The 285,862-nt window shown below is 39.7% G+C and overlaps 3 protein-coding genes across 10 annotated transcripts; 2 read left to right on the top strand and 1 right to left on the bottom strand.

Moving 5' to 3' along the window:
* Positions 1–112,685: 112,685 nt before the first annotated feature.
* Positions 112,686–241,489, top strand: ppp2r3a.L (protein phosphatase 2 regulatory subunit B, alpha L homeolog). Of its 7 annotated transcripts, none has more exons than XM_018261745.2 (15): positions 112,686–112,858; positions 190,757–190,833; positions 196,687–199,367; positions 227,455–227,718; positions 230,175–230,278; positions 230,780–230,882; positions 231,720–231,794; positions 233,236–233,322; positions 234,863–235,019; positions 236,643–236,691; positions 237,230–237,319; positions 237,592–237,767; positions 239,100–239,218; positions 239,977–240,083; positions 241,277–241,489. In XM_018261745.2, exons 3-15 carry the CDS (start codon positions 197,418–197,420, stop codon positions 241,371–241,373), a joined length of 3,378 nt encoding a protein of 1,125 aa, XP_018117234.1. In that variant the 5' UTR covers positions 112,686–112,858; positions 190,757–190,833; positions 196,687–197,417; the 3' UTR covers positions 241,374–241,489.
* A 13,168-nt stretch (positions 241,490–254,657) lies between these two features.
* msl2.L (MSL complex subunit 2 L homeolog) lies at positions 254,658–271,725 on the bottom strand. Of its 2 annotated transcripts, none has more exons than XM_018263980.2 (2): positions 271,704–271,725; positions 254,658–256,960 (listed from the first exon to the last, which is right to left on the bottom strand). In XM_018263980.2, exon 2 carries the CDS (start codon positions 256,878–256,880, stop codon positions 255,354–255,356), a length of 1,527 nt encoding a protein of 508 aa, XP_018119469.1. In that variant the 5' UTR covers positions 256,881–256,960; positions 271,704–271,725; the 3' UTR covers positions 254,658–255,353. The 2 variants fall into 2 exon arrangements, with proteins under 2 accessions (XP_018119469.1, XP_018119468.1); XM_018263979.2 differs by lacking the exon at positions 271,704–271,725 and adding an exon at positions 259,781–261,210.
* Positions 271,726–271,887: 162 nt separating this feature from the next.
* pccb.L (propionyl-CoA carboxylase subunit beta L homeolog) lies at positions 271,888–285,425 on the top strand. Its single transcript, NM_001090187.2, is given in 15 exon segments — positions 271,888–272,085; positions 273,358–273,477; positions 274,708–274,776; positions 275,718–275,774; positions 277,553–277,666; positions 278,260–278,370; positions 278,628–278,736; positions 279,782–279,902; positions 280,386–280,467; positions 280,740–280,863; positions 281,330–281,437; positions 281,566–281,666; positions 282,570–282,668; positions 283,150–283,249; positions 284,920–285,425. Coding segments are annotated over 15 exon segments (1,626 nt in total). The 5' UTR covers positions 271,888–271,896; the 3' UTR covers positions 285,042–285,425.
* The last annotated feature ends 437 nt before the right edge of the window (positions 285,426–285,862 follow it).

Raw genomic sequence — 285,862 nt, 5'->3', positions numbered from 1 at the left:
GGCTTCGGGAGGAGCCCTCGGTGTACTCAGATGCCACCTGGACTTTACGAGAGGAGCAAGGCGAGGAGTTCTGGCAGGCAAAGGGGCACGACAGTTAAAGTCAGTTAGGCCGAAGGTCACGGTACAACAGCATAAGGCAGAATTGTAGTCAGACAGGCTGGTAGGCAGATAACAAGGATCGTCAAACAGGCAAAGGGTCAAAACCAGGTGATCAATCAAAGGGTTAAGCAGAAGAGTTGTCGTAGGCAAGCAAAGGTCAGGATACAGATTGTCCGATTGTCAGGAAGCAGGCTGGGTCAAACACGGATAAACAGATCAGAATACAAGCAGACGCACAAGGATCAGAAAACCACAAGAACTAAGTTCTATCACGGGCAATGTCTGGAAGCCCTTACAGGCTATTTATACATTTAAATTTGGCGCCATTGTGCGCTGGCGTCATCACGCCAGCGCACCTGCGCCTTTAAGAAACATGGAGATGCGCGCAATTAGGGAGACAAGATGGCGCCAGATACGGAGCGGCCAACCCTCGACATGCATAAACATACATGTGCGAGTACTGGTTTGGAGCTGTGCTCACTCCCTTCTCCCTTCATCGCATCACTCTATAGGAGAAACGGGTCACACCAGGGACAGGAGTTTTGAAAGCAGGAGTGGTAACTGGTAGAGCACCCTATCAATGTGGCAAGCTGGGGGCAGGCAACCTCTAAAATGTTGTTGCCCTAGACCTGGGCCTTTGTGGCCTTCCCAAAAATCCAGGCCTGCAAATAGGCAATCACAGCCTTTACATGGCACCCCAAGGAACTTTTTTCATGCTTGTGTTGTTCTCCAACTTTTTTTTACATTTGAATGTGGCTTATGGGTAAAAAAAGGTTGGGGAACCCTGCCTTAGAGAGGGTGTGGGAATAAGGGGGGAACCAGCCCTAATAGAGATGTACTGTGTGAGCTACATTATTACAAATATGTATTTACAATGCAAAAGTCCAATAATCCATCTAAATGAATACTTAGTATCTGAATAGATAGAGGGCCCCCGTATAAGCATTTCAATGGCTAGCTCTATTATCATTGGCTGTAGCCGTTGGTTAGACACCAGTAAGACATAGGCAGCCCAGGTACCCCCTTTTCCCTCCAACGCTATTTAACTGGATTCCCACTTAGTACAATGTAGCACCAAATATTTGGTTTTCCTAAATTGCTGACCTCAGTAAGAAGCCATGAAAGTTTTCGCTTTGCTCTGGAACAGCATGTGATTTTGCCTCTAACCTGAAAGAGAAAGGAGTAGATTATAATTTACTGTCACTGAGATTGGGTTACTTGGCATTACTATGGTGTTCAAGGAACAAAAACATTCAGGATATTGTATTATGGGTCTGTAAACATAACCCTAACAATTGAAGAGCTGTGACAGTACTAGCACTGCAGCCATAGAAATATATAACATTGTATATAACATTGCTATAGCTACAGTAATCATAAGGTCATAGAGTCATTCCAGACTAAGTGTTTACAGTCTTCGTTTTTTTGTCGCAGGTTTGAGATACACAGAGAGAGCAGCAGCACTAACAATGAGCTCCTGAAATTTCATCAGTTTATACTTTGTAAAGAGATAATTGATAAACGTAACCTGGAAAACTACAAAGCATAAGGGACATAGCACAAAATAAAATTTAAAAAAAGAAGACATTTAAGGTTAAAGAAATGGCTACATGCACAGCCCATTAAAGGACCAGTAACAGAAAAAGTAAATGTATAAAAAAAAATTCTCCTCTTCAGAAAAGGCGACAGGGCAACAATCCATCGTGCAGCACTCGATTTCTCCTCCCTGCCTTCTATAGGAGAAATCAAGCGCTGCAAAATGGATCGTTGCCCTGTTGCCTTTTCTGAAGAGAAGTGCAAGCAGAGTATCGGTAATATTCTTAATAAAGACTTTGCGAATTTAAAGTAAAATGTGTCTTAGTGGTGTTTTTTTCGTTATGTACAAACTAATTTTTTTTTAAAAAAAATTTATGTTACTGGTCCTTTAAGCAAAAAGCCAGATTAACGCACAATTGGGCTGGTGCTCTGACTATTATTAATGTAAGATACTTTATTTTTATTTTTGGTCACAGATGACTAGTGATGGGTGAATCTGACCCATTTCTCTTCGCCAAAAACTAGCGAAACTCCAAAAAAATTATTTGGATGTGCATCAATTCTGACACGAGCGACAATTTTGATGCTGCAATTTTTTTTGTCACATTGAATTTTCCATGGTGAATTTTAGCCACCGTTTAGCGAAAACATTCAAAGGCTGCAAAATGCAGAAATTCCCTGCAAATCCATGCCTGGTGAATAAATTCGCCCATCACTACAGATGACCAGAAAAAAGAGCCATATATACAGTACTCATCAGGATATCATAAAAAAAAATTCACACATGAACTTTAAAACACATAAAATTCTCAAGCGTACCACATGTAGCTTGAAATCTCTGCAAAAAAAACACAATACAAATTGTTTGAAATTCTATTGAACTTGACTTTTCCGCCTGTTGAATTGTTATAAAAGCCCAATGCCACTGCTAATGACTGAACCCAGCACTTGCAAGCTAATAAGGTCCAACAGTCAATAGGTATTCATTTTAGCAATTAAACCTCTATTGGTCCCGCAGACAATTGCATAATATATTGGTCACAAAGTGATTATATATAGACCTTCAGGGAAAAATTAAAAAAAGGTGTTGAGAACAATGTGAGTTCAAGTTCAACACCAACCGACTGCATTTAGCGATGATATATAGATGATATATAGATAGATAGATAGATATTGTAGATAGATGATAGATAGATGATAGATAGAGAGAGAGAGAGAGAGAGAGAGAGAGAGAGAGAGAGAGAGACAGACAGACAGACAGACAGACAGACAGATAGATAGATAGATAGATACTGTAGCTAGATAGATAGGTAGATAGATAGATAGATAGATAGATAGATAGATAGATAGATAGATAGATAGATAGATAGATAGATAGATAGATAGATAGATAGATAGATAGATGATAGATAGATAGATAGATAGATGATAGATAGATAGATAGATAGATAGATAGATAGATAGATAGATAGATAGATAGATAGATAGATAGATAGATAGATAGACCATCTACGTCACAGATGCTTATGCACATGTGCATTATGCACTTCTATTTCGATAGATAGATAGATAGATAGATAGATAGATAGATAGATAGATAGATAGATAGATAGATAGATAGATAGATAGATAGATAGATACTGTAGCTAGATAGATAGATAGATGATAGATAGACAGACAGACAGACAGACAGACAGATAGATAGATAGATAGATAGATAGATAGATAGATAGATAGATAGATAGATAGATAGATAGATAGATAGAGCATCTACGTCACAGATGCTTATGCACATGTGCATTATGCACTTCTATTTAGATAAATGACCAAGACGTATCTGACCAAATGTAGCAAAGCCTTTAGCCAAGCCATCAGAAAATCTCTGCTCTACAGTAGTTAGTTAGCTACAAATCCCCCCCCTAATATCTGCAATGTGCAGTTTTAATTTAGCTGATCTGTGGTAGATAAAATAATCCCGTGCTGCGTGGTATTTCTGAGGATTTGACAGTGTTATCGCTCTTTGTGGTTCTTAGTATGTTTTTGAAAACTTCACTATTAAAATGTTACTGCGTTTGTGATTTTCCGCTGGGTTTGTGAAATATGCTTTGTGGCTAGTAACTGGTGCAGAGCTGTCGGCAGCCTCGTGCTTTGCAGAATATTATGGGGCGGGCTGGGGGTTAAATATTATTGAACCTCAGATTGTAAGTAGGTTCCCCAGAATACTGTTTACAATGTCTGTTAGATATTTTCAGTACAGGCAGTGGAGTAACTAAATGTAATATCGCAGACTAATGTTAGGGCCCCAATACACCCAGAGGTTGGCTTTTTTTACCAATATATGTTGAAATTGCTCATTAATGAGGGCCTCTTGGGGCCCTATACCTTCTGGGTCCCCCTACAGCCACATAGTCTGCTCCTCTGTACAGGTATGGGATCTGTTATCCGGAAAACCGTTATTCAGAAACCTCCGAATTACGGAATGGCTATCTCCCATAGACTCCATTTTATCCAATTAATACAAATTTTAATAAATGATTTCCTCTTTCTCTGTAATAATAAAAACAGAACCTTGTACTTGATCCAAACTAAGACTGGAAGCAAAACCAGCCTATTGGGTTTATTTACTCTTTATATGATTTTCTAGTAGACTAAATGTATGAAGATACAAATCATGGAAAGATCTATTATCTGGAAATCCCCAGGTCCCGAGCATTCTGGATAACAGGTCCTATACCTGTATACCCAGTAGGGATATCCAACCTTTGGAGGTCCCAGGTTTCCAGCATTGCTGTATTGCCTCTAATGAGGAAGGAAAAGGTTACCCAAGTCCCTGAAACATTGTGTAGGTGTGATTTGGTGCCATGCTATGTATTATGCTCTCATATTTTACTCTCAGTAACATAGTAACATAGTAAGTAAGGTTGAAAAAGGACACACGTCCATCAATTTAACCTTTTAGGCACAAAAAAAAACCCATCTGAAGCCTCTCCAATTTGCCTCAGAGGGGAATAAAATTCCTTCCTCAAAATGGCAATCGGACTTGTCCCTGGATCAACTTGTACTATGAGCTATCTTTCATAACCCTCTATTCCTTCACTTGCTAAACACCATCCAACCCCTTCTTAAAGCTATCTAATGTATCAGCCTGTACCAATAATTCAGGGAGAGAATTCCACATCTTCACAGGCCTCACTGTAAAAAACCCCTTCCAAATATTTAGGCGGAACCTTTATTCTTCTTCTTCATCGGAATGGGTGACCTTGTGTCAGCTGGAAGGACCTACTGGTAAATAAAGCATTCGAGCGATTATTATATGATCCCCTTAAATATTTATACATAGTTATCATATCACCCCTTAAGCGCCTCTTCTCCACCGTGAACAACCCCAATTTGGCCAGTCTTTCCTCATAGCTAAGATTTTCCATACCTTTTACCAGCTTAGTTGCACTTCTCTGTACCCTCTCTAATACAATAATGTCCTGTTTGAGTGATGAAGACCAAACTGTATGGCATATTCTAGATCGGGCCTTACCAGTGCTCTATAAAGTCAAAGAATGATCCCCTCCTCCCGTGACTCTATGCCCCTTTTAATAAAGCTCAAGACCTTATTTGCCCTTGATGCTGCCGACTGGGATTGTTGCTACAGCCAAGTTTATCATCTACAAGGACTCCAAGGTCCTTTTCCATAATGGATTTGCCTAGTGCAGTCCCATTAAGGGTATAAGTGGCTTGGATATTCTTACATCCCAGGTGCATGACTTTACATTTATCAACATTGAATCTCATTTGCCACTTAGCTGCCCAGATTGCCAGTTTGTCAAGATCCTGTTGCAAGGATGCCACATCCTGGATGGAATTAATTGGGCTGGATAGTTTTGTGTCATCTGCAAACACTGATACATTACTTACAACACCCTCCCCTAAGTCATTAATGAACAAGTTAAATAAAAGTGGACCCAATACCAAGCCCTGAGGGACCCCACTAAGAACCTTACTCCAAGTAGAGAATGTCCCATTAACAACCACCCTCTGTACCCGATCCTGTAGCCAGTTTCCTATCCATGTGCAAACGACTTCATTAAGCCCAACAGACCTTATTTAAAAAGCAGTCGTTTGTGGGGCACAGTATCAAACGCTTTGGCAAAATCCAAATAGATCACATTTACTACCCCCCCATTGTCCAGCATCTTACTTACCTCATCATTAAAAACAATCAAATTTGTCTTCTCTAGTAGTAAGAGTTCAGAATGCAGCAATGTTCCTTCAGTAGTAGGTTTCTACAGCAAGAAAGGTAGAAAGACTACCTTATATGTATTCTTGTAGTATCCTTAGGGCAGAGAGTTGCCTTAAGGCAGAAGGGAATGATATACTTTGTGCCCGGTAGAGATAATTTTGTCTCTATTTGTAATAGTTTCCTGCAGTTATACTACTTATTAGCACTGGAGAACTCAATTGGCCTTTGGCTAGGAGGTCCTAGTTACACTGGTAAATACATTGTTCTGGGTACAGGGTTGAACTTGACCTGAGAGAGCACCAGAGAATGTCTTGAAAAAAAATCCACTGATTATTTAACATTATCGATTTATACTGTATAAGGACTTTACATCCATAATGTAATTTTTGTATTCTGGAAACTAACACTAGATTTAGAAAACAGAGAGAAAAATGTTGTGCAGAAAGCATCAATGACCAATGATAAGTATGTAGATTCTGGGGGGAAAACAGTACAGGTATGGGATCACTTATCGGGAAACCCATTATTCAGAAAGCTCTGAATTACATAAAGGCCATTTCCCATAGACTCCATTTCATCCATTTTTTAATATGATTTCCTTTTTCTCTGTAATAATAAAACAGTACATGGAGAGATCCACCTTGAGGTGGGCAATATCGGGCTGATCCGATCGTGGGCCCTAGGGTCCTAAATATGCCTAACGGGCGGTCGAATCGCGGGACCGCATCAACGAATAGATGCGGCCGTGATCCGACGGGATTTTTTGTCCCATCCGATGGAGATCTGGCCGACTTTCGGCCAGATCTCGATCGGTGAAGCCCGTCGGGGGGCCCCATACACGGTCTGTCGGCAGCTTTTATCGGCCCGTGTATGGCCACCTTTAGATATAATTAATCCTTATTGGAGGCAAGATCGGCCTATTTGGTTTATTTAATGTTTACATGATTTTCTACATGAAGATCCATTATCAAACCTCAGGTCCCAAGCATTCTGGATAACAGGTCCCATACCTGTGCTATAAAGTTTCCTGGCACCCTGTCCTTAGTTGATTCTTTGCTGAAAGGCTATTTCTCAATGATCTTCCTATTGAGTTTTCGATGAGAAAAAAGGAACATTTCTGGTTTGGATTTGAACATTAGGTAAAGAGTAAGAGTTTTTTTCCCCACTGTAGACATGTCTGGAGTCATCAAGAGAACTGACATGGCCACTTGGGCTGTGCTTGCCAGTTACATCTTTTGTGTATACATCATTAGCATTCTACTAGATAAAGAAATAACGACCTTCATTAAAATGAGGATATATGTATAACACCTTTTTGAGAAATGGCCTTGTTACTGGTACATTGTATCTGTATTGGTCTTACCCCAGGTTGCTTTGGGCAATAGCAAATCCTGATAGAACACAGGTTGCATGGACTCAGATGGGTCCTTGCTGTGATGTTGGAGGAAAGGATAACCACACTAGATTCACACACAGAATTTGATTTAACAAAATTTGATTTTAATCAAAAGGAATGGAAACAGATGCTGTACAATCTCTTGATGGTGCCTGTTCAACTTGTACAGTCAGTAAATGCTTCAGATATTTTTTCACAATTGTTGGTATTCACTCACAATAGTGTTCACAATACCCCAGGGGTAATACTCATTGCTTAGGGAAACAATCCACAACCTTGTGCAAAGCTCACAGAGGTGTATAACTCCATAGATCTCTCTATTCCTGAACTTGGCCGCTTCAGTCCCTATACTGGTGGCATTTACACTGCAGGGTACTAACCCAACTGGCCTCCATGTTGAAGCCTCTGGCTGCTCTATTAACTATCCTGATCTTGCCTCTCATGCCTAGAGCGAGCTAATAAAAAACTTTCCTGGAACTCACTTCACTAACTTTAATCCACCACTGTCCCAGGTCCTTCAGAACAATACCTCCTCCAGTAAGTGGGGAATAAAAGATGCTGAACATGTGGTGGCTTCCCCTATTATAAACTAGGAAATCCCAACTCCCCATGGCCGTATACTGAATAATCAGGGGACTTTCTCCCCTCCCAACTGTAATACAGGCCCAAACCATAGCTGATCAAAAGCCTCATGGATAATTACTAAAGTTTGGCAAAGCCTTTACCAACCACATATGATGAAGCATATTGCTGGAGACCTTTAACATTATGTAATGTAGCTCTGAGTGTAAATTACCCAGCTTTTGATAGAAGGATGCAAAGGTCACATTAATTCCCACTTACTCAATGAGTAAAGTTGTCATTCATGAATTTTACTTACAGTATCACATATACACCATTCGTTTGTTGTTTTCTTGGGTCTTGGTTGGACAAAACTGCCACCCAACAAGATGTGAGTGTAAAAGGCAGATTCTCTGACCTTAGCAATATTTTGACCTTAGCAATAATGTTGTGGTCATTACAAATCATCATCTACAGACATGTCCTTTAGCTTCATGCACAATGCACCAATAACAGAATAGGTGTCCTATTCTCTTGATGCTAAGGAGACCCAAGGATTACCCCCCAGGTACAGGCTAAACTGGTGCTTGACAGGGATTCCTAGGAACATATATGGGCACAAGTCAGTAGCATCAGTTCAAGAGCACTTTTGCTTTCATTCTATGCTTCCTTTATACAGCAGTAAATGAGCCTAGATATTGTGCTGTGCTCTTATGCATACTTCTGTCTATTGGGTCCTAGAAATCTCCACCTCAGATATGGCTAATGCTCATGTCTTCAATAAGTAATGTAGAAAAAAAATCACATTTTCATGGTTATTATGTGCATATCTCCATTCTTGCCAGGAAGTGAAGAGGTGAAAGGGGAAATAAATGACTATATTAACTTTTGATGTCTTAATGAAATTACTACTAATGTCATGTACACTGAGACAAAATACCACAAAACAGGGGGAACTTGCTTGCCAGAAACTCATTGCAAATTATACCTCTTTACAGAAAGTAACTTCCCCATTAGCATTTAGATTTGGGGTTTTCTTCTAATAAAGTGTCTGTATATAGCAAATATGTTCAGTTTCTATTAGAAGGCAGGGGATAAAAATGTTGGTTTCACCCAAAAGAACTAATAAGTGATAAATAAAGATTCTGTTTAGCTGCTGCATACAGTTTGGTTAGGCTTTGACATTATATTTTGGTGGTTGGCTTCCTTGGATTACAAACACTGGTGCAAAATTTGTGACTTTTATTACTATAGATTGGCCCATATGTTATTCTCAAGTCTTGTGTTTAGTATCAATGAACCCCTAGGTGCAAGGGAAAAAGGGAGTAACTGGGTTGAGGGAAGGGGTGGCATGCAGACAGGACATATACTGTATTTACATGCCCTTCTGAGTCCCATTTGTAATGGCCACAAAACCTTTGGAAGTGGAGACTTAGGAGCAAGCCTTGAAGCAATGTTCTGGATAGGCAGTAATCTGGATGGCCAGGAACCAATAAGGAGAAGCACATCCAGGAACTTGACTTGAGGAGATTGAAGGAGATGAGTGAAAACATAACAAATCAGGTAATATGTCCTAAAATCCTCCTTTTCCCAACCAAACTGCAATAGTTTGCCCCCCACCACCAATATGGCATCTCCCACTGAATCTTCTCTTGCAAGTGATCATTGTCCCCAAGATTAAGCATGTGCTGAAACCAATCCAGACTTGGCTTCAACTGAACATGCTATATCTCTGCAATCACTTTAAAAAAAAGATTCAGTATTGCAAGATGGAGCGCTTCAACTTGTTGGACACTTTTTTTTTACTCAAAATGTCAGGAAAATGATGCAGACTTGGGGGGAAATTGCTGCCTTATAGGTATGGGGTTCTCAGGAAATACTAACTGGCTTTTGTTCTTCTTTAAGACCTACAATAGAATAATTGAACTTGGGTCTCTAGTGTCTTTTTATTTTAAATTAGTCGCCAAGAGGAAGGGCAATGATTTTATCTTGGACAATCTACCCACGGAGCACTAAAACATGCAGCACTCTCTAACAAAAGTTTTATTTTGTACTGGGACTAAAAAGACACAAAACTAGGGCGAGTAAGGGGAAATCCCATTACTGATATCTTGTCTGTTTCTTTCTTAGGCCTGTAAACAGATCTGTATCACATTTATTCATTCATATCCATTTACTTACATTATTGTACTCTCTTGTACTGCACTTAAAAGATAAGATGATATACTGGTCTTGGCCATGAAAATAAAAAGGTTTTATTGTATTAGATACGTAAAGTAATGAGTAATGAATATATCGCATTGTGGTTCTGGGGGGAAAACATTGCTTTCATTTTGGAATATATTACTCTGTTTTCTATTATGTAGGTGTCTGTCTTTTCTATTGTCAGTATTTTCCGTCAAAAAGTGCTTCCATGTGTTATGGTGGGGATCTCATTTGCACGATCAGATCAAAGGTTTGGTTTTAGCAATCCAACTCGGTGCAGGGTTCCCATTCCAGCTTTTGTTAATAAATACATAGCAAGATATTTCTAAATTTAGTATAGAGCAGGAGGGACAGTAAATGCACTGATGCAGGAGGGATCTCTTAAAAACATAAATAACAGCCATCATGTAGTACATCGTATCAGTTGGGACTTTTTCAAATGGTAAATACATATTTATATACAAATTTGTAAAAAAAAAAAAAAAGTTGTGATCGAAGGTATTCCAAAAGCTCTCCTCCTTTGATCTCAGCTGGACTGATGTACAATGAGATTGCTAAATCCCCAATGGGATAACTTAAGGTCCATATATAATGGGTTTATCAGGGCTGGAAGTGGAATAAATTGGTTGGCTTAAAGGAGAAGGAGTTGAAATTATTATGCTGCCTGTGGAGTAAAACTGGCGAATGAGAACATCCTCATAAGACCGAGATATGTGATCATAAAATTCCAATCCTGTAAGTACACATTCAGACTAAACTGGGCATGCTCACCAAATGGCACCCCATTGGCCAAACAGTATTAGCTGTGATTGGCACCATTATAATTCATGGTTGGATTGGTCCTCATAATGGCACGCCTGGCCTATCATGTGATTGGCCTTGTGGAAGCTGCCTTTGTGGTTGAATTTTATATGCGGGCCATATGAAGGGTATCTACGGTATTTAACCATAGTAGTTTCCGTTGGCAGGTGTAATCATGAGTAAGATCCTGAACAAGCACTGATACTTATGCTGTAACTACCTTAACTGAATGTACGTAGATCCAATTTGACACACGGCTCGTTCATTAAAAAGTTAATACACTATTGGCACACTCATTTCTTCATAGGCATGAACAATGTCTTAGAAGCGCACCGCTACTTTTTTGTTGTTGTTAATATACTGTATATAAAGGCATGTAAACCGTGCAAGGGAAGTGTCGGAACAGAAATTATGAAGGTTTTAACTGTGAATTAAGCTACAATCACCATAGTTTTTTGCCTTAGAAACTGCATTACATGTAATGTGCAGAGCCAAATGTGATGAATGGTATCAAGTACAATGCAGGTATCAGCTACTGAACCAGTGCCCACATATTTGTCTTTATATTCTGTGAACTGAAAACAGAGGACGATTGCTTTCTCCAAAAACACAATAAACTAGTCATAGAAACCTTTTCCTTCTGTGAATGGTCATATTGTGCTTCTGTTATGTTTGGGTTGGCTTTAATATTAATTACAGTGGTAGCATTTTAGAAAACCTTGGTATGGGTGCGGTGATATTCAGAAACAAGGAAATAGATGCTAATTTCTACTTAAAACCAACATTAGCAGAACACAGCAGCGAAGTGCAACTGGTCTATAAACCCACTGGGGCATGGCTGCTTCTGTTGATATAGATAAGGACTCTGATTACTGAGACTCTAGTTACTCCACAATAAAAACAAAGCATGTTATGTTCTTGATTTACTAAGCCTCATTTACACCATGTGTATAATATGAAAGTACCAGCTGTTCCTGTACTACAGTGAGTACAACATTGGTACAAGGTTAATGTATGACTATATAGGGACCTAAAAGTATTCTCTTTAGCATTCCTCTTGTAATAATGAGATGTGTATTTATGAACTCTGGGCAGATTTGTAGCAGTCTAATGTAATGCCTGGACAGTTACTGACTGGGCAGCTCCATCCATGTTATATGTATGTAATTCATGTGATTGCTTTGTATAAACAAATTTATTCTACAGCGATGCGCAATATGTTGGCGCTCTAAAAATACATGTTAATAATAATAATAATAATAATAATAATAATAATCTGTGTCAGTTTTCTGGGGATTAGTTAGAAAGTGATTAGTTATCAGCCTAAAAACTGTGATTTATAATAGATACATGTATGGGATCTGTTATTAGGAAACCCATTATCCAGAGAGCTCTGAACTATGGAAGGGCACCTCCCACGTTAGAGGGAAATTGTGGAAGCACTCAAGGCTAAATCAAAATATATTTAAATATAATGGAAGTGCTACTTACAATGCACTTCCCTGGGCCCCTGTCTCATAAATAATTCAGTATAAATGCAAGTGCATGTTTACAAAACAGGGGTTTTTAGTTACCAAAGTTATGATCATAAAATTGAAAAGCCACCATACCACGTCAAGGTAAACCCCATATGGCGGTCCCTAACTTACTTATTAAAAAGAAATGTTTCTCTGCATAATAGCATTACCTGTGTTCAGTGTATGTTGAGCACCTCCCACGCACTTCATTTTATCCAAATAATCCAAATGTATAAAATGATTTCCTTTTTCTCTGTAATAATAAAACAGTAGCTTGTACTTGAGCCAAACTAAGATATAATTAATCCTTATTGGAAGCAAAACCAGCCTATTGGGTTTATTTAATGTTTACAAGATTTTCTAGTAGACTTAAGGTATGAAGATCCAAATTACAGAAAGATCTGTTATCTGCAAAACCCCAGGTCCCGAGCATCCTGGATAACAGGTCCCATAATCATATCTATTAATGTACTAAGAAATTATTCTGGTATAACCTTGATGGTTAAGGTTCTATGTCATTAGTTGGTCACTTTTAAATCCACATATCTTTCTTTTTTTGTTCTGTTTTGCTTCTGTTCTTGTACTTTGAGGAGGTTCCTATGCAGGTCCATATCTTTGATAAGGCCTAATTAGCTCAGAAAAGCCTTCCCTTGACAAGGAACCTATATTATTTAACAAAATGCTGGAATAATGGAACTCTGACCTAGTGACTGTCATGTTTATAGATAGGCACCATGGACTTTTAAGTGTTTTTTTTAAATTGGGTCCCATGAATTTAGAAATGCAAGGTGCTTGCAACGTAAGTAAAGGAGATTAACATCGCCCCCTACAGAGAATTATAGATATTGTTCATCATCAGTTCCTGCCCCAGTGGAGCTTACAATCCGTAGCACACAAACACAAGTGTCAATGTTATCAGGAACCAATCAATCTGTCTATAGGTGTCATTTACAGCCATATTCACTCACACAAGTTTCCGTGCAGTCAGTTGCACGGTATGGGTACCTTGTTGTTCAGCCCCTGATATTGCCCAGTGCCTGCTCATTCTTACATTTTTCCTGCTGATCTACATGAATCCGCCTATGGTCTGTCTGTCAACGTCATTGCTCCACCTGTCTGCATCAATCACATTACTCATTAAGCCATGGCCCCCCATCTGCATCATTTCCCGCCCCCCCTGCCCAGTATACCCAGCTAGTATTCTTCTACATTAAGATGGTAACCCTTTAGTGGGTGATAGGGGGCAGTGGACTGGAGTTAAGTGGGCAGAGCAGAAGCATTCAGGCTCCATTTGGAGTGGCCTGTCAATCCTCACAACCCCTACCTTTAGCCCACTCCCTCTCCCCCACCCACACCCCACCCACTCCCTCTCCCCACCCGCTCCCACACCCCCGTCCACTCCCTCTGCAATTATAAATATTTGTATGTGCAGAGCCCACAGTGTGGGATAGCAACTGATCACTCACAAATTCTATTTTTGTTTCCTAAAACTTAAGGTTATAAAGCGAAGTAGGTAAGTGCCCTCTGTAGGCCTAGAGCAGGAACATGAAATGTTGCCGACCACTACACCTTTTTTAAAATGTAAATCGAGGGTGCCCTAAAATTAGTTGGTCAGCTTAAAAATAAAGCAATATTTGGATTTATATATATATATATTTATATATATATATTGATAACCACACACACATGTATCTCTGTCTCTCTCACTCTACATATATATATATATATATATATATATCAATACAGTATATTGATATGGGAGAGTGCAGAGGATTACCTTTTCTGTGTATACAGCACTAACCTACATCATAACTCCCAACATTTTGGAAGTAAAAAGAGGGCCAAAATTTTTTTGACCACACCCCTTTCTGTGGCCACACACCCTAATTACCATGTTTGTTTTACAAAATTTGGCAGGTTATGAAAGTTTGAAAATATTTCTCCTTATCTAAACTGTGTTTTTGCGTCTCAAAATTGTTACAAAGTATCTTATTTGCACCTTTGTTTCTTTTTCTGGCTGTTCAGTGCAGAGAAAAGAGGGACTTTCCAGTGCAAATGAGGGACTGCGGGTTGAGCTGTCAAAAGAGGGACTGTCCCTCCGAAAAAGGGACAGTTGGGAGGTATGCTACATTAGAAGTTTAACTGCTCCCCAGCAAGCATGTAAATAAGCGTAGCATATTCCTCTGATGATACAAATAATAGAGGAAATAGATATTTCGCACTCATGTGTTGTGTACAAGGAAAAACCTGCCCATGGAATTGGATTAATAAACTGGATAAACCTGTAGCACAGGGTTGTCTGTGTATTCTGGATGGTGTATAAGGAAGCAGTGAATTAACCCCTGAACTAGGAGACCGGACGTGACAGCTCCACTGCATATGTAACCCAACATGTGCCATTTGAACAGCTCTGGGACTGGGGTTTTCCAGATAATAGATCTTTCAATAATTGGGATATTTATAGCTTGAGTCTACTAAAAAATGATGTAAACCTTAAACTGGTTTTATTGTTTTTTTTAGACTGGTTTTACGTCCAATAAATTAATTATATCTTAGTTGGGATCATGGGTCTATGGGAGACGGCCTTTCTGAAATTCGGAGCTTTCTGAATAACGGGTTTCCGGATAATGAATCCCATACCTGTACTGTACTTCTCTGGGCCAAATTATCCTAGAACTAAATAAAAGGTTCTGGTAGACCATCACTAGAAAGTAAGTGTAGGGGTCCTAAAGAATAACATTTCCATATGGTTCAGGAAGTCCCCAGTTTGCACTGATTGGAGGAAGGCTTCTCCAGGACTTTTGTGAGCCAAGTTTATAAAGGAGAACACATAGCTTGGCCTTTTAGTTCCCTACCTAGTATCAAGGTGAAAGTGCTGGGAACCCTCAGATAACCAACAACGTTAGTGAAGCCTCAGGGAGCAGGACTTCAAAGCTCTATAATATCATACTCCTAGGAAATTATGATATACAGTAGACAAGCCTGCATGGAAAGAGCAAGACTTAACTCCAGTGAGGAGATCTGAATTTATATCATATTTTTTTTTTTTTTAAAAACACGGCCAAACTCCCATGCTTGATTTGAACTTATTTATTAATGAAATAACCTGAATTAATCTGATCTCAAAACAAATTTGATAAAATCGAGAGAAAACCCAAATTGCTTAAATTTTTGGGGCTTTTTCTCCGAGTCGCTCGATTTTTTGGAGTTTTTGTCCGAAAACCCATTATCTATCTTGTACACCTGGAGCAACCAGAAAAAGTCTAAACTCAGAGCAGACCATGAAAGCTTCAAATTGTGATAGGTGATAGGTTTCTTTGAACATAAGCATATACTGCATGTTGAAAGTCCCACGTTTTCCCTCAACGACTTCTAAGGGCCAAAATTAGAGAGGGAGTCACAACCCTATGTTCTACTGGGCAGTGTTAATGAAGGCAAATCATTTGACCACCCTCCCATCTATATATTACATATGGAAATGGCTGAACATGTCGGATTTACCGGGAAAAGCAGATGCAAGAGAATCACGTTATAAGGGGTCTGTCTATAAAGTTCTAAAACTGAAAAGAATGACCGGGAAATGTAACTGCACAGATTAAGTTCACAGTAAAATAAAAAAGTTTTGAAGAAAGAATTGATTGTAATCGGTAACTGCACTGGGGTAGTTAGAGTATTAGAATCAGTCTCGGGTCAGTCTGCTGAGCTTTCACGTCATTCTTTACTCACTTGGCAATTCCAGAGAGAAGGAGACTATAAAAGATTCTTTCCTTGTTGGTACAGTTGTTGGTACAGTGAATATTTCCCTATGGACGAAGCTTCTTCCAATAACGAACAATGAATTTTTTACATCTTTTTTACATCTATCATAATATTGCCTTTGAAAGTTACTTCTAATTTTGCCATAAAGTATTTGAATGATGCTTTTACATTACCTGTCTGATGCCCCATGTTCCTGTATGAGGGGGCTGCCATATTTGTGCAGCAGGAGTCCGTTAGCATTAGAAACTGTAACTGACAGTCAGATTGGCAAAACAGTCAGGTTTAGAAACCCCAACTTACAATTACTTACAAAAACAAACCTCTCAGCAAAAAACAATCAACATGACCTATAGGTAACTTTTAATATACCTTCATGTTTTAAAAAGTATTTTTTTAGTGTCAGTTTCACTTTAAATCATAAGTATGCTTATTTTATACAGGCAGTATGAGACATGATTTGGGGCCAGGAGATGAGGACATGTGATAAAGTCTGGTGCAATGCAATTCTGGTTTTATGCCCTTATGTTTGCACTCCCTAATGGTTATTCCCTGACTCAATCATTCACAAAGTTCCTGTTCATAAACAAACACCAGGACCCCAACTATGCCTTCAGCACCCCAACAATGCCTTCAGTACACCAACTATGCCTTCAACAACCCAACTATGCCTTCAACAACCCAACTATGCCTTCAACACACCAACAATGCCTTCAGCACCCCAACAATGCCTTCAGCACCCCAACAATGCCTTCAGCACCCCAACAATGCCTTCAGCACCCCAACTATGCCTTCAGCACCCCAACTATGCCTTCAGCACCCCAACTATGCCTTCAGCACCCCAACTATGCCTTCAGCACCCCAACTATGCCTTCAGCACCCCAACTATGCCCTCAGCACCCCAACTATGCCTTCAGCACCCATCATCATATCCATGCCTCTAAAAGTATTAAATCAGAACTAATACAATTGAAAGGAGTGGTTCACCATTAACTTAACTTTTAGTATGTTTCAGAATGGCCAGTTTTCAACTGGTCTTCATTCTTTTTAAATAGTTTTTTAATTATTTGCCTTCTTCTGACTCTTTTTAACTTTCAAATAGGGGTCACTGACCCCATCTAAAATTGAATGCTCTGTAAAGCGACAAATACATTGTTACTGCTGCTTTTGATTGCTTATCATTCTTTTTAGGTCCTCTCCTATCTATATTCCAGTCTCTTGTTCAAATGCATGGTTGCTGGGGTAATTTTGACCATAGCAACCAGATTCACAATAAAGCAGCACGCACTCCTGCGACCATAGCCATGAGGATAAAATTGTAACTTTATTCCATGTAGTTAAAAAGTAAGCGTCCTAACGCGTTTCGTATCAACAGATACGTAATCATAGGCACATGTGCCTATGATTACGTATCTGTTGATACGAAACGCGTTAGGACGCTTACTTTTTAACTACATGGAATAAAGTTACAATTTTATCCTCATGGCTATGGTCGCAGGAGTGCGTGCTGCTTTATTGTGAAGATAGAATTTGCCTAAGCTACGGGTTCGGGGCACGGCACCCGGACCATTCGGCTAATTCGGTGAGTTAAAGCCCTTCGGCTGTTTTCCGTTCATTGACTAATTTAAGTGAAGGGCCTGGGGTCTGGACACCCAGGTCAAACCTTTCTGCTTGGTAAGAATTGCCAAGCGTTTCATTTAATAATATACTATTTTCAACTACAAGGGACCTAACCCGTGAAATTTAAAAGTAATCTAAAATTAATATAGCTTTAATGTATGTGTCTATAATTGTCCTGAGAAGATTAGAGCCGGTTTTTCTCCTTTTTCATAGCAACCAGATTGCTGAAATTACAGTCTGAAGAGCAGCTGAATAAAAAGCTAAATACCTCCAAAACCATAAATAATAGAAAATGAAAACCAATTGCAAAATGTCTCAGAATATCACTCTCTGCATCATACTTAAAGTTAACTCAAAGGTGAACAACCGCTTTAACAAATGCCTATAACCTGTTTCTATTATTATTCTTAATTTCTTATTACATTATTGACATATTAGAGGCATCCTGAAATTATCAATCCAGATTTCATTTATTCATTCACCCCCCATTCATGTCCGTGTGTATAATAGATATTGGGGCTCCAAACATAACACAGCCAATCAGAGGGCAGGGGCACAATGATGACTTGCAGCTACTGAAGCTGCTTGCTAGATTTTTAGCTGGGGATGGTATGACTGTGCCCATTTGTAAGACAGATGATCTTACACGCTGTTAGGGCCACTTTCAGAAACTTTGGGGCCTCATGCAATTTAATGATCAGCCTCCAGCCTATCACCAGCACAGCAGGTGTATAAATACCATTACAACTGTCCATTAAGGCAGGAGACCCTGAGATTGCTGTTACAGTCCCCACATGATGGCAGCCTTGTGCAGACTAACTGCAGCTTTATTACACATATGATATATGAAGCCATCAAAATAAAGTATGAATTTAAAAAATGAGGGCTGCAATAATATGAAGAAATATGTTATTAATGCTTGTTTTCATTGCACGTTAAAGCAAGAAGCAGTAGAGGGATTTTTTTTATTGATAAGAAAATGTAAATAGTTCAGACTTCATACAGTACAAATGTCACAAGAATATTGCCTTCATTACAGTGATAAACACACTTTAAGAAACATCAGAAGAAAAATCAAAATTAACCCAGAGCTTCACATTCTCTTTCTTGCAGTTCAACTCATTCAGTTTAATAAACAAAATTTCACTGAGAATTTTCCTGACAGTATTATCTATGGTGTCACTCTCATTCCCCAGCAATAGGGATGGGTGAATTCGACCCGTTTAGTTTTGCCAAAAATTCACCGCCAGCAAAATGTCGCTGATGCCCATTAAAGTCTATGGGCGTCGAACATTTTTTGTTGCGCAGCAAAATATTTTTGACGCGCGTTTTTTTGACGCACAACAACATAAAAGTCTATGGGGATCATTTCTGCGGTGAAAGAAGGCAAAAAATTTGCCCATCCCTACCCAGCAGCCATAAATAATATCGCACAGCAGAAAACACAATAAATAGGATCTCTGTGCGATATTTTATAGTGGACAATCCTTAAAGGAGTTGTTCATCTTCAAACACCTAGCTGTTTTCAGATACTTCACCCGAAATAATGACTTTTTCCAATTACTTTCTATTTTCTAGTGACCGTTTCTCTAATATTGAAGTGTAAAGTGTCATGTTTTACCTTCTAAAGTAGCTCAGGGAGGGTGGGGTCGCTGACCCTTTAAACCGTTTTAAATTGATACGTTTAGTTGATACATTTCTTATCTTTGTCCCTGCTGAGCGGAAACTCTGGGTTTCATTACAGGCAGCTGTTAGAATTGATACAATAGCTGCTAATACTCCAGAGATGCTGCTGAGAAATGGATCAACTAAATGTTGCAAAATTGTAACAGTTCAGAGTCTGAACCTGAATTACTGAGCTGCCAGACTCAAACAACAGAGAAAAGAACATTATACTTTAAATTTAGATTTTGAAAAAAAAACAGTAATGGAAAGTATTTGAAAAAAGTGTTTGGAAGGTGAACAACCCCTTTAACAATTGGAAATCATGCAGCATTTCTAATATATATATATATATATATATATATATATATATATATTATATTATATATATATTATATAGTTACTGGTAAAGTGAGTAGTGTAGGGTGCCAGGTATTCATCATAGGCTTGGGTGCAAAAACCTTATTTCTTATTAATTTGCTACATTTTACTTTTTACTTTATCCCCTAATGTATTACATAGCTCTGTTGGCCTAGACAAAGTAAAAAAAAAAAACACTGTACGTCTTAGTAGTTGCTGAAGAAAGAATCCTTGGCAGTCATTAAACTTTCTCCCTAGATCATATTATAACACAACAGGAGGCAAATGAGTTGCGAAGGAAGTTTCTGTCAATTGAGGCAGAGAGAGACAATGGAAGATTAGGCAAGGGTAAAAGCTGTTGTACCTTCACTCAAGCAAAGCAAAAGGAATTACACACTCAGCTCTCTCGCTCCGCTAAACAAATCTATTGGTGTATAAACCAGAGGGAACCCCCCAACCTGCAGACCCCCAGATGTTGTAGAACTACAGTTTCCAGCACCCAGCCAAAGGTCCATTATTAACCCTTTACCCACCCTGCCCTAAAGTGGCACTTTGTTAGTCCTTGGGGTTGAGGGGCTACAGTGCTGTTTCCAGTCTGCCCAACGTCCTGTATCTGTACCTGTGCCATCATGTTAAGCATTTGCTTTGCTTTCATTCAAGTTTATTTAAGCTGCTTTCTGCCTTGTGGGTATTTTCCAGGGGAATCCGATGAGTTTTGCAAATGTCAGAGGCCCGAGCTTTCAAGCCTGCTGGAAAAATAATGTTGTTGTTGAGCTCACAGCCTGGAAATGGGCCGTGTGCTTAAAATGTCAAAGGCATTTTTTAAGTCTGAGTCCGTAACTGATTATAGCTGTCATGTGCGGTTGGATTTATGCATTTCATATTGTAGAAATTGCTCTCCACAGAAAGGAGGGGTGTCCCACCTCTGGGGCCCACACAGTGCTGTATCTTGCTGTTTTTATCCTCATAACCCGCAATTCTATTGCTTGGAATGCAGGCAAACTACAGAGAGCACCAAAGAGCTCTAATTGTGAGGCCTAAGCTGCTGACATATTTAAGAGCCTGCATCTGTCTAGAAAGGGGGTCCCCAACCTTTTTTACCCATGAACCACATGGCAAAACAATACATAAGCAACATATGTATGCAAAAAGCTCATGGGGTGCCAAATAAGTGCTGTGATTGGCTATCTGGTAGCCTCTATGTGGACTGGCAGCCTACAGCCTACAGTAGGCAGTACATCTGTTATTTATGCACCAAAACGTGTCTCCAAACCAGGAATTCAAATATAAGCACCTGCTTTGAGACCACTGGGAGCAACATGGTTGAAGGTAAGCAGTCGAGAATATTAAAAAGTTAAAATGAAATTAAAAGAGGAAAAAGGAAATTAAAAAAGGAATTAACCCATATAATATTTCTTTATTTGAGCTCTGCACTGCAGTGTGGCTCCAGTTGTTGAACATTTACACAAATCAAAAGGAGACTTTACAAAATAACAAAGCAACTAGGGATGCACCGAATCCAATTTCGGTTCGGGATTCGGCCAGGATTCGGCCTTTTTCAGCAGGATTCTGATTCGGCCGAATCCTTCTGCCCGGCCGAACTGAATACAAATCCTAATTTGCATCGTGTGACTTTTTGTCACAAAACAAGGAAGTAAAAAAATTTTTCCCTTCTAATCCCTAATTTGCATATGCAAATTAGGATTCGGTTCGGTATTCGGACAAATCTTTCATGAAGGATTCGGGGGTTTGCAGAATTCAAAATAGTGGATTCGGTGCATCCCTAAAAGCAACCACTAAGTTTCCTCACCATGTACATTGTTATATTTTTGCTTTATTTAGTATGAATAATAAAGTGTGATGGTTCACTGACATTGGATTGTGGGTCCTTTTGAACTATACATAATATGATTTGGCCCAGCACCCACTACAATTGATGACTGGCTTGTATAAATATATATTTAAACCTGAATGCAGCACTGATTAGCAGCAGAAATGTCAACTAATCCCATGTCATTAGGTTGATAACAGTCCTAGATTTTTTTGATTAAGTACGTGGGGTTGAAATATCAGCACCATTGAATATCGTATCTCATTAATGACCGTCAGAGCTGGCACATATGACAGCCCAACTAATTATCAGTTTAATTGGGGAGAAATACAGGTGAATGGAATAACTACTGGGCCAGAAATTGTTCATGGTGAGCATTTAGAACAGCAACAGAGCTGTAATGCCTCTAATCACCAGCAGATGGTGCTGCATAGATGTCTCATTTTGCTCCGCACCCAAGGCTAAAAATCTCTGGCAAGTAATCAATGGGTTGCCCCAGAGCAATATAATGAAAATGTTGTAATATTATAAAGTGAAATATAGTTAAACAATATATTCCTAGAATGATCACTTACAATAAACAATAACATATAATTTTACTAAATAAATAGGGTAAACAGCCTTATATTGACTAGCAATGCTGAATATGCCCGGCTTGGCAATAATCATAATAATGATAGTATGCTTGTGGGTTTAAAAGGAAGGGGGGAGAGAAACTGCTATGGAGGCAAGGAAAGTGACCAGAACACCAGTGTGTAAGTGCCCTAAATGCAGGCAGAAACTACAGCTGTGACGGCTGCATCTTGCCGGCAATTTAGCCGATTGTACCTGTATTTATAAACTTACCTGCCAAACCGGCAAGAGAAGTGCCTACAGGGCCCCCTAGGATTAGGGGTACCCTTGCTTTATTCACCCACATTCTTAATACAGTGCTACGCAATATGTTGGCGCTATATAAATACATGTTAATAATAATAATAATAATAAGACTAATTACCCATTTACTCCCTGTCCTTTGATGCCAGGGTCACTGGCTATAGCACTGAGGACGGGGATTGTATATACAGTAGGATCAAGGCAGTGACAATAAGGAACAGTGGTGTTTTACTTTACAGAAGGGGTACCCTGATTACCAAGAATTTGATGTGCCAATGAATCCTGTTTACTGTTTTCTTGTAGTTCAGAACCTTTCTCTGCCAGGTTGTGACTTGGTTTATGTGAAGGGTTACAGGTTCCTCATTTAAATTATTGGTGAAATTATAAATGTCAGATGTCCTATAAGGCTTATAAAAGCCCCCGCAGAGATTAGAGTGGAAATTATGGGACTTTGGAATAGTGCTGCAACTTCTGGCGATTTCGGAAAATGAATCACCTCGCGTGCTTTAGTGTAGGCATTTTTTCATTTTAGCCAGCGCAAGAGAGAGGGAAGGCGTTTGGGGAGATTCAGGAAGATTCAGGCAACTAAATCTCCCCGAATCGCTCAGTGTGCCCCTACCCTTAGCCTGGAGGTAGGAGAGCCCCATAACAGTGATGTTGCAATGCTTGTTAGGGTTCATTAGCAGCATTATCTAAGAGAGCAGATAAGCATTTATCCTATATCTCACCATAACCATTGTGCTGGGTTCACTAGGGGGCACCCACACCTATCTACAACCTATCTAATCAAATATGTGCCAGATAGTATGGCCCAGTCAATATTACCTACAGCATGAGTTTGCTGGGAACTCACAAGGGGGCGCCACAGTACATTAAGCCGAATATTAGGGCTACAGAAGGAGTTGTGTGCATTTTTTGTTATTGTAAACATCTGATTTTTCGTTCAGTGAGTGGATGTGATTTGTTATTAATAGCCGTGCTTGGATGAGAAAATTCCCACCAGGGGAAAGGTTGACAACCCCTCGTCTTTCTCTCCCCGCAGAGCCACAAGTTGTACTTTCAGAGAGATCCTATCAGTAGATCAGCGAGGCTTAGTGAGACCGACAGGAACTTGGCCTCATTTCATTGTTATGTATACACACCAATAAGTAGGCAAGCTCTGCACAGAAAGGAAGAGAACTTTTTCATTATATAAAAAGCTGGAGCGGAACTGCATTACATGTTTTAGCTGGCTGGATCCCCAAAAATCCTAGCTGCTTTATTACATGTATATAAGATAAGTATTTTTATACATTATGGGCCAAACCTTACCCCTCCCACCTCTGGGAATACCTTGCTCACTATACAAAGACATACGATTTAACTGGTTCCCCGTGAGGCACAGTACTAAGTATAAACTAGGACTGTATTTGTGCTGGTTGGGAAGCTCTTAAAGGGGTTGTCCACCTTTAAATTAGCTTTTAGTATGATGTAGAGAGTCATATTCTGAGATAATTTGCAATTGGTTTTCATTTTTTATTATTTGTTGTTTTTCAGTTAAATAGCTTTTTAAGCAGCAGTTTGCAATTGTAGCAGTCTGGTCGCTAGGGTTTAAACCCTAGCAACCATGCATTGATTTGAATAAGAGACTGGGATATAAATAGGAGAGGGCCTGAATAGAAGGATCAGTAATAAAAAGTAGCAATGACAATACATTTTTATCCTTACAGATCATTTGTTTTATAGATGGGGTCAGTGACCCCCCATTTGGAAGCTGGAAAGAGTCAAGAAGAAGGCAAATAATTATAAAACTATAAAAAAAAGAAAGAATGAACCACCCATTTAATCTCCTGTTTTCACAAAAGGATTAATTAAAATTAGAACCACAAAACACAAATAGAATTTGAGTGCAAAATACACACATAATATTTTATATACTGTACAGGGACTTTAAACAAAGTTCAGAAGAGTAACGCCACTCAGTGGGGCACCAGTTAGAGCGCAGGGGAATCCTACATGCAGCCACCTGTCCCTCATGAATACAGTGCTGCCAAATGCAGGTACTGATGTATTTATGGGGGAAATACAGGTCATCTCTAAGGACAGCTGCCTGTCTAAAATCTCTCTCCAAAAATCAGCTAAAATCCCTTTTCTGAGACAAATGATAACATAATTGGCTTTATCTTTTCAGATAATATTCTTGAACTCTATGGGCTGGGGCAGATTCGAGAAGATTTAGTCGCCTGGCGACTAATTGCCTCTTCTTTGGTGCGACAATCTCCCCGATCTGCCTTCCCCCCTGTGTTCTGCCTGCTATAATAAGATTACTTCGGAAATCGAATCGCCGCAAGTGCATTGCCGCAGGTGATTTTTAATTTTAGCAGGCGGAAGGCAGGGGAAAGGCAGTTTGGGGAGATTGTCACCCTGAAGAAGAGGCGATTAGTCGCCAGGCAGGCCCGGACTGGCAATCTGTGGGTTCTGGCAAATGCCAGAGGGGCTGCTATACGGCTCCATAGAAAGTTACCATATAGTGGGCTGGTAGGGGGATGTTTGGGCCTTTGTGTAGTTGGAATGACAGGACCTATTTTAACTCCAAGTCCAGCCCTGTCGCCAGGCGACTAAATCTCCCCGAATTTGCCCGTGTGCCCCTGCCCTATTGCATCTTCCCCAACTATCACTCTTCCTTTTTCAGAAAAAAACAAAGGTTTCTGTACTGGAGCAGTGCTAACCCCACATTTGGCACAGTTCTATGTGGAAGTATAAATAAAGTCACAGCATATGCAGAGTTCCTTATATTCACCGCATATGTTTGTTCTCTGTAGGCCCCAGGGCACAGGTGTTGACTGCTCATATACTGCTACACAGTGACATACTACAGCTCTATAGTTGTTAGAGGTTGAGCACTGATGCTGAGGATCAAGCTTGGCCCATAGTGGGTGTTCCAGTTCATTCCATGGGTTGAGGTCAGAGCTCTGTGCAGGCCAGTCAAGTTCTTTCTCTCCTCTCTCTGCAAACCCATTCTATAAGGACCTTGCTTTGTTCATAGGGACCTTTTGGTGCTTAAACAGTTTCTCACGTCTCTTATCACCTGTCTAAACTATGTAAGCCCCAGGGCACAGGTGTTTCTTTGCTTATACTGCCAAGCAGAGACACCAAGCTTCTTAGCTGTATTACATGAAAAACACAATGAATGATATGCAATCGATAAACAATTGACAAGCGCAGTAGAATCTATTAAAGGAACAGTTCAGGGTAAAAATAAAAACTGGGTAAATAGATAGGCTGTGCAAATTTTTTTAAAAAAATCTAATATAGTTAGTTAGCCAAAAATGTCATGTATAAACAGGGTCGGACTGGACATGGGGAAGCCCACCGCATGTGCCGACGCGTGAACAGCGCCTCAATTACTTTTATTCGGGGGTCCGGAGATCAGGGGAGGAGGGCTGGCCCGAGGCCCACCGGGTTTTTTTCCCGGGGTCTTGCTGGCCCAGTCCGAAGCTGTGTATAAAGGCTGGAGTGACTGAATGTCTAATATAATAGCCAGAACACTACTTCCTGCTTTGCTGCTCTCATTGGTTACCAGGCAGAAACCAATCAGTGACCTGAGGGGGGGGCATATGAAGCATAACTGTTGCTTTTGAATCTGAGCTGAATGCTATGGATCTGTTGCAAACTCACTGAACAGTTATGTCCCATGTGGTCCCCCTACAAGTCGCTGACTAACTCAGAGTTAGAGAGCTGAAAAGCAGGAAGTAGTGTTCTGTTCTGTTCTATGTTAGACATCCAATCACTCCAGCCTTTATGCATTTAATTTTTGGCTAACTAACTATATTAGAAATGTATTTTATTTTGCCCAGCCTATCTATTTTCTCAGTTTTTATTTTTGTACTGAACTGTTCCTTTAAAGGAGATAAGGAGATCTGACATGGGGGCTAGATTCATGTTTGCCTGCACTTAGATTGATGACCTGGGTGAGATAATACATCTAACTGTTCTACTGCTATAGTTGCTCTGACTCTATGGAGAAAGCCTTGATTGCTGGAGACTGTGGTTATGTACAAATCACAGGCAGAAAGGGTCAGAGTTGATGGGTACTTCTGAAGTGCTAGCATAGCAACGTTCCTTGCCAGTTAAACCCGCCTGCTGGGTCCAATTGCAAAACTCTTGGAGCCGATCAGTTATTCAGTATTGGAACATTCCATAACAGGCTTGTACTCTTTCCCAGCATTCTGTTTACTGTTTATGTATTTCATGCCCTAGCAATAAAGGAGATCTGAAGTCAGAAAATGCATTTACACTACTTGCCTACTTTTGAGCAAAATTATCCATTCTGTCATTATTATTTTTTTCCTGCAGTGATTTTAAAATACAAGGGCTCATTCTCTGGCGCTGAGATAAAACAAGGGAGCCATTCCGACCCACTTGCTGGAGGGCTGGTGTCAGTGGAAAGAGCATCTATTCATGTGTGATTGGCTGCTGCTGTGTTCAGAAGACAAGAGCGACGCCAGCCCCCCTAGAAAGAGGATCAGAATGGCCCCCTTGTGTTAACCCAGAGACAGAGAACAAGTCATTGTATTTTTAAAATCCTTGCAAATAGCAGAATGGAAGATTTTCAAAGTGGTTTGTTTTGATCTGTAGTAGCCAAATAAGGGCCCTTTGTTTATATCTCTTTATATGAGTATGTATAAGGGTTCCAAAGCTCAACCTTATCTAAACTACAAGCCTACTACACTATAGGGGTCATCTACTTTGATCCTGGACAGAAGTGCTACATCATCAAGGGGATCACATCCCGGATTTCAGCCCTGGCCTGTGCCAGCTGCTCCCCAATTTGTTCATCTGAATTACACACAAGTTACAGGACAGGTAGGGGTGAGAGAGGGTCCCTCCCATGTGCCTCCCAACACAGAAACCTGTATGTGCCCCATGAAAACTGGGGTGCCTATGTTAAACAGCTCCATATTCACGGGGGACATACAGACTTATGCGACCACCTGCTTGTCCAACATCTTATTCGAAAACCTAGAGCATTAAAGCGATTTTCATGGTGTCGTTGTTATGCCTAAATTACACTGTTTACACTGTAAGTAATTTATTCTACCATACAAAATTTCCTAACCCAACAAATAGTTGTAGTTGTAATATTGGTATGTAGATGCCATCTCAGGTCATTTTGCCTGGTCATGTGCTTTCAGAAAGAGACAGTGCTGCACTATGAAACTGCGTGGCAGACTCATTGTAACTGAATGGAGTCACAACAGGACATGGGTTTTTACAATTGAGTGCTGTTCCTATCCAGGGAGTTGTTATCTAGTTACCTTCCCATTGTTCTGCTGATGGGCTACTGGGGGGAAAAGGGAGTGGGTGATATCATTCCAACAAGCAGTACAGCAGTAAAGAGCGACTGGAGTTTATCAGAGCACAAGTCACATGACTGGGGCCACCTGGGAAACTGACAATATGTCTAGCCCCATGTCAGAGTTCAAAATTAAATATAAAAAAAATCCGTTTGCTCTTTTGGAAAACAGATTCAGTGCAAAAGTCTGCTGGAGCAGCACTATTAACTGATGCATTTTGAAAAAAAAACATGTCTCTCTCCATGACAGTATCCCTTTAATTTGGTTGGTTCTCTCTTTGCTAAAATATAGAGTGCAGACCTGCAGAAAACCAGAAAAGTGCAGGGCAGGGTACAATAAACATTGCTCCCTGTCCTTCACTTTATAAATGAGCCCTCATAGCTCTACAGAGCAAAGCAGGTGCTGATTATGCTTAAATATGTCCTCTAAGATAAGATATAAGAGTCTGTATAAAGAAAAAATTTACTCCAAACCTGTGAATTTTACTTGAAAGCCCTGAGGATAATACACAGTATAAATATGCATGGTTTGCTATAACATATGTCTGAGTAATATGTACTTTGCATGACATCTACCTAACCCTGACCTGAAATATCAATGCATTTTACAACAGAGACTACATTTCCCAGAGAGTCGGGAAAACAACTTTTCTCTCTGCACTGTGTGCAAACATCCACTTGGCCCAAGGCTCTCCCAGGGGGTTAAAGTCAGATATAAAGTATATGACAGCAGGGAGCAGAGACTAAAGCAGTTGGAATAGTGGACACATAGCTTGATTTTCTTGTTCCTGGTGCAAAATGTAAAGTTAATTAGTAAATGACTATTACACTGAACTGGGGAACAGTGAGTTGTGTCTAAATTATATTATGGCTAAGCAGGAGGTGGAACAGACCGGGGCTGCAGTGTATTAGAGCGAGGCACAGTGGTCTGTGGGTGGGTTGTATTGGATGGGTGGGGGTAATAGTTTTATAAAATTTGCACCTTTTCTACTCATGAGCCATATTGAGATATAAAAAAATTTGAGGAGCATGAGAAATATATAATAAGGGCTGTGATTGGCAATTTGGTAGCCCCTACGTGGATTGGCAGCCTACAGGATACTTCTGGTTTTTATGCCTCCAAACCAGGAATTCAAAAATAATGTGCTTTGAGGCCACTGGGAACATGTTGCTCATGATCCACTGGTTGGGGATCAGAGCACTAGACCAACTAGTTTCAGTGGCATTCTTTACCGTGGATGCAATAATGGTTGACAATGGGTTTGCACACATAGGGGCCGATTCACTAACTTCGAGTGCAGGATTTGAAGTAAAAAAACTTAAAATTTCGAAGTGTTTTTTGGGCAACTTCAACCATCGAATGGGCTACTTCGATCTTCGACTTCGACTACGACTTCGAATCGAAGGATTCAAACTAAAAACCGTTCGACTATTCGACTATTCGATAGTCAAAGTACTGTCTCTTTAAGAAAAAACTTCGACCCCCTAGTTCGTCATCTAAAACCTACCGAACTCAATGTTAGCCTATGGGGAAGGTCCCCAAAGGCTTGCCTAAATTTTTTTGGTCGAAGGATAATCCTTCGATCGTTGGATTAAAATCCTTCGAATCGTTCGATTCGAAGAATTTAATCGTTCGATCGAACGATTTTTCCTTCGATCGAACAATCAAACTATTTGTGCTAAAATCCTTCGAAGTCGAAGGATTTTAATTCCCAGTCGAATATCGAGGGTTAATTAACCCTCGATATTCAACCCTTGGTGAATCGGCCCCATAATATTTGCAAATAGTGAAGTGGTCAGAGCTTAGTTTAAACCACCCGTAATCTGATGAGGTTTTGCCAAACATTTTAGTGCAAACTTTTTAGTTCTTGGCCCCGTACCTCTACTTCTAATATCCCATATACCATATGTTCCTTTATACAGCCATGGCACCCCTTGCTGATTTCCAATTATGATTTGATTACACTTTAAGAAAACATGCATTGTATTGTACTGGATATACAAAAATCAGTTATACAGGTATGAAAACATTTGCGTGAATCTGATTTGAGTCAATGGCTTGGCAGTTAAAATTAACAACTGCTTATCATGTGTTCATGTCAATAGAAACAGGGAGTGCTAAGCCTTATCATCCCTTGATAAACATGGACCTTTGTTATATATATGTGTTTATAGGTCCTGATTGTGCATTACATGAAACTTCTGTTTAGGCATTTGCACCCAGTTTATCAGTGCAGATGCTAATGTGTGCCTGCATTGATAAACTGCCTGCATGTTGCAGCACATGCATTTTTGTGGGGCACCTGCTTTGATATCTAGGAAAAATCTTTTTGGGTAAAAAAAAAATGGCAATTTGTGCCACGTTTTGTGCTTTACACATAAGCAGCTTTAGTGTCAGACTGATGGGCCCCTCCAACCCTTACCTGATCCCCTCTGATGTCCCTCCCCACCAGGAGTAAGTATAAGGTGCATGTGGGGGGAGGGGCTGGCACTTGGTGAGCGGGAGGGCGGCGGGGCCCCATAGGGGGCCCATTGGGGTAGCAGCTCCGGTGGGCCCCGCACATCCCAGTCCAACCCTGGACAGATTTAGTACATGATCCTTATAATCATCTTATTGTTGGGGCACATAATATCTCCAGCCATAGTAACATAGTAAATGAGATGAAAAAGACTCACATGCAGTGTCGTACTGGGATGCCAAGGGCCCACCTTAGACCATGGGACCACTTTCCAAATATTATTTCTCCCCACTTCACTTAACCTCTTTATTCTCCTAGTCTTTTATATCTACTTACTATACTCTATTCTTCCATTATTAAGCCTATGAAATAGGGAATGATCATGAAATGGGCCAAATGGTTAGAAGCAAGAGGCCCACTGACCCCTGGGCCCACCGGGAGTTTTCCTGGTATCCCGGTGGGCCAGTCCGACACTGCTCACATGCATCAATTTCAACCTTTCAGAAACCTGATTCAAGATCCAAAGTTCATATTATTTAGCCTGAGCACTAGTCCTTTAGCATCACCTTTATTCCAGAAAGTATTTGCTGTTTCCTTTCTCCCTGTAAATGTGCCAACAAAAGTTGAAGACTACAGAACACACTTATCTGATCCTCAAAGTCTTATTGGAGCAAATTCTATGGGTCCCACACTTTCTGGGGGTCCACACAGCAGCTCTTATGCTGCAGGAAAAGTGGCTTCCCAAACTGCCGCATGTAGCTGTTTTTGAACTTCAACTCTAAGCATTCACTGACAGCTAAATGCTTTTTTTCCCTTCAATTTTTTAAAAATGAAAACAGCTGCTGTGCTTTTGATTGAATTGATTCCATTCTTGTTCTGCTTGGTTGTTGCAGTTTATTGCTTTATTTTCTCATGCATTTATCTGGTTAGTGTTCAGAATAGAAAAATGCATGTTTAACTCACATACACACACTTGCTATTAAAACATATACATGCAATCTCAATTTGATACCTTCAGCACGCATTTCAGTAGATGCACGTTTAATAAACACCCAAGTACACGCAATGTGCAGCCTCTAATTTATATCTCTGGAGACGTTTCAAACACACCACATTCTAAATAAAGGGGCTCATGGGAGCAATATTTCCTCATAGGCAGTTGCCGTCTCCTTTCATTTAGCAGACATTATCAGGCAGTGCTCTGCTGAGACAGGTTAGCATTCACCCTAGGGCTTTGGTAATGGACTTATAGATAGAACTGCAATATATTTTTCAGTACATGCATATGTAAATATATGAGAGCAGCAAGGATGAAAACAATGTCTTCGTTTTCTCATGCCTTGCACTGGAAAAAAACTCTGCTGGCTGGGAATGTTGTCAAAATGAATCTGCTTCCCAAGTGATGAATGCTGACAGATATTTCATGTTGCACATTAGAATCAACCTCAGTTATATATATATTATATATATATATATATATATATATATATATATATATATATATATATATATATATATATATATATATATATACTTACATATAGTATATTTAGATCTGTCAATGCTATACATTGTCCCACAGATGACCCAGCAAATATTTCCATGGATCTATGAGCAGGGCTATATTTATTAGAGTTGTGCCCCTAGGCTTAATCCTGTTCCTAACAGTAAGTGACATCTCAGAGCTAGATAAGGCTCTAATACATTCATCGGTTCTAGCATTTAGTTTAGTTTTGCCTCTGTACATGCTGCGTTTCAATCCACCTAACTCTGTGCTATATATATATATATATATATATATATATATATATATATATATATATATATATATATATATATATATAGATATATATATATATATATATATATATCATAATATCATAGCGCCTATATCTTAATGGACAAGTTGGAAAGTGACATGCCTATACTGGAGATTGGAGATCTCTAAACTGTAAGGTTGGCCTCAATAGAGGGCTCAAATGGTAGTTTGGGGGAGCAGCCTGACTGGTTAAAAGAATAGTCAGATTGAGCAAACCATGGAGTTTTCCCTTTGATTAAATTCCCATTGCCTAACGTCTATTTCTATTTAATAATTCCGTATTTCTTTTATGACTGATCTGCACTTTGTGGCTCCGCTCTCACTCATCTATTTATCTGAAAATCATTTCTGGCTCGAGTTCTAAAGTAAATACAGTAAAACTGGAATAAAGTGCATAAGATAGGGAGTTATACTTTTGCTGCTTAATCATGTATAAGAGTAAACAGTACTAATGTCATAGTGCTCATACTGTATCCCATGCAGAAGGCAGCTGCAGGCACAATGATAATCATTATAAATAAAGGTGACACGATATCCAGGGCTTCTGAGCACACTCATATAGTATAAATACAGCAATGTCCACTAACCCCATGCAATTATTGTGATTATTATCCAGTCCTGGGTTTTTAACCTCCACTCTAAATGGTAACATGAAAAAAGGTCTTAAAAAAGTACAGGTATGGGACCTGTTCTCCAGAATACTCAGGACCTGGGGTTTTCCAGATAACAGATCTTTCTGTAATATGGATCTTCATACATTAAGTCTACTAAAAAAATCATGTAAACATTCAATAAATCAAATAGGATGGTCTTGTTCCAATAATGATTACAGTAATTCATACATTGTACTGTTTATTATTACAGAGAAAAAATAAATAATTTCTAAACATTTGGATTATTTGGATAAAATGGAGTCTATGGGAGAAGACCTTTCCATGATGCGAAGCTTTCTGGATAACCGTTTCTGGATATAAATCCGATACCTGTACTGTACTTCTCTGGGCCAAGTTGTAGATCACCCCTGGAAAGTAAGTGTAGGGACCTGAAGAGTTACATTTCCATTTGATTCAGGAAGTCCCCAGTTTGCACTGATGGGAGGAAGGCTTCTCAGTTAGCCCAGGACTTGTGTGACCCAGGTTTATAGAGGAGAGCACATACTGTAGCTTGGCCTCTTTGGTCCCCACCAGGATAATGGGTTTCCAGATTCGTATCACCTTAATAACAAGAGGTTAATTCAGATATTTCTAAATCTGTGTGTGCTGCTGCCTGTCAGGATTGTTCTGCTACAGAAATCTACATGCTGTGTCAATCTCACTCATGTCTAGATATGCTCGTATTTGGGTCAAAATAGAGCAAAGGAGGAGTGAGACATCAGGATTCAGCATCAGAGAACTGTAAAAAGAGAAAGATAGGGGGCAGGAGCTGAATAGAATTTATATTTAGATAGAGGAGGGGACTTCAATCAGACTTAAATATACAGCTTCACTACTTTGTACCAGTTGGAGCTGTATTTATGAATTTATTTTTTAGAGAGGGACAGATCTTTTGTTATTTACTTTGTCACACCAAATGTTGGCCACATCATCACAGGCTGAGATCCACCTTGTTTGGTCCTAGCCTAAGGCTTAGGGCACTTATAAAATGTCGATTGGTCTGTCACTCGGACCCCTTAGCACCCTGAAAGCATTTCTCATGTGATAACAGTGGGGTATCCATGTTGCATTAGTTTTAACAGGTTTCAATAACATTGAGGGTTCACAAACACAGTAGTGTGCTACAAGTCAGCCCATTAATGAACATGTGGCCAGTTTCAGAGATGTTCCATGTTATCCTTATTCTGCAGAGAGCCACGAACATTATTCTTTAAATGTCCAATTTAAAGTCTCTGGTAGTTATGCAATACCTAGGGGAACCCATAATTGTGAAAAACAGTATTTATATGCATTTCTTCTAATTAGAAAAAAACAATGACATATCCGGTATGAGGCCCGTACAATACCACAAATATACAATATTTAAAGTGGAGAGTGGTGCAGGCCAGTTACATTTCTTGGACTTTTCTATATTTACCCAACTTTACTACACGGTATTAGAGTAATAACTGATGTAGAATATCAATAGATATACAGCGTCAGCGTGAGTTCCTTCCTGCATCCCTTTGATGGAATGTTGGAGGGATTCTTGGAGTTGCAGTTCAAACAACACCTGGAAGGTCACAGGCTGGACATCCCTGATTTACAATAATTTGTTTCCCTTCAAAACTGGGTCCTCTGGGGCACAATCTGCTCCAGCCCTGGATAAGTAATGCTACAAACCAAAGCAGCTGCTTTGAATATCTAAGTTTTACAAATATTTTTTAAAAGATCTCATTAGTGCTACAGCACATTAGCTGATGTACTTCTATAGACCTCAGCCTCATACACCCCAAAGAGCTCTCATATAGACTGGAGTGGAGGATGATGCATTAGACTATGTAGTGCTGTAATTAGTTATTAGCAATGAATGAATGAATGAATCCAGGTGAAAGTGAGCAGGAGCTTTTGGCTTTATTCATTTCAGCATTGACAATTGGCCCATCTATCCACTGAGATGAGGCATTGGCAGATAAGGTATTCAGTTTTGACAGACCAATCACAATCTGATAGGGTAAATTAAAGAAACCACCAAGATGCCCAGATATTCCAACATTGATATTGGTTGAGCTGAATATAGTCATGTATGGCCAGTGTCGGACTGGCCCACCGGGATACCAGGAAAACTCCCGGTGGGCCCAGGTGTCAGTGGACCCTCCTGCTTCTAAACATTTTGCCTATTTCATGTTTATTGCCTATTTCTATGAGAATAAATAGATGGAATAATAGGTTATAGTGTGTAAAGAAAAGAGAATAGGAGAATAGAGGTTGAGTGAGGAGAGGAAGAAAATAATACTTAGAGTGGGCCCGGGGTCTAAAGGTTTTTGGGTGGGTCCCTGGTCTAAGGGTTTTTGGTGGGCCCCTGGTGCCCCAGTCCGACACTGTGTATGGCCTTTACTCTTTAGCTCACTTCATGGAGAATCGCATGCACCCCTATCAGCTCTGGCCCCTATACTTGTAATTTTGCCACCAGTGTACCAGTCCTACAGTAAATCCATGTCATGGTTTAAGGTTGCTCTGCTGCTTAGTCCTAAGTTCCTATTACTCCTAGGGTAACTCTACATTGGATTTAGCCCTGCTCTATATCTAATACTCATGCACATGTTCCAACCTTGACTTTGGTGGACCCAACTTGCCCACTGCTTTTTAACACATATTCAAACTCATTTTTCAGTGAATCCATCTTCCTTACATACTCTCTAGGGGCTTCACATATTTTTATCTGTCACATGATACACTAAGGGGCAGATTTATTAAGAATTGAGTTGTGTTTCCCATGAAAATTCTAGTTTTAAAGATTTAATTATACTCTGACCCTGGAAATAGCTTTAATCCAAAATACACCATAAAAAACCTGTCAAGGTCTTGTAGGAGTCAGTGGTAGAGGTCCCTTGAACCATTTGAAGATGTTCATAGCCTTCATGATGTTCAAGGTTTTTTTGGAGGGTTTTGCCCGGAAACACAATCAATTCAAGCAATTCGAGGTCTTTATCCCAAAACTCGATTAATTCAAGTTTTCAGGGTATTGCAACTCAAACTCACTGAATCAAGTTTTTTCCATTGGAATTTTTTCTTAAATAAGAAACCATTCGAGTTGTGAGTTCATTCGAGGTATAAAAAAACTTGACCTTTGATAAATAACAACCCAGACAGGATATACATCAATAATAGGGATTACACTAAGATCTCCCATATTTTCTACTTCTACACCATTTTGTAGTTAGAAAAAGCCTGTATTAGCATTAAAAATGTATGAACCAGAACCCTGCCCTCACCATGCATGGGCAAGCAAATTCTGTGTAATATGCCTTCCCATTCAAAATCGTTTTAAGACTGAAAAATAGTTATTTTAAATCAACATGCTGTTCCTTCTTTGTTTACTTAGCCCTCTGGGGCGAATGGGAAATGGATAATTTGCAACAGAGAGCAAGAATCTAATTACTTATGAAAAAGAATGATGTTGAAACATCTAAACAGTTATAATAAAAACATATTAAAACACTTAAAAACATGTAAGCCATAATTGAATTTCATAGCCATGACCTTTTGTGCACTTTTAGTGCAATATAAATGCACACAGATATTTTAACAAGGAGAAAATTATGTTTTTTTACACAAAATATGAAACTCGGAAATAAATTGCAGAGCTTAGAGTGTGAGGTAGTGGTGCTTGAGGACATTTTCAGGATTATATTCATAATACTGTCCCTTTCCCCCCGGTGTATATGGACGAGCAGAGAATGGCAACCAAGCATGGTGGTGGAGTCAGCATGTTTACAGCTTGGAGCATGAGGCCTGTCACTAGAGTAAGGTGCTACAACGAATAAGGATATAACCAGCTGGAATCATTGGCTATATCATTAATTCATTCATTTATTTAAATATCCTGAAATCCCTTGCTGGCTGCAGTGATCATTACTGTTTTTTTCTGCATTTTAAATGTGACCATCTCCATGTTTGTTAAGGAAAGAGTTTCCACAGCTGACAAATCTAATCTGACCATTGCCCTTAGGGGAATAACAGACAGTACATTTTGTAGCCTCAAACGCAACAAACCTTCCAAAGTTACATTCCTACTGAGATTAATGTAAATCACCAGTGGTAAAACATATGAATCCTATAGTAACCAGAAATTGCTGTTCAAACTTTGACATCAATGGAATGGACTCAGGAACAATACAATAATTAGACTAGTATTAATTAAATACATCCCGTTACATTCACAATACAGTGGAAGCTGTTAAAAGACCCAAAGGGAAGGTGATCCCTGTCCCATAATTTGCAACCTACATAGGTCGGTAGTTTATATACACAAACAGACAGTTTATAAGAACTGACATTCACTAAGTAGGGGGTAGGGTCAGGTATAAGTGGAAACATGATCAATTACATTTCTGTTAGGTATCATTTGAGATGGTGTTGAAGCATGCAGGAGGAGAGATCTAGCAGACAGAGATCTTGGTCTACGTTCAGGCCCGGATTTGTGGAAAGGCCACCTAGGCCCAGGCCAAGGGCGGCAGGATTTTAGGGAGGCGGCATGCTGCCCAACCACACTGGGGATGCGTAGGAGATACAATCTCCATGAAAATTTGCACAAATAAAGGGGAGGGGACAGGGGCAATGAACGGCAGTGGGCCTAGGAGCGCCTGCTATGTAAATCTGGCCCTGTCTGTGTTTCAGAAGTTAGTGAAGGGGGAGGATAATTATAAGTGCATATCGCCTGCATTCAAATAATATTTTAAACCAAAAATATGGTTGAGGTCTTCTAAAAGGAGATCAGTAGTAGGAGACCATCTTAGATTCCTCTTCTGGATTTCTCTGATCCCCCCCTTCTGTCCTGAAAATGTGTTGGTTTTCACCAGTCTCCTGAAATAATTGATGATGCCTCTCATTATTGTCTGCCGGTCCGGTGACATAAAGCCCCATGCACGTCCAGAATGGAGAAGTTGGGGGGCTGATTCAGCTGGACTGTGAGTTTAGCTCATGTGTGAGACAAGACTGGGCTTTACCAGAGTTATAAGAATGACGTAGCAAAGAGCAGCAAAAGAAATTCAAAGAGCACAAGTTAGGGATAGCCTTTCAAACTGAAAATATAATTATTTGGGGGTGCCTTGTCCTTTCATGCGTTTGTCATATATTTTAAACTTCGATACAATGTTCTAATTAGTATTAGTACTAATAGTTCAATCAAAATTGCACAAAAATAAGTTAGACATATCTGGTTCTGAAAAGAGTAAAAAATGGTTCCGGCTAGACGCAACTCAGGAGACAGCTGTAGAGAATCCGCAGCTAATTTCTTTTGTTTACAGGAAATTACCAATGTCTGTTGAATGTGCACAGAACTATCTCTCCTAAATGGTACTGGTACAATAGGAGATTTGGTTGGATGGTCCTCAAAGTGAATCATATGGTACTAATGTAAACCATATTTCAATATCACCCTACCCCTTCCATTAAGTTCCTGTGTATGAGTTGCCTCTGCCTCCCAATAGGTTTACTTTATCCCATCTGCTGCTTTTCTTTTGCCTATTTTTGGGCTCCCATCTGTCTTTCATCCAAGTTCAAGAATGTCTCATAGCACTGAACTAAGAATCACAAAGGCAGCGAAAGAAAAGAATGGAGTGTGTACAGGGGCAAACCAGCCTCCCCTACTATGTTACGGTACCATATTTATAGTGCAAATTGAGTAGAAACAAGCTAAAACCTGTCCAATATATACAATATATCCAAAATGTTTGCCTCTGCTGAACCTCAAGAAACCTCCCATATTTGTATAAGGTATTTCTTGCATTACTGTATCAGATTCTTGAAAATTCCTAGGGATGCCATGAGTTTGCATATAACATGTTCCATAGCCCTTGCTCCCATTCTTATTTTTGTTGTACCAATGTATAATTGACACAAGGGCACATAAGGGCATACATGGTATCAGTGGTATTACAATTTACAAGCATTATTGGGCATGAAATAACTTATGTAATATAATAATCTTATTCCCCACTAACTGGCTTTATCTAATTCTTGAAACATAGCATTCATGATGGCCAACAATACTGATGCCACCTTCATTTTTGTCTCTCTTAATTCCAAAAATATTTATAATTTCCAAGCATATACAATTACCATATGTCTAGGATTGACACGCACCACTGGTACATGTGCTTCAAACACTTCCCCTGTTTTTGTTAGATGTCTGTAGAAATGTATTTACTGAGCATGATAAATGATGGCATAACTAGATGCTACTAGGCACCACAGAAAATCCAATTTAGGACCCCAAAATATTGGTAAATTGACCTATTTTACCAATATCTATTGAATCTTTAATTATGGCCTCACTGGGACCCTACACTCTTTTCGCCAGCGTTACCACCCGCAGGGACATCGACAATTTACTAACAGGTGCAGGCGCCAATTCACTAGCAAAAAAGACCGTTGCTAGCGGTCATTCGCACTCTATTGCCAGGCGAGTATTCAATTTGGCGAACGGATGTTACTCCGCAAATTCACTAAAATGCAGATTTTACCGAACCAGCTCAGACCAGGTGAAGTGCTATAAAGCAGCTAGATCTTCCTCAATCTTCTGTCACTTACATCATATCCTGTGAGCCAAAATGCATCAAAGTTCAAAAAACAATGGTGACTTTTCCTTTTTTCAGCGGAATTGCCTAAAAAAGTCCTAACAAACTTTTTTTGAAGGGACTGGTTTTTCCCAGACATTTCCTAACATATGGAACATTCATTGTACAGTGGGCTCATGTGTAGGGCATTATATTAACTCTATTGTCTTTATTAAGGTTCCCTAATCTTGGGTTTAAAAAGTGGAATTTGTAAATATTTGTTCCAACATTTAACATGGTCCATACAACTTTAAATTGCCCACCCTATGCAAATTTACCTGAGCACAAGATCACTAGCGAATTTTCGGTAGGCAGAAATGAATGGTAGCACATCCTCGTTTTCAAATGCTCGCGCTGCAGAAGTAACGCTAGCAAAAAGTCGCCAGCGTTCGGCGCCCAGGACGAAACTCTGCATATTAGTGTATTGCCGTAGCCTAAACGCATTTGCGCCTGGTGAAGTGTTTTGCGATGGGTGCGAAACGGACACTGCCAAAAATGCACCGGTTAGTAAATCTGCCCCTAGATCTCTTGAGAAAAGGAGCACCCAATGCTCCTTTTTGCATTATTTTGCCTGGTTGAGTGGGATAGCTTTATGGTATCTCTCTTTACGAAAAGAGTTGTTTATCCTGTCCCTGGTAGATAACCAGACCCCCCAATAACATCTCCATGACTTCCTGACCATGACCAAAGTGCCTCTTTGTAACGGAGTTCTAACACAGTATGATAGCTGACACATCAGCCTTGTTGATGCAAGACATAATGTACAGTTCTCTACTATGGAATCCATAACAAGGCAATTTAAGGAACCAGTCATTAGCATGGCTGCTTATAGAAACATTCCTATTTGGGGTTTTATCTCCCTTAGTCTGCCCATCAGCTGTATTGCTCCACATGAATCCTATGAAAGTATGAGCATTTCTAAAAAGAGTGTTCCATGCACTTAACTAGCATCTCCAGCCTCAGAGCTCACATAGTGGCTACTAAATCATGATATTCTATTCCTTCTACAAAAAAAAGTAATTGCTAATAAAAAAATATGTGTAGGTTTCCACTATAAGAAAGAGGAGATGTCTGTCTCCAAACTGATGGTAACACTTTGTCACTCAGTAAATCAGGCCATGACTGCATGTCTAGTCTAACCCAGAACATCTGCATTTTTTCCCCTTCAAATAATGGAAACTGTCCAAATTCTTACATCTTTGCAGCATCCACTCTCTTTAAACCATTGAAAAATAAATTCTGTTTATAATTTATAAGGGTTAATATTCTTCAGTAAATGACAATAAGAAAGGAAAGTTCAGTTTTTGTTGTTGTTGCAGAAGTTTAGTCTCAGACACGCGCCAGGATATTTGTATAACACCCTTTTTCCTCTATTTCAGCAGCATCATAAACCTCAGAGTCAGACTTTCCAATTATAAAAGGCAAATTAACTTGGATGACAAATTAGGTCCATTGCAGTGAGGCAGAGATCTGGCATTTATTCTTGTGGCAAAATGGGCAAGATTTTCCCATGGGCAGAGCAGACTCATGGTAGTGATTAAAGAATTTAATGGTAAGAAAAGGCTTTAGAACAAGCTGCTTTACACATAACAACACATTTTACAAGTCATATGTGGCAAACGTGCTTCACACATGTTTTGAATCTGCCTTTCTCATACAGCAGGACTTTTAAGGTTACAGAAACATCACTTTTCCCTGTGAGCTGTACAATATGTTTTTTTGTAGGGCTGTCTGCATGTTGTCCACGTGTTCATAAATGTAACTCAGAAGTTGTCTTACAGCATCGGACTGGGGGTTCTGGGGCCCACTGGGGCTGCCACATCAGGGGCCCCAGTACCCCACCGGGCCCAAACTGACACCACAACACCCCCTCCTACCTGTGTACCTATTTTTAAATGCAGCCATGATTGAGAAGGGAGGTCAGGGGGAGAGGGCTCAAGGTTTCAGGAGGGTCTGGGTCGGCAGAGCCCACTGGGTTTTTTCCCAGTGTCCCTCAAGTCTGACCCTGGTGGTGCACACAACATGACACAAAGGGCCAGATTTATCAGATTTCAAGACTGATGTTTTTTTACTCAATAAAATAATGCAAAGAAAAAAACCCAAATAATATCATGAAAATTATTTAAAAGATCAAATAGTCCCGATTTATTCAACAAAAAAACACCAAAAGTTTGCATGAAAAAACTCAGCAAGGAAAAGCTTTCTATAGAAGTCAATGGGTATTGTTCCTGAAGATTTCGAGAAACTATATTTTAATTATATTTTCCCAGTTTAAAGAGTGGAACAATGTGATTTCTTTTTCATTTGTGTTTGACTTTTTTCTGCAACAAAACGTGACGGAATCTCCACCAAAATCTAACAATCTTCCAAAATTGGATATTGGTGGCTCCTCTACATCAGGACCTACTTGCTTCTTCTCCCTGTATCAGTCCCAGTATCTCAAATGTCACAATAGTTCCAGGCTCCCCCTGTGGCAATATGTGAACTGCGTGAGGCCATTTACTTTTCGACTGACTTGTTTGACTACCCATCTGCCCTAATTCTCTTCACAAGCATTCACCGTTGGTACTAAGTGGCTAAGGAATGACTTTATTTGAATAAGGTCACCTAGTCCCCTGTAACAAAGCCCTTGGACATGCCATCAGCAAAAATCCTGATACTCATAAAGGAGCTGAAGGTTTACATCCGTATTTTATTTTTAAGCTGTTATAAATATATTGGCGTTCATTTTTTTATTTTAATCATCACAATTCTAATCTTGGACTTTCCCAAATCCTTAGTTTGCCTATATTGTCTAGGAAGATCCAAATTAAAGGTAACTATTAGTCCATACATTTTATATTAAGGTTTTATTTCCCTGTGAAATAATCAAAGCTTGAGATAATCAAAGGTTGAAATCAGTAACAGCAGATGGAGTCAGTCTGGGAAGTCTATAAGCGACTGACCATGAACTGCTTAACAGGATCTTCTCTCCTAGTGCCAGAGTGTAATAAATTCTGCGACACTGTTAGATTATGAATACTTTTTACTTGGAACACTCTCCAATGCTTAAAAGCATCTCATATTTCCCAAAATGTTTATTTTTCCAAAAGTTTTTTTCTCTTGTGCTTGCTACACAGTTCACTAATCATTATAAAATGCTTACTGAATAACTTCACTTGGTTCTGGTCAGTCATGAATCAGGTGGGTTTTACACCGTGCCGAGTATAATCAAGTATTTCTCCCAGTATGCACTTGTTATGATCTTTTATCAGTGTGTATCAAAGGCACCATACCTCGGGCCCCAGCACCCTTGTTTTAGGGGTACATTTATATAGAAGTGCAATCACACATATTTTGTACCAATGTTTTTGCACTACAGCTCCCAGTATCCAGCATTCACATGCACAAGGGAACAAGGGACATGCCAGCAATATTTTGTAGCTGGTGCATTAATTCTGCAATTCTACAAGCACTCTGAAAAAACATGAAGACGTGCCAATATTGCACTTAAGGGCTCACTTAAGCACAAGTACATGGGGTTGGTAACTCACAATGCACATGTTGACCCCAGTAATATATAAAGTCTCTGGACACGAGATGAGGTGGTGATGAAAGGCCACAGCTTATTTTATTCCAACACATATTATAACACTTCCACTTGCTATATACATAAGCATTATAAATGATAGCTTTGAATTATTTCAATCAGACTGGCCAGCCTCTGCTTGCCTCAGCAGACGTATTAACATAAGAACTGCCATCACCAGGCCAGAAGTTAAATTGTAACTTGTAAATATAATTTCTCCTCCATGCAAGCTGCGACAACCACAGGTTTTTGTTTTTTGTTTTTTTTTAAAAAATTTTTTTTTTTAATGTAAATATTAAATTACTGGTGGGTGGGACAAGCACAGCCTGCCCTGCCTGCTTTGCTCGTTGCTGGAAAAGGAAGGGGGGTAAGCCTGCTCCTGCTTTTAACCCCTCGGCTGCTGCGCCGCCACTGAACCACCAATGATAATCTTCCTTAATTGGCGACGCAGGCAGCCAGCCCATTGGAGGGAGGGGGTTGCACCGGACCCGACCAGCTCACAACAACCCCATGGGATCACAGGGGGTATTAACTCCCTGCTCCCTACTGAGCTCTAGCTTGGATGCAAAACTGAGTGTGCATTGATGCTATTCACAAAAGTTACTTGCGTCCATACATGGTCCAGGCAACTTGTGGGAGCGCATATGAAGCTGTATAGCCAGCTCTGAAGCATAGGGTTCAAGTGCACCCATGTACAATAGGCAACTACCTCCAGTCTGGTGGTAATTATAGGTTAATGTGTTTTTTTGTTTTTTAGAAAGTTTTCTATAAAAAAAAAGTTTTATGACAAAATATAAATATAGAAAGGGCCCTGGAGTCTAATTTTTTTATGTACAGATTTAGGAAAGAATAATAAAATCTTGGAGTAAGGAACTACTGTGCCTTTAACACTTTTCCTGCTGGCTGCGGGAAGAATGGGCAGCACTATGTGTTCTTCCCATAGGATTCAATAGTACCCCATGTACAAAATATACAGTAAATCCATGTCAATGCCACAGTTTCCATGACGAAATGTTAGTACAATTGAATTACATTATACATTCTTTGTACTTCTCATATAATTGTCTTTCAACATGCCGGTGAGAATATATTTAAATCTATTTAACTCTTTAGTAAATCAAGAAAGAAGGAGAAAAATGATGTTTAGATCTACCTGCAGCTCATAGGAAGCATTTGTAAGTCCTACTGAAGTTCAAGGGCTTCCTTCGAAATGCTTCTTATGAGTCGCAGGTAGAGCTAAACATCTTTATTCCGTATCCTTCTTGATCCTTACAAATACTTCCTATGAAAGGCATTTGAGCATTATACAGCTCAATACTTTTACAACCGCCTGTTATTATATCTAAAGGCAAGATATCTGGGTAAATATCAGATGTATTTCACTGTGTGTCTAAATCAGTTGGACAAATTTATGAAAACCATACAGGTCATTGGAGCACAGGAGCATTGTTTTGTTTGAAATCTCTTGTGTCAAAACTCCATACATAAAACACTTCCCATTGGCCTGGCTAATGCATTCACACGTAAAACATACAGTATCCTAATGGTCTTTATACCTTCGTCCTCAAGTAAAGTTGTTATGGCTTCTATCTTTGTTTTTAGATTCATGAAAAATACCTAACATAGGATTGTGATGAATTGGTTTCTCTTTGTGAGAGCTCAGCCTGTTGGTCTAGCTGGGGAGGAGCCTATGAAAGAATAGCCGCGTCCCTCGCGTCTGGGTTTGAAGCATCAATGCACAGTTGTGCGGAATTCAAATATTTAAAGGGCTCTCTGTCAATTTTCAAATGCCCAATGTAAAGGTTCCTTCCAAGTTCCTGGGTGCTTTCCAGTCTGTGTTCTGAGTGTGTTTCCTTTGTATTGATCCTTGCTTGTCCCTGACATTGCTTCTTGCTGCCTGAACTGACCCCTGCCTGGCTGATGACTCTCTTGTGTTCCGAATTGGTACTGTTGAATTCTCTCTGTGTATGACGTAGCCTGTGACCTCGACCTTGCTTCAGTTTCTCCCATCTGTTACTGCATTGTGTGTGTTTGATCTGGCCTGTTCCTTGACTCCATATCTTCTCCGCTGTCCTATCCTGTCCCGTGCTTGCCCAGAACTCTCTCCCTGGTTCTCCCGCAATAAGACCTGGTGGCACCTGAGTAGCGGAGGGCTCCTCCCGAAGCCAAAGGCGTCTGCTAAAGACAGAAGAGCAGGTCCAGACCGGAACATCAGCGTTAGTTCTAGGTTTTGGGAAACCATACGTTACACTCTTTACTGAATATTCTGTCAAGCATAAATCACATAAAGAGTTAATAATAAATATTGTAGCTGCAGTCACAGCATATCATGCTGTGACTTTTTGTCATCTCACTAGAATTCCGAATGATATACTAGACTATGTGACTACAAAGTAGAGCTAGAGGCCAGAACACTTATTGGACATGTAGGTAAAACTATCATCTACATTGTAGAAGTTCTCTGTTCCCCTGAAAGCAGAAGAAGAAGATAAAGTACATGCCTGACACTTCTAGGTTATATTTTGAAGTGAAAGTGTTCTTGCTGAAAAATTGTATTCCTAGAGGGTGATGCATTACATGAAACCAATGAGAGGTTCTGAGCACTTTACCAGCATGAGACCTGGTTCTTAAACACCCGCATGCCTTTTCTATTCACTGACTTTGTATTCTGGAGTTGGAAAGTAAAGATGAAGAGCAACAGACAAAAAGCTACTAAGGTCACATGTTGAGTATTCTGTACATAAACAGGAAACCTACCTATAATCTGTTTTTAAAGTGTGTGTTTTAATGATTAACCTTACTATTCTGCTATTCTCCAACCTGTAGCCAGGGTCACTAACCCCACAAAGTGGTTTGATTGGCAGCTTACTTTTTTCCGCTTGCGGTATTTTGACCACAATCTGTTTGCAATAAATTTCAGTTTCAAAAAAAAAATATATCAGCGGATTAAAAAAAACAGTAAAATCAAGACCAATATAATTTATATGACTTCAGTTTCTAGCATGACTTATACTTTTCGACAGGAATAACACCATTAAATATGTTACACTGTCATTTTTCATCACGTTCTTTAAACTCGTTCTTTGTTTACATAAATGAATCTTCCTTTCTAAAGTCAGCAGGTTTTTTGGCTTCCTTGGGTATTTTTCTTCGTTTGTTTCTTTGATGTTTTTTCCTCAGGGATTTTGCCAAGTTTCTTGCAGACATTAGTTTCCTGAAACTTTCAATTCTAATGAATCAATTAAATAACTGTAAACTCATGAGGTGAATGTTCACTTCAGCGCCAAACCAAAAACTCAAGACATTTTTATTTTAAGGAAACCTGCTTGTTAACTATAAGGTAGACTGGAATAATATGCAAGGGCACATAGAAAGATGTAGTAGTACGAAGGTTTTGATAGACCTCTAGGAGAGATTGACCGAAGACCAAATCGAGCTCTGTAATAAACCAGCTGAAAATGTATCTTACAACTGGATGGTTTGATACATGTCAATTTGAATAGGGCGGGTACATTAAAGTCGTATGGACGTCTGTATTAGAGATGTTGGTGCAAAAGTGACCACTTTTTATCCAAAAAATGTCCAAGGAACCTGAATAAAGACAAAAGAGAACCTATAATGCCCTACACATGAGCCCACCCTAAAATGAATGTTCCGTGCCCCTCAAATGTTAACCCAGAAAAGTTTAAAAGTTAGGAATTTTGCAGGCAATCCCGCTTAAAAAAAGGAAATGTTTCCAGCGTTTTTACAACTTTAATGCATTTCCGACAGACAGGATATGATGTAAGTGACATAAGATTGAGGAAGATCTACTTCATTCTAGCAGTTTGCTTGGTCTGAGGTGGCGAAGTCAACTTTGGCGAAATAGTCAACGTTCAGTAAAATTTGTACTTTACTGAATTTGCGTAGAGTAACGACCATTCGAAAAAGCGAAAAGTCACCTGGAAATAGAGTCCGAATGAATGCTAGCGATGGTCCAGTTTGCTAGAGAATTGTTGCCTACACCTGTTAGTGAATTGGCGATGTCCTTGTGGATTTGATTTCTGGTAAAATGTCGCTGGCGTTAGCCACTTCGCCCATTAGTAAATCTGCTCCAAAGTATCCAGCATATTCATTTCTGACATCCTCACAAGGCTACTTCTCCTCTTTTAGACATACCTTCATTGGATTGATAGAGACTCCTGCGTCAATGGAATGTAGTCGCATTAAGCTGCTATCAAACTATGAAAAAGTGCATGTTAACTAGGCAAGAGGGGGTAATAACAGAGCCAAAGCATCAGAGCCTGGTTGTAACCACCAGTTCCTAGAAAGCTTCTTTTTATACTTTAATGGCTTATTGAATACTCTTGGACACCCTCCAAGTCTGTTAACTGATGACATCACTATTTATACAGATGTTGGATCGGTTATCAGGAAACATGTTATCCAGAAAGCAGAAAGGTCATCTTCCATAGATTCCATTTTATCCAAATAATCCAATTTTTTTTAAATTATTTCCTTTTTCTCTGTAATAATAAAACAGTGCCTTGTACTTGATCCCAAGTAAGACATAATTAATCATTATTGGAAGCAAAACTAGCATATTTGGTTTATTTAGGGTCAGATTTATTAAGATTCAAGTTTCCACAAAACTTTTGAGTATTCGAGTTGTATTTTTTTGGTCAAAACTCACATTTTCTGGTTAAAAAAAAACTCCAATATTCGAGATTTATTATACCTTGACCCTTGAAATAGCTTGAATCCAAAAATACACCACCTAAAACCTGTTGATGTTGTGTAGAAGTCAATGGCAGAGGTCCCTAGAACTACATATTTGAAGAGGTTAACAGCCTGATTGATGTTTGAGTTTTTTTTGGAGGGTTTTGGCTGAAAACTCAAATCAAGAACTCGATTCGATGGATTCAAAATTGTTCCGCCGAAAACTCAATAATTTCGGGTTTCAGGACTCGAACTTGCAGAATCGGGTTTTTGCTATTCAAGTTTTTTCTTAAATAAGATATCATTCGAGTTTCGAGGTCATTGGAGGTAAAAAAAAATCTTTAATATTTAACCTTTGATCAATCAGCCCCTTAATGTTTACAGGATTTTCTAGTAGACTTAAGATATGAAGATCCAAATTATGAAAAGACCTGTTATCTGGAAAACCCCAGGTCCCGAGTATTCTGGATAACAGGTCCCATACCTGTAACTATAACTAAAGATCCATAAAGTGTAGGACTTAAGAACTAGCTTAAAAATCAGTATGACTTGTATGAGTTGGGCTAAAAGGTAGCCAAAAAGTTGACCCTTGGAAATCTTAATACAATATAAACTTTTTTAAAGAAATCCTGATATAATAAACTGATCACATTTTTCCTCTTGAAATAAAATTCACCTATTTTGTGGGCCTACATCTTGTTGGTTCCAGAACATTGAGACCAGGCAGTATTATTGCAACATTTTATCAAGTACTGCCAGTACAGAGGCACATACCTGATTAAGCATGTTTCTTTGCATAATGTGGATGGTTCCTAACTTATCTATTTGTGAGTTCAGCAGCTGCGATACGACTCTAGAGGTTTTCTGCTCTGTCAATAAATCAAACATGTTTTTATTAAAAAGACATTTATGCACAGTACATTGCCCTAAGCAAAGCTCTAATTATAGCTATACCTTCCATTTATCACAGCCCTTAGAGAGCAATAAGGACCATGATAAGACTTGCTTAACCCTTTGCCATGAAACACAGCAATGCAAGTTCTTGAGACAAGTTCTTCTGCAGGTTTTTGAAACAAAAATGTAGATGTTTCATTTTGGAAATGTTATAGGAAAATGTGTACTTTCAGTTCTAGACAAGGATATCTAGCATAGGGATTTTATACCTGATTATATCAATTTATAACGTCTATTATAGTATATTTACTGATTCCAAACCTTAAATAATTTTCTAAATATATAAATTGTACAAAAATGAACATGGAAAGGAAGGACACTTGGCAACAGGTATAGGACCTGTTATCCAGGATAATTGGTTGATAATTGGTTGATGAGAACAGTGAAAAAGCAGTGATTTTGAACTCTTATTTTTCTTATGTCTGCACAGCTAAGAAATTGTTTAATTAAGGTTTCCTTTTAAAGGAAAACTATACCCCAAAAATGAATACTTAAGCAACAGATAGTTTAGATCAAATTGAATGACATATTAAAGAATCTTACCAAACTGGAATATATATTTACATAAATATTGCCCTTTTACATCTCTTGCCTTGAACCACCATTTCGCGACTCTATCTGTGCTGCCTCAGAGATGACCTGACCAGAAATACTACAACACTAACTGTAACAGGAAGAAGTGAGGAAGCAAAAGACACAACTCTGTCTGTTAATTGGCTCATGTGACCTTACATGTGGTTTGTATGTGTGCACAGTGAATCTTACGATCTCAGGGGGCGGCCCTTATTTTTTAAAATGGCAATTTTCTATTTATGATTACCCAATGGCACATACTACTAAAAAAGTATATTATTATGAAAATGGTTCATTTACATGAAGCAGGGTTTTACACATGAGCTGTTTTACTCAGTATCTTTTAATAGAGACCTACATTGTTTGGGGGGTATAGTTTTCCTTTAATAGACCCAGTTCTGATAATATAAGTTAAAAAGTGACTAACAAGTTAAAGAAACAAAGGTTGAGAATCTGAAAGTATTCACCCCAGGGTACTAAGAGTTCAGGTCTGTGATTGCCATACCACTTCATTTAATTTTCCAGGATTTTTGGATGTCTGGCATGATTCCAAGATATTGGAGAATTGCCAGTGTGAAAAAAATGGATCCTGTTCTCAACCTAAAAACTATATGCCTATTAGCTTGATATCTGTGGTAGAAAAACTTTTGAAGGGTTAATAAGGGACAAGATACAGAAATACATTTCAAATTCCCAATACATTAAATTTGTGCCAGCATGGTTTTAAATGGACTAGATCTTGCCAGACAAGTGTAATTGCCTTCTTTGTGGAGGTGAGCAGAAAGATTGATATTTGGGGTGGTAGTGGATATGAATGCTAAATGCTAAAGCATTTGATACAGTACCACAAGTTGCTAAAACTTAGTCTGGAACATACTATTTGTACTTGGATAGAGAAGTGTCTGAAAGATACTATAGATTGTATATAGAGAGAGAGAGAGTAGTGATGAGCGAATCTGTCCCGTTTTGCTTCTCTGAAAAATTCACTAAATAATTTTGACATGCAAAAATGTTTATGTGCGCAACAATTTTTACATACGCAACTTTTTTGTCCAAATGCATTAAAGTCAATGGACATCAAAGAGAAAATTTTGCCCACAACCTTTTTTGTCGCAGCAAATTTTTTCAGCAGAATCCATCTAGGAATCCATGCCTGGCGAATAAATTCACCCATCACTAATATATAGAAGTGCACATATATTTCCACAAGTGCATTGAGCAAAGTTCAACTTTTAGCACAATTGCTATGTTTTTTTTTCTCCAGAATGCAGCATTTTTCCAAGAATTCCAACATCATTGCTGTATTATGGGGGCAGTGTGCTTGGCACAATAGTGCTGCACTTACCACAATTGTTTGCGATTCACCAAAATGATCACAACTGCACACACATTTTTCACGAAACTGACACCATTTTTGAGAAAGTCTGGCTGCCATAATTTCTGGTGTTCGGTGTGAGTGACTTCTTTAGGCACAAGTGTGCTGAGCCGATTGACGCTGGACACAATGGGAACCCTGGAACTAATGCCTTGTCAGGAGGTGGAGTTAGCTCCAGGGTTCCACTGCATAAATAGGACTTGATTTGGAATGCAAGGCAGGAAGGATTGAGATGTGCCAAATGCAACTATACAGAATTGCAGGGCTAGCGTTTTGACACAAGTATCTTTAACAAAAGTGGTTTTATGCACAATAGACTGCGGGGAAAGTACATGTGCATTCTGGGCACTGACTTGAAAACAAAATGTTATCCCTTTAAGGTGTGTAGTTTTGGGCCCCAGACATTAAAGGAAAACTATAACCATTAACTTTGCAGGCGTCTATTAAAATACAGTGTATAAAACTGCCTGTATGTGAAAAACTTTTCATCTAAATAAATCATTGTCATTAAACTTTACTAATTTAAATAGAAAATTGCTATTTTAAGTATTAAGGGCCATCCTGACTCATACTATTTACTGGGCTCACCCAAACCAAGGGCAACATACATTCTAGGTTACATCAACCAATTGTAACGCCAATCTGGGCTATCCACACCACAGTCACTTTCCAGCTAGTGAGCAGAGCATGGTTACATTTGGACTCACACTTCAGGATCAGGGCCTTCGCTAAGTGGAAGCATTCCCTCTAAGGTGTAGTGCAAATACAACACTCAGGCTACTGTGCGTACAAAACATACAAATGATTGGGCGCCAGGAGGTTCTTATGATGCAAACAAAGAACTGTTTATTAGTCCGAAGACAATATCCCCAGGTTTACTCACGTACACAGATGAGGTGTTAGCACATGACACACTGTCACATCAGGTAATAGGCAATTGCAGTATTCAGTACCCCATTCCCATCCAGTGCACTATTCAGGAAGCTGACAGCTAACCTAACACTCTCTTCACTGAGGTCCCTGCACTGGAGGCATTTACACAGAGCCTCTGGGAAGCTACTCCCTGCTGCAAATCCTTGTTGGAGCTTCAACTGCTCTTTACTCTATCTACCTTTCTCTCCTAGAGAGACCATTACAAGTCTGCCCTACTATAGCTAAACCTTATTCACGGGGTTTCCTGTTCCCCGACTTCTCTCTAGAACACTTGCTTATCTGGGCCTTGCTGCACCCAGGCTCCCCTGGGCACACCCAGCTGGATCAGCATCCAGCAGCCAAAGAGGAAGAGGCCACTCCTCACACACACTATAGTGCACTGTGGCTGGAAGTTGTCATTACACCTCTTGGCCAATAACACTGAGCCACACAGGATTTTGCCTGGTAACTGAGAAAAGGGTAGGGCCTTAAAGGAACAGTTTAGTGTGAAAATAAAAACTGGGTAAATAGATAGGCTGTACAAAATAAAAAATGTTTCTAATATAGTTAGTTAGTCAGAAATGTAATGTACAAAGGCTGGAGTGACTGGATGTGTAACATAATAGCCAGAACACTACTTCCTGCTTTTCAGCTCTATAACTCTGAGCTTGTCAGTGACTTGAAGGGTGGCCACATGGTACATAACTGTTCAGTGAGTTCGCAATTGAACCTCAGCATTCAGCTCAGATGCAAAAGCAACAGATATGCCCCCCCCCTCAAGTCTCTGATTGGTTACTGCCTGGTAACCAGGGTAACCAGTCAGTGTAAACCAAGAAAGCTGAAAAGCAGGAAGTAGTGTTCTGGCTATTGTGTTAGACATCCAGTCACTCCAGCCTTTATACATTACATTTTACTAACTATATTAGAAACATTTTTTTATTTTGCACAGCCTATCTATTTACACAGATTTTATTTTTACACTGAACAATTCCTTTTAAGCCATAGGGGTAGATAAACCCCTACGGGCCCCTACACGAATGAACAGAGCTCTGTATTTTTCTCCCCCGCTGCTTCCTGTTACAGTTAGAGCTGTACTATTTCCTGTCAGGTGATCAGTGAGGGAGCACTCGGACCCATGATTTTAGGGTTTAGTTCCTTTTTAACAAAAAGGGGCATCATATAGCACCATCCTAAACCAATTATAACACTAAAGTCACTCTACACAAAACAAAAAGAGATCATGAAGAATGTAAAATTGGGTTATTTTATCTATAGGACTCAAATCATCATATCTTGATCCTTAATCTTAAGGACATTTTCAGAGATAGGATAGTTAATCACAATTCTGCACCTAGGCAGTAACCCATAGCAACCAACCAGTGATTAGTTTTTTTTTAGCAAGCTGCAAGTTGAAAACTCAAAGCAAGCATCTGTTTGATTGCCATGAGTAACTGCCCAAGTGCAAATTTTTCCAGTGTTTATAAATGACCCCCAGTTGTGTAAGATTAGTTCTATAAGAAGGCATATTTAACCAGCTTTAAATGTAAATAATAATCTGGGGCCAGAATATTATATTTACTAAATCCGTAGGGGAAGTGAGAGATATAGAATATAGAATAGAATATAGAATGGAGTGAAAGGTTCCAATTTATGGGGGGTACGTGGCCCCCTTGGCTCCCCTAGTTCCGACAGCTATGAATTTATAAATGAGGCCCAAAAAGTCATTAGAAAAGAAGTTCTAAGTGAGAAAAGATAAGTAAGTGAAGTGAATCCGATACTGGAGAATAATTACAGAAGATGACAGATCATATTGGTGCTAAACTTCTGTAAATACACTTTGTTTTAGATGTTACCATGCATCAATGCTTAACTGCTATCATGGCTGCAGACTTTGGATATCAAACCAAAATAATTATGATCTGATATCCCTAAGCAATGTATCCATCCTCCAGGCACGCTAAATTTTATGAATGTGAACAAGCAATACAGAAGCACGTTGTAATTCTTAACTATGAAACTGACTGTAACAGTAACACATCTGGGACTCAGTGACTTTATGCATCCAACCTGCTCCAACATGTTTAGTGCTTGCGTGTATGGAAAGATACATAGAATGTTACAGTGGCAGCATTTGCCCTGCAGCCATAATATTGCTGTGTGTGTAACATTGAGATGTTCTTGCTTTCTTAGAAAAATGACACCTTCCCTTTGAATTGTATTTGCAATATTATACACATTCATTTACACACAATATTATTGATAACAATAGATAGAGTTGCCTTATGTATATACAATGTGTCTATCTGTGTCTGTCTATCATCTATCTTCCTGTCTGTCTATCTATCATCTATCTATATATCTATCATCTATCTATCCGTCCTCTATGTATCTATCTATCTATCTATCTATCTATCTATCTGTCTGTCTGTCTGTCTGTCTGTCTGTCTGTCTGTCTATCATGTATCTATCATCTATCTATCTATCTATCATATTCTATCTATCTATCTATCTATCATCTATCTATCTATCTATCTATCTATCTATCTATCTTCAAAATTTAGCCAACAGCTTTATCCTATCTATGATATAAATACCTGTATGAGATTGTGCAGATGTAAATGTTCAGACTAATTAGCAAATATTGAGTATCTATAGTGGGGAAATTATTTAAAACATTTGGGAAAACTCTTTAATAGAGCAGTTGTTTATTCTAAGGGAAGCAATCAGTGGATCATGCACAATTAGCAGAGTGCCCTGTCAGCCATTTCTGAATGAGCTATCATTCTGCTTATTCTTAAAGCCCTGACTTACATGCCTGGGGGAAAAGAGAATCTTGGGGCTCGGGCATAATAGAGGGTACAGGTAAAGTTATTTCTATTGCATGAATGGCAAAATCCAATTTCACATAACTTTAATGGTCCACTAGACGCAAACTAAAATATTTAGCATTGCTGCCTGTTAAGCAAAGGATAGCATATAAAATCCTTCTTTTAACATTCAAAGACCTTCACTCCTCTGCTCCTCACTACATTTCTTCTCTTGTCTCACTGTACATTCCTGGACGTCTCCTCCGCTCCTCTCAGAGGCACTTTCTCTTCACACCATCCACTGCCAACTCTCGTCTCAAACCTTTCTATCTTGCTGCTCTTTAACATCCCTGAATTCCTCTGTAAGGAGTGCTCTCTCCAAGAAAAAAGTAAGAGTCCACCTTATGGAGCATTAGAGCATTAGTCTAATCCTGGTACCTATTGGACAATGCCTTTAGCTTGTGCACTTTGTCCTCTCCTACCTGTACCTGTATGTTAGCCACCTGTATGTAAGCTCTACAGAGCTCGACAGCTCAGATATTTAAACACCTTTATAACAGGCATGGATGCTTTAATGGAAAAATCAATATGGGTTCCATGTTTAATTTGCAAATGACTTTTGTTATACAGCATTTTAAGGACAGATTTATCAAGGGTCAAATTGAATTCGAAATTCGAAGTAATTTTTTGGATACTTCGACCATCGAATAGGATACTACGACTTCAAATTTACTTCGAATTCGAATAAATAGTTCCAATATTCGAATATTCTATAATCAAAGTACTGTCTCCAGGGCCGGACTGGGGGTTAAAAGCATCCCAGGCAAAAAAAATCAAAGCAGCCCACATGTAAACCCCTCAGTGACTTCTAATATCCTTATCATTTACAGTAGGAGGTACATTATCCCTTATAATACATGAGTGATACTCAGAGTTCCCTGTATAACTCAGCTTGCAGCCTTGTGCCTTTATATGGTCACAGAACAACCCCTCAGTGACTTCTAATATCCTTATCATTTACAGTAGGGGGTACATTATCCCTTATAATACATGAGTGATACTCAGAGTTCCCTGTATAACTCAGCCTGCAGCCTTGTGCCTTTATATGGTCACAGAACAACCCCTCAGTGACTTCTAATATCCTTATCATTTACAGTAGGGGGTACATTATCCCTTATAATACATGAGTGATACTCAGAGTTCCCTGTATAACTCAGCCTGCAGCCTTGTGCCTTTATATGGTCACAGAACAACTCCTCAGTGACTTCTAATATCCTTATCATTTACAGTAGGTGGTACATTATCCCTTATAATACATGAGTGATACTCAGAGTTCCCTGTATAACTCAGCCTGCAGCCTTGTGCCTTTATATGGTCACAGAACAACCCCTCAGTGACTTCTAATATCCTTATCATTTACAGTAGGGGGTACCCTAAATCATTATGGTTAATATGGAAAAGGCCCACATTATTGGATTCTTTCTGAAATAAAGATCAAGGAATTAAATCTTGTGTTTTTACACTGGTTCCAGTGGTTCTTGCCTGATTGCACTGATCGCTGACCTGTATATGAAACTTGGCATTTACCCCCCCCACACACACACACCTGACCCCTGACCTTTATATTGGACTATGGCTTCTGTCTGGCACCCTGACCTCTGATTTGTGCTCTGGACTCATTTAATCTACTCACCATAAGCAGGTTCTACTCTCTATAGACTGCAGACTGTTCCATTACCCGCCTTACCCAGTCTGTGGGCTCTGTGCCAGCTATACCCAACCACTTCATTGTCAGGGCCGGTCTTACCAACTGCGGGGCCCAATTAGGGCAACTTTGGCAGGGCCCCCAGATTTAAAGTTGACAGAATATTTCTTAACGATTTTTATAGAATGTTTATTCTGTAGAAGAAAATAATGGGGCTTTGCCTCAGGCAATCACCAATGTTTGGGGACCTCTGTTATTTTCTCAAGTCATATTTAGTTTGCAAATAAGAAGTTACACTACTGGGATAAAAAGATGGATCTACAATGAGCACTGAGAAAAGCGATTACACAACTTCATCTTGCAAACCACTGTAAAACTAAACAGAGAATAAAACATACCTTCTTAACAAGATGAATTTAAAAATAAAATATTTTATGCCAAATTATCTAGAATAAAGGTCACAGTGCAGTTGCAGAGTTTCTTTTTGTTTTACATTTGCAGATATAACAATATGCTTCTGCTGCTCGCTTTGAACTAATAAAAGATGATGCAAGTACATATTATATGCAGCCTGACTTACTTTCTCAGTCATGTCAGGACTGTGTGGCGCATGGCAGGAAGGATAGTTCAGCAGGTAACGGGCGCGGGACCCAATTGCACCCAATCGGCCTAAGGCCGGCCCTGGACGTCACATGGGCATGTCCATCTCCTGGATTTTGTTGAATATGAGTGATTATCTATCAACATTCTTGTGCCAGCAGGATTAGTGGCGAAATGTACCAGTGTAGAGCTACAACAGGTAGTGTAATGCTGAACATTAAATGTTCCACCAGGAACACTGTATAGCTATGGAGTTGAGGCAGTGGACAGTCACAATGCTCTCAGCCCTTAAACACAGTACAAAAACACAAGGTACTGAACTATTAGCACTAGTTAAGTAATTTATTAGCTGCTTGCTTTAGCTTGAGAGGGGACTGAGACCATTTAAGCAGCTGCAGTATCTGCTGGAGGCCCTGCTCATCCGACTTCCACACACACAGCACGGCAGCAGCAGCAGCTTGAGAACAGCGACGAGTGGGAGGGGCGGAGCTACAGTGTGAGTTGAAGGAGCGGTCCTAGAGACTGCCAGATGCATTAAAAGGCAGTTTCTTATTAGGAGTAAAGATAGATCACGAGCGGCCCACTTAAAGGAAAAATAGAGCGCCCTTTTGGGCAATTGCCCGAAGAAACAGATTACCAGTCCGGGCCTGACTGTCTCTTTAAAAAAACTTCGACTTCAATAGTTCACCAAATTAAACCTGCCAAAGTGCTATGTTAACCTATGGGGATCTTCTAATGCATTTTTCTACATTTTTTGTAGTTGAAGCAAAATCGTTCGAACGACCGCTGAAATCGTTCGGGCAGATTAAGTTAAAATGATAATGTCATACAGTTAAGTCTGAGGGTATCAAAAATCCTTTGGGTTGCCACATCTGGCCCCAGGCTTGAAGTTGGACAGTTCTGGTCTAGGAGATCCTATAAAAATATCCAGCGAAGTGGACCGGTCTATGAATCCAGTCCTTCTGGAGACACCTTTGCCAACATAATTCAGCTGCCTGGAAAGTGCCAGAGGTAAGTACTGTAGGCAGGATGACCATATGGAGTTTAGTTTGAAGTGGTATGGTGACTTCTTCACCATATGTGTAACTTGCAAATAAAAGGAAACACACTAATAAAAGGTGACAGAATATAAGTAAAAGAGGGAAATGTTTCAATATAAAGCTACATAGAGACTCAATTAAAACAAACTGTTCCTTGTTAGAGCAGGAGGGATCCAGCGACATTTAGGGGCACATTTATTTAGCTCGAGTGAATGAATAGAATAAAAAATACTTCGAATTTCAAATATTTCTTTTGGCTACTTCGACCATTGAATTGGCTATTTTGACCTTCGACTACAACTTTGACTTCGGATCGAATGATTCGAACTAAAAATCGTTCCACTATTCGACCATTCGATAGTCGAAGTACTGTCTCTTTAAAAAAAACTTCGACCCCCTACTTCTCCAACTAAAACCTACCGAACATCAATGTTAGCCTATGGGGAAGGTCCCCATAGGCTTTCCTAGCTTTTTTTGATCAAAGGAAAATCGTTTGATTGATGAATTAAAATCCTTCGAATCGTTTGTTAATTTTTCCTACGATCGTTCGAACGAACGAATAGCGGTAAATCAATATTCGAAGGATTTTACTTTGATGGTCAAATATCAAGGGTTAATTAACCCTCGATATTCGACCCTAAGTAAATGTGCCCCATAAAGTCACAGTACTTCCCTGGGACTCCTTAAATGACAGGCACAGGTTTTGGCTAAAAAATAGCTATTGTTTTAGACATTTTCGACACTAGTCGTCCCACAAGTTCATTTCTTTTAATAATTATTATTATTAAAGCACAAATACCTCTCCAATCCTCCATATATAGCAGCGTATGTTCCGACTGTGAACTGACCACAGGGACATAATGTTATTAGGTTGAAACTTAAGATTTTGCAGACATTATGGAAACCTCATAACCTTTTGAGATGAGACCAATGATCAGATGGGATATGTGATGGCAGGGCAAATGGATCAGAGTTTATAGTATAGGCGCGTGTAGGCGACGAACGCAGGAAAAATGCAGCATGTTGCGTCTCAACCTGCGTTCGGCGCCTACATGCACCTGTGTGAGTACAGCCCCATTTGAAATAATTAAATGCGTCTATTCCTGCGCTCCCCTGCGGCTGAACGCCGAAAAACGGAACGCAGGGGAGCGCAGGTAAAAACTCTCATGTGTAAGAGCCCTTAAAGTTAAGAAGCTTTGGAAAGTCTGGTTTTGTAATGTGCTGCAAGCCAAGGGACACCCAGAAGTTAATTGGGTTAATTTATTGAGTACTAGTAAAGTGCAAAATCATCTGCCTGGTGCATAAACTAAAAATCACCCTTCCACTCCTGCTTCAGAACATAAGCACCACTCATTTTTCTCCACTTTATACTTATCATTTATCACTTTTGTTTTCTCAAGCTTGAAAATGCTAGAGATTTTTTTGTTTTTAAATTACATATGGTTCCCAAAGACTTCAAAATATAGAAACCTGAGAATTCTCTACCAATCTTGAGCATTTAAAAGGGTTGTTTACCTTCTAGTTAACTTTTAGTATGTCCTGTATGCAGAGAGTGATATTCTGAGACAATTTGCAATTGATTATAATTTTTTATTATTTGTGGTTTTTCTTTAGTTACCGTATTTAGCTTTATATTCAGCAGCTCTCCAGTTTACAGTTTCAGCAATCTGGTTGCTAGGGTCCAAATTACACTAGCAACCATGCACTGATTTGAATAAGAGACTTGGATATGAACAGGAGAGGCCTGAATAGAAAGATGAGTAATAAAAAGTAGCAATAACAATACATTTGTAGCCTGACAGAGCATTTGCTTTTGAGATGGGGTCAGTGACTAGGGATGTCGCGGACTGTTCGCCCGCGAACTAATTCGCGCGAACATCGACCGTTCGCGTCCGCCGAATGTTCGCGAACGTTGCGCAACGTTCGCCAATTTGGGTTCGCCTTAGCTGGCGCTTTTTTTTGCCATTTCTCCCCCAGACCAGCAGATACATGGCAGCCAATCAGGAAGCTCTCCCTCCTGGACCACCCCCACACCCCCTGGACCACTCCCCTTCCATATATAAACTGAAGCCCTGCAGCGTTTTTTCATTCTGCCTGTGTGTGCTTGGAAGAGCTAGTGTAGGGAGAGAGCTGTTAGTGATTTGAGGGACAGTTGATAGTAACTTTGCTGGCTAGTAATCTACTTGATACTGCTCTGTATTGTAGGGACAGAAGTCTGCAGGGATTTGAGGGACATTTTAGGTTAGGTACCTTTGCTGGCTAGTAATGCCACCTAGCTGTGTGAGCTTGTTCACATTCTGTCTAAATAATAACAATAATAATTCCGTGTCCGTAAACACCACCTGAGTGACGTTTTTCAAGCAGCAATAATATATTCCGTATCCACTACTGTATACGTTGACCTTGCAGGCATTGTTTGCCCAGTCTTTAACCAAGTGCCACCTAGCTGTGTGAGCTTTTTCACATTCCGTGTCCAGAAACACCACCTGAGTGACGTAGTGTGATTTCTGCCCTTTACAGCACAAAACGCAGCGCTGTGTCAACAATGTATTTTTCAGAAACATTTTTGCCCTTGATCCCCCTCTGGCATGCCACTGTCCAGGTCGTTGCACCCTTTAAACAACTTTAAAATCATTTTTCTGGCCAGAAATGTCTTTTCTAGCTTTTAAAATTCGCCTTCCCATTGAAGTCTATGGGGTTCGCAACGTTCGCGAACCGTTCGTATTTTTGTCCGGACGTTCGCGAACATGTTCGCGAACATTTTTTCCGACGTTCGCTACATCCCTATCAGTGACCCCCATTTGAAAACTGATAAAAGTAAGAAGAAGAAGGCAAATTATTCAAAAACTAAAAAAAAGAAAAAATTAAGGCCAATGAAAACTTGCTTAGAATTGTCCATTCTATAACATACTAAAAGTATATATATCTATAAGAAGATAACAGCTACACTTAGATAAGATATGGGACAGAGAAGGTTCATTGACTTCAAAAAGATGATCGTTTCTAGGCCCAGTATAAACTGTAATATTTTAAGGCAACATTTCCTTATCTTAAAGTGATAATTTTTACATTTTTGAAATATTTGAGTTATGGTTTATGCTGTTTCGAAGGCATTCCAGTTTCATGAACTATAGAAAACACTATACTTTATTATATCCTACAACAGCATTGCCTTGTGAGATGGTTTATTTTGTGCCATAGTACTATTACATATAATGATAATCAATAATTAAACAAATTATTTATAATAATAATAATTATTGAACAATGAATTATATGTAACATTGTATTTAAAATGAGCCTCTCTGTATTGAAGGCAATATATGGACCAGTACTTTTTCTGAAGAGAAGCTGTTTTTGAAGTTATTTGTAAATATAATTGCAGTAAAAGGCAGTGTTTGTTTATCCATTTCTCTTCTCTGGGTCTAAATCTTGTAACAATGTAACAAGAGTCAGGTTTCCCCCAGGTCTTTAAATGAGCTTTAATCAGCTGGCTTGCAATATTTTTTAGATGTCAGAGCCAGGAGTGCAGAGAATCTAAACAATCAGACCCATGCTGCTTTGACAGGTATCCGGAAACCGGTTATCGAGAAAGCTCCCAATTACAGAAAGGCCATTTCCCATAGACTTCATATTATCCAAATAATCCAAATCTAAGTTGAATGTTCCCGTCTCTGGAGTTTCAGTCTGGCAATTTAGTTTTTTAGTTCGGGTGCAGAATTTTTCAACATTTAGTTGATACATTTCTCAGCAGTAGGGATGGGCGAATTTGTCCTGTTTTGCTTTGCCACGAAAAGTTTAAGCCGGCGCCCATAAAAGTCAATGGGTGTCCGTTAATCGTCGCCGGCGTCTAAATTGTCACCTGCATTGATTCGGTCGCTGGCGTCCAAAAACTTTTTTTTTTTTCATGGCACATTCGCAAAATTTATTCGGCGTGAATTTGCGACTGGCGAATAAATTCGCCCAACACTACTCAGCAGCATCTCTGGAGTATTAGCAACTATTGCAGCAATTCCAACAGCTGCCTTTAAAGGGCACCTTTTAGAAGGAAATATTTTCCCCAACCAAACGTGAGGGCTAATAGAGCCCGCACTTCAGTTGGGGGTAACAGTAGTTTTATTTTTTAAAAATCCCCCCCCCGCCAGCGATAGGACACCTATCAACTAGTTTACCAATTTAGAATAGTTTATAGAGTTGACGACCCCCCCTTCCAAAGCTGCTCTAGAAAGACAAAAGAAGGTGAAAAATTAAACTTTACACTTAAATATTTGATAAAAAGACATAGAAAAAATAAAGTGAATGGAAAGGGTCTTTATTTCTTTATTATCTGGGTTTTCCAGATAATGGGTCTTTCCGTAATTTGGATCTTCATACCTTAAGTCTACTAGAAAATCATTTAAACATTAAATAAACTGCAACAAAATCGTCTCTCGCGCACCCTAAGTTAAATAATGGTAAAGATGCTTGATAAAGGTGCGTGACCCCGTAATGTTGCCGTAATGTTGCACTCCGCATTAAACACGCAATTAGTCCTGTGTCCATTTGGATTTCTTTTTTGGACCTTTTAATAAACCCAATAGGCTGGTTTTGCCTCCAATAAGGAATAATTACTGTATATCTTAGTTTGGATCAAGTACAAGCTACTGTTTTATTATTACAGAGAAAAGGGAAATCATTTTTAAAAAATTTGGATTATTTCGATAAGATGGAGTCTATAGGAGCAAGCCTTTCCGTAATTCAGAGCTTTCTGATAACGGACTTTCAGACAACGGATCCCATACTTGTATTTATGGGTCCTGAGTGCTGCACTAAATCCTTTGAGCGGCCTGATTTACAGCCAGATGATTTCCCTGGGGCTAATTCTTCTTCCAACTAGATTCCATCCTGATGTTCATATAAGACGACTGAGTGTTTTTAAATAGACTCGTGGGTTTAAAAATACCTGAAGACTCAGTGTTCAATAATGGTTATTATAATCTAATTCTCTTTCCCTACATATAAAATTTCCTCCGTTGTGAAAAATAATTCTGTCTCATTTTCCATCTCTGGGAGACTTTACCTACAGACACAAGTCCTCTGCACTCCATGAATCGTGAGCTACGGATATGATTTAACACTGGGAACTTTTCTGTTAATCGTTTCTTACTCTTTTTGATGGGGCTTACCAAAATAAAAATTAAAAAAAATTGCACACAGATAATATCTTGATTGCTGCACAGATAAATTAAAGTGATATTTTCACCGTCTCGCACAGCTGTATATGATCACTCAGACATTATACCCAATATCAATAGAAAGCTGATTGGCACATTCCCAGAATAAGCATCCTGGAAAATATATAATTTCCTTCCAACAAGACCTCCTTAAGTTTACCATAAAAAACAGGAATATATAGCTCTATAAATAGAAAATCATTATTTTACAGGACAGTGCCAGGAACTTTCCCATGTATTGGGGAAGCTATCAGATATACAACATGCTTGTGGTTAATGTTGTAATAAAATGATGATATTATACAGAGATTTTTGATAAGGACAAGGACTATATAAATCTCGAGGACAGCAAAAACGGAACATTCTTCAACTGGTGTATTTAAAGCATTAACCAAAAAGTAAAATACAAAAAAGCAAACTACACTTATAAGAAGGATTTATCATTTAGTTCCATAATATATTCCATTAAAGGGACAGGACCCCTTCTTTTACTCTGCATTTCTACTGAATATACCTTTTTAATAATAATTAGACGTCATGAAAATGATATTGATGTTGCTTGCCTAAATGTTTTTGATTAGTCATGAATTTCCTGACTAATCATGTCAGGGAGAATGTAACCCTACAAACTAATATGGCTAGAAATGCTTTATTTAAAGGGGAAGTAAAGTCTAAAATAGAATAAGGATATAAATGCTGTATTTTGTGTACTAAACATAAACATGAACTTACTGCACCACAAACCTAATCAAACAAATGATTTATGCTTTCAAAGATGTCCACATGGTGGTCACCATCTTGTAAATTTGTTAAACATCTCTGCAAGACCAAGACTGTGTACACATGCTCAGAGTTGTCTGGGCTGCTAAGGGATCACCATAAATTATCAAAATAGCACAAGTCAAATAACTGCAAGACTGATTAATAATCAGAATATACAGACTGCACTGGGTCCTGTGTTGTCATGTAATCTAATGTGGAGTTTATAGTTTTTGTATTGTTTAATACAAACTTTCTCCAACTCTGCAGAACCAGTGGCTGCAGCAAAATAATCCACCAAATAGAATCCCAGTTTATCTGTTTAAATCTGGCTCTATGATCTTTGTCCCTGCAGCTGGAGTTGGAAACAGTAATGGGGATGTAAAGGCTAAAATAAAATCCAATACAAATCTCTACACAGTCGCCGACTGCTCTACAGGGAAACAAACAAAGCTGCTTGAGTTCTGCATGGCTGGGAAGTAAGGAGGGGGTTCCCCCTGTTGTTCATAAGTATGATTGTTTCCCTGCAGAGCAGTTAGGGACCCTCTGACAATTCCTATCCATAGCAGCAGGCCCGGGCCAAGCCAGCCGGGCGCCCAAGGCAACCCGCCTGGCTGCTTCGCCCCCTTGCTGGCATGGCCTCGACTGCGCATGCACACGCATCCGGAACTGCGCATGCGCACGCATCCGGAATTGCGCATGCGCAGTATATTAAGAGCCAGGCCACTGCGCATGCGCAGACTCGCCAATTGGCATGCGCGAAGAAGCGCAAAAGTCGGGTAGTGAGGGGACCGGACTTGGGGTAGGCTACAGAGCAGGTACGTGCCTGGCGCCCTCCCAGCTTTGCGCCCTAGGCACGTGCCTACTCTGCCTACCCCTAGTTCCGGCCCTGCATAGCAGTATATAAAGGGAGAATTTCACTGCATACAGTCAGGTTTCTTATAAAAATGGTACACATTTTTAATTAAAGTATATTGGAGATAGGTTTCTCTTACATTAAAGAAAATAAAAATAGGATTTTATTTTTTTGCCTTTACATGCCTATTGCACCAACCTAAAAAAAAGTTTTGCACAGGAACTCTTGGATTTTGTTAGGAGTGTCAGTGTCAGTGGCACTGCACATGCTCAGTGTGCTCTGGACAGCATTATGATTCAATAATAACCCCTGTAGCATCAGCTTATACATAGTAACATAGTAACATAGTAAGTAAGGTTGAAAAAAGACACATGTCCATCGAGTTCAACCTTTTTTTTTTTTTTTATTAACTACCTATCTGCCAGTTGATAATGTGACAATGACAAAGGCAACCCTTTTTGTTGGCCTGATAATTTGCAATAACAGCTAAACTTAGCTTCTCAACAGTCGCTCAAAGAACGCTGAGCATGTGCAGGTCGCAGACATTCCTAACAAAATCTAAGATAGCAAACTACTGTGACAACTTTGAAGGCCTGGATCATTACTGCTATAGAGATGGTGAACGTTTCGGCTGGTTCAATACGTTCAATATATATATATATATATATATATAAAATATGGCATTTCTAGCCAAATGGATTTTTAGGGTTTAGTTCTCCTTTAACACATAGGGGTTATTGGATGAGGCGAATCTAGTGCTGTCATTACTATTCTAAAGTATCTATCAATAAGGATTGCTCGACCTCAATTTTCTCTAAAACCACATTAAAAATGAAAAGACTCTATAAGTCATACAGATTTTCTGCTATCTGTTTATGATCTGGTTAGAATCCCTTCACAATGGGATACCTTTCACCAAGTAAGTAAAACGTAACTTATGTTCTTCCCACATGTTTGGCAATGGTTGAAATTCTTTGTATGAATGCTGGAGGTTACATTTTACATCTCCCTTATCATTGGTGCTGGAAGGGATTGTAACGATCAGTAGAGATCTATGGTGTGCCTATTTATCCCATTCATGAAGGTACCATTGTGTGTGTTTAACATTGTATAATGCTGTTCTTCTGATTATATTGCTTGTGATCCAACATTTGAAACAACATTTTATTATATACAAACTAGCAACTGATACATTGATTAGCCAATACATTGCAGAAAATTGCTTATTAGGGACAAACAAACTTTAGTATTCAGCCAAATGCCAAAAGATTTGGCTAAATACAGTACTGAATCTGAACCTCAATTTGCAAGTGCATAATAATCCATAATAATGCACACAGATCTGCAGTTAGGTTTCAACAGACAATTGTAGCATTGACAGGAGCAAGTTCTGTTTGCATTTTGTGACTGTCAGTGTGGGTGCAAATTGCATTATTTCTGGGGTGATGTGAGTCCTGGAAGTTAAAGGGATCCTGTCATCGGAAAACATGGTTTTTTCAAAACGCATCAGTTAATAGTGCTACTCCAGCAGAATTCTGAAATCCATTTCTCAAAAGAGCAAACAGATTTTTTTATATTCAATTTTGAAATCTGACATGGGGCTAGACATTTTGTCAATTTCCCAGCTGCCCCAAGTCATGTGACTTGTGCCTGCACTTTAGGAGAGAAATGCTTTCTGGCAGGCTGCTGTTTTTCCTTCTCAATGTAACTGAATGTGTCTGAGTGAGACATGGGTTTTTACTATTGAGTGTTGTTCTTAGATCTACCAGGCAGCTGTTATCTTGTGTTAGGGAGCTGTTGTCTGGTTACCTTCCCATTGTTCTTTTGTTCGGCTGCTGGGGGGAAAAGGGAGGGGGTGATATCACTCCAACTTGCAGTACAGCAGTAAAGAGTGATTGAAGTTTATCAGTGCACAAGTCACATGACTGGGGCAGCTGGGAAACTGACAATATGTCTAGCCCCATGTCAGATTTCAAAATTGAATATTAAAAAATCTGTTTGTTCTTTTGAGAAATGTATTTCAGTGCAGAATTCTGCTGGAGCAGCACTATTAACTGATGTGTTTTGAAAAAAGTTTTTTTCCCATGACAGTATCCCTTTAAGGTTAATTCCAAGGTTCACTTGCATTCATGCGCCCTTTACTTTCTAAATTGCACCTTACGAAAAAAGCACAATTACCTGACTTTTCTTACAATTATAAAGGAGCATGTATTGATGTAAGAAGCTTTGTGAATAATGTACACATTTGTGCATACGCTTTGCATTTGTGCTTGTGTTCCTCAATAAGCCCTTACTGTTCAGCTGAACACTCCAGATTAGTCTGAATCTGAAACCTGAAAGCAATGTTGGATTTAGTGCATTCCTATTGCTTATACAGTCATTAGAAAAAGCATCCTGCACGTAGAAGAAAACATATGGTGGATTACATGTTGTACATTCCTGTTCCACAATTCATTGTTTAACTAAGACTGAAGTCATTTGGTATTTGGTTTTTATGGAATTTTTCTTGTTTTCCGAGTGTTTATTTAAACCAAAATGTAAGGTCTCTTTCTTTCCTTTTTTTTTTGCAATTAGTCTCTTTTATGGGCCGAAAACTGATTATTTTGTTTTCAGACAGTCTGTGATACATGGGGCCATGTAAAGATTTCTATTGCTGATGTGTAGGGAGTGTTTTACTGGTAAGAATATTCTTTTGCAAATATGATGTTGTTGCTACTAAAACACCCTAGCTAGAAACCCACCAACATAGATGGGAGATAAACATGTTAAATATATGTTATCTTGTTGCTGCTCACTTCCGTCAACTTCATAGTTCCATTTCTCCTTGAAGGGCTCCGTAGTGGCTCTCCTTGCATGTTGTGTGAGCAATAAAGCACTGACAGATTGACCCCCCCTAATGGTTTGGCTAATTTTTTGCTGTCAGGAAAGAAATTATTGGAGAACCCCCTAAATCAGGGATCCCAACCTTTTGAACCCATGAGCAACATTCAGAAGAAAGGGAGTTGGGGAGCAACACAAGCTTAAAAAATGTTTTTGGGGTGCCAAATAAGTGCTGTGATTGGCCATTTGGTAGCCCCTATATGGATTGTCAATCTACATTGAGGCTCTGTTTGGCAGTGCATCTGGTTTTTATACAACCAAGACTTGCCTTCAAGCCTGGAATTCAAAAATAATCACTGCTTCACAGGCCACTGGGAGCAACATCCAAGGCGTTGGAGAGCAACGTGTTGTCGCTCACAAGCTACTGGTTGGGGATTACTGCCCTAAATTATATCTATAAAACAAAAAAAACTTCCGCACACATAGGTCTTGATAAGTGAAAAAAAGCTGGTAGATTTATTTCAACGTTTCGGCTTACAAACTCATGCCGTCTTCAGGAAGGCTTGAGTTTGTAAGCCGAAACGTTGAAATAAATCTACCAGCTTTTTTTCACTTATCAAGACCTATGTGTGCGGAAGTTTTTTTTGTTTTATAGATATGAATTTTTGTCCAGCACCTAGGCATTAACATGGCTATCTGAGTGCACCTTTCTAGTTATATGTATATATATATATATATATATATATATATATATATATATATATATATATATATATATATATATATATATATATATATAAAAGCCGTGGGGTCGGTGCACACAGAGCACAAAATGGATGCCTAGGTGCTGGAACTGTTGAAAATAGTATGGAAGTAGCAAAAAGAGTCCGCACACACAGGACTTGAGTGAGAAAATAAATTTGTCGTTTATTCAACGTTTCGGCCCAGTCACATGAGCCGTCTTCAGGAAGTCCTGAAGACGCTCATGTGACTGGGCCGAAACGTTGAATAAACGACAAATTTATTTTCTCACTCAAGTCCTGTGTGTGCGGACTCTTTTTGCTACTTCCTAAATATATATATATATATATACGAGCAAATGTAACATTATTTACCATCTTCTTGCCATGACAGGGGAGCAGTCTGTGCAGTTATATAACGGAGGGCATACACCTAAACTCTATAATTGTGCTTTAAACAGGAAGCCACAAACTCTGACCAATACAAAAAACACAGAAAGGCAGGCTAGGAATTATTTTTATATGGATTGCTGGAGACTGAAGTAAACTCCAATTACAGAGCATTACAAGAGTATAATCTGTGCATAGCAGCGAAATTACAGACAATTTAAAATACAAGTACCGAGCTTCAGGCTGCAATCCTTCAAAATACTGCATTAAGCTCTATCTGAAATACCCTTTTTTTTGTTATTCTTTACTGAACCATCATCATCATTATTATTATTATTATAGCATTACTGAACCATACTTAGGTAAGCAATCATCAGAATGGCTTCGTATTTCTGTGCAAAAGGCTGATTTAAAGGTAGAGTACTATCAAATCAATTGCCATAGGATAGCAGTGCTGAAACCACTTAGCTCTTACAGAACATACTTACACAATAATAGATATGTTTACATACGTTAAAGCTGAATGATGGCACCATTACACTTTGCAACACGGTTTGCTATTATGCTTATGAAGTATATTTTGGCAACATACAGGAAAGCATTGGTTGAAAGCGGCAGACACTGTATAACAAGGATATACAGCACTGAAATACATTTATTATAATTCCATATTTTAATGTACAATAAGAAATTGTAACAAATGCCTCATTTAAGTTGTATTTTGAGTCAAGTCTTAATTAGGCATTAACAGCAGTAGGTGTAGAATAATTTATTGCATGCCTCCCTCTTGTTTGCATAAAAAAAAAATAAACATTTTATCCAAGCCTCCACCCAGACCAATTTTAATCACAGCATCAAAATCAACACCAATTTCAGCCCCTTTTAAATAATTTCAAGAGGGGGTTCACCTTTAGTGTGTTAAAGAATGGCTGATTCTAAGCAACTTTTCAGTTGGATTTAATTTTTTCTTTTTTATAGTTTTTTTCTTTCCAGCTTGGGGGTCACTGACCCCATCTAAAAAACAAATGATCTGTACAGCTAGAAATGTATTGTTATTTCTCCTTTTCATAACTCATCTTTCAATTGGGACTTTCTTATTCATATTCCAGTTTCTTATTCAAATCATTGGATGGTTGCTAGGGTAATTTGGACCCTAGCAACCAGATTGCTGAATTGTAAACTAGAGAGTGGCTTAATAAAAATCTAAATAACTCAAAAGCAATGAAAAATTAAAACCAATTGCAAATTGTCTCAGAATATACCTCTCAACATCATACTAAGAGTTAATTTAAGGGTGAACAACCCCTTTAAAGGGCATCTGTTAGGCGAAAATATTTTCCTCAACCAAAGGTGCTGGCTAATAGAGCCCACACTCCGGTTGGGGGTAACAGTATTTTTATTTTTTCAAAAATTCTCTGCCGCCAACAGTACTTTTTTTAAAAATTATCTCCCACCAGCGATCGGAAGGGAGTAACCATGTTGGGGCACTAATGAGCAAATGCTGCAACTTGCATATTATGCGTATGTGAGGCTCATTATGAGCATGCACTCTGCACAATATGGCCACTTGCTCCAGGAGCTCTCTCTCCCGGTGCAGGTGTCGTATTGCTGGTGGGGGACAATTTTTTAAAAAAAATAATTACAGTTACCCCTAACCAGAGTGTGAGCTCAATTAGTCCGCATATTTGCTTGGGAAAAATATTTTCACCCAACAGGTGCCTTTTAAGAGCCACTTTAACATAGGACATTTCTGTGCACGTCTACAGCCCCCCTGCAGCCACAAGGTCCCCTTCCTCTATAATAGTGCCCTAGTGGTAAATTAAATGTGCCAAAAGTTCAAGTATATTGTATATACATGCCAGTTACTGCCTTACCCCACGGAAGAGGAAGAAATATAGAAATAGTCATTTTACAGAATTTCTGCAAATTGCAAAAATCTGATTCTGGATGTAATGGGTTAAAGCATAGCGCATGCCTGCCACTGATGAGCCAGATCATGAGTGGGTTAATGGATGTCCCTGGGAGCATGGAAATAATATTCATCACAACTTTTATTTAAAGGCTAACTGTCCAATTACAGGACTCCTGGGCCTTACAAATACATTACTAATGAGTTCAGCAGTAGTAGGATATCCTTAAACCTGTGCCTTTAAGGGGCCTTGGGGACCTTGAATTAGACACATTGTTACTGTGTGATCCAGGCTAAGTCTTTCTAGCAATCTTCTGCACTCCGTAGCGACACTGAGATGCATGTGCTTTATTAAGCCCAATTCTAGAAGTTCTGTACTCAATCGTAATACTTCAGCTGCACCACTTATCCCTCTCTTGGTGCAAATCATGCAGAAGGCCCAAAAGTGCATTGTCCATTTCAGGAAAGTAATATGTAGCCTGTTTAAAGTTGAACATGCCCTTCTGTTTTAATCAGTACCCACCATATACAAAGAACCCTTTGGGCCCACCATCATTCATTGGTGCCCCAGTATCTGCTATTTTCCACATCTGTCTGCCAATATTGCCTGCTTGCTAGAGATCAGCAAATCTGTCCCGTTTCGCTTCCCTGAAAAATTCACGAAACTGCAAAAAAATTTGTGAAACGGTGAAATTTTGCAAAACGCATTAAAGTCAATGGGCGTTTTTTCATATGGCGACTTTTTTTGTTGTTATGCATTAAATTTAATGGGTCGTTTTTTTTCTTATGCTGACTTTTTTGTCCTAATGCATTAGAGCAGCAATTCGATTTCCGAAGTCGCCCGAAGTTTACTCGTGAGGCAACTTCAGGCGACTTAGGAAATCGAAACGCCACAAGTTCCATTGCGCTGACGTTTAAAGATAAGTTGAGTTTATTTGTTTGAGTATATGGTATAAGAAATGGTATATATATTAGTGCCCTGTAAAGATGATATACCTAAAAGATATAAGGAAGTGGGGTTACCCCATTGATTGGTTAAGGTGATATAGGGTGGGACTACCCTGGTTTTAAATTCTGAGATTTTTGTGATAATGCCTAAGACACATATGACTAAGTACGGGAGGGGTTTTTTTTCAACCCCCATTTGAAAGCTGGAAAGTGTCAGAAGAAGAAGGCAAATAATAATTCAAAAACTTTAAAAAATATATAATCAAGACCAATTGAAAAGTTACGTACATTAAGTCATTATGTAACGTACTAAAAGTTAACTGTGAGGTGAACCAACCCTTTAAAACGAAGATCAAAGAATGCATTAGGACAGGGGTACACAGAGCGGACTGTCTGCTTTCCACCGTCTTAGTATTGAGGTGGAGGGAAACGTATCCGCTGTCATCCACTCCTTCATGTAGTCACATTGATTATCTCCCTAGTGACATGGAGTTAGCTGGGATCTCTCTAGGTACCTGTGCAATCTTAGGTTAATGTCAAATTGGAAATTTATTTAGTAGGAGGTAAAGCCTGCCATACCTTTGAAGGTCCCCTAATTCTGCAGCTTCTGCACCAGTGAGATAAACAAAAACCAGCCTACGAGCCTCCTTAATATGTGCTTAGTGGCAGTGATGGACAACAATCAAGTGGGAGCTCACAACTCATGTCTGAATGGGACACCACAAGAAAAATGTCTCCTTGTCACGAACGGCACCCTAAATCCAGAACCCAAGCTAAGTTCCCTGGTCTCGGCTCTCACTTCTGCCTATAACCGCCGCCTTTCACCTCGGGAGGAGCCCTACGCTAATTGAATAGCGCCAGGTCTTATTTGAGAGAGGAGCAAAGCTAACGGTTCTGGACGAGCAAAGGGACATAATCGTCTCACCAGGATGGAGGAACGCCACTTGGAACAGGCAGGCCGGGCCAGCACAAGCAGAGATTAGTCAGACAGGCCGAAATCAAGGTTGGAGAGCGTAGAATAGTCAGTGGACAGGTAGGGTTGCCACCCGGCCGGTATTTTACCTGCCTAGCCAGTAAAACACCTGCCAGGGCCGGTATTACAAATTTACCGGCAATGTAGCTGCCGGTAATTTGTAATACCTTTAAGAAAAAGCCTTGCCCTCGGGTGGAAACTTACCTTTTTTTCCTCATCTTGTCCTCCCCGTGTAGCTCCGCCCCTTTGATATCACGGCTCCGCCCCTTTAGTTCCTGCCCCGCTGCTGGCTGGTAAAGTTTTTTTTACAAAGTTGGCAACCCTATGGATAGGCAAAGGTCGGATTGGAGAGGTCAGAGTAGACACAGGCAGGCATGGGTCAAAACCAGAAATAACAGGCAGGATACACAGGACATGGCAACTTATCATGCCGGCGCATAAACCCAGAAGCGCGCGGCCGCACACACCATAAGGAAACTGGCGCTGGAAGGGAAAGAAAGCATGCGGCGTGCATCCCTGTCGGAGACATGGTGGGGGACCCTGCGGCCCACTAGACCACCGGGGTAACGTTTATTACTTACACTCCTCTAGAGACATGGCAAACAAGGGAAAGTTGTGCTCACCACTAATTTTTAAAACCATGAGGCCGGGGTGCAATGAGGCTGTGACCACAAAATACATATAGACAAATACAAGAGTCCCCTGCACTTAACCCATTATAAATATATTTAAGACATTTAAGACATTTTGTGCATACTGCTACTAAAAAATGCCTTACCCTTTAAACAAAACAGGGATTGTTTGTCCATATATTGCAATATATTTAAGATGACCAACTACGTCAAACTCATCCCATATCTGGCCAGTCCTATGCTCAATTTTCATCTGATTCATTAAGAATTCTATTGCTTCATTATTGCTTCAAGTAAATCTGTCTCCTCTAGAGACAGATATACTTGAACTAAAAATGTGTAGTACCTGGCTGCCTAGATGATCCCAACCAATATATTTGTGAATATAATGAATTAACGGTCACTAGGTTGATTGGGAAGGTTTGAAGAAGCAGAAAGGAGTCATAGCTGTTGGCCTGAACATACAGAATAATGGGTACATGTCGTGTGTAGTGTCTCATGGAGTATCCAGGACAGCATCAGGCAGTGTAAGGCTGCTTTTAGCCTCCCCAAAAAGAAACCAATTACTCTATATATATTCATATATAATTGTACTAGATTTCTCAAATAAAAAGCCTTTTATTGGCAGACTGACCAAACACATATTTCACCCTCCTCCCTGCAGAGAATTAAAGTTAATAAAACAGAGAACAATCCTAAAAAGTGATGTAAAAACGCTATGTTTTATATCTCTTCCAGCTTCTAAGAATGATGAGTCTACTTGTAAAAGCATATAAACGACTGAGTATGGATGGTTTGGCAAGGGGAGGTGGGATAGCTGCCAGGGGGCATGCCTTGGGCATTGTCCAGGTAGTTGTGGAGTCTTAATTTGCTATTGGCATTGATGTTAAGTATTAGTCTATAATGGGGCAATTAAGGGGGTTATGAAGCAATGTCCCAGAGAAACAGCTGTTGTGGGGATGATTTCCCACTGTTACTGCTACTAAGCACAATGTGCTGAATTCTGCACACCCTGCTTCTATCCCTTGGCACAGTCTCCTGAGATTGGTCTGTAGTCCAAATAGACTCAAATCAGAACTTTATGAATCACTAACATCTTTTTCATGACTGTAATAAAGCGCAAGCAGTAAGTGGTACTGAGTCGGGCTGCATCCAATCTATAATTACTGTCCGTTTAAGAAACTATATTGTATTTAGCGTCTGTGATGGCTTCATTTTAAAGTCAGAATACCTTCCATGAGAATAGATTTGGACTGAATGGCTGATTTACAATGTGGAGAAAGGGGGAAAGGCCAGGGAATTTAAACCTTGTACTATTACTTCACCGCAGATATTATTAAGTTCTACGACTCCACTGGAACAAGCCCAACATATACATTGCTCTGAACACTCTAATACCTTTCTGTCTGTTTTCAATAAGTGATAATTCAATTTAGAATCAGGTTATTGCTGCATTAGATCATTACACTGAGCATAATGAATTAACTTTTACAAGGTTATATTTCAACAATGGAGAGTCCCCCCTTTAGGGGTTCAACTACATACATTTTCCAGCATTACAGATGGAGGTGATGCTAGGAGATGTAGTTTCAGAGAGAAAGGCTATCATCTTTAAAAAATGATTTTTTATCTAATAATAATTAATTGTAATAAAACAATACCTGGTATTTAATCCCTACTAAAATATAATTAATCCGTATGGGTTAATTAATGTTTAAATGATTTTTTAGTAGACAAGATATGGAGTTCCAAATTATGGAAAGACCCCTTATCTGGAAAACTCTAGGTCCTGGGCATTCTGGATACCTGTACCTCCTATTCCATGCTTGCATTGTGGATCCGGCTATGTTTAGGGCCATGGTTGAGGTATTCTGTTAGTGTACTGTGTGTTGGATATACTGATAGTTTTAGCTCACTGCTGTGGCTATAATATCTTATAAATACACAGCTGCCTTATTGGAGGCAAATTAACAGCAAGTAATGGAGCCCCACTCATGTCATCAAACTGCCTGTTGTGCTTGTGACTTTCTTCCAGGACTTTCTGTTACTTTCTTCCAGGAGTCTCTGTTAGGGGGTTCAGTAATGAATCCAAAGCCACAGGGGACATTTGGTAAATGATGTAATAGACCCTTGTGCTTTTCCTTTATAAGCTGTTTATATTCTTCTGGGTTCACCAGAAGTCCCCAGCTGTTTTTAAGGCCTCTGCTGGGGTTACGTAAGGCTTCTCCTCCAGGGCTGCTGAAGGAATTGTTTTTTTAAATGAAATGGTATGAAAATGCAAAGTTCTTTATCCATCTATGCATGTCTGTGGAATATGGATCTGGATATTGTCAGCCTTGTGCTCAGCAGTTACCTCTAGCATCTGGAGAGAGAGAGGGGATCTACCTCCTCCCTGTCTTCATGGACTGCAAGAACTGATATGGAATAAAGCCAAGGCCCCATATTTTATATTTAAAGAGGCTGCGGGGAATCTCTGTAAATCGCCTCAAAGTGTAAATCGACCGTGACCATGGAAAATTTCAAACAGCCAGAGGTCAAATAAAACGTCATGGCATTGTATAGAGTACAGATTTGGTACAATCCCTTCTGTGCTGTATAAAGTAAATGGTCCTGGTTCATAAACCAGTAAGTTAATTGGATTTACACATATTTTGCTAATTGATAATGGTTTCTTATGCAAGGTCAGACTGGGCCAGCCGGATTCCAGGAAAAAAGCCCAGTGGGCCTCAGTATTCATGGGCCCCCACTAACCCAGATCCACTCCCTGTGGATGCTGCAAATGCTCGGCATGCTGCCGCACCCACCAACAGTCACAAGTTAAGCAATCCGAAAGATGTAAATGGCATGCGGCCCCTGTGAGCACGCACCTAATTCAAAGAACTGGGGATTAGGTGCGCAGGAGATTTAAAGAGCTGCATGACCCCATTGATTCTGGAAAAATTAGAATGTGGCTGGGCAGGGTGTCCCCCTTTAAAAACTTCCCAGGCTTATGTGGCCTTCCTACAAATCTGGACCTGAATGCTGAGTGGGGTTGATTCAGGTGTAAAATACACCTTTTGTAGAAAAGAAGGCTTTCCAATTCATTTTATTGAAATTTGGCCATGGAATTTAGTGTCCCCAGTTACTGGCCATGCCATGTTCCTACTCACAAGAGCATCAAATAACCTCCACTTTACCTGTTTTTATGCAGAGCGCCCCTATGGAAGAAGTTTGTCAAGTGCAGCTTCAGAGCATTTTGTTACAGCCACAGGGAGTCTGAAAAACGTACAGCTACCAATACTTTACAATGTGACCACAGCACAAATAGCTGGTTATCATATTACTGTTTTCTGTGGTCTAGATGGAGTTCATACAATATGAAACATGTTATAGTACCAATATAACAACAAGATGACTTTTAACTGATTTACATTTTTTTCACTAGTCTTCACACTCATCACACAGTTGATAGTGCCCAGTCTCACCAAAATTTGCCATACAATCACCAGAGCTTGGAAGGACTGTATAAGTGGCTCCATAAAAACCTGACCTGGGAACCGATGCCAAGACTGCTCCTGTAGGCAGTTGTATTACACTCGCTTTGCCTGAGACTTCATTAATAATGGAGGAAGAGAAGAATAACAAGGATGATGCTTCATATGGATACCATAAAAGTTGTGCACAGGATGACCACCTCTGAGAAGCTGTGGCTTCTCCTCTTCACATCTTAATCCACTGATCAGCCACACATTGGCCAACATGGTGGGGCCCATTTACTTAGCTTGAGTGAAGGAATAGAGGAAAAAAAACATTGAATTTCGAATGTTTTTTTTTGGCTACTTCGACCATCAAATGGGCTACTTCGACCTTCGACTACGACTTCGACTTCGAATCGAACTAAAAATCGTTCGACTATTCGACCATTCAACAGTCAAAGTACTGTCTCTTTAAAAAAAAAACTTCGACCCCCTAGTTCGCCACCTAAAAGCTACTGAAGTCAATGTTAGCCTACGAGGAAGGTCCCCATAGGCTTAGCTATCTTTTTTTGGTCGAACAAAAATCGTTCGATCGATGGATTAAAATCCTTCGAATCGAACGATTCGAAGGATTTAATTGTTCAATTGAACGAATAGCGCTAAATCCTTCACCTTCGATATTCAAAGTCGAAGGATTTAACTTTGACAGTCGAATATCGAGGGTTAAGTAACCCTCGATATTCGACCTTAAGTAAATTTGCCCAGGTGTATTGGCAGATTGGATTTTCAAACCAACCAGGGTGCCTAAATTTCACCTGGGATCATATAGCCAAGAAACACATACAGAAAAAGATAATATTTTATGCACTGCTTGCATGCTGTAGTGTAGAGTCTCTAAGTCAAAATAAAATGACATCTCACCGAGGCCATGCCTCAATTTTCTGACAGCATAGCATCTGCATCAGAGATGATTCCTATATCCAAATTATTGAGTATTTAAACTTTATTAAGGATTAAGGATTAACATACAGTACACTGTAATTATTTCTCACAAAGGGATTTTGTAGAAGGATCTTTTCTAAGAAAACAATGCTGACTTGGGGGTTGTTACTAAAAAACATGCACAATATACAGTGGATTTTGTTTTCACTTAAACCCAAGTGTTCTTGTTTAGAATTACCTTTTTCTGAGAAAATCTCGCTGCTTTTACGTAAGAGGATGATTAAATTCTAAGCAATTCAGACAATCTACTGACTGCAGTAACTATATTTTCAGCTTGTATGTATTTTATGTATAAATAAGGCATCGACTTCAGGAAAGGGGATGTAATGTGGAACAGCATAGCATCTGCATCGGAGTATCTCTTTCTATATCCAAATTATTGAGTTTTTTCCCATTTCTAGACCATAACGTTGGTAGTGCCGGCAGCCAACAACCTCAACCCGCAGGTGTATTTATGCATATACAGGTATGGGATCTGTTATTCAGAAAGCTCCAAATTACGGGAAAAGTCATCTCCCATATGACTCCCCTTTATCCAAATAATCTAAATGATTTATGTTTTCTCTTTAATAATAAAATAACACCTTGTACTTGATCCAAACTACTATATATAATTAATTCTTACTGAAAGCAAAATCAGCCTACTGTTGTTATTTTATATTTACATAATTTTCTAGTAGACGTAAGGTATGAAGATCCAAATTATGGAAATATCTATTGGGCAGAAATCACCAGGTCCCAAACATTCTGAATTACAGGTCCTGTACCTGTACTCACCATGTATTCTTCTGCATGTATATGTTAGATACATTTTTCTCTTGTATGCCAGCAAACTCTTCTCAGAGTACCATCCTTTGGTTTCTTTCAATAAGCAATTTTCCTGTAGCACCACACAATTATACTCTACCCTGTGCATTAGAAAATGTTCATTGCGTTTCAGCTAAAGTATCACAAGCTTGTGGCAGGCCTATTGTAGGGCTTAGAACAGGCAACACTACAAAAGTGTCAATAATTAGCCGCTAGAAGTTTGTGAAAAAGAGTGAACTATGAATTGAGTAGTGACTAAAAGATACCAAGGGCTCAACATCATCTTGGTATACTTATTGCTTAAGACAACTCATGACATCCTACAAGGCTACAGATCTCCCAGATATCCTGCAAGGCATATGGTCATGAACCATAAGGATATTGCTCTAAAAAGTTGCAAGATCCAAGGTTGCTATACTGTTAGATAACACCAGAATGTCTCTATTGTTTGATTACTCCCTAGCTGTTATGGGGAAGGAACAAGATAGCCTACCTGCAATTCTAGTCCCAGCAAGGCACCGAAAACTGTTCTTGTGCAAAGTAAGCACTGTGGTTGGCTATTTGGTAGTCCCTAAGTGGACTGGCAGCCTGGGCTCTGTTTGGCACTACACCTAGTTTTTATGCAACCAAAACCTGCCTCCAAGCCAGAAATTCAGAAACAACATGTTGCTGACAGTCCATTGGTTGGGGCTCACTGCCCTAAGCCTTTACTCTCACAGTACAAAAATATAAATTTGAGTGCATGTAAGTTTCAGAAAAAGTCAAATGAAGCCTTCTACATACATTGGACTGTTCAACTAGCCCATTTGCCTTACAACATATCTTTCCCAAGATTTTATTTTCCAAACATCCACCATACCTTGTGAATCCTTTGCTGTACCTAGTGAGTTAAAGGGCACCTGCTGGGTAAAAATATTATCCCCAACCAAAGGTGCGGGCTAATAGAAATAGAAAAAAAAATGCCCCCTGTCAGCAGTACTCTACCCACGCCGGGAGGGAACTCGAATGCGCATAATGAAAATGTGCCACAAATTTCTTGTTATGCACATGCGCGTGACATTATGCGCATGCGAGTGACACAACATGGCTGCTCGCATCGGGAGCTCCCCCCGGTGCAGATAGCGTAGCACTGCTGGGGGGGGCATTTTTTTTTAAAAAAAACTACTGTTATCCCCAGCCGGAAAGCGGGCTCGATTAGTCCGCACCTTTGGTTGGGGATAACATTTTTTTTGGTGGGCATATTGAGGAAAGATACACCGTTTTGGCGACCTTGCCAAATGAGTGGCCACCTTTAGTGTTTGTGTTTGCTGAGATGCAATAGTGTTTCAAAAGCACATGTGCTGGGTAAAACATTCAGGGAACACAACACAAGCAGGGCGGCTGGTTTGAGGGGCAGCAAGATACAGAAGGCATGTTCCAGGGCCATAACTTGGCTGCTGTAGTTGTGGGCTGGTATGGAAGCCCAATGATTATGCAACTACATATTTAATAGTGATATAAACATCTTTTAAACTGCTGTTTGTTGCAAACAAGGACATAATACGGGTAATTTTGGGTTCCTTTCCTGCAACTTGATGCAGGTTCTTCAGATGGGCTATCTACAACCAGAGAATCTTCAACATAATTGCTTGTTAGCAAAATATAAATGCAGACACGGGTACATAGACCAGAAATCATAGGTTTCACTTAACTAAAATCAATGTTATCATGGTTAATAACAATAAATACAGTAAACTCACTGAATCTATATTGTCATTCTTGTCACGCAAGTCCATTTTTTGCCTTGTTGATTGATCAAAGTGTAATCTCTGTGACATTGTGTACTGAATCTGTACCGTTTACTGATAAAGTGGCTCAAACCTTGACACATATACTGCTTAAAATAGCTTACCTGAAGCACAATAGCTCAACAGCAAACTGCCTCCTTTTCTTATACGTTACATAACTCTAACATAGCTCTAATGCGAACTGTTCACAGCTTTTACATTTATCTACTTGGACAGTTTTAAACCAGACAGTATTTTGAATGCTAGTGATAATTAAATAGGATTTTATCTGTTTCCATAATAAAGAAGTCACTCCTGGATCTGAACAGTATCTGAACAGTAGTTGTGCAAGCTGAAACAAATGCAAATCTGTTTTGGCTGCAGCAATGAAGGTGATAGATAATACAGTGAATGTCATCTGAGAGCAGGCCTGCGTTTGGCATATTGGAGAATGATGTTACCTCCATTCAAAAAGCCTAAATAGGACAGTGTTCTGAATGTGGGAGAGCAGTTTAAAACATGTTATATACCTGAATGTCTGAAAACATATATACAAGATTTGGCAGCTGCCATATGAGGCCAAACAGCACAGGTGACAATGCTCCTTCCCAAGAGGCCCAGCCGCTCCACTTCTTTTCATTCTCAAGTTCCCAAGTTTATTCATTTTTACGATATAACCTGGATGCATGTGTACTCTGTTTTCAAAGGCTGATTGTGTTTCTTCTTATTGTACTGGCAGATATCCAGAATTAAAACAATAAAATTAAAAACATACTTGCCCATCAAAGGCCACGTTTCCTGCATTTTTAACTCTTCGTAGATAAGTGTTACAATGGCTGCACAGGTAAAGCCTTTCTCATTGGTATAGTTTGATTTCTATGAGCCAATAACCTTATTGGACAAGGCAATAAAATAATACTTGGTGCTTGGCTTTTAACGCAACCATCAAATATTTCCTAAAACATGTACAAATACATGACAGTGAAAAAAATTTAGAAATGTACAAATACATGACAGTGAAGCCCTAAAATGTAAATAAATGGCAGTGAAGCTCTGAAATATAGTGATTACTGCGTTACACCAAGAAGATTTCGTCTTTCCATATATTACAACTCATGAATCTAGATCTGTTTGTAATCACATGTCATGTACTGTATACTGCGAAACTACAAATCTTTTATCTCAGTTGGAATTTCACATGCAGAATGAATAAAATGGACTGGCAGATTCTGTAGATTCTGGTAAATGTTGAGGGGCTGCTGTAAGATGCCATGGGCAGCCTTTATTAATTGGGCTTGTAGCAGGCTGTTTAGGCCTGTGTGTACTTGAAAGGCCATGGCCGATATTGAATCTCAGCCTGGATCTGCTCTGACATTTGCTAGAATATTCAGATTACCAGTCTGGACGTTGACACACCCATATTTGGGTGTTTGCTACCAGGCATACTGGACATCAGAGGAGACAAAACTCAGACAAAACTCATACTCAACATCCTACCAACTGAACTGACTATAAATTAAGCAGGCTTCAATAAGTTTTATATCTGGCTTTACTCACAGAAGATTGCATCAACAAGCCTAAGAGAAGTAGCACTATGGATTTGCAAAATATTAAAGGGGTGATTCACCTTCAAGTTAACATTATTAGTATCTTATATAATGTCCTATTTCTAGCAACTTTGCAATTATTTATTTTTATAGTTTTTTTAATTATTTGCCTTGCTATTCTAAATCTTTCCAGCTTTCAAAAGGGAGTCACTGACCGTGGCAGCCAAAAACTATTGCTCTGTAAAGCTATATTTTATTGTTATTGTTACTTTGTATTTCTTATATTTCTGTTCAGTCCCTCTCCTATTCATATTCCAATCTCTCATTCAAACCCCTGCCTGGTTGCTAAGGTAAACAAGACACTAGCAACCAGATAGTTGCTGAAATACCAAATTGGAGAGCTGCTAAACAAAAAGCTACATTTCTGAAAAACCACCAAAAATAAAAAAATTAAAGCAGTTGCAAATTGTCTCAGAATATCAATGTCTATGTTATATTTAAAGTTAATTTAAAGGTGAACATCCCCTTTAAACCTTCCCTTTTGAATATACAGCACCTTTTGTCAGGGAAATATTTTGCTAGTACAGGAATGGGCTCTGTTTTCTTAAATGATTGGGACCTAATATTTTATGCATAAGGGGCTTTGTCATAATGTGGAGCATCATGCCTTAGAGTTATGGCACGCTAAGCAATTTCTAGCAATATGTTGCCTGAATATATTTATGTTTCTTGAGGGGGTGTCAGAATTCTAGAAATTGCCCCCATTTGGATAGAACATGAATAACTGCTATGTGCTGGGTCCTGTAGATTAAGAGGACCCAGAAAACAGCAGCAACGTGATTACACACTCTACCATGACCTGAAGGCTACAAAAAAATAACTTTAGACAGTGATGGGCAAATTTCTCCCGTTTCGCCGAAAAATTCACAAATTTCTTGCAAAATTTCGCGAAACGGCGAAAAATTAGTGAAATAATCGTGGAAACCGAAATTGACGGGCCGAGTCCAATTTTGGACACGCATCTGAAAAGTCGCTTGCATCAATTTTGCCTGTTGCATTAAAGTCAATAGTGTTGACATGCTGCGATTTTGACGCAAACAACTTTTCGGACCCGCGTCCAAAATTTTCTGACGCAGGCGAAATTTTCGCGGGAGATTCGCCAATGTATTCGCCGGCGGCGAAATGCGGAAATTCACCACTAATTCGTGACAGACGAATTTATTCACCCATCACTAATTTTAAACAAAAATACAGTCTATTTTGCCCTTAGCATTTATTATTTGAGTTTACTTACCATAAAGTTTAAGATACTTATGATTACAGAGTAAAAACAAAACAGTGACAAAATTAGGTTTCTTTTAGAGAGAACAGTAAGAGAAATAAAATAGTAAAACAGTTAATGGGATAGAAAAGACTTTATTATTATTTCCTACCAATCATACTCAACTCAGTTGCCTTTAGACTCGTTTTTTTTTATCCACTGCAATGGACCAATCTAGGGAGAAATCAGTAGCAAAAGAGGAAAATTAAAGTGCACAAATAACTTCTGTCTTCATCTTCGTGCACTAAAATATTGGCGGCTACATTACAAATTCCGTTATCCAGAAAGCTATAAATTACGGACAGGCCGTCTCCCAGAGTTCCTATTTTATCCAAATAATTAAAAAAAAATTAAATAATTTCCTTTTTCTTTGTAAAACTAAAACAGTACCATGTGCTTGATCCAAACTAAGATATAATTAATCCTTATTGGAAGCAAAACCAACCTATTGGGTTTATTTAATGTTTAAATGGTTTTCTAATAGACTTAAGGTATGAAGATCCAAATTACAGAAAGATCTGTTATCCGGAGAACCCCAGGTCCCAAGCATTCCGGATAAGAGGTCCCATACCTGTACATGTGTGAAATATCCAGTATATATAATCAATATGAAATAGTATACATAATATTTCATACATTTATAAATAACATTTAATAAATATTTATAGCAAATCATGGAACTCTTTTTTACAAAGAATTAAACAAAAAAAAAAAACAGGAGTCTGCTGGTCTAGTTAAAATAGCACATGGATCCTCAACCACAGCAAATGGTTTCTTATTCAGGCCCTTCGTTCTAGTTATGTCTTTATCTGGCCTTGTAGAAAGCAGTGTGAGCACAGTGTTGATTTAAAATATTGACCAGATGGCCCTAACAGTAGCATCGATTTATGGATAGGACAGTTTTATGCTCATACATTCAGATGACAGTTAACTAGACCAGCTCTGATTATAGTTGTCCCATGTGGCTCTGTGTTATTCATAGCTATGGATTCAGAGATCATACAGACAGGACATCCATAGTGCAACATTATCCCTGCAGGAATAACACTCTCTCATAGTTATCAAAGAACCTGGACACAGTAATATAGGTTTGTGGAATGTGTTGACTTAAGGTGTTGACCACATAGGCTTGACATTCGCTACGGTGCCATTCACTAATGGATAGGGTGCATGTGAATAGCTGTTGCTAGCCTACATATTGACCTGAAACATAAAAAATAAAATAATAAAGTTGCAAGTGCCTCTGTTGTATAAATAGGTATGGATTTATTATACCATATTGGTCCTCCATAGAACACCATCCTTCCAGGAACAGTTCCAAAGAATACATTCATATAAAACAATAAAATACAGTAATTTATGTTTATATGAGTGGAAAGTAAATTCTAAAAATTACACCTTCTTATGTCTTTAGGAGGCCTTGGAGGTTACAAAACATTTTTTTAACCTAGAGTGATATCACATGTCAAGAGAAATATACCCAATATGAAAACAGTGGTATCAACTAATGAAACATTGGTTTTTAACACCACAAAGTTAAATCCACCAGCATCGACTTGGACCCTAATGCTTGTAACGTCTTATCCCTCTTGCATTCCCTGGCTAATCGCATCCAACAAAACCCTCCAACATAAAATGGACACAAATTAGTAAAATTTGTACAAAATTAGTTACAAAATTTGTTTTTTTTCTATAGGAGCAGCCTATACTATCATTTTATTATACAGGCATGTAATAGTTTGTTATCCCAAAAAATTAGTCAGTGACCACTATGTTATTTCACCAGAGTGGACCATACACCAATTTTTACAAAATATAAATGGGCAACTCACCACCAGACCTAAGGATTCCCAAGCATCTCTATACCATCTAAACAAAGGTGGTCTCTCCTACTTCAATAGTTCAGAAAGGTCAGGGGGAAAATAAAGAAGGATATAGAAAATAAGCTAAATTTACATATTACAGCAGTAAAGTGCCCAGCACCACTACCAGATGGGGTTATTATTCAGAACCTGATGTAATAGTCTGTGGGCACTGGTTCCCTATAGCAACAGGATACTTTTCTGCATTTTCTGGAGCTTTGACCCCATGTCAGTAAGGTAGTATACAAAACAGAAAGCTTATTTGTAAATGTTTAAGATACATACAATTGAAGAAGCAAAACTATGGTCCTTTTAGTTAGTGTAAGGGTAACATCGCACTGTAATTACAGTTGTGCCATAGGATCCTATAGTGCAGTTACTAAGTCACTTTCCTGCTGAAAGGCTTGAAGAGTCTCAGGCTTCTCCTAGACCTGGATTTGACCCATTCCTCTTAACTCCAGTGAAGAAGCTGTATTGATTCAGAAGGTATATAAAATATTTGGATACAGTCAATTTGAACCTCCGTGGTATTTCATAAGTTCCAATGTTTGGGCCTCCAACAGGGCTACATGTTTGTCTCTGTAGTGCAGCAATCTTATAAGAAATGGGTTGTCTGAGGCGACCTTGGACTCAATGGGTTCTCTCTAAGGATAAGTGTATGTGTAGGCTGTTTTTAGCATATATCGTATGAGCCATCTTACTGCAAAATCTGTTACTTCCTCCACTCCCTTGAACAGCCCCATTGTCTGTTTTATAGCAAAACCACACGCAGGCAGAGTAGGGTACACACAGGCAGAGTATGGCACACAGGCAGAGCAGGGCACACACAGGCAGAGTAGGGCACACACAGGCAGAGTAGAGTACACGCAGGCAGGGTATGGCACACAGGCAGAGCAGGGCACACACAGGCAGAGTAGGGCACACACAGGCAGAGTAGAGTACACGCAGGCAGGGTATGGCACACAGGCAGAGCAGGGCACATGCAGGCAGAGCAGGGCACACACAGGCAGAGCAAGTGTGAACAATGCAGGGGGATCACAGGTGTGAACAATACAGGAGATTAGTCTGAATTAATTTGAGGTTTAAACAATGCAGGGGCCAGTTAATCTGTAGTGATACTATTTAAATCTTACACATGGTAAGCAAACACAGCAGGTAGGTGGGGGGCCACACAAGGGGGGGCGCCAGTTGGACAGCCCTGCGCTAGTGTAAAAAACCTGTGCAAAGATGCTTGCGAACTTAAGCAACTTTGTTTCCTTTTTGACTGATTACAGACCTCAACGACTTCATCTCAAAGCTTGTGGTCAAATGACTTTTGCAGTTGGTTCCTTAGACTTGGCACAGATATATAATAGAATGCTAGTGCAGTCTTTGTGCCAGCTAAGATGATCTCTTGGGCCCATGGTTAATTAAGATGACTTGTCGTATTGATATTGTTGATAGTTTAGATTATTAGGGGGATAGAAGTTTCAGAATGTAAAGTGCCGCAGATCTCAGTTTGATTGAGCGTTATCCATCACTTCCTCGATATTCCAGTGGTTTTAACCTTTCAGTTTTGCTTGCCACTAATATATTTGTTATAGAATAATGGTCTGGGGATCTGGTTTGAACGACTTTTCTAATTCAAACTGTGACTTTTTCAGGTCGGGCTTTTTGAAGCCAAAAATCAGAAAAAGTAGCGGGAAAAAAAGTACTCCAGCTGAAACCTATCAATGTCATGTAGAATTCAATGGCAGATGTCCCATTTACAGCTTGAAGATATTTCTTCCCATTTTGATCTGTGCTGGTTTGCGTTCGTCAATCCGTCGTATGACGCGCATATGATTCGAGAGTTGCATGATTTGAATTGTCGCTCCATTTTTTTGATACATTAAGGCAATTTGCAGATGGTAGTTAAGTTGATTTTGATTCTATGAAAAATTTTTAAAAATCTGAGTTTTAATAAACACTCATAGTGTAGAGTGTCTCTGGTATCAAGGGAACAATAGCGAAGGGTAAAAAATAAATCATTTGGGGAGGAAAGCCACAGATATCTGAACTTCCTAATGTTAAAATGGGCTGTAATTGAATTATTTGTTGCCAAAACTCTAAAGTGTTTTTGTATCACTGCATGTCAATAAGCATCTGGATTGTAGCTTGTACTGGAAATTTTCTGGAGTTGCCAGTCTCTCTGGGCCCAGGTTATCTCAGCCTATGAATAAATTCTGTGTTCCAACCATCTCACAATGACCTCATGGATGCAAGGGAATGTGTGAGTGATACCACCCACATACTGCACAGGAAATAGATCTCCTCCCTCGGTCCTTTCTCCTTGGAACGCTGACTTCAAACATGCATGACAATAAACATATTCTTGTTTTTAATCTATGAGCTAATTGTATCCCCTTCCTACTCCAGCACTTGCCAGTTCATGACATGGGCATGGCTATATTTTGGATAACTGCCCGGTCAACACTACTGTGGAGAATTTACACAAAGATATAGAACTACTTACTCTGTCAGTTATAGTATTCTGTAAATGATACAGATATGGGATACTATATCCGGAAACCTGTCATGCCATCTCCCATAGGGGGAGATTTACTAACGGTAGCTGGCGTGATTTCGCAAGGAGATAGACTCTGGCGCCCACTATGTAAATCCAGCCCTGAAAACCCCAGGTCACAAACATTCTAGATAACAGGTCTAGATAACCGGTCCCCTGTAGACTGCTTAAAGCAGTCTACAGGGGTCATTGACTATGGCTCTTAACAAAAGTGCAAAAGCTGTAAGGCTAGGGCCAGATGGGTCAAAAATTTCAGGCCCCGACCACCAGTCAAATCTGCTTGTCAGCTTCGGTGCAAACAGACTCAGCGGAATCTGGCTCAAAATGCAAGTCTCTTAGTCAAAATTCACGACATAAGGCTTCCGGAGAAATTCAGCTAGAGGTCCAGAGCTGAAATCAACCTGCGGATTTCGGTAGGCTGATTTCTTCCCCATCTGGCCCTAGCCTTGGGGTCAAAGAACACTTCTGCTGTGGGTCTACTGTTAGGGGAAGGGAAGGGTGCAGGGAGCAAAGTGAAAAAACATGGCAGCTTGCACCCCTTTTTGAACTTTGCACCCTGCCCTGCATGTAGTAAAATAAGCCCTCAGTCAGAGCTATTTGGTTGCTTTAATTTAATGCACTGGTGCAATTTAACATTTATATGAGTAATTATTTCCTCTGTGTATAGTTAAAACAATGCCCATTTATCATACAGATACAAATCAATAGCCACCAAATAATGAACATGCAGTATGAGGCACCTTAGAGAATAGAAAATGTATTTTCCAGACTTTTAGGAAAATGTACACATGGGAAAAATAAAAACAAGCCATTCTGCAGCTGCACTTGAAGCCTTTTTTCTTACCATTTAACACTTGCACAACATTGTTAACCAATTAAATTGTATATTAAAATATAGACATTCAATTTGTTCATGGACTAGAAGGGGTCCACATAAGAGTAAACATGGGGCTTTCCAACTTTACCCATGTACTGGTGGTCAAATAACAGTTAAAGATACATATTTAGTTCATTTTGTATTTTGTTTTGAATTCATTTCAGAAAACATTTCATGATTTCTGAGAAATGAGAGTTTATTTATCACATTACGTTTGTGTAAATATTTTCTACACTGTACATTAAACATAGGAAGAGAACTGGGACCAAAACTCCACCCCATTTTTATATGCAAAACAGAATTCTTGATAGGAAATAATAATAATTTTAGTTCTACTTTACAATACTGCATTCCTATAGAAACTTATGATTTAATGGCTGACAATCATATGTCTTTAGGGAGCAATGGATCTTTACTGTCACTGGGCTGCGGTTCATCTGAGCTGGTACAATAAGCCAAGGTATCAGGCTCCGTAATGGGTCCGACGAAATAATAGCCTCCCCTATGCCTCTCACTGGAACTTAGAGCCTGGGTGGAGACAGGAATAAGCCCAGATGGAGAGTAACAGAGGTGCCGGTAATAGATGTTGGGTAGGCACTTGTAAAAAGTCTAGTCGAGGTAGCCAAACAGGGATAAGCGGAAACGTAGTCAAAGCCAGGCGTAGGTCAGGAACGGAATCAGCGGTACCAGGGGAAATCCAAGAGAAGAGTCAAAAACAGGCCAATAATCAGGAAACCAGTGGATCAGCAATGTGGAATTCAAAACGCTTAGTGTCAGAGGCAAGATCACTTCGCAGTGACTTGCAGGCCTCGGCGTCCTTTTACGCACCGTGCGCATGCGTCAAAAACGTGCGCGCGCGTCAAAAACGTGCGCGCGCGTCAAAACGTGCGCGTCAAAGACGTGCGCGCGCCCGCGAACCTCCGTCCACGCACGCGCGCACAACTCGACGCAACCGCGCCGGTGCGCACACACGCCGCGATCTCTTGCCGGGGCGCAAGCCAGTACCAAGGGACTGACATTGCCCCCCCCCGAGGCGCGGCCTCTGGACGGGCCCAGGCTTAGCAGGATAGCGTTTGTGAAACATTTTAATAAACCGAGGAGAATGAACATTGTTTGCTGGTTCCCAAGACCTCTCTTCAGGAGAATAACCCTTCCAATGTATTAGATATTGTAACTGACCTCTGTGATACCTGGAATCCAAGATTGCACCTACTTCGAATTCTTCAACTCCTTGAATGGTTACTGGTATTGGAGGAGAAGAAGAACGTCCAGGAAACGTGTTCTTGACAACCGGTTTGAGAAGAGATATATGAAATACTGGGTGGATCTTGAAAGATGCAGGTAACTTCAGCTTAAAAGCCACATTATTGATTTGTTGCATGATGGGGAACGGACCAAGAAATTTTTGCCCCAACTTCTTGGAAGGACAGTCTAATTTAATATGTTGGGTGGATAACCACACTTGTTCCCCCACTTTAAAACCCGGACTCCCTCTTCTCTTCTTGTCGGCAAAAAATTTATAATTTCTTTGTGACACAGTCATAGCTTGTCGGATCTTTTGAAGGTTACTGGACAAAAATGTAAGTCGGTCTTGAAGTACGGGCAATGTCACCTCTCTAGGAAGGTTAGGTAAAACTTGAGGATGAAAACCATAATTGGCGAAAAAAGGCGTCTCCTTAGTTGATGAGTGCACGGAGTTATTGTAAGAGAATTCGGCAAATGGGAGAAGTTGATACCAATCATCTTGTAGGAAGGAAGTGAAACAACGAAGATATTGTTCAAGGGTTTGATTCGTTCTTTCTGTTTGTCCGTTAGTTTCAGGGTGAAAGGCTGTGGAAAAAAGAAGTTTAATCTTCAGAGACTGGCAGAGTGCTTTCCAGAACTTGGACGTAAATTGTACCCCTCTGTCGGAAACAATCTCATCCGGAACCCCATGTAGTCTGATAACCTCTTTAATAAAGACCTCAGCAGTAGAAGCAGCCGAAGGAGTACCAATCATGGGAATGAAGTGTGCCATCTTGGATAGACGATCGACCACAACAAAGATTGTATTAAAGCCTTGAGAAGGAGGTAATTCCACAATAAAATCCACTGAAAGTGAACCCCAAAACCTGTCAGGGACTGGTAACGGATGAAGAAGCCCCATGGGTCGACAATGAGAAGATTTAAAACGAGCACACGTCTCACAAGAACTGACAAACAGCCTACAGTCCTTACTCATCCTGGGCCAGAAAAAAAGTCTTTTGGCTAAATTAATAGTCTTTTTTGTACCTAAATGTCCAGACAGAGGATGACTATGAACAAACTGAAGAACATCCACACGAAGTGTCTCAGGGACAAAAATTTTATTCTTGAAAAAAAGAAAACCATCCTTTGGTTCCAGATCTGGGGAGATATTAGTGGAAAAAGAAGCTTCTTTAACTCTGGACATAAGTTCAGACTGTAATAAAAGGAAGTTCTGAGGTTGGAGAATGGTATGGATCTGTTCAGGAATTTTATCATCTTCAGAAAATATACGGGAAAGAGCATCGGCTTTACCATTCTTTGCTCCTGGTCTATAGGTAATATGGAAGTTAAAACGGGAGAAGAATAAAGCCCACCTAGCCTGTCGAGGCTTGAGACGTTTAGCTGTACGTAGGTATTCTAAATTCTTATGATCAGAAAAAATTAAAATAGGATGTAAAGCCCCCTCCAACAAATGTCTCCATTCTTCAAATGCAGCTTTAATTGCAAGGAGTTCCCTGTCGGAAACGTCATAGTTCTTTTCTGAATATGAGAGCTTTTTAGAAAAAAAAGCTACAGGAAAAAGAGAACCTTGGGCTCCAAACCTTTGTGAAAGAATGGCGCCGACTGCAACCTCAGAGGCATCAACTTCAAGGACAAACGGCAAAGTTGGATTTGGGTGTTTAAGAATCTGTGCAGAGACGAATAACTCTTTAAGTTTCTGAAATGCAGATTGAGCCTGAGGAGTCCAGACAAAGGGTTTAGAAGAACTGGTCAAATCTGTGATGGGGGCGATGATCTTGGAAAAGTCTTTAATAAACTTCCTGTAGAAATTGGCGAAACCAACAAATCTCTGAACAGCTTTACGATTATCAGGAACTGGCCATTCAAGAATTGTAGAAACCTTCTTCTTATCCATGCATATCCCTTGATCGGAAATGATGAAACCCAAAAATTCGATGGAAGATTTATTAAACTCGCATTTCTCTAGCTTAGCAAAGAGACCATGAGTACGGAGCCTATTGAAAACTCTCTTCATGTGTGTAACATGTTCTTCATAGGATGTGGAGAAGATAAGTATGTCATCCAAATAAACGATAACGAATTGATCGAGGATGTCTCTAAAAATATCATTGACGAAATGCTGAAAAGTTGCGGGGGCGTTGCATAGGCCAAACGGCATGACTAAATATTCAAAATGTCCATAGCGGGATCTGAAAGCTGTCTTCCATTCATCGCCCTCTCGGATCCTCACCAAATTATAAGCACCTCGTAGGTCAAGTTTTGAAAATATTTTTGCCCCTCGAAGACTCTGGAAAAGTTCATGAATAAGAGGAAGAGGGTAACGATTCTTGACAGTTATATGATTCAATTGCCTATAATCAATACATGGTCGTAAAGAGTGGTCCTTCTTTTCGACAAAGAATATGCCTGCCCCAGCCGGTGAAGTAGAAGGACGAATAAAACCCTTCTTTAAATTATCGTCGATATAGTTCTTTAATACAGACAGTTCAGGTTCCGAAAGAGGGTAAATTCGCCCAAAAGGAATGGCTGCTCCAGGTAAAAGGTCGACAGGACAATCGTAAACACGGTGAGGGGGAAGTTTGTCAGCTCCCTTCTCATCAAAGACATCCAAAAATTCGTGTAAAAAGTATGGTATTTTTGTTAAACGATCGTCAGAGGAGGAACACAGAGCCATGGAAACCTCTTTATTTTCTGTAACTGAATGAGAAATACTGACTTCGGAGTCGAATTGCAGGGTACCAGTGCACCAATTTATTGAAGGATTGTGACGTTTTAACCAAGGTAAGCCAAAAATAACAGGGAAAAGGGGAGAAAAAATCACATTGAAAACAATAGACTCTGAATGGCAGGAGTTTATCATAACCTTCAAAGGGATCGTCTCATGCGTCACAGGCCCGGAAGAGAGCGATGAACCATCGGCTGTCCTTACAGAGAAGGGCTCTTGTTTGAGACGAATAGGGATAACGTAAGTCTTAACAAACTCAGAATCAATGAAGCAGTCACACGCCCCAGAGTCAACGATGGCCGATGCTTTAACTCTTCTTTCGAGCCACTGTAGAGAAATGGAAAGAGTTAAGGGTGAGAATCCTCTGGGCGAAGTACTAACAGATAAAAAAGACAGTCCAGCTTTACCAGAAGGGCGAGTGGGACAGTCCTTCAGAAAATGACCAGACAACCCGCAATACAGGCAGAGGTTCAGTTGGCGTCTGCGAAGTCTTTCTTCAGGAGAGATAGCAGACCTTAGAAGACCGATTTGCATAGGTTCACCCGACTCCACAAGATGAGAGGAGGCAGAAAGGCGAGGGAGCAGAGGAGCCTTGGGAAGAAGCCAGGAAGAAGACCTTTCAGCACGTCTTTCTCTCAGGCGTTGATCCATTTGGATTACTAGATCAATAAGGCCTTCCAAATCGGTGGGCATTGCAACACGAGACAGTTCATCTCTTAAGGCATCAGAGAGTCCAAGACGAAATTGATGTCTCAAAGCCTTGTCATTCCACTCTGTGTCTGCTGCATATCTGCGAAAATCAGAAATATAGTCCTCTACCGGCCGTCTTTCTTGGCGTAACACACGAATGGCGGCCTCAGCAGAAACGTCGCGTCTGGGGTCATCATAAATTTGACCTAAGGCCTGGAAGAAAGTATCAGAGTCATTCAGGAGTGGACTTTGGCTCTCCATCAGACGGTGTGCCCAAGCTTGTGGTTCCCCAGACAGTAAGGAAATAATTACTCCAACCTTGACTTGTTCGGAGGCATAGGTCTGTGGTTTCAGGGAGAATACTAATCGACAACCATGGAAGAATGCACGAAAAAGTTGTCTATCTCTGGAAAACTTTTCTGGTAGCGCCACCTTGGGTTCGGAATACACAGGAGCGGAAGCGGTAGGTTGGGTTGGAGCTTGGGACACCGGAGGTGGAGGAGGATTAACAGGAGGGGTAAGATCATGAAGTTGAATCTGGATCTGTTGATAACCTCCTTGCAGGTCCCGTACTGCTTTAGTAAGAGATGTGATTTGCTGAACGAGGGCATCAAAAGGCTGAGAGGCTTGATCACCGACAGACTCCATATTGGCGAAGTGATACTATCAGGCTCCGTAATGGGTCCGACGAAATAATAGCCTCCCCTATGCCTCTCACTGGAACTTAGAGCCTGGGTGGAGACAGGAATAAGCCCAGATGGAGAGTAACAGAGGTGCCGGTAATAGATGTTGGGTAGGCACTTGTAAAAAGTCTAGTCGAGGTAGCCAAACAGGGATAAGCGGAAACGTAGTCAAAGCCAGGCGTAGGTCAGGAACGGAATCAGCGGTACCAGGGGAAATCCAAGAGAAGAGTCAAAAACAGGCCAATAATCAGGAAACCAGTGGATCAGCAATGTGGAATTCAAAACGCTTAGTGTCAGAGGCAAGATCACTTCGCAGTGACTTGCAGGCCTCGGCGTCCTTTTACGCACCGTGCGCATGCGTCAAAAACGTGCGCGCGCGTCAAAAACGTGCGCGCGCGTCAAAGACGTGCGCGCGCCCGCGAACCTCCGTCCACGCACGCGCGCACAACTCGACGCAACCGCGCCGGTGCGCACACACGCCGCGATCTCTTGCCGGGGCGCAAGCCAGTACCAAGGGACTGACACAAGGGTACATTGTTTATATCCCGATTCTATGTCATGTTAAAGGCCTGCAGTTCTAAACACCTAAGACTATTGCTCCAAAATGGAATCAAATCTTACCAGCAGTTTATAGACTGTTTGAACAGCTAAAAACTGATAAAAGCCCAAGGGAAGCCATGCCATGCTTAAGGTGGCCATACACAGGCAGATTTAAGCTGGCAATTCGAGCCCTTTGGACCGTGTTGCCAGCTTATCTGCCCATGCATGGGACCGTCCAACAGGGCTACCCTTGCCAAAATCAGGGGAAAGATCCACTTGTTTGGTGACCTTGCAAAACTAGTGCATCTTAAGATGTATGGCCATCTTTATATGGGCTCTCTAAGATATATAAGAAAGGAGCCCTGCCCAACTTGCTTACATATAACATTGCTAAATATTTGAATAAGATCTAAATCCCCTAAGTTGGAAACACAATGCACCACATTCAGAACTCCATGAACAGAATGTGAGATAAAACTGAACAATAATATTGTGATGATGAAGTTCCAACACTGTTCACATACAGTACCTACTAGATCAACAATTGAGACAGTGAGAAAATAGACGAAATGAGATAGAACTAAATAGAATGGATAGAATGAAGAAGAATGGATCTCAGCCCAGGCCAAGTTTTTTTTTTTACTGGACTTACGTCTGAACAACACCTGTTTTGAACACAAGAAAATCTTTTATAGGCAAAAAAATAGCTGTTCAATACAAAATCCCTCCATACAACACTTTCTTGATTTTCAAGGGTGCATACACTTCCTGGCTGCTTCCAGGCCAATGAGTATCCAGTACCTTTGTATGGAAGGACCTGCTGGCCAATGCCTTTCAATCCATTTATTACAGCAGAAAAAACAGCACAAGCTTTCGGGGGATACCCCCTTTCTAAGGTGCAAAGAGGATGGGAGTATCCCCCAAAAGCACATATACATCTTCTAGGCAAAAAGACCCCCCCATAAGATATATTGGATCTAACTGTTAATGATTGTCTGACACCCAACTGCTGCATGAAGAGAAAATGAAGAGAAACATGCTGAGAGTGGAATAGTGAAGATAAACTTTATTATTTCAGAAACTGTACAGAATTTTTAATTGATTATATTTAGAAACCTTTTGACATGGAGGAAGTGGAAAAGACAGCATTAAACAATTCAAAGGAAATAACTCGAAATCATTGGTTCAGGCATGGGTAAGGCACCTTGGTTAATATGTGAAGAGTATGTGAAGCTGTGACAAGTGGGTTTTTTTTGGATTTTTACCTACTATTTTTTGTTATTTGATTTTGCTTCATTTGCACCCAGGCAAGTTGCTATAGATGGTTTTGAGGGCCTCTTCTTGATGGTATATCATAGAATTTGTTTTCACAAATCATGTGTGTGCTATGCTCATTCTTGATGGTTGTGTTGAACTACAAAAGTTCAAATTAGCTGTACTCTCATAGAAATGTCAATGCCTGATGCACATGTTTTAAGCCATCGATATATATAGATAGATATATATATATATATATATATATATATATATATATATATATATATATATATATATATATATATATATGTTATATTTCAATAGGGGCACATGTGTTCCACATCTTACAATTCTTTAATCATTATTATGTCTTCTATATGGCATCATTAATAAAACTTAAAATGTGTTTGAAATGTTTGTCTACATTTTTTTTCCATTCAACAGTTACTTTGGTAATATAATAAAAGCAAGTAATGGATTTTCCAAACATTGCCTTCAGCCTCACTATCATACATATAATTAATTACAGTAATGAACCAATGCAAATAAGCAAACCATATTGATGGCAGATACTCTGCTGACAGCTAGAATAGGGTCACTGACCTTAGCAATAATAATATTAATATTAATCAGTGCATTTAGGTGTGGGTGTGATCATTCCACAGCTCTGGGACTGTCGACAGGATATATAACTGACGTTTGTTCCCAAGGCATGAATGCTATTCTCATAGACTACTACATTACTATTATATTCATCAGCAATATATACATTATCTCATATAACTGTAAACACACTGAGAAGTGTCCTGCTCTGCATACATTAAACTATTCCCTTCCGCCGCTTGAAAAAAATCAAAATAAACACAAGACATGTCGTACTTGATGATATTTTCCCTCTGCGTGATGCACCAAAAGTCGGGACAAGTGTAGTTTCACATTGATTCATTACTTATCAATTTGTTATTTTTAATGATGACTATGTTTATTTTTAGCTGAGATTTAAATGGCAAAAAAAGTGAGATGGTAAATAAATATATTCATTCATGTCATCTAAATTCGCACAAAGTATTTATGTTAGAAAAACAGCCTCCAGAAAAATACTAAGAAATGCAGAAAGAATGGTTAAGTCCAGAAGAATGTATTTGTAATTTTACAATGCTATGAAAAGAGCAATCATTTGGGAGTGTTAACCTTGGAAAGCTTAATGTAAATAATGTCTTGGTCTCCTTAATATAGTGATAATTGGTAAGTGCAGAGGATGTTTGTCTTTATGTATTTTGTGGTCAAACCCTCATTGCACCCCTGTCCAATGATTTAGTGAGCACAACTTTCCTTTTTCTGCTACAAAAAGAGTCATACATAGATTAAACAGGAATTATTTTAATACAATTACACATTACTTTTTGTAACTTCATTTGGGTATTGCCTCCATCTGACACCTCCATAATTCATCTGCTTCTGTTGCGCCGAAAGTATTCCGAATATGTTACTCAGAAAGAAGGCTGAAGTGCTGGGGTGGGACTTTATATAGATGATTGATCTAGGGAGTGCATTAGGGACTTTGTACACTGCATTTCAAATTGTTGTGCATTTTTCACATGATGATGTTTACCTTAAAGGAACAGTAACACCAAAAAATTAAAGTGTTTTAATGTAATGAAAATATCATGTACTGTTGCCCTGCACTGGTAAAACGGATCTGTTTGCTTCAGAAACACTACTATAGTTCATATAAACAGGCTGCTGTGTAGCAATAGCAGAAATTGAAAAATGGCTACATGGCACAGTTTAACTAATGGATAACCGATAACACCATTAGACAGACAGAGCTTATTTGCTATCTGCTGTGTAACCTGAGCCTTTTCTCCTTTGAATGGCTGCCCCCATTGCTACACAGCAGTTTATTTATATAAACAATAGTAGTGTTTCTGAAGCAAACACAGCAGTTTTACCATTGCAGGGCAACACTGCATTATATTTTCATTACTTTAAAACACTTTTATTTTTTGACGTTACTGTTCCTTTAATTCCAACCCTGATCATCAATAGAACAAAAACAAATCTTTGCATAGAAATCAAGAAAGTAGCAAGAATTGATTGAGGACAGAATGCAAATTCAGCCAGTTCAGTCAGTTCTCCAAGTGTCTACATATCCAAAAGGATAATAGGACCCTGCACACTGATTATAATGATCACCAAGGCACTGTGCAATAGATACGATTGCCCTTTCTAACATTGTAAACATTCCCCATTATAAATTGTTACCTATACTCAAGAACTAAGAGAGATACAGTGACCCCAATAATGAAGCAGAGATGCAAATACACAATGACACCTAGAAGGGTTTTATATGTGTGTATTTGGGTGTCAGTCTGGTTATACTAAAGGTCATTCTTTATTAGGGTTAAGGTGGCCATACACAGGCAGAGAAAGTTGGAAGCTTATTGCCCAGTGTTTGGGGCTCTCCGACTGGCTTCCTTGATCTTGCCATATGAGCGGATCTTTTCATGTATGGGCCCCTATAGGGTTTGCCATACTTTGCAGAACTCATGCAGGGAGGCAGTATCCAGGTTTCACTTCTTCCTATTTATCTGAATTCTGGAACAAGTAAGGTGAGCTTCTTACTAGCTGTAAAGATAAGCAATAGGCAGCATACAGACATATTATGGTGCAGTGTATTTATTTACTCGGACCATAAGTCACAGAGAATGTAAAAGTGTTTACTTAATAGTTTATTAAGCATTTAAATTAGAGTTTAAAGGAATACTGTCATGGGAAAAAAAATAATTTCAAAATGAATCAGTTAATAGTGCTGCTCCAGCAGAATTCTGCACTGAAATCCATTTCTCAAAAGAGCAAACAGATTTTTTTATATTCAGTTTTGAAATATGACATGGGGCTAGACATTTTGTGAATTTCCCAGCTGCCCCATGTCATGTGACTTGTGCTCTGATAAACTTCAATCACTCTTTACTGCTGTACTGCAAGTTGGAGTGATATCACCCCCTCCCTTTTTTCCCCCCCCAGCAGCCTAACAACAGAACAATGGGAAGTAACCAGATAGCAGCTCCCCAACACAAGATAACAGCTGCCTGGTAGATCTAAGAACAACACTCAATAGTAAAAACCCATGTCCCACTGGGACACATTCAGTTACATTGAGAAGGAAAAACAGTAGCCTGCCAGAAAGCATTTCTCTCCTGAAGTGCAGGCACAAGTCACATGACATGGGGCAGCTGGGAAATGGACAAAATGTCTAGCACCATGTCAGATTTCAAAATTGAATATAAAAAAATCTGTTTGCTCTTTTGAGAAATGGATTTCAGTGCAGAATTCTGCTGGAGCGGCACTATTAACTGATTCATTTTGAAAAATGTTTTTTTCCCCATGACAGTATCCCTTTAAGTATTCAATTAGTATTAGGGGTAGCACATTGGTAGTGCTGCTGCTTTTCAGAGGGTTTGATTTCAGCCAGGGCACTATCTGCAAGGAATTTCTCTCTGTGTTTGTATGGGTTTCCTCTGGGTATTCTGATATCCACCCACACTCCTAAAACATACTGGCAGGCTAAATGGCTACAGATAAGATTAGCCCTACGGTGTTAATGTGAGAGGGATCCTAGATTGTAAGCTCCACTGGGGTAGGATGTGATGTGCATGATATATAATCTCTGTAAACTGCTGTGGTCTCGCCAACTCAAACTGACCACCATAATTTTAGGCGTCACAAAACAAATTATAGCCAAAGCCTGGCGTACATCAACGTTAGATTTTAATATGGTGAAAACAAGGATAGACAAAATAATGGTGATGGATAAATTGATTTCAATACTAACAGACAGGCAAAAACTATTTAATACAATTTGGTCTCCAAGGCTAACCTACGAGTAAAGGGGTATTTCAGACTCCCTGGTTGGTGGTCACTCACATTAGTTGCCCTCTCAGCTAGACCAACCCATGGATTACCTATAACTTCTTTTGTAAACTGTTAATGAAGAAGGTGTGAAGTAAGAAGTTACAAACTGATTTTATTTGATTTTGTTCTGTACTGTAATTTCTTTTACTTACATATGTTACAAATCTTTTATCAAACTTTACAATTTAATATCCCGATATCATATTCAATTGTACAATCAAACTCTCCGAAACACTTGTAACTGATAAAATTAGCCAAAAAAATTATTGGAAAATAAGTGCCGTGGAATATGTTTGCACTATATAAATAAAGGATAATATTGAATTATTATCATCCCTCTTAATGAAAAGGAGTAATAATATAGTGGAGAGGGGTTTAAATATGCAAGATCCAACTTTAAAATACCAATTGACAAGGTTTGGCAGTAATCCCAAGTACAAGTTTAAGGCCTGTAAGAGTGTCGACAGATTGTATACAGATCTGTTCTTTATGAGCTACTGATTAGATGTGTGACTCAATCATGGCTGCAGATAGTAGAAATATAGCAGTAAATAAATCAAGTGGCAATGTGTTCACACACAACAGATAAATGACAGAACTTTCTGAAGATGGGCAACTGCACTTCTACAACATTATCATTATGTTATGACAACTACGTCAAAGTCATCCCATATCTGGCCAGTACTACACTCAAATTGCATCTGATTCATTAAGAATTCTTTTGCTTCATTGTACATTTTACAAAGGGACTAAGTTTTACCTGCAACTTACTTGCTGCTTTCAAGGTTAAAACTCCCAAACTTGGCTGCCCTTTTATTAGACACCAGTGGGATCACCTGACTATAGCTGGGAAGGGTGGGAGCTACAACATGGAGCTGGTCACTGCTCCTGTATAAACTATAACAAACAAGGGAAAGCTGTGCTCACCACTAATTTTTTGGGGTGCAATGAGGCTGTGATCACAAAATACATATAGACAAATACAAGAGTCCTCTGCACTCAACCCATTATCAGTATATTTAAGACATTGAGACATTTTGTGCATACAGCTACTGAAAAATGCCTTACCCTTTAAACAAAACAGGGATTGTTTGTCCATGTCTTGCAATATATTTAAGCTGTCCAACTACGTCAAAGTCATCCCATATCCCATCACTTGTTTAAAGGGTTGTTAAAGGTTATTAAAAATGCTTTGGCCCTGGGATTTTCCATAATTTGGATCTTCATACCTTAAGTCTACTAGAAAATCATGTTTTGTTTCCAATAAGGATTCATTATATCTTCGTTTGGATCAAGTACAAGGTACTGTTTTATTATTACAAAGAAAAAGGAAATCATTTTAAAAAACGGTGGAGTCTATGGGAGATGGACAGTCCGTAATTTAGAGCTTCTCCGACCACCTATCATTTACATACACAACCCACCTTTGTCATACAGTCAGCAAATATATGGTGCAAGTTTCTGGTGTTTCTGGTTTTTTATAAACTTACTTGGAAAAACTGTTCTATGGCTCAATGAGCCTAAATAATATACAGAGAAACCTCAATTTTATATCCCCTGATTTTAAGTTTTCCCTTAGTTTACTATATATAATGCACAATACATTTCCCTGATTTTACATTTTCCCAGATTTTTAACCATTTTTTTCTGGTCCCCTGAAAAACGTAACTTGGGGGTTCTAATGTACACTTATGGACACTGTTATGCTTTAACTAAATCCCAAATACGCACACATTGGATACTCATAAATGAGTAACAGTGAGGCTGATTTGCATTTCTTCTTACTGTATATTATGGATGGAATTATACATGCCCAGCATGTATAATTCCATCCATAATATACAGTAAGAAGAAATGCAAATCAGCCTCACTGTTACTCATTTATGAGTATCCAATGTGTGCGTATTTGGGATTTAGTTAAAGCATAACAGTGTCCATAAGTGTTGGATCAGCAACCAGAGAAAATCTAGCAGAATAGCAACCCAAATCTAGATCATAATTAACAAATTAATTTTTCATCACAGTCATCTGTGGTCATCAAAACTGTAGTTTAGCAATAACAAAAATTGAGATTCAAATTGTCCAAGTTGACTGACTATTATTTCAATAAAATTTTCTTTCTGATTATTACTCTCCTTCTTTTTTTTTAACAAAGGTTCCTTGTTATGGGTAAAACCACACATATACAGTTTGCGACCCTCCAGCTGTTGAGAATTACAGAACCAATTCTCCTCAGCAAGATGATAAGGGGTGGTATTTCCTAACAGCTGTTTTAAATAATGAAAATGACACTGGACTGGAGTAATGTCCCAATCAAACATAGGGCATGGCCAGTGCTGGGGTTTCAAGCAGTTTCTCTCTGCACTGACTCTGTTGTGATTCCTTGCAGTGATCATCTTACATAAATAATGCTGCTTCCTCTCCAAAGCGTGGGAAAATGTGCAGGAAAGAGGGGGAAGCATTGAGTTTCTACTTTTCTAATGATATCTATCTCCTTTGGGAGTAGCGAAATTCTAGGGCCACATTGGAGGAGGAATAAAAATAAATTGTAAAATGATTCACTTCTCTCATTATTTCCCCGAATCATGGAACATTTATTCTATTTGTATGGTATCTGATCATATTTGCTTTATGCTTCTTTATATGCTCCGTATGATGATATGATGTGGTCCCTGGAAACCTTAATAGCTGTACTCAAACAGCATAATTAAAATGTCTGCAGAGATAAAAATCAGCTTCAGAAAAAATGGTATTGATTGACAAGTACGGCGTTGTTTAGGTCTGAAATCAAACTGAAGAACAAGCTCTGTTCAAATCAAACGGAACCTCTGCACAATTGCTACAAACTTGAGTACCATGTGGACGGTGGAGAGTGTAGCTCCCACTTGCTCCCCATGTAAATAGGCAGGTTAGGGAATGTGGGAACATTGGAAAGGAGTGATTGGGTAATGGGTACTGTTCGTTACTGTATGGAGCAATTGAATATAGTTAATTCATTAAGTAGAAAATATATCATGTTTTAGTTTTTATGGTTTTTCAGTTATTTAGCTTTTTGTTCAGCAGCTCTCCAGTTTGAAATTTTCTCAGCTATCTGGTTGCTAGGGTCTTGTTTACCTTAGCAACCAGGCAGTTGTTTAAAGGAAATTTTTTTAAAAAAACCTACCACCCTACCCTACATAGATCCCCCTCCCTTCTCCCCCCAGCCTTAGGGGGTTTATCAAGGTCCAAATTTATCTCAATATTGGCTGCTACAAACTCCGATCTAACCCGCTTGGGTTTTTAACGCTTATTTATCATTACATTTTCCTGAAAATTTGCTCTGCGGGAAAAGCTCAGATTTTCAAGACTTTTTCATGAATTTCACCCGACAGCTCCAAAAACATTGTGAAATTGCCCGAAAACCCCGACACAACCAAAAATCAATGGGACTGTTCCCTTTGACTTGTATGCAACCTCGATAGGTTTGAGATGCCGTGGTTTTATATTCTGGCTTTTTAGCCCTAGGGGTTTAATAAATTCATGATTTTTTTTAAAAGTCTGATTCTATTTAAAAAAAATCACGAATTTTTCGGATTTCGGGGAATTTCGGGTATTCGGAGGTTAGAAAATAACCCCCTAAGTTTTACCCCAGGAAAATGCCTCTAACGTTTCACTTACCGGCATCAGAGTTCACTTGCGCCATCTTCCGAGTTTGCGTCGCATGCGCAGTTGGAGCAATTTTCAGATTTGCGACAAAAGCACATGCGCCGAAACTCACAAAAACTCACAAAAATTGCTGAAGCACCGGTCTCATTACAAAGATAACAGAAGCGACTGAAGATGGCGCCTGTGAACTCTGATGCCTGAATATGCACCGTGGGGTAAGTAAAACGTTAGGGGCATTTGCCCTGGGTAACACTTAAGCTGGGGAGGAGGAGGGAGCGGGGTCTATGTAGGGTAGGGGGGTAGGGTTTTTTAACTTTAGGGTTGAATTCTCCTTTAAAAGAGAGACTGGATAAAAAGGAGATTGACTGAATAAAAGATAAATAAAAAGTAGCAATAATAAAAATAAAATTGCAAGCTAACAAAGCTATATTTTTTGTAGGGGTCAGTGACTCCCAACTGAATTCTTGGAAGATGTTGAAATGGAAGGCAAATCATTTGAAAATTATAAAAAATAAGTAATGAAGACCAATTCCAAAGTTGCTAGGAAAAGGACATTTATAACATACTAAAAGTTAACTCACAGGTGAACCACCCCTTTAATACCGTAATATTGGCCATTTGTGCATTGCTCAATGATTTGCTCAAACAATTAAGCAGGATTCAACATTTTTGTCAATTTGACTTAAACAAAAAATATCTTATGTCATATGTTTAGAACAATAGTTACAAAGGATGATGTTCCTGAAACTGTTTTTTTACATGTATGGTCTTTCCTATGGACGATACATTTCATCAACTTAACCTAAGATAGTGATGGAATGTAGGCAGTTCAAACTCTCCACTATAAAATAGGGAGGTTGAGGTATATGAGTGAATAATTCCACAGGACTAGCAAGCCTCAAACATAAAGATATGTCACCAAAACTGGTGAACAGATGAATATCTGTGGAATGATGGAGGTGGCAGATCAACAACATCATCTTGGGTCCACCATGTTCAAAAGGAAAGCTTTTTTTAGAACAAGAAGAGAACATTACAGTTGGATTGCTATGTTTGTAAACAACACTTTAGGAAGACATGCAGGGAGGGAGTTGCGGCAACGATTCTCCTTTAGAGAATCAGTCCAGTAACGTAATTTATCACATAAGCTAATATCTATTGGAGATAAATGCTAAAATTTAACAAACTCCACGTTTAAATTCAAGTTCATTTTAAAAAAAAATTAATGTTAACTAATGAATGTACAGGATCCAGATACGCATTATCCAGAAAGATCCTAATTACTGAAAGGCTACATTTTAATAAAATTAACATTTTTAAAAATGATTTCCTTTTCTCTGTAATAATAAAACAGTACCTTGTACTTGATTCCAACTAAGATATACTGTAATTAATCCTTATTAGAGGCAAAACAATCCTATCGGGTTTCATTTATTTTTCAATTTATTTTTATTTTTAGTAGACATAAGGTACGGAGATAAAAATTACTAAAAGATCCCTTATCCAGAAAACCCCAGGTCCATAGCATTCTGGATAACAGGTATCAAAACTTTTTTACCAAACCTTGATGGAAATTATCCAAATGTAAGTTAATTCTTTTTTTTTTTGTAACCTTACCTACTTTATTGTAAGTCGCAATGTTTTTGTATACGTTTTAGGGAGCAGAGAGCCTTGATGCATTGTTCTTCAGTAGGCAAGACGTCTGGTTGGTGTAGGAAAAATTACTTAACTGTCACTTTTCCTACACCAGCTTAGCTCTGATATTTTTTTGAAGGTTGTCTCTTTTGTGAAAAATTATTTATTTTATTCCTTTAAGGTATTTCACTTTGTATGCAATCCTGAGAGACTTCTAAATGGTTGACGTTGAACAGGTTTAGGAGTAATTGTATATTTCCAATGCACCATGTGCTTATATAATATTATCGTGGCACAGGTTCAGAAAACTCACTTGCATGTTAACATTAGTAAGAGAATTGCAGTTAACACCTAATGCACCTGCGACCCATTCAGATGATGGCAGATCTCCCATTCGTAATACGTCAAAGCCTTATTTGCACTGCAGCAGCCGAGAGCAGGAAAAGTTCTCCAGCCAGAACCATGAATCCAACACACCTTGTAGTATCTCTTTCACAGTGCAGGTCCTCAGTTGCCCCTAAACATTGCAAGGCTCTCGTATATATGTTTATCTGACCTTTCCAAGTGTCATAGCCAATATTTTATATTAGTAGGTTATAATGTTGTGATGAAAACACATGCACCCCATATGGCTCCTGGGCCCACATCCCAGATCATGCTACATTTTCTCCGGACACGTTATATAAATTCTAGATTTTTCTGGCAGAAAGCCACTGAAATCTAATCGAATGCTGCAAAAGGAAACAATTTGTAGGAGGGTCCATCTGTCTGTGACCTTCATGCCTTAAGCACTTCATTGCTGTTCTGTTATCAACATAACAAATGTAGGATTGGAAGATGATATGAAGTAAGTCATGCTTCTCTGTTTCCCTGGGGTTCTCTGTGTACTCCACCCTACACACAATGCGATCCACCAAAATGAGAATTTTAAGGAGTATTTTACTTTTTATAACAGCATTCTCACTAGCCAGCCAAATGATTGGATCCACATGGTGGGAGTGCCTTCCATCCATGCTTAGGTAAAACCTAAACTTTGTTGTATAACTGGTGTTTAGTAGATGTCTGTGTCTGAAATACATATTTTCTAGAATTATATTTTTGCCTTCAAGTCTTTTCCTGCCAAACATGTTTGCACTGCCTAAATGGGATCTCCACCCAAGAATTTTCTGTTTGTATAATGAAAAAAAAATGCTATCCTAAGTAACTCTCCAAAATACATTAATTCATTAAATAAAATAAATAATAAAGAAAAGTTAACCATATATTAGTTGTGCCTCCCTAATGCTCAGTAGAACCAAATGACTCATTTATGTCCAAAAGTGGTCCTTGCCAAGTGAGCTGCATGTAAACCACTTTAGTTGTATCAAAATGAGCTCCTACCATTTCCCTGTAGTCCTTCCTGCCTTCCGGTCCAAACAAGGGAAATGACAGTGGATGAACTTCTGCACAATTGCATCCGCTTTGTGATGAAATGCAAGCACATGCATTCATTTTGGTGAATTGGATGCAATTGCATAGCGCAATTGTGTCATGCGCATCACCTCCTTCGCAATAATGCTGGAATTCAGGGGAAACGCTGCAGTGTGGGGGGAAACATGGTGATTGTGCTCACAGCATTTGCAGATCTAAATGAGCTAATGTGTTTCCTGACAAACATAGCATATAGCTCCACAAACCCCCCCCCCACATGTTTGCCCTGGCATGAGTGCAAAAATTTAAAGAAGAAGAGCAATGGGGAGGGATGGATATTAATGCTATAGAGGAAATTGACCCCTTAGTCTCCCCTGTTCCCTAGGCCCCCTGCAACTCTAGGGTCTGCTTCCTTTTTCGTAACAACACCAGGTAGAGATACAGCATGAATGGCAAAAAACATGCTGAATTTCCACCCTGCCTTGTGCATTGTAAATTAATCCTCTTGTAGTAACTAACAATGAAAATTGTCTTTCACACATTATTAAATTATTAATTTGATTTTAATGATTCCTATGCTGGCAGGCATTCATACACACATTAAAGGAGAACTGGTATTAAGAAAAACGTAGGCTAGAAAGGCGGCACATAATGTTTTCAGATTCTGTACCAGCTTAAGGCAACCACAGTTGTTTAGCAGTGACGATCTATGAATCTGATTGTGTCCCCAGTAGTCAGGCACAGGCCAAGTCGGCTGAATGCCCTAGGCAACCTGGCCGGCCACTTCACCCCCTCCCTGGCACTTGCACAAAATTGCAGGCATGCCCGAGGGGACGATGTGTGCGGGTGGAGGAGCATGCACAGAGGTGCGATGGAGACAAGCAGTGTCGGACTGGCCCACCAGGATACCAGGAAAACTCCCGGTGGGCCCAGGTGTTAGTGGGGTCCTCTTGTTTCAAAACATTTTGCCTATTTCATGGTCATTCTCTATTTCTTTATGGGGAAAAATGCTTAATAATTGGAGAATATTGTAAGTATATATAAAAGACTAGGCGAATAAAGAGGTTGAGTAGAGGAGGAATAATAGTTTGGAAAGGTTTTCTGGTGAGCTCACAGTCTTAGGTTTTCTGGTGGGCTCACAGTTTTAGGTTTTCTGGTGGGCTCAAGGTCTAAGGCTTTCTGGTGGGCCCCTGGCATCCCAGTCCGACACTGGAGACAAGAGTCAGTGCCCCCACATCCTTGCACCCGAGGCACATGCAGGGTTGGACTGGGGGGCCTGGGTCTTTCTCAAGCACGCATGCTTGTATCTTCTTTTGCTGTGACCGCGGCCAGAGAGGGAGGTTGGTGGCAGCAAGGGCAGGGAGCAGGTGTTGACCAGCAGGGCCCGCATGAGCTGGGGCCCACCCAGTGGCGGAACTACCGGGGGAGCAGGGGGTGCGAGCGAGCCAGGGCCCGCACCCCCTCAGGGCCCCCCGGCAGTCCGTTCGCCATTGAAAACTCTGCCAAATGCGGCCGTACGGAGGGGGGCGGGGCCCGGCTGCGCGTCACGCACCAGGGCCCGCCCCCCTCAACGAACGCTACTGGGCCCACCAGTTTTTTTCCCAGTGTCCCGGCCCAGTCCAACCCTGGGAACGTGCCTCTTCTGCCTACCCCTAGTTCCAGCCCTGCCATTAGTTCCCCATCTTCTTTTCTGCTGATTTACATCATCTGTGCTGCTATCACTTTTCTGAGCTTAGGGACTGACTATATACTGTATATACAGAATATAAACACCACAGTTTAAGGCTGATTACTAATCAATTCTAGCTCTCATTACATGGCAGCTCAGATATCAGTGCATTTTGCAATAATATTCAGCCTTGCAGCATCAGCTGCTATGCCATCTGAACCTCATTTTCTGTTTGATGTTTTGTGACGACCCCTGGGCACTGCATCTAAGAAAGTGCACAACTTTGAATGTCTGAATCATTAATGTTATATAGATTCTAAAACTTTAGGCTTGCATAGTAAGCTCAGTATATAATGTATGGCATTTCTACCTATATTTATATTTAGGCTTTGGTTTTTCTTTAAAACCCATCTATTCCACCATGAGTGGTTTTCAGCATCTGTATGTTGGGTGGACTAACCCTGACTGATATAACTGTGCCATGGTTACTGATAGGGAAGGTAAGAAAATGTCATCTGTTGATGCACCTTACCTGTGAGGGCCTCAGTTCACCTTCAATTCTGCATTCATAATCTATGACTTTAGGAAAAAGCCTAGAGACCAGATCAATTTAATAAAGTATTTTATGATGCCAGGCATTCTAATATTACACATCTCTTTCCTTTCTCATCTTTCTCTTTCTTTTAAAGTCTCTGGCATGTCTCGAAAACCCACAAAACACATCCTTCAAATGTAATTTCTACATAGATTATATTTCTATACATTGTGTCTCCATTCTGTTACAATGTTGTGGGTGCTGAAGGATACAATTGCTTCAGAGATACTGAAGCTTGAACACACCATAATTAATTGTTTTGGAGTTACCGTATTATAGCAATGTCAGCAAGATATGAATTTCATTTGTTAATCGCTATGCACATTTTATCCATAAACACCAAAGCTCTGGCAAGATGTGGGTCAGAACAGAAATAATATAAAACGTCTCCATTCCTATTTTTCATCCTAGGCTTCACACAGTAACTGTAACTAATATTCGATATGGCATGTGAATCCTGGAAATACTTTGATCAGGATTTAAGACTTCAAAGAAACACGAATGGGCATGTTTCTATAGGCCTACACTGCATATGTATTTTTTAAAGACTGAAACTAAATTGGGAAATCTCGCTCAATTTAATCTGTTATTTCAACAGGTTACATGACTGTGATGAATACAAACATGACAGATATTGAAGATCAAACACTAATGAGTTGTTTAGTTTCAAAATGATATGCTGGAAAGACCCTTGCAATATGTCACCTCCTTCCCCAAATCTTTATACCCACCTCAAATTTCTTTAGTAGAGGTATAGGACTTGTTATCCAGAATGCTCGGGACCTGGGGTTTTCCAGATAAAGGATCTGTCTGTAAATTGGATTTATATTGGATCTGATACGATTTGCAGTTGGTTTTCATTTTTTACTATTTGTGGTTTTTGAGTTATTTAGCTTTTTATTCAGCAGCTCTCCAGATTGAACTTTCTGCAGTCTGTTTTCATAGCAACCATGCATTGATTTGAATAAGAGACTGGAATATGAATAGGAGTGGACAGAATAGAAATATGAATAATAAAAGGTACAATACTTTTGTAAGAAGAATTTCACCGGCACACAGGAGTTGCAGTAGCAGGGCAAGCCCTTGCAATTTTATTATGCAGTAGTGCAACGTTTCGGGGTCACGCCCCTTTGTCAAGCATGCTTGACAAAGGGGCGTGACCCCGAAACGTTGCACTACTGCATAATAAAATTGCAAGGGCTTGCCCTGCTACTGCAACTCCTGTGTGCCGGTGAAATTCTTCTTACCCTTGTTGTGAGGCGGCCGATTCCTCTATCACTGGGCACCAGGATAAGAACCTTTGGGTGTGTGTGGTGTGCGGCTTCTCCAAAGTTTACTTGGACAATACTTTTGTAGCCTTACAGAGCATTTTTTTAGAAGGGGTCAGTGACCCCCCATTTGAAAGCTGAAAAGAGTGCAAAGAGGAAGGCAAACAATTAAAATAAACTATTTAAAAAAAATGAAGGCCAATTGAAATGATGCTTAGAATGAGCCATTCTATAACATACTAAAAGTTAACTTAAAGGTAAACCACCTGTTTAAGGATTGTCAAACAACTGTTGTATCAGAGCTTTCTAAAGTAGCAATGTTGTAGTTAGGGAGTAAAAAAATATATATATCTCCCCATATAGAATGTTTCTTAATTATTTTCTTAATAGTTTAGTCACCGGGTCCACAACTTCATTTGATTCTGTTAAATTGACTAAGGAACCAGTATGCCAATTCCCACTTACATTAATACAAATAATATATTTAGTGATAATGGATTCTGTCCATATCGGCTGTCTACTGTCATCAGTAATGTCCATATCCCAGGGTTCCAGAGTACAACCAGGTCCCGATGATCATGTTCTCTATCAATAATCAAATTATATTATAATTGTATTATTATAAATAAAGTACCCCTTGTTGAAAAATATAAGGATATTAGAAGTAACCTAGGAGTACCTGTACTTGGCCTCGTACTTTTTATACTCTGTGACTTCGGAAAGTTACTTAGAATTATAGTTACTGCCAAAAAGTAAAACTGAACTTATGGACTGCAGTAATAATACAGGGTACTCTAGTTGGGCAGTGGGGATGCCCACATCCTTTGGTTTCTTAGTGGTGTGCATTCTTTTCTTTTAGCATGCCTCATCCGAAGTCATCGCACTTTGTGCTAAATTCAAATATTTAAAGGTGCCTCAACCATTTTCCTATTGCCCAACATAGGTCTATTCTAGATAGTTCCTGGGTGTGAATTCTTGTCTGATTTACTGTTCCTATACTAGGGTTTAGGCAATAACTTAAGGTGGCCATACACAGAGAGATCCGCTTCTTTGGCATGTCGCCAAATAAGTGGATCTCTACCCGATATGCACACCTTGAGATGGGCAATATCGGGCTGATCCAATCATTGGGCCCGTGCCCGTATTCCTTTAATCATAATTAAAGTAACATGTGCACGGGCAGTCGAATCACAGCACTGCATCAATAAACAGATCCGTGATCTGATGGGAGCCTGATAGAGGGCCCCATACACGGGCCAGTAAGCCGACTCGGTTTGTTGGTTGCTTTTATCGGCCCATGTGTGGCCACCTTTACACATGGGCACACACAGGTCCTTCATCCCTTTTAAAGTGGTTGTTCACCCTCCAACACTTTCTTTAATTCAGTTGTTTTCCGATAGTTCACCAGATATAAAGTCTTTTTTCAATTACTTTTCATTTACTTTTTGTGATAATTTTTTAATATTGAAGCTCAAAGTTTAATTTTTTCTCCTTCCTATGCCTTTCTGAAGCAGCTGTGGAAGTGGGGATACTGGTTCCTTAGTCAATATGCGGGTCAGATTTTTCCAAACTCACACCCGCCCTCCCTCCACCCGCGCCCGCCCGAGCCTGGCAGTTGAAGGTGGCGGTCGGGGAGAGCAGGAGGAAGAGCTCGACTCATACCCGCCCGCCACCAGCAAAGGCGGGTGCAGGGTCGAACCCGCCCGACCCGCAGGTATCGGTAGGGTTGCCACTGGCCTGGCCGGTAAAAACGATGGATGATCCCAATGCTATTAATAGGGAAAAAAGATAAATATATAGGAAGGCTGGTATTTTTTTCCAGAAAAGGTGGCAACCCAAGGTATCGGGCCGGCCCGCACATCACTAGTAGCCGACTCTGTAAACTGTTCTAAATTGATACATTTAGTTGATACATTTCTTATCTTTGTCCCTGCTGATCAGAATCCCTGAGTTTCATTAAAGGCAGCTGTTAGAATTGAAACACTAGTTGCTAATATGCCAGAGACGCTGCTGAGAAACTAATGGAGCATTTGTAAATGTTACAGTTCAGAATCTGCACCTGGATTCCTGAGCTGGGGGGACAGGAGGGAGAGTTGTAGGGGGCCCCGAGGGTAAGGGGGGCTCTGCCACGCCACACTTACTTGATTAGACAGTCCCCCCATCTTTCTGAGAGCTTCTGACTTCGGGAAGGCATGGACGTTTAAGGGGCCCTGGCCACCAATTTTCTTATAATGTGGGGTGGGGCCCCTGGCCACCAATTTTGGCTATCAATTTTTTTTTCTCAGGGGGGGCCCTGGCCACAAATGTTTTTTTATGGGGGGCCCTGACCACCAATATCTTATTATTTTTTATTAACATGTGGGAACCCTAGCCACCAAATTTTTTTTTTTTGTTTTTTTACTATATGGTGGGGGGCGGACCTGTGGGATGGGGAGGGTGGACCTGTAGGTGGGGCTTGCAGTGGGTGCAGCCCAGGGGGCCCAGGAAATTTTGTCGTATGGGGCCCTGTGATTTCTGATGGTGGTCCTGCCAGGCTAAGGTCGGACTGGGGGGCCCGGGGCCCACCGGGACTGCTGGTCCAGAGCCCCCCTTCGGCCCCCTACTGCGACGTGCCGAGATCGGCGCGACTGTGTGAATGCGCCGCCCGGTGTGCATGCATGAATGCCGCCATGCGTATGTGCGAGCGGTGATGCACATCGCCGAAAACTTTTTTCCCCCCAAAATTTTAATATTGGTAGAGGGGGGGCCCACCAGCCAGGCCAGTCAGACACTGTGCCAGGCTCAAACACCAGAGACAGGAACATTCAAAATTCAACTTAAATTATGGAAAACAGTAAAAAATTAAATATGGAAAACAATTCAGAAAAAGTCTTTATTTTAATTAGTTGCTCGATTTGAAAAGAACTGAACTGAAAAAAAGTGTTTTGAAGGTGAACAACCCCTTTAACTAGGAACAGGGATGGGAAGATCAGCCTATAACTTGGTGTGAGGTGGAGAGGTAAATGGAAATCTGCCTGTTAGTACATACAATGGTTGGTGTGTATGTAATACCTGCCCCAGCCTTGGGAGGTACTATAACAATACAGGTGCTAGTGTGGTTACCTATAGCAACACTATAAGCAACCAATCAGACCTCTCCTTTCACTTTCTATTAGCAGACTAAACTAAATGCTGTCTGTGACTCAGCCACGCTGTTCACTGGCCCTGCTTCCAGTCATGGGTTAATTTGGCGGACAAGGAAAGGCCAGAACGCGCTTCACGCCTTCAGCAATTCATCCTTCTACAGTGAACGCGCGGCACCTACACAAACCCCTCCCTCCTCTATAACATGCACTAACACAAACGCGCACTCCCGCCTTCTCATACCATTGGCTCGACGCCTGAATCCGCCCCTCCCCTCCGGGATCTTATCAGCCAAGGGCCCAGAGGCGTGATCCCACCCTTCTCCACAGAACGTACACACCCCGCACATGGGGAGGGGGCGTGGCGGCAAACTTCGCACCACGTGACGGCAGCTGGCTGCAGAGAAGAGAGTAGCAGTAGAGTGGAGATCCTAAGGAGTCTGGACGGGCTGGGAGAGAGAGAGACCGGCTGTACGTAAAAAGGTACTGCGCGCATTATTGCCCTGACTCTTACAGGGTCGTGTATAACGTTATAACTACGTACTGGCGCCGCGCTAACCTTCACTGCTGCATAGTAACGTCTTGTATGTGCCCATTGACAATACACATGGATTGCTGTGCTTCTTTGGAGAATGCTATGACCATAAAGGCTTTATGCGATAAAAGCTGCAAAGTTTACTACAGGTCTAGTAACCCATAGCAACCAATCAGCAGGCTGTGTTTACTAGTCTCCTGTTTAGACACAAGCATCCTGCTGGTTGCTATGACTGGAATCAGGCAATTCTTGCACCTTTTATTGTGTCACCTGCAAGTACTTTGTAGGGCAGTAATTTAACTTCCTTCTTCTTGGCCTGGGGTTTCCCCCCCTTCCAGACGCGCGGCTTCCTTACCGCGTTTGCACCCGGGTAGAAGTTTCGGATGCGGGTATAGACTCCATAGCGAGTTTTACTCCTTTTTTCTGACCGCGCCTACTTCTGATGATGTCACTCCCGGTTTACAATGACAGCACTTGAATCTTGATGGTCAGCGGGTCGCGTTGCGCATAAGGCAGTGTCGGACTGGCCCGGTGGGTGACTGGGAAAAAACCTAGTGGGCCCTAACCCTTAATGTGCCCCTGCTTGGCCAGTCCCAGGGCCCCCCAGTCTGACCCTGGTAGCGGGTCCAAGCAGGTAAGAATGCTGGTCTGGGTTGCGGGTCCTGGGTCCAGTTCGGGTTTAAAAATTGGTTCCGCACAGGACTCTACCCCTGCTCCCCTGGTAGTTACGCCACTGGTGTAGGGTCACCAGCACAGATGCTACAGACATGGTGGGACTTATTTGTTAATTTAAGTGCTCCAGTGCCGTAACCTTTAGCCATTTCATTGTCTAACCCAAGTTAGGCAACTAAAAGCAAGTGTCTATGGGTTACTACACTTGCAATACATATAGCTGCAACTTTATCCCTGGGTCTATAATGTGCGTAAATGTTCTAGACATCTGCTGGCAGTGTGTGTGTGTGTATTTGCTCTGGCACTTCATGTTATTTACATGTACTGACATCTGTTATAAACACTTATTAGATTTATAACCATAACATACTATTGCTGACAGTATCTGGTGCTGGGCACTTCCAGTTGTTGAACTGCAACCTGAATGGGTTCTGTGGTTGCTGTGATTTATAGTTTAGCGGAGGGACTTCATTTGAATACCTCTGCTTTATAATCTGTGACTTGATAATTGCCTTGATACAACCTGATCAGTCCCATATAAAGGCAGAATATACTCTTCCTATTATCATACTTTACTGCCCCGATGAATGACATTGAATCAGTGGCACAATGATCTATTTGTGGTATGACCAATGTGCTGCTATACCTATATGTCACATAGCAGGCTTGTATGATCACTCGCATTTATGGTACATAATTATTTTTATTATAGTGGGCTTGTATGATCACTCACATCTGTGGTACATAATTATTTTTATTATAGCGGGCTCGTATGATCACATCTATGGTACATAATGTCATTTATGTTCGTTAAGATGGAACAGCACCAGTGCAATCACTTAGAGTTAAATTTCATATACATCTACTGATAGTGACGTAACATCATGTCCCGCTGCTGACCCTTTCATATATTACATTCATGCTTTGACAGCTGCCTAATATTTTCCATATGCACAAATACATGCTTAGAACTGCTTGCCTGCCTAGCATTTTATACTTTGTCCTGTTGATTGCCGTGCATTGTAGTCAGCATGACGGTACTTTGACATGCCTAGCATATTCTTCCATTTCCATGCACTCATACCATATATCAACTCATGCCTAATTTTAGGTACATTATTGCTTGCCTTGCATGTTCACGTAGGACACCTTTTCCAGGTTGTATAGCATCTACATCATTGTATATTTATATAGCGATACCAGCCAAACACCCAAACAAACACACTCTAGCGTGCACATTAAAAAAATTGTTTGTGTACGTAGATAGGATTGTACAGGAGCACTGACAGTTACATAATAAGTAACACATTGTGTGACTAAGGGCAAAACCACATGTGCTACTTGCCATTGACCTCGCTGTAACTGACTCAAAACAGGGTTTGACATGTTGACTTTTATCCTATGATGTGTATGTATCTATAAATATATAGATGGTAATTCTAAGCAACTTTTCAATAACCAATAAATGGCTTTATAGTTATTTGTAAATGTAAACCCTATTGAAATAAGTTTCTGTCTGTCCCTTGCCATTCTTCACACTTTGTTCTAGTTCTGACTATTGAAACCATGAAGCAGAAGCCTGTTCTCCTCCTGCAAAGACTTCTGTTCACACATTGCCTTGCATGTTTCTTCACAGGTCAGTTTAGCTGCATTCTGGTACAGGTATGGGATCCATTATCTGGAAACCCCTTATCCAGAAAGTTCCAAATTATGACAAGGCCATCTCTCATAGACTCCGATTTATTAACATAATCCAGATTTTTATAAACGATTTCCTTTTTCTCTGTAGTAATAACACAGAACAGTGTACTTGATCCAAGCTACGATAAAATTAATCCTTATCGGAGGCAAGACCAGCCTATTGGTTTTATTTAATGTTTAAATGATTTTCTAGTAGATTTAAGGTATGAAGCTCCAAATTACAGAAAGATCCATTATCTCGAAAACCCCAAGTTCTAAGCATTCTTGATAACAGATCCCTTAGCTGTAAATTGTTTCAGTACTCGCATCAATAGACAATAGCACGGGGCAGAGAGATACAACTTTCAATAGCAATTACTTGTGCAGATAGCTTTAAATCCATAAATGTATATTGGAATGTTCCTTAGGATTATAGTTTTGATTTTACAGTCCCTTTACAGTCAAATACAATTGTGTGTGTATATGTATGTATGTATATATGTGTGTGTATATATATATATATATATATATATATATATATATATATATATATATATATATATATATATATATATATATATATATATATATATATATATATATATATATATATATTGAATAAAGTACCCCCCTCTTGTAAAATATAAGGATATTATAAGTTACCGACATACCTCCCAACATTTTGGAAGTAAAAAGAGGGACAAAAAAAAATTTTTTCCCGCACGTAGCGCAGCAATTTTTGACCACACCCCTTTCTGTGGCCACACCCCCTAATTACCGTGTTTGTTTTACAAAATTTGGCAGGGTATGAAAGTGAAAATATTTCTCCTTATCTAAACTGTGTTTTTGTGTCTCAAAATTGTTACAAAGTATCTTATTTGCACCTGTTAGCTGTTCTGGGCTCTCTGCTAAAAGCCAATTAAGTGAGAAACTTTTCTTTTTCTGGCTGTTCAGTGCAGAGAAAAGAGGGACTTTCCAGTACAAATGAGGGACTGCAGGTTGAGCTGTCAAAAGAGGGACTGTTCCTCCGAAAAAAGGGACAGTTGGGAGGTATGTTTACCGAGGAGTTTCATGACCATATTAAAAAACACGAGGCCGAAGGTCTCATGGAACGCTGAGGTAACTTCTAATATCCTCATATTTTGCAACTGGGGGTACTTTATTTATTATAATACACACGTTTCAGTGAGTCATGTGACAGAAATGACATCAGAACTCACCGTTTATAACTGATGACATCAGAACTCACCGTTCATAAGGATATAATTTACAAGATATTCATGGCTTTTGTGTATTATATATATATATATATATATATATATATATATATATATATATATATATATATATATATATATATATATATATATATATATATATAATGTATGTTTGTATGTCAATATTTTGTAAAAGAGCATGCTTAAAGGTGTATGGGTTTGTATTAGGGCATAGAGGCTATTTCACCCTTCTCATGACTAGCAGCCCTACTGTGCCCATTAAATGACAGGCCTCACTGATTGAAACTGGCATTGCCTACCTTGCATGAGGCCTGCTGTAGGCAGCATGTCAAGGAGGCATATTGCAAATGGAAACATTTACCCCTGGAAACAGAGAACTGTGCTGTGATGGTTGAATGAAATGTGTAAGTCCAGCTAGTACTGGGGCTGTAACATAATTATAGGTCTTTTGGCCTTTGGAAGCTGTGAGTTTGGCATGGAATAAGGGTAGGGACACACTGGACGATTTGTCGCCAACGTTTTAAAAAAGTAAATCGCGGCGACAAGACGATCGTCTTTTTTGAAGAGACGATTCACAGCGACTATTGGCACAGAGCGATTTGTATCCCATTACTCTGTGCGGTACGTGCTCCACCCAAACCGGAAACAGTTTGTGCTTCCCGCTGTAACCTGGCGTCTTTACGTGCTTGCGTTCTTGCGTCATTGCGATCGCATTGTAATTTGAATACAATTGCTGCTACTTATCTGTATGTGTGTGCGTCTAGGAGATCTCAGTGCTTTTCTAAGTACATGCTATTTCTGATAAATCGCTCGGAAAAGGGTCTCGGTGCGTTTTGGAGCTACAGGCGATTCACAAACGCGCTGTGGGCACAGAAGCTGGCATCTTTCATTTGGTTTTGTTCAGAGACAAAACGAGCGATATGTCGCCGCGATTTGCTTTTTAAAAACGTTGGTGACAAATCGTCCAGTGTGTCCTTACCCTAAAGGTTACTTATCACTCTCCTCAATATAAGACACTTACTTTATTTTGTCAGGAGTTATTAGACTGTGTGAAGCACCTCACAGATTCTGGATTCGTCATTTGTATCCAGTTAAGGGTTACAATTAAAGCTGGCCATAGACGCAAAAATAAAGTCGGACGAATCTTCATTTCATACGGTTTTCGAACCCTGTGTTGATTCTCCCCACTTTTTTCGTGCCATGGTGATCGGTCATTTAGTTGATCAGACAGGTTAGAAGATTTCTGCCGGCTATCAATAATATCTCTGCATGTTTTGCCTATATCTGACGATATCAATGGGTGAATGTTGCTAGTATTTGTCAGACATAACTTTCATACAATTGTTGTCAGTGAATTAATGGCCAGTACATTGTATGATTTGTTCTTTTTATTAATTTATTTAATCTGAATGGTTAGTGGTAGGTCGGAAGATTGCACAGCACGATCTATAGTCAGTAAAGTACCCCCTATTGTAAAATATAAGGATATTTATATTAGGAGTTCGGCCGAGTGCTTTTATACAGGTCATAGAACTCAGAGGTTACTTCTAATATCCTCATATTTTCCAACAAGGGGTACTTTATTTAGTATAATAAATAAAACGCACGTTTTAGTGAGTCATGTGACAAAATGACATCACTACTCACCGTTTATAACTGATGACATCACTATTCACCGTTTATAAGGATAAGATATTCATGGCTTTTGTGTATTATAAATCTATATCTGCACGTCTATGGCCAGCTTTAGCGTGGAGAATGGGCCCGGTAGAGGTAGATCAATTCCCTGCCCTAAACTGGTCATTGCATACAAAGGAAATAAATGAGAGCTAAATGGCACTTGTGAAACATTCCCCTTTGACCTGGAAAGCTTATTAGAAATGCATGTTTCAGTGTTTCTAGTATTTCTGTAAAACCCTGCGCTCTGCAGCTCCCATGTAAAGGCAAGGTCTGATTACCCTGTTTGTCTATACTTACACTGGCTGGGAATTCCAGACTCACCCTTAATAGCAGGGATTTTAATGTCAGTTTTTTTTTTAACATGACACAAAGGATGAAACTCCTTCCCCCCCAGGCCTTTCATTGAATGGGTGGGGAATGAGAGCTAACGTTCCACACCTCCATATAATGAAGTGTTTTGTGCGGCACGTGGTCATGATTGCTCTACCTCTATTTTTTTTTATTTTATAGAGGATGTAAAGCAGGGATCCCCAACCTTTTGAACCCGTGAGCAACATTCAGAAGTAAAAGGAGTTGGGGAGCAACACTAGCATGAAAAATATTCCCAGGGTGCCAAATAAGGGCTGTGATTGGCCATTTAGTAGCCCCATGTGGATTGTCAACCTACATTGAGGCTCTGTATGGCAGTGCACCTGGTTTTTATACAACCAAAACTTGCCTCCAAGCCTGGAATTCAAAAATAAGAACCTGCTTTGAGGCCACTGGGAGCAACATCCAAGGGGTTGGAGAGCAACATGTTGCTCACGAGCTACTGGTTGGGGATCACTGATGTAAAGAATGTCAGTGAGGAGCCGAGAGGGACATAAATATATGTATTTACTCTGCAAGAATTCAAGAGCCTGTCTAGATTTTACAAGTTACTCTTATATCACAGAGAATGACCTCATCTGCATGAATACAGCATCACAAACCTCCTATAAATGTGAGAACGTGGGTTTGTGTTTCAGTGTTTTAACAGTGGAAAAGGACAGCAGGGGGTTTGGAGGATGAATTTTCTTTAATGTTCACTTTGAAAACATATTTAGTTTTATGTGAAGGGTGTGTTACCCCTGGAACATTTTATTTTTATCTATATGTGAAAATTAGACTCTGCCTTGTCCCCTGCTCCTACGAGCATGGATTTGGCTGAAGGGAGAGCATTTAGGGGTGACGGGGCAGGCATTGATTTCTTCCATTCTCAAAAACCTTCCAGATATCTATCTGGCAGGTTATATGATCCCATTGGATGAGATCTGCATTGGCCAATTGATGTGGTCTTTTACCTATGGACCTCCCCTTCCAGTATGATCGCTTCCAGTATGATCGCTTCCAGTATGATCCAATTGTTGGCTCCAGGGAACTGCTAAGCATGTCCTCTTAATTTGGCCCAGTGCATTAGTAGCCAGATTGGCTAAAAATTTACTTATTTGGTGACCTTGCAACACACACAGGTGTAACATTGTATGTTGTAAATATCAAACTAATGAAATCCTGTCCCAGCTTGCCACCAACTAGCTAGCCTGTTTTCTTTTTGTGTGCAGAATTCAGTCCAAAAGCAGAATAAAGAAAACGTTCTGAAGCCCTCCTACTTTTATTAAAAGGGACAATTAATTTTTTTTTTGTATGATGTACAGTAGAGCAGTGATCCTCAAACAGTGGTTTGTAAACATGTTGCTCCCAGTGGCCACAAAGCCACAAAGCAGGTGCTTATTTTTGAATTCCAGGCTTGGAGGCAAGTTTTGGTTGTATAAAAACCAGGTGTACTGCCAAACAGAGTCTTCTATAGGACCCCCCTGGACCCTCTCTGCCAGCATATGGCGGCAGCAGCAAACCGCCTCAGTAAAGGGACCAGGGAAATAGGAAGAATGGGAAAAAAGTTGTTGCAAGTCAAGCATTACATTTCAGGTGGACTACCTTTTTCACTGCTGTGGCTTCTGTTGGCACTTAGACAAAGTCATATTCGCTGTAGTGTTCACTTAACATTTAAGTAAGCATTGTTAAGTTAGGAATTCCTCCTCCCAAACCAGGCAGGATTCGGAATGTATTTTTTTCATGTCGATCTGTCCTCAGTACTCAAACACTCGCTGATCTTCTATACACTTGTATAATTATTAAGCATATGCTAATGTGCTCAGGCAAGTACATATCCCATTCAGTAACATATGTTATTGCATTGGCTTATGTGAAATGCTCACTTTTCATAACCATGTGCTAATTATGAATTCTTTTTTTTATGGCCCGACTTTTTCGACATAATTTATTGATATAAAATAGTGGATTGGAATTTGGCTGAGCTCGGTTTAATAAAAATATGAGATACATTTGAGTTTAAGTAAATAACCCCTGTTTTCAAAACTATACCAGTGAATCCATAATGCATGAACAATTGTTCAAATATCATATAAATGAAAGCAAGCATAACTGTGTCAGGGGGAGAAATAATTAAAAAATTGGCCGGTTGATTGTCAGTCTGTCCAATCCTGTGCAGTTGGACTAACCCATTCATGGCCAGCTAGAGAAAATCTTTTCATCCAGGGCAATGTTGCAGTGATAAGGCCCAGGAATTGTCACAGATGGCTTCCCTGCTATAATACAGGGGGTATAGAATTTTTGTGTTTTTCGTGGCATTAACGATTCCTTACTGGGTGTTATGTGATCCTTGACAATGCCATGCTTTTTGATTCAGAATTCTTTTTATTGTTATTATTTAGTGCCATCTAGTTGGTTTAAACTTCTGGTGATCATAAGGATATTGTTTCTCTAGATTGTCCTGTTTTAGGTCTTTAGGCCTCTCCGTGGCCTACTCTGTGTTCTGAATCTACACCCTTTTGTAAATACCACAAATGTACTTAAAAATGCAAAGTTTTCTGAAGACCTAATCACCTGTATCAACCGATTGCATTTACTGGCTACCCGTCTTATTGGTTGCTATGGGTTTTTAAACCTGGGCAAATGCAATGCCTTTTGTAACATTTGGGGGTTAACACTGTAATCATTTATCTAAACACAATGCATGGTGTTTATCCACAACAATGACAAGAATTACGTTTATTAAACATTTTATATCTATTCACTTTTTTTTTTACTCGTTCTTTCGTGATGTAATATATATCTTACCCACCTTTTAAATTGTTACTCTCAGTGTTACCATAAGGACCGTACAACTCAAGGATTACCACACTCTCTCCTAACAATACAGTCCCCTTTTAAATTAAATATCATTGTTCACAAACCGCACTCAAAGGACTTCATATGCAAAAAAAGGAAAATATTTATTTCATATAATATATATATATAAAGAATACAAGGCGATAGCACTCACAGGATTTGTAGAAAAAACAACTGTAATTTTAAAAAAAGAGAAGTTTATTAATCCAATGTTTGGCCCCACACAAGGACCTTTCTCAGTTTCCTGCGGCCCATACATGCTGCTTCATATATATATATATATATATATATATCTATATCTATATCTATATCTATATCTGTGTGTGTGTGTGTAAAACCTTAGGGTGTTTGGGGGGGGGGGGTAAGAATATTTGAGGAAGAAAATGTTATTTCACGTGTGAGTGAATATTGTGTTAAAGTGATGCTGATCGCAGCATGAAACAGCACAATTAATTGGCTTCTTATATAACCCAGAGTTAGGAAGACTAGCCACCACTGTGTCCGTTTAATATATTTTCATTTCAAGCATGTTTTTAACTTCCAGAGCAATACAATATAATACATTTGACTGTGTGTTGACTACATACCGAATTTCTCTAACCGATGAAGGACCTCTGCTCAAAACTGGTTGTTACTCAATACATTTTTCCATATATTGTACTTTTTATATAACTCCACTTTGCTTCACCTATGGCAGTCAGATTGAACCATTCAGTTGTTTCCACAGAAGTGTTGTAAGGTAGGGTCCTTTTGTATACTCTCTTTAGCTTTTTTGCTTTTGTTAGGCTCCAACTACAGTTCTATACATCACACAAGGTTCTCCATGAACTGCATTTTGTGTTCATGGTTTCATGTATATATGAGCACATTGCAGCATCAACAGACATGTGGTTGGCAGTGTCTAGCAAATTCTAATTTATTAAGAGGAAAGTTGTCTAAATTGTTGGGTTGGCCAAAGAGAAGCTTCATCACAAAATTGAAGATGTCTTTGCCGATGCTTCATTTCCTATCTTTTATTTAATTTACTGTTTGTCTTGACCAGACCTGACTTTTCTGATCTTAGTTTGCTGTCTTCCCTAATACTTTCTCTGTGTGTTGAGATAATTCATACTCCAGCAGTCATGAACCTCAACCTCTTTCAAACACTCCTTAAAACTTGATTTCTGGTTAATTCAAGAACTTTTAGAACCCCCTAAAGGCTATTGGAAAGTTCCAGTCTTGGCACTGTTTCTTGGCTTTCTCAAGGAACTTAGTAGGTATTACATATAACTCAGATCAGTGGGTCTATATTACTTTTCAGTTTCTCCTGATTGTGTCCAAATTTAACTTTTGTGCTTATAAATGAGCCCCATATATTTAGTCACTGGCTACTTGGTCTCCAAAGGATGTTATTGCACTGAAGCTGTCTTCCTTAAGCAATCTGGCAATAAATAAGGTTGTCAAATAATAGTTATGTGTTTAGTTTAGATTAGATTTATTTCTAATATACATTTCTAGATTTTGTATTGTACAAACGACGATCAATCCTTGTCTTTGGGGAAAAAAACAAATATAGTGTATATAATATGTATTCAATCCCTTTGCCTGTAGGGCATAGTTCTGTGTATACACTGAGTAGCGTATATAAGAATAATTTATATTATTAATATAAAGATTTATGCATTGGAGAAGACTAGAAAAAAGTTTTCCTCTCCGTGTCTGAAGAGAAAACCTAATATGTTACATTAGAAAAGGTCCTAACATGAACTCACACTGTTACACTGTCAAAATATTTTATTATTGTATGATATGTAAAACCTGGACCAAAACCTACTTTTTTTTCCACAAATGTGTAGTGAAGCTTCATCAGAAGTATGCAAAACTCAACATGCTGTAACAATTTTCCCATTAAAATGCTTTATGTCAAAGACTTAATTTACTTAGCAACCTAATTTGCTTTCAATATAATTTCTTAGGTTTTCCTATTTTTTGGCAGTTACCTATAACTCCCTAGGCTATCCTCTATTACGAATCCATTAAAAACATATATTTGAAACTCCACAATACTATGATGTTTATGGTCACTGAAAACACCATGTTTTGACTGGCAAGAAAGTGATGGTCTTAAGCATACCTGCTGAGAAGCAACCTGTACGTAAAAATGATTTTCAAATGTTGCCAGCTATGCAATTACCATGGAAAGCACTCCCTCTTCTAGGCAAGGATTATTTTGAAGCTTAAATCACTGGACTGTAAGTAAAAATACTTGTGCCAGCATAGGGCATATAAACATCTGATTTAACAAAAAAGAAAAATGCCTGCATGATCTTATTAGCAGCATGTGTGTATGAAATAAATTGTTAGCTCCCCACTTACATAGTTACATAGCTGATTGATTGATATTAGACATCATGTTCAACCTTTCAAATAACCACATATATTTTATACAGAAACAGGTGAAAAAAACCATCTGAAGCTGTCCCCAAGTTACTGCAGAAGGGCTGGCTGGTGATGGGGACTGGTCTCTAGATTGGTCTTGCTCTATAAATATTGGGGTATAGGAAGAGGAGATTGACTACTCGTAAAGGAGAACTAACCCTCCCCCAAGTAACTGCATGCCATCGCCCCCCTCTCCCTCCTCGCACTGTACATTAGTCAAAAAGGTGCCCTTTAAAAAAAATCTGCACCTAAAATGCAGAGCATGCACAAAGGAGTTCCTGGGCACCATCTTTTGCCCATTGATAGAAAGAATGCGAATAGGCAGAAGATTGTGCCGGGGAACTCTGATGTGCTTGCTCTGCATTTTAGGGTCAGGTTTTTTTCAGAGGCACCTTTTTGACTAATGCACAGTGCGGCGAGGGGAGGGGGAGCGATGGCAGGCAGTTATGGGGATTTTTTGTTACTAGGGGGGTTTAGTTCTTCTTTAAGCTGAAAGAGAGCAATAGTCTGCTAGAGTCATGAAGTCACCAAAATCCAATATAAAGAATAGAGATTGATGGAATTTTACTGTGGCGGACTATTGCAAGCACTAACTGTATTCTTCGATAAATATGCCCCAGAATTAATAGAAGCAGTTTCTGCAGTATGCAAGGAGCAAGGAGTGGCAGTAAACCTCACCATATTTGCAAAAATGGCCTCAAACTTTGCATCTCAACCTCCAAAAATACACAGCTAGTAGATAGTTATTATGCAGCTATTGTTCCTGAGAGCAGAACAGTGTATCCAATAAAACTAGAAGAAATAATATCCCTGAAGCAGCACAGTTGCACTTATCAACAGGACCCACTAGCTACACGCCCATATAGAACACTGGAGTTGGTATTCGGCAATGTCATAACGGTTCACCCAGATTTTGGATACTCTGTCACTTCCACGCGCAGATTATTCTAAAAAAATGTGACCTACTGCACCAATGGTCAAATCCCCAGAATGCATGGACACCTCTGTGTAAAGCCACATGAGTGGGTTTGGGTTCTTTTCTTAACATTACTTATGCCAACATAGTCTTTGCAGGATAATACAACAGAAGGATCTTAAGTACAATGTAATATATGTGATTCAGTATAGAGATAAAGCTCAACAGCAAAAGAATCAAGAGAAGCAATTTGTCATTATGGGCACCAAAATAAAAGTAATGTGGCAGATTTGGGCTAAAACAAAAACAAGAACCATATGAGAACATAAAACATGTGTTTTGTATCTCTATAGGAAAGTCACATTCCTGCCACTACACTAAGTTTCCAAGCAATTATAATCACAAAACATTTAATCAGCTATCAGCAAGTCTCCTGACCTCTGTGTTTCCTCTAAAACCCCATAATTGTAGGAGAAACATTTATTTAATCAGCATGCCAAACAATAGGTTTTCCTCTGGAATTCGCAGAATAATAATTTAGCATGCAAATGTGTACATGATTAGCAAGTACAATTGTATAATACCTATCTTTGGGGACGGATGTCCTATTTCAATACACAGAAAGCAACATTTGACTTAGTATATTTAAAACATATTTAAAGTAACTGTGTCGCATCTGACTACTGATAACCAGGAATGGGGAAATGTGTTTTGAAAAGCTGTAAAGTCGGAATCGGAAGCAATTTTGGGTATCCAGAGTCGGAGTTGCCAAAAATGTACCGACTCCAACTCCTCCAAATCAGATTTAAGAGATCTATTAAGGAGGTAGTGATGTGCGGGCAAGCCCGATACCCGTGGGACCTGCAGGTTTAGGCCAACCTCGCACTGTTCTTTGCAGGAGAAGTGCTCAAATGGCGGCTGCCGACTTCCGTGTTCATCTTGATAGACGCTGCACCTGCTTGCCCTGCCCCTTTTGTGATCTCATCGGCGGGGCGGCGGGGGTCTATAAAAGCAACCCGGAAGTCGGATGCGGGTGGGCTCAAGTAAGGCGGGTTAGGGTTGGGTGCGGGTCGGGGAAATCACTAGAAGGAGGATATGGCAGAAGCAATTCTGTTTCTAACAATACTTTAGTTAATTTTGGATTGTATTTAACAGCTATTCTACAGCTATATGCCAGATTAAATTAATATACAAGTTGTTTTCCAATTGTTTTTGATTTATGTAGTTTTATCTTTGATTTTGGTTTAGAATTACCAAAGGATGTGGTTTATATTTTTGAGCTTCAGCAGTGATAAAATGCCTTTTATGCCGTGTACTTGATTTCTTTCATCAACATGGAAAATACTTTAGTATATTACATTTTTTTTGTTTAAATTAAAGTGTTTTAAAGTAATTAACATATAGGAGGTTACTTATCAAAGGTCAATTTTTTTTTTTCCATGAAAAACTTTTCAAGGGTATTTTTCAGTCAAAACTTTTTTAATCCCAGAAGCTAAAAATCTTTAGAATCTGAAAATACACCATCTAAAATCTGTCGAGGTCATGTAAAAGTCAATGGGAGGGGTCCCTTGAACCATTTGAAGATGTTAATAGCCATCGTGATGTTCTTATTTTTTTTATTGGGTTTTGCTTGAAAACAGTTAGAGCAATTCAAGTTTTTTTTTTAGCCGAAAACTTCATCAATTTGAGTATTAGGGGCCGATTCACTAAGGGTCGAATTTCGAAGTTAAAAATACTTCGAAATTCGACCCTCGGATTGAAATCCTTCGACTTCGAATATCGAAGTCGAAGGATTTAGCGCTAATCCTGCGAATCGAACGATTCGAAGGATTTTAATCCAACGATCGAAGGAAAATCCTTCGATCAAAAAATCACAGGCAAGCCTATGGGGACCTTCCCCATAGGCTAACATTGACTTCGGTAGCTTTTAGCTGCCGAAGTAGGGGGTCGAAGTTTTTTTTAAAGGGGAAGTACTTCGACTATCGAATGGTCGAATAGTCGAACGATTTTTCGTTCGATTCGTTCGATTTCGTTCGAATTCGAACGAATTTAACCAATTCGATGGTCGAAGTACCCAAAAAATACTTCGAAATTCGAAGTATTTTTCATTCGAATCCTTCACTCGAGCTTAGTGAATCAGCCCCTTAGAGTTTTTCACCTTGACTACACTGATTCAAGTTTTTTATATACTCGATTTTTCTTAAATTAGAAACCATTCAAAGTGTGAGTTCATTAGAGGTCTAAAAAAGCTTACAAAGTAGAGTCCTGCTGCGGGTCGGGTACCAGCGGGTTACCCGTAAAATCCTGCGGGTTGTGGGTAGAAGTTCCGGGTGCGGGTATAGACGTTGGTCAGCTGTTTTGCGGGTCGGGCCACAGGTCTTCTCAATAGCGATTTTTTTTTTTAAACTCCTTTTTTTCTGATCACGCCTACTTCCGATGATGTCACTTCCAGTTTATAATGACAGCACTTCCTGATTCTTGATGGTCAGCGGGTCAGGGTTGCGGATAAGGTACTTGTGGGTCCAGGTTGCGGGTACGGGTCGTGTATGGGTTCCAAAAAATGGACCTGCGCAGGACTCTATCACAAAACTCTAAAATTTGACTTTTGGAACTTTTTAAATACCCCCCATAATATAATGCTTGTATGCACTGGTAAAAGCTTTGTGTTTGCTTCCCAAACACTACTATAGTTTATATAAATAAGCTGCTGTACATAATACATAATATTTTAATTACTTTGATACACTTTCAGTTTTTGGTGTTACTGTTCCTTTAAAAACAGAGTAACAGAATCGTAGTTGGAGTCTGAGTTGGTGGTACCATAAAACTGAGGAGTCCGAGTCGAAGGATTTATGTACCAGTTTCACTGGTATTTTGGAGTTGTGTGTTTGGTTTATTTTTGTACTGTGTGACAATGTGGTGCTCTATCGGATGTCTCAGGGTTGATGATAAATGTATTTATTTTATCTTGCCAATATCCCTAGCTGTATCTGTAGATTCAGAACTATGCAAATAGTACTGGCATTATTAACATGTAAGGTCTTGATGAAATGAGCTTGAGAACTATAGATACTTGGTTTGACCAGTAGACCGAGACATGTTATTATTAACATGTATTTACTATATTCTGCAGCACAGTGCAATACATGGGTTTAAATGCTGAACATGCAGAATTGCATACACAGCAACCAATAACTGATTCAAGAGATGGGGTTGCATCTTTTAAAACCTTTATCAACAATGGGAAAATGTATTTGCCCTTCCGTTAGTTCCCTTCCTGGCTCTTCACTGAAGCTGTGACTGTAGGTGACAGGCCTCTTAGGTGACTCAATCACTCGCCGTAAATGATCCAAGGCTTAAATAAACCTCAGACTGGTGCGTATCTTATTGCATCTCTATAAAACAAAAATCGTTGCTCTTCCTGAAGTAATTAGCTGAACAGTTACAGAGCTAAGCATAACCTGATAGGGGAACTGCCAGGTGATAACACTATTTTAAGGATCTCAAAGTAGAAGAAGAATAGGATGAACACAAATGGCGTGTCGATATGTAAGCACTGTGCTGAAAACATCCTTATGTATTTATTACATTCGCCATCTAAAACTTGCCGAATTGCTGTTTTAGCCTATGGGGGACCTCCTAGAACCCATTTGCAGTCAATTGGTGGACTTTGAAAAAATCTAAGGTTTTTTTTGGGAAAAACTTAGATTCGAATTTGATTGAATGCCCTATTACTTCAATTCGTACGATTCGAATTCAGCCGAATACGGACCTATTAGATCGAGAACTCACCTATTCGGCCAAAAAAACCCTTCGACTTAATTTCGGCTGGTCTGTTTGAATTTGAATTTCAAAGTTTTTCAAATTCGACCCTTGATAAATATGCCCCTTGTAATGGAAAAGGAAAAAAAACATTTACCTATGTGACATTATACTGGAAAGGCAAGTGCAGTCCTAAAGGGGTTGTTCACCTTCCAAACACTTTTTCCAGTTGAGTTGTTTTCAGATTGTTTGTTTGCCATAAACAAAGACTTTTTCAATTGCTTTCCATCTTTTATCCTTTACTGTTTTCCCAAAATCTAAGTTTAAGTTGAATGTTCTTGTCAATTCAGAGCAGGAGGAAGTGCAAGGAGCACATGTTTAGAGGAGAACTACACTTTTCAAATTAATATGTTTAAAAAATAAAAAAAAGACATATTTTCCATACTGAACTTATTGCACCAGCCTAAAGTTTCAGCTTGTCAATAGCAGCAATGATCCAGGACTTCAAACTTGTCACAGGGGGTCACCATCTTGGAAAGTGTCTGTGACACTCACATGCTCAGTGGGCTCTGAGCAGCTGTTGAGAAGCTAAGCTTAAGGCTCGTCACTACTTATCAAGCAGAAAATAAGGTTGGTCTGTAATATAAGATGATGCTACAGGGCAGATTATTAAATACTGATGCTAATTGCACTGGTTTCTGTGCTGCCATGTAGTAATTATCTGTATTAATTACTAATCAGCCTTATAGTGTGACATTTCTATTCTATGTGTACTGTATATTGTGATTGGGTCCCTAAGCTCAGTAAGTGACAGCAGCACAGAGCATGTGCAGTGAATCAGCAGAAAAGAAGATGGGGAGCTACTGGGGCATCTTTGGAGACACAGATCTTTACTGCTAAAGGGTTGTGGTTGCCTTGGGCTGGTACAGAAATCCAAAACATAATGTACAACATTTCTAGCCTACTTTTTTAGTTAAGCTTTAGTTCCCTTTTAATGAATGGAATTTTCTGAGCAACTGTGCTCATGGTCATATTTTATCCCTGTTATTTTTTGTTTGAGCCAAACTGACCAAGATGTTCAAACTTGGATGCCCATATTCTGGAATCAGCCATTGCATTGGCTCGGGTGCAGACAAAAACGTATGCATTTTGATGCTGAAATCCACTCTGCACTCACAGAAGAGCGCAGATCCAAGTGTAGGGGCTGATTCTTGGACTGCATTTAGCTCATGCTAGGAATCAGCCCTTGGCCTAATGGAAACTCTGTTTTTTTTTGTATTGAAGAACTCCTGAAGTAACAGCCCCAAGGCAAAATTAGCCTTATTAGTCACTTGCTAATATGGCGAGGTCCTGTTACTCATAAAAGGTATTCGTTTTCTACTTTCTAGTGGTATACAAATCAGTTTAGGAGTTTTGTAGATTGCACCCTCCCCCTTTTAAAAGGAATGGGAATCACTTCCACGTGCTGAGTGCTGTCAGTTTACAGGCACATATTGCTTATAAAATGCATTTTACTTGAAAATATTGTGAAATACACTAAGCTCCCATTGGTTCTCATCTGTAGCCAGATATTGCGAGATGGTTTAGTATGGTAAAATAGATTTCTGAATAAAAAATAAAGTGCCTGGCAGATTTGTCTTTGAGGGGGTGGGGTCTGATTAGAACAGATTTAAGGGCAGGTCAACCAAAAAATAAAAATTTGCCTAATAAATGAATACATATTTCCAATCAACTTTCCGATATACATTTATTAAAACATTTCAGTGCTTTAAAGTTATTTGTAACTATTGAAAGCAGTATTTGTATAACTCTTGGTTGTTAATTTTTAAAAATTTTGCAAAAGTGTGAATTCCTCAACAAAGACAGGTCTGTTAATCAGCTGCCTTGTCTCGAGTTAATTGAGTTTGCGGCAAAAAAAAACTTGAATTGATCCGAAAAAACTCTAACATCATGAAGCCTATTAACATTTTCAAATGGTTCAAGGGATCTCTGCCATTGATAGCTGGTGTATTTTCGGATTCGAGCTATTTCCTGGGTTGGGGTATAATATTTCTCGAAAAGTTCGAGTTTTTTTTTTTTTTAACCCGAAAATGTGATATTTGGCCAAAAAAAACCAAACCTTAAATTCTTATTTTTGTGGAAAACACAGCTCAATCCTTTATAAATCGGCCCCTTACTGTCAATAGTAGATAGGAGCTGCCATACCATTTGCCTCAACCATCATTCTTTAAGAAGAATAGCATAATATATGCACAACACATGTATAATATATGTCTGAACCAATAGGGATGCTATTTTACTGTATTTTGAAAGATCATTTACATTTTTATGTCAAATGCGTCAAAGCCATTGCTTATATCTCTCCAATAAGCGAAACATTAAGGGGCAGATTTATCAAAATGTGAGATTAGTGCTTGCCACAGAAAAACTCTACTTTATTCATGGGATTTTTAGAATAATATTTATTAAATGGGGAACTCTAACTTTCACCCATTGGTTAATGCACTTAGGAATAAATAGAGAGTGGGTGAGTTTTTCTGTGACGAACTCTAATCTCACATTTTAATAAATCTGCCGCTAAGAGTAGACCCATCCCACTAAAAGGTTTGCATCCCCATCCATTTCCCTTTAGTTTTAGATAATCAGTGCATGCAGATTTACAGGTTAATAAAGCTTTGAGTTATTCCCAACTGTATGGCAAATTTGTTCAAAACATATGAGTATTTATGGAGCAGGGAAAAAACCTCAATTAGAATGCAAATTTACACTGAAACCCATTGAAGCATAAACTGATTTTAGGAGTAAAATAAGCATACAAACCATAAAAACAAGATCCGCATGACATGAAAAGCAGGTTTCTTTAATAAGACAGAACAGATACAAAGGCTTCTTGTAACAGAAGGGGCCATTGCAGGTGCTTTAATCATTGGGTTTTAGAGTATCCCAAAAACACAGCCCCCCAAAGACTTACATTGAAATTGCACGACAAGGCCATATGCCAGTGTTTGTCAGGCTTGAAAAAAGCCTCCATGCACAAATTTTTATAATGTTTAAATATTTTTTAAGCATCACATAATTAAGATTTTAAACAATCCAATAAAAATAAAAGGTTCTGCCTACCAAGATTCTTGTGCTGAATGGGAAATAGTGTGGAGTTCAGTCTAAACACAAATTTTTTCCCACTGACCTACAGACTGTCGGGGAATGTAATAAAAGTCGGTAACGGAAAAACTATTCGCAATGCGAAAGTTATGCCGTTGCGCAAAAATTTTTGCTTTGCGCGAATTTAATACAGCTTTTTGCGAGCCCAGAAACTATTTAGCGACCACTTCCGACAGTGGAAGACCGTTTGCGAATTTTATAGTTTGTAATAAAACTTCTTAATGAAAAAGTCGTTATGTTTATTCCAAAAGATTACGACACCTTCAAGCACTTCTTAAGAGTGCGCAAGTAAAATTCGCAATGCGCAATTAAAATTCGCAATGCATTAACAGTTTAAGGAACAATTAGCATTGTGAGATGTGGATTTTTAGTCTTATTGGTGCAAATTGTTTTTCTGTGTGCGACTTTAATTACATTCCCCTGTATTTGTTTTAAAGGATAATCCAAAAACAATTCATTGCAAAGTTTGTGACCAAATGACTTTTTTTCGCAGAGTATGTAATAAAATTTCTCAATCACAAAGGGAATTTAGCGAAACTCCAGAGTGGGTGTTATACGTATAATGTAATAGCGTATTACGTATAATGTAATACGCTAAACATTCGCAACAGAACACATTTTTAATTAAAGCCCCCCTATAATTCAAAGCAATTTTGCAATATACATTGATTACCATTTTTCTATGGTTTTGAAATTATTTGTATATATTATTGTGTTAAAAGCAGTGTTTGTCCCTGTCTATTCTCTCCCCTGGTGACTGTTGATACAATGGAATTCGAGTTTTCAGGTTTCGCAATTCGAACTCGCTGATTCAAATTTTCCATTCGAGTTTTTTTCTTAAATAAGAAACCATTTGAGTTGTGAGTTAATTTGAGGTATAAAAAACTGTTAACCTTAGGGGGTTCTTTATCAAAGGTCGAATGTTAAGGGCACACCTGGTGATTCAGGGAGATTTAGTCGCCTGGTGGAATTCCCCAAACATATTATATGAGGTTATATAGAAACAAACAGGTTCACTAGATCCTAGATATAAACACCTACAGGTAATTCTATAAATTTTAAACTATGAATAAGATAAGAATAAGGAGTCACTGAGGGTAAGGGCACACCTGGCGATTCGGGGAGATTTAGTCGCCTGGCGACTAATCGCCTTGTCTTTGTGGCAATTATCTCCCCGAATGCCTTCCCTCTGTCTTGCTACGGCTCTAATGAAAAGTCACCTGCCGCATGGCACACGTGGTGCTTCTTATTTTGAAGTTGACCGAGGTTGCCTCATGAAGAAACTTCGGCCGACTTCGGAATACGAAGCGTCGCGCGTGCCATGCCGTAGGCGACTTTTTGTTATAGCCGGTGCAAGACAGAGGGAAGGCGTTCGGGGAGATTAGTCGCCGCAAAGACGAACCGATTAGTCGCCAGGCGACTAAATCTCCCCGAATCGCCAGTTGTGCCCTTACCCTCAGTGTCTCCTTATTCTTATCTCATACATAGTTTATAATTTACAGAATTACCTGTAGGTGTTTATATCTAGGATCTAGTGAACCTGTTTCTATATAACCTCATATAATATGTTTGGGGAATTCCACCTATAATCATCAGTCTCCGGCAGCTGACAGCCCATATATCCTCTACTAAAGCCGACCAGACTATTTTATAATCATGTATTTAATCTTTATTGTCATGTTGTCAGTTTATATATATTCTGAGGAATGATCTTGCATGGCAACCTTTTGTATACGAAGTATGCATGTGTAAATGTCTGTGTATTACACAAAGCTGCATGGAAGGAAACACAGGAAAGTTGCCATAGGAACACACAGTTAAAGAGGAAGGATATATTTGGTAGAAAACCCTATTAGCCTTTTCTGTCTATTGTGTGAACAATGCAGTGTTTTGCTATTGCTTATATTTGCATTGCATTTCCACATACTCGTGCAAATCTCATTTTTAATGACCTCATCTATCTGTCATCCTCTTTGTTCACACTCGGGTGTGAGACATCTTCCTGAGCCTCCAGGGGGGAAAAAGGACCAATGTTCTTTGTGATTTGTACATTTTAAAAAAAGCACTAAATGCCAATAGGCTTTTTAAACGTTTATTAAAATGTCTGATGCCTTTGTTGATCTTCCAATATAACTTTTTAAATGAGTGTTTTGACAGTGTAACTGCATTATATGAGTTGGACTATGTGGGCGGCCTCGGGATACAAACTTTCAGAGTAGGGCAAGCTGCCAAGTTCAGAGGCGGCTTTGTAAAGAGGAATCCTCAAACACCCTATGTCTGCAGTTGAATTCTCATGCACCCCTGGTGGTCTCTGAATCTCAGCAACAAGAAAAGCGAAGCACCGGGAGAATTCAGTAAAATGTAAAAAAATTAAATTTTATTCAATAGACATGTAAAAACCAGTTACAGCAGCAACCCGTGGCTGCCCGCTTAACGCGTTTCGTGGCGTCCTGCCACTTCATCAGAAGCTGTCGGCAGCCAACCACCAACTCCTTAAAAACCCCCTGTAGACACACCCACCAAAATGTCATTAACCCCATGTAAACCAAAAGTGCACAGAAAATCTAAAGCAACAAACCATATAAGCAATGAATAACAAAACCAAATTAGTTACATAAATTGCAACAATAAGGTTAAACAAACTTAATATTGATACAGAATATAACCCTGTGCTTGATAAATCCATACATAATCCAAAAAACATTACAGGCAGAAAAAGTATAAATGATCGTAAATTAACAAAAAAATAAAACTAAAATTAAATGTACATATATATAAATATGAACCCCAAAACAACAAAAATTACTAATATAACGACATAAAGTGAAGGAGTCTAAAAGGACATTAGTTAGACCCAGTATTAGTAAAAACATGATAATTCCCATTCCCTATTCATCCCACAATTTACTTCGATGGTTCTCAACTGATGAATCCAGAACGCCTCCCTAACTAGCAGCCTCCTATCAAGATCCCCACCCCTCACATCAGGAAGGGGCTCATCTATAATTTGAAAATGAATATCCATAAGTCCCCCATGTTTCTCTATAATGTGCTTAGCTACGGCAGATTTATTATCTTTTCTTCCCACCGCAGAAACATGTTCCAAAATACGTGTTCCTACCTTTCTCAATGTTTTACCCACATACTGGGACCCACATACACATGTAACCAGATATACGACTCCCTTCGATGTACAGTTGAAATATTTATTAATCTTAAAGACTTTCCCAGTATTTGTGGCCAAGAATTCTTTTGAAACCTGAAGAAGTCTACAGGATTTGCACCTGGTTCTACCACACCTGTAATTCCCTTTGTACTTTAGCCAATTGTGAGAATTACCACGATCTTTAGAACTGTAAATACTACGTGAAATCCACGACGCCACATTCCTATTCTTCCTAAATACAAAGGACGGTTGTGTATCTAACACCTTTACAAGTGTCGAGTCCTGGAGTAGCACCCCCCAATACTTTATGCTGCGTTGTAATGACCATGTTTCTTTGCTAAATGTAGTACAAAATCTAATCCCTGTTCCCTTGCGTCCCTGAGTATTCAACTGTTTATTCCGTTTAGAACCACCGTCAGAAAGCAAACTCTCTCTGTCCAATGCCACGGCCCTCTCATAGGCTGACCTTACCACCTCCATCTCATACCCCCTTTCAATGAAACGATCCCACAGTGCCATAGCCTGGGTATGAAAATCGTCCCAAGTAGAACAAATCCTTCTTAATCGTGTAAACTGTCCTATGGGAATCCCACGTACACACGCGGCCGGATGTGCACTCTCTGCATGTAGCAGAGTATTACGGGTGATAGGTTTTCTGTATAAATCCGTACAAATCTTCCCCTCCCTAACCATTAGCAGTACATCCAAAAAAGGAATACATGTATCATGTGTTTCCATAGTAAATGCCAACCCCATCACCTTGTTGTTACAATATTGAACAAATGCTTGCAACGAAGCTTCATCCCCATCCCAAACCCCAATACAGTCATCGATATAGCGGTAAAAGCGAACTATATTAGCTCTAAATGGATTTGTATGGTCGAAAATGTGGAGCCGCTCGAACCATCCCATATAGAGATTGGCATACGTGGGGGCGAAGGAAGCACCCATGGCGGCTCCACATTTCTGAACATAATACTGGCCATCAAACATGAAGAAGTTGGATCCAAGCAAAAACTCTATCGATTGCAGTATAAAAACCGACTGTTCCCCATTAAATCTATGTTCCAAATTCAGCCAAAACCTAACAGCCTCAATGCCATTGGCATGGTTAATCGAAGAATATAGGGCCACCACATCCATTGAGAACCATCTATATGTGGGCTTCCATTCTAGGTCCTGGAGTTTGTTAATGCACATTGTGGTGTCTCTCAAATATGTCGGGAGTAGTTCAACTAAAGGTCTCAGTAATTTATCCACATAGGAGGACAACCCCTCCCCCAGTGACCCTATTCCTGCCACAATCGGGCGACCCTTAACCTCACTCAAAGATTTATGCACTTTAGGAAGTACATGAAAAATAGGCATTACTGGAAACTCACATTTCAATCCTTCCCATTCACTTTGAGACAGGATACCTTGGGCGAGGCCATCACGTAAAAGAGCTTCTAATTTCCCTTTAAAAAAACAATGTGGGATCTTTATCTAGGGGGGCATAGGTATTCACATCGCCCAATTGGCGCATAACTTCTGTTACATAGCTTGTCGCATCCATAACTACCACTGATCCCCCTTTATCAGCCTGCTTCACTACTACATTCTGATCTTGACTCAAATTCTTTAAGGCTTCCTGTTCACCCCTTGTCATATTGCTCCACCTATTTCGATTCTTTATATCTAAGCCCTCAATATCGGCTTGCACCAATTTATGAAACATGTTTATTTGTGGGCTTTTAGCTGCAATCGGATAAAAATCAGACTTTTTCTTTATATCCGTACGTATAACACACAATTCCGAATCATCAAGATTCTCCCTTTGTAAATCACGCAAATCATTGATTACACATAAATCTCTGAAATCATTTAGTTGAACTATATTAGTATCAATACCAGTGGAATCTACCAGTTGTAGGTCAACAGCATCACTTTTATCAATCGATTGTACCTCCAATAGATCAGGATTATCTCCCACCAGCACACCCATGTCCATATTTGCAAAATGTCTCTTAAGAGTTAGAGTCCTGATAAATTTATTCAAATCACGGATAAGGGAGAAAGTATCCACACTCCTGTTGGGAATAAAGTTCAGGCCCTTGGACAGTACCGAAAGTTCGTTATCTGAAAGACACTTAGACGATAAATTAATAACATTATCCATGTTAGGGTCAAATCCCCTATGGGGAACAACATCGTGTATAGTCACCTGGCCAGGGCCCGAATAATCACGGGCTAGATCAGCATCTACCACCGTAGGGATCTCTTGCTCTTCCCTCCGCGCCAGGGTTGGTATCCTGGATTTAAACCCAGGATACCAACCCTGGCGCGGAGGGAAGAGCAAGAGATCCCTACGGTGGTAGATGCTGATCTAGCCCGTGATTATTCGGGCCCTGGCCAGGTGACTATACACGATGTTGTTCCCCATAGGGGATTTGACCCTAACATGGATAATGTTATTAATTTATCGTCTAAGTGTCTTTCAGATAACGAACTTTCGGTACTGTCCAAGGGCCTGAACTTTATTCCCAACAGGAGTGTGGATACTTTCTCCCTTATCCGTGATTTGAATAAATTTATCAGGACTCTAACTCTTATGAGACATTTTGCAAATATGGACATGGGTGTGCTGGTGGGAGATAATCCTGATCTATTGGAGGTACAATCGATTGATAAAAGTGATGCTGTTGACCTACAACTGTTAGATTCCACTGGTATTGATACTAATATAGTTCAACTAAATGATTTCAGAGATTTATGTGTAATCAATGATTTGCGTGATTTACAAAGGGAGAATCTTGATGATTCGGAATTGTGTGTTATACGTACGGATATAAAGAAAAAGTCTGATTTTTATCCGATTGCAGCTAAAAGCCCACAAATAAACATGTTTCATAAATTGGTGCAAGCCGATATTGAGGGCTTAGATATAAAGAATCGAAATAGGTGGAGCAATATGACAAGGGGTGAACAGGAAGCCTTAATGAATTTGAGTCAAGATCAGAATGTAGTAGTGAAGCAGGCTGATAAAGGGGGATCAGTGGTAGTTATGGATGCGACAAGCTATGTAACAGAAGTTATGCGCCAATTGGGCGATGTGAATACCTATGCCCCCCTAGATAAAGATCCCACATTGTTTTTTTAAAGGGAAATTAGAAGCTCTTTTACGTGATGGCCTCGCCCAAGGTATCCTGTCTCAAAGTGAATGGGAAGGATTGAAATGTGAGTTTCCAGTAATGCCTATTTTTCATGTACTTCCTAAAGTGCATAAATCTTTGAGTGAGGTTAAGGGTCGCCCGATTGTGGCAGGAATAGGGTCACTGGGGGAGGGGTTGTCCTCCTATGTGGATAAATTACTGAGACCTTTAGTTGAACTACTCCCGACATATTTGAGAGACACCACAATGTGCATTAACAAACTCCAGGACCTAGAATGGAAGCCCACATATAGATGGTTCTCAATGGATGTGGTGGCCCTATATTCTTCGATTAACCATGCCAATGGCATTGAGGCTGTTAGGTTTTGGCTGAATTTGGAACATAGATTTAATGGGGAACAGTCGGTTTTTATACTGCAATCGATAGAGTTTTTGCTTGGATCCAACTTCTTCATGTTTGATGGCCAGTATTATGTTCAGAAATGTGGAGCCGCCATGGGTGCTTCCTTCGCCCCCACGTATGCCAATTTCTATATGGGATGGTTCGAGCGGCTCCACATTTTCGACCATACAAATCCATTTAGAGCTAATATAGTTCGCTTTTACCGCTATATCGATGACTGTATTGGGGTTTGGGATGGGGATGAAGCTTCGTTGCAAGCATTTGTTCAATATTGTAACAACAAGGTGATGGGGTTGGCATTTACTATGGAAACACATGATACATGTATTCCTTTTTTGGATGTACTGCTAATGGTTAGGGAGGGGAAGATTTGTACGGATTTATACAGAAAACCTATCACCCGTAATACTCTGCTACATGCAGAGAGTGCACATCCGGCCGCGTGTGTACGTGGGATTCCCATAGGACAGTTTACACGATTAAGAAGGATTTGTTCTACTTGGGACGATTTTCATACCCAGGCTATGGCACTGTGGGATCGTTTCATTGAAAGGGGGTATGAGATGGAGGTGGTAAGGTCAGCCTATGAGAGGGCCGTGGCATTGGACAGAGAGAGTTTGCTTTCTGACGGTGGTTCTAAACGGAATAAACAGTTGAATACTCAGGGACGCAAGGGAACAGGGATTAGATTTTGTACTACATTTAGCAAAGAAACATGGTCATTACAACGCAGCATAAGAAAGTATTGGGGGGTGCTACTCCAGGACTCGACACTTGTAAAGGTGTTAGATACACAACCGTCCTTTGTATTTAGGAAGAATAGGAATGTGGCGTCGTGGATTTCACGTAGTATTTACAGTTCTAAAGATCGTGGTAATTCTCACAATTGGCTAAAGTACAAAGGGAATTACAGGTGTGGTAGAACCAGGTGCAAATCCTGTAGACTTCTTCAGGTTTCAAAAGAATTCTTGGCCACAAATACTGGGAAAGTCTTTAAGATTAATAAATATTTCAACTGTACATCGAAGGGAGTCGTATATCTGGTTACATGTGTATGTGGGTCCCAGTATGTGGGTAAAACATTGAGAAAGGTAGGAACACGTATTTTGGAACATGTTTCTGCGGTGGGAAGAAAAGATAATAAATCTGCCGTAGCTAAGCACATTATAGAGAAACATGGGGGACTTATGGATATTCATTTTCAAATTATAGATGAGCCCCTTCCTGATGTGAGGGGTGGGGATCTTGATAGGAGGCTGCTAGTTAGGGAGGCGTTCTGGATTCATCAGTTGAGAACCATCGAAGTAAATGGTGGGATGAATAGGGAATGGGAATTATCATGTTTTTACTAATACTGGGTCTAACTAATGTCCTTTTAGACTCCTTCACTTTGTCGTTATATTAGTAATTTTTGTTGTTTTGGGGTTCATATTTATATATATGTACATTTAATTTTAGTTTTATTTTTTTGTTAATTTACGATCATTTATACTTTTTCTGCCTGTAATGTTTTTTGGATTATGTATGGATTTATCAAGCACAGGGTTATATTCTGTATCAATATTAAGTTTGTTTAACCTTATTGTTGCAATTTATGTAACTAATTTGGTTTTGTTATTCATTGCTTATATGGTTTGTTGCTTTAGATTTTCTGTGCACTTTTGGTTTACATGGGGTTAATGACATTTTGGTGGGTGTGTCTACAGGGGTTTTTTAAGGAGTTGGTGGTTGGCTGCCGACAGCTTCTGATGAAGTGGCAGGACGCCACGAAACGCGTTAAGCGGGCAGCCACGGGTTGCTGCTGTAACTGGTTTTTACATGTCTATTGAATAAAATTTAATTTTTTTACATTTTACTGAATTCTCCCGGTGCTTCGCTTTTCTTGTTGCTGGAATTCTTGTGACCGTGTGGGATGGCGGCTAGCTGTACAGCACGTCTGAATTCAGTGTCCGGTAAGTGCTCCCACTAAAACATACTTTTTCTGGTCTCTGAATCTCAGCAACAGACCCTGAACCCCAGAACCACCTGTATTTAATCTCAATAATTACAAATTCTAGCAGCACCTGTTGTTTAAAAATGGTTGTTAAATTGCGTGTAGCATGATGTACTCAGCAGGACAAAGCAGTGGAAATATCGGGAAGGCGGAGACGCAACACTTGCAATTGATAGAAGGAAGGTGACTTCAAATTGACTGCATACAAAACCTGCATTCTGAATGTAGGATCCCTGCTTAAATAATTGCATTCAACGCTGATTGTCCAAAATGGGGAACCAGTTGCAAAACAGTTTGCACAAAATTTAAAATACAGTTGACCAATGAACCCCAAAACACAGCACGCAGAATAGCACGATGTGAAATGATAAATTGCCCACCTGTTTGGGGCTAAATCAGTGGGCTATTCCTAGTTATGTAATTTACAAGCAGCAAGCTAAAAGCACAGCCTCTTGTGTCAGAGTGCATATCTGAATACAAAATCTGCCATGTTTTGCCAAGAGATTAATGGATTAACATAAAAAGATAACACTTTGCCGTGAGTTTTTAGCATTCCAGGAGGTGCACAAGATTAGGAGGTGAGTGTGAAGATTTAAAGGTGAAGATGTCACTGTTGCATTCGGTTTCAAATTTTGCCAGGCAGATAAAAGCCTGTTTATCTACATTACTACACTGATTTAAAGAGGAGACAAATGCCTTACATCGGGGGTCCTCCACCTTTTTTATTTGTGAGCAACATTGAGATGTAAAAATAGTTGATGAGCAACATAAGCATGAAAAACATTTGTGGGTGTTGCAAAATAAGGGCTGTGATTGGCCATTTTGTATCCCCATGTGGACTTGTCCAAATAGTGTAGTCCCAAGGTCCAATTGTGTTCACAATGCTTAGCCGGCTCCTACTTGTAGCCCTTCAAGCCCGAACCACAATATCTAAAACAAAAGCCAGCGCCAAAGGCACGGGAACAGACAAACATATATATAGGGTAATATTGTTTTAAATATGTCACTACTTTTTGTGTACAAAAGATTTGGTTAGCTCTGCCTTGTAAGTGTCAAACCATTTCAACTTTACCACCACCAGAGGCAAAACAGAGGCAAAGTTTCTTAACTTTCCTTTTATAAACTCTTTTAGATGGGTACTCACAAACAGAACATGAAGCATGCCTCCTGATATAATCAGAGTTTTCCCAAATTGTTTAGTTTGCTCAGGGATCCCCATGTGGACTGTCAGCCTATAGGAGGCTCTGTTGGGCAGTACACTTGGTTTTATATATTCCTGCCTCTAAACTAGGAAGTCAAAAATAATCACCTGATTTGAGGCCACTCCAAGGGTTGGTGAGCCACATGCTGCTCACAAGCCACTGGTTGGGGATCACTGCCTTACACGATTGGACTTTAATAAGTGCAGTGCAATTATATCCTGTCCTAAGAATTGATTGGTGTGAAATTGTTCCAAAAAATCATAGGATTTCTTTTTAACTTGTGGAGGCCAAATACATATGGATGCCAGTAAGCAGAGCACGCTGGGGTACAGAGTAAAACAATGTTGGATTGTGCCACATTTGCTTCCTCCTCTTGCAGCATAACATTAATTTATAAGCAAGTTTTCACTTGCATGATTCAGTTTAACATTTCTTGGCAGGAGGGACTGAAGCAGAGCATGTGCCAGATTAAATAAAATTCCCTCCCTAGAGCGTCTAGAGGCTTGCAGGCTGTGTGACTCTCCCTGCTGACTGACTTGAAATGCATCCCCCTCCAGTATGTTGATGTGGCTGTTATTAAACTTATATAACATTAATGATTGAACGCGGCTGCTTCTAATGCAAGCTGGGCCCAGATGGAGCACCGAGGGTACAAGCCATAAGGTGAGCTTATACAAGCTGAATGTGAATGCAAGCGGACATTCTTAGTCATAATCAGCTTAAAGAACATTAATGGTCAAGAAACAACAGCTCAAAAACGAATATGTAGGTATTTTTAGCTAAATATTTGGAGCAGTCAAATTCCTCCAAACAGTCCTATTCTAGAGCCAAATGTTTGATCTTTACAGATTTAAGAGAATGCTCTAAAGAAGAACATTTTGAATGTTTTGTTTACTCTTAAAATGTAAAGTTACTCCTTCTTTCAGGTACAAGAAGAGGGTTGTGGGTGCACGACCCTCCTCTTGTACTCCTTCTTTCAGTACTCTTATTAGTATGCATTCTCTTAAATTTAGCGAATTACATTCGCTACAATGCTCTCAGAGGAAGATGGCCTGGCAGTCTTCATAAAATCTGGACTAAAAACATTTTAAGCATAAGACAACATCAATCTTTTAGAATCACTCATCAAAGTAGAAATGTGGCCCAGGTGCTCCAGCCCCAGGCCCTCAGCTCAGGGGAGCGGACAATCCGTTTGTAGATAAAAAATGGATACTTTATTTATACAATCATCTCTTGCCTGACGCGTTTCGTGACACTAGGACACTTAATCATAGGCTAGTCTTCATAAAATATCATACTTTCCTTCTGTCTAATAGGGAATCCACTGTACTGGCCTAGTCCTGTATGCATGCCTTACAGTGGCCTGGGCAGTGTACATGTATAGTAAGACAGGTTTATGATAAGTAACTGAACATGTAGTAGGGCTTTAAGTAAGCCTTCATTTGAAGTATTATAATGGGATACAGTTTTTTAAAGGGGTGGTTCACATTAAGTTAACTTTTAATATGTTATAGAATGGCCAGTTCTAAGCAACTTTTCACTTGGTCTTCATTATTTATTTTCTATAGTTTTTCAATTATTTGCCTTCTTCTGACTTTTTTCCAGCTTTCATATGGGGGTCACTGGCCCCATCTAAAACTAAATATATACAGAGGTGCTTTCCCTCGACCCAATAGGGCAAACTGCTTGGGTGCAAATGAAGGAAATTAGATATAAAAAAATAGCATTGCACAGGTCAAAAACAATAAAATGCATTAGTGAAAAATGTGTGGTAAAAAGTTTAGTTTTCTATGACCTTCGTTAGTGAAAAAATGAGAGGTCCGACGTTCGGTCCCTAATTTATTGTTTGTCATTTGTAGATTGCAGTGATACCTTTTATTGCCTGATTTAGTAGATGATGAAATGCAAGCTTTTGGGACCACTTAGGTCCCTGCATCAGGCATGGTATAATCATTAGCTTGCTTTTTATAATTTAGTAATCAGGTATCACTGCACAGTTTCCAAAATGTGCCCATATTAGGACAGCTTTAGCCAATGTTAGTGACAGCTATAGACCAGCAGTTTAGATTGGCAGTTTAGCATACAGTAAATGTAGTCTGGCTACAGGCAGCAGGAGCATTTAACTTCTTGAGACTTTACAGCTTCTCCACCCCAGCCAAACCGTTCCATATGGACAATACGTCTGTGATGATTTTTTTGATGGATGCTTTGTGGAGTTGTTACGTGTTAAAACTCATTGTCTTCCACCTACATATTCTTTCCATTAATATGCTGAACAAGAAACGTTTATACACAGTGGAGTTAATTAAGCTTTCTTCAGCATAATTAAAAAGCCTGTATTGGGATTTTCTGTGCGTATAGGCTAAATATTTAGTTCAAAAGCACTTCCGAGTCCTGTTCTTCAATAGCAGGAGAATCACTTTCATGTGTGCAAAACTAGTTTGACCCTAGGGCTGACGCTCTGGTCCAGGGCAAGAACATGAGTTGATTTCAGGACAACTGCTTTGTTATTCTGTGCAGAAGTGTGTTTTGGGGAAGTCTTCTGCTCCCCGAAATTGTTGATATATCTAAAAGTGGCCATACATGGGCTGATAAAAGAAGGTGACAGACCAAGTTGACAGCTTAGTGTCCAGTTTATGGGATCCAGTGATAACCGATATCTGACCAAAAATTGGCCCGATGCCGATCAGGTGGGCTTAAAAATCATGTTGGATTGAGGACTGCATTTGGTTTATTAATGCGGTCCTCAATCCCGCCACCTGCATTCCTGACCTTGTGATCTGATTGTTGGGACCTAGGGACTTGCCCACTCAAGGGGGCATATCGGTGCAAGATCTGCTTCTGTGGCAACCTCTCCAAACAAGCAGTATGGCCACCTTAAGTTAGAATACTGTTAGAAAAGAATCGCCATGCTTTTCCCAATAATTTTAGTAGTGACCCTGAATGCTTACTTCTGTCAGATGGTACAGCACAAGAAATATTTCTTTCCTGTTTTAAATGTGGAAATGCAATATCTCGCAAAAATATAACATGCCCTTGGAGACCAACGCATGTGTTCATTCTCTGCAGGGTTAATTCTATTGCAGCATGTTTGTGTGTATATTTAGTGACTGTTCAAATGTGCTGTTTGTTAGCAAAGGCCAAGATGAAAGACACGCAGGCCATAAAAGGGGAGCGCTGGCTTCTGATATCAGTTTGAACTTCAGGGCATTTTACCAGCTTGAGCACAGCGGGCACCTTTTCTCCTCTGGTTTATTGTCCTCTCCTGCTGCCCTTATGAGGTGAGTTAGCTATACATAACAAGCATGTGTACACATGCAATGGAGACCCTTTCACTGTATCCTACATTAATATTTCCTACATCATTGTACAGGTAAGGGATCTGTTATAACGGAAATCTGTTATTCAGAAAGCCCTGAATTACAGGAAGGCCATCTTCTATGGACTCCATTTTAATCAAATAATTCAACATTTTAAAATTGATTTCCTTTTTCTCTATAGTAATAAAACTATATTTTACTTGATCCCGGCTAAGATATAATTAATCCTTATTGGAGGCAAACCAATCATATTGGATTTATTTAATGTATACATGATTTTCTAGTAGACTTAAGGTATGGAGATCCAAATAACTGAAAGACCCCTTATCCGGATCACCCCAGGGCCCCAGCATTCTGGATAACAGATCCTAATAATTTCACATGGGCAACTTTTTGTGGTCAGACAACACCCCTGCCTGTAGAGGACTGCCATTCTCTGGGGGCTGGGGGGACTTCTAAGGTATTTATTCTTTTTGTGCACTGAACACATTATAAAAGGTGAACAGTATAACTAGGGATGCACCAAATCCAGGATTCTGCCTTTTTCAGCAGGATTCGGATCCGGCCAAATCCTTCTGCCCAGCTGAACTGAATCCAAATCCTAATTTGCATATGCAAATTAGGGGGGAGGGAAATCGAGTGACATTTTATCACAAAACAAGGAAGTAAAAAAAATTTCCCCCTCCCACCCCTAATTTGCATATGCAAAGTCGGATTCGGTTCAGTATTCGGCCGATTCAGGGATTGGGCCGAATCCAAAATAGTGCATTCGTTGCATCCATAAGTATAACTTTCCTCTTTCTTCTAGTAATCAATTTTCCTATGCTCCTTTGTATTTAATTTGCTTAGTCCACTACTTTGCTACATCACATGCATACTTTGAAGTCATCTGGAATTATAATTCTTTATGCCTTCTTGTATTATCACTGACGGTAAATCCCTATTCAGTCTGTGCTCAGCATTTCTATGCCCTAAATCAAAGTTCCTGTACTTTGGTCTTGTCCACATTCACAGAATTGTTGTTTGTGCCTAGAGAGGTGTTTGGGTCCAAATAAGTACTGAAATGTGTGTTTGCTTGTAAAATTCTCTGGTTTCATAATATATTCATTTGTTTGTGTGCTTTAAAACACCCATAGACTGTCGATCCAATTTAACCACCAATGCACAGGGTCAGAATGATCCAGTCATTTCACCCAGACCAAGGGCCAGATCATAATGGAGGGGCCTAGGGAGACCCATTGTGAAAGGACCACATCATCCTGTCATTGTGGTCCTCGCCCTACAGAATTTTGTAACCTGCCCAAAATATATTTGATCATTTTTTTTCCTTAGATGTTAGTGTTGCAAACCACCAGAAGGCATCAATAAGCCAATAAAATCTTATCAACCCATGTATGGCCATTTTTAGATTCCATATATCTTTTGGTTTAGTTTGTTTTGTTTAAGCCTCCCTTTGTTCTAACATTTAGCCTTAAAGCAGATATCAAGGTTACGGGTATATGAAAAATATTGCTGTTATCAGCCATAGTTCCAGATATATCTATCAGCGCAAATAAGTGATCAACTGACCTCCTCACTTGGCTTCCAGGAGCATCTAGAAGAGCAAATGTACATTCTTCCCAAATCTCTTCCTTTCAGGCCTTTAGGCTTGGTAACCTATCCAATGCTCTGTGTCCTGTAGTTTTGGAAGCACTACCCTATATATTCTTCATATCGTCTTGTCAAATGTAAGATTCAAAACCTTAGTTAGACCCTTTCCATAAATAAATCTGCATATGTCTATAGGCATTTTATAAACCCTCGCCCATTTATCCCCATTTATTCTAAATAATATGTATTTGTTACATCTCTCTCTTCTGGATAGTTATGCAGAATATTTTAGCAAGATCTAAAATCAACATTTATAATTATAATTTAAATTCTATCATGACTTTCACTGGTGCTTAAATGGGTGTGTGTCAGAAATGGTAAACCATTAATCACTTCATCCAGAGAATGTAGGAAGGAAACACAAAAGTATTATTTTTTTGTTAATATATGACTATTAATTATAGGCAGTGCTAAGTTTCAGACTTGGGAAGTCCGTATCCCATAGAGCTTACAATCGGTGCATGAAATTCATTTACATGTTTACTTCAGCATAAATACTGGCAATTATGGTGACCAGTTTCTTAAAGCCAGATCTGTTGCTTAATCTGTTATATGTTCTAAATGTAGCATAATCAGCGAGGCTGAAGGGACATAAGAACTTCAAGGGGTATAATTATCAAAAAGTCGAGTTAGAGATCTCCACGATCCACTAGAGTGAATTCTGCCACCCTCCTTTAAGTTCTATGGGATTTTTTAAAGAGGATTCATCAATGAGTAAAAGTGAAATTTCACCCTTTGATAAAAACACCTTCAAAATTTCACTCTAGTGGATTGTGGAAATCTCTAACTTCACTCTTTGATAAATATACCCCCAAGCCTTTTGCTAAACTCACCTGTAGATCCAGAGGAAGGAAATCCCTCAACAGGCTAATCTGGCCCCATGAGAAGGGGAAAGCCTTCTGAGCTTGTGGTCTAAAATCTCATAAAAAATACAAATTACTTTTCCTGTTATATGTATTAAGTATGTGTGTATATGTATTAAGTGTGTGTGTGTGTATTTTTATATATATATATATATATATATATATATATATATATATATATATATATATATATATATATATATACTTTTTTTCTTATATTTTGTTTGTAACAGCAGTAATGTGTTAGATGGTAAAATTCCTTGTAGATAAAGTTAATTCCTCTCGGTTCTGCTTTGGCATAAGCTTTAAGTCATGATTTGTGTATTCTGTGGTTACCAGAGACACACATAACTATGAATCATGTTTTAGAGAGTGGTACATTTGTGGTCATTTATTTTCTAGTGTGCTTTAAGGAGTGTCCGTGACTCATTATCTGTAGTATAGATTAAATACATTGCAAATCGCTGTCAGCCTCTTTAACCTCTCCATATTGAGAATGCACAGACTTTCCAAGCAAATTGCTTCCAGAGTCTGGTTTTAAGATCACATAGTTGTAAAGCCACAACTGGAAAATTCCCAGTAATTTGCGAACATTAGCATGAGCAGTAAAGACATCTTTGCTGTGTGTCTCGTTTAATGCAACTCTCCATTTTAATTACAAGCAACTTTCCTAAATTATGTGTCTCCCAGCAGCTCCAGATTGTTTTTTTTTAACTTATTTAAATTTTTCCAATAGTGCAGTATATAAATAGAACACAAAAATGCTATTGACACGTGCTATCATTGAAAAACAACGTGATTTTTGTTTTCTTGTACCTTAAAAATATTGTTACATTGGCCTTCAAACCAACAAAAGACAGACACTATATTAATTTCTGTGGATTTTGCCAAACTTTGCTTGTGTTATGATTATTATATGTTCATGCATGTACAGTATCCGACACCGTTTTGCCTTCCTTGTTGTGAAAATGAGAATGTGGCCTGGCTAATTGAGCTCTCCAAATATACATGGGTGTAGTCCATCAGACCCAGGGAAATTGTTGACATTAACTTTTCCTAAACTTTTAAGTATCCTAGCTTGCGTCAGTCACAACTTGTATTTTGTACCAGCCCAAGGCAAGCAAAACCATTTTAGCAGTAAAGATCTGTGTCTCCAAAGATGCCCCAGTGGCTCCCCATCTTCTTTTCTGCTGATTCACTGCACATGCTCTGTGCTGCTGTCACTTACTGAGCTTAGGGACCCACTCACAATATACAGTACACATAGAATAGAAATGTCACAATATAAGGCTGATTAGTAATTAATACACATAATTACTAAATGTTAGCACAGAAATCAGTCTAACTAGCATCAGAATTTAATAATCAGCTCTGTAACATCAGCTTATATAACAGACAAACCTCATTTTCTGCTTGATAATTCGTGACGACCCCTAAGCTTAGCTTCTCAACAGCTGTTCAGAGCCCACTGAGCATGTGAGTGTCACAGACACTTTCCAAGATGGTGACCCCCTGTGATAAGTGGATCATTGCTGCTATTGACAAGCTGAAACTTTAGGCTGGTGCAATAAGTTCAGTATGTAAAATATGGCATTTTCCGTCTGTAGTACTGCAGAGTGTGTCCTGGAACACTGCCTCTTAGGAAAATAAATAACAAATTTGCTTTTCCGAGTCCCTTTAAACCAAATTATAATATAGGTAAATAAAATATCTCACAAGTCATTTTAACCCTTGTTTTGTAGCCAGGGGTGCAATGATGAAATATATAAGGTATCCGTGAAACACAAAACCCTGCCCATTACTGTACTGACTCTTCCCCTAGACTCCCCTGTCCAAGTTGTACTAAGTTTAGCACCTTCCTTTTCACTCTGACCCATAAATTCTGTATTTTGTGAGTAACACATGACTATGTCATGTTGACTGAACAACATGAAATTCAGGCCTTTTGGTCAGAAAATATGCCTCTCTGCTTTTAAGGCACCACAAGGACATCACAAGGCATCACAAGTCATTATTCCTGTAAGAACATATAGGGGATGACTAACTTGGGCAGTGGAACCCTGATTCAGATTCAGCTTACAATGTTGAGGAGCAAGCAACATCATTTCAATGCTTTGCAGTGTTTGGATGGCTGGTTTGGGAAAGAAGTGCTGTGGGAAAGGACATTGCCTCTAACTTCCTAGCTAGGCTTTATTATAGAGGCTGTACTTTGAGCTATCTGGTTGCATTCTATGACTGTAGTAGCGCATACTAATGCTCAGGCATTTAGTGCTTTCCCATTTACAAGCCATGTTAAATCTGTCATTTTCAAATTGAATCAAAATTCAACCGGAGCTTAGAAATCAAACATCACATCATTGACTTGAAGAGTTTGTGTGCAGTATGGACTGCCAGCTTTAAATGGAGTCACCATCCAGTAGCTCTCCTGATTTGACTTACACCAACCATAAATTTAATGTACTGACACAATACCCTTTAAAGTTGTCATGTTGTTGGAGGTCCCGAGGAAACTCATTGTAATATACTGCCTTGGAATGACATTTCTTTACTGTGTAGCCATGTGATCTGTCATGAATTTAAAAGGCTTTTCCTCTACCCCGAATAAAAGGTTATAGGGCAATGACTACTCTGTACAAGAGGCACACACACACTCAAACACAGCCAGCGAAGGAGGACATTCTGAAGGAAACATCACTGTACAACACAAGTTCCCCTTTGTTCTCTGTCTGACTGAGGGTGGAGGGGGCCAGCTACTTACACATTACTATATTGTGGCTCCAGATGCCATGCCAGGGCGAGGATGGTGATTAAGAAGGAGGAGGAGGAGTAAATGCAAAGGGTCCGTCAATTCAAAAGGATCCTGCAGCTGCTTTCCAGGAAATCAACGTGTTCATTCCTTATCTCAACACTGTTTTGCAGGATGCAGCCATTGTTAGTTTTGGATGCTTTCTGCACAAGGAAACCATGAGCAAATCCAGTGTTTGGAATACATATTTCTTCATAACGGTCAAGTGCTAGCATAATATTTAAATGCTTTTTCTTTAAAAACTTTACAGTCTATATATTGTATAAAGGTATTGAAAAGCATATGAGCATAGGTTATTCTATACAAAGAGCCTTGTTTACCTGTGCATTTATAATAGAAGGGGTCATAGAAAATTTTAATTATATTGAAATCAAAATCTCCTATTCAAATACACCACTTAGGTAAATGCCTTGCAGGCAGCAGTAACCTTTGAGCTAAGCATCTTTAAGACATGTGGTGCCATATATTATTTGCATAACACAGGTATAGGATCCGTTATCTGGAAACCCGTTATCCAGAAAGTTCAGAATTACAGAAAGACCATCTCCCATATACTCCATTTTATCCAAATAATTTCTTTTTTTCTCTGTAATAATAAAACAGTATTTTGTACTTGATCCAAACTAAGATATAACAAATCCTTATTGGAAACAGAAACCGCCTATTTGGAATGATCCATTATCCGGAAAGCCCCAGGTCCCGAGCATTCTGGATAACAGGTCTCACACCTGTACATAATTGGTCAGTAGCATCCATCTAAATACTGTAATTTCTGTTGAATATACTCTTCTGTGGCTGTTACCCGCTCATGTTTATGGTCTTAAATGGCCAGTTTTGTAGCAATGACTGGATTCTAGAATATATCTATGGTATCATAGTTGTTTGGCAGGTAAAAGTGAGACATTTCTCCATAAAGTTCTTAAAAATATCCATCCTGAAGGCAAGTTAGAGTGAACTTTTAAAGACTATTGCTTCAACAATATCCACCTGGAAAGCTTGAAGATCCATAAGGGTGACGTTTGAGATTAACAATTGTTAACTTTCCTTGATATTATTGGCGTTCTGGCTGAATGGTTCTGTTCAAATGTTCAAAGGGGAGCTTGAACCAAAATTCTCTATAAAGTGGCAACGACATCTAGGAATAGATACTGTAAATGCATTTGGGCTCTGGAGCTACTTAAAAACATACATGGAGATTATATGAACAGCGTCTGTACTCATTAATTATCTTGGAGGCTTTGATTTTGCTGACATCTAAGAACAGCTGAAAGTTAAGAATTTGGAAATGTATTTTACCCTAAAAAAACACTTGACATCATCAAAGAGTCGAGGTACAAACTTTCTTTATGTATATATATTTGATTGTTTCTTACTCCAGTTTTCGCAATCAGTTAACAACAGTATTTCTGTCAAACAAGAATCTGCAATCACTAAAGTGCGTGATGGAACGAGAAGATATTTTCTGTCTTTCTGCCGTTCAATGTGTTCTCATTAAAGGATTATTTACTAAATACAGAAAGTGTCAGGGTTATTCATTATCTGTCAAATATGATCAAGTACCAGTGATCAAATAGGTATTATGCTCTGAAATTTTTGCTTGTGCTACAGATTTTCTAAATAAGAGGGCCCACTCCAGCTGATTGCAGGAAAGATTTTAGGAAAGAGTAGAGAGGGCTTTTTCCATGCAACCAGGTCTGGACTGAGAATCAAAATAGGCCCTGGCATTTCATGTACCCAGAGACCCCAACAGGCCACACAGAGGCCCAAGCAGTCCCCCACCAGCCCATTAAATAGTGAGTGGCTATGGCATCTTACAGCAGCCCCTCTGGTATTTGCCAGAACCCACAGATTACCAGTCCGGGCCTGAATGCAACCCAAATATAACAGGAGTTCTCCGAGTTTAAAAAACAGATAAAGCATTAAGAACATATGAGTAACATTTTTAGATAGGCTTGAAACTAAGGATGCACCGAATCCACTATTTGGAATCTGGCAGAATACCTGAATTCTTTGTGAAAGATTAGGCTGAATATTGAACTGAATCCTAATTTGCATGTGCAAATTAGGGGCGGGAAAGGAAAAAGTCAAAATTTTTGTTTTTTTTACTTTGTTGTATTGTGATGAAAAGTCATGTGATTTCCCTCCCCGCCCCTAATTTGATTATTCAAATTTGGATTTGGTTAGGCCAGGCACAAGGATTCACCCGAATCCAATCATGCTGAAAAAGGCTGAATTCCGAACTGAATCCTGGATTTGGTGCATCCCTAACTGAAACAAATCTAGCAATCTTTTTTTCCCCTCTGTGATCACATTTTTTCTTTTTTGTATTTGCCTGAATCTGAAAAAAGGAGATTTAGTGCATCCCTTCTACAGGCTGAAACCTAACCTGCATTGTGGGCATTCTCTGAGTAAGTCCTGCAGGATAATGGTCTAAGGCAGCTATAGGCATGTCTCTATAAAAATACACAATAACTTATTTATTTACTCACTTTACCTTTATGGCTTATTTTATACAGGTATGGGATCCATTATCCGAAACCCATTATCCAGAAAGCTTTGAATTACAGGAAATTTTGATAAAATAATTCTAAATTATTTCCTTTTTCTCTGTAATAATAAAACAGTACCTTGTACTTCAAGCATGGAGATCCAAATTTCTTATCTGGAGAACCCCAGGTCCAGAGCATTCTGGATAATATTTCCCATACCTGTATTGTAATTCTGCTTAGTACATTTGATTCATGTTGAGAAGGCTGTTCTTAATACACAATTTAAATGTTTAAAGCAAGTCCTGTGAGTGCCGAGTCATTTTTGTGGAAGTGCTTGCTGAGCTACCACTTGGCACCCAGGCAAATGGTGGATTATTTGTGTCTGCCCTTAATTACTATGGTATATATAGTCATATGAAAAAGTTTGGGAACCCCTCTCAGTCTGCATAATAATTTATTCCACTTCAACAAAAAAGATAACCGTGGTATGTCTTTCATTTCACAGGAACATCTGCGTACTGGGGTGTTTTCTGAACAAAGATTTTTAGTGAAGCAGTATTCAGTTGTATGAAATTAAATTAAATGTGAAAAACTGGCTGTGTAAAAATTTGGGTACCCTTGTAATTTTGCTAATTTGCATGTAACTGCTGACGGGCAACACCAAATTGGTTGGATTAGCTCGTTAAGCCTTGAACTTCATAAGCAGGTGTGTCCAATCATGAGAAAAGGTATTTAAGGTGGCCAGTTGAAAGTTGTGCTTCTGTTTGACTCTCCTCTGAAGAGTGACAGCATGGGATCCTCAAAGCAACTCTCAAAAGATCTGAAAACAAAGATTGTTCAGTATCATGGTTTAGGGGTAGGCTACAAAAAGCTATCTAACATACATAGTAACATAGTAAGTAAGGTTGAAAAAAGACACACGTCCATCAAGTTCAACCTTTTAGTTTTTTTTTAATCTGCCTAACTGCTAGTTGATCCAGAGAAAGGCAAAAAACCCATCTGAAGCCTCTCCAATTTGCCTCGGATGGGGAAAAAATTCCTTCCTGACTCCAAAATGGCAATCGGACTAGTCCCTGGATCAACTTGTACTATGAGCTATTTCCCATATACCCTGTATTCCCTCACTTGCTAAAAAGCAATCCAACCTCTTTTAATGTATCAGCCTGTACAACTGATTCAGGGAGAGAATTTCACATCTTCACAGCTCTCACTGTAAAAAACCCCTTCTGAATATTTAGGCGGAACCTCTTTTCTTCTAATCGGAATGGATGACCTCCTGTCAACTGGAAAGACCTACTGGTAAATAAAGCATTAGAGAGATTATTATACGATCCCTTTATATATTTATACAGTTATCATATCACCCCTTAAGCGTCTCTTCTCCAGCCTGAACATCCACAATTTGGCCAGTCTTCCTCATAGCTAAGATTTTTCATACCTTTTACCAGCTTAGTTGCCTTTTTAATACAGCTCAAGACCTTATTTGCCCTTGATGCTGCTGACTGGCATTGCTTGCTACAGCCAAGTTTATCATCTACAAGGACTCAAAGGTCCTTTTCCATAATGGATTTGCCTAGTGCAGTCCCATTAAGGGTATAAGTTGCTTGGATATTCTTACATCCCAGGTGCATGACTTTACATTTATCAACATTGAATCTCATTTGCCACTTAGCTGCCCAGATTGCCAGTTTGTCAAGATTGTGTTGCAAGGATGCCACATCCTGGATGGAATTAATTGGGCTGGATAGTTTTGTGTCATCTGCAAACACTGATACATTACTTACAATACACTCCCCTAAGTCATTAATGAATAAGTTAAATAAAAGTGGACCCAATACCAAGCCCTGAGGGACCCCACTAAGAACCTTACTCCAAGTAGAGAATGTACCATTAACAACCACCCTCTGTACCCGATCCTGTAGCCAGTTTACTATCCATGTGCAAACGACTTCATTAAGCCCAACAGACCTTAGTTTAGAAATCAGTCGTTCTTGGGGCACAGTATCAAACGCTTTGGCAAAATCCAAATAGATCACATCTACTGCCCCCCCCCCACTGTCCAGCATCTTACTTACCTCATCATAAAAAGCAATCAAATTTGTCTGACATGACCTATCCTTCATAAAACCATGCTGATTGCTGCTCATAATGCCATTGACTGGGACAAAATTTTGAAACAAAAAAAAAAACAAGCCTTAAAATAATTTGCCCACTACAGATGTCAAACTTACTGGCCTATAATTGCCAGGCTGAGATCGTAATCCCTTTTTTAAATATTGGAATAACATCATCTTTTCTCTAATCCATAGGCACCATACCAGATGAAAGTGAATCTGAGAAAATCAGAAATTGGGGCTGGTCTAAAACTGAACTAAGCTCTCTTAGAACCCGGGGGTGTATGCCATCAGGACCTGGAACCTTGTTTACATTAGTTTTTATTAAAGCTTTATGAATCATATCCTGAGTCAGCCACTGACTAGATTGAGCTGAGCCAGTAGTGCAGCTATAAAGTGAGCCTGGGAACTCCTCTATTTTATACACTGAAAAAAAGAACTGATTTAGCACATTTGCCTTTTCTGTATCTGTTACAACCATGCTGGTACCATTATTTAATGGAGCAACACTCTCAACCTGCATCTTTTTACTATTAATATATTTAAAAAACTTTTTAGGGTTAGTTTTCACCTCCACCGCAATTAACTCTTCATTTCCTTTCTTTGCCTTCCGGATTGCTGATTTACAATATTTATTACAGTGTTTATATTCATTAAATGCAGCTTCTGTCGCAACAGATTTGTAGTTTTTAAATGCCATTCTCTTCTTTCCTATTAACTTCTTTACTTCTGTATTAAGTCTCATAGGATGATTCTTAGAGCTTCTACGTTTACTCCTTAAGGGAATAAATTGAGAACAGTAATGATTTAATATCATTTTAAATGACAACCATTTCTGTTCTGTGTTTTTAACTGAAAACTTATTGCCCCAATCAATGCTCTCAAGGCACTAAAATTAGCTTTTCCAAAATTCATGGTTTTTGTTGCCCCAGTATTTATTTGTTTTTTGCATCAGACATTAATTATATAACATTATGGTCACTATTACCCAGGGGTTCAATGACTTGCTATAAGTTCTGGGTCATTTGAGATCACTAGATCCAGAATAGCATTTTTTCTGGTAGGCTCCTCAACAACCTGTGCCTTAAAATTGTCATGCAACAAGTTTATAAACTTGTTCCCATTAACTTATCTGGCAGTACTGTTGCTCCAGTCAATATCTGGATAATTAAAATCCCCCATTATCATTACTTTACCCAAACTAGCAGCCTTTTCTATTTGCATCAGGAGCTTAGCCTCCTCCTCGTCACTTACATTAGGGGTGTATAGGATACGCCTACAATTAATTTGCTGGACTCTTTACAATTGGTGAAAAACTCCACCCATAAGAGTTCTGCCCCCTCATTTTCTTACATAACCTCCTCCTTTATATGAGCTTTTAAATCCTGCCTAACAAACCGACATACCCCTCCTCCTTTTCTATTGCCTCTGTCCCTCCGAAACAAAGTATAGCCACTGATATTTACTGCCCAGTCATGTGACTAATTCTGCCATGTTTCGGCCACACCAAACACATTTTCCCTCCAGCACCAGGTTTAAAATGTCAGTTTCAACTGTAAGGAATGTAATCAGGAATAGGAAGGCCACAGGCACAGTTGCTGTAAAACCCAGGTCTGGCAGGCCAAGAAAAATACAGGAGCGGCGTATTCGGAGGATTGTGAGAATAGTTACAGACAACCCAAAGATCACCTCCAAAGACCTGCAAGATCATCTTGCTGTACATCATTCTACAATTCAGCGCAATTTGCACAAAGAACATCTGTATGACAGGGTGATGAGAAAGAAGCCCTTTCTGCACTCACGCAAACGCTTGTACGCAAAAGCTCATTTAGACAAGCTACCGTCATTTTGGAACAAAGTACTTTGGACTGATGAGACAAAAAATTAGTTATTTAGTCATAACAAAAATTGCCTTGCATGGAGGAAGAAGAACAACGCGTTCCAAGAAAAACACCTGCTACCTATTGTCAAATTTGGTGGAGGTCCATCATCCTGTGGGGCTGTGTGGCTAGTTCAGGGACTGGGGCCCTTGTAAGAGTCAAAGGTCGGATTAATCAACATTCTTCAGGATAATGTTCAAGCATCAGTCACAAAGTTGAAGTTACGCAGGGGTTAGATATTCCAACAAGACAATGAAATGAAATCCAGTAGCACACTGTGCTATGTAACTATGTAACTATGTAACTGTGATTGATGCAAAATTTGTGGTAAATCTATTTAGCCCATATATGAACAGACAAGGGCAACGTTTCGGGGACCCTTTATCAAGGCCTGATAAAGGGTCCAGTGAGACCCAAAACATTGCCCTTGTCTGTTCGTATATGGGCTAAATAAATTCACCACGGATTTTGCATCAATCCCTGTGCTACTGGATTTCTTTCCTTGGATATCGCAGCTGACCCAAAAAACAGGCGAGGGTCTCCCAGTTTAGCACCTGGAACCGACATCGGTTTTAATGAAGGAAGAGCACTCCTAATTACTACTTCGAGAGGAGAAGTGCAATATTCTGGAATGGCTGTAACAGTCCCCCGACTTGAATATCATCGAAAATCTATGGGATAATGTATATATGATGTATATACTATAAAAGCTGTGTAAAATTAATGGCGAATATATCTAGGTGTGTGTAATTTCACACCATGCGGACGCCAGATTTTATATTGCTTCTGGTGTTGATATAGATGACCTACATTGTCTAGCCTGTTATATTTTTTATCAAGTGTAACAAACATAGGGAATGCAGAACCAGTGATCCAGTAGAGTAGCGTTTCTCAAAGTCATTGTGAGAGTTTCAAGGTGCCATTTGTATGGAACGATGCTCCCCTCAAGTAGCAGCACTAACAACAGCCCTTTGGATGAGTGATTGGGAAACCCTGCACTACAGTACATTCCCTAGCAGATAAATACTCTGTGCTGGTTTATAAATGGATGTCTGGAAATAACCTCTAGGTCTGGTAAACAAATATGTATTTTTAAAATGCTATTTGCCCGCTCATAGCTCTTCACCTCTGTATCTCTTATAATCTTGCAGTTGTTTACAAGGATCTTCTCCATATTTTAGTAGCCCTTAATAATTTTGCTATAGGCAAGCAAGAAGATGTAGCATTGTTTGTAGAAACATACTGTACATCTGAAAGTAAGCCGGAATAGTGATCAGCTTAAGGGTGGGTGACACAAGGAAATGAAATTTTAAATGAAATTTGGGTGGTAGAGGATAACTCCTACTGTGTCATTCTGACAATACCTTGGATTGGTTGCTAGCTCTTATTTCCCCCCTTCTAGGAAATAGTCTGGAAGTCAGAGAAAGGCAGAATACAAACTAGTCATTTTTGGATAATTTACTTGATTACTTCCTCTTCATCACTCTTAAGTTCAAGAAAAATGTCCCCTTATTCTGCAATGAAATATATGGCCTTCTTAATATGTGAAGACTGATAAAGTAAATAGGCAGACTTAGGACTTGCTTCCTAATGCCTAGTCACCCTCTCACCAATTCTCCTCTATAAGAATTAAAGATGATGAGCTCCAAGTTCTTTTATAGTAAAATAATCAATATAATGTTTAATCAATAAAATAAGTCGGAGAAGCAAAGTATAAAAGGGTATGCGTATAATCCCACTTAATGACTCTGTAGAGCTATAGTTTTGCAACATGGCATGTCAGCTGTACAGATATATGATCCGTTATCTGGAATCTCTTATCCAGAAAGCTCCGAATTAGGTGAAGACCATCTACCATAGAATACATTATGAACAAATAATTACATTCTTTTTTACTTTTTCAGTATTAAAACAGTACCTTATACTTGATCCCAATTAAGATATAATTAATTCTTATTGGAGGCAAAACAATCCATTTAGGCTTGGTTCGTGTTTAAATGATGTTTTAATAGACTTAAGATATTGGTGATCCAAATTACGGAATTATCCAGAAAACCACAGGTCCTGAGCATTCTGGATAACCGGTCCCATACCTGTAATAGAAAAATTGGAATAATTGCTAGGACATTCCAAAGTGTTTCTGTCTTGTTAACCCAGGGTCCCTACATCTCGTTTTACTTGGAATATCACAGAACACCAGATCTCTTGAGTATTTAGTTTATTTCACCCATTAGATAAAGGGTCCAACTTATGATCATAAAGTATTGGATTCAGATTTCTCTCATAAAAATAAATGTGTATTACCCATCATATAAGCCATAAAAAACACAGTTTCTATCTCTAAAACAACTTTTTTTTTTAGGTGTCTTTGGAACCACTTTATTCTCTTTATTTGCTCTCAGGGTTTTCCTTAGCCTTGGATATTTATAACTTTCAATAATTTATGCTTATTATTGCAATAAGCAGTCATTGAGCGGGAAAAGGGATGATGAGCTCCGAGTGATATAGACTAAGGTGCTGGCTAAGTGTTATGCTGAACCTTTTTCAAGATCAAAGCCATACTAAAAACAATAAAATGTGGGCTTCAATAGGATTTGTGTTTGGCTAGTGTCTTTGGCATCTGCATTGGGAGAAATTTGAACACAACTCCAAGAAAAGGTTCAAAGGCACACACCGGCTCTTGTCAAACTATATAACTTGGCATGTGTCTCCATAGATCCAAGTCCAAATCTACTTGTCAGGTGCACAAAATAAACTAAAATAGCAAGAAAAGATGATTCATGTAACTACAGTACTAATGTGTCTTAGCCCATGTTATTATTTAAAAAAACAAAAACGTTTTTGGTGGTGATCCTCTTCAGGGTTCAGATTCAGTTCAGCTAAAAGTCAATATTAAACCTACATTTTGCAGAATGTGCACATATTTGGCTGAATCCTGGATTCATTGCATACCTAGTCTCAAGTTGCAATGTAATTGTTCTGAGGTTTTTTTTCCATTGGAAAGAATATATATTTATGAATTTGGATTTTGTTACCGATATTCAGGAGCAGTTCATTTACACCATGCATATGCTGGGCATGTTTGATGCGTGCCAAATAAGATCTTAAGCTGGCCATAAACTTGTAAGGTCATCAACATATAGGATCTTTGCTTGAACTGACCACCCATGTGTTGTGTCAAATTGGACAGATCCCCTCGGCAAAAGATCAATCCTAATATTGTCCTATGCAGACCCTACAGACAAAGACTGCATCACCATGCAGTGCAGTCCTTTGTCCGATGGGATGTTTTGACCCATTTTGCTTTTGGTTGATTTGACAACTCGTGTTGAGCTAGATTTGAGCTGATCTGTTTGTTAGTTGAGAATCCTCAGCCAAGGGTTGCATCGACTCGCAATGTGGTCCTCTTTTGATGGGATTTTAAAACCTGAGCACTGATATTTGGCCAGATCAGACAGACTTTCAGTAGGTCCCCCTAATAGAGCATAATATGCTGCCAACTCTAATGTTGATATGTGTATGGCCAGCTTAAAAACATCTGTCTTGTTCCACCAATACATCCCATCTTGTTTATCAAGGCTACCAGAAAGTTAACCGACTGGTAGTTTGATTTGATCAGATAAATTCTGACTTGTACCTGACTTTTGAAATAGAAGCTCAACTCTCAGCTCTTATGGAGTTTATGGAATGTAAAGCCCTCTATTAAGGATTTCTTTTTGCATTATACATGTTGCTGATAGATGAGGGTTAAATCTTGTAGACACATGTCAAGTGTCGCTCATTAATACATTTCCTGGTAATTTACCAAAGGACTTGATAAAAACTCTGTTTTCTGTCAGACTCTAATGTACTTTTTAGTCACCGCCGGCTCAGTTTGTGAATTTTACACTTATCTTCCTCTTCTTTCATCCTGTGCCAACCATCACTAAAAGTCATTCCGCTGGTCTGAGGCAGGAATTTGGAGCTGATAAAAGTACGATGTTTGGCCATATTTTCTTGGACTGTGGGAGCCCCCGACAGTGGGAAAGAAATCCAGATGTGTGCGTTAAGAGAAGGGATGGGGAACAGGAACACATTGCTTGTAATTGTCTCTGTATGGTATCAGATATTGCAGCTTCTGAACACATGAATCTATATGGTGACACACATAGCCAATCAGATCACTTAAAAGGCATCTAAATCCACAGAAAATACATCTTCCACTATATGTTCATTAAACGTTTTTAATGACTTTAAAGTTATTGGTACAAACACAATGGTGTTCACTATGGATGGTCTCCAATCACACTTGAGAAGAAACTCACAGCTTTATACATATGACAATTATTTTACATCACTATTGGCAGCAGTGATTGCAATGGATGGTGTCCAATCACACTTGAGAAGAAACTCACAGCTTTATACATATGACAATTATTTTACATCACTATTGGCACCATTTACCCAATGTAGATCCATTTGCACAGCTTGATAAACAGGATCCTGTCATATTTAAATTTTTCCCACAAAAGATCTCTTGCTGCATCTCAAATATTTAAGCATCACTATGTGTTAAGGACCTGTACTTTCACAGGTTGTAATTCTATCAAGAGTAAGGCTAAGAGTCTGTAGCCTTCTTGTGTGTATAGTGCTTGCAGGAAAATTACATTTTGCAGCACATATCGTATCAGACACTTATGTGCCTTGTTCCTTAACTGGCTATCTTAACTCCCAGCACTCACAATGGGAAAATTGAGGTGTTGTAGGCCATGATCCTGCTCCACTGATCTCAAATGCCAGATTTGCTTCTACCTATTGTCAGGAAAGCATTTTCCATTATGGTGCCTGCAAATTTGGACTTTCTTGTCCAACTAGGGATACATGTTTGTGACATGCCCATATAACCTTAACTTTATCTCACTCTCTCCAGTATAAACTATGGAGTTGTAGCTCATGATTAGAAGGACTTCATGTCTTCTATTGCTATATGGGACACTTTATAGACATTGTGAACATAGGACATAAAGATTACAGATGATAAAATATTGTATTGTAACTGTATTAAATGTCAAAGTTGGAAAAACCTAGACACAAAGTTTGTCTTCAGCCTTAATGACCTTGAAACCACATTTGAGGAGAACTGTAGGTATTTTTAGTACTAATTAACACTCCTTGCGCAACAAACCTAAGCTCCATTGGATGCATTGTAGTTAATGTGCTGGTACCATTTCACATAGAAAACATCCAGTGCTGTTCCCTGGCAGGAGAACTTGTTTGTGTGCATGACTTTCAGGTATTTTCTTTTTCACAGTCCATTGATCTAGGGAAACAAATTGGCCCCTTTCCTGGGAAGGTAGCCATGCGCCTTCTGGATTTATAATTGTTCAGTATTCTTTTTTTCAATATTACAAATATCCTAAATATTTTAAGAATTGAAACTTATACCTAAAAAGCATTTTGTATACTTTATATTAGTTATATGTTAGAAATGATGGAGATATATATACAGCTATTTGTGTGTTTTATTAATAAACACATTTATAGTATCAAGACATTGTGATTTATTGCGTTGAGGCAATGTGTTAATATACCTACTCTACATATCAAAACTGCCTGGTAAACGCAGTCCACACAGTAATGTTCAAGCAAAATTACATGGTTTATGGCAGTTTCCCATCTTAGACTAAATATTATGAAGTCATACAATGTCTGTTGAAGTTTGTGTGCCTTTATGCATAAAGTGCACATACTGGTAACACTACAAGGTTCCAGGATGCAAGTGCCGCTCCGTGCTGCCAACATTTGTTCCTGTTTCCAATGACTGAATGCTTGTCATTAAAGCCTTCAGAGCGCATGCTGAAGATAGGTGTTTTGTGTGAAGTATGAACTTTAAAAATGTTGAAACATTGATGGATGACCCAGAGAACACGGAACTCTGAAAACTCTTTTCAATTGTTCGGCTGAACTTTAGAACACACTAGAGAATGGAGTAAGTCACCACTTTTCACAGTATGCCAGCTATGCTCACATGACTGTAGTTACATTTTAAATATAGAACACAACAGCACTAGTGAAGTGGCAGTGGAGAAGATACCACTTGACCTTAGCTTGATACAATATGGCTGATTAGCAATCTCACTTCAGCTGGCAGAGAAAAAAAATTATTGTTCTGGGTGTCAAATGCTTGCAGATTGAACCACTGACTTAAAGGAGAAGGAAAGCTATTCGAAGCATTTTATTGCCACAGTAACATACTAAGTAAGGTTGAAAAAAGACACCAGTTGATCCAGAGGAAGGCAAAAAAACCCATCTGGAGCCTCTCCAATTTGCCTCAGAGAGGGAAAAAATTCCTTCCTGACTCCAAGATGGCAATCGGACTAGTCCCTGGATCAACTTGTACTATGAGCTATCTCCCATAACCCTGTATTCCCTCACTTGCTTAAAAGCTATCCAACCCATTCTTAAAGCTATCTAATGTATCAGCCTGTACCACTGATTCAGGGAGAGAATTCTACATCTTCACAGCTCTCAATGTAAAAAACCCCTTCAGAATATTTAGGGGTAACCCTTTCTTCTAATTGGAATGGGTGACCTTGTGTCAGCTGAAAAGACCTACTGGTAAATAAAGCATTAGAGAGATTATAATATGATCCCCTTATATATTTATACATCCCCAATTTGGCCAGTCTTTCCTCATAGCTAAGATTTTCCATACCTTTTTACCAGCTTAGTTGCCCTTCTCTGTACCCTCTCTAATACAATAATGTCCTGTTTGAGAGATGAAGACCAAAACTGTATGGCATATTCTAGATGGGGCCTTACAAGTGCTCTATACAGTGGAAGAATGACCCCCAACTCGCGTGACTCTATGCCCCTTTTAATACAACTGAAGACCTTATTTGCCCTTATGCTGCTGACTGGCATTGCTTGCTACAGCCAAGTTTATCATCTACAAGGACTCCAAAGTCCTTTTCCATAATGGATTTGCCTAGTGCAGTCCCATTAAGGGTATAAGTAGTGCAAGCTTTAACAGTATATTTATTGTGCGGAATGCTTTACCATACCAGAGTAAACAGCTCTAGACACTGTCTCTGTTTGTTTAGGATAGCAGCTGCCATAATAACTTGCTGTGATATCACTTCCTGCGTCTCTTCGCTGCTCACTCATAGCTCTGGGCTCAGATTACAGCAGGGAGGGGGAGAAGAGCAAACTGAGCATGGTCAAGCCCGGGGCCTGCTTAAAACAAAGTCTGATACAGAAGCCCACGTATACACAATAGATGTGTTTCTTTTGACAGAGGACTCAGAGCAGCAGTACTTTGAGAGTTTACTGGTCTATTTATATAGACCTTTCTGCTAAAGCTTACTTAATTATGACCTCTCCTTCTCCTTTAAACCCCAAAGACCTTTAATAGATCACCCTAAAAGCCTCATAAATGGTTGCTTTTGTTGTACATGTGAATGCTTATGTTAGCTATTGGCTTCTGATGTGTTGCTCTACAGTAGCAGTTCCCAAACTGTTGGATAGGGGGTCCTAGAGCAATGCCAATTTTCGCTCCACCTGAAAGCTCAGCATAATTGTCATATAGGGTGAGATTTGAGGTGGCCATTTATTAGATGTTTAAACTGTGGCTTTAAGGCTAATACAGCACTTTTCATATATCTGTAACCATATTTTACTTGTTCTTGGATCTCTAAAGGTACTTGAACTGGAAAAGTCTGACAACCACTGATCCACGGGCTATTGGCAAGCTTCCTGAGATGTCTGTTTTTCCTATGTCCGCTGTCCGCCATTACTTGTTATTTTGGTTTAGTCATCTCCCCCTGTGAACTTATTTTACACCTCTTGTTACAAATTGTCAAATGCTTATCATACATGACTGGAAGCTTTTGTGGGTCAATAAGGTGGATCATGGTAGAAAGACTGACTTGTCACCATATAGTCACAAGGGGAGATTGGCCAGTAGAGTTATTAGCAGTAGTACACTAGTAAGTTAAAACTATGCAATTGAAAAATATTTTTAAATACATTCATATTTATGTCCAAATATGGTTATTTTTCTTATAAATTTAAGCCATCTAACAAACTCAATTTTTTTTGTGGATTCCTCAAACTAACACTGGCTAATTCCAGCATGAGTCAGCTTTTTTCAATGCACTACTACTGTAACTGATATAAACAAGCAAACCAATTTTAACAATAGTTTTTTGTTTTTTTTCTTCTAGTTTTTGAGATATAAATGGTTTATTATTCTGTGTTTTTCCTGAGCATGCCATGGGAGTTGTCAGGATAGGTTGAAGTAAAACACATAATAATAAACCATTTATATCTCAAAAACTAGAAGAAAAAACATAAAAACGAATGGTCGTTAAGCATCTACCCTAGTTAGGGTGCATGTTTATACCAGTTACAGTTCTCATTAAACTCCACACTTATGAAGACCGCTTACAATTACCATATCTCTTTTCTTAAAGGATCTCTGACATTTCATTTTTTTTTATTTTTTTGGGGAGTCACTGTACAGTGCAGCAGCTGAAGCATTATACAATTGGGTTGGAGCAAAGCAATACAGGTGTAGGATCCATTACCAAGAAACCAGTTATCCAGAACGATCTGAATAATTATGGAATGGCCTTCTCTTATAGACTCCATTTTGATCCAAATTACGGATGCACCGAATCCAGGATTCAGTTCGGGATTCGGACAGGATTCGGCCTTTCAGCAGGATTTGGATTTGGCCGAATCCTTCTGCCCGGCCGAACCAAATCGGAATCCTAATTTGCATGTGCAAATTAAGGGCTGGGAGGGAAATTGCGTGACTTTTTGTCACAAAACAAGGAAGTAAAGTTTTCCCCCTTCCCACCCCTAATTTGCATATGCAAATCAGGATTCGGTTCGATTCCGTTTTTCTCTGTAATAATAAAACGGTACCTTGTACTTGATCCCAGCTAAGATATAATTAATCCTTTTTTGAGACAAAACCAGCTTATTGGCTTTATTTGGTGTTTACATGGTTTCTAGTAGACTTAAGGTATGCAGATCCAAATTATGGAAAGATTAGTTATCCGGAAAGCCCCAGGTCCCAAGCATTCTGGATAACCAGTCCCAAACCTGTATTCGGGGTACACAGAGGTTGTGTGCTTCTGTTAATTGTGGCCATTATTTTCTATTATTTTATTTGTAAGGCGAACGTCCTCTTGGATAGCTCATAAAACAGCGCACACATAAAGAAATGAAAAAAAAATAACACTCTATGCTGTTCACTATAATTTAAATCTTTTATATGAATTGATTGTTAATGGTGAATGTGGCTGAAAATGAGAAACTTGTTGCAAATGGCATATATTACTGTCTGTCTCGACATCATAAATTCATAGTCGTGACCTCTGGCATGTTCACCCTGGCCTGCACATTACACACTTGCATCATCGCCATGGAGACAGGCAAAATGTTGTCACGCTGATGTTTTTTCCCACAGAGAGACGGATTGTGTGTATTTGGGGGAAATGTTTATGGGCTGAGATTCAAGCTTATAATTGTAGCAGGGAGAAGGAGAGGGGGTAAAGCCAATATAGAGAATATCGGCATTGGCAAGACATCAGTTTGCTGTGACCTCTTATCTCCTGGGAAAACTCCATGGAACTCATCTTCATGCTCCCAAGATCTGAGCGAATAACTGAAGCGCTTGAAGCCGAGCAATCAGCACTCCAGTTAATGTGTTGGCACATAGCACTTGGCAAAAAGTAATCCCAAAACGAATAAACATGTTAGAATCTCAAGGTCAATGTTGCCTTTGATGCATTAAATATGAGTGCATCACTAATTCCTCTGTAGTTATGAATTCTGGGTAGTCTTCCAGAAAAATCATTTAAAAGGTATTTAACGTGACTCAGATTCTCCTCCGTGTGTACTTCCCCTCTAAGCAGGCTTGTTTATCTATTCTGGCCCTTTTGAATTAGGCTAAAGGTAACAATAAGGTGCGAATTGATCATAGGCTTGTGTCAGATTTGGGGAAAGATTAGGGGGGAAATCAAGATTAAAATATGATATGAGTACATGAAATTGCATAGGATCATTCATAAAAATTCAGCATGGACACTTCTTCTCATTCCATGAGAGACTGTTTTATTATACTTGTCAATATATAAGGGCTGCAAACTTTTAAGGACCAACCTCCTGTTTTGGGCAACACACATTACTCCCATCTGCCATTAGAGAGAAGCAAACCGTGGTGATCAGTTGTAATTCTGCCTGGTGATTTTCTGTAGCTCTAAAGTACCACTAACCTTGTAGATTCCCTCTGTCGGCTGCTGCCTTTTGCATGTTACCGTAATGGTTATCTCTTCCCAAACCTTTTTTTTTACTTGGATTCTTTTTTACAGTCCAAAAACATTTATATTGGTTATATACCTTCAGTTGGTGACTTGGAGCAACTACATTATTCTTCTCTTCCTAAAGAAGCTTTAGAATTAAAGGAGAACTATATGTTCTGAAGGAAAATTAACCATACGTCGTCTTCTGTAGCAACATTGTTATAAACTGATAAATTTGTGACTTTTTGTAAATATTTTTATAAAGTTTTATTTTGATGCATGTGCAAGACATTAGTCTTTGGAATAGTTTACCAGATGCCCCTTTAGCTTTTCTCTGTCCTCTTCCCCAGCTGGTTTGTTTCCATCTCCTTTTAGTTATCTTGTATGGGTCCCTCGGTATTAGGCTCGGGAAAGTGTCCTTGTAATCATTCAGCCACCTGCTTGTGTAGGGTCTACAGTTTTGGCCGGCCTCCAGCAAATCCAAATAAAGACTTTTTTGGGATGGAAAATACTTTTTATAATCTGAAAATCTAAACTGAATAAGCTATTAAAGTCACTGAATGAGAATTTCTTCCTATTCTATTTGAACATGTTCTTAATGTATAATGGCTTCTGTATCTGTAAATCTTGCCTTTTCCTAGCTGTAATATGATTTTAGGAAATCTACCTGGCTTTGTCCGTGGTATACAGAGGTGTAGGTCCGAAGGTCATTGCATTGCCCTGCAGCCTGTAAACTGTCATAGTTGGGGGGGGGGGAGGCATATTCACATATACCCTAGACAGATTTTCTAAGCACTTTTTGCAATTAATATAATTTTTTAATTTTCATGATAATAGCAGTTGTTTTACATTGCTTATAACATGACTGTGTAAACAGAGTGTTCCCTGTTATCCTGCCTGGTGAGGCTTGGGCAAAATAATAAAAGGTTATGCTATTGATGCAGGAAGTGCCTCTGGTTGCTTTTCTGCTCAGTTCTACCATTCAGTGTGGACATGAACTATAAAAACTTCAGGAGACTCTGCCAGTGTCGGTAGTGCTCAAAAGACCACTATGAGCAATTTTGCTTTGTTATTTGGGTATATGATCTATCCTCTTTCAGTGTTTTAAATGTGTAGGGCTGCTGTACATTTTTAAGCAACTTCTGTGTCTAGCTTTCTCAGTCACCCCTACACCGACTGCTATGGAAGAAACATTGGTGGTTGCAAAGCATAAACCAAGAAAACACTCTCTGCTCTTTCTCAGAACTGGTTGATCATTAGAGATTAATTAGACTATACAAAAGATATTTTACAAATGGAGCCAACATCAAATTACACCATAGGTTCTGTGTTATCTGGGCTGCCTTGTGATCTGTGCCACATTGCACCTTTACTAACAACACGCAGCATGATGACGTCATGGCTTGCAAGAAATTAGCTAATAATTTTAGCTGAACGTTCTGTAGAAAAATCAAGTGAGACTAATACTTTTTAAAAGATGGTGTTCTTTTTAACAATCTGGAGCTTAGGTCATAGTGACACTATAATGATATCTCCAGAAATCCCCAGCCCAGTCCCATCACTTTACTATTCTCAGCCTCACACAAGTGAGATCATACTCTTAACCTACATCGAGGACCAGCCAGATGACCGTGTTCAGGAAAAATCACTAGTAAAATATGTGCGTGGCTCATTTACTGTTAACAGTAACCATAACACCCATGATGCATATGGCAGGATTTTCCATAACTGAGCTCATAGCACCCACCTGGTGATAACTGATCTTACATTGCTGAGCTGTTGCCCCTGACCTAATGCTCTAACTCTTCTGCTTCCTGCAGGACCTTCAAAAAAGCTAAAACACAACAGAATTTTACAGTCTATATGGAGGACATACAGTTTGATGGCATGATGCCATAATCCCATCTGTTCCGTAGGTGTAAGTTTACTGACTACAGCGATTTGCACTGCTGCTGAGTTACTGACCCAAAGCACCAAAATACATACAGTAGCTATGGGAGTTACAGGGCAATAGTGACAAATATGATCCGAGTAAACTTAGCCAAAAGTTGGCCATACACATCGAGTTCCGTTCGTTTAGCGATTGCGCCAAACGAGTGGATCTCTCCCCAATATGCCCAAGGAATATGGGCAGTTGGATTGTGGAATCAACAAACAGATGCGGTCCACTATCCGATGAGATTTCTACCCTTGCCTGATCAACATCTGGCCAACTCTTGCCAGATATCGATCAGAGAAGCCCGTCGGAGAGCCCCACACACGGACCAATAAGCTGCTGACTTGGTCTGGCCACCTTTAGGGGCATGTTTACTAACTTTGGAGATAAATATCTGGAGATCTCCGGAGATCCAACCAAACCGCAATTAGATTTAAACAGTCATTTACAAGTTAGAAAACAAAAGGAAATATCTGATTGGTAGCCTGGGGAAATATCTCCAGAGATATTTATCGCCAATGTTTGTAAACATGCCACAGGTATTCACCAATTTGCTCATAGGCCAAACGGATGGATACCAGGTTTCCTTTGTTTCATTTATGTGGCCCCACCACTTTGCCAGGAAGGTGACTGCACCTACACATAGGGGCACTGGGTAGCAGACTTGGCCAGTGATACTGACTGTGGCTGAGGTTCCCATTGCCCTGGTACCCCTGATTTCTAGCCTCAATTTCTTTTAAAGTGACATCATCACAAGTCATTTGGAATTTTGGAATCCTTTGATCAGAGGAAAATGTAATTAAAGGGAGTTTTTTAATTAAACACAGAAGTCTGAGGTTAAATCGCATGCAATCCTCTCTATAGGCAGAGTGCTGGTGAATGTGCACTAGCACACGCAACAATTTTTTTCCCTTTATGTAATACTTACTCGAACCCACCCAGGTCTCTTCACACAACAGGAGTTTTAAAGGAAAGGGAAAGAAATTAATTTTATAGGGCTCCACATTTCCCCAACTCATCCCCTCAGTGGTGCAAGATTTATAAACGTAACTTTTAAATTATTATGCAAAAAAATCACTAGTAATATATAGTGAATAAAGTACTCCCTCTTGTAAAATATAATGATATTATAAGTTACCGGGGAGTTCCATGAACATATAAAAACACGAGGCCAAAGGCCAAGTGTTTTTATGCAGGCTATGGAACTCAGAGGTGACTTCTAATATCCTCATATTTTGCAACAGGTACTTTATTTATTACAATACTGTCATGTGACAGAATTGACATCACTAAACACCGATTATAACCGATGACATCACTAAGCATTTTTTTAAGCCTATAATTTACAGGATATTTGTGGCTCTTGTGTATTATAAGCATACAGTTGGGTCCATAAATATTTGGACAGACAACTTTTTTTTCTAATTTTGGTTCTGTACATTACCACAATGAATTTTAAATGAAACAACTCAGATGCAGTTGAACTGCAGACTTTCCGCTTTAATTCAGTGGGTTGAACAAAAAGATTGCATAAAAATTCGAGGAACTATAGCCTTTTTTTAAAGCAATCACTTAATTTCAGGGACTCAAAAGTAATTGGACAAATTAAAAAATTACAAATATGATTAGGCCCTCATTCTCCGAGTTATATTACAATGTTGCTTAGCATTATTTTTTTTTTCGTTTTGCAAAAAAAAAAGTGTGGAGGATCCCTGCAAGAGAATCAGATATGTACATTTCTACTCTAATGGAAGCCACCTAATTAAAATACAGTTTCATTCAACTGTATGTACAACTAGCTCTTGTGAGAGTGGTCCATGGTTGTCCGGTTTTTTGATGGGTTTTAGGAAGTTCAGCTCAGTTATTATTTTAGTTTCAGTGAACTTACTGTGATGGTTCATCACCAAATCTTTGCTATATCTGTAGCGAATACATGAAAAAATGTCTGTCCTTGCATTTCTTTGAGTTAATATGAAAAGCATTGAACCTGGTCTGGGAATCCATGGAATGTGCGTCTTTCCAATAAATACAGGGGGGAATCAAATACCTTTTGCCTAAAGCAAGGAATCTTAAGCTGAACATCTGATGATGTTTCTCTTGGTATCTGGGAATTCATTTTTCTAAAAAGCCAATAGCAAACTCTTTATTATTTGCCAGCAGCATTGCGCTTGTGTTGAGTGAGGCTGAGCATTAGTTTGCAAATACACAGGGTTCATTACGTGAAATCTTGCTTTGGGCTGAAACATCTGGCAGGTAGAATGCACAGGCAATGCTATGCTCCAAAATCAGGCCAGTGTTTTAATCAGTATAAAATAAGGGATAATACTGAAACTTCCCTTGCTTTTATCAGCCCACTCACTGTGTTCATTTAACTTAGTGATTGTTTCAAACCCATTAAATTCTTGCATTGTAAGAGAATTATACCCAGATGGCCTATGACTAAGAACATGGCAGCCACACCTTCTAGGGACTCCTGCACCAAATTAACATATGTTAACTGCATCTAGCGATTCCTGGAGATTTAAACTCATTTTCCGCACCCCACAGCTGACACAAAACACATTTTTTTAAAATTTGGGCTGAAATACGAGCTCTGCTGCTTCACTGTATAATGCAGGGTATTCCTATTGTGCACTTTATTTACACTTTAATTTACAAAAAATAATTCTGCCACTGCGGAGAACCCTCATTTTACTGAATAACATGTCCTACCCCTAAAATTTGGTTCTTGGTTCAATTTTTATTTCAAAGCATAGTACTCAGACCGTTTCATTTATAATTAGTTCAAAACTAAATTTTAACATAGATGTATATGTTACCTGATATGCATTTTAAAATGGTTGTTTCCGTATATATGATCTTCTCTAATCCTTATAAGACATGTCACTGAACAAAGTTTGCTTTTACTGCAATAAAGCTTTTGAGGGAAAAAAAATTCTCTTCCCTGAAAAAACACACTGGCCGAGATGCCATTGGTCACTTACTAATGACCCATTCAGATTTTTTGGACAATATGTTTGCACAGAATAGTAAAATCTCTGATTATTTCTATATTCCTCATGTAAGTGGCCCTGGGCAGCTGAAAGGGCCATTGTAAAACAGACAAATATGGTCACCCAGCACTGTTTTGAGTGTACCCGGGACTGGTGAATTCTACAGCAAAGAGGAGCAGTGGCATGGGGATCAAAATCAACAATTGTAATATCTGGGTGCTGCCTGACTAATAGGCATCCCCTAGTTCTTTTTACTTTTTCTTGTCCTTTATGTCCTCTCTGGTAAGTATGCAGTACCACATTTACACAGTGACTCCAGGGTATTCAGGTTAAAGGAGAACTAAAGCTTAACTAAAGAAGTAAATATAAATGTTATACATTATGTTTTGGGCTTCTGTACCAGCCCAAGGCAACCACAGCCCTTTAGCAGTGAAGATCTGTGTCTCCAAAGATGCCCCAGTAGCTCCCCATCTTCTTTTCTGCTGATTCACTGCACATGCTCTGTGCTGCTGTCACTTACTGAGCATAGGGACCCACTCACAATATACAGTACACATAGAATAGAAATGTCACAATATAAGGCTGAGTAATTAATATAGATAATTACTACATGACAGCACAGAAACCAGTGCAATTAGCATGAGAATTGAATAATCCACATCATTTTATATTATAGGCCAACCTCATTTTCTGCTTGATAATTTGTGACGACCCCTAAGCTTAGCTTCTCAACAGTTGCTCAGAGCCCACGGAGCATTTGAGTGTCACAGACACTTTCCAAGATGGTGACCCCCCCTGTGATAAGTTTGAAGTTCTGGATCATTGCTGCTATTGACGAGCTGAAACTTGAGGCTGGTACAATTAATTCAGCATATAAAATATGGCATTTTTAGCCATATTCATATTTAGAGTTTAGTTCTCCTTTAAGAGGATAGATAACACTTGTGCACCTCAAGGGTTTCTACTATACAATGCATTACCAGAAAGTCATGCTTATTCCTTCCCAAAGCACCAGCTATTGGGTAGATTATTATGATTTATCCTTCAGTACCAAGACTCTTCATCATTCTCATCATTGTTTTACATTATTTACAGTGTAAGGTTGCCTCCATGCATGCACACTAGGATCCTCTAGTACAGGGATCCCCAACCTTTAGGACTTGTGAGCAACATTCAGAAGTAAAAGGAGTTGGGAGCAACACAAGCATGAAAAATGTTCCTGGGGTGCCAAATAAGGGCTGTGATTGGCCATTTAGTAGGCCCTATGTGGATTGTCAACCTATATTGAGGCTCTGTTTGGCAGTACAAATGGTTTTATACAACTAAAACTTGCCTCCAAGCCTGGAATTCAAAGATAAGCTCCTGCTTTGAGGCCACTGGGAGCAACATCCAAGGGGTTGGAGAGCAACATGTTACTCACGAGCTACTGGTTGGGGATCACTGCTCTAGTAGAAGTAAATCTACAGCCACTGGACTTGCTGAGTAATTATTGAAAAATGATTACTCAGCAAGTCCAGTTGATCTAGATTTATTTCTACTAGATAAACCATGACCTGGATGAATGAAAACCTTCATAGACACAGTAGGCTCAGCTTCATCAAAGATCAGCTGACCTGCCTGAAGGTTTTTGAAGCAGTAGAAGGAAACACGCAGGTATGGGAGAACATACAAACTCAAGGATGCTAGCACACTGGTGGCTCTCTCTAATGCTTACTAATAAGTTGCTCCATCACATCCACTGAAACAGAAATTCTAATGAAACATTATTAAAAATTGCATTTTAGTCCAAAATCTTGCTATGGTAAAAAAGAGGAGCCTCCAAACATGGTCCTTTTGTAGTGAAACTGCTTAGTACATTCCTATACACCTCCTGCTATGAGACAATCTTGGTCAGGGATCTATCAGACTAAACACAAACAGAGGAAAGTAATCACTTCATTAGTTCACTGTATATACAGGACAAATGACTGGGAAATAACTGACAGATGAGCCTTCAAGGAATCCAACATATGGGTTTGTGCGTCCAAGTAACCCATATACATTGTTTTGGTTGGTAATATATATGGTTTAGCCTGTGTGAATACCAGCATTTAGGCACTGAACGGACATCATGAGTTCCTTGCTTTTATTCATCTCTAGCAATAAACATAAGTATGTTAATAGAAATCACAGAGCACATATATTATCGGGTAGCTTTGAAGTAACAGTTGGACTGCAACTCCGCATTCCATAGCTTATTGATATATAATTAATCCTCTCTAACTCACACTTGTACATTGTTTCTAAAGGCTGTGTTTTATTTTGTGGTGAGAAAAGGCACAGACAGTGGTTACTTTTATGACTGACATCTTTACAGTTATTTCAGTGCACTGGAGGGGGAAAAAAGCCAATTTTAAAGACTCAAAGACATCCATGTATGTGCAGCCCATATGCTATTTAAGTATGGTTATGGTTTAATTTCAGTGACTGTGCACAGCTAACCAATTTACATTAAGGGTACATTAAAACAAATTAATACAATAGGTAAAGAAGGTTCTGCCCTGAAGGGCTTATACCCTTATAGGATGAGGATAGTTATATACAAGGTATAAAGTTGGTTAATGGTCCTCAACCAGTAGCTCATGAGCAACATGTTACTCACCAACCCCTTGGATGTTGCTCCCAGTGGCCTCAAAGCAGATTTTTTTTGTATTCCTGGTTTGGAAGCCTGTTTTGGATGCAAAAAAAGGTGTACTGCCAAAAAGAGCTGCCAGTCCACATAGGGGCTACTAAATATCAAATCACAGTCCTTATTTGGAATCCCCAGGAATGTTTTCATGCTTGTGTTGCTCCCCAAATCGTTTTACATTTCAGTGTATCTGAAGTATTGGAGGCGTGCATGTGTGGAGGTTTCTAGAGCAGAATAAAGTTTAAGATCATATTAGAGGAGAGAAGTGGTCAATTTGGAGTGAGGCTTGAAATGCAAGGTGGAGTTATGGAGAGCTTTGCAGGTGTAGTGTGAGGAGTTTGATGGGAGAATGTATAGGTGACCAGAGCAGGGATTTGAAGAGGCTGCACAGAGGTGGTATTGCAGGTTAGATGGTTGTCTTGCAGCTGTATTTTGGATGGATTGTACAGAGGATACAAGAGTGAGTGGTAGGCCGGTGAGTAGAAGACAGCAATAATCTTAAGCGGGAGATGATTGAGTCATTATTTGTGTTTTTTCCTGACTGAAAAAGGGGTCTATTCTTGCAATATTTTTAAGATGTAATCAGCAAGATTTTGCATGGGATTGGATATGAGGCGTGAAATGGAGTGCAGAATAAAGCATGAATAGTGGACAGCGAACCTGTGTACTGGAATGAATAATAGTGTTGTTTACAGTAACAAACCATGTTGGGGGTAGAACGTGTGTGTGTGTCAATACATTTAGTTCTGTTTTCTTCAAGTTGAGTTTGAGAAAAAGAGAAGACATACAAGAGGCTGTTAAACACTGGAGATAAGCTACAGGAGAAAGGATCATGAAAAAAGGGAATTTGGGTATCACAGACATCACCATATAGATGTCATTGAAAGCCAAAGGAGCTGATGAGTTGACCCAGAGATGCCGTATATAGTAAGAAGTGTAGTAGTGCAAGGATAGCAATTTTTCCCTTTAAAACGGGATGGAATAAATTGGCTTAATCCTTGTGAATAAGTGCCTTTAAACCAAACGTGTCAAGCAATGTTTTTTTAATTATGCTGCTATAAAAGTCTGAATTATTAACTAAAACTTGGAGCGGTGGTCTGGTGAGCGCATGACTTTCTTGGTTTAGATATTCATTCCAAGGAGAGAGCCTTACCCTCAGACAGTATGCCCTTAAAGGGGTAGTTCACCTTTTACGTTAATTTTTAGTATGTTATAGAAAGTCTAATTCTAAGCAACTTTTCAGTTGGTCTTAATTTTTTGTTTTTTGTAATTTTTTCTTCTGACTCTTTCCAGCTTTCAAATGAGGGTCAATATCTCCATCTAAGAAACAATTGCTCTGTAAGTTTGCAAATGTATTGTTATTGCTACTTCTTATTCTTCTTCTTTCTATTCAGGCCTTTCTTAGTCATATTCCAGTCTATAATTCAAAGCAAAAGCATGTTTGCTAGGATAATTGGACCCTAGCAACCAGATTGTTGAAACCACAAACCATAGAGCTCCTGGATAAAAAGCGAAATAACAACAAATAATAAAAAACGTAAAGAAATTGCATATTGTATGGGAATAGCACTCTCTACATCATACTAAGTTAATTTAAAGGTGAACAACCCCTTTAAAGGTACTTTCTACCTCATCTCTTGGTATGTCTATATGCCACATTGCATTCACTGTATTTATAAACAGGTCTGCAGGATAGAGAAACAATGAAGAATTTTCTCTAAAATATATCCTTATAAATGGTGCTTAGTGATGTCAGTGCTCATTGGTTCTCTTAAAGGGTTTTTACCTTATTTAAAGTAAAACTATACCCTCTGAACAATGTAGGTCTCTATAAAAATATATTGCATAAAACGTGTAAAACCCTGCTTCATGTAAATAAACCATTTTCATAACCATATACTTATTTAGTAGTATGTGCCATTGGGCAATCCTAAATAGAAAATTGGCATTTTAAAAAAATAAGGTCTATCCCTGGGATCATAGGCTTCATGGTGCACCCAAAAAAGCCATATGTGTTAGGTCACATCAGCCAATTAAAAAACAGAGTTCTGTCTTTTGCTTCCACACTTCTTCCTGTTACAGTTAGAGCTGCAGTATTTCTGATCAGGTGATCTCTGAGGCAGCACACAGACCATTAGTTAATGTTGGCTTAAGGTAAGAGATGTAAAAGGGCAATATTTACTTAAATATATAGACCAGTTTGGTGAAATTCTTTAATATGCCACTTACTATGATATAAACTATCTGTTGCTTAAGTATTCATTTTGGGGGTAACGTTTTCCTTTAATAAGACCTGGATTAGTTATCTGTCCTGTGATTTGTCATTTGTCCAGATCATTATAAAAGATCAGTGGTCTTTTGTATTCTTTGTGGTTTTGGGATGGGATGAGTATATAAAACCACTTTAGACAGTAAAGAAAAATAATTTGAGCAAGATGTCATAACTGACTTTGGCAATTATAATAATGATAATTGTGTGTTTATGGTGGGTGGATCTAAGCTGTGCTTCTGCATGGCAATGTATGGTATAAATCAGAGAGCCAACTGCCTGCACTGCAAGAGTTAAAGTAGTGGACATGGCAAAATGTGTATAAATGTCCCTTCCGACAAACCAGAGAGCAGCCGGGAAGTAGTCTGTGTGACACATCCATCTTGTGTATCCAAAGGATATTTGTTTTCTCCCCAGGGCATGATGTGTGTCACTCAGGAATTTTAGTGGACTGGCCTTGTTAATGAGTGTATCAGTTGTCACTTGTGTCACTTACTGCTCAGAAAGCAACTGCTCAGATTTGGAGTCAGTCTGTGGAAGTCACACAATGTAACCTTATACTTATTGCTGGAGAAAAACTACGAATGCATTCCGACTAATGTATCACTTTCAACGTCTTTTCCCCCTCGACAATATATGAAGAAGTATGTTGTGCTGGTTTCCCATCATTTTAAAGGAAAGGCATATGTAGCCGATGTTTGTTTTTCCAACCCACCTCCACTGACACACACACACACTTTTAACCCTAGGGGAGGCCCATTGATCAATGTCTGAATTTATCTCATTATTTTCTGAAAAATACTCTGACCAGATTAGTACGGGTTGTTTCCCCTTATTTATCAATACATTTTCCCGAAAATTTTATGTTATGGAAAAAAAACGTAAAAATTGTGAAAACAACTAATCGGATTTTCCAAAAATCACGAAATCGTCGGATTATTGCATGAAACCCAGCGCAGATCAAGAAATCTTCAGGACTTCTTCCATTGACTTATATGCAACCTCGACCGTTCTGAGATGCTGGATTTTTGGATTTAGACTTTTTTCATCCTTCAGGGTATATAATCACGAAAAAAATGAGGTTTTTCCCACTAACTAGATTTTATAGTAAAAAAAAACCCACAAATTTTTCAGGTTTCTGGCATTCAGGGTTTAATAAATAAACCCCTTAATGTCACAGATGTCAGATTTGATGGTGTTGCATAAATGTGCAATAGTACCGACACTGTAGATTCTTCGTTTTTGGCTTTCATATGAACTAGGAAGGTCAGAGTTGCGGCACTGAAAATGTTAAGGGCTAGTCTACATCTGTGTTCATCATGAGTTGAAAATGCTTTATTTTAATAAAAAAGAATCTATTTTTGTTGGTATGAAACATATAAGGGGTTATTTATCGATAGCGATGCACCAAATCCACTATTTTGGATTCGACCGAACCCCTGAATCCTTTGCAAAAGATTTGGCCGAATAACGAACCAAATCATAATTTGCATATGCAAATAAGCGGTGGGAAGGGGAAAAGATTTTTTACTTCCTTCTTTTGTGACAAAAAGTCATGCGATTTCCCTCCCTGCCCCTAATTTGCATATGCAAATTAGGATTCCGATTCTGTTCTGCCGAATCAGAATCCTGCTGAAAAAGGCAGAATCTTGGCCGAATCCCGAACCGAATCCTGGAATCGGTGCATCCCTTGAAGGTCAAATGTTAAGAATTTTTCTTTACTTGGAATGAACTTGCAACTCGCATGGTTTCTTATTTAGGAAAAACTCAAATGGATTGAACTCGATTCAGCAAGTTAGAGTTGCGAAACCCGAAAACTCGAATTGGTCTAGTTCTCTGTGAAAAAAACTCGAATTGCTTGAATTGATCTAGTTTTTATGCGAAAAAACTTGCTCAAATTGATGAAAACCCTCCAAAAAAAACTCAAATATCATGAAGGCTATAATTAACATCTTAAAATGGTTCAAGGGACCTCTGCCATTGACTCCTACATGACCTCGACAGGTTTTAGATGGTGTATTTTCAGATTCAAGCTATTTCTAGGGTTGGGGTATAATACATCTTGAAAAATGTTAGTTATTTTTTTAACCTGAAAATGTTTTGACCAAAAAAAAAAACACCTTAAAGACAATCAGATTGCAATAACAACAGGACTAGCCAACAGGACTAAATTTCCCGTTATGCTTTAGGACTTAACTCGACTAAGGAGCCTCCTTTCCTAACCATGCCATGGCCCTGTCTCAGCACCTGTCCTGTTTGGTTCCTGGGGCCACTTAATATGGAAGGCAGCAGTGTTTCTGATTAGTGGATACTGCATTGCCTTGTGTATTTTTTGCCTAGATGTTTTGAGGCTCATACAGAAATAGGCAACGGCTAATAACCACCAAATATATTCAGTTTTCCCTTAGGATATGCAATTGTGTGAATCATTGTGAGGATGCACATGGTTTAGGGACCAGTTCTGGGAGTCACAGCAGTGCACACACAGAATGTCTCTACATCAGATAACATCTCAAAATGACATTTCCAGACCGGAAACCTCAACTATGTGCAGTGGAAAAGAGAGCGTGATCCTGTTTCTTATTAAATGAATAGAAAGTGGTGAGAGTGCGTATTCAGCGTTTCTTTGCAGAGCTTTGGAATCAACTATTTATACAAAGCGTGATTTTTTTTTTTGGTTTTGTGTCTCCCTTCACATTTGAGGAGCGCATATCTGACAAATATTGTGAGTTTAAAGATTTATACTGTTTAAATATTTTAAGACTCCCCCCAGGCCACTGGCAACAATGCCGTTCTACTGTGAAGGGAAAAATAATAGTGGTGCCCTCAATCCCCCTCAAAGAAAAAGCGAGGCAAGCTTATAAATAGTATGCTAAGGGCAGACAAGGAATAGGCAGTCTGAAATCCTTCAGCTGTCTGTGGGATGCTGGCAGTTACAGCTCAACATCATTTTGTATTAACAGTCTGCTAATTACCTCTCTCCTATTTTTGGCCTCTCCCCGCCTACATTTATTGTGGTTCACCTTTAATTTCACTTTTTAGTATGTTATAGAATGGCTAATTCTAACCAGCTTTTCAATTGGCCTTAATTTTTTCCCTTTTAGACTTTTTGAATTATTTGCCTTTTTTTCTGACTGTTTCCAACTTTCAAATGGGGGTCACTGACCCGATATAAAAACAAATGCTATAAATGTATCGTTGGTAATTTGGACCCTGGCAACTGAAATTGCAAACTGGATAGCTGCTGAATAAAAAAAAAAAATAATTCAAAAACCACAAATGTTAAAAAAAAAAAATATTCCAGCTGCAGAATATCACTCTCTACGTCATAATAAAGTTAATTTAAAGGTGAACAACCCCTTAAATGAATAAATGTTGTACCATGTAGCAGGCTATTATGTAGCCGATTTAGAGAGAATGGAAAGGACAAGGATTTTACATGGAATGGTTCTTTCTGAGAGCTCTAGGATATAGGACACTTTTACCTTTACCCTAAATATCTATCAATTATCCATTTAAATCAAAAGACAGCCGAGATATAGAGGAGAGCAGTTTGGAATCTGTTGTTGCATTTAAACAGAGCACATGTGTCGATTTTTGGCAGCAGCGGATACAGTAAAGAATGTCCAGCACAGTCGGTCCTATAATTCCATGTCTCTCCGGAGCTACACATTGTGCACTTCCGTAGTATGACACACAATGATTTATGTAGACAGCCATAAAATTGTCTCAGAAGAATGAATGGGATGCTATTAATCATGTATCAGTCCCAATATCTCTCTCTCTTTCTCTCATCCTCTTCCCCATTTTGCATCCCTGAGTTTTAAATTTCAAATTCCATTCTACTTATTCTTTTTGACATTCTCTACTGTATATTCTTCTAAAGCTTTCCCCTGTGCTGTATGTATTCCTTGTCTTCCTCTGCCCTGTAATTTCTTGTCTTCTCTCCTAATTGGTTTTTCTTTTGTGTTCATGACTTCGGCAGACTTACACTCATTTCTCCCTAATAATACTCATCTTGTAAGGCAGACAAGGCATAGCTGGAATCGCTGCCCATTGCCCACCTACAGTGCTCAAGTATGTATCACACACAGCAGGGTGTGCCGCCCATGTGAAATGCATTTCTGTATATAAGACATGAGCTCACGTCTCTATAAAGAACTATTTTGGGTCACGGGCACATATTGTTTTACAGACGCTGGCATATCCCATCATATAACCATGGAAAACAGTCCAGGACTGTGCATAAAACAATATTAGAGCAATTCTTAGCCCACTTTTCTGCAATGGGGAAATTTTATTTAAAATACGTTTAAGTTGAGTGAAGAAGTGGTGGGGATGCAGCGTTCTATACCCTTAATCACAGCTACTCTGGAGCTTGTCTTCATATAAGAAGTTGTTTCATGTGAGGTTTTTTTTTTTTTTAAATTAGAATGCAAAGGGGCTCAACCCACCTGGTTTGTCTTTGTATGGGGAGAGCAAACATGTCAGCAAATAAAGCCTGGTGCCTTTGTAATATTCCCTGCTAAAGACAGAAGTCCCACTGCTCTAACATGGTCAGATATTTTTGGTCAGAGCGGTTGTTAATTCTACCCTCAAATTGTAGTTTATCCTTGGACCCAAAGTCATTTGTGCATAGGCTGCAGATAAATTGGAATTTGAAACCAAAGGAAAACCTCCACCTCTGCCTGTGTTACTTTCCAAAAATCCTTAAAGTTCCAACCACAGTGGCATTTTCTAGTGAACCAGCAGGCCACCACATTATCTGGCCACTCTGTGCAGCTGGAAAAGCCTGTATGCAATAACTGGGCTACACTATCAGAGACCTGTCCTTGTCTATTTGCTGCAGGCTTCCTGTTTGTTCTGCTCCAGAACTAGGTCCATAATTAATTAGTACCCAAACTCTGAGCCGACAAACAACATGTTGGTGCTGGTTCATCATAAACTATTTGTACAGATGAACTTTAGTTGCACTAATGTGTGCACTCATCAAGTAACTGATTCACATGTTAAGGTGCTATCTAGTCCCAATTTCCAGAGTTCAGCGTCAGCAGAGGAGGGCATGTGTGAACTACCATCTCAAATGGTATTTGTTTCTGTGGTTGCTGCTATAATGATATCTGGTTAATATTGTACAAACTTTATTGGAGCAAATAACATTGCAAAAAACTCCACCCTATGACACCAGGTTTAAAGGAGAAGGAAAGCTACTGAAGCCGGTTATTGCCAATAGATTAGCCACAATAGTGCAATCTATAACACTATACTTATTCTGCAGAATGCTTTTCCGTACCTGAGTAAACAGCTCTAGACTCTCTCTCTGTTTGCTTAGGATAGCAGCTGCCATATTAGTTTGTTGTGACATCACTTCCTGCCTGAGTCTCTCCCTGCTCACTCATAGCTCTGAGCTCAGATTACAGCAGGGAAGGGAGGGGGGGGGGAGAGGGAGAGCGAAGCAAACTGAGCATGCTCAAGCTCTAGCCCTGGAGGTTTATGCTGAAGTCAGGAAGTCTGATACAGAAGCCCATGTGTTTTCAATAGAATGAAAGAAATTCTTTATTTCTTTTGACAGAGGACTCGGCATTACTTTACTGGTGTATTTATATAGACCTTTCTGATAAAGCTTATTTCATTTTAGCTTTTCCTTCTCCTTTAAAGCAAAAGACACTGTAACCTAAATAGTTTTTTTCCGTTGTACAGAGAAATGTTCTCTCACTCAGTACAGGGTATGAGTAAATCAAGTTTGTGCAAAGGTCTCCTGATGACTCCTTTCCATAACCTATTTCTTCAGTCCCTGTGATATCAGACCTCATGCCCATCTGTGTCTAAACTGTGCCGCAAGCTATTCTGCTCTTTTGGATTATCAGCAAAGGCTTTGATAGACAGGGTGTGCTTTTGGAGGAGTTAAAGAGGATTTTGACAGTGAAAGAGATCAATGAATTGTCTAGGCAAAGCTGGAGCTGCAAGAAAAGTTAGAAGTAAGATATAAAAAAAAAATACTAGGACTTGTTTATTAGAGCGCACAGTGCTCTGTCAGTACAGACGTTATGGGGTTAAGTAGTCACCTATGGGGCTTGAAAAAGGATGAAAAGAGCAGCATACTCCCTCTCTTATAAGCTGAGATTCCACCTACAGATCTGCAGTTCTTTACTTACAATCCAATGCAAAGAATCCATAGCTTTTAGATTCAGCTGAATATGAAATCTCCTACAAAATATTGACCAAATACTGGATGAAATACAAACTCAAATTTGCACTAAACTCATGAGAAGATGCATTCACTTCACTTTTCTTGAGCAGGGTTTGGCTTGACTGAATACTTCGGATTTAGCTGGATTCTGAATTTATCCTGAATATAGTGCATCTCTACATAGAATGCAACATGTCAATGTCCTTTTACTTTTTGCAAAAATGTGTGTCCTATATCTTAGGTCAAAGATATGCACTAGTTTGTAAATTGCTATCAGAGGTGTGCAAAGTGCACTTGAATCAGGTGGGTCATGAAGGATCACTTATCTAGCTTTCAGTTGCATGTGAGTTGCTCCTATATGGGCAACATGCAAAATATCAAAACACATGCCTTATGAAGGTAGGATTCCCTTGCTTCAATCCCCCCTCCTCATTAATGCGTTTCCATGTTCACTAATTTTTTGATTGATCAAAAAAGAGAATTTCCATTTGGGTTGTTACATACAGTAGTTACATAGTTAAATTTGGTTTGAAAAAAGACCAAAGTCCATTAAGTTCAACCCCTTCATATGAAACCCAGCATCCATACATACACGCACTGACCCCTCCATACCCACACATAAATTATATATACCCATATCTATACTGATTATAGATTTTAGTATCACAATAGCCTTGAATATTATGTCTGTCCAAAAAAATCATCCAAGCCATTCTTAAAGGCATTAACAGAATCAGCATCACAACATCACCCGGCAGTGCATTCCACAACCTCACTGTCCTGACTGTGAAGAACCCCCTACGTTGCTTCAAATGAAAGTTCTTTTCTTCTAGTCTAAAGGGGAGGCCTCTGGTACGGTGATCCACTTTATGGGTAAAAAGGTCCCCTGCTATTTGTCTATATAATGTCCTCTAATGTACTTGTAAAGTATAATCATGTCCCCTCGCAAGCGTATTTTTTTTTTTTTTTTGTCCAGAGAAAACCACCGCAACCTTGACAGTCTACCCTCATAATTTAAGTCTTCCATCCTTCTAACCAGTTTAGTTGCACTTAGTATCTGCACTCTCTCCAGCTCATTTATATCCCTGGACTGGAGTCCAAAACTGCACTGCATACTCCAGATGAGGCCTTACCAGGGACCTATAAATGGGCATAATTATTTTTTCATCCCTTGAGTTAATGCCCTTTTTTATGCAAGACAGAACTTTATTTGCTTTAGTAGCCACAGAATGACACTGCCCAGAATTAGACAACTTGTTATCTGCAAAAACTCCAACACACTGCCATTTAGTGTATAACTTGCATTTATATTATTTTTGCCAAAGTGCATAACCTTGCATTTATCAACATTGAACCTCATTTTCCAGTTTGCTGCCCAGTTTTCCAATTTAGACAAATCACTCTGCAAAGTGGCAGCATCCTGCATGGAACCTATAGTTCTGCACAATTTAGTATCATCTGCAAAAATTGAAACAGAACTTTCAATGCCCACCTCCAGGTCATTAATATACAATTTGAAAAGCAAAGGACCAAGTACAGAGCCCTGCGGTACTCCACTAACAACACCAATTAGAAAATGTTCCATTTACCACCACTCTTTGTAGTCTATCTTTTAGCCAGTTCTCTATCCAGGTACAAATACTATGTTCATGGATGTTGGCATACAGATGTGTTGATGGGCAGATATATTGTATATAGTTAATTGGTCCCTGGGCATCATACCAGGGTTGGCAGAGTAAACTCCGCATTTGGTGCTTCAAGGTCTGGTAACCTCACTTGTGTCAATGAATGTCATCAAGGGTAATTTGTACATTCTTGGTGATCAAATCTGATCTTGTCCGTTTCTTGGGTCACAGGCAGTGAGATTGATGGCCAGTTAGAATATAGGCTGACGAAATAATACTTTACTGTATTTCTTGAACACACTGTAAGAGATTTCACCCAAAAACTGTATTTGTGGGCTTAGTTACTAACCCAAATGCTAAATTATACCTGTGTAGTCACCAGTAGCAAGAGATCTTTGCTTTCAATTTGTAGTAGAGTCATCAGAATGAATTGTTAATTCATTGCTATTAGCATCTGCACTTGTGCAGTTCAGCTCTATGGAGCACAGTAGTGCCATGCGTGTAGCCTCAAACCTAAAGGTCTCAGGGTCAAGTCTAGGGGGCAAAGGACAGCTGGCGGTAATGCTGACAGCTGCTTAGGGTCAGTGTGTGACCCCTGACTGTCCTCCCTACCACATCTTTCTCTGTCTCTCTCCTTTCCATTCTCTCCCTCCTGTCACTGTTTTTCTCTCTGTAATATATACATTGGAAACCTAAACTCTCCAGACTGGAGAGGACTGGGTAGGATGAGTAATTATTATAATATGCGTTACATTCAATTAATTTATACATTGACAAAAGCCATATTTTTGCTGTTTTATGAATTTGGCAGAAGAGTAGCTTTTTTCACAGATTTTTTTTAAAAAAATTATTATAATATTACACATTTCTTTCAGTGTTACTGTTCATGGAGACTGAATGTCACAGGGTTAATTTACTGTAAGCAAGGTACGGCACCAAGGCCACAAAATAGGCAAAAGCTGCCTTTGCACTTTTGCCGCACTGTGTGTGTCATTTTCAGATGCACGGGTTAAAGGGGAACTATCGCGAAAATGGAAATTTAATATAAGCTTCATCATACTAAAATAAGAAACGTTCTTAATACAATCATTAAATATTCTGCATTGTTTCTGAAATAATCAAGTTTATCTTCACTATTCCTCTCTCAGCATCTGTTTCTATTCATTCTGTCTTCATGCAGCAGTCAGTTATTGACAGTTACATCCAATATATCTTATAGGGGGGCTCCCTTTCCTAGCAGATGTATTAGAGCTCATTCAAATAACTGATTCCAGTACAAACAAACTCTAACAAAATAACTGCCTTTTGCACAAATTCTGCATGTAGAGAGACAGGATTTCTGGTGATTTTAATAGTGAGCTCTTAATACATCTTCTATGCAAAACGAGCCCCCCTATAAGATATATTGGATCTAACTGTCAATGAATATCTGACATTCAACTCCTGAATGAAGACAGAATGAGGAGCAACAGATGCTGAGAGAGGGATAGTGAAGATAAACTTGATTATTTCAGAAACAGTAAAGATCTTTTAATTGATTATATTTAGAAAACTTCTTATTTCAGTATGCTGAAGCTTATATAAAATTTTCATTTTCAACTAATTGCAGATTGTATCAGAATATCACTCTCTACATCAGTGATCCCCAACCAGTAGCTCGTGAGCAACATGTTGCTCTCCATCCCCTTGGATGTTGCTCCCAATGGCCTCAAAGCAGGTGATTATTTTTGAATTCCTAGAATTTTTTGCCTCGTTTCGTCAAAAAAATGACGTCCATAGACTTGTATGGCTGCGTGCATCAAAAAAAAAAAGACTCACGTCAAAACAATTTTGCCGCGCGCCAAAATTTTTTTGACGCCCATAGACTTTAATGGGCGGCGAATTTTTGGCGAAACCAAACGGGTCAAATTTGCTCATCCCTATTCCTGGCCCTAAGGCAGTTTAGTTGCATAAAAACCAGGTGTACTGCCAAACAGAGCCTCAATATTGGTTGAGAATCCACATAGGGGCTACTAAATGGCCAATCACAGCCCTTATTTTGGCACCCCAGGAACATTTTTCATGCTTGTGTTGCTTCCCAACTCCTTTTACTTCTGAATGTTGCTCACGGGTTCTAAAGGTTGGGGATCCCTGCTCTACATCATACTAAAAGTTATAGCAAAAGTGAACAACCCCTTTAAGGAGCACAAGGTGGAAAGAAGCCTTGTATTTATTTTCTGCATTATGGCAAGTGGTAAGAGCAGATCTACCTCGCGTCCCTCCAGCCCCTGCACTCTACACCTCGCTCTAGATTTTTAATTTGGTGCAAAGTGGAGATAGCAGCAAGTCCCTGAATTTAAGTGCCTCTTGAATAGGAATTACGGGGAACGATTTTATGCCTCTTGGTGCTGAAGTACCAATTCACCCTTTGTGTCTGTATGATTGTAAAAGGTTAGCATTATTTTTTATCTGTTACTTACTAAGTGTAATGAAACTAGCCTGTACAAAGAAGGAATCCAGAATATAAATAAATGATTATAATATACTGTACGTATGTGAATAATCATGTTACATCAACTGTTACATTAGGAAGGGACAACAAGTTTATTTTTTGTTTGCTTCTTTCTGAATCAGTAGCCCCAAGAGGATTCAGGGATCAACTCCAACCTAAATAACTATGTGACTAGGCTATGCAGAGTTTTGGAATACAGGCACCCTATTGTTATTTGAGAAGTCTCTGAATCATTTCAGACATATTTCTGTGTGGGTGATCTGCACCTATTCACACTGCTAAGCAAGTAATAGTGACTGGGAAAACTGTCTGTAACTGGAAGGGGAGTGGCAGCATAATGCAGGGGGTTAGGGAATGAAATAAACACAACTAACACTTCTTTTTAATGGGGATATATGATAACTGTAATTAATTGAATATAGTGATGCTGGGATTTTTTCCAGGTGCCTTTTGCCCTCTTAATTATTTTTATGACTACAAAGAAGCTGTTACTTATAGGGTGCAGGTGTTGGATAAGCACAGTACCAGACTTAATATCTTGTATTTATTTGGAATAAAATATAGGGCCCCAGTGCTATGATAACCTCTGTGCCACACTGCTGTCCTTGTACCCCTGAGAATTGCTGGGCAGTTAGTGCCGGGGACTTGTGCAGTGAAGCCACACGCACTGTTATTGCCTGTGTAAATTTTCCTTACTTCCTGTTTGTCTGCAAACTTCTCCTAAAAGACAGTTTATACCCAGTGTTATTTCTGCACTTTGCCCAAGAGACTGTCTATGGCAACTGGCATAGTTACAACTCCCCTCCTGTCTACATCTGGGCATCTGCATGTCACTAGGGGGTTCACTTTCTCATATTCACTTGATTTTTTCTTCCTGTACGTGTTTATTTTCCGCTGCATCTGTTCCTGCACCTTCTTACAGGCCAGTTTTACAGTCATTGCAAAGGTAGTGGAATGTCACGCATTCCTTTTCACATATGTCACATGTGTTTCTCTTTGAGATTCATACTCAATCCCCCCCCCCACCCACAACTTTGTTCATGCATGTGACTACTGTGCCTTTTTACAGACCATGCGCTCATGTTCCTTTAAATGCAAAGCATTATTGTTCATTTATTTCCAGGATACTAGGGATGCACCGAATCCACTATTTTGGATTCGGCCGAACCACTTAATCCTTTGCGATAGATTTGGCCGAATACTGAACCGAATCCGAACCCTAATTTGCATATGCAAAGTGGAAGGGGAAATTTTTTTTACTTCCTTGTTTTCTGACAAAAAGTCAAGCAATATCCCTCCCCACCCCTAATTTGCATATGCAAATTAGGATTCAGATTCGGTTTGGCTGGGCAGAAGGATTCGGCCGAATCCGAATCCTGCTGAAAAAGGCCGAATCCCGAACTGAATCCTGGATTCGGTGAATCCCTACATGATACTTTATTATTAATGTTTGCAATGAGGCTATGACTGTTGCCCTCTGGCTGCTATTGTACTACAGTACCCGGCCAACAATTCTGTAGAGCAGACTTTTTTTCCCAGTAAATGTCTTCGAATAAACTGTGACCCAAAAAAATGTTTTGATAAATTTATTATGCACCTTATTTTAAGGTTTGTGACCTGTTATCCGGAAACCCATTATCCAGAAAGCTCCGAATTACGGAAAGGCTGTCTCCCATAGACTCCATTATATAGTGAATAAAGTACCCCCTCTTGTAACATATAAGGATATTAGAAGTTACCGAGGAGTTTCTTGACTTTTATACAGGTCATGGAACTCCGAGGTAACTTCTAATATCCTCATATTTTGCAACTGGGGGGTACTTTATTATAATACACAGATTTCAGTGGGTCATGTGACAGAAATGACATCAGAACTCACCGTTTATAACTGATGACATTAGAACTCATTGTTTATAAGGATATAATTTACAGGATATTCATAGCTTTTGTGTATTATATAGTGAATAAAGTACCCCCTCTTGTAAAATATAAGGATATTATTAGTTACCGAGGAGTTTCATGACCATATAAAAACACGAGGCCGAAGGCCGAGTGTTTTTATACAGGTCATGGAACTCCGAGGTAACTTCTAATATCCTCATATTTTACAACTGGGGGTACTTTATTTATTATAATACACAAATTTTAGTGAGTCATGTGACAGAAATTACATCACTACTCACCGTTTATAACTGATGACATCACTACTCACCGTTTATAAGGATATAATTTACAGGATATTCATGGCTTTTGTGTATTATAATAAAATAATCCACATTTTTAAAAATTTCCTTTTTCTTTGTAACAATAAAACAGTACCTTTTACTTGATCCAAACTAAGATATAATTAATCCTTATTGGAAGCAAAACCAGCCTATTGGGGTTAATTAATGTTTACATGATTTTCTAGTACATTGAAGGTATGAAGATGGAAATTACAGAAAGATTCGTTATCCGGAAAACCCGAGCATTCTGGATAACGGGTCCCATGCCATACAAAGCAGCATGGGTATTCACTTTTGGGGTCTGTCCCATAGGTTAACAATCCCTGCTGCGAAAGGTAGATCACCAACAGAACTTGGTTTATGTAATGGGTCAGTAACACCAGAATATCCAACTGTTTTATATGTGTACAGGTATGGGATCCATTATCCGGAAACCCTTTATCCAGAAAGCTCCGAATTACGGAAGGGCCGTCTCCCTATCCAAATTTTTAAAAATGATTTGCTTTTTCACTGTAATGATAAAACTTGTACTTGATCCAAACTAGGATATAATTAATCCTTATTGGAACTAAAATCAACCCATTGGGTTTAATGTTTACATGATTTTCTAGTAGACTTAAGGTATGAAGATCAAAATTATATAGAGATCTGTTATCCAGAAAACCCCTTGTCCCGAGCATTCTGGATGTGAATATGAGTATATGAATACTATTTTTGTTGCTTAAAGTTTTTCTCTCGAAGATGGGAAGATGCTGTTGCTTTGTAACTCCCATCATTCCAGTGCATAATAAAATAATTAAACTGCTTTAATAGTAGTGTGGTCACTGATTATCCCAGGCAATTTGTTGTGGACTTTATTTATAACCAAGCTACGGCTCTGTTTATAGAAATATGGGCCAGCCAGCTGGATTGTGTGTATTCTCGACACAGATGAGCCGCACATTTCAAGTGCTGTCTGTACCCAAGCGAATTCTAGTTTCCTCTCCTTGTGTTTTACTTGTTCTCTCTCACTGCCTCCCTCCCTCTCTCATTCTTACTGTCCCGTTTCCCATTCTTTCGTCCCTTTCTTTCCCTTTCACTTATTCTCTTTCCTTCTTTCACCCTCTTTTTCTCCTCCCATCCTCCCTCTTCACTAGCTACAGCTGCCGTGTTTTGTGTTTAAAAAAAGATTTTAAAGTGCTTAGGACTGTTTGTGGAAGCATTAAATGAGAAGAAGTGTCATATGCCTGTGTTTGTAAAAAGCCTGCTTGTAGGAATCCTCCCCGTAGCCGAACTCGGAGACAGGCACTGCCTATGGATCAGTTTAGAGCTGCTTGCATAGCAATGACACAATGTATCTGACGCACATACACTGGCGTTAATGGAGTGTTTCCTTTATTTGTAGTTGGTGTTGGTGCTGCGGTTGAATGCTCGTACCCTTCTCTGGTGTCACTTCAAAGGACAGCCTCCCTGCAACTTCTGGTAAGAGCCCGTCTCTATTACTACTAAGAACTCTGCTTTTTATTATTATTGTTATTATTGTAGCAGGAGCTGAATAGAGCCCTTTGTGTATCCTTTGGACGTAACGATTTTATGATGGCTGTACCTTGCAGTTTCAGTAATGATGAATGGGCAACTGATATTTCCAGTGAAAGACACCAAAAGAAAAAAGTAATATAACGTTAACTGAAAAGGTCAGTGTTAGTTTGTTAATACTTTTACTCTATGGTGTCTGCGTAGTTTTTTAGCACTTATCCCCTATCCTTATGCTCTGTAAACTGGGGCACACGCTTAGCTTGGTTATATAGGAAATTGGGGGATACTTGGAAATGTGGAATATATTCTCCAATGCTTGGAATGATGACACAACCATGGTGGGTCTCATCAGCAATAATGACGAGTCTCCATACAGAGAGGAGGTGCAGCGGTTAACAGACTGGTGCAGAGCCAACAACCTGTCTCTCAATGTAGACAAAACAAAGGAGATGGTTGTTGACTTTAGGAAGACTAGGCGTGACCACCTGCCACTGTACATCGACGGCTCTAATGTGGAGATCGTCACCAAATTCCTTGGTGTCCACCTGGCGGAGAACCTCACCTGGTCCCACAACACCAGCTACTTAGCCAAGAAAGCAGCACCTCTACTTCCTGCGCAAGCTGAGGAAATCCCATCTCCCACCATCCATACTCAAAACCTTCTACAGAGGGACTATCAAGAGCATCCTGAGCAGCTGTATCACTGTCTGGGCTGGTAACTGTCATGGAGCGCAAGACCCTACAGAGGATAGTGAAGACAGCTGAGACGATCATAGGTGTCTCTCTACCTTCACTGATATTCACTAATATGTGGATTTTACTGAACGTTACCTCTTGCGCCAGACTTGCCTTCGCCATCTCAGATCAGGCGAAGTGCAATGGGACGTCCTAAAAATTTTTAGTGCAAAATTGTCTCAAAAAACGCTGGCTTCTTTTCCTTTTTAGCCTGATAGCCTGCAAATGTCTGTAAAAAAATTATTTTTTGGTAACTGGGTTCCCCCCTACATTTTTCTAACATAAACTATACCCTGGGCTCATGTGTAGGGCATTACATTATTTTATTTATTAAGGTTCCCTGGACTTGTGTAATGTATTTGCTGAAACATTATACGTCCATGTAACTTCATCATTTCCCGCCGTATGCAAATTAGGCAACGCTAGCGCATCTTCGCTTTGATTGCCGAAGTAACGCTAGCGAAAATTCGCCAGCGTTCGGGGCCCTGGATGCAACTTTGCATTCTAGGGAATTGGCGTTGTCCTAGCAAATTTACGCCATCGCTGGCGAATTTTCCCCGCTTAGGGAATTTGCCCCCATGGCTGCAGAGTGTAAACATGGAATCTCCACTTATGTGTGAATAGCAGGGCTTGAAATTGGAGGAAACTTTTTGTGTCATGGTCGAGGGCTCCATCTGTAGCATCTATTATCTTTTGCCTCCTTCTTTTAAAAACTTTGGCTTATCAGACTGATTGCTGTACAGCACAAGGTTAGGTATATTTAGTGTTCCAAAGAGCCTACAATCTCAGGGAGATCTCCAGGGATCATCCTTGTGTGACTTTTTACGCAGTTGTTAAACTGCAGCCCTGCTAAATATGGAAATCGGGGAGATAGAGTTTAGCAGCATCTGGAAAGCTGTGCTGTAAAGGTACATTTTTTTTAACCCATGATCAGAGTCCATTGTACTACATTCATATTCTACAGCATAAATCCCCTGATTGTCTAACATGCAGCCCCTCTGCTGTTCAATTTTAAGATGTGGTAGTCTAGGAAAAGATGGAGGCCCATGCTTTTTTAAACATACATCCTAACATCCAGGATATACCCGTCTAGAACAGAACCCATTTAGAACTTTGAAAATGTGCAGTTCAAGCAAAAAGACAATTTTATTTGAATTACTCTCTCTGGATTCTCTTTGAATTTGTACCAATTGATGACTTTATTAAGGAGGATTTCAGTGTGGGCAGAACTTTTTCCTAGAATAGATAGATGACAGTGCTCATTTTGCAGCTGCTTGGCCACAGTGGAGTTGATGCTGAGCTCCACAGACCTTTTTATGAAGATACTCTGACCCCTGATATATTTATCACCTAGCTTTGTCATCCATTTATTTGGGATATTTTTCTGCAGCTTCCCCAGTAGTATCCTGCCTAATATCTTCCAGCAACACACATTCAGCCCATGTACCTTAATGGCAAACTGACAATGCAGGTGGAATAGTTGGCGCCACTGAGAATGCACTTTAAAGAATGAATGTATACATGTAATTCTCACAGTCTTGTTTTGGTCTCTGAAGAAATCGATGAACCAGATGCAATATAATCTACGTACTTGGCCAGGGTTAAAGAAAGGGACGCCAGAGAATATTGGATTTTACAGAAATTAGGAATGTCTAACCTACAGAATAGCAACTCCCAGCATCCTATCAAAGCCAGCTGTTAATGGGGCTTGGAGTTACTGTGCAACAACAGCTGGGGCTTCCACAAGTTGGACTTTCCTGATTTATATACAGAAAATAGCAAACAGGTGCCACACAATTCAGTTAAAGGGGTCTTTCTGATTCTGGGGCTAAGGGCAAATGCCCTCTCTTTTCCTTCCCAAAACCAGCCATGTCCCTGTAATTAGTAAGTAAAGGTGAGGTTTCAGTTGATGATATAGATATAGACAGATGATGGATGTAGCTGCTTATACTTGCCACTTGGTGGCTTGTGTCTGCTTCAAAACTTCTCTTTCAATAACCCTATTGTCTTTGGTGCCAAATATCCCTAATTAGCATCAGTTTCTTAATGCCTTACCGTCTATCCACAAATATCCCTTTTGCTAGATTCTGATCTGGCCAGTTCCTTAGTGTTAAGCTGGACTAAACTGTCATGTGACATTAATGTGCCTAATAGTGGAATGCATGCGTTTGTTCATGAACAATACAGTTTTGACTATTGGGTTCAGTTTTGACGACTGGGTTCTAATTGCAGTATGATATCTGGACTTGTGTGGTATTGAGCAAAATATATTATGTTGGATATAATATTAGAACAGATATTCCAAATGTGATAAATCCCCATGTGTAATTAATTTAAAAAACAAAAATTAAAGGATAATTTATAGTAATTCATTTTGAGTTTTGGAAACAAAGCAATTGTTTATTCCTATTATTGTGTATTAAACATTGGGACTGCAATGTCTGTATATTGAAAACTGTAGAACCATAAGATTTGCTTCATAAGAATCATCATTGTCGGGGTACCTATGCTAAACAGTTTGGGCACCCAAGTACATGTATGTGTATTGTTTTATACCATACCAATTGCAATACATGTACAAAGATGCCACATGTTAAGGGACACAGTATAAATGAAGCTTGTGCCCCTTTCAGCTTACAATCTAAGAAGCGGATCATTTTTAAAGTAGATAACTACATGGTATGGGGCTTAATATGTACATGTTAATTATTCATTTAATGTTAAGTGAATATTTCAGAATAATTAAGGCTTGCTTATAGATAATGGACTTAAGCTGGGTATACATGATCTGATAAAAAGCTGACAACTTGGCTCCTCCCCTATCTGCCCCTGTATGGTTCCAGATATCTATGAGGCAGGTTTTGAAATCCTGACACGGTCCACATCCGTTCACTAAAGCCAACAAGTCTCCGTAGGCCCTTCAAAGTCCATCAGAAGAAACAATAATATGGTAGCGCCACTACAAAACTATCCAATAAAAAGGAACATGTTTTAGCATTTGGCATAAAAAGAATATAATAAAAAGAATATAATAAAAATAATAGAAATAAAATAACAAAATTGATGCAAATTGCCAATAACAACACCACTATAAATTGGTATCTAATAACAGGGGCATTGAAAGTGAGGGGAGAAAAATATACTCACAGTTCACCCCAGTCCACAGGTGCATGAACAAAAGTTGTGAGGTTTTCTCCAAAAAGTAATACCAAAAATGTAGTTAAAAGTTCAAACCATTTATTAGGACATACAGGCCTGACGCGTTTCGTGCCTGTTGGGGCCTATGAGTAAGTTCTCCAACAGGCATGAAACGTGTCAGGCCTTCACCTGTATGTCCTAATAAATGGCTTGAACTTTTAGCCACATTTTTTTATTACTTTTTTGGAGAAAAACTCACAACTTATGTCTGTTAATAGAAATAAAAGCCTAGCTTTGTTAAAAAAAGAAAAAGCATATTGATTGATCACTTGCCAAAAAATCTTGTCAAGAGGAGATTCCAGAGTGGGTGGCTGAGGGTTCTGCTTGCTGGGGCCTGGTGTTGGGGCCTGACTAAGCCTGACCCAAGAATAGTCTGTGACTGCTCATGCACTCTGCTACGTATGTGCCTGACAAGCTCAATATAGTTCAGTGACACATTTCTCTCCTGTCCGTTAGTTCCGACAGCATGGGGTAAAAAAGAAGCTGCGAAACTGAGGATAAACTTTATTTAAACCGGATCAAAGTAAGATGTCGGTTTGATTTTACAGATTGGTTTCAGTGTGTAAGCCTAGGTTAATGTGATCTCTTTATCTGACCGTTCATGGCATTTTAGATACATTTCACTTGGGGTAAGGGCCTATTGTATTTTGTTCAGGTACACACTTGTGTGCATGTAGCTTCTTTGGGATTGGCTGGGTGCTTCACATGACCCTCATACAGGAAGAAGGCTGCTGCTGAGGGGCGAGGGGTGTCATGTGTTTCCTGTAAAGCTTTCATGACACACTAATTGCTCTTTGGCAGAGATTTTAGCAGTCTGTAATGCCAGTAACACGTCTCAACAGAAACATAAAAACATGAAAGGCTGTTATATACTTCCTTGATACTGCACTCCTGCCATTTGCTGCCCTATTTGCCCAAATGCAATTGCCATTGTCTGCCTCGTAGCAATGATTTGCTGAGTGAATGCACTGCCCTTATTTACAACTACCACATTAAGTACCACTGTGTTACTTGCCTTATTGCTCATAATGTTGCATAAACAAAGCACAAACAGACATGAGGACACATTAGAAAATACAAGTCCTAGAAAGGAGTATGGTTCTTCAAACCTTTTATTTAAGGCTGAGGTAATAAAGACACTGGATGTTGAAATTCAGCACTGACTTTATACCATTTGACTCCTGACAAGGGAGCACTTGGTACATGGTATTACCTGTATATACCTCCAGCTGATTCCTGCAGTATTTATCTACACTACAAATATCTTACACCTTTGGATGAAACACCAACTTTGCAGATAGTATGTTACATTGGAACCAAGCAGGAGACAGGGCCTAGTATACTGCACTGCAAAACTTTCTTTACAAACAAATCTGTTATTGTTGAGAACACTTTAAGGGGCATTCGTCTTTGGTACAAAATGTTGTACTAATTGTGTTCAGTCTTAGGGGTATATTTATTAAAGAGTGAAGTTAGAGATCGCCACAGTCCTCTAGAGTGAAATTCCACCACTCTCCATTTACTTCTATGGCATTTTAAAAAGAGTATTTATCAATGGGTGAAAGTGAAAGTTCATCCTTTGATAAATACACCTTTCAAAATCCCATAGAAATGAATGGAGAGTGGCGGAATTTCACTCTAGCGGACTCTAACTTCACTCTTTTGATAAATATAGCCCTTTGTTGGGAGGCGTAGATCTAATGCTGAGTACTTAATTATGGGACAACGTCTCATTGTATTTCTCTGCATGTCTATACATAATATTGATAATTTAATACTATTATCTTAAATATGTCTACAGAGATGGGTTCACGTTTACAGTGTGGATAGACCTAACATTAACATCTTTCTTTTTGTGCCTTGCAGGATCTCTGCTTCTTCAATCAAACTGTGAAAAGCCGAGCCAACATCTTTAAGACGTCCCTTGTGTTGGAGTTTATATTAAGAATCATTATTTCACTGTATTACAATATACTACTAAGCTCAACTGATTTCTAAATAACTTTCCTCATAAGCCATGTTACTGCTTAAAAGAGACTTTTGTTTTTTTTATTTGGACACCTGAGTGGATCTGCAAGATGAAAGGAGTTGTACCAAAAATGCTGGAGACAAGAGGCAATTATAAGTAATAATCATGTCGTCTTTGAGTAGGAAGCAACTTAAAAAATGGCTCTTCCACAAAGCTTATTTTTTGCTCTAATTTTTCAGTATGCATGTGTTTTCTTTCTGCCTGAATGAGCTTCTTCTACTCACTTTGGATTGGACAAAATATCTGTCAGTGGTTTACTTCTGATTCAGCAGTGAGAAGGATTGAAGAAACCTGCTCTTGGTTGTTCATGACAGTTTTCATTCATCCAGGTTACAATATACAGAATCCAGTAGTGATAAGGCTAAAGCAACTGAACTTGCTGGTTAATCTTGAAAACATTTCACCCTTCAGCTAATAAGCATCTCTGGTTCCCACCTGGACTACAATAGAATAAATCCTGGCAAAATATATATATATATTTTGCACACAGCATTTAAACTGTTGGTTAAGTGCTCACCTTTAAGACTGTCTCCTTTATTTTAATTAATTTATTTATTTAATTGGCCCGATGGCTGCACCTTACAAGGTGATTGTAAGTAAAGTAACCTGTTACAATAGTGTTGTATTGGACAAGAGGCTTGAGAATGTAATTCACTATTGCCATGGAAATTGTCAAGTTCATCGACTTGGAGTTCAGTGCAAGGTTGCACACCACAGTGTATGCTCAGAGCTTGTTAAAGCTCACGGGGGTTTCCCTAGCAATGCTAGAGATCTTACTCATAGAATAATAGGCGGAGAGGGGGTGGTTGGTGGTGAGGAGTGTTCTCATCTCAACTCTAGAAACAAAAAAGCCTCTGCCATCCAAAGTACTGGCAGTCTGAAGGACATTACTGGTGAAGCCATAAATTTAGCAAGTGGAAAAGCAAAAGAGTTTTCTTTCGAGAAATTAAGGAATGCCTCAAATCAGCATGTTAATCTCAGGAAAGGCCGAAAAGTCCGTCCTGACTCTTTTAACAGGAAATCAACTGACTACGACTTTATCTATGGTCAATTTAGTAACAATGAAAATTGTCCTCCAAATGATTTATCTCAAGGTCAAGGGGTGGAGGAGAAAGCAGTGGTCTCCAGCAATGCATCATTGGAACAGAACCTTAATAACATGGCCGCTTTGTATCTGCAAGGCCTCGCAGATGAAAACCTTATTAACCAAATTCTGAAAAAACACAACCTTGATGGTGCTGGGTCTGGAGAAGACATAAAAATGTGCTTGGATATTCTCTTGAAATGTTCTGAGGACTTGAAAAAGTGCACAAACATAATTAAGCAGTGTATTAGGAATAGGTCTATTGGAAGCAACAGCACTAGTGAGGGGAAAGGGGAGGATCATTTTCCAAACCCAGAGATTATTTACATGAATGTTATGGCTAGACTCTCCTCTTACTTAAAGAAACTTCCGTTTGAGCTGGAACATGGTACACATGGACGTGGTGAGCCTAGTGATCTAGCTGAACTTGTAAGTAGTATCCGCAGTTTACAGCAGCAACCTTTCTCTCCGATTTATGGACATGAACAGCCCCCAAAGTATGAAGATGTGGTTCAAATGCCACCTTCAGAGAAGTCAATTTCTTCTAATACCACAGAATATAATAGAGCAATTACTCCACAAACTCCCATTATCAATGATGCCACTATTGTGAAAAGTGTCTCACCAGTTGCTCCACCATTACCTGCTAAGACCTGGCAAAGAGGCACGAATCAGAATAAAAGTAGCAGTATGAAAAGCAACTCTGTTTCATCTCATGCAGCAAATCAGGTATTCTCCAATACTGGTGAGAGGCTGCCAAGGAATTCAGTGGAAAAACTTTACATTGAAGAGGATTCAGACTTGGAAAGACCTATGAACCCCCAAAAATGTCCATCGGGTTTATCTGTTTCCGAATCTGTTGACCAAAAACCCAGTCGCAAGTCAGTTCAATCTCACAGACCCGTAGACCCTTCTATGATATTAAGTAACAACACATCTTTCAGCAGTAATGGGACCTACAATACTGGGTCCCATTCTTACAACAGGCATGAAAGTAATGTAGGCAAAAGTACTGACCATGAAGAAATCGACAAATTGCTGTTGGATTTGGAGAGGTTTTCTAAAAAAATTGAAAGCACATTAAATAACCCTCCCAACACAACCCCTTCTAAAGTACAATCTAGCTTTCCTGTTTTCCATAAGGAGCACAATTCACAGTTGCCTTCAACATCATGTACAAAATCTAGTGAACATAAATCAGAAGATGATGAGGGGAATCTTCTATTGCGTATCTTGGGAAGCATTGAAGACTTTGCTCAGGAACTTGTTGATTGGAGATCAGGTAAAGGAACTCTGTCTAAACAAAAAGAAGTCATGAAAATCCTTCAGGAGACCATGGTTACTTCACCTTCCTCTCCTAGCAGTCCGCTCCAGAACCAAAGCTACAATCTTGCCCCAACATTATCACTTCAACAGACTCCAGAGATCATTAAGGTAAGAAAAGTGTTTGTTATTAAGAGTTTGCTAATTTTTGAGGATTACCAGTTAGTGTTGTTAACTGAAGTAGATTAGATGACAGATTATTTTTCAGTTGGATTTGCTTAAATCTAGCAGTAAAATCTGGTTGCTGCATATTTATATCTGTGACCAATAACCCATATGTGCTTGATTCAGCTGTCTTGCAAAGAGAGAGAAAGGCCCTTGTTATGTCATCAGTCTGCATAAATAAAGACAGCCCAGTAAATATGGGCCCAGTTGTTGAGTTTGTTTGTTTGGTCAATAACTAACAGGACTGGGGTGGGGGGGGAGTCGGGCTGAACGGGGCTGCAGCAACCTAACCCACCAGCATGTACCTCTTTTCTCTGCTCTTCACTATTGGAGCAGAGAAGGTCAGGGACTGCACTAATCTAATGTGGCCATGGGGAGCGGGTCTGGGCTGGTGGGGCCCACCATTTTTTCCCCTGTCTCACTCCAGCCCAGTCCAACCCTGATGACTTTTCAGGCAAACTTTGTCATTGAAAATTAAATTATTGACTTTTAGTAAATTAAAAAAGTACAAAACCTGTACAGTGGTACATCATTAAGTGATTTATCAAAAAGTCCATGCAGTAAACCACTATCTTTAAAGCGATCCTGTCTAGCCCCATGTCAGATTTCAAAATTGAATATAAAAAAAAATCTGTTTGCTCTTTTGAGAAATGGATTTCAGTGCAGAATTCTGCTGGAGCAGCACTATTTACTGATGCGTTTTGAAAAAAATCTTTTTTTCCCTATGACCGTATCCCTTTAAAGGGGTTGTTCACCTTCCAAACACTTTTTTAAATTCAGTTGTTTTTAGATTGTTCCCCAGAAATAAAGACTTTTTTCATTTACTTTCCATTATTTGTTTTTTACGTTTTTTCCAAAATCTAAGTTTAAAGTTGAATGTTCGTGTCTCTGGTGTTTCCGTCTGGCAGCTCAGTAATTCAGGGGCAGACTCTAAACTGTTTGCAATTTTGCAACATTTAGTTGATCCATTTCTCAGCAGCATCTCTGGAGTATTAGCAACTATTGTATCAATTCTAACAGCTGCCTGTAATGAACCCCAGAGATTCTGCTCAGCAGGGACAAAGATAAGAAATGTATCAACTAAATGTATCAGTTTAGAACAGTTTACAGGATCGGCGAAACCAAATAGTTGTTTGAAGGTGAACAACCCCTTTAAAAAAGTAAAAGTGAATGATCAGTACCGGTATGGGATCAGTTATCTGGAAACCCGTTATCCAGAAATCCCTGAATTCGGAAAGGCTGTCTCCCATAGACTCATTATAATTAAATAATCCAAATCCAAAAAAAAATTCCTTTTTCTCTGTAATAATAAAACAGTACCTTTTTCTTGATCCAAACTAAGATATAATTAATCCTTACCGGAAACAAGAGCAGCTTATTGGGTTTATTTAATGTTTACATGATTTTCTAGTAGACTTAAGGTATGAAGATACAAATTATGGAAAGATCCATTATCTGGAAAACCCCAGGTCGTGAGCATTCTGTATAACCGGGCCCATACCTGTACTGGAAAAGATGAGTTTCATAGGTTACCTATTGGGTGCTCTGTATGAACAGAAGCAAGTGGATGTATCACTGTACTTTAGCTACCAGTTATAGATTTGAGATTTTCAGTGTGGCCAGACACAAGGTATTGTCCCGGTGATGTTGTCCTCTCTGGATGGGTCTAATTGTGTGTCGGGGGGGGGGAAAGATATCGGATCAGACCAATTTGGTTTACAATCTGGGTGGCCAAATTGGCCTAAGGAGACCTTGCAAAAACATGGATCTTTTTGTGTAAAGGCAGCTTAATGGTGTCAATTGCCCTGCTGCCCTTATGAAGTCATGAAGAGTAACTGTCGGCTGTTTTTCTTCATCTTTGAGAAGCTGGCTTCTAACAACTGTGACTAGACCTGTGGAATTTTTCCTTGATTATATCGGATTCTAAAATAGCTTTTTATTGAATTGTTCAGGGTGAGAATGCTCCGAATGCATTTTCAGCCAGGATTTACTCTTACCTCATAACGTAGTTTGAAGCCAGTAGCCATATATATCTTCCACATTGTTTTTATCACTCTCTGACAGAATATGGGCTGCAGTTGCTTTTAGTTTAGATTTATTATCCGCTATAAAACGTACAATATAAGTAAAATGTTTACGGACTACCCTAGTATAAGGTTTTTTTGGGGGGGTAACCAGTACTTTACTTTCTAGGAAGGAACACACACTTTTGATATGAAAAATTAACGTAGAAATTAAAATTTAAAAACTGTAAAGTATTGCAGACTTCCTTATATTTATATTTATTTATATTCATTTTATTTATACTGTTGCTAAATCTCATCTAAAATAAATATTGCCAATACATTGCAGTTTGCTGTGGTCAGCCCTTAAACCATGTGCTGTATTTCATTTGAGATATTCTTTCTGTTTATGGAAACCTACCTGCCCACATTATGCAAGCAGCATCCTGTTGAACTATAACTCACAAACCTACTGACTTCTGCTTCACTCGAATTCACTTGGCATGCCTGAAATATAAAATTGTGATATACTAAGAAAAAAACGTTTAACGGTAACAGTTTCATATTTCCATTGTTTCTTTCTAGTGACACATTCCCTTTAAAACAAATCCTATTTGGCGGTCAGTACTGCATTGTTCATGCGAAATTCCATACAGAAACTCTTCTTTATTTTTTCCAGCCTCGCAATCCCACATTCCCCCAGCTTTACAATATGCCCATTATACCATATAGGCAGTGTCCATTAAGACAAGCGCCCCTTTTATTTATATGGCTGGGTGGGATACAGTCAATGGCATTCCTCAAAAGGGGAACTATGGCGAAAATGAAAATTTAATATAAGCTTCCTCATACCTAAGTAAGAAACTTTCTTAATACAGTCAATTAAAATTCTGCATTGTTTCTGAAATAAGCAAGTTTATCGTCACTATTTGTCACGTTCAGCACTCTAACTCCAGAACCAGTGCTAGGCTCCCTGGTCTCGGCTCTTGCCTCTGCCTTTAACAGCCACCTTTCACCTCAGGAGGAGCCCTCAGCTATTTGGATGCCGCCAGGTCTTACTAAAAGAGTAGCAAAGCTAAAGGTTCTGGACGAGCAGAGGGGCACGATCGTTTCACCAAGGATACTGGATGGAAGACAACACAGACCAAACAAGCAGTTCGGCATAGTCAGACAGGCCGGGTCAGTGCAGGCAGGGTTCTAGGAATGGTCAGACAGGCTAAGATCAGGATTGGACAGCGTAGAATAGTCAGACAGGCAAGGTTCAGCTTGGAGAGGTCAAAATGAACAGGCAGGTAATGGTCAGATTGGAGAGTTCAGAATAAACAGGCAGGCTAGGGTCAGGATACAGAATAGTCAGGCAACAGGCAAGGTCAACACTAGAGGATCAAAACAGGATTCACTTAGAATAAGCACCTAGGAACTACCAAATAGAACCTAACAACGGGCAATGAGTTCAACACGGAAATCCCCTTAAATACTGTTTGAATTTCACGCCATTGCGCCATGATGTCATCATGCCGGTACATAAACCCAGAAGAGCGCGGCCGTGCTGTGCCATAGGGGAACCGGCACAGGAGGAACAAGGATGCGCGCGGCGGGTGTTCCCGCTGGCCACTAGACCACCAGGGAGAGCCACTGGACCACAAGATAAGCTATCGTCATTACATTATTCCTCTCTCAGCATCTGTTTCTCTTCACTCTCATTTCATGCAGCAGTTGGGTGTCAGATAGTCATTGACAGTTAGATCCAATTTATCTTATAGGGGGGGACTTCCTTTCCTAGCACATGAATTAGAGCTCACTCAAATAACTGATTCCAGTACAAACAAATCTAACAAAATAACTTGCACAAATCCTGCATGTAGAGAGACATGATGTCTGGTGATTTTAATATAGTGACATTTAATACATCTTCTAGGCAAATAGAGCCCCCCTATAAGATATATTGGATCATTCATCTGACACCCAACTCCTGAAAGAAGAGAAACGGATGCTGAGAGAGGAATAGTGAATATAAACTTGATTATTTTCAGAAACGGAACAGAATTTTTAATTGATTGTATTTAGAAAGTTTCCTATTTCGGTATGCTAAAGCTAATATTACATTTTCATTTTCGCGATAGCTCCCCTTTAAATGCCAGAAACTGATCACACCTTAGTCCTGATATGTTCCTGGCAGGCTTTTAGAGACGCAAAGGTGACCTCTAGGACACAAGTAAAGACACACACAGGAGTGCAGCTATCACTATAAAGCAGTATGGTGGCAGTTAGGATTTCACGCAGAACTGATTGATTGGTTCCTTTTCAGTTATCTTAGGTGCCAGCTGTATCTGCCTGTCATTCCAGAAGTGCTTGCTTTTGAAATCATCACCACCACCTACTAACTTGCTGGCAACGATAAATGGCATTCACAGCATGAGCCTGCAGTACTGGAAATGATGATTCATGTTTACAGATATGAGCCCAATATCAAGTTAAAGTGACCATTAAAAAAAATTTACATTAATTCAGTGTTGTCTGGCCTATATATGTGTTAGACCTGCCAGATGGTGTCAAAATGATGTAATTCAAAAAAGTGTGGGGAACCAGTGAGATGCTGGGGTAGAGGCAACATAGTAATTTAGGTTGAAAAAAGACACACATCCATCAAGTTCAACCTTTTAACTCTATTTTAACCTGCTTAACTGCCAGTTGATCCAGAGGAAGGTAAAAAAAACGTTCTGAAGCTTCTCCAATAAAGCATTAGAGAGATTATTATATGATCCCCTTATATATTTATACATAGTTATCATATCACCCCTTAAGCGCCTCTTCTCCAGCGTGAACATCCCCAATTTGGCCAGTCTTTCCTCATAGCTAAGATTTTCAATACCTTTTACCAGCTTAGTTGCCCTTCTCTATACCCTCTCTAATACAATAATGTCCTGTTTGAGTGATGGAGACCAAAACTGTACGGCATATTCTAGATGGGGCCTTACAAGTGCTCTATACAGTGGAAGAATGACCCCCTCCGCCCGTGACTCTATGCCCCTTTTAATACAGCTCAAGACCTTATTTGCCCTTGATGCTGCTGACTGGCATTGCTTGCTACAGCCAAGTTTATCATCTACAAGGACTCCAAGGTCCTTTTCCATAATGGATTTGCCTAGTGCAGTCCCATTAAGGGTATAAGTGGCTTGGATATTCTTACATCCCAGGTGCATGACTTGACATTTATCAACATTGAATCTTATTTGCCACTTAGCTGGCCACATTGCCAGTTTGTCAAGATCGTGTTGCAAGGATGCCACATTGGAATTAATTGGGCTGGATAGTTTTGTGTCATTTGCAAACACTGATACATTACTTACAATACCCTCCCCTAAGTCATTAATGAACAAGTTAAATAAAAGTGATATACCTGGGGGAGATGTATAGCAATGCATTCGAGGGTAGCATCTAGCCCATACTAGGAGAACCCTTACTTATGTTTAGCCTCTACAAATGACTCTCTATGGGGCGTGGCACAGCAAATTGCATCAGTGGTATACAGTATATTCACATAGCAGTTGGGCATAAATCAGGTTGCAAAAGGCAGTAGCTTTGATTCTGCCTTATATATCATTGGGGGAATCCATTTGGGGCATGGCCGTGCTTCCTGTGTACAGTGGGGGTACAAGTGCAAGATCACTAAGGGGCAACTATGTGCCTCCCCCTGCCAGCCTCTTTTGAATCTAGTGTGGCCTAAGGCAGACCCACAAATAGCAGTCCACATGTTTCTGTGGTCCAAAACTGAGAGCAGAAGCCTACAGCTATCCACACAATTCCCCACACGGTGGGCAAAGTGCAAAACAGTGGCCCCAAATGTGCCCACTGCACACTGCTTAGGGCATTGTAAACGATTCCTATTATGTTTTGCATATAGTTATGAAAGCTGGACTTCAGGGAAAACTTCCGTTGGCATTCTGTACTTCTTTGTTGATAAGCCCCTATATGTCCCCTCTACTGCATATCTGCCCCCTTGTGTGATACTTATCTTAAAACTGATTGACTGACCCTGTAGGGGTCTGAGCAAAGCTGGTATGAAATGGCCAGGAGCTGAATAAACATAAGAGCTGGTGGTAGAAGAGGTTCCTCAAAGTGTTTGCTCAGCAGGAAAGGTGGAATGTTCTGAGTGTTACAGAAATACTTAAGCAGTTTAACCTCTGAAGTTTCCAGAGTAGAAGCCAGACTCCAACCAAAGCAGCCTAATTCTGTCACTAATGAAAACACGGCCCGCAGCCTACTTTGCTGCAAATGTACAGATTCATTGACTTTCCTATAACCCGTTTCTTTAAGGCTTGCTGGTAAGGAGAGAAACAATGACATGATGTCTCTGCATTTGGTTCTTTCTGAGCATTGAGCACAGGAATTGTCATTGCAAGTCAACATTAGTTTCAGCGAGAGACTCTCACGTGTGCCAGAAAACCTCAGCCTTCAATTGTGTATCATGGCAAATGAATCGAAGAAATTCTCACCCGAATAATGAATTTTCTTGCTGTTATCATAGCGGCCTGGTTATTATTGCCTTTATACGTGTGCACCACAATTAACCCAGTTGCCATTACGTTACTGCAATCAGTTGTTGGCGCCATTTGTTTTACTTGTGAACACCTCAATAATCCATTAGAAGAGCATAACCTGTATTAACTTATGCAATAGTTATAGTTGAACTATTACATCGGCAATGTTGGAGTGCCCGGTCTCCAAAGGGTTACATGTGTTTACATACCACTCCTCATAGACATCCAGTCTCCTCCTGGAAAGTTAATACAGGGTCTACTCTGTGACTCTGAGGAACCTGATCCCATATACTGGCTGAGGACCAGCTATGCAGACAGAGGGAAAAAGCTTGATGACAGTCTGCCAATGCCCCTTTTATACCCAGTCCACTCCATTTAGCAGATACAGTTATTTGTTAAAGACAATCATCTTATCTAGATTATTCCATTAGGCTACGTTACAAAGGAACAATTAATGAGAAGACCTTTGATGACACAGCCAGATCATGCAAAGTACTATATCAAAATTGGACAGCACTGCTTAGACCAGGGTGGTTGAGTAAGAAAGTTAGGAATCAATTCAAAACAATATTGTGTGCTTGCTTTTGTTTTTAATTAACATAAAAGGATGGAAATTGATAGGGGTATTAGGAAAGGAATGGGATTGGATGGATCCACGGAGAGCTGTTCAGTTCCAACCTGGATGTTTTGAAGTATAACCTTTGTATGCAAGATATTCATTAGTCATTGTGAATAATGTATTTAAAGGGATTCTGTCATGGTTTGTTTGTTGTTTATGGATTTTTGTATGGGTTTTATTTCTAAATTTCACTTTTTACATTACAAATAATTCACTCTATCATATAAAATTGTATTCCTGAACCAACAGATACATTTCTTTAGCTGTAATGTTGGTGTGTAGGTAGCCATCTCAGGTCATCGTGCCTGATCCAGTGCTGTACAATGGAACTGCTTTCAGATAAGCTATTGTTTCTCCTACCTCATGTAACTGAGTCGCGACTTGGGTTACTATTGAGTGCTGTTCTCATATCTACCACTAGGTGGTACCTGGGAGCTTTTTAGCAGTGCAGGTGTCAGGGAGCTGTTACCTTCCTGTTTTGATGATAGGCTGCTGCAGTGCAGCAATAAAGAGCAGTCAGAGCACAAACCAGATGACTGAGGGCATCTGGGAAACTAACAACATGTCTAGCCCCATGTGAGATTTCAAAATTGGAGTGCCACTATTTTTCCATGACAGTATAACTAACTTTAAGGTACTCTTGGAAGCTCCTCTGTGTTGGATGTGCAGTATGCAAGTTGCCAATTAAATGTTTAAAGGATAAGGAAAGTCAACAATCTCTGAGGGGTGCCAAAAATGAGTCACCTCCCCAATGATAGTGTTCACTTACCTGATAAAATACATGTTATCTAGAAAGCTCAGAATTATGGAAATGTTGTCTCCCATAGACTCCATTTTAGCCAAATAAAGTGGTTTCCTTTTTCTCTGTAATAATAATAATATAGTACCTTGTACTTGATCCCAACTAAGATATAATTAATCCTTATTGGAAGCAAAACCATCCTATTGGGTTTATTTAATGTTTATATGATATTATAGTAGATTTAGGGCACGAAGATCCAAATTACGGAAATATCCATTATCCAGAAACAAGTCCCGAGCATTCTGGATAACAGGTCCCATACCTGTGTTCTGGTAACAATATTGGGTTGCTTATAAGGGATAATGTACTCCTCTCTCCTCTAAAATGAATACTAAGGATCTGAGGGCCAATGCCTGGAGCCCTGATATAAAAAGTGATATTGAAGTCCAGTGACTTGTAAGAAGCTGTGAAACTGCAGTTCAGTTGCTGTTAAATAGATCCCACAATTGCAATTTTATTATAGATATTTGGCCAGACATTAATTCTTTTGGGTGAAGACCTCTTCACACCATTGATGTAGGTCCCAGACAGGCACATGATAGGGCCGATGTGAGTGGGGGGGGGGGCTGATTCTCGGCCTCCATTTATGTGCAGTGGCATTAGCCTAAGTCTGTTCTGACAATGCAGGGTAACGTGAGGTCATGCTTACTTTCTGCGTTTCCCTAGTGAGATCCTTTAAATAACATTATTTTTGAAGTATTTTAGAAAGGTTTATTGAAGCCTCGCACATTTTGGTCTCTGTCTCCCATTCTTGGCTCGTCGCACTTATAAACTTCATACTTTCCTAACATAAAGGGCGCCTTCCAATCCTCATTTGTAATAGGTCTGGTATGAATCACCCATACGATAAAGCTATTAAGGATTTGTGTGCATGCTGAATTTTTCTTCTTTTCCCCCCTGCACATTGGGTGTCTGCTGCTCAGGGTTAACTGACCCCCCCCACTCAGTAAATCTGTTGCCTTGGTATCTGGAGCCTTTACAAATGGAGTATTAAGTGACTGATATAATATACTGAATATGAAGAGTGAGGAAAGGCAAGATTAGTATACATGTGTATTTATAAGTAGGGACTTATTTTAAATAATGAAAGAGAAGCAAGCAATTTGGGAGGTAGATTTAGCAAAGAGAATTGGCAATAAGAATTGGGAAGGTTTCCTGTCCATAAACCAGACCCAGAGCTCAAAGCATTACTTTTAAAATGTGCGACCCCTGTTTAAAATATTTGACTGATTCTCCCAACACAACCCCCCACTGACCCAGTTCTAAATGCTCTGGAGACCTGCTTATTCCCTGTCCTACAGGCCCAGTATCTGAGCACCCAAAACACCATTTTGGCTACCAGTTTACAGGATGACAGTCAGTTTTGCAGTCAGGACTTGATGACAGTCAGTCTTGCATGTTTCCTGCTCCATGCTGTAGCTACCTGAATGGCTGCTATACATGCTCATCAATCATACGGCCAATCGGGTTGCTGACAGATTGTCACCTGTAGATTAAGCAAGTTTTTCTGTCCTAGCATGAGAGTGTCAACACTAGTTGCGTCACGCATGACAGATCTAATTAATGCTAGCGTTATGCCATTTAAAGGGATACTGGTTCTCTACGGTATGGGATTCAAAATGGGCCCTGGCATTAGGCCCTAACAGCCCCCCAGAGGCCTATAGGTAGTGACTGTCTGTGTTATTGTACTGCAGCCCCTCTGGCATTTGTTAGAATCCATAGATTGCCAGATCTCTTATCTAGAATGCTGTAAGATCAATTTCCTACAAAAATCTATATATAATAAGTTCTCAAAAGTTGTTTTTTATTTTTTTGTTCCTGAATTCCTGTGTCAGAGATCATTCAAAATCTGTGTGAACCGGCCTAGCCAGTAAAATAACAGCCGGGCCAGTATTACAACTTTACCGGCAATGTAGCTGCCGGTAAGTTTGTAATACCCCTAACAAAAGCCCTTGGCCCGGCCCCAATTCGCTCAAAACAATACTTTTTGCCTCCTTCTGGCCATCGTGCTTTGTGGCTCTGCCCCTTTTTACATCACAACCCCCTTTTATGTCATGTTACGCCCTTTTGTTCCCGCCCCCACCACCGGCCAGTGGAAATGTTATTAAAAGGTGGCAACCCTAGTCCACACATGGGAGCTGCAGGTCTGTCATTTGACGCTGAATTAGTATCTTGAGCTCCATCTTCCATATTGGGGTCACTTGCCTTACAAAAGGCAGTAAAACAGTAACTACAGCATTTATATGAAATGTTGTGGGTGACCAATAAATTCTGCCTTCTGGTTGGTAGCTGTGGCTGACTAGACCTGGTGTAAGTTCTGCAACTTTTGATCATTTTGCCCCTAATTAGTATGAGTTTAAACAAGCAGCCTCTAGTCTAGATCATGTGAGCGCTACAGGTCACATGACTTCATGAGGAAGAAAGAGAAACAGATTCAAAAGTCTGTTGGACACAACAGTATGAAAAAGGTCAGCCTATATTACTATACATATATATATTCATGTACGTCATTGCCACTCCTAATGTTGCTGCAGCAAATACTTGTGTCTACTGACTGATATGTTGATGACAGTGATGAGCAGCTATTTTACCTTACGTGTTATTGAATGACCGGGAATGGGATTGGATGGATCCATGGAGAGCTGGATTTTTAGTCGGGTTTTATTGACTAAAAGTGTCTATCAGGGTGGGTGCCATCTTCAAGCCTGTGCAATGAGGTTACAGTTGTCCGTATAATCTTCAGTAAATGTCTTTATTGCAACTGCACAATGGACTAGAGGATCTGCTCATATACTGAGATAACACATCAGTCAGGATCCTCTGTCTTCTCCTGGAGCCTCTGCCAGCTTCATGTAGTTCAGTCTTTCCACCAGCTCCACTATTTCATTTATATCTTGGATGGCTGCTTGGTAAATTTCAGTTTTCCTAGGACGCTCACAACTACTGCATCCACCAAATGCCACCAAATGTCAAGGCACAAGACAAAGGAAAATCTTACATGGGGTTTACTGTTTGTCAGGGGAACGTTTAAGCCTGGCTCTCATGTGGGCAAGAGTTATTGCCACTCCCAGCTTAGCTTTGTGCATGTTCCTTGGTGTCCCTCAGCTGCAAGTACAGTAGGAAAATAAAATTGGACAGCAGCTCAGATCCCCCAATAACAAAAAAAATCAACTTTTTATTATCTCTGCATTAAAATCGTCAAAAGGCCTTGGGGTTTTCAGGTGCATCCACTCTTATAAGGGGATTAAGGCTGGATGCTCCTGAAATGCCTTGATCTCTGTGCTTTTTGTATGATGGTAATTCAGAGCTAATAAAATATAGATTTTTTTGTTGGGGATACGAGCTGCTGTCCAATTTTCTTTTGCTACTCCTCATGCAGGAATATTTATTAAAGAATGAAAATAGAGCTTGCCTTCGTTCACTAGGGACAATTTATAATGCTTTGTTGACTTGTATAGGAGTTTTATGGATGTATTCACGGTCCGATTGACGCAGTTGGGGCCCACCGAGTTCCGAACCTCGGGCCCACCGAGTTCCGAACCTCGGGCCCACGAGGGCCAGGGGCCACCGGGTTTTTTTCCCGGTTTCCCGTCGGCCCAGTCCGACCCTGTATGTATTTATCAGAGGGAGAACACAGAATAAACTCTCCATACAAGTCAATAGAAAGCTGAGGAGTTCCCTTTTCGGAGAACTCCATTTTCACTTTGGTAGCGATGTCCCAAGGAGTTTGATCTTATGGCAGTGTACTGTATAAGTTGCCTTTTCTAATAGCCTTGATTTAAAATGATGATTTTAATTAAACATGCTGTTTGATATACAGGTGTGGGACCTGTTATCCAGAATGCTCAAGGACTTGGGGTTTCCCCAATAATGAGTCTTTCGTATCTTCCAAATGTCCTGTTTTGACAACTCATCCCACAGGCAGGGATTGTTACTGAATTGTCCTGAGTTTCTGTTTGACCTCCTGCACTGACACCAGAAAAATACGGAAATTAAACAAGAGGCTTTTTGGTAGAGAGCCCAGAATGCTCAGCAGCTGCACTTTTGTAACTGTGTTTACGTCAGAAACACTACTATAGTTCATATAAACAAGATGCTGTGTAGCAATGGCGGGAATTGAAAAAAGGCTATATGGCACAGGTTAAATAGTGGCTAACAGATAACACCATTATGTTCTACAGAGCTTATCTGCTGTGTAACCTGAGCTTTTTCTCCTTTGAATGGCTGCCCCTATTGCTACACAGCAGCTTATTTATATAAACAATAGTCATGTTTCTGAAGCAAAGACAACACTTTTACCAGTGCAGGGCAACACTGCATTATATTTTTAATACTTTAAAACATTAATTTTTTTGGTGTTACTGTTCCTTTAAAGGGCAATTCACCTTCCTTAGCAAAACTCTAATAACACATAAAAGATGTCCCTAAAACTCCCACAAATGTGTTCAAACTTTCCATAACCTGCCAAATTTTGTAAAATGGACATGGTATGTAGGGGCTGTGGCCACAAAATGGGCATGGTCAAAAAATTGGAAGTATGGTCTTTCTGTAATTTGAATATCCAAGGGGCCGATTCATCAATAGTCGAATATCGAGGGTTAATTAACCCTCGATATTCGACTGGGAACTAAAATCGTTCGACTTCGAATATCGAAGTCGAACGATTTAGCGCTAATCCTGCGATTGATCGATCGAAGGATTTTTCGTTCGATCGAACAATTAAATCCTTCGAATCGAACGATTCGAACGATTTTAATCCAACGATCGAAGGAAAATCCTTCGATCTAAAAAAGGTTAGCAAGCCTATGGGGACCTTCCCCATAGGCTAACATTGACTTCGGTAGGTTTTATCTGCCGAAGTAGGGGGTCAAAGTTTTTTTTAAAGGGAAAGTACTTTGACTATCGAATGGTCGAATAGTCGAACGATTTTTACTTCGAATCGTTCGATTTAACCAATTCGATGGTCGAAGTACCCAAAAAATACTTCGAAATTCGAATTTTTTCCATTCGAATCCTTCACTCGAAGTTAGTGAATCTGCCCCTAAGTCTACTAACAAAACCTCTGAAATATTAAATTAGGATGGCTTTACATCCAATAAGGATTAATTATATCTTATTTTGGATCAAGTACAAGGTACTGTTTTATTATTACAGAGAAAAGGGAAATCCTCTTTTAACATTTTTTATTATTTGATTAAAATGGAGTCAATGGGAGACAGTCTTTATGTAATTTGAGCTTCCTGGATAACTGGTTTACAGAAAACAGATTCCATACCAAAATCCCATATATAATATACAGCAGTATATATTTAAGTCCTGGTTGGTTATGAAACAGGGAAAAAGTGAAACATTGACTAACCGTATTTATTAATGCACTTATAACTGGACTGAAATGATGGACTTGCAAGTGCCACACAATATACAAAACAAAGTTCTGCTTTTCTGCAAATGCTAAAAAATCCCTGCAAAACTCTTTGCTATCACTCAGCTCCTGTACCTATACCTCTCTCTGGTTATTATCTCTCTGGCTCATTCTGAATCCCAAAATTGCATCTTAAATCTTATGAAGTGGTATAACAGCGCCCTCTATGGGATAACAACAACATTCTGTGTGTGAAGCGATGATAAAGAATTAGGAAAAGGAATTTTATATGAAAATGTGAGAGTTGCATGGAGATATTATAATGATTTCTGTGCACCAGCAGAACTGAAGATATGGCTGTTCGTTATTGTCACAATACACAATAATACTCTGCTGCTTACGGAATAAAATTTATCATAAAAGCTTTTCTGCACAGATGGTCTAGTGCATTAGAACTAATGGTATCAGAACCTACAGAGTTTTTAAAGCCACCCTCGTTGTCTAGGCAGTGATGAATAATAAATTGACCAAAAAAATTGTGAAAAGTTGCAACTTTATTAGCGTTCCTCTATGGTCTGTGTTACATATGAGTGCTGAGTATGTTCTTAAAGGGGTAGTTCACCTTTAAGTATGTTATGTTATAGAATGACCAATTCTAAACAACCTTTCAATTGGTTATCATTATTTATTTTTTATAGTTTCATAGTTATTTGCCTTTTTCTTTGCAGCTTTCAAATGGAAGTTGCTGACTCCCTTTTAAAAAACAAATGCTCTGTAAGGCTACAAATGTATTGTTACTTTTACTTTTTATTACTGATCCTACTATTCATATTCCAGTCTCTTATTCAAATCAATGCATGGTTGCTAGGGTCATTTGGATCCTAGTTACCAGATTGCTTAAGATGCACATTGTATAGCTGCTGAATAAAAAGCTAAATTACTCAAAAACATTCAATAATAAAAAATGAAAACCAATTGCAAATTGTCTCAGAATATCCCTCTCTACGTCATACTAAAAGTTATCTCAAAGGTGAACAACCCCTTTAAGGCTCTTACACACAAGCCCCAGGCACTGCATTCTCAATGCAGACAGAGGACAGACAGTAGAGGGAGCTAGAGACTCTGGAAATATATAAAAGGATGGCCAGAGTCTCCATCAGTATATGAAAGCAACGAGTATAGGAAACATACAGTAAATACACAAAGGGTCTTTTTTCTTTTAAACATCTTTTTTTTTTTATTATTGATTTTTAATGAGGGATCCACTGAATCCACTATTTGGGATTTGGCTGAATCCTTGAAGAAAGGTTCATCCGAAAAACCAAGCTGAATCTGAATTCTAAATTGGATATGCAAATTAGGGGCAGGAAAGGAAAAAGTGGAACATTTTTTACTTTCTTGTTTTGTGACGAAAAGTCACGCGATTTCCCTTGCTTCCCTTAATTTACATATGCATTTGTATTCGGTTCGGCCAGGATGAATTCTGGCCGAATCCCATACTGAATTCTGGATTCGGTGCATGCCAATTTTTAGTATTCAAATCAACAAATTGGAATAGAAAGATAGCGATAGAAGAGGAGAGAAGGGGAAGGGAAGAGGGGGGCAACAATCCAGTGCATTGATTATACAGCCTTGTTTACATCAGCCACATGTTAAGACTATTAGTTTCAGTATTAAGAACCTATAACATCCAAATATTAATACATTTATCTGTACATCTTCTAGAGAGGTTGGTTGCTGTGTAGTACTCCTGTTCCATTTGAGTATGATTTGTTCTTTTGCATAGTACATTAGCAATTGGAGCAAAGTCCTGCCCCCCTCCATTTTGGAGACAAACATTGCCAATGATGACGCCTGTTGCAACCAATCGGATCTTTGCTTTTCTAACTTGTTCAAATCTAAATGCTGATTGGCTGCTATGGGCAACATCACCGGTCTCCAAATTCACTGATTTAAGTTTTTTTAAATTAGAAACCATTTAAGTTGTGAGTTCATTCGAGGTAAAAAAAACCTCAAAAATCTCAAACTCGACCTTTGATAAATAACCCCCTTAATTATACCTACTTATGTACCCTCTCAGCATATACACCTACACATACTGTATATACAAGTATACATATATAAAAGCACACACACAATTTGTTCACTTAAAAGTTTTTATTGCCATTTACAGTGCCCCACTATTATGATTGTTGATTACTTGAATGCCTAATTGTACATTAAGGGGCAGATTTATCAAGGGTCGAAGCGAATTCAAGGGAATTTTCAAAGTAAAAAAAATTCGAAATTCTAAGTAATTTTTTGGATACTTCGACCATCGAATAGGATACTACGACTTCCAATTTACTTCGAATTTGATTCGAAGTAAAATAGTTAGAATATTCGATAATCTAAGTACTGTCACTTTAAAAAAAACTTTGACTTCAATAGTTCACCAAATTAAACCTGCCGAAGTGCTATGTTAGCCATTTTTCTAAGTCTTTACACATCGAAGTAAAATCGTTGGATCGTACGCTAAAATCGTTCGATTGAACGATTTTATTTTTATCGTTCGATGGCAAAATTGGACTCCAATATTCGAAGTCAAAGTATTTTAATTTGATGGTTGAATTTTACTTCGAAATTCGACCCTTGATAAATCTGCCCCAAAGACTAGTTGAAGTGGGATTCTGACCACCAATTATACTGTGCGGAAAAAACTTTTTATTGGCTGAATGGTTTTAGGTTTTGTTTTAAAATTTTAAGGGTAGATTTGCAATTTGCAAGTAGGAAAAGAAGAATATGCCCATTTCTAATTCAACAGGAGGTGTACTTTCCAACGATATAGGGTGTTCTGGGATCAACTTAGTTTTGAGGCGTTTTTGTAACACATAAAACACAGGTAATTTGTTGGTTTTACAACAGGTAAAGTCATAAAAATTATCTGCATTATTTTCATTGCGGGCCACTACTTGTAGCTAGGGCTGCCACCTTTTCTGTAAAAAAATACCTGCTTTCCTATATATTTATCCTTTTTACCTATTAATAACATTGGGATCAACCATCATTTTTACCGGCCAGGTGGCAACCCTACTTGTAGCGTGGTTTGGTAATCCTATGCATTTTACATCTCAAACTGTTCAGAAGACCCCTGGTATTCATATTTACTATGTTTTATTTTGATATTTACAGACCAAAAGATAGATGCTGTAAGGTGCCATCTTGGAGGGAATTTCCAGAACTATCCTATAAAAACTCATTGGTAAAGCTTGGTAGTTTGCAGTACAGATATATTTGAAGGTGTACACACCAGAAATATCAGTAGAATGTGTACACATAATTCCCTATATATGCTTTGCAGAAAAGAAACCCATCTTTATTGATGATGACCTCTTAATTCCTTCAGACCCAATGTATGTTAATGATGAGATAATTAGCAGACTTTATTTCTATCTTATAAATAGTGGTGCTATAATAGTGCCAATGCCAGGCAGCCTTATTCATCTGTGTTGTCCAGCAGCCTGAAGGTCCTCATACACTGGCAGATCTAAACTGCTGACAGATTAGGTTGGCATTTTATTGGGCAGTTTACGGGGCCCTCTGATGGGTTTCCCCAATCGATATCTGGCTGGAAGTTGGGCAGAGTTAAAAAACCTGTTGGAACGAGGACCATGTTGGTTAGTTGATGTGACCCTTCAATCTGACCACCCATACTCTCCTCATTGTTATCCACACATTGGGCCCTAGGGATCTACTCATTTGGCAACCTCACCAAATTAGTGTATTTTTGTTGTATGGTCAGTTTAAGAACCATTACAGATTTGTGTCATTCAGTTTTTGGATGAGTGGTTAGCATGTTTGCTATACAGTGCTTGAACCAGTAGTGATATTATTCATAAGGTTCCCCCTGGACCTTCCCAGAATCCCCGTGCTGCAAAGATGGAAGTACCCCTGACTCATAGACTAGCCACTACAGTATCTTCTGATTCACAAGGTAGTTTTGGGAACAGTTGTGGTGATGCTGTATTTATGAAGGGTGAAGTTGCTTTCTCATGTTCTATAAATACAGACACAGCTGGCATCTCCCTTCTCCCCTGCACCTAATCACAACTCCTGTCCTATAATGACTTTATTTCAGCCCTCATCTGCCTTTTCATTCTGAAAATCCCACCTTTTTTATTCATTTTTATTAACCAATGACATGTTTGCTCAAAGTCATGTCTTCTGAATCATTAGCTCCCACACAAATTCTTCTTTTCTGCATTAAACATACAGTGAATGAGTTTCTTATTCAATTACTGTAAATAATATTCCTTTTATTTTCATGACATTTCCCCAAACTTTCAACACTTTTTCTGAATTGTGTTCTCCTTAAACGACTGCACAGAGACCCCCTTGTGTTTCTTGGTAGTATATAAGGTCTTAATAATATTAATATATGTGGGCATTAGGGTTCATTTACAAACACAATTCAATGTGCAAAGTCCAAAATGGGGTTGCAGCATGCCATGTTTTTTACTCACAATGCAGTGTGTTTCCACCAGAACTTCCATTGTAAATGTAGGCAACCACTTACGTGTGATTCACTTGCTAAATGTTGCAAAGGAGCAGATGTAGACAAAATAAACTTTCTCAATAGCGTCAGCACATGCTTAATTTTGTGTCCATTTTTCATTGTTGTGCTGTTCATTGGACTATAATCACTAGCAAATGTCCTCATAGAAGATTCACTGTTGCCTTACCATTTTTATGCATGGAAGCCTATATCATTTAGAATTTAAATGGAAAATGAATAGGGGGGATTTATGACCCACAAGCGCACTGTGCAAATGATATGGGTTTTTTTTTGGCTACAACGCAGCGTCTTTCCCAGTTGACAACCCAAATCTGATGCAGTTGTGCTGGGTGAAGTCATTTCCAAAATTTGGCATCAAAATGACTTGTGCGCCCATTTGGTGCCGGCGGCTCTGGGAACCCTTGAACTGGCTTTCTCTGCATCAAAAGACACACTGGGGCAAATTTGCCCATGGGCTGTTACCTATAGCAACCAATTGGTGATTAGCTTTTTAAAGCCAGCTGCAAGTAGAACAATGAAAGCAGCAACTTGATTGGTTGCCATGGGTTACTGTCCATGGACAAATGTGCCCAGTGTTGATAAATGACCCCCACCGTGTTCAATGTGCAACAGGAGGCAGGTGCCAACCACAACTATAGGTAATTGCAAGGATCACCTTTTGATGCAAGTACTACATGATATGTGAAATAGAGATACGTTCAGAAGGAAAACAATCGTGTTCTGATGTTGCTCTTCTCAGGAAAGAGATAAGAAACCTCAGAAGACCTCAGAACTAGTGATGTGAGGGCTGGACCGATACGCACGAGTTTACCCGAGGTTCGGGCCGATCTCGCGCCCCTCTTCGCGGTTGGCAGGTCCAGGTTGAGCGATTCTTCCTGCCTACCACCTTACACTGGCAGCTTCTGACTTCTGGTTTTATAGCCGTGCCTCTGCTTGCCCTGCCCCTTTTGTGACATAATCGGCAGTGCGGGTCTATAGAAGGAACCCGGAAGTGGGGCTCGGGTGGGGGCAAGTGGAGGGAGGGCGGATATCGGGCAGCTCGGGAAAAACTTGATCCACACATCACTACTCAGAACCCACCCTGAGCAATTTTACATTTATTTATTTCTTTATAAGGTTTACTTATCCTTTACTGAATGGACATTTTTCATGCAATTAATTACACCAAGGCTCAACCCTGGAACTCCCCTTACTAATATCCATCGATTAATCTTCGCTAGTGCCGGATCCATGTCTTAGGACACACTGATGGCCATTCCAACCTAATCTTACCAGCCGGTCATAGTGCCACGTTTTGCCCTGTCATCAACATTACAGATACAATTTTAAAATGTTTGTAATAGAAGTTAGAAACTCCTGTCTTGGCTGCTGTTACTGCAGAATGAATGTAATCGTGGCTTGTGTTAATTGGAAACTTTTGAAAGGTTTTTTTCCTGAATGAAGTCCTGCAACCATTGGATTAGAAAGTCATGTTTGTATGGACTATAGACATTTTTGTATAGACTGTGTAGCACACTGGTATATAATTATTGATGTATAATTTCTGCAGTCCCACATTTTGTCATATTTGTCTTTTGCCTCTAGTGTTGTGGCTGCCATTTTTTACATTGTTGGATTTGATGGATTGATTGGTGCATTTTGGGATATTCAGCTGTTTCCCGGCTGTGTATAGTATAAAGAAAATGTGTTGGTTGTTTCCTTAAGGAAGAGCTGTTAGTGGCAGCGGAGGTATGCTCCACTGTAGTAAATTCTTGATCATGGTAAAATGGTTTTCCAGAAAGGTGTCTTCTTAATTTAAATTTTGACCAATTCTGTTACATTCATGCCTTAAAGAGACATTGACCCCAGAAATCAAACCCTTTTTCACAATATCATAATCATAATATTGCCTATGATAGCTACTTATAACTTTGCCATAAAGTATTTGCACAATGCTTTTACATTACCTGTCTCATGCCCCATGTTCCTGTATGAGGGGGCTGCCATATTTGTGCAGCATTGGAAACTTTAACCGACAGAGATGGGACAGTCAGGTTGGCAAAACAGTCAGGTTTAGAAATTTCAACTAACATTCACTTTCAAAATCAGACCTTTCAGCAAAAAACATCAACATGACCTATAGGTAACTTTTAATATACTTTCATATTTTGAAAAGTAGTTTTTTAGTGTCAGTATCACTTTAACATCACAAAATTTGCCCAGTGTTTATAAATGAGCTCCACTGTTTCCTCCCCCCCCCCTCCGGTCTATAAATATACAGTGACCCATGGCAGGTGAGACTTGCACGGCCACTTTTAGGGCAGGGCCAAAGGGCAGCAGTACCAGGCTCATGGCAAGAAAATGTCCTGGGTGGAATGACAAGTTACATATGGATTTTACCAAAGTTAGTGTTCCCTTAGGTTTAGGGCCCAGGTTTTCTGCATCCCCCATGGTCTTTGCTTTCTAACTCAGGGCCCATATGTTTGTCGGCATATCTCTGTGAGGCAATGAGCCTTCTTTGTGCTCCTGTGAACACTGGGGAACCCTCGTATCTCCCCTTGGCATTTTTCTGCGTTATGGGAATGACGTAGAGCTCCGGGGTTTCATTAATGGAAAATGGAAACCTCCTCAAAGCCCCAGCAAGGACAGGACTGGCATAGTGACAGGTGCATCCTAAATTTAGTATGTAGAGATTCTTTAGCAACTCAGCATTGGATTCTTCTTGCTCTCTGCAGGACTTGCACTATTATTGTAATAAACCGTTCACCCTTAGTTTTGCAGGCATGTGAATGTATGTTTCTGCTTTCAGTAAATGAAATTATTCTGGGATACTAGAGTACCTTTTGTTTCATGGGCCATAAAAAAAAAAGCAACTGTGATATGTGCAATAATTATTATCAATGCATTTTGCAAAAACAAAAATTGCACACAGCCTCAACAAGCTCTTCATGCAGGTTCTTCTAGATGCCACAATGGTTAATGTAGATCAGGGACCCCCAACCTTTAGAACCGTGAGCAACATTCAGAAGTAAAAGGATTTGGGGAGCAACACACGCATGAAAAAATGTTCCTGGGGTGCCAACTAAGGGCTGTGATTGGCTATTTGGTAGCCTCTATGTGGATTGTCAACCTACATTGAGGCTCTGTTTGGCAGTACTCAAACTAAAATTTGCCTCCTGGAATTCGAAAATAATCACCTGCTTTGAGGCCACTGGGAGCAACATCCAAGGAGTTGTAGAGCAACATGTTACTCACAAGCTAATGGTTGGGGATCGCTGATGTAGACAATAGCTACATTGTGTGAGAGGCAATATTTTGTGTATGGAAAGAGTGTTTATTACTGTATCAGGACATATGAAATGGGGGTGCATAGTGTGGAATGGAGTCCAGCCTTGTGTTGGGTATGTTGTTAGGCTGGAGAAGAACTAATCTGGAATCTGTAAGTATCTCTACAGATGTTGATGATAAGCTGATAAGAATATTTAAACTTTCCTGAAGTTTCCTGTAATTATCGATTTGAGCTTTGGGACTGTCCTTCTGCAGCACTTGGTTTTATATAGTAAACATGACCAAGGAAGAGTCTTTATATTAAGTGCATTGCTCCGGGGGATCTAAGTTTAGCCACCTCTGGAAGCTCTCTTTCCCAGAATTCCTCTCCCGGGCTCCAACCTCTCTGTTCTCCCCCCGCTCCTCGCAGCCCAGGACAGCACTGGCTGTCTATCATATTGCAGCTCTGCTCCGAGGTCGTGTTTCTCAGCTGCTCCGTGTTGGAAGAGTCAGGAAAAGATAGTTCTGTCTTCTTTTAAAGTCTGTCCAGTAAGAGTAGGACAGACGGGGATACCCCAACTGTTGTACCATGCTGGCTCATTGGATTAATAGTCTCACCATTGCTTGCAATAGTTTGCCAGACCCCCAACTGGAAGCTGTGTAAGGCACCATCTCATACACTTGACTCTCCTTTGGCTGCTACATTCTTCCATTTCCCACTCTAGACGTTGCCCAGGATGATGATAAAGGAGGCTTCACTGAGGATAGACCCGGATTTGAGAGGAGAATTGGCCTTTCTTGCCAGGGGCTGTGACTTTGTTCTCCCCTCCAGATTTAAAAAGAGGATCAAGTCTTTCCAGCAAGCGCAGGTTTGGAAGTTTTTCTAGAAGGGGAGGAGAGAAAGAGGGGTAGAATAAGGTTAGTCTATTGGAATTCATACCATGTGGTTTTTTTTTGTAGCTTTCTGTGATTAAGAATAAAGCAGAATGGTTTGGATATAAGGTGCAGTGGGTCAGTTGTGGGAGGGGTCACAGAAAGATCTGGGAGGAGCTAAGAGCTGGAGATCGCAGCGTAAGAATGTTATAGGTTGTGTTTAGTAGTTTGTCAAGAAGCTATGGTGAGAAATTGATGAAGTATGGTTGTTTTCCTTGAAATATCAACTTTATTGGACCAGTTGCTTCTCTTCTTTCCATGGCTGTAGTTCCCATTTAAGGATATAGCATTGAACGTTTGGTGTTGTTGAACTTACAGTTTAAAGCAGTGTTTATTAAAGATGCCTGCTAGTCCTGCAGCAATAAATAATGAGCAATGCAGGCAATGCTTGTATTCTAGAACAGGAAAAAAGGAGTAGAGTAGCCTGTTCTATTTCTATATGGTGCTGTCTGAGTGCCACAAAAGTGCATTCTAATTGTAAGGTATGGAATTTCCCACCCAAACCTCTTCTTTTCCCAGGAGTAATTGATGTCTTTTTGTGAGGCCAGTATTAAAAGACCAACTAAATATTGCAATTTTCTTTATAAACATGTTCCATGTATTGGTGTGAAAAAACCAGGGGGATAGCAGCCGTTTTTCTGATGGTATGGTCAATGGAAACGAATGCTAAAATCATTGGGTGGCAGTGGGTCAGGCTACAAGATGTATGTATCATTGCCTCTGTGTAGCAAACTCTCTGTGTAACCCCATGAATGGTTTGTTGTTGATGAGCCTTGCTCCATAGGGGGGCAGTGGCTGCACTCGGCTTGTCAAGTCACTGTAAGTCATTTCACCATTAAGTCATTTCACCTGCATGGCACTCACACATAGAAATATCTGTCATTGAGCCGGGCTCACAGTAGAACTATTAGGCCTTTAGTCAGTGAAAGTAGCCTACGAGAGCAGGAGCATAGGCCACTGGAGCACAAGTGGAGCATACAGCATATCCATGTGCTCAACAGTTTCTGAAGAATTCACCTGAGATAATGATAGAGATTATGATTAAGAGTTACTCCCGAAACGCGTCAGGTGATGTTGGTCAGTGACCTGTTAGAATAAACCACCTTTCTCATTTAACCGGAGTGCCGCCTTTCTATCCTTCGAGCAAATCATAATAGAGATGCTTTTGTCGCCTTATGGAGCTCAGTTTAGGAGCAGTTGTAGGATATTGGATAATCGAGCCAGCTTTTCATATCCGTTCCAGCTTAAAAAAGGCATACTAGTAAAAATACCGCTGCAGCACCTTTGTTGCAAAAAGTGAAAAGCTGAATTTATTAGGTCGGACAACATTTTTGGGCTTCGTCTCGCCCTTTCTTAGCTTGGAAAAGGAACTGAAATGTTGCTGCGATTTTCATCTTAGTTATCCAATAGCATTCTCGTCAATATGCAGAGCAACATTCTTTGCAACCAGCAGATATAGTGCACGTCAATGAATGACAAAAACAAGAATATTATTTTTTTTTATCCTCCTTTGCATGCACTTTGTTGCCCTTTTGGGGCAATAATAAGTATATAACATTGATTAAACCAAGTGATTATAAAAGTAGAAGTTTTGATGTATGAACATAATGTATTGCTCTTATTCATTGGATAAGGCCACATGAACTACCAAGTCTTATCATGGTCCTATGGGACGTAGCTTTGATGCCAAGGCATGGAGGCCCTATAGCATCATTGCTGACATCACTTGCAGTCTCAGAGTAGGTTGCAGTACCTTGAGCTGTCCCAGTGCTTCCAGTGCTCATAGGATTTGTGTAGAGATCGAAGTGTGGTCCATCACTGTACACAAAGCCACAGCATATCCCTGGCAAGTTTCTCTGGTGGCATCCAGCCTTATGGCTGCAGATAGGTGCAAAACTGCAGGACATTGTCTTGGTGGCTAAAGGGGTTGTTCACCTTTAGATTAACTTTTAGTATGATGTAGAGAGTGATATTCTGAGCTGAAATGAGTCAGAAGAGGAAGGCAAATAGTTAAAAAAAACTCCTAAAGATAAATAAAATAAGTTAAATAAATTAAAAAGTTCCTTAGAACTAGCGACTCTATAATATACTAAAAGTTAATGCAAACCACCCCTTTAAGTGTCTTGTCTTACCAGACCTTGGGCACATAGCACAGTCCTCTCTAAAACAAATGTTTTTTTCTATATTCCATGAGCTTGAACCTTATGGTGGAGCAGAATAAGCACTTATATTTCCTTATATTCAGCCTATCCACATGATAGTCCAGCTTTTTGCCTCCAGTGAATGCCATTTATTCTCGTGTATGGAAAACATGAAAAGGTGAGCAGTGACAGATTACACATGAAGTAAATGGACAAATATGTGAATTCTTAGGGCTGTCTGTCTTAGGGAAAGCTGGGAGAGTATTGTATGCAATGCAAGCACTGTACCAATTTCCACAGCTGGTGAAGAACATTGCATGCCATGCTAGTAAAGAATCTGCCCACACATGCCATGGCTTCTATAAATAGTGCTCAACGGACAGTGTCAGGCTTTCTTAAAGTGCATTGCTGTCACCATATGCCTGTGCCAAGTTACAGAGCAGCCCCAAGCTCCTTCCTCTCATTGGAAAGCTCTAAACTCAACTTGAATATACATGAAGTAAGCTAATCTACTATAGCATGTACCCAACTTGTTAGAAAGCATGGCTGAGAGATATACCCCCAATATGTAATAAAAGGCACTAAGTTTGCCCAGGAGCAGTATGCTTTTAAATGAGTGACTAGTAAATCCTGACTGCTGATTGGTTGCTATGAGTTACTACCCCTGGGCAAACTTAGTGCCTTTTATTACATAACCCCACAGTGTGTGTTTGTATATAGAAAGAAGGAGACCCAGCACAATGAATTCACATGTAGATAGATTAAGAGGAAGGGTTTTACCATGGAAACTCTTGGTGAGTGAGGTCAGAGTGAGCGGCTCAGAAATTTAGCTAAAGGTGGCCATAGACGCACCGATAATATTGTACGAAACTAATTTTCGTACGGTATTCGGTACGGGTGTGGTGGGAGACGAGCCAACTGATATCGGCAGAAGACTCGGCTCGTCGATCGGCTGGCAGGAAAATTTTGCTTGGGCTCCATTGAAGGCACCGGAACATCGGCCATTGTTAGTGCTGAATCGTCACATACAGGTGGAATTCTATTGTTTCTCCCTTTATATCTGACGATCCAGCTCTACACTTGTGTATTGAAATGAACGATCTTTCCAGAAAAGATCGTAATTGTAACGTCTATGGCCGTCTGAAGGTTTATCTTGATTAGGTTGATTAGGTCTTCTCAATACACATGCTCATAGACTGAGCAAAGGCTCCAGCATTTCATACATTCATGCGCTTTATAAGAATGGAGTCATGGATGCCAGGCAGCTAAATTGTGTGCCTCTGCCTCTAAATAACCCCCAGTTCAAAGCTGGAAAGAGTCAGAAGAAGAAGGCAAATAATTCAAAAACTATAATAGATAAATAATGAAGACCAATTAAAAAGTTGTTTAGAATTGGCCATTCTATAACATACTAAAAGTTAACTTAAAAGTGAACCACCCCTTTAATACAACATAATCGGCTCCTAAGATTTTATTTTTTACAGTTTTTCCAGAATCTAAATTTAAAGTTGCACGTCTGGTGTTTGAGTCTTGGCAGCTCAGTAATTCAGGCGCAGACTCTAAACTGATAAAATTTTGCAACATTTAGTTGATCCATTTCTCAGCAGCATCTCTGGAGTATTGGCAAATATTGTATCAATTCTAACAACTGCCTGTAATGAAACCCAGAGATTCTGCTCAGCAGGGACAAAAATAAGAAATGGATCAACTAAATGTATTAATTTAGAACAATTTACATGGTCGGCGACCCCCCTCCCAGAGCTGCTTTAGAAGGTGAAAAATGACACTTTACACTTCAATATTAGAAAAACGGTGACATAGAAAATAGAAAGTCATTGGAAGAACTCGTTATTTCTGGTGATGTATCTGAAAACAACTAGTTGTTTGAATGTGAACAACCCCTTTAATAAATTCCAAAAAATTAGTGATTTTTTTAAAAGTCTGATTTTATAAAAAAAAAATCACAATTTTTTTTGTGATTTTTGCATTTGGAGTTTAGTAAATAAACCTCATTGGAGTCTGTGCTTCCATCTTTCTCTTGATATTTCCAAGTAGAACATGAACCTTATGTAGACTGATGCATCCACAAATAACTGCACCGAAATATACCGTAAGTGAATATTAAGTTGCTATGAATGTCACACAAACTGAAGGCATGTATGATAATGTACAGCAGGGGGGAAGCAGGTAACAATGTAATGAGAGGTGGAAAGCCCCATAGCAGCTGAAATATGGCTGAGCTGCTTCTGTTGTGAGAAGTCAGATGTTATTTTAGTAGATGGGTCATTAAGGGGCATCTCTAATTGACCTGAGAATCTTGTGGGCACATTTGCACTGATGGAGAAAGAGAATTCTTCTTGTTCCAGTAGCAGTACATTTATGGGATCTATTATCCAGAAATCTGTTCTCCAGAAAGTTCCAGATTACGGAAAGGCTGTCTCCCATAGACTCTATTTTATCCAAATAATCCAAATTTGAAAAAAAAACAATGTCCTTCTTCTTTGTACAGGTATTTAATCTGTTAACCCAGAAACCTATTATCCAGAAAGCTCTGAATTACGGAAAGGCCGTCTCCCATAGACTCCATTTTATCCAAATAATCCAAATTTTTTAATTTTTCTCTGTAATAATAAAACAGTACCTTGTACTTGATCCAAACTAAGATATAATTAATCCTTATTGGAAGCAAAGCCAGCCTATTAGGTTTATGTAACGTTTACATGATTTTCTAGTAGACTTAAGGTATGAAGATCCAAATTATGCAAAGAGCCATTATCCGGACAACCCCAGGTCCTGAGCATTTTGGATAACCGGTCCCATACCTGTATAAAGATTCCCAACCAACCTACATCATCATGGTATCCACTATCTTTTCATTGGGATATTGAAGGGAACCAAAGATTGTATTTTTTATATGAACCAAATAAAGAAAACAGGGCCTTCCAACCTCAGTGGGTCCTCAGGGATACTTCTAACTGATGCCAGTGTTATAGTTTTATAGTTAAATATGGAAAATCAATAAATTCCCAAGCTGCAGCAGCAGGAAACGATTTCTGTTGGCAGTCAGTACTATTATTGGTTTGCACACAGAGCACCCATGCTTTGCTTGTTCCATAACAAAGGTGCTAAAATGCAGTATTCGCCTGGATCAGTACACTACAGGTTATGAAATAAAGGAAAATATCTGATTGGATTTTATGGCTGACTGCCGTGGTGAAATTTACAACAAAGTTAATAAATAAGCCCCAGAATGTCAGCAAGTGAAATGTATAGGGAGGCTGTAGACTCCTTTACCTCCTGGATCTCTTCGGAGCGCTGATCAAAGTATATCTAGGAGTTCGGTATCTTTAATAACAAGTTGGCTCTATTCAGGCGCATAATCAAGTTCCATTACATTACAACGGTGGGTGTGCAATTCTAACGCGTTTCGTGCCTACAAACTTGGCACTTCATCAGATGGGAGAGATCGGGTGAGCTCCGCCATTGCTGAATCGTTGTGGTCTGTTTAGGCTGTAGACTCCTTATCATACTTGACATGAGCCAGAATAATATATCCATGTTATGGGGCAAATAAAGGAGCAGGCAGGGGAGCTTGTGCTTATTGTGCATTTAAAGGACATTAAAAGACGGGTTTCTCAGAGGTTATGGTAAAAGGACCTTAACTAGAACCTTCAGCACATGGATCTCCAGCTACAGTTAGCGACATATGCATGTATATGTGGGATATTAATATGTGTGTATATAATATAAATACATATTTAGCAAAGTCTTTATGACTTTGATGTGTCACAGGCTTATACTGTGTGTATTTTATTTCTTACAATTATTCAGATTCAAAGCAAGCAAGAGAAGAAGCCAAGCACCCCTCCTCCCGCACCCCTTACTCCAACTGTCAGTCCACGACCAGCCACCCCTCCATTACCGAGCAACAAAGTCACGGCTCCTGTGTCCATAAACATTCCACGTTTCTACTTTCCCAAAGGGCTGCCCAACCCAGGTTCTGACTATGAAGATTCCATCAAGAAGACTGAGGCAGCATTCTCCAGCATGGCTGAAGAAAAGGCAGATATTTACCAGATGGGGAAGATCGCCAAGGTAAGGTAGGGTTCCACTGGGTAATTTTGTTAATGCCAATGGTGCAAACAAAAAAAAAAAAGATGGCTTATAAAGAGAAAGCAGCATATGTTCATCTTGACTATCGCGAAAATGAACATTTAATATTAGCTTCCTTATACTGAAGTAAGAAACTTTATAAATACAATCATTTAAAAATTTAGCATTGTTTCTGAAAGAGTCAAGTTTATGTTCACTATCCCTCTCTCTCAGCATCTGTTTCTCTTCATTCTGTCTTCATGCAGCAGTTGGGTGTCAGATGAATGATCCAATATATCTTATAGGGGGGCTCCCTTTCCTAGCAGATGTATTAGAGTTCATTTAAATAACTGATTTCAGTAGAAACAAAATCTAACAAAATAACTGCCTTTTGCACAAATCTTGCATGTAGAGAGACCTGATGTCTGATGATTTTAATAGAGTGAGCTCTAATACATCTTATGGGCAAAAGGAGCCCCTCTATAAGATATATTGGATCATTCATCTGACACCCAACTCCTGAATGAAGACAGAATGAAGAGAAACAGATGCTGAGAGCCGAATAGTGAAGATAAACTTGAGTATTTCAGAAACGGTACAGAATTTTTAATTGATTGCATTTAGAAAGTTTCCTCTTTCAGTATGCTGAAGCTTATATTACATTTTCATTTTTGCTATAGTTGCTCTTTATGCTTTCCACTCATGGACTGGTATTGGCTGCTGACTCCTCAGTAGCTGGCCCATGTATGGTAGTCTGTCCAACTGATTGTCTGATCAGGGTCCGTTTCATATATCGATCAGAGTCCTGGAAAATCCCATAAGGGTCAGGGGTGCATCAGGCAAAGGATGTAGCCCCACTTGAGAGCCAAACAATCCAACCAACTTAATATAGTGAATACAGTTATTATAACAGATACAAAGTTTGCTCCAGCTCTAGTACCCCACAACAACCAATATTTACTGTCACACAGCAGATCGGAAAATGTTACCTGCTGATTGGCCATACACGGGCCGATAAAAGCTGCCGACAGACCGAATCGGCAACTTATTGGCCCGTGTATGGGGCCCCCCGACGAAAGTCAGCCAGATCTCGATCGGATGGGACTAAAAATCCCATCAGATCGCGTCCGTATCTGTTCGTTGATGTGGTCCCGCGATCCAACCGCCCGTTACAATTTGCTATGATCCGATCGTTGGGCCCTCGGGCCCACGATCGGATCAACCCGATATTGCCCACCTCAAGGTGGCCATATCGGGGAGAGATCCGCTCGTTTGGCGACATCGCCAAATGAGCGGATCTCTCCGTGTATGGCCACCTTTAGTTTCCTTTACCTATTCAGGGTCGGACTGAGCCAGCAGGACACCTGGGTAAAACCCAGTGGGCCCCCGGGCATTGTGGGCCCCTCCAACCCAGGCTGGATCCCTGCCGGACTTTGAGCTTTGTGCACCGCAACATCCTGCTGACTTATATACTGGGGTGAGGGCCCCTTAGTGCCCCCAGTCCGACACTGTATCTATTACCTAACTGGTATGACATAATGTTCGCATATTCCAAATGGCACCTTGTGTGTTAAAGGAAAACTATAAACCCCAAACAATGTAGGTCTCTATAAAAAGATATTGCATAAAACAGCTCATATGTAAAACCCTGCTTCATGTAAATAAACCATTTTCATAATAATATACTTTTTCAGTAGTATATGCCATTAGGTAATTATAAATTGACCCTGGGGTCGTACGATTCACTGTGCACACAAACAAACCATACAAGTTAGGTCACATGAGCCAATTAACAGACAGACTTCTGTCTTTTGCTTCAACACTTCTTCCTGTTACAGTTAGAGCTGCAGTATTTCTGGTCAGGTGATCTCTGAGGCAGCACACAGACCATCACAAAATGGTGGCTCAAGGCACGAGATGTTAAAGGGCAATATTTACTTAAATGTATATTCCAGTTTGGTAAGATTCTTTAGTATGCCACCTTATGTGATATTATCTATCTGTGGTATTCACAAATAGTGAGGCACTGAATCCAAAACTCACTTTGGGATTCCAGTAATTCCCAGCACTCTTTGCAGCACTTGTATTTAGTCAAATCCTTGCCTGACATTAATGCACTAGGTAAAGTGCTTGCTCAAATTCTAATGTGCAACTAGGGCTCAAATAAGGCCACGTGTTTTGTAAGCAGAAGTGCTTTTTGGGGTGGGAGGAAGGTAAAACACATCCTCCTTCAGCATTCCCGTCAATAAGAAGCATTTTCCTGGAACACATGAATATTTGCTATATATTTTGCTGCATTCTGCCCCAGTTCATTGCTAGTGAGGCATACGCATTTACTTTAATGTGTGGTCTGTACTTGGCTTCATACATGAACAAAATCAATTGAGTTCTTGGGTGGGGATGTGATTAACTGGTTTTGGGTTCAACACTGACACTGAGCTGTCCCTTCCCTAACATAGGTCTGTGGCTGCCCCTTGTACTGGAAGGCAGCTCTGTTCAATGCTGCAGGCGGGGAGAGGACAGGATTTGTCTCTGTGCACTCGTTCATAGCAATGTGGAGAAAGTAAGTACACACAGCTTGCATGCAATATTCCTATTATTCACTTCTCTCACGCCCCACCCCTCTGTTGTTAAACAGGTTTCCTGGATAAAAAAAAGCCATGTAAATGATACTTTTTAAAAAGACTGAAAATGAGAAACCCCCTTTTGTAATAAATAGACCCCATGATTTTCAATGTTTAGATGTTATCATTTTGCTCGTCTGTACATTATTCTGTAACACCGTTTAAACACCAGGGGCTATTAAATCCGAAGACGATTGATTTCCCCTTGTATGTTGCTGTATCTAGAACCCTAGCCATAGAATAAGGGTTCTGCTGCTATTGGGTTACTTTAACTTTTTGAGCAATTAAGAAATTGACATTTTCCACCTAAAACCTTTTTTTAGACACAAATACACTTTCAATTTCAACCCCTTTCCTCCTCATTCTTGTCCGGTGTGTCTGATTTCATTCAGCATTTTCTTGCCAACTGTCCAATGAGTGGCCTCGCATCTTTATTATAGGTTAATCCAGAATTGCCACGACGATGCCTCTAAATTTGTCAGCCTCTTGGCAAAACCAGGCTGTGACTACTTAGAGCAAGAGGATTTCATCCCACTTCTTCAGGTGTGTGTGAGACTTAATCCTGTGCCCTGCTTGTTATAAATGCTGATAAATAATCCACTTCATGTTTTACTTACTATCTCACCTGTCTACACCCCAGAGCCACCTTCTTCCTCTCTAATCAGTTAGATATAGGTATTTTCTATGGCTCCTACATATCTTTATATTGTACAACACATAGTCCTATCACTTAAAGGAACAGTTCAGTGTAAAAATGGGGTAAATAGATAGTCTGGGCAAAATAAAAGATATTTCTAATAAAGTTATTTAGCCAAAAATGTAATGTATAAAGGCTGAAATAAAAGATATTTCTAATAAAGTTATTTAGCCAAAAATGTAATGTATAAAGGCTGGAGTGACTGGATGTCTAACATAATAGCCAGAACACTACTTCCTGCTTTGCAGCTCTCTAACTCTGAGTTAGTCAGCGACTTGAAGGGGGGCCACATGGGACAAAACTGTGTAATTGAAATCTTCAGCATTCAGCTCAGACTCAAAAGCAACAATTATGATCCATATAGCCCCCCTCAAGTCACTGATTGGTTACTGCCTGGTAACCAATCAGTGGAAAGCAAGAGAGCTGAAAAGCAGGAAGTAGTGTTCTGGCTATTATGTTACACATCCAGTCACTCCAGCCTTTATACATTTATACATATACATATACATTTTTGGCTAACTAACTATTTTTTATTTTGCACAGTTTATTTTTACCCAGTTTTTATTTTTACACTGAACAATTCCTTTAATAAACTGCAACAGAAGAGCAGAAAGGCAACACAAAAGGTTTAGCAATGTCAAGGTAGTTTGCCACTTACATATGAAATCTTCTCTTTGCTTCAGGACATTGTGGACACACACCCAGGACTGACGTTCCTCAAGGAGGCTCCCGAATTCCACTCCCGATATATCACCACTGTAAGTGTTCTCTATGTTGCACACTGGCTGAGATGAACAAAAGAGAGCAAGTTAGGAGAAACATCTTGGAAATGCCACGTCTCATTTATAGAGAGGGTCTGCTCTTACAACTCTGGCGGTTGATACGAAACGCGTCAGGGAATCGATGTTTTAAAAAGTTGAATATAAAAGTTTACTTCTTTTAATTCCACGGGTGAATGGAGTGCTCGTCAAATACTTTCTACCTTTCTGGGAGATACTTTTTTCAGCTGTTAATGTCGTTAAACATGAAATAATAATACTGCGGGAAAGTTGTAAAGGTTTGATATGGAGTCCCCTGTGAGCAATGCATCCTCAAATGGCAGCTTCCTCATTTAAATGGGAAGTTCAAAGGAGAACTAAACCCCCCTACAGCTAAAACCCCCTATTTGCCACTGTCCCCCTCCCTGCTTACTCCCTGCATAGTGTTCTACTATAATAAGTGTACCGTCCAACAACACTGACCTATATATGCAGAATAACACCGTAGAGCATAGGGTTGCCATGCTGGATAATACTCTAGTAGTTGACTATGTGGGGAGGAAGTAGGTAGGGGCCAGTGGAGGGTGGCGAATAGGAGGGTTTAGTTCTCCTTTAAGTTAACTTTTAGTATGTTTTAGAATGGTCAGTTGTAAGCAACTTTTCATTGGTCTTCATTATTTATTTTTGTTATAGTTTTTAAATTATTTGCCTTCTTCTTCGGACTCTTGCCAGCTTTCAAATGGGGGTCACTGACCCTATCTAAAAAACAAATCCTCTATAAAGCTACAAATTAATTGTTATTGGTACTTTTTATTACTCGTGTTTCTATTCAGGTTTCTCCTATTCATATCCCAGTCTCTTATTCAAATCAATTCAAGGCATGGTTGCTATGAAAATTTGGAGCCTAGCAACCAGACTGCAGAAAGTTCAATCGGGAGAGCTGCTGAATAAAAAGCTAAATAACTCAAAAACCAGAAATAGTAAAACATGAAAACTGTAAATTATCTTGGAGTATCACTCTGTAGTCTACATCATACTAAAAGTTAACTGGTAAACAACCCCTTTAACTCTACGACACATTGTATATTTGGAATATAATGGTCAAACAGGATAGAAGTACAGAAGATGCAGGGGAAGATGTGGTTGTATAAGGGTGACAAATTAGTCATTTACTTGTTATTCGCTTGCCTAAAGCTACGTCTACATGGAATACCGGTGGCCTGTGTCCTTGTCTGCTTGCATTTCATTTGTTTATTAATATACTGTAAAGCAGACAATAAACAAGCAATGCTGTGCCAGGAAAGAAAAGTGATGAGAAATTACCCTTTTTCATACTTGTTTTTTCTGGAACGTTGTAATATTCTGCTTTATTTCTTAGATCCTGATATTGTGCAACTGGGGACATGTAATAACCAATGTGTATCTTTTTTCTTCAAACCAGGTTATTCAGAGAATATTTTATACAGTGAACAGGTCGTGGTCAGGCAGAATCACCTTGATTGAGATGAAGAGGAGTAACTTCCTACAGGTGCGCCTGCCTGCGTTACAAATGACTTGTTCTTTGTTTTCCAAGTTAAACAAGCAGGATTTTAACAAAAGATCTGAACAATGAGGCACACCTATACAATTGTTATGGCAAAAATGCCTAATAGGAAAATGAAACATAAATTATAATTGGTGAAGCCATCTAAATTGTTCAACAGTTTAAAACAAATGAATTAAAACCAAATCATACAACCAAACTGTCAAGCCACTGAACAACTCTCCGCAATATTACAAGGTTCTAAAATAGTACAAACATAAAGCAAGGGATGAAAACAAAGAATATGTAGACATACCCATTGAGCCGCTAAAGATAAGCTTACAACTGTAACAAGCCCACAGTACTAGTGATGTGCGGGCCTGCCCGATACCCGCGGGTCGGGTGGGTTTGGGCCGACACTCTTCTTCGTGGGTTGCGGGCTCTTCTCCTGCTCTCCCCGTCCGCCACCGGCAAATGCCGGCTTCCGGGTCCTTTTTTTATAGGCGCTGCGCCTGCTTGTCCCGCCCCTTTTGTGACATCATGGGCGGGTCTATAAAAGGAACCCGGAAGTCGGGCGTGGGTGTTGGCAGGTCGGCTGGCGGGTGGGTGCGGGTCATGGAAATCCCGACCCGCACATCACTACAGAGTATGTGATTTAAAGGTAGAGTCAATTTGATCCCAGAATATTTACCAAGTTTCAGTAAATGATCGTTTGATATGTGGTTCTGCTGATTTAATCCTTATTTGCTTCTTGTCAGCACAGTTGGTTTAGAAGAGACAGAATGTCTGCCAGTGAAGGAGTGGACCAATTTGAAGGGGAACTATTGCGGAAATGAAAATTTAATATAAGCTTCAGCCTACTGAAAAAAGAAACTTTGTTAATAAAATCAATTACATTTTCTACATTGTTTCCTCAAATAATCAAGTTTATCTTCACTCTCCCTCTCTCAGCATTTGTGTCTCCTCATTCTGACAGTTAGATCCAATATATCTTATAGAGGGGCTTCCTTTTCTAGCAGATGTATTAGAGCTCACTCAAATAACTGATTCCAGTACAAACAAAATAACTGCCTTTTTCATACATTCTGCATGTAGAGAGACATGATGTCTGGTGATTTTAATAGAGTGAGCTCTAATACATCTTCTAGGCAAAATTAGCCCCCTATAAGATATATTGGATCCAACTGCCAATGAATATCTGACACCCAACTGCTGCATGAAAAGAGAATGAAGAGAAACAGATACTGAGAGAGGGATAGTGAAGATAAACTTGATTATTTCAGAAACGGTACAGCATTTTTAATTGATTGTATTCAGAAAGTTTCTTATTTCATTATGCTAAAGCTTATATTACATTTTCTTTTTTGCTACAGTTCCCCTTTAAGGCAGCCCCCTAAGCCTGTCCAGACTCCAAGCAAGAAATCTTCTTATACATGAAAGGGTTTCACATGTCATTATTGTGTCTCAAGAGGATCCCGATGTATGTGCAGTGAGAATACGAACGCAGGCAGTGAATGTAAATAAATGCCTTATTGTTCTCCTTTAGACCCTTGCACTGTTGGAAGAAGAGGACGATATTAACCAAGTTACTGATTACTTCTCCTATGAACATTTCTATGTCATCTACTGCAAGTTCTGGGAACTGGACACTGATCACGACCTCTACATTGACCACAAGGATCTGGCCAGATATAATGACCATGGTAAGTAGCCATACACCATGTATACTCCATTCTGTGTTGTTGTTGGCACAATTGAATGGTATTAGTGTTCTGGGATTGACAGAACTGCAATAAAAATGGTGTAAAATGCAGGAACATAAAAATGGGGGTTTAAATGTACAGGTTTGAGATCCATTATCTGGAAACCCATTATCCAGAAAGCACCAAATTATGGAAAGGCCATCTCCCATAGACTCCATTATAATCAAATAATTCAAATTTGTAAAAGTGATTTCTAGAGATGCACCGAATCCACTATATGGGATTCGGCCAAATCCCTGAATCCTTTCAGCCCAATACCGAATCCAAATCCTAATTTGCATTTGCAAATTATGGGCAGGAGAGGAAAAAGTGGGAAAAATATCTTCTTTTGTGATGAAAAGTCATGTGATTTCCCTACCCGCTTCTAATTTACATATGCAAATTAGGATTTCGGTTCAACCAGGATTGTCTCGAATCTGAATCCTGCTGAAAAAGGCTGAATCCCAAACCGAATAAATCCTGATTGGATACAAAACAATCTATTGGGTTTGTTTAATTTGTAAAGGATTTTTTTAGTAAATTTAAGACAGGGGTGTCCAAAAAGTAGATTGGGATCTACCAGTAGACCTTTAGCTGGTGATCAGTAGATTTCAAGACACTGGTGGTCATTTATCAACACTGGGCAAATTTGCCCATGGCCAGTAACCCATGGCAACCAATCAGATTGCTGCATTCATTGTCCTACTTGCAGATGGCTTCAAAAATCTAATCACTGATTGGCTGCTATAGGTAACTGCCCATGGGCAAATTTGCCCAGTCTTGATAAATGAGCCCCACTGTCAACAAACAGCTTGTCTAAATCACCCTCCTATTTCATGCTTTTCATTTAGATATTTATGTTTAGGTCAAGAAATAGTTCTTGGTTAAATCTAGCAATATACATTTTCTCAAAAATCAATATAATAATATTTAAGTAATATTTTCCATGGAACAGAATTCTTACAATGTTTTATGGATGTAGATAATAATGGGACAACATCACTAAAAGTAGACCTCACCTTAGTAAAGTATGAGCACTCCTGACTTGGGAAAACCCCAAGTCCCAAGCATTCTGGATAACAGGTCCCACACTTGTAATACTATTAGGGATGCACTGAATTCACTATTTTGGATTTGGCCGAACCCCCGAATCCTTCTCGAAATATTCGGCTGAATACCGAATCAAATCCGAATCCTAATTTTCATATGCAAATTAGGGATGGGAAGGGACAACTTTTTTTACTTCCTTGTCTTATAACAAAAAGACACGTGATTTCCCTCCCCGTCCTTAATTTACATATGCAAATTAGGATTCGGATTCGGTTCGGCCAGGCAGAAGGATTGAGCTGAATCCGAATCCTGCTGAAAAAGGCCGAATCCTGAACTGAAGCCTGGATTCGGTGCATCCCTACTTACTATTATTATGCACAACGACGCTAATTTGGTGGCATCAGGTATATGACTGCTTCTAACTGTAGGCTGCACAGCTCAGGCGGGGGCAGCCCATAGAAAGTGACCCAATGAATGAAGGGATCAGTGATGTTACTGTGTCGTACATTATAAATGGTGCCTTTCTCTTCACAGCGTCCTCAAAGAGAATCATTGAGAGGATATTTTCCGGAGCAGTGACTCGGTAACGTATGAGCAGTAATGTGACTTGCAAGAAGTAGTTTAGTGTATAGTATGGGGCGGGTTGGTGTATGGACTACAGCACGTGTTTGATCACTGCTGGGTTCAGTCACTGTCACCCCTTGTAATTCTTCTAATTGCATAACATAAACCAGTGACAGACGGACATGTCTTCTACTGACTACTGGTGATTTCCACTGGATGGAGAAACGGCCCAAATGCTTTTAGCCTAGAGATAAAGGAGTCCAGTATGTTAGTAACTCAGGCTTGTCTATGGGGGTAGGAAAATGTGTCTGTGGAGATCAGGTTCTCCTTCTGAATTATACCAGAAGCCTTGCAACTCCCAGCAGATCTACAGCAGTCTGTAAAAGTGTCAGTCATCTGAAAAAGTCCCCTTATGTCTCCCCTCACTCCCCTTAGTTCTGTATCTGTGCAAAAGCTGTACATCCCAGGCACCACCCCATTGTGTGATTAACTTGGCAGAAGAAACTTGCTATTAATGTAGAGTGTCAGCAATGTGACCTCTGTGCTGACTCTTACAGGGGGAACGCAGTGCAAAGAGAAGGGAGGATGAGCTATGCCGAATTTGTCTGGTTTTTAATATCGGAGGAAGACAAGAAAAATCCAACCAGGTACAGTTTTTGGTAGAGCGTCTCACACCTGCACTAACAACCTTCATCCCTGGGGGATTTACTGGTTCCTACCTGAGCTAAGACATTGGTTCATGAACACTCCATACGCAAATGTATCATTGCTCCCCACCCACTTACATATCCCCATGCTCAGTGAGTCTTCTATCTCTCTTCTAAGCCATTGCCAATATCTGAGCAGTGTTGTGCCATATAAAATCCATATATTCTCTTGCTCATATCAAAATTGTAACCCACCTGCTGTTTCATCTCAGCATGGAGTACTGGTTCCGCTGTATGGACTTGGATGGAGACGGGGTGCTCTCCATGTATGAACTTGAGTTCTTCTATGAGGAACAATGTGAGAAGATGGAAGCCATGGGCATTGAGCCGTTACCGTTCCAGGATCTGCTGTGCCAACTGCTTGACTTGGTAAAGCCTGAAGCAGAAGGTATGGATGCCAGGATCTACGTTATTTATTATAAGGTGGAATAAAGATCTAAAGCAGGTTTCCTTTAGGCAGGGGAATTACTGTGTTACTATGGTGCTTTTGCATGGCCCAATTTAAAGGGGAACTCGACCCTGAAACTGAATCATGTGTAATCAAGGTATATTGGAATGATTCTTATAGTGGACCTGTGACCCAGACATCAAAAGCTGTATAATAAAGTCCTTTTCAAATTAAACATGAATTTCAAATTCTATTTTTTATTAAAGCATTCATTGCTGTTGTAAACTCATTTTAAAATCTCGGCTGTCAATCAAATATTGTCTGCCCCTCCTCGATGCCTTAGGCAGACAATAACTTTCACTTTCCATTCAGCACTTCCTAGATGTCACTGATCTCCCCACATTCCCTCATTCTCTCCACTATTTAATTGTGAATCCAGTACATGGGGATGGACATCAGGTCCCCCATTCTGGTGCAGAAACAAGATTCTGAGATGATACAAGGCTTGTCTTAATAGTCCACAAAATGGCTCCTGCCTGCTTGCTATAATTATGAATTCTCAGACAGAAGGAAACAAGATTAAATAATTCATACAGTGTAATTAAAGTTCATTTTGCTTGACTAATGTGATAAAATAGGATTTGGAATTATTTTTTTGGGTGACCGGTCCCCTTTAAAGGCTTTAACCTAACTGCAGTAAATTAAAGTACCTTTTTTTAGCCTCTTCATGATTGCTACGTTTTTAGCTTCAAATTCCTGCATTTTCCTCTAGTATAGACCCACTACTGGATTTGCTATAAAACATCCATCGCAGCTGCCATTTTAGCTATACTGACGTCATCAACATGGCCGTGCGTGAACAAATACGCATTTGCGACAATTCCAAGTACTGCCTGACCCGAGCTTGTCACACAATCTCATACGCTGTTTGATAAAGGGAGGGATTTGCAGGACCGTGTAGAGGAGCGCTCCGAATTAACTTTGCACTTGCGCTGCCCACAAACTCTCTATTCTCAGCGAGACCTGGGTTTTTTTTTTTTTTTTGCTTAACGCTTTTTTTCAGAATGTAATGTTTAAAGTGGAAAAGGGCTTAAACAAGAAGGGATTGGATTGTACCAATGTAATCAATAGAGGTATGCCTTGCAATGAACATTAACTCTTACAGAGCCTTTCCTTGTCCTTTAAAATACATTTTTCTCTGATTATTCAAATGCCAGTGCCAACCCCCTCACTCTTCAACTTATTGTGATAGACGCACGTGAGATGCTTTGTATTGTTATAGCCGGGAGCACTAGGCATGTTATATCCCTGACGTCTCGCTTTTTTTTTCAGGCCAAATAACACTACGGGATCTGAAGAGGTGCAAAATGGCTCATATATTTTATGATACCTGCTTTAACTTAGAGAAGTACCTGGACCATGAGCAAAGGGATCCATTTGCAGTGCAAAAGGTACTAATACCACCGTGATGTTTTGGGCAGCCGGACACACGGACATGAAAGCCCAACAGCCTGTGCAACCCAAGAGTCGCATGTATAGGATCCCCCCATCCTTTATTAAAGGAACAGTAACATCAAAAAAATGAAAGTGTTTTAAATTAATAAAAATAAAATGCAGTGTTGCCCTGCACTGGTAAAACTGATGTCTTTGCTTCAGAAACACTACTATTGTTTATATAAATAAGCTGCTGTGTAGCAATGGGGGCAGCCATTCAAAGGAGAAAAGGCTCCGGTTACAGCAGATAAGCTCTGTAGAACATAATGTTATCTGTTATCCACTATTAACCTGTGCTATTGCTACACAGCAGCTTGTTTATATGAACTATAGTAGTGTTTCTGAAGCAAACACAGCAGTTTTACAAGTGCAGTAATATTTTCATTACTTTAAAATACTTATATTTTTTGGTGTTACTGTTCCTTTAAAGAGCAGACTATGAAATGTAATGGTTAATATTGCTAGCAACTGCCCCAAATCCCAAATAGTCCTTCTTCCAGACTCTGTGCTGTTCTTATAGGGTAAGTGGGATATAGTTCCCCCCTGCAGCACCTGTATAATTAGATTAGTCTGTGGCACCCGAGACTTGTTGTGGGTCACTGGCCATTGATCTCAGTGGGACTAATGGGAGTAGCCCTGTGCCCACTGTTATTGCCAGGCACAAATGAAATGGCAGTTCTGGATGTAAGTTAGTGACTGTCATTTCTTCTTGAAGGATATTGAGAGTGAAAACCCAGAGCCATCAGATTGGGACAGATACGCAGCTGAGGAATATGAGATCTTGGTTGCTGAGGAATCGGCAACGGAACAGTTACAGGAAGGGTGAGTACATGCAAGGGAGAGACTCGCCTCCCACAAACCACATTGTACCAGAATACTCATATTTTAGGGGTGCAGATATATAGTGAATAAAGTACCCCCTCTTGTAAAATATAAGGATATTATAGGTCAAATGCAGGAAGGGGTTTCTATTGTTCATCCTTGGCTCAACACAGCCCTGTTCTTTACTTCTTGCTTTCAAGGCAGTTTTTAAAGCCAAACTGAAAACTAATTAATTAATTCTATTCTCTGGTTCTTACATTAACAAGAATGTTGCATGAGCCTCATCCAGGTCTGTTCATCTGCTGACTTCTGTTACAGTGGTTCATGAGGCAGAACCATCCGTGCAAAGAGTAAAAAAGTGATAGACAGATGCTGCTTATATTTAAAATTACATTTATTAGGTGAATAATAAAGGTCTCAGAAGGCTCAGGCCTCCAGATCCCCAAATATATCTCTCTCTCTCTCTCTCTCTCTCTCTCTCTCTCTCTCTCTCTCTCTCTCTCTCTCTCTCTCTCTCTCTCTCTCTCTCTCTCTCTCATCTATCATCTGTATATATAATATATAACTAAGTCCTCCCATATGAAGCCATTTATTGGTAGTTTCCCCACATAGAAGTAACACTCCGAAGCAAAACTAAAACTCTCTGACACTGCTGACAGAATTTGTGGAGTTTTGGTGCCACCTAGTGGTTGTCGAGGTTACGTTGATTTTGAAACAGAACCCGTAAGTCCATCTATAATAGATCTGTGATGTAGATGTAAAAGCTTCTATAGTAACTAGTAGTCCAGTAACCCATAGCAACCACTTAGCATCTCAGTTTTACAAGGCTGCATGAGAACCATTATATAATTGTCATAGTAATGAATCAAAAAGACCAATAGGCATATTATAGAATGGCTAATTCTAAGCAACTTTTCAATTGGTCTTCATTATTTTATTTTTTTTCTATAGTTTTTGTAATTATTTGCCTTCTTCTGACTCTTTTCAGCTTTCAAATGGGAGTCACTGCCCCCAGTAAATAACTCAAAAACCACACAAATAATAAAAAATGAAAACCAATTGCAAATTGTCTCAGAATATCCCTCTCTACATCGTAATAAAAGTTAACTTAGATGTGAACAACCCCTTTAAGTCCGTCATTATGAATCTGCAGTAAGAAATGAAGATGTGACTGGTTTCTGCTTTCTCTTCAGGTCGTTTGATGATGACTACGAGGGGGAGGAAGTCCTCAGTCCCCCTGAGATCAGCAATGAGGTGGACAAACTGGTGATCTCGGACCTAACGGCATGAGCCAGACGGGCCCCGACCACTGGACAATCACTGACCAGTCACTGCCTATTGATGGACTAATCCCCACCCACAAGGAATTGTTCAGGGGAAATAATATATAAATAGTTTTTGTATTATTTTGTGAAGAGCTTTGTTTTGTAACTGCGATATAAGAGGAGTTGAGTTTCCCCTTTAAATGCGAGTGGAAGTTGTGCCTATGTGAGACGCCTGTGTGCAATAAGTCTTAATGACTGTGTGTTTTACACAAACACATACTGCTCTCATTTCCCCTTTCTCTTGTAGAGACCATCAGCCGGCCCCTAATACGCCCCAGGGAAGCACTGGCTCCTCCCCTAGCCGGCCCCTAATACACCCCAGGGTAGCACTGGCTCCTCCCCTACACCTCCCCCGTACTGGCTTATAGACTCCAGCACCACCTCCCAATTCAGCATAGTGGTGGTTTTCTTTAATAAGTTGTTTTTTTAAAAAGAAATATATTCATTAATCTATATGTATTTTTACAAATTCTTAGGCTTTTTTGTAGTTGATATTGATCCCAGTCTGTTCTGAGTGTTTGGGGCATTGTATTATCACTGACACACACCTCTGTTTAACAAATATGGGGCCTCGTTTATTAGCGCTCGCTTAAGTGCAATTTGTCTATTTTCCCCACATTGCAGCATTTTTTCCAGGAAATACAGAATCGTTGTACCCACGGCAGATCATGTGACCTGCACTAACTACCGTATATACTTGAGTATAAGCCGTCCCAAGTATAAGCGGAGGTACCTAATTTTACCTCCAAAAACTGGGAAAGCTTATTGACTCGAGTATAAGCCTAGGGTGAGAAATGCAGCAGCTTCTGGTAAGTTTCAATCAAAAAATTGAGGGTTTCTGCTCCCATTGGCGGTGCCAGCGAATATTCTTGGAGACTATTCATGGACGCCGGCGACTATTCATGGACGCCGGCGACTATTCTTGGACGCCGGTGACTATTCTTGGACGCCGGCGACTATTGTTAGACGGCGACCGTTTTTGCGCCTGACCCTAGTTTAACCCGAGGTAGAGTTTTTCAGCATATTTTGGGGGCTGAAAAACTCGGCTTATACTCGAGTATATACGGTATTCACCAACAAACCCGAGCTGATTAACTTACTCCCCGAGAAACTGAATCAGCAAATGAAGCGTCAGCCGCTGTGTCGGCCTTTGATAGAACAGCACAGGGAGTTCCCCATTGCAAAACCGACAATATCATGAAAAAAAAAAATAATTTGCAAAAGTGCTTAGAGGGGGGAGGGGATCTGTGTCCAATGGCACCCCCCAAACTTATGAACAAATTTATTAGTAATTAATACTGCAAGTCATTAGCATATGTAAATTACATGTCACTTACTGCTGCCGAAATGCGTGAGCAACACTGGCCCTTGTACAGCAGATTGTGGGCGGGTTTGTGGCAGTTGCTGATATATATTTATATTATAAACCGAACCTGGTTAGCCTGAAAGGAACCAAAAAGCCATTCACAAGCAATTACATGCAAAGCGATGCCTTCTGAAATCACAAGGTATTTACTCGTCTCATGCCATACACACAGCACTGCCTAAATACCAAAAATGACAGTTCTGATTCTCCCATAAGGCATCATGGGCGGAGACTTGCAAATCACTCTTTTATATATTTATATATAATGGGGAATTGAAGAGAAGTCAGGGAGGTACATCCAGCCTGCCATGTGCATAGTAATAAGAATCCTGACAGTTAGCAGCAGAACTGTGTATGGGGGGGAAGAAGGGTGGCAGTTGCAGGTGATTGGTAGGAATGGCCAGTGTAGGAACACTCATTGGTGCCACAAAGATCTCGACACCGAGTGACCTGGCAGAATGGCAGCTCCTTTATTTATTTATTTTCAAAAAAAGAATTTATTGACACCAGTATTGAAGTACAAAGTCATCTATATCAATACAAATAATTAGACTATACCAATATGACAGTCAGCCCTTTTTTCTTAGAATGGCAGATCCTTGATTGGCATGGAGAGTAGCCTCAGGGGTTAGGGATCAAGTATAATAAGGTGCAATGGTGACAGTAACGTTAATTTGGGGCTTCCAACCTACAGCCCGAGCCTCCACTTGAAGCTCAACAAAAGCTGCTGGTTTATATGTAATTCATACACCCCAGGAGCCCGTAATACTAAGGGGCCATTCTAGGCCCTTCTGGGCCATTCTTACCTGCGTGACGTGCTGTTCCTATTGGCCATTGTGCTTTCCCATGACTTGGGTCTCATTGCCTGTTCTGCTTCTGTAGAACATGCAATACAATGTGGCCATGCTCTGGGTCAGTAGAACATGTAATACAATGTGGCCATGCTCTGGGTCGGTAGAACATGCAATACAATGTGGCCATGCTCTGGGTCAGTAGAACATACAATACAATGTGGCCATGCTCTGGGTCGGTAGAACATGCAATACAATGTGGCCATGCTCTGGGTCGGTAGAACATGCAATACAATGTGGCCATGCTCTGGGTCGGTATGACATGTACTTTCTCTGGGCTGTTACTGTTTTGTTCTATCAAGTGACTTTCTGCTCCTCCCAGAGGCTTTGCAAGATGTGAAAGTTTCCTATTGGCTGATGTGTGTGTGCGTGTGTGTGTGTATATATATATATATATAGCATCTAATTATTGAGTACAAATGCAGTTTATTGGCTCTGTGCTGAATTCTCCTTCCAGCAGTTGCTGCTTTTGCCATTGACTGGCACAATGATGTTTTTACATACAGATATTAATATATCTTAAGGGAGAGGCAATCTGTACCCCTCCCCCCCCAGCTGTGAAACTACATCTACTCCAAAAACAACTGAAGGGCCACAGGGTCCCAGTTTCTGGTGTAATGCCACTAAGAACTTAATACAAAGGTAATTCATCCAACATGATGTACTGCAGATTATTTTCAATTAGCTATTAAAGGGTAAGTCAAGTTTGCCCCTTTAGTAACCTACCCCTGGATAAGTCAGAATAGGTCTCTGTTTGTACTTACTGCTTCTGGTCTGTTCTATTTCATGTTTTTAAGCAAGGGGTGAACCAGTGTGGAACCAGAATGAGAGTGCACTGAAAGGTTTTCACTCCCCAGTGAGCTATAGGGACAGTTGAACCAACTAAAGGAGTTTGGGCCTCTAAAAGGAGCTCTTCTTCCATTGCTTAAAGGGATTCAGTCATGGGAAAACTTTTTTTTTTTTTCAAAACACATCAGTTAATAGTGCTGCTCCAGCAGATTTCTGCACTGAAATCCATTTCTCAAAAGAGCAAACAGATTTTTTTTTATATTTAATTCTTAAATCTGACATGGGGCTAGACAGTCAGTTTCCCAGCTGCCCCCAATCATGTGACCTGTGCTCTGATAAACTTCAGTCACTCTTTACTGCTGTACTGCAAGTTGGAGTGATATCACCCCACTCCCTCCCCCCCAGCAGCCCATTAGCAGAACAATGGGAAGGTAACGAGATAGCAGCTCCCTAACACAAGATAACAGCTCTCTGGTAGATCTAAGAACAGCATTCAATAGTAAAAGCCAGGTCCCACTGAGACACATTCAGTTACATTGAGTAGGAGAAATTCCAGCCTCTGCCTTGTACTGGGGGAGATAGAAACTCGGCAGCAGGAAATACATCAAAGCACCCCATACCAGATTGGAGGGAATCATCTGCTCCTGCTGCAGCCTAAGATGGCAATGCCACTGCCCCACATTCACAGAAATGACCAGGGAAGGGAACAGGCCTCGCGGCAGGAGCAGAAGTGCAAATCCAGGAGCAGGTTAAGGGGCAAACATAAATGGATTCTGATTTAGTCCAATACTTATTTAGGCTTATTAATTGTAATATTGCCAAAAGGGACCAATTGGGAGATGGAAGCTCCTAATTGAACAGACACCAATTATCAGGGAAATAAAGTGTAATTAATGTAAATATGTGTTATTTATAACTAGGGTCTGATGGAGAAATCTTCCCCTAATATGCTCCATAAAGCTATTTGTGATCACATTTGCTCTACCAAGGAGGAAACCACAAGGGCCACATTGGCCCAGAGACTTGTTCCCTCTTTGCGTCACTAGCCCAGTCCCTTGTTTGTCTCCATGAAGTGACAGTGTCAGGCAGATATGTAGAGAAACCTGAAGCCATATCCATTTCATGAATTGCACTCTCACACAAGGAGAGCACAGCACTTTAGGCTGAGAACCTTCAAAGCCTGAACCATCACCTGCTGTATTGTAGGGGGAGCCAGGTCACAATATCAATCCATGAGCACGATCATCGTTAACCTATTTGATACCAAAAAAAATGTTACAGTGGATTTCTAGCCCTTTAGCCAAACAGTAGTGAGAATCGGGTGATTTATTTATTGTTATGTAATACTCTTGATCTATGCAATAAATTCTACTGTATCATATGCAGCCGGATTCACGGGCAGGGGCTGTCTCTGCAGTGCCTGTTGTTAAAGGTCAATGTATTTTTTGATTATGTGAATATTTTTCTGTAGGTTTGAGCAATGGCTTGTGTTCGCATAATTTTCTCCCTTCGCTGTCCCTCTTTATTGTGAGAGGCTGCAGCAGGTTGCAATAAATATCTACATATCCAAACGTATACGCCTTTCATTTCTAAACAACAATAAAGTTTTTCTCTACTAAAATACCTACAAAATGAAAGTTATTTTTCATAATATGTTGAAATACGATGGGGGTCATTTCCGAACCTTGAATAATTTGTGGTTTTCGGAGGAAAAAACCCCCCACAAATTTTCGAGATTTATTAAAGAACGATGGTCTAAAAACTCCGAATCCAAAACCCCGGCATCTAAAAGCTCTCGAGGTCCTGTATAAGGCAATGGGGAAGATCCCAGTGTCTGCGCTGATGTCCGTAACGATATCTGATGAGATCCTGATTTTCCTGCGCAGAAAAACTCTTGACAACTCCGAAAAAATCGTCGTTTTTTTTTTACATTTGTCAGTGGGCTTCACCAGAAGTGCGTCAGAAATAAATATCCAGGGGCATAAAACTGAGATTCATCTGCACTTTGATGGGAATTTCTGTCTTGCAAAGATCACAGCAGTGCAGGTATGGGATCCGTTATCCGGAAACCCGTTATACAGATTGCTCTGAATTACGGAAAGGCCGTCTCCTATAGACTCCATTTTATCCGAATAATCCAAATTTTTAAAAATGATTCCTTTTCTCTGTAATATTAAAACAGTAGCTTGTACTTCATCCAAACTAAGATAGAATTAATCCTTATTGGAAGCAGAACCATCCCATTGGGTCTATTTAATGTTTACAGGATTTTCTAGTAGACTTATGGCATGAAGATCCAAAATACAGAACGATCCATTATACGCTAAGCCGCAGGTCCCGAGCATTCTGGATAACAGGTCCCATACCTGTACAATACAAAATGAGGACAGCACCACCAGGTAAATAAGTACAGGAATGCCCATAAAAGTATGTTGACCCCAGAAACAACGTTATTTAAAAAGAAAACATTATGATAAATTGGTAAATGTCTTTTCACTCCAAACTTCATGTGTGATGCTAAAATGATCAGCTTTTATGACAATTCTTAAAATTGCACTTCATCTTTTACATGATCTTATGTAGACAAAAGAAAAGCATTAATATGAATGCCAACGGGTCTTCTAATATGCCGAGGATTCCCAACGTGCATCCACATGTTCATTGCTGCTGCAAACACAATGTCTGTATTTGTGTTTATTATATATAATGTGTGTGTTTTTAGTATTTATAATGTGTGTGGGCTGTGAATCTTCTCAACATCGGCTTTGCAAGATTTGCAGTTTGGAATTGTTCTGAAATGACTGAAGTTGACAGTAAGTCAGGTACACGGAGCACACATCATACATGAATGAATGGCACTAGTCTTCTCAATGGCTTCATGCAGAATATGATCCCAAATATATATATATATATATAGTGCACCGCTCTGCTCGTTGCCTGGGGAACAGTAATTAGCATCTATGACATGGGATTTTACTTTGTGTGAGCAGAGATCAGGCACAGCCTCCAATAACAATGGAGGGAACGTTGCATAATACAAGTATATCAGAAATTGCCTACTGACACACTGATTACTTTTCTACCCCTGAGGAGCAAAGACGAGCTGTTGCCTTTTGCACCCTTCATCGGTGAGCCCCGAGAGGCACGGGATCTGCCACATACAGCAGATTTCAGGATGGAATTGCTGAAGTACGCAGTAAAATGTAGGGAATTGTAACAGGTTTATAACAATTTCACTATTTGGTAAATAGAACCACCAGTTCACCCAGATGAAACCTGCATTCTTGCTCATTTCTTATTGTAGAGGACAGTCTCACACATGTCCATGGCTTGAACTTTCTTTGAATGATTTTTTCATTCTGACTCAGGTACTATCTATACATCCAACGCCTTTGATATATTCAAGGCTTTCTCTTCCGCTTCTTACTTGTAAAAGTTCACTACTATCGGAGACACAGGCGAACCCATGCCTCAGCCATGTTTTTGTTGGCAAAGTCTATGGCGTTTTGTATGGAATGTTCTGTGTTACCACCTAAGGGGGCTTGAGATATTGGTGAAGAGTTTAGAAAGGTTATAAGTCACAGAGCGGATGCTACAGACAACTGGCCCGATTGTGACTCCTTTATGGCAATTTTGACTCCCTCATACAGACAACAAAGTGGTTCCCCAGGACAGAGAAAGTGATACAAAGCTTGACTGATGACTTTATCCTTTACCCAAACCGAAGAAGCTGCTCGTCGACTGTTCCCAACAATATACAGGGCAAAAGAATACTGAATAAAAGAATTACTAATTATCAAGTCAGGTTAGTGAAGGAAAGCAGAGGGTGCAGATCTTTGTAGTAGGGTTGGCAGCTGCCATCTTTGGCTTTGTTCTCACTAAGGGCAAAGGCAACGGAAGCCGTCCCATAGTCCTGAACATTTCTAATTTAATAGTCACAAAGTATTGAATTAAAATGTTTTCATTATGTTACCTCCCTCTTCATGTCACATTTTCCAATGTCTCAATCATCTTTTTGAAAAGATACTAAATAGTTGATGGTAGCCTTTTGCCATTATCTGCTGGGCTGCAACTTCCAATAAGTTACATTGCCATTTATCTGTTCCCTTTCATAAACTAAATATACTTGTGAACTGTCTGTGGAGGATCTACTGGCCCCACCTGAATCAGTCTTACCCCCCAGAGGCTGCACTGATAGTTGCTCTGATGGGGAGACCTTATTTTTGTAAAATGCAAAGCCATCTTACACTTTCTCAAGAACGTTCTTGAGCTGCTCTTCAGTAACTTTCCCCACATGGAAAAACAAATATCTGGTGGGATTTGCTACTATATTCATACACAAGAGGTTGGAGATCAGACGTGGTTTAACTTTTGTGTTCCAATTCATTCCACAGGCATTGTTGGGTTGAGGCAAGTCAAGTTCTTTCATTCCCATTTCTGCAAACCCAATCTGGATGTTACTTTATGGAAGTCCCTCTCCTATTTCAGCAGGATAACCCTGTGCAAAACCCTCTCACCACACGCACAGAATTGGCAAGAAAAGATCTGCATGATGTACATCCACTTTCCCATCTGTGTCCTCAAAGATGATTGTGGTTAAAGAGCCAGTTGGTAAAATCTGACAGGGTGCCTACATACTTTTGGACATATAGATGCCTAGTTACCGATTTTCAAGATCGAGAGAAAAAAAAGTGCAGCCAAAAAAGTAAAAACCTGCAACAAAATTTGTGCATCTTTTTTTCTTGACCGCTTAAGAAAAACCTGCGATAGAATACTCCAAGCTTTTGGGTTTTTTTGTCTGCTTTTGGGAATCACATTGTTCCATTTATTTCCAACGAGGCTAAAAACTTGAATGTTTTACTGAACTGAGAAATAAAGTTGTCAGAGACAATGGCCATTGAACCTCCCCAACTTTTACTTGCCCGTTTTTTTTTATGGCGACTCTTTGCGGGTTCTTCAATAAATACAGAGTATTTGAGGTTCCAAAGAAATATTCCCAAGTAGATTTGCGGCATTTCTCTTTTTACAACATTTTACTGGTTAACCGGATTATGGTTTGAATACTCCATATAATAACTTCCCGGCAATGCGACACATGAATGAACTCCCTCCAGTGGAAATTAATAGTTGACGTTTTGCAGCCCAGCCTTTCATAGTCGTTGCAAAAGCAGCAGCACAGATGTAGAAAACTAGTATTTATTGATAAACATTTACATTTTATACAGACTGGTGGCAGTGATTCCAGCATTGAATAAACGTCACGTGGGTTAGTCATCAGCTCTAGGACACGGGTATAGTCAGCAGATCTCAGATATTATTGGGAATGCTACGAGTGTAACAGTCCTGGTGTGTGTGACGTGTGAATGTGAAGGAAATGCGGCAGAACGAGGATTTGTATCATGAGAAGAAGGAATGAAGTAGGGATTAAAGCTTATTACTGTACATTATTGTTGCACGATACAGTGATGACAATGTTGATCCTTAAACCAAACTGTACCCAGGCCTGTTTCATGGTGTCGATGAGAATATTCTAGTAATTTGGGAAATACTTTGGGCCAAACGTAACGAAAAACAATCTGGTTTTTAATAGAACATCACAGAACCTCAAAATAAATTATTAAAAAAAAATAAAAAAACAAATACTAAGCTGCAGTTGCCACCTTTTACGCTTTATAAAAAATATTGTAAATATTTTTAAAGAAACAACACGGGGAAGGTGATTATTACACACGGGGCATCTGCTCTTCCTCTGGCTCGACACAAATCCCCTCAATCCCAATTCCGCCCCCCCTACTCATACTAATAAGGAAATAATAGGAAACTACCTGAGCACATTCACAAGATGAAACCACACACACATCACAGAAAACCACATGAAGTTGTTAAATCAGTTTTCCAAATGGTTCTTTAGTGCCGAGACTGAACCTGTGTCTGAGGGAACATTGAGATCATACAACGAGGCCATGTCTGTCAGACAAACATACGGCTGATTATGTCCCTAAATACACGAGGAACAAGATGGAACATAATCCTTAGTACATAGATGGGCCAATTATTACAGCACTTGAGCCGACTGCATGAAAATGGCGCAACAAAGATGGGAAATTAGTAGCGATAGAGCAGTCGTCTGTAAGCTCTTTGGACAGGACTTGTATTATACCGAATCCCATTGCTGTCCAACCACTAGAACCGTTCTAGGAGCAGACACTGGAAATAACCAGCAGTCAATGTGAATATGTGATAAAGCAGAACATGCATGTACAGCTCTTACATATAAACTGAAGGCTCATATTGGCCGTGGAACATGGAAACGAGACAAGTGAAACTACAGGACACAAGAAAAGTTATGGATAGTGATGAAATATAGGAAACCATAGAACGGATGCCAATTATTCAAATACAAATCACAAGTGAACAGAAGGAGGCAACTGCCCATGGTACAGACTGAACTCGGCTTGCGCATTTCATACAAACAGATTGTGCCGCTGTGTAGCCCTAGCCTCTCCTTGCAATAACTTGTTTGTTTGTGCAGAGAGTCATTATCACATCCCCATGATCCAATCACACTCACAGCCAGTAAAAGTCTATTGGCACAAGCAAAGCTGACATATACAGTAACTCTGATCTCAATTATCACTGCCCATTGGCTTACGGAGAGCGTGAGTCAAGCAGAGACATCAGACATGGAAATGAAGGGGGTGGAAACAAGATTTAAGGCTGGGGCCACACAACACAGAATCTCCTGAAGCAGAGAATGTGCTGCCCCACTGCTCCCCCTACTCTTCTGCAGGTACCGAGATAAATCCACTGCTTCTGTCTGTACCAGAGCGGAGGGAATGATTTCAGTCTGGGCAGCAGAAGAGGAGCAGTGGATTGTCAGTCAGTTGCTTCGCTTGCAGAGATCGCGGTTGTGTGGCCAAAGTCTTAATGTTCAGCAGAAGGAGCAACTTTACAGCAGCACATTGCACAGAATATCCCTCAATATGCCAAAGACCATCCTAGATCAGTGATCCCCAACCAGTAGCTTGTGAGTAACATGTTGCTCCCCAACCCCTTGGATGTTGCTCTCAGTGGCCTCAAAGCAGGAGCTTCTATTTCAATTCAAGGCAAGTTTTAGTTGCATAAAAACCAGGTGCATTGCCAAACAGAGCCTCAATGTAGGTTGACAATCCACATAGGGGCTACTAAATGGCCAATCACAGCCCTTATTTGGCAACCAATGAACATTTTTCATTTCAGTGTTGCTTCCCAATTCCTTTTACTTCTGAATGTTGCTCACGGGTTCTAAAGGTTGGGGGTCCCTGATCCTAGAGGGACTGTAACAAACAAATGTCCGGCAAGCTTGAATTTGCTCAAGGAAACTGTGAATTTTGTAGACTAGAAACTTGAAATTGACATTATCAAAATCATTTGTGAGCAGTATATAAATAAATCGGCTATTAAGGTGGCATGAAGGAATCTAGGCAATTGCTTCACAAACAAACACAGGTACAAGTGCAGCAGTTAATCACCTTTGTGAATGTGTGAGCTTGTTGTGGAGCTCAGTTCCCATGTTGGCTATTCTGTATGAGAATTCATAACTGGATACACGACTGTGTGAGGGGAGCGACAGTGAAAGAGATAAGAATTCAACAATTGATCCCAGTTGTACAACTCGTTGCACAGGCTCATTGGGACACAGTTAAAATGGCAGATTTGAATGAATTTTCTCTCTTTACCACAGTGACACTGTGATGGGACATAGAGCAGGGTGTTTCTGTCTAAAACAAACCCAAACATGCTCTGGAACTCACATTTTTATCAGCCTTATTTTTAACACTGAGCTTTTAAGGCAATGGAATGGATCGAACATTATTGTACAGAGATGGAATTGGCAATTGTTGAATAAACAGATTGAGGGCACAACAGATATGTATAATAGAGCGAATGTTATAGGTCTGATGGAGTTTAGTGAGCAGTATCACATGCACAACTGTATCCTGGAGAAATTCCAAACACTGAGGATCCCATAGAACGTGGAGGCATTTGCAAAGCAAGAAAAACTTGACTTGTTGGAAGAGTTTCAATACTTATAATAAGCAAACAGCGGTGAAGAAAAGGCAACGGCACCTTCATCTCTCAGCATCAAGTTACCAACCGAACGGAGAGAATAACGGTGGGACCTGAAGCTTCACCAGCTGTTCATGTGTGAATGTACAGCCATTTATGTTAATACGCCATTGAATGTATACTTATGTGTATATTTATATATAATGCTGCTTTTCACACAAGATTTTCCAGGGAACCAAAGGCAAAACCTCTGCAGAACACGTTGATGTTGGTAAACTGCCTCCTAAACCCCACACCAGAAACTGAAGAGCATTGGGACAGTTACAGGTTATCGTTTACATTTCAATATCATCATCGCAGTAGAGAACTCTCCTAAATCTTTACAAAAAGGGAGAAGAGTTGAGGTTTATTTTCTGCCTTTGTTACAAGAATGAAAACCCTGAGAATGAATGTCACAAACTAGAGTCCTGAGCGGAACCAATTTCTAAGACCCGGACCCGAACCGTAACCCACATATTTAGCCACTTTGATCCGCTACCCGACCTGGACATGCAACTGCCTTATCCGCAACCGTCATCAAACAGGAAGGGACGGTGCTGCAAACCGGAAGTGATATCATCAAAAGTGGGCGGGACAGAAACAAGTTTCGTAAAACTTTAAAAGGAGTAAAATATAGACAATATTACATAAGATAAGACATTTAGATGAGACCTGCAGGTATACCCGCACTTGAAAATCCTCCCCTCATTTCTCAGGGTGCCCGCTTTTTTTTGCAGATATCCGACTCGCTGCAGGACTCTAACATGAACATGGCTGCTGGCTAAAAGTGAAAACTGCAACTTATCCTGTGTGTGAAACAATGGTGTGAGGCCAAGGGTGTGGAGTCTGGTTTTGCACAGTGCAGCCTTATGGTGCCCAAATAAAATGAAAACCCTGTGACTGTGCAGCACCCATACTAAGCCCTTTACCTATTCTCAGCCACCACATGGAGAGCTACTTTCCTAGCTGCAGTCAGTAGATATGTGACAGTTGTGTTCATTTCTAGTGACCACCCAAAGCAAAGCTGCACCCCCAAGTAGCCGCAGAGGCTTCAGATCTCAAGACACGGCCATGCACCATTTTAGCACCAGCGTCTGCATGAGACGATCACAAGTTTAGTTTTGCTCCTCCCTGTAATGGGCTGCTGGGTTTTATTTTCACAAAAGGGATGACACTAACCCCGTTAATATTCATCAATACTGTATTTCATCATATGTAAAAATCCAAGGGTTTCAGAATTAAAACATTAGCATTCATTTAAATAAAGTATATGGAGAGTAGCCGCCCTAGGGAACGGACACAGAAAAGGCAATTGTATTAAATAGTCTAAGGGGTCGGCAGCAAATTAACAGGGGGGGGGGGCAATATTTCTGCTGTGCCTCTGTGCTTAACAGTATAAATTTGGGAAGCATTGAATCCACTATTTGGGATTCAGCCGAACCCCCGAAGCCTTTGTGAATGTTTTGGCCGAATATTGAACCGAATACTAATCTGCAAATTATAGGCAGGGAAGGAAAAAGTGGGAAAATAATGGAATACTTCCTTGTTTTGAGATGAAAAGCCACGCGATTTACCTTTCCACAACTAATTTACATATGCAAATTAGGATTCAGATTCAGTTCTGCCACACACACAAGGATTCGGCTGAATCCGGATCCTGCTGAAAGGCCGAAATCCCGGATTCGGTGCAGCCCTATTAAGATGTGTTCCTATAAGACAGTAATGGATTAGGGGAGGGGGAGTGCCATGTGAGGGTATGAATATACAGGTATTGGGCTGGTTATCCAGCATGCTTGGGACCTCCCATTTTCCAGATAAGGGATCTTTCTAACTTTGTAATGCTAAAAAAAAAAAGTTTAAACGTTAAATAAACCCAATAGGCTGATTTTGACTCCAATAAGGATTAATTATATCTTAGTTGGGATCAAGTACAAGCTATTATTTTATCATTACAGAGAAAAAGGAAATCATTTTTAAAAATTTTAATTATTTGAATATAATGGAGTCTATGGGAGACAGCTTTCTGGATAACAGATCCTACACCTGTACTCTTATTATTTGCTTTCTACCTCTACTCCAACCCATGTTTCTTACTGGACTCAGTGCCACAGCATTTCTCATATATAAAAGTGACAATGCAAGACAAACCACCATCTAACAAATAAGTGACATTTATGAGCTTTGTGTCCGGTTTCCAGCTCACAAGACAATATATCTTCATTCTGCCATATCTCTCATATTTGTTTTGGTTTTTTTCTAACTCTCACATCATGCCTTGTTTAATACTCAGTGCTTTTTGTTCAGTATAACACTTTAAAAAGGAGTCAATTCATCTTGTTTTTCCTAAGAGTTAAGAATAATATAAACTGTAAAATGTGCACCTTACGTCTGGACGTGGTGTAATTCTATATGTGGCTGAAATGAAAATTCAGTTGAAAAGTTCTAACTTGCTCGTTACCTGCAGACAAAAAGGAAACATAACCCTGGACAAAGAGAGGCTGCTCAGCTGATTAAAAACAATTCATGACAAGATACAAGAGGTCATTTTTGTGGTTGCACTTTTTGCCAAAGGTCATTTTGTATAAATCTGGTGCGTGAAAAATGTGAAAAAAACCCCTGCGAAACTGAAGTCGAGGAAAAAGAGACAATACAGAATTTAGGGTTACAATTTCTCTTATCACCAAACTCTTTCCCACTGCCCCTCCCTCACATACAAGAACACATAAGTTAGCAATGAACACACTTGATACAAGTGACCAATATGCTGAAGTTGCGTCAAAGTTAACCAATAGCTGCCATAAAACTGCTGCCATTCGCCTGCTTTCTTGAAGCCAGGGAACAGCCGTCCCGCTTAACAGTCAAATCGAAGGTCTATGGCTTCGTCTAAGCTTTTGTCATCGTGGGGACTGGCAGCTAAAAACGTTGCTACAGGGGAACCTGTGACGTTGAGGAGACTGGTGCTGGTGCTGGCGTTTCGCACGGCAATGCTCGTTACGTTAATGCCCAGGGTTAGCCTCGTCTGCTCCAGAGCCTTTTCTGGAACTGCAAATGCCTCTAGCTTCTTCTCTCCATTAGCCATGTATGAGTTTTGGCAGCCACGGCAAATGCAGTCCAAACAAGCTTTGCGATTAGAATAGCAGGGACAGCGCTGTCCTCGGCACGTAAGAACACTTGGATTTTGGGTCGCACGTCCACATTTGCAGCCTTTTTTCTCTTGTGGCTTTTTATATACAGTCTTGGTGGGACTCCCAGGCACCACGTTATTGGTGGGAATTTTTTCCTTGACCTTGTCTTTCGTTTTTAGCAAGGCAGGCTTAGTTTTTTGATGGGTTTTTTTGGGACCGTGCTCGGGATTCTTTTTCAGGTTTTTGTTAGACAAGAGAATAGTTTTGCTGATTTTGGGCGAGCTACCCCCATTGGGGACAGTTGCCATTGGCTGCAGAAAGTTCCTGTTTTCCCGTGTCAATAAGAGAGGTGTGGGGGAACCCAGAGTCTGCCCAAGGATGATGCTAGAGATTGGCAACGGAAGCACCTTCTCACTGTCACTTTCAGATCGGGATCGTTTGCGATGAGCCTTTATTTTTAGGGTGGCGGTGGTGCAGGAGATCCCATGCGCTGGAGCGTGGCTGTCAGACAGCAAAACAGTGTGACTTAGGGGTTGGGGACAGAGTTCCAAGAAAGCCCCATTAGAAGCTGCGGTATCCAGACTGTGCTGCAAATCACAGTCATTGACCTCTGCATTTGAAACACTCTCGAGGCTCTGCAGAACTTCTTCAACGCTCAGCAACAACGGGCCACCGCTTTTAAGATCATCATTATAGCCACAAATATCAAGTCCTGCGGCACACAAGTCACTAGTGGAGACTGGATCACAAACAGCATCTAAGCTCTCCGATAGGTCTTCTGTTTTTATGTCAACGGCTGTGCAACAGAGGTCCATGGGACTGGGACTTTCAGGGGAGGGGATATTTACAGGGAGTTCAGGTTCAGATTCAGACAGCCCGTTACAATTGGCTAACCCATTAGAGAGCAAGCACTCTGCCTCAATAGCAGCTCTGTCGTGGGCTAGCTGACAGATGGGCGCTTCGGACTCTGAGCCATGTTCAGATTTAGTTGCTAATGGAGAATGTGAGGGACACAAAGGAGAGGGCGGTTCTGAGGTGGATTCCTGGTTTTCCTCAGCCGGAGGTTCTTCAGGAAGAAAAGCTAAAATGTCTGCAGAACACTCGACTGTATTTAATAATATGTCCTGGGCCAGTGGCGTGTGTGTGATGTATTCACACAGCTTTTTATAACAGTTCACCAGGATGCTCAGTTGCTTGTTCTCCTCAAACTGCTCATAGTCTTTGCACCAGCTACAAGAAGGTTTCATCATCATCTTCTTACCCTTGCACGGCTTACACACATAGTGCTGGCACGTGGAGTTGATCGGTGCAATGGGATCTTCCAGCAATTTCCCTGGTAAAACAACGAAAGAAAGAAAAGCAAATAAGTCACATGGAGTAGCTCTGGCTGGGAGTTTATAGTTATGTCAATAAGGTTGGCATCAAGCAGCATTCTATTGGACTCATATCATACTGTCCATCATTTTGTCAGTTTAAACACCTACCACCCAGCCCAGACCCTACTTGGTCAAACACTTAAAGGGGAACTATCGTGAATAATTAATATAAGCTTCATCATACCGAAATAAGGAACTTTCTAAATACAATCAATTTAATATTCTGTGCTATTTCTGAAATAATTACGTTTATCTTCACTATTCCTCTCTCAGCATCTTTTTCTCTTCATTCTGTTTTCATTCAGCATTTGGGTGTCAGATATTCCTTGACAGTTAGATCCAATATATCTTATAGGGGGGCTCCTTTTGCCTAGAAGATGTATTAGAGCTCACTATTAAAATCACCAAGCACTCTCTACATGCAGAATTTGTGCAAAAGGCAGTTATTTTGTTTGTACTGGAATCAGTTATTTGAGTGAGCTCTAACACATCTGCTAGGAAAGGGAGCCCCCCTATAAGATATATTGGATCTAACTGTCAATGAATATCTGACACCCAACTGCTGCATGAAGACAGAATGAAGAGAAACAGATGCTGAGAGAGGGATAGTGAAGATAAACTTGATTATTTCAGAAACGATGCAGAATTTATAATTGATTGTATTTAGCAGGTTTATTATTTCAGTATGCTGAAGCTTATATTCAATTTTAATTTCCGCAATAGTTCCCTTTTAAGTTAATAAATTACAAAAAAAACAAAAAACTTTTAACAAACTGTATAAGTCCCAGCACCTGTGTTCAGAAATGTAAGCACAAGTATTTTAACATTACCATCACTCCCAAATAAAGGAAAATAAATCTCTCCAATAAAAAAAAACACTACGGCATTATTTGTCAGCGTTGATGGTAGTGAGTAAGCTTTGCGTAGCCTGCAGGCACAAGGAGTTCTAGCAGCCGACACAAGGTGGAGCCGACTCCATGTATAACACACACAGGCATATTCTCAGCAGTTTGGGACTTACAATGTCAACAGAGAGGCGGGCCAGACAGAAACCAATCCCGTGCAGGGGTGTGGCTATGTAGCAGAAACATAGCAAAGAAAAAGCTAATTTAGGGTTATACACGGGGAAACGTTATTTACTGCGCTACTTGTGCATGTCGTGTTACAGAGCAGCATTTCCTAACTAAAACTAATGAAGTTGCTCAATTGGTTATGGGGTCTCACATAAAATCAGAAAAGAACTACTGGATAGGGTTGACCCCGTTTGCTGATAAATCTTTATGCCGGTGATTCTATTCTGATTTCCTGGGGGTGACGTCCTTCTTACAGCACCAGCGGGTTGGAGAGGCCAAAGGTGCGGGTAATTAATTTGTCTGTACTAAACTCAATTTAATGCTAAACATGGTAGACATCCTACTGACAACTGCTGAATACCATGGACTAGCGGTGTGTGAGCACATTGTGCAAATACTATAGGAGCAGCACTCACAACAACCTTCCTCTTTATCTGAGTTTCCTGTTGTGAAACATACGACCCAGGGCTACTCTGCGACCCAGACACCCCAGGGCTACTCTGCGACCCAGACACCCCAGGGCTACTCTACAACTGGCTAGCCACACATTCCTGCATCCCAGCTGTATGTATGTAACCAAAGCCTGCATTTATACTATATATATATATATATATATATATATATATTCTATATAGTATTTAAAAAAGACCCCTTCCTGCAGTGCTGGTTCTGTCTCAGGCACAATGTAATGCAGAATTCTCTGTCTGGTAATGCAGTGGCCTCTGCTACATTGTATCAAAAGTCAGAACCACCAGGAGATGCAACAGAAAGCAACACGGATGCTGTACTAACTGCAATTAGCTTTACAAATACATTTAGAACCAGTGGAAATATTATAAAAATGTTATTTGGGGGTTACATTCCCATTAAGCAGAAACATAATGGCTTGGGTGTTAATTCTGGTTTCCAATGTGCTTCCCAGGCTTGAGGAGGGGGTTGTGTAGCAAACCTCTAACTTCCTTATTATCAAAGCACATCCAGTAACTCACACTAATGGGCAATACGCACGAGACATTAAAGTCTTATAGATGAAAGGATAAATAAAAATACTGAGCCCGAGTGTTGCTGTTAATCAGCCTCAGAAGTTGCTTTCAGTTCAGCTAAGAAGTGATGAGCGTCAGCGTTTGGGAAGTGAGGATCTGCCGAGGACACGGCACATGTGGGTACAGATAAGCTTCTCCTCTGTGTGAGTTTAGTGAATGACAGTGGGACATCCTATTTTTAATGACACTTAGTGTTGTAAGTAACTTCGTTTAGTGTAAGTGCACGTGTTATAGTATCGTTATAGTAGAACACATGCACTTACACTAAAGGAAGAGTTACAACGCTTAGTGTTATTGAAAACAGGTTGTCCCACTGTCATTCACTAAACTCACACAGAGGAGAATTGATGTATATTAGAAAAACTGACACCTTCAACCTGCAGCCTGAGGGGCTCCCCATATGCTTTCCACGATGCAGCTGGAGGGTTCCCCCATTTATTTCCCAGGCTGCAGCTGGAGGGCTTCCCCATACAGTTCCCAGGCTGCAGCTGGAGGTCTGGCACTACATGAATACTGTGTGAATGGCAGTGGCGCAGGGATACAGTAAAGAGAGAGGCGGTGCAGCTGAGCCGGTACTAGAGGCCGGGGATAGAGAAGACTGGGCCGGTAGCAGTTGTGAGGCAGAAGCAAGTCCCGTGTTCCCTCCCTCCCCCGCTCTCACCGCACACACAGCAGGACAAGGCCTGGCGGAAGTAGGGCAGCATCTTGCAGATCTCGGCGGAGGCCTGAGGATCCCCGGGGTGGTAGTTGAGCACCAGGCGGCTCGCTGACATGTATAGGGCGGTGGCAGTCACCGGGTTCATTGCAGCCTCCAGAGCGCGGCCCCCGCCTTGTTGCAGAGAATGGAGATTCCAGTGGGGCGGTGAATGCGCTGCATCCCGGGGAGTCACATAGCGCTAATCCCACGCGGAGCTGCCCCCGGTCTCACAGACACTCGGCGGGGCGCCCATACCCGGGGGACAGAGGCGGCTCTAGGGGCTCGGGCAGCAGGAGGGCTCCATATTCCCCGCGGCTTTGTCTCTCACACACACACTGCTTCCCCCGGGGTCCGTCCCGCCAGTCACACGACAAGTGTCCCGGCTACAATCACATCCCGAGCGCTGCTGCTGCACAAGGAAGTCCGACACCTCTCGCTGCTCCCTCCGCGGCCTACTCCGCTCTCCGGACACAGACGCTCCGCGCCTCGGCGAGAGGGGAAAGGTAGTCCAGGCCGCTGTGTCCCTCTGTGGCTCTAGCGCTGCCCGCGGCCTCTCTTTCCCCCGGTGTAGAAGGTGGGGGGAGGGGTTGCTGCGGGTCTCACGCACGCGCTTGCCACTTTCTCTCCGGTTCGGCTCTCGCACACCCACCAGCGCGCGCCCAGTGGCGGGAAGTGCCTCAGCTGAGGGGACGCGCGCGTGGCGGCTCGGGAGTGCACGGGAGCCGTGGAACACGCATGCGCGCCATTCAATCCATGGGAAGAGGAAGAGCCCATTGGGTGGGGGAGTTTCCTGCTCCTGACAATACAGGCGGCGCCCGCTTACTTCCTGCTTTATTCTACGCCCGACACTGAATAGGCCGCACCCCCCAGTAGCTGTTGGAGGAAATACAATGCAGAGCTAAAGGCAAACGATATAATTCCGCAGCCTGGCCCCAGCAGGGGGAGTGGACTGTCCGTAGAGCCAAGTGCTTTCGGTCTTTGTTGGACTCTAGGGCGTATTTACTATAGCACCGCCGGATGACAATTGCGCAGTAACCCATAGCAACCCGTCACTTCCGCGTGTAGCGATTAAACGCACACATCTCTGTGGTTACTATGGGTTACTGAATTCGTGTTAGAGCCCGAGCATTGCCATGAGAATGTACAGCAGCCCCTACACATGTTGCAAAGCAAGGGGCGGGTACAAAGGACATTGGCAGATCTAGTGCCAATCACTGGCCGACTCACTCACAGTAGAACAAGCTGCAGTCGCACAGACTCTCAATAGACGTTACTCAGGCCCACGGCCCTTTGCAAATAGTCTTGTTTTCCCACACAGCCTGAAGTTGGCTGATTTACACTTACTCCAATGCTCATTTTAGTAAAAGTGTAACAGCCAGTGCCATGGAAGAAGCACCACAAAGCTTTCCCACGTGTCCCCCACTCCTACTAGAACAAACAATAAGGAGCACATTTATCAAAGGTCGAGGCGAAGTTTTGAATTGAAAAACGTCGAATTTCAAGCTATTTTTTTGTGTACTTAGACTAGGGAATAGTCATACTTCAATTCGAATTTGAAAAAACTTCGAAATTCGAAGTTCATATTTTTTGAAGTACTGTCTCTTTAAAACTTCGACCATTCGCCACCTAAAAGCTGCCGAAGTGCTGTTTTAGCCTATGGGGTCAATTTATCAAAGAGTGAAGTTCTGCCACTAGAGTGAAATTCCACCACTCTCCATTCATTTCTATGGGATTTTGAAAGGCGTATTTATAAATGGGTGAACGTTCACCCTTTGATAAATACGCCTATAAAAATCCCATAGAAATGAACGGAGAGTGGCGGAATTTCACTATTAATAAATATACTCACTCAGGCGCGTGTAGGCGCCGAACGCAGGTTCAGACGCAACATGCTGCATTTTTCCTGCGTTCGGCGCCTACACGCGCCTGAGTGAGTACAGCCCCATTTCAAATAATGACTTGCGTCTATTCCTGCGCTCCCCTGCGGCTGAACGCCAAAAAACGGAACGCAGGGGAGCGCAGGTCGGAACGGCCGTGTGTAAGAGCCCTAAATGGTCTAAAACCTGCCAAATTGCTGTTTTAGCCTATTTGGAGTCAATCAAAGTTTTTTTTGGGAAAAAACTTCAAATTGAATTTGATCGAATGCGATATTCATTCTATTCGAATTCGGCCGAATACGGACCTATTCGATCGAAAATGGACCTACTTAACCAAAAAAAACTTCGACTTAATTTTGGTTGGTCTTTATGAATTTGAATTTCGAAATTCAACCATTGATAAATATGCCCCGTACTGTCCCTTTAAGAATTCAAATGCGACTATTCGCCATCTAAAACCTGCTGAATTGGTGTGTTAGCCTATGGGGACCTCCTACAATCCTACAATTTGGAGTCATTTGGTGGACTTTAGAAAAAAAAATTTTGGGGGGGGGGGCGGGTCAAAAGCCTTGAATCTAATTTGATTCGAATTTGCAAATTGGTCCTATTCACCCGTTTTAAAAAAATTATATATATTTTTTAAATAAATTTTGATTGGTCATTTTATATTCTTCAAATTTCAAGTTTATGGGAGTTTTTAGAAACTCCCATAAACTCAAAATTCAACTTTTGATAAATCTGCCCCCTAGTGTCAAATCCAACCAAATTAATGAATGCAAAAACTACAAAAATTGAAGACCAATTGCAAACTGTTTCAGAATATCACTGTCTACATCACACACAGATACATCTATAGCAAATACAGTTATCTGGCCTTTTTGTTCTCAGTCCTAAGCAATCAGTCACACCAGAGATTTTACCATCTTATTTCATATAATCTAAAAGTCAGTCGAGGATAATGCAAATGTATTTATAAGGTTAGGGTCCACTATTGGCTCTCATATGGCCAGTCAGGTTAGTCCTTTAAACTATAATTCTGGTGGAGTATTAGTCCTGATGATAAATGTCAGTCTGTAGGTTAAAGGGGTGCTTCCCCTTAACTTTTAGTGGCAGATTTATCAAGATTTTTCAATATTTAATTCAAAGTGAAAATTTGAATTAAAAAAATTAGAATTTCAAGCTATTTTTTGTGTACTTCGACTAGGGAATAGTTCATGTACTGTCTCTTTAAAAATCTGACTTCGATCAATCGCCATCTAAAACCTGCCAAATTGCTGTTTTAGCCCATGGGGGGCCACCTACAACCTCCTATTAGGAGTCAATTGGTGGACTTTGAAAAATCAAGGTTTTTTTTTTGTTTTTTTTAAAAAACTTTGAATCGAATTCGATCCAATGCGCTGTTGCTTCGATTTGTATGATTCGAATTAGATCGAAAACTGACCTATTGACCCCAAAAAAAACTTTGATTTTTTGAGAAATTTCGATTTTTATTTGGTTTTCAAAGTTATGGGAGTTCAAAAACCTCCCATTACTTTGAAATTCGACCCTTGATAAATCTGCCCCTAAGTGTATCATTGAATGGCCAATTCAAATCAACTTTTCAATTGGTCTTCATTATTTATTTTTCATATTTTTAAATGATTTGCCTTATCCTAGCCTTCTTTCCAGCTTTCAAACGGGGAGCTCACTGACCCCACACATTTATTGTTATTGCTACTTTTTGTTTATTGCTACTTTTTATTACTCTCTATTTCTATTCAGACAGTCTTCTATTCATATTCCGGTCTCTTATTCAAATCAATACATGGTTGCTAGGGTAATTTGGACCCTAGCAACCAGATTGAATAAAAAGCTAAATAACTTAAAAATGGAAACCAATTGCAAATTGTCTCAGAATATCACGCTCATACTAAGGGGCAGATTTATCAAAGCGATTCAATATATCTGTAGGTCTGCACACTCAAAAAATACAATTTAAAGAAAAAAGTGGTATCCATAATAAAGCTTTACTTTTATGCAGAGAAAATTTTTACACATAGTGCCTTAGTAAATCGGCATATATTGCACAATACATCAAATGACAATGCACATCATATGTACCACTCATTGGTTAAGCATAGCAAGAAAAAAAACACTTTAAGAAAAACACCAACAAGGAGCGGATACACCTACCAATAGAATGAGAATGGCCCCAACGTTTCGGCACCAAGGCTTTTGTCAAGGGGATTGGTGCCGAAACATTGGGGCCATTCTCATTTTTTCGAATTCAAAAAATTCAGATTTTGAGCTATTTTTTGTGTACTTCGACTAGGGAAAATTCAAATATCAAAATTTATCATGTACTGTCTCTTTAAAAATTCGACTTCGACCATTCGCCATCTAAAACCTGCTGAATTGCTGTTTTAGCCTATGGGGGACCTCCTAGAACCCATTTGGAGTCAATTGGTGGACTTTGAAAAATTTAAGGTTTTTTGGGAAAAACTTCGAATCGAATTCGATCGAATGCGCTATTCCTTAGATTCGTACGATTCTAATTTGGCCAAATATGGACCTATTTGATCGAAAATGGACCTATTCAACTAAAAAAAAAATATTCGATTACATTTCAGTTGGTCTTTTTGATTTGAATTTCAACCTTTTTCAATTCGAAATTCGACCCTTGATAAATATGCCCCTAAAAGTTAACTCAAAGGTGAAAAACAGCTTTAAAAGAAAATGTAGAAGAGACATTGCTCTGCAGATCCTTGCTGTCCTAAAGAGAACAATACAATGGTGGCCATATGGTCCCTGGTAAAGTATCTGTCCATTCAGGCCACGGGCCAGTCAGTCAGAGTACTGCATGGGTCGGGCCATTGGCCATTAAAGGGCATGTAAAGTGTAAAATAGAATAAGGCTAGAAATGCTGTATTTTGTATACTAAATATACTAAATATAAACATGAACTTACTGCACCACAAGCCTAATCAAAAAAACAATTTATGCTTTCAAAGTTGGCTACAGGGGGTCACCATCTTGTAACTTTGTTAAACATCTTTGCAAGACTAAGACAGTGCACATGCTCAGTGTGGTCTGGGCTGCTTAGGGATCATCATAAACAAAGCTGCTTGAGTTCTGCATGGCTGGGAAGTAAGGCGGGAGCTCCCCCTGCTGTTCATAAGTATGATTGTTTCCCTGCTCAGCAGTTAGGGACCGTCTGACAATTCCTATCCACAGCAGTAAATGAAGGGAGAATTTCATTGCATACAGTCAGGTTACTTATAAAAACGATACACATTGTTTAATTAAAGTATATTGGAGATAGGTTTCTTTTTCATTAAAGAAAGTAAAAATGGGATTTTATTTTTTTGCCTTTACATGCCCTTGAAAGCTAGTAATACAACAGTACCTGCATTCCTAAATAACTCTGTACTCTGTTAGAGCTGCTAAGGAGCTTATAACAGGTCTCGCTGAAATGCTTTCTATAAGAAACACTAATGAGTACAATTGTACAGAAATGTAACTATAACAGTGAGTTGTTTCTTTAAGGACACCTCATTTCTATTAATTGTGGTACAAACGAGAATGACATAAGGTATGTATTGTCTACAAGTTTCTTGAGGGAAGGACACGTCCCATGTAGGATAACCAGTGCCGAATGAAACAAAATCCCCAGAACAGGTGCTTGTCCTGTGTAAGCTCTCATTGTGACTATGCTGCTTGTTAAATAATTGATATGCTGCTGCTGTTATTTATTTAGTAGTGTTTGGGGAGCAGCTAATAACGCTAAGAACACCAGTTAAAAAGCCACATACTTGTCTGAAACCCATTGGCGATCATACTGAGCACTCACAAAATGGGGGTTGTCTAACAGACCAGTAATTCATTTTATTTTTCTTATTTTCTGGTACAGGTATGGGACCTGTTATCCAGAATGCTTGGGACCAGGGGTCTTCTGGATAATGGATCTTTCTGTAATTAGGTCTACTAGAAAATCATGTAAACATTAAATAAACCCAATAGGCTGGTTTTGCTTCCTATAAGGATTAATTATATCTTCGTTTTGATTAAGTACAAGCTACTGTTTTATTATCACAGAGGAAAAATTAGATTCTTTGATTATAATGGAGTTTTCCTTAATTAGGAGCTTTCCGGATAACAGATCCCACACCTGTATTCATATATAGCACAAATACATTTCCAGAGCACCTATTTGACATCATTCACATCAGTCCCTGCCCCAGTGAAGCTTACACTCTAAGGTCTTACATTCACACACAACTATATGGTCAATTTTATCAAGACCCAATTAACTGGCCTGTATTGATTTTGGAGAAAACACAATATGTTTCATTATTTACGTGACCATAATTAGTGTCCTATTTAAGAACAAATATATATCTTATTTGTAGGGGGATACTATGGGACCGTGCGAGTCTTCTCTCTGGGCACTCGAGTTTCCTCTCCCACGTTTAAAAATCATACATGGCTCAAGATAAAACTGACACACAAAAATGCAGGTAGGTTACTTGGCTCCTGATTTAATTGAAGCCAACTACAATGGGGCTGATGTGAATAATCTTTGTAAAGCTCTGCAGAATATGCTGCCACCATATAAATAATGCATAATGCTAAAGAGGTTGGGTAGGGGGCTGCAAAGGGACTAACAGCTTAAAATAAGGTTGGGTTAGTTCCTCTTTAAAGGAGAAGGAAAGTCGTTTAGCACTTGGGGTGCCAAATGTTAGGCACCCCCAAGTGAATGTATTTACTTACCTGAAACCCCAGACAGGTGCTCCTATCAGCAGAAAACTGCTTCTTTCTTCAAATTTCCTGGGGCAGACGCATGCGCAGTAGAATGAAAAAGCCAACTTTTTAGTTAAAGTTCGGCTTTTCACTCTAATGTGCAGCCGTGCACAGAAAGATGAAGCCGGAACTGGATCGCTCTGTGGTTCTCACTGGTATAAGGGCAGTTTTCTGCTGATAGGAGCACCGGGGTTTCAGGTAAGTAAATACAATCACTTGGGGTGCCTAACACCTAAAAACGACTTTCCTTCTCCTTTAAAAATGCAGTACTCGAAAAGTCCCATGTTCCATTCCAAGGAATAACTGCTTATCTACATGCAAGTGATAAGTATTCTGACACATTTGGTTTTAAAGCCTAAAGACTTTGCAGCAATGCCACTTTCCAAGGCACTTTCACTGCAGAATCTGTTTAAAAGTATAGCTATTTATAAATGATGGCATGGGTTCAAAATATATATATTTAAACAAAACTCGAAATATGCCTTTCCAACACACTTTCACAACATCCCATTGTTCCCCCACCTACTTTGGCCATAATTAGCCATCTAAAAGAAATTAGAACAGAGTTCCACAACATCAGTTGATTATTTAAAAGCATGTATCTTTATCCACATTAAAAAACACACAGCATGTTCCGCCTGATGTGTTTCCGGCTTTTTCGCCCTTAATCATAGGCTTATAAGATCTAGTGTCCATATATATAGATACATAACAAAGCACCTGGTAATGGGCATTCATAATACATAATCTCATGTTCCGAAAAACACAAGAGAACAGAAAAAACAAAGTCGAAATTCCATATACAGAAAAACAAAATAATACAAGCAAAAAGACATAGGCATACCTCCCAACTGTCCCTTTTTTGGAGGGACAGTCCCTCTTTTGACAGCTCAACCCGCAGTCCCTCATTTGTACTGGAAAGTCCCTCTTTTCTCTGCACTGAACAGCCAGAAAAAGAAACAAAGTTTCTCACTTAATTGGCTTTTAGCAGAGAGCCCAGAACAGCTAACAGGTGCAAATAAGATACTTTGTAACAATTTTGAGACACAAAAACACAGTTTAGATAAGGAGAAATATTGTCAAACTTTCATAACCTGCCAAATTTTGTAAAACAAACATGGTAATTAGGGGGTGTGGCCACAGAAAGGGGTGTGGCCACAGAAAGGGGTGTGGTCAAAAAAATTGCTGCACTACGTGCGGGAAAATTGTTTTTGTCCCTCTTTTTACTTCCAAAATGTTGGGAGGTATGCATAGGTCATACTTAATGATCCAAGAAACTAAAGAGATTTTTTCATATAAAGTAAAAAATAATAAATTAGCCATTTAAATTATATACACACACAAATATATATATTTCTTTTAAATAAATTTGTCATATTTTTCATCTTTTTTGTATGCGTTTTATTGTGGCAAGAAGGATTTGTTGGCTCCTGCTCTAGCAAAAACCAGTGTCTGGCTATAAGTCATTGCTAACCTTTTCTGATTTTGATGGTATCATTTGTAAATGCTGTATTACTCTGTGTGCCTTGCAATTAATTCAGTATATCATTTAAAATGGGTTTTCAGACTAATTAATAGCATGTGGGCAGTGACAGCTGAAATGCCTTTCACCAATGAATGAACAGCAAACGTGGAGCAGTGAAAGTTGGACCTTTATGTCAAAAATGTTAACATGCACCAGTGCTCCTTATCTCATAGCCTATCAGGCTGCATCTGGGGAAAAATAGGGGTTTGTTTATACCGAGGACTTCTCTGTGGACTGCTGATTTGTTTTTACTATGTAGAATAATTTCAGTTTCAGATTTTGCCTAGTTTAGGGGGGAAAGGTATGTCCAATACAAGCCTTATTGCAGTAATGTTGAAAAATTGGGCTTTATTGGGCAGTTTTGCCCCAAGCAAAGCAGTGGTGGAAGACACACAGAAACATCATTTGCAGGGCAGCAGTAAAGAAAAACTGCAGCTCATGAAAGCCTAAGTCAGGTGGATGAAGGAATCATGAGAACTCCAAGAAATGGCTTGCCTGATGTCTTTATTTTATTATCCTTAAAGGGATACTGTCATGGGAAAACATATTTTTTTTTTAAACACATCAGTTAATAGTGCTGCTCTCTGAAATCTGACATGGGGCTAGACATATTCTCAGTTTTCCAGAAGCCCCCAGGCACGTGTCTTATGCTCTGATAAACTTCAGTCACTTTTTACTGCTGTACTGAAAATTGGAATGATATAACCCCTTCCCTTCCTACCCCCCCCCCCCAGCAGCCTAACAACAGAATTAATGGGAAGGTAACCAGATAGCAGCTCCCTAACACAAGATAACAGCTGCCTGGTAGATCTAAGAACAGCATTCAATAGTAAAATCCAAGTCCCACCGGGACACCTTCAGTATTTAGTAGACGAAACAACAGCCTGCCAGAAAGCAGTTCCATCCTAAAGTGCTGGCTCTTTCTGAAATCACATGACCAGACAAAATAAACTGAGATGGAGCCTACACACCAATATTACAACTAAAAAATACACTTATTGGTTCATTAATGACATTTTTATATTGTAGAGTGAATTATTTGCAGTGTAAACCGTGTAATTTAGTAATAAAAACTACACCATAAAAAACCTGTATGAATCTCTTTCATTTATATACCACTAACATATTGCACAGTGCTTTTAAAAAGCTTTTTACTAAGTTTACATTCTAAGGTCTGTATCACATTCACACACACTATCAATTTTATCAGGAGCCAATTAACATTGAAGCACAGGGAGAATGTTCCTCGTCCTGGCAGATAGGGCCCTGGCTGGTATAAAGTCCTGGCCCTCAGACATTTCTGAAGGCCCCACTTTGGCTACACTCAGCAGGGAAGCTAGGCTGGCTGTAGCTATAAACAAGAGTCTGGTCATGCTCCTCTTAGTTGCAGCCTCAGAAGACCTCGCTGTGCCAAACGGCAACTCCTGTAGGATAAACATGTATAGATTCCCATGGGGTGGACATTTAGGCATAACCCTGAATTTTACCTTTACATTAGCTGCTTTGAGTTTAGTTTCCCCAAGTGCTCGTTTCTCCAGGCCCTGACAACTTGGAGGGAAGTTCTGCTAACTTAGTAGAGTGGGGTCTCCTGACTATTGATGGTGGCCCTAGGGGTAAACCACACCTTTCAACATACAGCTTCAAAAAAGAAGCTATGCATGGTGAGCTACAATTTTACCATCCCTAAAGCACTTAAAAGAGAAGGAAAATATTCTTCCACTTGGGGGTGCCCTGGCAGGTGCATTTTTTTGCCTAAAGGAGCAACGGCCTGGGGTTTCAGGTAAGTAAATACATTCAATTGGGGGTTCCAAACATTTGGCACCCCCAAGTGGAAGAAGACTTTCCTTCTCCTTTGGACATGGACATTTTGAATTTTGTTCCCATGCACAAATCTAACTGCATTTAGCATTTCCGTGCACTCCATTGATAAAGCCCCCATAGAGAAGACTGGGACCAGTTAACTCCAGCATTCCCTAATGCGTGAAATAATGTACAAAAAAAAAAACAACTCGTCGGAATACAGTTAGAAATTCACTGCAACATGAGACTGATGCTGTACACCTGCTGTTGGACTGAAGAGATTCAGCACTCCATCGCTCTATGGAAGGTAAAAGACAAATACACATTTGGGTAAATACACTGGGGCGCTGAATGTGATTCCGTTTCTTTTAGAGACTGCTTATAGCTGTAGGGATATATAAGTTGGTTTCATTTTGAAAACGTTATAGCCACTTAGGTTGCCTATCTCCTGGTACACAAGGGCCTATCTAGTAGCCAGCCATGTGAATGTAGCTCAGTCCTGTACCCAAAACAAAATGGAGTGGCCTAAAACCCCTTTGCCCTCATCTCAGAGACATCAGCTAAGCCCATATCATTAGGGATGTGTTGATTCAAAGGGCCTGGATTTGATTATTTTCACTCTAAAATAGTAACATGAAATAAGGTCTTTAAAAAAGCAGATCTGTATTATGATCTGTATCGGCTTATTGACTTCATTGCTTGAAAGCTGCAGCCCAGTGATGTCTTTCCACAGTGAAATATGTTGGAAAATAATAAAAAACTCAGCTACAGGTATGGGATCAGTTATCCGGAAACCCGTTATCCAGAAAGCCCTGAATTACGGAAAGGCCGTCTCCCATAGACTCCATTTTATCCAAATAATCTAAATATTTATAATAATAAAACAGTAGCTTGTACTTGATCCCAACTAAAATATAATTAATCCTTATTGGAAGCAAAACCAGCCTATTGGGTTTATTTAATGTTTAAAGGATTTCCTAGTAGACTTAAGGTACGAAGATCCAAATTACAGAAAGATCCCAAGAGCCCCAGGTCCTGAGCATTATGTATAACAGATCCAATACCTGTACAAAATCCACAGAATCTACTGATTTGTTTATAAAAGGAATGTCACTTAAATCCAGCAGTTGTTATTTAATCACGTATAGGAAGTGTAACGTTATAAAGAAAAAGGGATAAAATGCATAAGATGATGCAATGTTCTGGTGGTTCACATTTTAGTTAACTTTTAGTATGTTATAGAATGGCTTTTCATTGGTCCTACTTTTTTTTCCTGACTATTTCCAGCTTTCGAATGGTCCTGACCCCACTTAAAAACAAATGGTCTGTACAATTGCTACTTTATAGTACTCCTCTTTCTGTTCAGTCCCTCCCCTAATTATATTACAGTGTCTTATGCAAATCAGTGCATGGTTGCTAGGGTCATTTGGATCCTAGCAACCATAATGCAGAGATTGCAAACTGGGGAGCTGCTGAATACCTCAAAAAACACAAATAATAAAACATGAAAACCAATTGCAAATAATCACTGAATATCACTCTCTACATCATTACTAAAAGTTTCTAAGCAAAGGTGAACAACCCCTTTAACCTTTTTCCCAGTCGGAATTTGTACTAAAACCAGGAAGCATGCCTTATATTATTGCTATAGTACACACTACACAAGAGTACACACTACACAAGAGTACACAACACACAAGAGTACACAACACACAAGAGTACACAACACACAATACACAGACAGCTATGCGGCAGAATGGCAGGTTCCTGTTCCCTTTAGGAGAAGTAAATGGAATATGTGTTTCGTTCCAATAGAGAGGTGTCCGTGTATCACTCACAGTCGGCGGAATGTCCCAGTTAAAGCGCAAGCACTTTGCCCCATATAAACCCCCTGGTTGGAACTTACTGTACGTCTCTGTGACAGCGCGCTTGTACTCAAGGTCAATTCGGCACGTTTGATTGGCTGACTGTGAGGCTCTACTTCGTGACGAACAGCAGCCTCCGTTTGCCTATTGGTCGGTTGCCTGTCATGCGTCTTTCACCTCGAGAGGAGAAATTCTGTGCCCATTGCTGATTGGCTGCGAGTGAGCGGAGTAGTCATGGCGGCTGTTCGCAGCGTATCCCGGTTTCTGGCCGCTGTCAGGGGGTCCGGCTCGGTGTGTGGTCCCCGGGGGTTACTCCGTGCGTACTCTGTATCTCATCTTTCCGTGCCGGAGCGGATAGAGAAAAAGAGGAGAGAGGCGCTACTTGGCGGGGGAGAGCAGCGCATAGAGGCTCAGCACAGAAGGGTAAGCGCAAGGCAGCGGTGACCCTGGGGGGGAGGTTGGACTCACACATACCAGCAGTGCTTCCACTTCCGCTCCTCTGGCTGGCCAGGCATGCCGGGAGTTGTAGTGCTGAACAGACAGTGGGAAGCTGAACTTGGCCTTGCTGCTGATTCCTTCCCGTAACATTCACTGGGGCTCGTTTATTTGCAGCAGGTCAGTTTGCCTTGGTGCAGTAACCCATAGCAACCAGCTTTCACTTTTCTACCTGCTGCTCACAACTAAATGCTGATTGGTTCTTATTGCTGTGGGCTATTGGCTGTACAATCTGCTGCTCATAATGTCATTACTGCTCAATGTTCTGCTCTCTGCTTCTGACTACTGAAACACTGCAGACATAAGTCAGGGTTGGCAATCAGCCGCCTTTTGCTACATTGTTTCAGGCGTCAGAAATGCAGAGATTATAAACAGCCAAAAAGAACCTACTTGCCATAGCAATTGCATTTACTAGTAACTTTACTTTGAAACCATTGATAAATTGTCATTAAAGGGATTCTGACATGATTTTTATGGCGTAGTTTTTTTTTTCTTTACACTTTACACTTCAAATAATTCACTCTACCATATAAGATGTCATTCCTGAACCAATAACTGTATATTTTTTAGTTGTAATATTGGTGTGTAGGTGCATCTCAGGTAATTTTGCCTGGTCATGTGCTTTCAGAAAGAGCCTGCACTTTATGATGGAACTGCTTTCTGGCAGGCTGTTGTTTCTCCTACTCAATGTAACTGAATGTGTCTCAGTGGGACCTGGTTTTTACTATTGAGTGTTGTTCTTAGATCCACCAGGCAGCTGTTATCTTGTGTTAGGGAGCTGTTATCTGTTTACCTTCCCATTGTTCTGTTGTTAGACAGCTGGGGGGGGGGGGGGGAAAGGGAGGGGGTGATACTTTAATTTGCAGTAAAGAGTGACTGAAGTTAATCAGAGCACAAGTCACATGACTGGGGGCAGCTGGGAAACTGACAATATGTCTAGCCCCATGTCAGATTTCAAAAAATAAAAAAATCTGTTTGCTCTTTTGAGAAACTGATTTCAGTGCAGAATTCTGCTGGAGCAGCACTATTAACTGATGTGTTTTGAGAAAAAAAAACATTTTTTTCTCGCGACAGTATCCCTTTAAAGTGTAAAACAATGGGAATTTACTTAGAATTACATTTTCTTTCATTAGGCAAAGGAACAGGGATTGAGTGGACGTCCTCAAATGTTTGCCTAATGCCTTGAATGTTCCTTTCCAGGGAAAGTTGACGGCGAGGGAACGGATCAGTCTCCTGTTGGACCCGGGGAGCTTTGCAGAATATGATATGTTTGTGGAGCACCGATGCTCAGATTTTGGGATGGAAGAGGACAGGAATAAGGTGACTGCTGTATAATTATTTCTACTTTCCCCTTGCTCATTAAGTTTACAGAGTGAGAACATGCCAGGGAGAGGGCGGGCACTTCCTTTGTGTCATGTACAGCAGTGCTATAGGGCCAGGCTTCCAGAGGGGAAGTGACATCATCACTCATTTATTATATAGTGAATAAACTAGTACCCCCTGGTGTAAAATATAAGGATATTATAAGTTACCGAGGAGTTCCATGACCATATTAAAACACGAGGAGGAAGGCTCTGAGTATTTTTATACAGGTCATGGTGCTCCGAGGTGACTTCTAATATCCTCGTTAATTTATTATAATACAGAATCTCCAATTATAACCGATGACATCACTAAGCACCGTTTATAAGGATATCATTGACAGCATATTCACGGCTCTTGTGTATTATAATGTGTCATTTTCAGAAGTAACAGAATGATAATTGGACACATGGTTTTTACTCTTGCGGTTGTGAATTGTGCAGTGTTTATTGCAGCAGGAACCTTTAGCACAGTGTGCAGCAGTTTAATAGAGGGAGTGAACGAAATATTCTGTAATCTTTAACTGACTAGAGGTGATTCCAAAATCAGGGTATAGGTGTGTGCAGTTAGTTCTGATGAGCAGGTTTCATCAACAGTATGTTTATATTGCCAGCTGACAAGCACTGTTTGTATAGAGGGTGGCACCTGCTAATGTACATGTCTCTTATATGAAAACAGGTATAGGATTTTTTTTTTATCTGGAAACCCGTTATCCAGAAAGCTCTGAAGTTCGGGAAGACCATGTTCCATAGAGTCCATTTTAATAAAATAAATTAAAAAAAAAATGATTTCCTTTTTCCCTGTAATAGTAAAACCGTAGCTTGTACTTGATCTTAACAAAGTTAATATTGTCTTTATTAGTTGTTCCAACAAATACAACATTGTATACGTTTTTATAACTTGTAGAGGCACATTTATCAAGGGTCGAATTCCAAATTCATGTGAGTTTTTTTTAAAATCAAAGAGGAAAACAAGGAAGGAAAACAAAACAGAACATAGTTAATATTACTTTACGTATCCTGTTGGGTTCATTTAATGGTTAAATGATTTTTGAATAGACAAAATATGATGATCCAAATTACAGAAATATCCCTTATCTGGAAACCCCAGGTCCTGAGCATTCTGGATAACAGGACCCATAGTTGTATAAGGAAGCCATTGGCTATATTGTGTTGTTCTTTCTTGCAGTATCCTGGGGACAGTGTAGTGACGGGACAAGGCCGCATTAATGGGAGGCTAGTTTATGTCTTCAGCCAGGTAAGTCACTTTGTTGTTGTTTTTTTTTTATAATGGAGTTTTGCTTGTCCTTTAGTGGAAAAGGAAAGGCTAATGCACTGGTGGTTTACATGGGAAATTACTATTGTGTGTATGCACATGTCCGAAGCTGCAGGGGAGCATTTGGGAGCTACTACAGGTATAGGATCCCTTATCCGGAAACCCGATATCCAGAAAGCTCCGAATTATGGAATGGCTGTCTCCCATAGACTCCATTTTATCCAAATAATCCAAATTTTTAAAAATGATTTCCTTTTTCTCTGTAATAATAAAACCGTAGCTTGTACTTGATCCAAACTAATATATAATTAATCCTTATTGGAAGCAAAACCAGCCTATTGGGTTTATTTAATGTTTAAATGAATTTCTAGTAGACATAAGGCATGAAGACCCAAATTACGGAAAGATCCGTTATCCGGAAAACCCCAGGTCCCGACCATTCTGGATAACAGGTCCCATACCTGTACTAAGCTTCCCTCACTGTGCTTGAAAAAAAATAAAAATTTTAAAATTGTCACAAACAGGAGCATCTGCTGGGGAGAAAAGCCTTACATTTTGGCTCCCCCTGTGTATTACCCTTTCCTTTCCCTGAATTAACGATATTAGAGAAAAGCAGTGCAGCTCTTCTGTGAAACCCCCAGAGCCTGGACTCATCACTTCTGGCCCATTCCAACCTTTACAATCATTTTGGACTCATTCTTCTGGACAAATATTAACTCTTTAGTTACGGGAGACAAGGATAGAACATGGTACAACAACTGATCTTCCCAGTCACACAGTCACACAAACATAGATACATGCAGAATGTATGGGATGAGTGTGTATAAGGAAATGAAGTTAAAAGCATGCTTATTCAGAATATAGATTTTCTTTTCAGTGTTGTTTTAGGGAACCTGATGTGCCTTTTTATGCATTTCTTGCAGGATTTTACTGTTTTTGGGGGCAGTTTATCTGGGGCACATGCTCAAAAGATCTGCAAGGTAATGTTTTTTTTTTTTAATATAATTAAAGTTTCTATTGGTTTTCATTATAACAAATAATAAATGCAATAAATTACAACATGTATTCAGCTGCTTGCTTATCCTAATCTGGTTATTTTATGACGTTCCTTATAGTGTGTTAATGTTTTAAATGCTATTTGATATATATATAGTGCTGGGTAATACCCACGTAGAGATAATTATGACTCTATGCTAGAACATTTGTGATATGGTTAGTTATGACTGGAGAAGGTAATATTAAAGGGATTCTGCCATGGAAAACATGTATTTCAAAACGCATCAGTGCTGCTCCAGCAGTATTCTGCACAAAAATTGGTTTAGACATATTGTCAGTTTCTCAGGAGCCCCCAGTCATGTGACTTGTGCTCTGATAAACTTCAGTCACTCTTTACTGCTGTACTGCAAGTTGGAGTGAGAAGACTTAGCAAGTTCTTTAAGTAATTCCTTCCTGTAACCCATCTATTTCCATTCTGCAGGTAACCCAGGGCTGCCTGACTTGTTGTATGACTTTTATATATGTGGAGCCTGCAACACTGAAAGAAAGTGGTTGACTAAATACTAGTGATTCAGATAGTCCTTCCTTTATGAGTGTTCCTATGCCATATGTGAAAGGTTTGGCACGGGGGGTTCTTGGTATATGGATAGACTACAAGACTGTGGCTGCTTCGTTTATACAGAGAATTGGGAGAACCACAGGCCTGGCTTCTCGTATGCTGATTATAAACCTCGTGCTTGAGTTCTATCAAGGGGCGAAGCCGTAAGTTGAGATCAGCACCCACCCTGCCTGTGACTGGATGAATTTATAGGCTATTCCAAGTAAATTGAAGGCCTTGGAAAGTTTTTTTTCCAGAATTCCTAATATATTAGAGAATGTAAGGCTTCATTGGAATAACTAGATGCATTTATTGGTACAGTGGCAAAAAGATAGGCACTCACAGTCCTGGAGTTCTAGGTTCATTTCCAGCCTGAATGTCTGCAAATATATTTATCTATATTGCTTGTGTGGGTTTCCTCTGGATATTGTGCTTTCCTCCCATACTCCAAAAACATACAGGCAGGTTAATTGATTTCTTATAATCTTATCCTTGGTGTGTGATTGGGTACATAGATATGAGAATAGCACTCAAGCAGGAAAAAGCAGGGAGAACTTTTAGCAATGTAAAAAAATCCTTCAGCGAGGGGGGGGTGCCAGGGAGCTGGTTAGTTACCTATTGTTCTGTTGATAGGCTACTGGGGTGGAAGGGAGGGGGCTGATATCACTCCAACATGCAGTGTAGAAGTAAGGAGAGTCTGAAGTTTATTATAGCACAGTCAGATGGTTAGTGGCACCTGGGAAATGGACATGTCTAGCCCCATGCCAAATTTCCAAATTAAATATAAAAAAAAAAAATCTGTTTGCTCTTTTAAAAAACAGATTCCAGTGCAGAATTCTGCTGGAGCAACACTATTAACTCATGCATTTTGAAAAAAAAAACATGGTTTCCCACAGCAGTATCCCTTTAAGTTGTGCCAGAGGATACATGTTCCATTGTAAAGGTTTGAGTGTTAAGTGGTAAGGCAGTATTTCAGCTTCTGAGACAAGAGAAAATGGAATATAAGGATACTTTTAACGGTTTAGATGCAGAAGCTTCTGAATGTACTTGGGCCTCATATTCTTCAGAAATCCAGAAATAACCTTGATTAAGCTCTAGCCCTTTATAAATGTTCATTCTCGTGTAGGCATTTACTAAACATATTCACTGTTGCCATGCTACTAGATCATGGACCAGGCTGTCATGGTGGGAGCTCCTGTTATTGGACTCAATGACTCAGGAGGGGCTCGTATCCAGGAAGGTGTGGAGTCACTGGCTGGCTATGCTGATATATTCTTGGTAAGTCTCAAGATCAGCTCGATATATTAATTTATTTGTGCCTAGCCGAACCAAATCCGAATTTGCATATGTAAATTAGGGGGCATAGTAGACTTGTAGTAGATGTGATCAGTTTGCACTTTAAAGGGGTTGTTTACCTTTAAATTAACTTTTAGTATGATGTAGAGAGAGAGAGATTCTGAGACAATTTGCAATTGGTTTTCATTTTTGGTTTCTGCAATCTGTTTGCTAGGGTCCAAATGACCTTAGCAACCCTGCATTGATTTGAACGAGAGACCAGAATATAAATAAAACAGGGCCCGAATAGAAAGATGAGTAATATAAAATACCAATAACAATACATTTTTTAGCCTTACAGAGCAATTGTTTTTTAGATGGGGTCAGTTACCCCTGTTTGAAAGCTGGAAAGAGTCAGAAGAGGAAAGCAAATCATTCAAAAACTATACAAAATGAAGGTCAATTAAAAATGAGCTTACACCCATTCTATAACATACTAAAAGTTAATTTAAAGGTGAACCACCCTTTAATTAATATTGGAGTGCAGCAAAGGTATCTCTGTTTGGCTTCTACCATTTTTTCTTTTCCTGTTCCAGAGGAACGTGCTGAGCTCAGGGGTTGTCCCACAGATTTCCCTGATTATGGGGCCTTGTGCTGGGGGTGCAGTCTACTCACCAGCATTAACAGACTTTACATTTATGGTGAAGGTAAGATTACTTATAAGATGGCTTTGCCCTCTGTTTGTCTGATATAAGGAAAGTGGCATAATAGACTTATCACTTTGTAAGATGTATTAGTGTATTTAGTCCTAACATTACACGTTTGATTGTACTTATTGTGGGGAGACATTCCCCCAATTCTTTGTACCCCTAGCACTTACTGTATTCCATCCTCACAACAGTATCAGCCCATGTTTATACTTTGACTCCTATTAACACAGTTGTTTTGCCTATGTTTCTATTAGGATACTTCCTACCTATTCATCACTGGCCCCGATGTAGTAAAGTCCGTTACCAATGAAGATGTGACTCAGGAAGACTTGGGAGGAGCCAAAACCCACACTGCATTGTCAGGTAAATCTGTGGCCATGCAGAAAAGAGAGGGCAACTAATACATAATCAACTATTAGGTGTTAAGCTTTAAGATAGATATTTTATAATCTTATAATACAAAAGACCCATGAATATCTTGTAAATGATATCCTTATAAACAGTGACTGGTGATGTCATCAGTTATAAACGGTGAGTAGTGATGTCATTTCTGTCACATGACTCGGTAAAATGTGTATATTATAATAAATAAAGTACCCCCTATTGTAAAATATGAGGATATTGGAAGTCACCGTGGAGTTCCATGACCTGTATAAAAGCACTCGGCCTTTGGCCCCGTGTTTATATATGAAACTCCTCGGTGACTTATAATATCCTTATATTTTACAATAGGGGGTACTTTATTCACCATATTACCCTGCTGGGTAATAGACAGTGAGGCAATTATTTGTCTAGAAATGACCAGTTTCCTTTAAGCCCCATCTTTATTTTTCTCCATTGATAGGGAAAAGAGTGATTTATTTAGGAATCTGGACATATGACAAGCTAGCAAACACTATGCACTCAAACACATGATCACTTGCACTTACTGATGGAATGTATGAATATATTATATTATAATACACAAAAGCCATGAATATCTTGTAAATTATATCCTTATAAACGGTGAGTTCTGATGTCATCAGTTATAAACGGTGAGTTCTGATGTCATTTCTGTCACATGACTCACTAAAATGTGTGTATTATAATAAATAAAGTACCCCCAGTTGTAAAATATGAGAATATTAGAAGTTACCTTGGAGTTCCATGACCTGTATAAAAACACTCAGCCTTCGGCCTTGTGTTTTTATATGATCAGGAAACTCCTCGGTAACTTATATTTCACAAGAGGGGGTACTTTATTCACTATATATATGCATTGCTGTACATTTTACAGTATAGTACAAATGGATGTCCGCCTAGGAATAAACCCAGGAACCTGGACAAAGAAGACGGTCCTTTCTGAGTTTCACTCAATCTATCCCAATCATGCGTTACATGTTTTACTTACCTGTAGTTTCTGTTGCAGGCGTGGCTCATCGTGCTTTTGAAAATGACATTGATGCTTTATTAAACCTACGGGAATTCTTTAACTTTCTACCACTGAGCAATAAAGACTCAGCACCAGTCAGAAAGTGTCACGATCCAAGGTGAGTTTACAGGTAAAACAGAAGAGCATATTATAATACAGGGGTCGGATTATTGATCCAGACAGCTCAGAATTACGAAAAGGAAGACTCCATTTTGATCAAATTATTAAAAGTTTAAAATAATTTCCTTTTATTTATAATAATAACACAGAACCTTGTACCTGATCCCAGGTAAGATATAATAAATCCTTATTGGAGGCCTATTAGGTTTAATTAATGTTTAAATGCATTTTTTAGTAGACTTAAGGTTTGGTGATCCAACCTATAGAAAGATCCCTTATCTGGAAACCCCATGTCCCGAGTATTCTGTAAACAGGTCCCATACCTGTACACAAAAGCTGTACATGATCCTGTAAAAAAAAAAAAAACGTATACATTTTGTTAATGATGTCATCTGTAATACAGTGTCATATGATTAATATTACTCTATTAACTCATAATAGCTGTTACTTGGCCATCGATAACCCTATTTTACTTTTCCAGTGACCGCCTCGTTCCTGGACTGGATACAGTGGTTCCCATGGAGTCCACAAAAGCTTATGACATGCTGGATATCATACACTCGGTAAATTATTCTTGTAGATGCTACTTCTTGTTAGCCTTCCACTTAAAGACAGTGGGGCTCATTTATAAACACTGGGCAAATTTGCACCTGAGCAGTAACCCATAGCAACCAATCAGTGATTAGCTTTTTTCAAACAGCTGCAGGTTGACCACTGAAAGCAATCATGTGATTGGTTGCCATGGGATACTGCCCTGGTGCAAATTTGCCCACTGTTTATAAATGAGACCCCGTCTGCTTTAATGTGCCGTGATCTCTCTTTGGTTTTTACACAGATTATTGATGAGAGGGAATTCTTTGAAATCATGCCAAACTATGCCAAGAACATTGTAGTTGGATTTGCCAGGATGAATGGAAGGACAGTTGGCATTGTGGGTAACCAGCCTAAGGTGGCCTCAGGTATTGTTGCAGAATTAATTTCCTGGTTAAAGGAACAGTAACATAAATTTAAAAAATTTGTTAGGATACAAAAAAACAAAGACAAATGAAACTTTTAAATCGCTAAGTCTTTATTAAAAAATAACTTACTGAAACTCCACTTGCACTCCTCTTCAGAAAAGGCGACATGGCGAAGATCCATCATGCGGTGCTCGATTTCTCGTCCCGGCCGAGGAGAAATTGAGCGCCGTACGACGGATCTCCGGATTGCCTTTTCTGAAGTTTCTGCAAGTTATTTCTTAATAAAGACTTAGCGATTGAAAAGTTTAATTTGTCTTTTTTTCTTTTTCTTTCTATGCTAATGAATTTAAAAAAAAAAAATTCAATGTTACTGGTCCTTTAAGGGGAGAGGCGTTTAGTTTGAGTAAGGTGGGTGTGTCTTGATAACAGTAATTTAGTAAAATGGGGCACATTTGATCTCTCTTAGGCTGCTTGGACATTAATTCCTCTGTGAAAGGAGCCCGCTTTGTCAGATTCTGCGATGCCTTCAATATACCCATTATCACTTTTGTCGATGTGCCAGGATTTTTACCAGGTTATGTAACTTACATACGTGTCTGAACCAGGGCAGCCAAGGGACGGCCAGAGCATAGATGGTGGTAGTTGTAGTTTGGAAGGTCTCTCTCCTACTGAAAACCTCATCTATTATGTCCTCTTCTGTAGGTACTGCCCAGGAGTACGGCGGGATTATCAGACATGGAGCAAAACTGTTGTTTGCCTTTGCAGAGGCCACCGTCCCAAAGATCACAGTGATCACCAGAAAGGTAAGAACAAGCAAAGAAAGAACGGGGTATAAGGACATAGGAATGGGTGACCTTGTTGCACTCTCACAAGATCTAGCGTGGATGGGAATCTGTGGAAATGGGAAGGTGGGATTGCAGAGCTTGATATAATGTGGAGAGCAAAAATATAAATGATACACGTGTTTTCTGCCTAACTTTATCCTAAGCCATAATCTATCTTTTTCAAGTAACAGCTCAGACACACATCCATTCCCTCATTCTATTTCACCCAGACTTATGCAACCGGCCACAAATAGGGTTGCAACCTGGCCAGTATTTTGCCAGCCTAGCCCTGCTGGGGCCGGTATTACAAATTTACTGGCAATGTAGTTGCCGGTAATTTGTAATACCATTAAAAAAAAAAAGCCCTTGGCCTGCCCCCAATTCGCTCAGAATTTATCCCCTTTTTTTTCAGCCTTCTGGCCATTGCGCGATGTTGCTCTGCCCCCTTTTGCCTCACTGTACATGTCTTTGCCCCCTTTTGGCGTCACAGACCACCCCTTTTGTTGCCCCCCCCCCACCAGCCGGTAAAATCTTTCAGAAAAGGTGGCAACCCTAGCAACAAACTGGCCTCCACCTCTCCCCACTTCAGTCCACCCAAAAAAAAAAAAAACTTTCTAGTAGACATTCTCCCCAAATCTCATCCTAAATGGCATTGAGCCACTGCTCTGGGCTCTCCTAGGGGAGCCAAACCTTACTTTTTGGGAAGCACTGCTTTGCAGTGATAAATACCTTGTCGTACATTCCTGAATTTAAAAAAATGTTCAGAGAATTAGAGCGAAAGCAATACTTCTGTAGAAAAACGGTTCCACAGCTGCTGGTCTGAGCAGAGGCTGCAGTTGGTTTCACGTGTATTACTTACTCTCCTCCATTTGTTTGCTCTAGGCTTATGGAGGGGCCTATGATGTGATGAGCTCTAAGCATCTGAGAGGCGATGTGAACTATGCATGGCCAACAGCTGAAGTCGCTGTCATGGGAGCTAAGGTAATACACGTATTTCTGACAATGTTATTTGTATCACATGGATTATTGAAACTTGAGTAACAGAAATTATGAAGAAATATTTTAAATATAAAGATATTACCTAAGTAGTTACATTATTTATATAAAAAAATGAACTTTACAACATGAATTATTCCAGCGTAAACAGGCTGGTGTATCTTTGGGAAAGCCAAATTATATTGAGTGATAGGTTTAATTATTTGCCTTTCTATTCTGAATTTCATCTAGCTTCTGGTTGCCAGACACCATAACAACCGGAAGAGTAGAGTGATGAATTGTATCACTGCTTTTTTATAAAGGCCCTTTCACTCTCACATTCAAACCAAAACCTTCAATTCCCTTCTGCTGTTGTGAGTGAAACGGTGCACAAGTGAGGTTGTTTGTGGCAGTGACCCCTGTAGCTTTTTCCAAGATGGTTCCTCGGCAGAATATTAATGGTATTTTGTTATTCCTTTGGTGGCAGGGGGCTGTTCAGATCATATTCCGTGGGAAGCAGAATCAAGCAGAGGCGGAGGAAGAATACGTTGAGAAATTTGCCAACCCGTTCCCTGCTGCAGTGAGAGGTAAGAGGCAACAATTACAAATGAATACACTTTAGATTGGTCTTCTGTGTTTGGCAAATACAACTTAACCCTTAACCTGTAAAGTAGGAGCACAGTCTATTTTCATTCCATTGTATTCTGTACTGTGGATCAGTGATACGAGTATTCATATAGTGTGGGAGATTTATTACCTTAACTTTAAGGGGTCTACAGCGCCCCTGGACACCTCCAGTTGGATAACATTAATTACAAGAAAAATAGAAAGATGTACAGGATATGTTATCCAGAAAGCTCCAAATTATGGGAAGGCTGGCTCCTTTTTTATCAGATTTTTTAAAACTGATTTGTTATTACAGAAATATAGGAAATCGTGGGGTTAATTTATCAACACTTGGTAAATTTGCCCATGGGCAGTAACCTGTAGCGACCAATAAGTGAGTGGCCAGCTGCAGGTAGAACAATGAATACAGCAATTTGGCAAATTTACCCAGTATTGATAAATGACCCCAGTATCTTGCCCTTGATCCCAACTAAGATATAATTAATCCTTATTAGGGAAAAAACTATTCGGTTGGGTTTCTTTAACGTTTAAATCTAATTTTAGAAGACTTAAGGCATGATGATCCAAATTACGGCAAAACCCCAGTTCCCGAGCATTCTGGATAACAGAATGCTCGGGAACAACCAAACAATCTCTGGTGGGGTAGAAAAGAGGAGGTATGTAAAATATACACGGATAGCAAATGGTTTTCCTTTCCCCCTCTACTAGATAAGAACTATTAAGGTATTATGGAATGTTTCAGTGGCTACTACATTTAGTCTCTAAATTTTTGTAATTTGCGTTTTAATTTAACTGTAATAGCACCTTAATGGTCATAAAAAGTGTTTTTGCCATAGACATATTTGCATACACAAGCAATAAGGTAAAATGTACAAAATAAAATGCAAATAAGCACAAATCAGATATAGTGAGACTATGGCCTCTGTGGAAGAAGGAGCCGTCAGCTGCTGATGGATATGACCCTCCAGGGCATTATGGACCAAAACATCCACTGGACAATATAATTTAGAAAATAAAATAGCCCATGGCCTAGAACGGAGATATCTTCTAAACCCATGGGTTAAGTCAGTTTTTCAGCAGCACACCAAGTCAGTTGTAGTGATTGCAAAAATTGATTTATTTAGCCCAAAAACCACATATCAAACAGGCAACGTTTCGGGCCCACTGGACCCTTCATCAAGCCATAAGGATAAAAGGTCCAGTGGGCCCGAAACGTTGCCTGTTTGATATGTGGTTTTTGGGCAAATAAATCAACTTTTGCAATCACTACAACTGACTTGGTGTGCTGCTGGAAAACTGACGAGACATTTATGATCCCGTGGCTTAGATCTCCCAGTTCAGCACCAGACACCAGTGATTGGATGTCACTTTGTGGGAGTTTGAGCATTCCATTCCTGTTACTAAACCCATGGGTTGTGACCCAAATTTTGGGGCCATAGTTACCCAGGAGGGAGAATTGGCAGAAGCATACTGATACCTGCAACTCCCATGTGTGATAATGCAAGTGCCTGTGGTTCTAGAACTGTAACATTATTTGTATCAATCCGGTTGATTTTATTGTACTTAGCTGTACCCTGATCAGCAACATATTTAACTTGCAAAAACGAATGTAACATCCTTTTTCCAACAGGGTTCGTTGATGACATAATTCAGCCATCTAAAACACGAATGCGCATCTGTCGTGACCTGGAGGTACTTGCGAGCAAGCAACAAGTGAATCCTTGGAAGAAACATGCAAATATTCCTTTATGAGCCAGTCACACACATTCTCTTGACCAGTGCTGCATAATGAAATTAACCTAAGATAAGCAATTAACAATCAAAACTTGTGTGTAAGCAAAATGATTATTAATTTGACTGGCCTGGGCCCTAAATCCTGCCCTGTACCATGAGAGGATGAAAGTTCTGCCCACGCTTTCTATTGATTCCAGTCTAGGAACTTACATCAGTCCTCATTGTTTGGTTTGTGTCAAACTGCCATAAATTCTGCTGGTTGTAGGGAAATGATTTACACACTACGCAAGTGATTCTTTGTACATATAACAACTTGGATAAGATTTTAGCCCTGTGATCTATATATATTAGATCTACTAAGCAATGACCTTTAATAAAATAACTTCTTGTCTTAGTACAGTACTTAGCCTTGTACTGAGTTTCATTTTCAAAGACTAACAAAGAAAGTGACCATATTTGTGGTTTACTAAACAATACATTGTGTAAAGGTGAACTTCCCCTTTAAGTTTGTGATAGTTGGAGAAATAAAATTCTTCCTGACTCTAAGGTAAGAGAAGCTGGTCACATTAATACATAACCATGGTTGCCCAGAATATTGTCATGGATTAGGTACGGAGTGCTGTGGAGACTGATGAGGGAAGGGTGAGTCCTTGAGGAAGGTGCTGTATGTGCCTGGGGAACACATACAGGGAAGGCAGGAACAGGTTGAAGAGGGCGATGAATCAGACTGGAACAGGTGCAGAACGGGAGAGCGCAAAGATCAGGGCTGGACTAGACGGGAAGAAGAGGGCGAAGGTCAGGACAGGAACAGACTGGATTAGGACCGGACGGCGCGGGCT

Source organism: Xenopus laevis, chromosome 5L (assembly GCF_017654675.1).
Source record: "Xenopus laevis strain J_2021 chromosome 5L, Xenopus_laevis_v10.1, whole genome shotgun sequence".
NCBI classification, from domain to species: domain Eukaryota; kingdom Metazoa; phylum Chordata; class Amphibia; order Anura; family Pipidae; genus Xenopus; species Xenopus laevis.
Note: the sequence above shows the minus strand (reverse complement) of the source record. Positions and strands in the feature narration are given on the sequence as shown.

Bases quoted from the DNA above. Each gene is read 5' to 3' on its own strand.
- ppp2r3a.L (XM_018261745.2), top strand. From the start codon at position 197,418: ATGGCTGCACCTTACAAGGTGATTGTAAGTAAAGTAACCTGTTACAAT. The intron at 199,368-227,454 runs GTAAGAAAAGTG...ACAATTATTCAG, and splicing joins AGACTCCAGAGATCATTAAG to ATTCAAAGCAAGCAAGAGAA. The intron at 237,320-237,591 runs GTACAGTTTTTG...GTTTCATCTCAG, and splicing joins GACAAGAAAAATCCAACCAG to CATGGAGTACTGGTTCCGCT.
- msl2.L (XM_018263979.2), bottom strand. From the start codon at position 259,922: ATGAACCCGGTGACTGCCACCGCCCTATACATGTCAGCGAGCCGCCTG. The intron at 256,961-259,780 runs GTGAGAGCGGGG...TTGTTTTACCAG, and splicing joins CTTGTCCTGCTGTGTGTGCG to GGAAATTGCTGGAAGATCCC.